Source organism: Haemaphysalis longicornis, unplaced genomic scaffold, assembly GCF_048455015.1.
Source record: "Haemaphysalis longicornis isolate Haplotype H1 unplaced genomic scaffold, Haemaphysalis longicornis Haplotype H1 scaffold_7, whole genome shotgun sequence".
In the NCBI taxonomy this organism is placed as follows: Eukaryota; Metazoa; Arthropoda; class Arachnida; order Ixodida; family Ixodidae; genus Haemaphysalis; species Haemaphysalis longicornis.
The window spans coordinates 124,418,147-124,706,504 of record NW_027526422.1 but is presented as its reverse complement, the minus strand read 5'-3'; the positions used below and the strand labels follow the sequence as shown (position 1 = coordinate 124,706,504).

Genomic DNA, 288,358 nt, shown 5'->3' with positions numbered 1-288,358 from the left:
TCCGGTGAAGTTTGCGGTATGTGAAGTTAACCTACTATTGGTATGCATGTATCGCGGCCGCTGTTGCAGCACTGGACGTAGTGGAGGACAAAATCAATATATCGTTCATTTTTAGATTTCAGGAAAGTGTTTCTTGGGTAGTATAGATCTGAGATAGTTACCAACGGGAAGTGCCACCATATAAAACCAGGTTGAAGCTTGTTTTCCTCACCCCTTTACTTTACTTTCTGCTGACTGTTTACCGAGGCATATTGATTTGACTGATTTAACCCTACGGCCTGCAGCGGTAATTTGCAGTAGAGCGCTCGACTTCAACACGCACGACGACATAGCTTTAGGTGTTGAAAGCCGCCTTCTGAGGAAATACTTATGCATCGCGAACTAATCTTGTTGTTGGTTCAGGCGTGTAAAACTCAGTATCTTAATAAACTAATCCCACCAATCCGGTTCTCACTACCGGTCACTCAATCTTTGCACGCAATCTTGCCCACTGCATGGATCCAGTATAAATGACAACCAAGACTCCGGCGAGGCCTCCAATGCGCAAGCCTCCATGCTGCTATTTTCGCCTGCCCCCTCAGTGCTTACAATACAACGGGATCGCATTAGCATTGTATATCACTATGGTGTGTGTGCGCGCATGTGGAATAGCATTTTATAAAGCATAATCTATTTTTGAACTATGTGGTAATGTCCCGAGATTCGTAACTACCAACAATATATAGGCTGTCTTAAACCATATACATATAACGTTGAAAATTTTTTCAACCGGCACTTTTGAACACGACCTCGCAGCACACGTAACATTGGTCCAGCAAATTCAGGAACCCTTGTCACATGAACAAAAATAGATAAGCAGTGTCACAGTGATCAACAGTGTATACGATTTCTCCTTTTCGTACTAAGACACCGTAAGATTTGATTTTAGCAGAATTAATAAACGTTATCAGACGTAGTCAGATCAGCTGATCTATCTTTAAGCCACGAAGGCTCAAAAGTGAACTATTTTAGCAGTTTCCCAGGAGATTAGTTGCGGGGTTCAAATGACAAGCGTCTGTGCTGCTTACAAGCGTCTGTGCTGCTCACACCGGAGTTCACACAACCCCACTCAAAATTGGAAGGAAACGCTGCATTTACAGTGGTCTCGTACTACAGCTTGACATTAGATAGAGGCTGCCGCGTACAATCGTAACCGAAAAGAGCTTTTATTGTGCTAAAAGAATTCGGAATGCGTAGACGGTTGGTCGTTCATAGTATGAATCATTCTTGCAAATATGTGTCAGAAACTAGTTAGGCGTGTTATCGTTTTTTTTTTTGCCTCGTGTCTTTCGCGTAACTGGCGAAGCAAGCTGCACTTTTACAGAATAAAGTGAACTCGTCAAAAAACAATCACAAAGTTTGTAAAATAAACAAATGATAAACATTTGTATACCTTACCCTGTTCGACTGTGGAAGCTTGCCCATGCGAGATCTGGTTTCCGTCGATAGCAGAGCTGGCGCCGTCTCCAATGCTGTTGAGTATTGGGCTGGTGTCGTTGACATCTCCGCTGTGTGCTGCAAAAGTATTTCCGGACACTATCTTAGCCAGGGACGGAACAGAGATGCATGCCACTAATTCCTCGTCGTTGGTCTGGAAATCGCGTGTGGCTGGCCCATCGAGAAGGATGGCATCTTCTGACTTCATTGCGCAGGCTCCAGGCTGTGCAATATCTTTGCTTCTGGTGTGGATCCTGCAAGAAGACCGAAAGGTTTACGAATTCTTCCACACATCACTATTCAAGGGCCTCTGCTTACTCACTCACCTTAAAAGCAAACTGGAACACCACCAAAAACAAGCTTCGCGTCTTTGCGAAATGGATGAATAGCACCTTATTCTCCTTCTTCGTTTTCTTCGTCTGTATTCCAGTATGTTGCTGACGCGCCATAAGGAAATAAATTGCTGAAACTAAGGACGCGACAAACCGAAGCTACCCTCCCTTGGTTCGGCCCGTCCTTTGTTTGCACATTTTATTTCATCATGTAAAATGATCAACTACCTTCTCCAGCAGCTTTAATGACAGTGCAAGCCCGATTTCGCTCGGCAAACATTCAGTTATTTTCCCCACATCGACTAAGAACCATTCCTTTATTTTCTTAATGGCCGCTAAGTTCAAAATATGGTGACAAATATTCATTTGTTTCTCCTCTGCGAGAAATATTATGTGACATATTTCAGTTATGACACATTTAGGAGTAAGTATATCCAGATACCTTGCGAAATGTAAAAGAAGAGGTCGAAGGTTTCCCTACTCGTCGAAGCCTGACAAGAACGAAAAAGGATGTAGTCTTTCGCAGGGCACAACACTGAGTCATCGAATAAGCGATTTTTAGCCGCAGTAGAAGCAGACAGACCAAACAGATTTATACAAACTTCTGATGAATCAACCTTCACAAGACAATCCCAGTTCCTTGATTCCCACGTAAACTTAAAAAAATCAATTTGCGGGGAAGGTGTCCCACTACGGAGGGACACTAATTAGTTTTCATACAGGTTAGCGTAACTTGTTTACTTCGAAAAAGTTATAGTGACGTTTTATTTCATGAAGGCGAGCTTCGCTCACAGGCAGCCAATGTTTTATAAACGCTCCATTTTTTCGTTTAGCCGCCGAGCAGCACAATATCGTGCCAAGCAGCATAAGGTATGCTTATAAATTATTGCACAATTGTCCAGCACGGTCACGTCTACGCCGTGTGTGCTTATGTTTGCGAGCGTGTATTGCTGCGCGTGTGTACCTGTGTTACTGTGCGTGTGTGCGTGCGCGTTTGTGCCTGGCGTGCTGACGGCCGCGACCGCCAAGTGGTGACCCGGTCCACCATCCAGTTTCATACTAAAACTATAAAGGATACTCGCGCTGCAGTCCAACCACCATGGAGCTGATTGTGTGACGCAGACTCGCGATTTTCGAACTTGGCTAACTTGATGCATGGCCATTGGTATGCGCAGTTGGCTTCGGATTTTTCTGTGCCATCAGTTTCGCTTTCGGCGTCAAGGGCTCGTAACGGGGCAGAAGTGCAGTTAGCACCAGATACCAGTGGCTCCAATTATCAAATACTGCCCGGCTGGAATGAAGAGCTTGTGGAAAGCAGTAGCATTGGTGTGTAGCCCATAAACCAGAACAGGTCATTTTCTACGGCCTTTCAGAAAATGGACGCAAACTAGAGATTCCGCTGAACGTAGACGGTACGAGCACGCTGTACCATCATAGTCCCGCTCATGACGTCATTTGCCACAAAAACAGGCGCGCGGTAGCGGGTAAGCAATATAAAAACATTTACCAGCAGTAAGTATACGTGTACAGCCGTCTAAGTTTTCTTCACGCAACATTATCGCAGGAGCTTCATCCGGCAGGCCACTCACCAACAAGTTGATCGTGGTTAGCACCTTATCATGGTAGAAAGCTGCGAAACAAGCGAGGGTAGGACGCATTTACAGAAACATTCCGCCAATGCAACCACCATCAGCTGAGCTGCCCTTTTCCGCCGATAATCAGCTGCCTGTAATTATTGGCGTGAACAAGGCGCACGCACAATAGCTTTAACCGCTCGTAACCATACCAACTTGTAGAATACAGTACAGCCGCCCTGTGTCAGCCACACACCATCGCCAAAAAGCGCTTCGCAGCCTAGTTGGCCTAATCGTAGGCTCCGCTAAGGTTAGCCGTGTATACACTTGACAAATATCTTCCCGTCTGATGAAAAAAAATCTTCTAAGCCTCAATTTAATGTTACGGCAAGTATAATTTGTTTACACGAAAAATAATGCACGCACTAATCAACATTATTTGTAGGTTTTGTATTTCAAAAAAAAAAACTTTGAATCAAGTCAAGGTAACCGGAGGGTCAAGCCGCGATCGAAAATCACGCTTCCTCCAGGATTCAACCCTGGTGGGTTGAAGCCGCGATTCGGCCTCTCGCATAGACAATAGCGCCAGTGTTTCCTCTAACGTATATAGTATAAAACTCTATATTGTCCACAAACATAATACATGGCATGCACATTACGTCATCACAACCCTCTCTTGTACCCACTTGAAGCTTTTCTAGTGCTCCAAAGATAAGAGCAACAGATAAGTATGCAGCCTTTCGCCGTGCTTGTGGGCCACAAGCATGGCGGCTACGCTGATGTCAGTGCAACCCATGTACACCGTACTTGTGTGTGTATGACTAAATATAAATATTCGGAGCACGCTTCGGCGTTTACGAAACATACTCCCGTAGTAAGATGCATCCCTAAAAAATGATTACAGAAGTTCTCGGTCTGCAGTGCAAATTTGCGTCATACAAATGACCGCCGGGTGGGAACAGCAATTTTAGGGATGTGCTGAACTTGCACGTATTCTCGATTTTCAGTTTGTATGGCGCCTTTGCAAAGTTTAGGGAATTTGAAGATGTCACTTTGTTGAGTCCCCAATGGTAAGATCCCACGTAAAGCCTCAATCAAGTCACGTTTAACGACCTGCATAGATAAAATTCTGCATCGAATTTTTTAGTTTAAAAAGCTTACAAACGCCATAAGCCAGTGAAAAATATTCATCGGGGCACTTAAGTCAGTTTATGCGTTTTGAAGGCAACTTCTTGGCGAAAGGTATTACTACTAATTTCTGTTATATGCGGTTTTTGTAATGGGGACGAAACACGAGAGCGCTCCTGCGTTCACGATTTAGGCACACGTTAAAAATCCCCTGATGTTGAAAAAAATACGCAGCCCTCCTTTATGGCGCGCCTTATATCCGGTGTAGAGTCGGTGCCTTAAACCTCATAATGAATCATTCAATCAATCCATTTTCGATATATCGCTTTCGCGTCGATTCCCTTTCATTTCTCTGTCTTTGTAGCGAATTCCGTCTGCGAGTAGACGGACCAACACCACAGCTTCACAGAAAGCAGGATTCCCCGCGATTGGTTTGAACCTTTTCTACTCATGTGGAATAGCGCTGAAGTGTTGTACGCTATACACTATTCTGAAACATTTGCGCTTCCCATGTGAATTTTGCAAACTTTTTCTAGCGAACCCAATGCCCCTTAAAGCTCCCGATTATCCGCCAGTATATCTTCCCCAGCATATTATGCAGAGCGTGTTCACAAAAAGTATTCAGAACATTGGATAAGAAACAGGTGGGAGTAAGAGTTAACGGAGAACACCTCAGCAACCTCACATTGGCTGATGACGTGGCCTTGCTAAGTAACACTATGGACAAATTGCAAGGCATGCTTGCCGCACTGGACTAGTAGAGTAGAACCATGGGCCTGAAAATATTATGCAGAAAACTAAAGTACTGATGAATAACTGCCGCAGAGCACAGTAGTTTGAGACAGGTGACGAGGCAGTGGAAGTGGTAAGCGAACATATCTACTTAGGCCAAGTTGTTACCCCGGATACAAGCCATGACGCAGACATCAGTAGAACGATAAGAATAGGGTGGAGTGCATTCGCCAGTCATTCTCAGATAATGAATGACGCCTACCATTGTTCTCGAAGAAGAAAGTGTATGACAGCCTCATCCTACCGGTACTCACCTACAGGGGCCCTATTCTCGACTGCACAAATTGCCGGCAATTCGCCCATGTTGTTTTGCGTAAGCACGACGTAAGCAATCAGTGACGTGCTGCACCTATAGCTATGACGACATGCAGTGTAATTTGACGTGTCTTTTATAAAAGTTTTATTACAGATGACTAATTTTATTACTAAACGAAAACAAAACAGCTGAGGCATATAAAAAAAATAAAGGTGAGTGTTGAAACGTATTAAAAAAACACAGTTGTTTGGTCAAAACTAGAGTCGGTAGCATGCTCATCTGATAACAATACAAAACAAAAAAAATTTTTTAAATAAAAAGATTTGACAGCGATTGTAAAATGTTAAAACTATTGTAAAAAAAACACGCGAGTCTTATTTTATTTAGCATTTTCTTCTGGTTGCAAATATGTTTTTTGAAGGACGTAACTTTGTTATTTGTGTCGCCATCGGCATCACCAAGCTGTATCGTCTGCTTCAAACCCGCGTGCTTCGCTTGCGCAATGGACGAACCCTCGACGAGTGGTACATTGAGGCAGCGCGGTCCGTACGGGCCCCGCATAAGCCCACAGCAGTGGGAACTCATGCTGAACTTTATGACCGAGAAGCCACTTCTCGGCAGGGAGGCCAGTGAGCTTAGACCCGAATTGAAGACCCAGTTGTGGAACTCCCTGGCGAGGCTCCTCAACCGGGAAGGGCCAGGCAGACGCTCGGTGGACAACTGGCGGCGTTTGTGGCGTCATCGTGTGGCTGCGGCACGGGCTGAAGCAGCGAAGGCCGTCGCCGACTTCAGGTGTGACAAACTAAGTTCTCCGCAAATGCCGCTCTTACCGTTCGCGTGCATCAAATTTACGCATGCACTTGCGTGGACGGTGCCCCAGTAGTAATACGGCATGCGCTTAACTGCAGTCTGTCAAAAGTTTCTAGGCCATGCCAAAGGTTCATAGGTCACACAGAATTCAAAATGCAAGCTTAACTTTTGAACAAGACAAACTTTTCATGCCAGAAATTCGGCAAAGAGCCTGTGTTATTGTCATAAAAGAACTTGGTCGCATGAGAACATTTAAGATAGTCCACTTAATTCGTTGGGACCAATTACTTTTGCTATGACCAAGAAAGTTTCGCCAAACTAGGTTTCTGTGCACATGCAAGATATGTGCGCGCCCCTTTCCATAATATTAATGCTTAACAATCGCTAAACATGGCAATGTTTCTTTTCCATGACAGGGTCACAGGTGCGGGGCCGTCCCGCATGCTGAATGGTTTGGACGACGACACTGTCCGTGTCGTCAACATCGCTGGCCTCGAGTCAGTTGTGGGTGGCGGTGGCCCCTCATTCCCGGCACGTCGTGGACCTGGTGCCTTCCCTGTCGCCCAGGCAAGTAGCAAAACGTTGAAATGAATTTGGGCATGCATTCAGGCTGAGATTATGGAACCGTAGCTGCCTAAACAATGAAAAAAAAGAAAAAAGAACTGAATGAAAGTGCCACATTTGGCAATCATCATGGTGAAGTACTCATGGCCTGCCATGCTCCTGGAAATATATCTCACATGAGGGAAATTCCCTATCATTTTTTTTGGTAGACATTGAAAGGTTGGCAAGACATTTTAATTTTAATATTGTCAAGCTGGAAGCTAATGTTGGTGGTCCCACCGGTGACCTTTTCTTTGTTTTGCCATTCAAGAGTGGAAAATGTTCTGACCACCGATTGCTTTTACTGTGATTGGGTGGGGTGTTCATCTTCCAACGTGAAATCACCTGTATATTATTGCATCATGCAGAGGCAAAAAAACAAGCTGTAATAGGCAATCATTTTTTTAATGCATATAGAGGTCATCCTGCATAAACAAGGGCAGTTGCCTCATATGCCAAAAAGTGATGCTTGTATGAAGGGAGGGGCAGGAAAGTTGCTGCATTGACTGCAGCAACTTGCCTGAAAACTAAAACATGTCATAACTATCACCCGATAAGCATCAAAGGTGCCCGCTTCGCGTAAGCATGACACCCATGCCTTAATAAAAATGCCGAGGCTTGCAGCATACACCACAAATCATTTTTACCCCACAGGCGGCCATACGAGCCAGGCTCGGCATCGTGTCAGCAGCTCAGGGCTCCTCGCAAGTGCTGCAGGATGAGAATGCTGCTGCGGGCAGCTCATCGCCCGACCACCCACCAGGTACGAGAGGTAGACATCAGTGTATCGATTAGACACACATTGTAGTACATGCCCTAACTGAGGTCACTTTTTTGTAAAGCTGTCCACCCGCCACCACAAGCATCCCCACAGGCTGGCTGCCAGGCGCTGGCTGACCATGATTATGTGCCAAGTTTGGCCCCGCCTCTTCCCCCACCAGCGTCGCCAGGTGAGGGCGTCATTGATGTAATACCCCCAAATGAAGCATGCTAAATGCTTCATGTTGCTACAGTTTTTCTTGGTGCTAGACGTATACTCAGTGATGACAGTGCTGTTTCACAGGCAGCGGCACAGAGTGACCGCGCATGTATGCAATTTACATTTAGCAAAACAAATTACCGTTTCCTATGGGTGAGTCAAAGGCAGCCTGAATTTCGCCCTCATCCTTTATCACACATTGCCCTTCCATATATTACACTTGTTCTGTACATTGCGCCAGGCCAGCCTGAACTCGTGATCGTGGGGACACCTCATTTCAAGATAGCAAAGCTCCATTCAAAAACTATTGGTACCACTAAGGCGCAAAAATAACCTGTCAATAAACAGAATTCCAGCAGTAGTGCTTGCCGACTTGCAACCATGAAAACTAATCAAAGTTCACGTAAGGAAATGTTTGGAAGCCAGGAGCACTCCATACTTTTGCGGGCGATGGAACTTTTCAACACCATTTTATTTTACGGGTTCCCCAGCATATCTTCAGCAATTATTGGGATAACTGTGTTCACAAATTTTAGTGCGTGAATCACTGTGGGAGCACACACCACAAATGCAGTTTTTCATTTGCAGCCCTGCAGCAGTCTAGCACCAGCCGGACACGGTGGCCCCTGCCGTCACCAAGTCCACCAACAAGCAGCAGGCAGGCATCACCAGGCTCGCCACGGACTCCACCAAACCGCGGGCTGCCACCACAGCTCCGCACGCCACCGCACCGCTTCACACCACCGCGCCGCCGCAGACCCGTTCCTCGGGCTGTAGCAAACCGCCACGGCGGTGCAAGGGCAGCACGCTTGGAGAGCCTGCACGATGTTGCGACCACCTTGGCAGCAGACCATCGGCACTTGATTTCGATCCAGTGCCAGCGGCTTGCTGCCGAAGAAGAGTGCAGGGCGGCACTTCAGCGGCACCTTGAGGCAGTTGCGTACCCAACATTTTATAATATACGCAAGCTGTGTTCACAAGGGCGCACCTGGGCACAGCAAAACGTTGGGACTGTAGTTTTCAAGTATGAACAGGCCTTAGGTGTCACGTAAACATAGAAATGTAACAGGAAAGCACGCACAGGGAGGCAAATGGTAGCCACACTGACACTAAAGGTATAGGCGATGAAATCCGCGATTTCACGTCACGTATCCGCAGTTCGGCTTTTTTGTGCTGTGTGAAATTGCGAACATTATCATTTACAATGTTGAATGCCTCACAGGATGCTATTTCATTTCCATGCAGGTTAATATCAGAACTGGAGCTTTGAAACTGTGGAAAAACAAGTGCCTTCTATTATACCACAAGGGCAAAAAATCATGTCCTAGTTTCGTTGTTCTTGCTTCGCTCTTTACAAAAGCGAACAATGGGACAAAAAACTGACAAATTTCTGCGAGCTACCCAAAGTAATATTGATGTTCAACATAATAGAACTCTGCTGCCTCTCCTCTGTTTTAAGTTGTTCTTCTGTGTTCCTGAACAGGAGGCGGTGCGGAGTGACCAGCTCGTGCGGGCCATTGAGCTGTTGGCCGGTAGCCAGGAACGCCTGGCCCAAGCGCAAGAGCGTCTCGCTGATGCTCAAGCGCAGCAGACAACGGTGCTGCAGCAGGTGCTGCAAGAGCTGCGGGACAGCAGGCAGCCACCGCAAACTAGTAGCACCCGCAATGGTAAGAAAGGTGCTTGTGTGAATGCTAAGGCACAGGACGCGTGCTGCTTGCCTAGGACATTTATAAATTGGCAATATGATGAATGAAAGACCATAAGTAGCTAGGTGATCAATTTGTGAACCATCATCGCATGACAGAATGTGTGCAGGTTGCTAGCAGCACTCAGGCATACATTTTGTGCAGCATACAGTAGAATCTCATTAGCATGAACTCAGTTACGATGCACTTCATTAGCCTTAACGTGAGATCACTATTTGTGTAGCATAGCAGATTCATAGTCTTTTGATAAATCCTCATCTGTAGCGTGGTAGCACTTCAATGACATGCAAAACAGTTTGAGCAAAGTTACAACTTGTAGGAAAGTGCGCGGAAAGAACCTTCACTCACCATGTTTTGCATTGCACATGCTAACAGCCAGCAAACAAAAAATCTCCATATTTACATAAACTAAGAAAACTAATCTGCAACTATGCATTGGAAGCCCATTCAAGAAAAACTGGAATATATGTAGAAGTGAAAGCATGTAATGTGAGTGTGCCCCCCATAGTGCATCACACTGCACATGTTGCTGAAAAGGTATGGCATAAACGTAAATTTTCATTGCTAAACTTGGCATGTGGACTTTGCAGCAGACACTGCCACGTTCACAGCAACCTCAACCTAGGAGCATATTATTGCATTCTATCTGCGGTGCTGTAGGTGGTGCAATAGGTAAACCTGGCCCATTTGGACATTACCTAAAACAAAAGTTCTCGTAACCGAAATTGCACCATCTATACCATTAGCTTTCACATTCAACACAGGCAGGGGAATCACAAACTACAGACCTTGCAAAGCAATTGCCTGAATCACAAACTACAGATCTTGCAAAGCAATGTCACATAGTTAAACAATTAGAGGAGTTGCATGTGCCAAGCTAGATCTGGGCCATCAGGCGCACAGTAGCGAAGGGTTTCGGGGTAATTTTTGACCACGTTTGGAGCTTGAACGTGCCCCAAAATGTCGACACATTGGTATTTTTAGTCTACCTATATCAAAAGTAAAGATATCATAGCAAAGCTGATCACGCGGATTAAACCTGTGCTTGCTCTCGCATCAAAAGGCGAAAACAACTATCTTGCGTCTAACCACCTATTTTTTGTACTTTTAGGTGGAGACTGAGTGACGCATGTGGCTACAGTCCACGTCATTCCACTGGACCTTGATGACGCACACAGACCAAGGCACCAATACTTGGCCGTGCCGAAGGTCGAGCAGCCACACCAACACAGTTCCCCAGCACCACTTGGCCGTGCCGAAGACGGAGCAGCACCACTTGGCCGTGCTGAACACAAAGCAACACCACCGTTCCCCAGCACCACTTGGCTGTGCCGAAGACGGAGCAGCCACACGAACACCGTTCCCCAGCACCACTTGGCCGTGCCGTAGACGGAGCAACACCTCCGTTCCCCAGCACCACTTGGCTGTGCCGAAGACGGAGCAGCCACACGAACACCGTTCCCCAGCACCACTTGGCCGTGCCGTAGACGGAGCAACACCTCCGTTCCCCAGCACCACTTGGCTGTGCCAAAGACGGAGCAGCCACACGAACACCGTTCCCCAGCACCACTTGGCTGTGCCGAAGACGGAGCAGCCACACCAAGAGCCTAGGACGAGTTGCGGCTACAACAGAATCTGCAGAGCAACTGCTCCCGTTGTTCCCTGCCACGTCGTGCCATTCCTTCTGGCCCTCCTCGTTCCTCATCATCGTTGCTTTCCTCATCATCGGTGCTTCCCTCATCGTTGGTGCCTTCCTCGTCATCCCCAGTGGTGTCAGGTTCCGGGCAGTCATAGTGCAAGCAGAGGTTGTGGAGCACTGCACATGCTGCTACAATGGTTGATGCCGTGGTTGGTGCATAGTGCGGTGTCCGGTACCTTTGCAGGCACCGAAACCTGGCTTTCAGCAGCCCTATGCAGCGCTCCACAACCGACCGCACTGACGCATGAGCCGTGTTGAATCTGGCTGCTGGAGTCCTCGCTGCGTGGTCACCAGGCACCGGGGTTACGAGCCATGGCTGCAGGGGGTATCCACTGTCACCTGTGCGACCAACAGATTAAGATGTATCACAAGAACTGCAAAAGCAAAAGTCAGTCTGCCACAATTTCCCGCATTACCCGGCAAGCCGGTGTGATGGCACCATGTCCAGAAGGAAAGAGAAAAAAATCGGCCCCTGGGGCTCGGTCATCAATTTGCAAGTCTTCCAATCAGTATGTGAGTGTGATGTTCTATCAGGGAAACCGCTGCCTGCCATGTAAGTGCCAAGGAGGCCACTGCAGGCAAACTGGTGACAAGGACATCCACTAGACTGATTAGAACACAAAACTATTGTGTACTTATGCACAAGCGAGGCTGCTGCTATCGTTAACATGCTAACTGCATTACACACAAACGTTTCAAGGAGTGCACTCTTGCTTCTCCTTGGTGTGCAGGCGTGACAAGCGCAGCCTTCTGTTCTTTATCGTACCTGAGCTTGCCTAAGAGCTTCACCAATATCTGTGAGGGGAGCAAGAGGATTTATTAGCGTTTTAGCAGCCCACGGTGACTTGCCTCGCAACCTGCTGCCTATGCCAACCGGATAGGCTCATCCACATGTTTGGTGGTAGCTTGGAGGTTGATCTTTTAGTAAGTGTAGTGTCAGATACACTATGCCATAGAATTGCGAAAAAAATGTCTTCAGAAAAGTTTGCTACTGAGCTAGTTGGGATACAGGCACAAAAGATGGTTCGTGCTGTAAATAGACATAGATCTAAAGAGCACCGACTGCCGAACTACCATACCATTATGAACAGATTTTACATGCAAGCTTTCTGTAGCACATGTTCTTCCTTGAAATAATAGGAATTGAGGCAGCGCCACTACTTCACCAGGGGTGTGGATGGCACCTGCGCCATGACACAACTGTTCCCCCTCAGAAACATCTAGGATTTTTGAATGGTTACGCGTGAATGACATGATGGATATCTGTACTCCCAAAGAAACCTTGGTAGTTTTCCCATGTTTGTTCATTCATTTATTTCATGGCAGAAGGAGCTTGCTACGATAGGACTGGAGTTTATTCAGGCTAAAATGTTGGGCCCCAGTATGTCTGTGACCCTTATCCATATCTGTTGCACCAAAAACATTTGCCCGCACCGACACGCCAGACATGCACATTTGCCGAGATGAAAACACCTGAGCTAAAAGACGAGAAAAGAACACAAATGTGCAGTGAACACACAAATGTGTTCAGTGAGTAATGATGCAAGGCACAATTTTTGAGAAGTGCTTAGAGAATTGAAACTGGTCATCAACTATTCATAATGCGTCTGTAAGGGTGACTGCGTTGGTCGTTTCCTAGGTTAAATGAAATGTTTACCTTCACAGCAAGGTGAATGTCTTAACCCCCATTTTAGGCAACTACTTTGGAAAGCGATATAATAAATCTCAGCCTTCCTTCGTTTATGTCAAGCTACTGGTAAGCGCTGAGCAACCCTCCTAATTTAAACATGGAAAAACCTCACACGGCAACGTGTTTCTCACAAGTTTGTGCATAGTGATGCTTTCCATTGTCAGCATTAAGGTGACAATCCGGGCTGCTTTCAGGTGTTATATACATGTGAAATTTTTTTTGCCAATGCATTTAATGAATTTGAACAACTTCACACTGTTTCCTAAATCAGGCCGATTTGATTACTTTGAAAGCCGCTTAAGAGGGCATGCCTTATTATGATCATGCTGTGTTGTATTTGTAAGCTTCACTGCGGAGGCATTTTCTTTTCGCAATAAAAATCTTTTTGCCTTGCGCTATGTTTGTACGGAGATTGGTGGCCTGTAACGGTGTTCTTCCAAGGCACAAGTTCCACAAGCATGAAGTAGGTATGCTTCGGTAACGTGTTGGTGGGCGAGTTGGTTCATTGTTATGGGAAGATTTAGTGCATTATAGGAAAGGACGGCAAAAAACAAGACTGGTGCTATCTGTCTTGTCCGTTCACTGTCCTCCTTTTGAATGAACTAAATATTCTTCCAGTAACTGTGTATGCACTCACCAAGCAAGTATTCGCCTGGTCGAACAAGCCTCCCGCCGACGAATTCCTCATGCAGCGAGGAGGCTTTCCAGACAAAGGAATCGTGCACTGAACCAGGGAACGTTGGGTCCAGAGCGGTGATGCGCTTTTCAGCATCACACACCTGTGAAAAAAAAGAATCGCTTGAATGGTTGCAGTTTTTCAGCATGTTTCGGTGGGCTAGGCAGCATGGACGTGTATTTGTTGTGGCTATAGCCATATGCTTCAGCTTTAATTGACGCCATATCTTGTACTCCTATCAGGCACATCTCGCAGAATCAGCCATCCACAATAATGGTCCTAAAACAGACATCTCTAAGGTGGAACAAAAATTCTGACATGACATTGCATAACCATACTAACACTTTGTGCATACCCCAACTTGCGTTTCCATATTTTGTTGTCGACGAATGTCAAGAGCTGCACATGCACTATTCTGACATAGTGGTCGGGTAAGGATCGAGTTGCAACATTTATTATTGGCGGATGCCAAGCAAGAAAGGCATGCTTTGCTTATCCTCGCAAAACGTTGGCTTAGATCGCTTCGAAGCAAAGGTCTTTGAGCGGTGATTACTTTATTTTAATGCAAGTTTGCGATCACGGCATGACATTTTGCTATAAACGGTGCCTGCAAAACTAGGAGCCATTTTTATCATTCAGTGCAACAGATGGCTTACCACCATTACGTTCAGCGCGTAGAATCCCTTCCTACAAAAGTAAGCCGCCTTGTTGATGTCGGGGTCATTTGAGGAAGGGGCTTGAATGGCGATGAGGGTGCCGTCAACACAACCGACGCAGCCGTCGAACCGGTCGTCTAGACGAGCGAAGGCTGCCTTCGTCGCAGCCACAGCTGCCCGAGTTGAAGGGAACGCGATCCACTCTTCGCCCAGGCAGTCTACAATGGCTTGAGCAACAGCACGAATGCAGCGGCTGACACTAGACTGACTGGTCGCCAAGTGCTCATCTGTTGCCACCATGCCCTGGAAGCTGCCAGTGGCAAAGAAACGAAGCGCGCACAACACCTGCAGCTCGACGGTGAGAGAGGTAGCTGTGTTGCGCCGGACTCTGGTGAGCTCGCCCTGCAGTCGTTCACACAGCCAGCGAACCAGCTCTTTCGTCAATCGGTATTGACGCCGAACTGCATCCTCAGAGAGCAGGAAAGCATCCCTGTGAAGCCGATAAACACGTTCATCGAGCTCCCACTCGATCAAGGCGACGACGAAAGGAACCGCCATTTTCGCGTTCTTTTTTTCTCTCCTTTCCGGAAGTATGGAGCTATATCCGACATAGCAAAAACATTTTTTTGGAGATTAAAAAATGCACAGTTTAAGCAAATTTAAGTTTTTGTGTTTAAAACGAATTACAGTATTATTGCTTATGGTCAATGTAAAAATAAAGTGCTGCTTATGCGAAACTGCGCCGGCTGCACATTGCCGCACATTTCGCGGCGCCGTATGCCGGGCAATTTTTTGCCCTATTTTGCTTGTATTTTGCGACAAAAACAGCCGCCATTTTCAAGCTGTTACGTAGCCTTACGTCACTTTGACGCAGGCTGAAGTTGCCAACGCATGACGTAATCGTTCCCGCCAAGTGTTTAAACTACGTCACGCCTTCTCAGCCAATCACAGAGAGGGTGTGTGTTAAAAGCAGTATTGTTGTTGAATAGCAAAGATAGGCTTACGTTGTCATGCACGGTGCATTTGGTCTAGTTTTTCATTGCCGGCCAAGAATTATGTGCTTTCAGTAAAGAGAAATAAGGCAAACTTTAGAACCGGTGCCCGTACACGTCATAAAACGTCAAAATGACGACAGCACACACAACCGCTTTGTCAACCGGAAGCACGTGACCAAAAGTGAAAGCCAATCAGAAAGAACTTCCGGAAAATTGCCGAGAATTGCCGGCAATTTGTGCAGTCGAGAATAGGGCCCCAGGACCGAAACTTGGAGGCTCACTAATACCCTAGTTACACGGGCACACTTAACCATGGTTAACCTAACCGCAGTTAGACCTAACCATAGTCGGCCGGAGTTACACGGCAGACCTAACTGCAGTTAGCCCGCTAACCATGGTCCGCGCTAACTTCGGTCGGGTACCTAAGTTTGGGCTTCCAAACTGCAAAGATGGCGTCGGACGCGATTACAGGCATGGAGGACTGCAGCGCGGCGACCGATGCGAAGCGCGTGTTGTGGACGACGGAGACGACGAAGGCGCAAGCAAGCGGTGCAAGCGGTAAAAGGTCGCAGAAGCGATCCGGAATGGCAAAAATACACTACAACAACACGACGACGACCCACGACAACGTTTTCACAGCGTTGGCTTTGGCTGACCTCGGCTCGTTGAGTGGCTTCGTAGACAGTGTTGACGGGTTGTTTTTACATTCGCGCTGTCTAAAGAAAAAAAAACGTAAACGTGTGCGCTAAAATAGATAGTTTTGCAACTGCTGTTTTGAATAGTTCGTTATAACCTGGCAACATCTCTTTTTTTGTCATTACAGTAGCTTGAACATAATTTGTCATTTCGCAATTGCATAGACCACGTGACCGCTTGACACACACGCTCGGATTGCGTGTAACAGCAGCTGACCATGGTTAGCGCTAACTGCGGTTAAGCTGGGTAACTATAGTTAGGCGTAACCATGGTTAGGTGTGCCCGTGTAACTAGAGTATAAGAGTGTTCTACTTAAACTGAAAACAGCTCAGCGAGCAATGGAGCGGAAGATGATAGGTGTAACATTAAGGGACAAGATGAGGGCGGAGTGGGTCAGGGAACAAACACGTCTTAAGGACATATTAGTAGACAATGAGAAGAAGTGGTCGTGGGAAAGGCGTGTAATGCGAAGGCCATGTAACCGTTGGTCACTAAGGGCAACATAATGGTTCTTTAGAGAACGAAAGCGTGGCAGGTGGCGGAAGAAAATTAAATGCGCGGATGAGATCAAGAAATTTGCCCAGATAAATTGGTCGTAGTTAGCACAGGACAGGGATCATTGTATAATAATTTGAGAGGCCATTGCCCTTCAGTGGGCGTAGACAAGCTGGTTTGGATGATGATATTTTCCCCATCCATAGGAACACCACCAAGACCAGGTTTTTTCATGCCGCCAACGTGTGGCAATAGCACAGTTCCGTATTTGGTTCAAAGCCCACTTAGGTATTGAAATGCCGCTTGTGGCCTGAATGTCAAGGAGACGAAAGTTCAGCTGTGACGGAAACTCTAATCGTTCACGTGATCAGGAAGACAAAAGATCCCCCTAGATTTTATGTTCAATCAAGCCTGAATGCCCACTCAGACAAAAGATCCACCGACACGAAAGGTCCAATGGAGCCTAATGATCCCCCGAAACGAACGATCCACCGCGACGGAAGGTCCAATCAAGCCTGAATGTTAATTTGGATGAAAGATCCACTGAGACTGAAGGCCAATCAATCTTCCATATCCACCGAGACGAAATATCTACCTAGACGGAAGGTTCAATCGAGGCTGAAAGTCGAAAGAGGTGAAATATTCACTCAGACAAGATATACACTGTTAGACCTTTCGTCTCGCTGGATCTTTCAACTTGTTGGACATCAATATGGCCCGGACCCCAACAACAGCAAGCTCAGGCCTAAGGATCTGGCACTGGAACGCCAACGGGTTCCAGTGCAGAAAGGCGGTACTGCAACAATATCTGCAAGGCGCCGACCGGGCGCCGGACGTAATAATGATCCAGGAGACACACACCGAGAACGCGCCATCCCTCCCCGGCTACCGAGCGCACGCGAGCCCCCCGAGCGCAAGGAAATGCGGCAAAGGAGCCGGGCAGGGAGTGTGCACGTTCGTGCGGAAGGGACTCACTTTCGTCAAGCACGAGAACTTCCTTGGACGCAGCACCATTGAGCATTGCGCGACCGAGGTGGTGATCGGCAGGAAGAGGAAAGAATCCTTTCTCCTGGTAAATACCTACAGCAATCCGGCGCACCGTCAGCAGAAATTCCGCGCCCTTTTGCACAAGGCGATACGTTCGGCGCCGAAAGGCACGGTCATGGTCTGCGGGAATTTTAATGCCCCGCACAAGGAGCTCGGGTACGGCAGGACAACGGTAAAAGGAAGAGACCTCCTGGACGATGCGGCGGACGCGGGCTTCTCCCTCTACACGGACCCAGCGGCCCCCACTCGGGTAGGAACGTCCACCACGCGAGACAAGAACCCGGACCTGACATTCGTCCGGACGGCGGATACAGCCAAGCGAGGGGTGAAGTGGCGGAACACGGGACGGAACCTGGGCAGCGACCATTACATCATCGAAGTCGACCTGCCTGCGTCCATACCGATCGCCGCGGAACCCCGACGCAAACACAAGATCACGGACTGGGACCGTTTCCGGCTGGATCTGGAAGGGCCACAGCGGACGGCAACGATCACAGACATCGGGGAATGGGCGGAAGCCATCGTGCGCGCGACCTCGGACGCGACCACCGAAGTGGAAACGGACGAGGGCGTGGCGCAGGTGGACAGCCGCCTGGCTCACATGCTAGAGGCGAGGCAATCGCTGCAGCGGCGATGGAAACAGCAGCGCACGAACCGCCGGCTACGCAAGAGGGTGGCCCTGCTCGGACGGGCCATCGAGAAATACAGTCGGGAGCTATGCGCCCAGAGGTGGCATGCCGTGTGCAACGAGGCGGACGGCCAGCTCCACAAGGGGAGGACGTGGAACCTGCTACGGCACCTTCTGGACGAAACGAGGACCCGAGGCTATCAGCAGCACCGGCTGGCCCAAGTAATGCACACGACCGTCAAGACGTTGGGGAAGGCAGAAACAAGTAAGCGCATAAACGCGCGCTACCTGCCAAGCACTGCGAGCGAGAGGCACGGCGAATACCGGGGAGCGGACAATTCGGCCCTGGATCGCAGCATCGAAGAATGGGGACTGCGGGCAGTGCTGCAGACCCTCAACTGCAGGTCTGCGGCGGGCCCAGACCGGGTAACCAACAAAGCCCTGAGGAACCTAAGCGACGGAGCCGTTGCGGCCCTCACGGACTACTTCAACCGCTGCTGGCACGCTGGCACGCTGCCCCGACAGTGGAAAACGGCCAAGACGGTCCTGATCCCGAAGCCCGGTAAGCCACCCGGCATCGAGAACCTGCGCCCGATCTCCCTCACCTCGTGCGTAGGGAAGGTCTTGGAGCACGTGCTAATGAATAGATGGCAACGCTACTTGGAAACGGAAGGGCTCTACCCCGACACCATGCTGGGGTTTCGGGAGAGGCTCAGCACCCAGGACGCGATGATACTGCTGCAACACGAGATACTCGAAGTGTCCGCCCCCACCCGCGACAACAGGGCGGTGCTAGGCCTCGACCTACAGAGCGCCTTCGACAAGGTGCGCCACTCCGCCATCTTGGCGCAGGTCTCGCGGCTGGGCATGGGCAGGAGAACGTACAACTACATCCGGGACTTCTTATCGGAGAGGACCGTAATGATCCAGGTCGGAGACCTGGAACTACCGCTGAAAAAGTCGGGCAGCGTCGGGACCCCCCAAGGCTCGGTGATCTCGCCGTTGCTGTTCAACATCGTCATGATCGGGGTGGCCAACCGGCTCTCGGAGATCCCGCAGGTCCGCTACACCATCTACGCGGACGACATCACCCTGTGGGTCCCCGGGGGCAGCGACGGCCACATCGAGTCGACTCTGCAGACGGCGGTGGAAGCTATCGAAGATCACCTGGGGGACACTGGCCTCGCGTGCTCCCCACAGAAGTCCGAACTACTGATCATCCCCCGCCAGGCGCGTACCGCAAGAGGGCGGAAGAAGACTCCGCAGCAATCACGGTGCGGACGAAAGACGGCACGATCATCCCCAAAGTGAAGGCGCTCCGGGTACTCGGCATGATCATCGAGGGGAACCGGTACAACGGTGCCACGGTCGACCGAACGATCACAAAGCTCGGAGCCGCCACCCGCCTCATCAAGCGAGTGGCGACAAGGCACAACGGGATGAAGGAGGCGAGCCTGCTGAGGCTAGTCCAATCATTCGCCATCAGCCACGTGGCATACGTGGGGGCGTTCCATTTCTGGAAGACGCAAGAACGAGACAGGATAAATGCAGCCATACGGAAGACCTACAAGGCAGCGCTGGGCCTCCTGAACAGCGCCCGTACCGAGCGGCTACTGCAGCTCGGCATTCACAACACCCTAGAGGAGATCGGCGAGGCCCAGCGCGCAGCCCAGCTCGAGCGCCTCTCGACCACGAAGACCGGCCGTCACATCCTCGAACGGCTGGGACTCGGGGAACGGGCGGCTGCGGCGGCCGACTCGCGAAGCCTGCCGGCCGAAACCTTGCGAAGACTGAAGATCCCCCCGCTACCTCGGAACGTGAATCCGGAGCGAAACCAAGAACGCCGGGCCGCCCGGCCCAGGGTCCTCACGGAAACATACGCCGACGACACCGGCGCCCTGTTCGTGGACGCGGCCAGATACCCGGACAGACCCAACACCTACGCTGCGGTGGTGGTGAAAGCCACTAACGGCGAAGTGCACAGTGCGTGCAGCGTCCGCGCGCCGTCCGCGCGGCAAGCGGAAGAAGTCGCGATCGCGCTCGCGCTAGCGGACCCGCAATGCACAACGATACTGAGCGACTCCCGCTCGGCCATCATGTACTTCACCCGCAACAGAGTGTGTACCAGTGCAGTGCGCGTGGTGCAGTGTAGTGCAGTGAGAGACTCGGTGCCGGCCACCCACCTGAGGTGGTTCCCGGCGCACACGGACACGCGGGAAGCAGGCAGCAGCAACAACGGCAGCGGCCACCCCAACCGCAACGAGACGGCGGACGCCGCCGCGCGCGCGCTCACCAACCGCGCGGCGGCTCGCCCGGTGGCCCCCTCCACCACCCCCGGGATCCCCCCTGGCTCAGCGGCACCGAGGGACGGAGAACCGCAAGGCGATGACGGCTGCCAGGACATCGAACAGCAGGAGCCCCTCGTCGAGTATGCCGAGGTCCTGCGCTGGTATCGGCTCAAACGTCGGACTATGCCGCAACCCCACCCGGGACTGACGAGGGCGCAGGCAGTGCTCTTCCGGCAGTTGCAGACCGGATCGGTAATCACGCCGGCGCTCACGCGCCACGTGTGCCCAGACATTTATGAAAGTGACGTGTGCAGTGTGTGCGCGAGTGCCAGAGCAACTCTGACCCACATCCTATGGGACTGTTCTCGCTACCCAACGGAAGCGGCCGCGCCACAGGGGCGGCTGCCGGATCCCATCGCACGAGCGGTTGCATCGTCGGACCTGACGGAGCAGCTGCAAGCCGTCCAGCAGCTCGAGGCGGCTCTCGCCAGGCAGAAGCCCGGGGAGGTGCCGACGGAGGCATCGAGGGGACATCCCCGAAGGCCCCTCGCGCGCCGAACTGGCGGACGCCTGCGGGGCAATGCTTCGAGGACGCCCTAGGCAGCGTCGAGAGACGGGGTGGCTCCGCGGAGCCTTTGCTCGTCCCTCCTGCAGGCGAACATTCAATAAAGTCTTTTCTCTCTCTCTCTTGGACCTTAGGAGGCTGAACCTTGAAATGGCCACTATCCCAAGTATATCCACCGCATCTGGATGGTTCCTAAGTCCATTCAACGAACCGCAATGCATTGGTTTTTTTTCGTATTCACAGCCGCTTCAGCACAATAAAAAATGCCTGACCAAATTACGGTTTTTGATTGCTTTTTTATCAGCAACAAAATACCCAGTGTCATCTCCATAGGCAAGGACCTCAACTGCATAGTAAAAAGAAAAGAAAACCGGTACCTTTTGAATCTGCTGAATACGAAAAATTGGGCGGCGCTAGACATTGCCACTCAAGAGAGTTATGCGAGCCTTGTAGGCATACATGGGCTAGAGCGTTCTGTGTTGGCGCGTGCGCAGGTAAGCAATGTCTTCCTTGTCGCAAAGCTTGTTTTTGTGCTGCAGGGTACCTCATTGCGCGAGTATAAACATCAAGCACTGCATAAAGTATTTCCGGCTATTCTTTAAGGGTCTTCATGTAAACCTATGAGTTGGCCTTTTTTGTTCCTTGCATTAGTTGCAAAAGCCTTCTCGGCTTGCGCGCCAGAGTTAAGTGACTTGCTGTTCGTCCCCGCAAACCGCACGCGAGGTGAGTGCCTAATTTACGACGGGCGGGAGGAGACAAACAACCGATCGCCTGTCGATCGCGGCTAAGACTTGCAACGCATGCTGTGACGTTGTGTTCGTTCGAAACGCATCTCTGGATTATTTTGAAGTTGAATAAAATGTATGCGTCAAACCCGGGCATTCGGTTCAAGGCGTTCTCTGCGATTGCACGAAAGTGCCACGGGGCTTAAAAGCTTTCTTTATGGAACGAACTCAGGTAAGAGAATAATAATGTCGTGTTATGGCCGTGTTGCATTCAATACTAACGGGAAAGCATTTGTTTACAATTGTTTGGATAGTCGTAAAATGTCCACGCACTCCGCCACTCCGCTAGCAGATCATCCGACGATTCATTTCGCCAAACATTCGACAGATGGCGCCGTAAACATTTGCGTGTCGCTACGCAAAACTGATGAGACGCTCAACTAAAATTCCTCTCGCGGTGTTCACGTAGCGTGACGCAAAAAAATTAGAGTTTACCGTACGCAAAGGCAACATACGCTGTACCAACACTCTCTATTCCTTTTGCCTTAGCGCTACGTTTAAAACAGCACAAGTGACTGTTGGTTACTCCAAATCCCCAGTACTCTATTCAAAATACTATATATGGCTGTTTAGAATGTCCGTGCACGTCACACAAATTATAATGCGGACAGTTCTTGTGACACCAACAGCGCTCCGTAGCTTGTAAGTGCCCATAAGCAAACGTTGGCGAAGGGTTATAAGCACACAACGATTTGAAATGCATCGATGCTTCAATGCTGAATTCGGTTGAGACAATCAGGAATCACTTCGTGGGCATTCCATAAGAGATAAGTACTTGCAACTTAGCCGAGCTGGCTAGCCCCGTCCTACTGAGAAGTGGCAGCCTTATTTACTCAATGCAAAAGCAAGTCCCAACAACGCCTGAAATTTCTCTCTTTCCGCGAGAGTTATTCACCGCTACTAAACGCTAACCATGACCTTTTGGTTCCACCAACGCTCGTTTGGGTAGTAAGGTGATGTATTTACTCAGTGACGCAGGATAATTAGCCGTTCATCAAGCGTTAGCCGGGGGCGCGATCAAAGTCCGACATTGTTGGGTGCTTCAAGGCGCCACAGTATGCCAAATATCTGACTATTTAAGGCTTGTGTTCTTATTTCTGACAATTGGTTTCGAAATTAGGGAATAATGCCTTTTTTTCACCCAAGTGCTCCATTGATGCACCTTTTTGGAGAAAGACTGTGCGTTTGGCTAGTTAGCACTGGTTTATGATGGAACGACCGTGCAAAGACACGTGCCGTTCTCCCTTCTTTTCCCAGTTCGTCCTCCTTGCGTTGCTTTTCCATCACGCATATTTGTGGGGCTCCGGAGTGTGCCAAATAATTAGGTCAGCTGAGGTTCGGACTCATCAGATTTGGACCGATCAGGTCGTCACATTCGCACCGAATCTCCACCACTTCGATCTCCGAGACCTCAGTAAAATCGACATGGACGCTAGTGGTGTGAGCCTTGGAGCTGCGCTTGGCCGACCTAAAATGGCAATAAAGTGGATGACTTAGCATTCCTGAGTGGAACTACACCGTCACAGAACAGGAGTGCTTACAGATAGATACCTGCCACACAAACATTCGGCTCGTGCCAACCCGAACATTAGTTAAATATCCTCACTGACCCTTACAGTGTGCTGGTTTACAAATTTTTTGTGATCCGTACTCTTCGCTGGTCTTGCGACTTACAGAGTAAGAGTTTGCCGTATCCTTCAAAAGTGGTCGGAAGCATGTTTCTTGTGTAGGTTACCTCTGATCTCAAACATTGGGATTTTGTCTGACTATTCATCACCTACCCTTACATGAGGGTAGGAGATGACGTGTAAATTTAATAATCCTTCACACACGAACGAATTAGGTAATCTAACAAGTGGTTTTGCTAGAGGAGCTATAGTTGACTATTAGGACTGATTTCTTCATTCTCCTATAGAACACATAACGATCTTTTATTAGTGTACAAGCCCTTCTTATCACTACTGTTTTATGTACAACGAACGGATCTTCAAGTGAAACTTGCTCAGTTGTAAGGGATAGTAAGACCAACATTTTTTAAACATTTATTATGTAGGCTCCACAAATTATGGTCATAAGGGTGCTGGATGCACTTTATTTATTTACGAGGGACCTCCACAAAACAGAGATAGGCGTCCCACTGTCAGTGACATATGTGTAGAGTTGCATGAAGATATTTCTCAATCAACATATTCAAAGGCTTTTCTGGCGCCTGTTTTCCAAATCGTCCCTTAAACGCCTTTCATCGAGACGTCTGGCCGTAATATCTAAAACAAATTGTCATTATAAAGTGTGCAAGATTTCTCAAACCACATGCCTTGACATTACAAGTTGAATTCATGCTAAAGTATTCGTTTATTTCACGCACTTCGAAGAGCCTGAGTGTCAGTTCATGTCTGTTACGCAAATAACACTGCAGGACAGGGTTGTGCAACGTTATATTATCGAGATTTCCGAGCAGCTGCCAGGACTTCTGCTTCCCCAGTTGGCCGACTTCATAAAACATAAAGTGTAATACCTTGAAAGTTCTTCGAGACCAGAACATGATTTTTCATAATAGCCGAAGGCTGCTTTTAGTGCAGTGAAAAGAATGCACTTTCGTGTACGAAGGAACATTACCACCAGGTTCCACTGTTGCCACGCCGGGAACACTCAGCAGCCGCGAGAGCAACACAGTTGATTTTCCTTAGAGGGCTACCAGTATTTGTGCAGACGATTGCGAACGTAGGACTATATCGTCAGTGTCTTAGTAAATAAAATCCTACAGGGATCTAAATAAAAGCTGGGTGCAGTATATACATGGTATGTAGGAAAAGAAACACCCAAGGGCAATACTCCCGACTTGAGTGTATCATATTACGTCATTTCAATACTTGCATTTAATTGTAAACAAATCCTTGTGCCTACAAAATCTCGATTCAGCAAGGTCGCCCTCACTAGATGTCTTCTTTTTAAATCGTACGTTTCTCGAAAATGGACGTACAAACTTTTATAGGTGCGAGGAGACGGTGACCCCAAATTCGCTAAAAATATCTCGCAGAATTTATAGATACCTGGTTATGAAATATAGAAAATTAACCCATCATAGGTACGCTGAAATGTCAAATTGGCACTAAAACTTGAGTAACACAAATGAACATGATCTAAATTGCGGTTCTCAAAGTACTAAATTCGCCCCCGGCGTGTGTGTATATGACGATTCTCAAGTGGCTGCGCTAGTAATTGCACGCGCGTTTGTGCCGGGTAATAGACAATACATCTTACTGTGTACCCGTAAATCGCTTGTCGCATTGTAAAGGTGAGTGTTGCTTTTCGTTACTCCTTGTAACACTTTTGTTTAGGTGAAGAAAAACTACAAAAGGCAAAACGTTTCTCGTAAGGTGTGAACTAGAAACTGCGCGAGCTTCTTTTCTGGCTTCGCTACAACTCCAAGTAAAGTCACTCAGCTCCTCGCTCTTTTTCTGTTATCAGCTCCTTGTTTGTGTTTGCCTTCATGTTCTCAATTCGTCGGATTAAGGAAAGTTGCGATTGACCTATGTTAGGCGTATTGTATGGTATAATTTTATGGAATCCTAACCTTAAGCCTATAATACTTCGCAAGCCGCCCCACCTTAACAGCTGTATTTAATGACAGCAGGAAATATTGGAATAATGACGAAGATAGAGAAGGCGCAGAAAATATGGTCAAGGACATACATCACTTTACGCGCGTGAGCCGCTAACAAAGGGCGTACAAAGGGAAAGGAAGGGGTCGACATTGGAGCGCATACAGGAAGAAAGACCGGATGAAGCGGAAGGCTGTTCTTTGGCTGTGACCTGGCGCAGCGAGGGCAAGCACAAATGTCAAGGCGACCAAGTGACAGCGCCTGGACGCGTTCGGTTCCTGCCGGCACAGCGCGGCCGCGCCGTAGAGCCGGCTACCCGCACATGCCGCATCTTCAGGTGCCCGAGATTTGCACGGGATAGCCTGTCTGACGTCCCTCCCTTCGGGGACGGCCACGTCATTGGAAGGACAACCCCTCGGCCGGCAACTCGAGGAACATGTGTTGTGCGCCATGTAGCCTCGGTCTATTCTAACGTTTCCGGCCCACCAAGTCGTTGGGTAAATCACACGTTCCGGCCAGTAAAGGCAGCGGCGGATTGGCGTACCGGAAAGCTGCGCGTCAAGGCTATGACCACGCGAAGTCGCGTAAGGAATTCCCTACGTCGCTTCCATGGGCGCACGTGCCGTCGGCAATGAGGAACTTCTGAGCTACGTCTTTTATTGTCAACAGTAACATTTACCTTATACTAGCACCTTTGTAGTTACTAGTAAGACCCCAGTCTTCAATTTTCTTTTTCTTCAGTCACAGCTGTTCCTTTGTCTATTTTTGTTTCCGTTTGTCCTAACCGTTATCGGTCTGTAACGCCTTCCTTTTAATGTACCCCGCTTTCCTCGAGAGCCGTGTGGCCTCATGACTTCAAAGATCCCGTGTGCACGTATCCTTGATTACACCCTACATGCATAACATCAAACGACGTGTACCAATTCTCTCAGCGATTGGCCCAGCTACACCTGAAATGCTAACACCAGGCCTAGCATTAAGGGGTTGCTTGCCCACGCCGCTGGTTCCTTTGGTGGGCTAGCTCTTTTTGAACCGCGCGTACCCCCGTCAGCAGACGCACAATGAGTCGCAGTCATCGAGTCCGTAAAACAGCGCGCATGCCCGCATCTGCAGCCATTGCAGATCCGTATTCGCGGTAATAGGACGCGTCACAGCCAAGTGAAATAGATATTCATCACATACCCGCGTTACAAGCTATTCTAGTCATGCCTTTAGCAGCCAATAGAAGTTTTGCAGTGAAGTTTCGGTTGACCGTATCTGAAGCGGATGCGTTTGTCTCTAACTGTTTGATGTAATCGGTTGACCGTATCTGAAGCGGATGCGTTTGTCTCTAACTGTTTGATGTAATGCTTTGATGACGCTGGCGAAGAAATACATTTTTGCGTTGCGTTAATATACGGGAAGTTGTATATCACTCCGCATTTTAAAACGCGTTCAGTGGCGCACCCAAACAACACACCTAGAATACCTGCTAAGCTAACCTGGGAATAGAGGTACCATAAGTTGAGTTTTAGTTCCAGTCTGGTGGCAAAGGACTCCGAATCCGCATCGTCACAATATTTCTGAAACCTCTAAACATAACCCATTTCTATGTCTGTGCATATGCGGCTTAGTTCCTTAAATATTAAATATTCTGTCTAGCCCTAACAATTTTGGTCTGGTGAAGAAAAACTAAAGTTTGCAAAATTATGCGGTGGTTTTCAGTTTTTCAGAACGCTGCCATCATCAGTGGGGTTTAACAGCTCTGTTTTACAAAAAGAGCATCCGAGGTATGTGGCGGATGTTGCACGCTGAGATGTGCCTCAGCTGACTATCCACTCTATTGCAAGATCAGTAATGCCGTAGCAGACCGGCGCAAGCAGTTTCCAACGCCTCATGAATGCCAAAACATTGAAGTAGGACAACGCAAGCCAAAAAACTAAGTGCTTTATTTCCATGAGGCTTTTTTGTTCGTCGTTTTTTTGCTAACAAGTCTGTGTGTGTGACTATGGCAGACGCATTACCGGTGAAAACTTGGTTTTGCTCGCCCTACTTTTCTTTTAAGCACCGCTGTTCTAGACAACCTGAGCAGCGTTGTTCGTGCAAAACATGTGTTGTCCTTGTTTTTCAGTGAAGCCCGTTATAAAGTGAAGCCCGGTTCGTGGATCATCTGCTGCAGCTTACTTCAAAATAAACTAAAACTGTGTTCATGCTCGCTTTTCCCAGCAGCCTTTAGTAGTCCTGCGTGGTTACAAATAGTTATTCACAAAGCTCAGTTGAGGGTGCCCTACAAGCTTAAAGCCTTGTATTTTATAAACCTCTAAAATTTACCACTAAAATTTAGTCACCCACGCCAATTTAGAGTAAACGGGGGAGCGCAAGCGTTTGTGAAGCGGATCACGAACACCTGCGTACTGATTTTAGGTCACTTAATTGCAGTTTGTACCACATTTAGCTGGTACATAGACAGTCAACTAAGTTACGGCAAGGATCTCTATATTTCTGCACGTCGGCATTGCTTATCATCCGTAATGTAGGTCCTTGGGATAACATTTAACGTACAAAGATTGTAGTTAGAAATTTTGAGTTGCGAAGCACCTTATGACCTCGCAATGTTCGTTGTCCGTTGGCGTTCTCCGTGCGCACAGCGTTGTAAGTGAAATATGTGAGTCAAGCCACATAGTACCATCGGCGCGCCATTTATCGAGAGTACCATCCGCGCGCAATCTGGGGTGAGCGCCGCAAACTCCAGTTGCAAAGAGCGCGAATTTCAAAAGGTACAAAACGCAAAAACAAAGCAAAAACCATAAACTGTCGACGATACTTAGCGGAAAAAGAGCAGTTGCAATTACAGCTCAAACTACAGTGACTACAGTGAGCTACATGAGAGGGCGCTGCGGTGCACTGCGTATGTAAGCACGTTCCGTAGTCAACCGACGACCATCAGGGGAACATGCATAGACCTCGTCTTTGCCAACTGCAATCTAGCCCCGCTCGGAGAACCACTCTCTCTGCACTTCACCGATCACAAGGCAGTGATCGTGAAGGGGAAACGCGACCCGGGACTCTTCACAATGTACCACCAATACCGTCAATAAAACACTATATATACACTGCAGACACAATTGTCCATCCCTTCATGCATTTAATGCGTGATAATTTGTGTCAATTCAGCCCTATTCGGGCCAATAAAATTACAAATCTCAACGCCGTGAACGATGCCGACGGTGCGAAGTACTGGGACGCCAATTGTCTTTTGTGTCACGCTAATCATTTACTGTGCCTTTACTGCACATCAAAATCATTTAAAACTCAGAGTGCGTCAGCACGCAAGGACGATGACGCTCATCACACAGGCAATACACACTTCCGTCCCAGTGCCTTAGCACCCTCGGCATCGTTCAGGGAGGGGAGATGTGTGATTTTTTTGTTGGCGTTGGGCACTTAGAGCGTCGTGCAAAACGGGTGGCTATATCATTAGAACAATGACGCCTACATGACACTTATTTTTGTTCAACGTAAAATTGATATTACCGTTCAAGTCATCAGGCAAGCTTCTTCCACCCTTTGTAGCGTACTCTGTAACTGCAGCTGCTGCGCCTTCCCATCCTATTTTGTTTTTTTTACATGCCGTGGCTTTCATAAACATTACATCTGAAACTACCAAAACGCACATATTTAGTTCAATTGAGGTCGTTGTGGAACCGCAATAATGAAACGAAAGCGTTTACAAAAACGTCCGCTCTACCTACAAGTTCTTTAATGCAGTATACGCTTCCATACACGTAGAAGAAACACATAATATCTCTTCTTTAGCTAATTTGGTTGGGCAACGTAAGCGTTATTCAAACACTGCTGGTTCGAGTGCCATGGAAATGCATTTTCGCCCGTTTAATTTATTTCCATTGCCTGATATGGCACTCTAGATCATCATTAGAGACATGGGTAGCGTGCCGTCAGTCGGCATTCGCATTTCTCTGTTTTACACGGCACGGGTCATTATGATCCGCATAATCATCCCCCCTTGGCTTTCCGGCACACCGAAACGCAGCCTCACCCGCATTTTTCAGCACCTTAGCGATAGCATTACACAAATGAAACCACGGATATGAAGCATTTGGGCAACACATGATCACAGAGGCTCACGAGATGAGGCAAAGCCAGCGCGAAAGAAGGCATTTCTGTCGAATTGAGCAGTGAAATATATTGTTGTGCAGGACGCTTTGGGTTCCATTTGCTGAGCCTTGCGGCTCGCGGAACACACACAGGTGGCGGCACAGGGTGGCTTGGGGGAACAGCTGAACAAGGGACGCGCAACTATTCTTGTTGATTGTCTTTATGAACAAGAGCTCCTTCGTGAGAGATAGCCACCTGGAGAGCAAATCCACCAATCTGATGTGAAGGCACGGTGTGGTTAATCGGTAAAACGTTTATTGAGCTTAAAGGGAAGCGGTGGGAGGGTATGGTGAGCCTCTTAAGACCAAAAGGCCTCTATTCCGGGCTGCGTTCAGATAACGGTTTATTGAAGCAACCGCTTCCGAGCTGTCCTAGTCCGAATCCCCGATGACAATGATAGGGTTATGATAAAGTAGACGAATTTACCAGTCGATATAATGATAATGGGTTTATACAAGAAGTGTAGCACATAATCTGGGGAGCGTACACTGTAAACGCAAACTAGCCGGAAATGGAGTTTTAATCAAGTAATGTGCCCTGAAAAGTACTTATAGCAAAAAAATGTACTCCCTAGGCATGGTCTATAAAAGTGGACGAACCTCCATGGTAGTACCGTTGCCCATCCGTGTAGCAAAAGGGAGGATTTAGAACGACTTAACACCATTTGTGAGATGGCGTTCGGTTCCTTGTATACAACCACGTCCACAATAAACTCCCCATCTGGGGTAATCATCTCAAGCGGGCGGTCGCCATGTTAGTCTTGTGTTGTTTCCGTGTGTCAGCACTTCAACCATGGACTAATGCTAATTAGAACGAGAAATCAGGACGCGACGGTTGCATGCAGCTACAAAACCGATACCGTACGTATACCCGTATAGATGCTTCAGCCAGCGCGATCACAAGCAGACAGCGCGGCCGTGTTGTTTCAATCTGTTTATTTTGGAGGTAGGTGTTGTCAAACTCTGCTGCTAACAAAGAGACAGTTCTCGCCGTTGCAAACAATTGCAATGTTCATCTGCTTCGCTTGCTTGCGCATATATAGACAATTTAAATTCTCGTGCAAGCGCGCCAACGCACCCGACTGCAGCGACTCAACTTGCCCTGGCGGCACGACTTGCTGCCCGGATGTAAACAACCTCCGTGCTATCAATGCAGCGCGGCCGGTGACTTGTTGCGGCCGGAGCTTCAAGCGCCTCGCCTTGGGCCATCATTTTTTTCTTATTTGAGAAGGACTAGTAATGCCATTTGGTGGAAACATTTTTATGTGCCCCTGTCACACGACGAACGGCCGCTAACAACATTTGGATACGGCGACAGCTGTGGACAGCTCGCTGGTAAGTGGTCTGTCATCAGTCGATGCGTTTGTCAAACGTTTGGATAGGGTTAACTGCGAAGTACCCGTGCCGCACACAGCACGTACACGCACGGGCAAAGAAAGAAGCGCACAATCGTTTTACTGTACTTGTTTGTGGCTTTTGGGGTATGCATTCGCATTCTTTTGTAGGCCGGTTTGTAACAGGGCATTCGAGATGAAATCGTTTGTCGCGCGCGGCGTCGCTTCAAAGCAACGTGACGGTTACTCAGGTAGCCGAATCGCCTCCGACAGCGGTGCATCGTCGGGCCCGGTCGGTGAATATTGTGGGACTCTGTCTCTCATATGCATGGAACTGTTCGTGTTCTTTTTAGTTAACTGCTCTACTTTGTAATATCTATTTGTTAACGCTCCTGATGGCTTGCCTGTCCAAATATAAGTCTTTGTGTTGTTTTCGTTCAAGGCTCTGACTCATTCTTAGCGCTCTGGTCGGCGAAAGCCGCAGATCAGACGGCCACCCCCTTCGAAAACTGTGCCCTGTAGATTCGGTGGGGTTGTTTGATCGCTTGAGTCGACTCTTCACATCTAACAGCGTACCCTATTAAGGGAACGGTGACATGCGTAAAAGATGCTATGAGCCTATCGAACGATTAAATGCATATAGTGTGGACCACGACGGCGACGTGGTTCGAAACCGAAATGTTTTTATTCCCTTTCGGATGATAATGAGGGGTCTGTATACAATCGGGGCCCGTCAGTCGCCAGCTAAGGCCACGTAATTAAAAACACAAATTCATGCCCTTATGGAAGAGAACCGAGTTTGCCGTAACATGACACAAGTCTGCCGGGCATAAAAAAAGATATCATTTTTTTAGAAGAACAATGCACACACTCTTCTTTTGTTGGTAATAACTTTGTCATAATCAATAGTAAGACCATACACAAAAATTACTCGATTCATCTGACACTCGATTTTGACACGGAGCTTACAGCTCCAAAAAGTGCACTGTGGTTTTGCGTGACGGAAACTTCTACAATCACGGTAAATTAACTAAGGCAGGTGTGTGTGGCCTGAAGCGTTGGTAAGTTTGCGAGAATAGCGTTTCCATTTCAGCTGTGTTTTTTTGTTGCCATGCAATCAATGCAAGGCAAAGAATTTTAACACGTGATAAAAAGAAAAATTGCATATTTAGTGTTTATATAACTTCTTTTTGTGAACTAAGCGTTTACACTGTATAGCATGCTTCTGTCCTTGTGTATTCTATATTGTTCTTGTTTCTTGCCTTTTGAATACCTATGTTATCCTTACGATGAAAACTTGAATTCATTGTAACCATTCCTGCATGGGCCCTGAAGGGCCTGCAGTATGTTGAAATAAATAAATAAATAAATAAATAAATAAATAAATAAATAAATAAATAAATAAATAGAGTGGAAAGTGTACGCCAATTGGAAAAGAACCCCAAGAGGAAGTGCGTGGAATCGGCAAGCGAGCTCTCTCTGCCAGTGTAAACGCTCAACACTATTGTCAACCAGCAAAAGTAACTTCTGAAGAAGCTGGAAGTTTTTGCACCTGGTGTAAACCAAACGCGAGGTGCGAAGCATGAGTAAAAGGAAAACATCCTCTTACACGGTTCAAGGAAGCTAAACAGGCAGAAGGAAACTTCGACGGGTCAGACCTACGCGAAACAGTTGACAGCATCGCGCTCTCCCTGGGTATTAAAAAGTTTCAAGCATTCGGGGGCTGCCTTCACCGATTTACGGCACGACACGGATTGTCGTACAAGTCAGGGTCTGCCAAAGCAACAAATACTGGCAGCTTCTTTTTGTACGTTTTAGAAGAATTTACTACTATACATTTAAAAGTAGAAAGGGCAGCACAAATTGAGAAGTTACTTCAATGTTGCTCCATAAAAGCGAGTTGCTGACGAAGCATGCATATTTTTCTTCTTTTTAATCTATTTGGATAATACGGTTTTCGGATAACACGTTTTATTTTCTGGTTCCCGTGAAAAACGTGTCAACGAGATTTCAATGTAATTGGAAGTAACCACACTGTGGATGGTGGCCGAAATTGCAGTCTTTGGAGAATCCTTATTCTTCTCTGACTTTGTTTCCACGTTACGGAAATTACCCGTCACTCTTTTCGGCCTCTGGGTGGGGTTTGCGGATCTTTTACAGTTTCAAGGTCCTCTTACATTCTAAAACTTGTATTCGGCTCTCTGCTTACCTCTTCCCAAATGCGGATCATTTGGTTACAATGAAAGATGCAAGTTCAAAAGTACCGTATCGAAAGGATTCACAATAACTTTATTTCGATCTTCCAGCAGCGTTTCGTAATGTACAAGCAGACGCAAATGGCAGCATGACTTTCCTGAATTGTATTCCTACTCTTTAGAGTCGACTTCGAATGCGAGCTGATTTCACCTTATAAACTGATTCATTTCGGTATTTTGTGTTACGACCTAGTTCCTTTTATTATCGTCAACGTGCCCGACAAACTTTTCCCACCATACCGGGCTTTTAGAAAGGATACTTTAGGCAACGAACGTTAGCCCATCAGCGGGATACAATCATTATATAAGGCCTCCTCTGGTCGTCTCAGTATATCCCAAGGCTCTTTATCTTTGTTTTCTACTTACATAAAAACTGTTATTGTCCGCCGTGTAAGTATGCCTGCCATGTTTTAGTGTTTTTTACGTGTACATGATGTTTTTGTTTACTTGTTTGTTTTCACCTTTCCTTGTTACTTAACCTTTGTTGGTTTTGAATGTTAGTGCGTTCTACGTGCAATTTTTTTTTCATTTTCAAAGTGCCTTTATTTTTTGCTCTAAAGATTTTATCGCACGTGTATTTTATCTCTCTTGTGTGGTAATGGTGTTTGTGTTTGCTTGTTTTGTTTTTCTATTTACTTTGAACCTTTCTCCGGCTGAGCGTCAGGGCTTGCAACTGTAGGCTGTCCCCGGTTTCTGGAATTTTTTATCTAGTTTTGTTTGATTTTTGTTTTATAATGGCTAGTTTGCTCTATTGAATCCTTATAATTCTGACTTGTTTTTAAAAATCAGTGTATAATGTACCCGTAACAATACTCCAGGGTTGTTCCTGGACACCAGAAATAAAGATTGATTGATTGATTGATTGATTGATTGATTGATTGATTGATTGATTGATTGATTGATTGATTGATTGATTGATTGATTGATTGATTGATTGATTGATTGATTGATTGATTGATTGATTGATTGATTGATTGATTGATTGATTGATTGATTGATTGTGGCGATGGTAATGATGACGACAGTGATAATGATGAGTAGAGAGACGACGACGAAGAACGAAGCATGAATAGAGACGAATAGAGGAGGGGCAACCAAAAAGCGGCGATGTGTTCCTGAAGAAAATAGGCCGGTAGCACCTAATATGTAAGAATTAGGTAGTAAGAATTAGGCACCTAAACTGTGTGATTAGCGGTACTTAACCGCTGAACCAACAAGAGAATCACGCCAGTGTTCTGCAGAAACATTCAAGAGTATTTGCTGGAGTGGCAGCTCTCTCAGGACTGGTGACTACGTAGCCAATGTCGCTTTTGAACTATAACACACTCGCCCACAAACGTACTTACGTATAACAAAACGGAAGAAGCACTTCAATGAAGATTATGAACAGGGTTCTGTTCTGCACATTCATCGATTGATTTATCCCCCAAGCCATACCTAATGTTGTCCATGTTTGAAGTTCAGGGCGTGTCTGCCCATTAGGCAAAACAACGGGTCCAAATTCCAGCCTGTCATCACCTACTCTTCCCTCCCGTTAGTTTATTTTGTTTGGTACCAACTCCGGATATGTCCTCCATTTATTTTGTTTATTATTTACAAGCATCAAAGTTACCTGCAGGCTATTAAGGAGAGCGTTTCGTAAAACATAAAATTGAGTCTATTTGTCAAATATCCGCCCGAGTAAAAAATGAATGCGAAAAAAAAATCAACAGGTTATGCCCTGCAGTTACTTTATTATTTACAAGCACGAAAGTTACCTCCAGGCCATTAAGAAGACCCTTTCGTAGAGCAGCAAATTGAGCCTGTTTGGCAAATATCCGCCCGAGTGAAAAATAAATGAGAAACAAATCTACTAACCAAATAGCTTCTTCAAACTCCATGGCATTTTCCAACCTTCTGCTTGTTTTGTCAACATATAGTTATAAGCTCGCCGAATGACAACTACATACATTCAGAAAACTAACTTTCAGCCAGAAACTACGCCATAGTCAATAAATCGGTTGGCTTCGGGGCAAATCAGGATTGCTTGGAATTGCACCAGCATCATTTGCTGCGGCGTTTTGAGCCACTGCTCAATCGGCGTACTGCAGTGTCCACAGGCAGCGCCAGGATAGAGTCCAGAGTGCTACCAAGTGAGCTCCACTGGGTAGAGCTGGAACCCTGCGAGAAATCAAAGAGTGCGAGGATAATTGGCGCCTGGCCAACGCGCAGAGTGTAATGAGCGGCCGCCACTTGTAGCCAGAAGAGAGACTATCAAATTTATATTCTCGCGAAGTAGCCGGAAAATGTGCAGCGACTAATCCAATCGGAAACAACGGGATAAAACTACAGAATCTGCCATGTACTGTCTTTTTTTTTATACATACGTGTGTTGGTATCCGCTAGAACCAGCTAGCCTGGCCCCTCAATCTTCTTTTGGAATTTGTATTGAGTACGAATTTTTGTAATTAACTGCCCCTCGTAAAATCAAGTTTTGGGGGTACGTATGCAAACTCGTGCGTACAAATGCGGGTAGCCAGTTATGTGTAAAAGTATGGATGTTTTCACACTTACATGTATGTGTCTGAGCATGCATTTTACATCAGCAGCGCGGCTGAGGGTGGTAAAATTTTCTGGTGTTGTTAAAAGCCATTGCAAGTTCAGCCTTGCAATACTTACTGCCCCTAGTAAACTTTTGTCATCTTTGGAACTATCGAAGATTTTCGTAATTGTGGTGTACCATATAACTTTGGGTATAGCTGAGCTGGTGAGACGTTTAACGTATTTAATATCGTCCATATTTTATATTTCCGAGGTCATTAGAGAAAAAGCTAGTGCTAGGATTCCGTGCCCTGAAGGCGATTAATAGGCTCTCGTACTTCAAACACTTGCTAGTTCACCGTATTTTTGCCGGAATATGCGGGAAAATTCATATACTCAAATAAGACATGAACAGCTTTTTACGCTAACAGAACGACTAATCAATTATTCAGTAAAAAAACACCGATGTGGTTTCGACGATAGCAGAATATACAGTTGTACAAGAGAGGTCTCAAGTTGTATAATGTATCACACAAGATAAGGAAAGCCCTTAATATTACCACACGTGACATTCCATATTACGATCAGCCTGAATTAGAACGGTTTAGAGGGGATGCGAGCGATGATAATGACTGTTCATAACAAAAAAAGCTCAAATTTCAGAGCACAAAATCAAACAAAACCCAATATATCAAACATTCACAGCCTTTCCCTAAGGTGTATTCAGGAAGGCAGATTTGAAAAATAAACACATCCAACTGCAGATTGTTCAGGCGAAATAATATTTGTCTACATTGTATGCAGTTGGGATAATAATGTGCCACAAGGGAAATCTCCACCATGAGTTTACGCGTCAACATGGAGAAACCAAGAAAGAACCTACAAACAAAGAAAGGGCAATTTGGCGCTTACTGAGACAACGTCAAAGGCTTCAAATGTGAAGCTGAGCATTACCATTGAACAGCTAGCAAACTAGCCAACAAGCCACGGAGCCACCAGACGACTTGTTCAATGAACCGTTAATAGAGTAGGTTCAATTGTCGCAGTCGGTTAGTTGCGTGGTACCGCCGCCTGAAGCGGGACCTATTGGCAATGCGATCGCTCTGCACTTCCAGGATAAGTTAGAAAACCGTCGTGGTAGCGCTTGGTCGGTTGTGCGCGGTCTCACTAAGTATTTCCAGCGGTGATTCATAGCTTTCGGGTTTTGAAATATGGCGTTCGCTTTGTGGCCGACTGTCAGCCGCTCGGAAGGGCATTTGTAAGGTACTCCGAGCCAAAACAGCACTTCGTGCAGCATAGAATATAACCATCTAATGTTTTGGAAATCACCTTTTAGCAACGTAAAGAGTAAACCACCTGCCTTTCAGGCAGCAGGACACAGTGAAAACGTGTGCTGGGGTTGTTGAAGCGAAAACTGTGGAAATACCCTGTTGAAAGTCAAGCCCAGACGAATATTCTGATTGTGCGCCGGCTTGACTAGAGGAGTATGGCATTTTACGGGGTGTTTTCAGCAGCAGCTTCCTCCGGGAGGGTCACAAACACCCTTTAAGGCGAAAGCTTTCTTAGTGTGACCGATAGCCTTCTGTCCAAAAACATTATTGCCTTTCCCCACAGACCGCTTGATCTATAAAAATCTCTCATAAGATCTCTGGACACACATTGCGTGCGCTAACAGGGCTTCCTTTTTGTCAAAACGGTTAAGCGACAAAGAATGTTTCTACAGAAGGCCATTGTTAAAGAACCGAGGCGACGACCACGGGACGTGGGTGAATCTTTAATGGGGTATGTAATTCTACAATGAGGATGATAGCACTATCAGCAGGCAGCTGCTAATGGCCACCTCTTCTTCCTTTCTGATTTTTCCAACATCCTCCCGGCCACGCGATAAGTGGCGGAGGAGAATGGGCATGACGTGAAGGATTGTAGTTTTCAACGGTCATCAAGCACTCGTCTCTTAACACTTTCGTCTAAGGTCCCGTGATCAGTTCGCTGTGCTCATAATCCTTGTCATGAACGTCGTAGCCGCCCTGTTTTAGTCTAGTCCATACTTTTGTTGCCATCGATGATTGGTGTGTTTGTGATACCGGCGCCTTGCAGAATCTGATCAGTGTAATCGACTCGATTGCACCGTCGTCCGTCGTGGATGACGACCTTGCGGACTTCGTACAAACTTCATGCGGCATGGGCGTCGGGTTGACTGTCGGGTCCTAAGAAAATTCAAGTACCGGATGTACCTCTTCAGGTGTATACAGGTCCTTCGACATGGGGCTTTCCCTTGATTCCTTGCTTTTAGTCTCACTTTGTACTTGATCACACGTTTCGGTTGAGCCTTATTTGTGCTACTTGTACCTGCCTGTCGTAGGGCTGTCCGGCTTCGCCATTTTCGCCGTCTTTGTTTTGGCATCTTGGTTATCAAATCTTCACGTTTTGCTCTATTCAATAAAATCCCCTCCAAAGTCGTGTTTCCGTGATGACAACATATTCTTGAATGATCGATGGGTGCGCCTGTAACTGCGTTACTCTGTCGATGTTTCTGTAGTGTTCTTTGGTTCACCTTCGGGGTTCCATGAAGTCGTTCGTTGTGCGCTGAACACTTCTTATCTTAATCTCTTGAAAATCTTGCGCAGAAGACTTCTTTTTTCGTACCAAGTGTACTGTCGTCACTTCTATTCCTCGTTATATTCATTCGAGGTAATGACGCCGGTTCATCGTTTGCACCGTCCACTGCGGGAAAAGCTGTTGTTAGTTCATCTGAGCGAGCCTTAGGAGCAGCTGCCGGCACTTTGTCGATTGAGGCATTATGTTGTTCTTTGAAAATACCAGCTCCTTCGGTGAGATGGGGCTCCTGATGATCGTCCTTCGAATGTGCCACCAAATCGCTGTTTTTGATACGACGGCCACTTTTCTTCAGTGCTGACTCTTTGTTCTTTATGGTGCTGTTGTCTTGTTCGGAGGCTATTGCTACAGTGTCATTGCTAGAATATTTTTGTAACTCCGGGAACAATCGCTCCATTCTAAATTTTGTCAGCAGGATCAAATTTTCGAATTCATATAATGCTTCCCATTCTTTCTCTAAATCGTCCAGTTCGACAAGCTCTTCAATTTCCCTGTCCAGTTTCTTCAGGATTTCATATTTTTCTAATCTACTTTTTTTCATGAAAATTTGCTCACCGATTGATGCTGTATCGTTAGTCATGCGTGATTTCATGTTGTCGATCAGTGCTTTTACGTACTGTCGGATTAGGCTTCTTCTTTGGCAAAGGCCTTGCAGATCCATTCTCGACGTCGTTAATGTCTGCGGGGTCGTCGAGAAAGATCACGCTCGGTGCAATGTCGAAACTGGTGTCATTGTCTTTCAGTGGTCTTCGCGAGACGTCCGCCGAGAATCGGTAAATCGTTGAGAGCGTGGGGTCCGCTACAGGTTTGGCGTGTCCTCAAGTCCTTGGGTTTTCTCCGCGGACGCTTTCGGTCAATGGTCAGCGGTAACAGTTCAGTCCCATCGTTGCGGTCCCTCACGTCATAGTTGTGGGGCGGTGCGCACTCAGGTCTTCAACTGTGTTATTCTTTGATTCTGGTCATGGCACCATTTTGTTGAAGAACCGAGGCGAGGACCGCGGGACTTGGGTGAATCTTTAATGGCGGATGTAATTCCACAATGACGATGATAGCACTATAAGCAAGCAGCTGCTAATGGCCACCTCTTCCTTTCTGATTTTTCCAACAACAATAAACGCATTGATCATGAAAGAGGAACGCAATAGTGTACCTTTACATCATTAACCACGTGTCGGTATGGGGTTCGCATGGGTTCGTTCGTCGCATGAGCTCGTTCTTTGTTTGACATTTAGGGCTCTGGAGGTTTAACCATCGATTGGACGCACTTTCAAGAAATATTGGACGCACTTTTAGGTTTCGCACTTCCCAGAACTTTTTTTTTTTCATAGAGGGGTGGTAGGTTTATCGCCAAAAGCTCTAAGTTCACCAAACGAGAAAACTCAAGTGTATTTCAACAGGTCAGAGATGTATTCCACTTCATTATTCAATATGTTCTGATGTTCTAATCGAGTATGACCCTAGGCGGAGCAGTTACTTCCGTATTCCACGTGCTTTAAGCCCCATTTCGGCGCCACACACCGGTCCAAAAAGCCGAAACCAGCATCGGTTCTCATAGGGCGAAGTAGCTACTACTACTTTCATTCCGCAGTTAACGGTTACTGGAAAAACTAAAGGCCTTCTTCTTTTTGGGCGCGTCTTGCGCATTTCAACATGAAGTCCAATTAGCAGCGCCAAGAAGCCCACTTTTCCAAATGAAGGCATCATGAAGTAGGCTGATCATTTGAGTGGCCATAGAATACTCAATATACTCTAGTCAAACGCCGCGTTCTTATATTCCGAGTCCCTCCCACATTACGCGCTTATACTATATAATAGAGAACTGCCTAACAATTTTTTGAACCACCACCATCCTTGCAGGCGGACTGCACACGAAGAATCCGGGGCTGTCATCGCCTTGCGCAATGAGGCTGGCAGGAAAGGAGCACTATTTGAAACGCTACCTACTCCCCTTAGCGTAAAAAGTGAAACAAAAAACGCGAAAAGTGACCGTACTTGTCGTCGGAGGCGTCAACAGGAATGTTAACAATATTCCCGCCGCTGAAAAGACGAAAATAAATTTGGGTTCACGTGGTATCTAAATCCGGGTCACCAGAGCAGCAGCCAAATGCCCTAACCGCAGCCCCAACCTGGCACCCTGGCAGAATGAAACAACAATTAGCATGATACGTAATCAAAGTTGTGTCTCTTACCAATTTTTCTTCTGCGTCCCTACATCTTACACACTAGCAAGTATATGTTAAGCCTCAGTGGTAAACCACTACGACCGCATAGAATTGTGGCCTCGTAGTCATGAAGCGCGTTTTGGTAGCAGTGGCAGGGACATTCAGGCTATGAGAACTGATAAATACTTTTTAATCTTCAAACTTGGGCAGGAAGTGCGCCCTCGCGCCCGCAAGCAGAAACATAAAACATGGGTCGTAAGGATAAAGACTTTTTGTCACTCTAAAATAGTCAGATAGCGTTCTGTCTGCATATTAAACACAGTGAGTGGCAAAAACTGCTAAAAAATTATGAAGTGTTGGTTCTTGCTGATCGTAAGGCCACAAGACGTGAGGCGGAAAATTAGCATGAAATCGGTTGCATTCCACAATCAATCTTTCATTAGAAATAATTGCAAAAGTCCCACACTAACGAAAAACCACGCAAGCTAGTTCTCCTTCTCTAATATGCGCAACAAAGAAGCTTGATGTTTTACAAGCCGCCTTCGTTAAAGGAGCCATGAAGAGAAAATGCAAGTTGGTTTTATTCGAAAGATTTCGTGTTTTATAGTGCCCCCAGCGCTTGTCCGGATACAAACGGTGCTTTATTCACTGAGAAATTAAACAATTTAGGTTAAAATTTTGATTTTCCCGCTCAATCGTGCGTTTTCGTGGTCCCAAGTGACATCACGGGAACCGACCGCTCTGCAGCCTAGAGTACCTTCATTCACGCATCCGCCGTACAGGGTAGAGACACGTAACGCTGGCGCCGCCATGTTCGGTTGCTCGCTCGCCGCCGAAGCAAGTCATTGTGTCAAAACCGCGCTAAAATTATCGCCGCAACGCGGTTTACTGAAGAAGTTTGAATCATATTGTCTGTTTCGTGTTGCTAGGTCTCGTGGGAAACGAAAAGAATAACGCGTTGAGCCCGTTGGCCCAATTGCGGCGGCACGGGACCGTTCAAAGGTTGTCTCCACCCTGTAGCGGTGTTGGTTTGTTCCCGCGTTTCTTTACGTTCCGTAACCTAGATGGCGCCACCATACCGTGGCAAGCGTTTGGTTTGTTTTTGCCCGCATTTAAACCTGGCTTGTTTTTGTTCTGGGAGAAAATATTCGTTCCCTGAAACAGTGCTCGCTCGACAAATGGGGTCACGTAAGACGCCGTTGCTTGCGTCAATCGGCCAGTGTCGTCTGAGACAACCCCAAGCCCCGTAGTGCTGTGCAGCTAAACCAAAGCATGCTGTGCGCAGTACGAACAGCAGAACGCATCAGTACTTCTATGTTTACATGTGCTTTCGTAACTTCCACTGTTTGTCCCATCATTCCTATTGCTTTCTAAAGAATGTGCCCTAAATTTAAGCGCAAATCGCTCGTTCGTCTAGTTTGTAAGCTCTACCTAATTTGCGTCTGCTTCTGCCAGCCTCCGCCAATCGCAGAGCTTAGCCCATGTGACATCACAGGTTCTGTTGCGGGAAATGAGCTGGTGGGTCGCATGACCATTCCCGTTTTTCCTAATTATGTAGCTTATTTGAGCGAAGTTTACGTTAAAAGTGGTGTCAGTATGATTCTAACGAGACAATCTTTTGAATGAACCAAACTTGTGTTTTCTCTTCATGGCTCCTTTAAGGCCTCCTGGGCGTCGAAGAAGCCACAGAACGATGAATTACATGTGACCCGTATTTATATTACAACAAGTTTGCCAAATCAGAAAGGTTTTTGTGTTCAGGTTATCCAGCTTAAATCTAGATAGAAGTTAGAGTCCGCTCGAAGGCAGTGGGAAGAGGACTGGCAAATCGCGGGCCTCAAAAAACATACTTGCTGTCAAAGACGTGATGAGAGTGTGGCAAGGAAAGACCAGCGAAGAACTGGGTGCAGTGATCAAGTACGAACTTGGTGCAGTGGATAAAATTAATGGGCACAGTAAAAGCACAGTTGAAGTCCTTTCAAGAGGCCTTTGGGGAACATTTGCCTAACTTTACAGATGTGTGGAATAAGAAGACACCTAGCTTTTAAACAAAACGCTACCATTTACTAGCCCTTATCGTGTGTCCCGCACTTCCACGCTGCACGTGGGTACCGTTTCCTCGAGGATTGTTCCGATGGGTATTGTTCCTCTAGGTGTTCTATACACCTTGCACGGAAATGTTTACTTCTACGGTAACTTTTCGCTATACGCCGCAAATAGCTTAGCACACACATTTTCAAAGCGAAAACTTCCTTCTTGGGACTCATGGCATTGTGCCCAAAAATTGATGCATTTCCCCATCGACCAGTTGGTTTATAGAAAAGCTCTGATATGATCTCTGGACACACGGGGCGTGTGTGAAATGGGACTTCCATTGCGCCGAAACGGTTACTTGAAAATCGCGAAAAAAGAAGGGTTTTAGTCAAGACAACACACCCATCGATAATGAAGAAGGAGTACAATAGTACACGTTTATCCGATAAAGCACGTATCGACACACACTTCGATCGCTCGTATATGCGCTTACTTAGTGCGCCAAAAATGGTCGCGTGTGTTCGTTCTTCGTTCGCGATTTGAGTCTTCGAAGTTTTGACGAACGATTGCACGCACTTTCAGCGAAGTTTGGACGCACTTTTAGCATTCGCGCTTTTATTAACTTTCGTTAGAAACGAATTGCAATTTGTTTTCATTTGACCTTGAAATAAAAACAAGCGCAAGACCATGAGCCATTTCTTTTTAAAGCAGGCTAACGTTTACTATCCCGAAATCGCTGCTTTTATACCTCTGGTTGTGCAAACGTCACCTCTCTAGCTACCTTGATTTCCAGGCGTGTGTCGGACTCGCTGTCCAGAATAGATGTAACGGGCTCCTTCGGAAAGACCACATGTCGCGGGGGCGAACCCGGATGCACGTTCCGCTTGCGTCTCCGTGGAGAGGTCGACAAAGATGATGGCCTATCCGCCTTGGAGTCGGACTGTAACATGTACAAAAAAATACCGCAAGAGATGTGTCAATTCCAGCCTAAAGGAGTACTGACAGATACTTTTGAAGGCGAGATAAATTATGAGATAGATTGGTATGAACACATATACACCATCTGCAAAATATCAGTGCAAAATAGAGCCTAGATGGTATTTAAAATCAATTTTAAACTGCGCGAAACGCAACCGAGCAGCCAGCGGAGGACATCGCGCAATCGACATTCCATGGATGTGGACTAAATAAACAACATCCAAACACGTCACGAGTTTGTGTTGGCCCCTTCCGCACTGCCGGCGTTTCTCGTTCGATGGCCACTCGGATCGGAGGTCGGAGCGCTTGCTGTCGAGCAACGAACGATCCGATGGTTGGTGTCAGAGGCACCGGGATTGCAGAGGCTCATGGGGCAGCTGGCCGCGACCAACGTCTTACAGCGATTCCAGGCACTCTATTTTTATTGTTTTTTTATTACACTGAACGCCAAAACGCGCCCGGGACACGCAAATCGTAGTGAGCGAGCCGCACGGTTGATTGATTCAAAACGTTTATTTCATTTTGTTTCGTTTGGCGTTGCTATGGATAATCGTACGGTTGGTAGGAGGCGTGGTGGAAGGGGAATGTGGGAAAGGGTAATTATGCCGCCATTTACTGCGTCACCGGCCTGGATGCAACACTGTGGTCGCCTAAAGTCGTAGCTGTCATAGTGTCCTACGCGTCGCCGCAAAGCCGGTCACCTACGACTGGTGCTGCGGCGTCTATAAGAAAAAGCAGCAGAGCGCACTAAAAATCTAGTAGCATACCTAGGAAGAGGTTTAGGCGGCGGACAGGACCAGTACTGGAGAGACATGGGCCATGGTCTAAGTCGCACGTTGGTAAGGGCACGGTACCGAGAAAAAGTGTCGCGGGGGCAGTTCCACACTAGATGTAGGTCTGCCCTGGTATGGCAAGTGCTGCACGTGCTTGGGACACTGGGTTCTACACGGCGATAAAAACGGTAGAACCAGAACGGTGTGAGCAGTGCTCCCGCCTGAATCCGTCGTATGATCACAGTTTCCCGCCGCGAGAACTCACGGGAAGGAACTGCAGGGATGTGCAGAGGGTTGGTCACGGCTGCGAGGTAAGCTGTCGTTCAGCCGTGGGATCGGCTTCTTCGGAGACGGGCAAGGACGCCGTCGTCACGACTGGGGAGGCGCTCCGAGCTAACACAGATTGTAAATTAGCGCGCTGCACTTTTTTCATTTCCGAGGATGCCGCAGTGTGCTGGCACCCAGTGAAGTATGAAGCCGTTACCCGATGCCCGGAGTTTCATATCTTTGCGGCGAATGACTTCGGTGACGGGGCTGGTGAAGTCCACATTGGCACAGGCTCGATATGCTGTTCGATACGCCTTCCTGGAGAGCTGCGTCAACATAGTCACAGATGGCCTACAGTTCAGCTTGCGTGCTGTAGCCCGGAGTGACAGGTGACGGTGACCTTGAAGGCCGGTAGTTTCATCGAACCAGGCCGTGGCGTACACAATGTGTGAGTTGGCCGTAGTGGGCATGGCAACGTCCGTTTAGATGACACGCTCGTGTTTAAAAGCCACGTGTGGAGCGGGCGTGACGCTTCGCATGGGCTACTCTTCCAGCGCCGTGATGAGGTCCCATGTGAACGGGTAGCGGCTTGCCATCTGTAATGGTAATGTACTCCCATGGAGGTGTACGTCGTGGGAATAATGGTATACCCCTAGTGTTACAGCTTAGACGGCGAAGGGTTCACGACCAGCCTCTGTTGCGCGAAGCCGGACTTCTTGCGTGCTCCGGTGAGTGTCTGTGATCTCGGACAAGTCGTTATAAGGCTGCAGGTCTCGAGCGCTTCGAGATGGGTGTAGCGGAGACGTCCTGTGACAATGCGTCTGGCTTCGTTGAGAAGACTTTCGAGTGCAAGCTTCTGGGTTCGACTGACATCGTGGTAAGGAAGTCCGTACACAATACGAGATACTTGCAATGCTTGCACAATCTGCCGCATCTCCCTTTCATTGACACCCCTTGTACGGTTTGAAATACGTCTGCGAATCTGAATAATTTGCTTGCATATCTTTAAGGTCCTTTGGAACCAGGTAAAGGCAGTAAAATTCTCGTCCTGGAGCTTGCTAAGAATTGTAATGGACCGTTTCCTTGAAATATCTTGCCTTTCAATCCGAAATCTGTATGCCTCCTTCTCCGTCTGTTGCGCCGTTGAACGCCCGCCCCCGTGAATTACCATGAATTCGGTCTTATCTGGGGCAATAGTGAGGCCCACATGTCACGTGTGAATGTGCATAATGTCCAGTGCCTGTTGGAGCATGGCCTGTTGTTCACCGACGGAACCCTCGTGCGTCCACATGGTGACGTCGTCGGCATAAATAGCGTATTTAAGCACAGCCACCGCTTCCACCTTTCCCAGAATGCCGTGTATAGCAATGTTGAAGAGGGAATGCGCAATAACTGAGCCTTGAGGTTTTCCGACGTTGTTGTGATGTATAGCACTCGTCGCCTGGTTTATGTGGACCTATTTGGTGCGGTCTTAGAAGGAGGCTGCGATGAAGTTATGAAGCCTCCCGCATATGCGGAGCTCTCGGGCCTTGGACAGAACCGTGTCATGTGGAACCGAATCGAAAGCCTTCCTGATATCAACACCGACCACGACACTGGGCTAGTTAGAGTGCCTGTCAAGAACGTCTTCTTGAAGGCGAAGTAGCATGTTTTAAGTAGACAGTCCAGATCGGAAGCCATATTGCGTTGGAGACAACATCTGGTGCTCCTCCAGATACCAGATTAATCGTGTGTCTACCATGCTCTCCATACTTTTACACACGCATGATGTCAAGCAGATTGGTCGAAGGTTGGACAGAAAAATAGCCGACTTGCCTGGATCCGCGGTGGGTTTTACGATTGAAAACTTCCACGTTTTAGGTAGCTCGCCACTGTTCCAGATGTAGTTTATTTCATCAAGTGTTTGCTTGTGGCTATACGGCACGTTTCGCAGGTGGGCAACGCATACTTCGTCGCCCCTGGCGTGCTGCGAGTGTTCACTTGTTCCAGGGTATGGTGTAGTTAAGTCATTGTGTGCAGCCGGCTGCCACGGCCGCGAAGTGGCGCAGGCCGGTGCAGGTAGCTCGAACGATAACTTGTTACCGCTGCACGAAATGGGAGTCAAGTTCCAAACAAGGCAGCACATACGAGAAAGGAGTTAGTGATGCGATGGCGAATTGCATTAAGAAACTGAGGTCGGTCGATTCCTCTGTTACACGAATCAGTAAAACACGAAAGGGAAATGTGCAGTGACATCTGCAGCTGAGCATGATTTGGGGGTAGACGGCTGTCTTCTGGGCGTGCTTAGCGAGCGACGTCCTGCAGGCAGGTCGCTTCGGCAAAGGTGTACTGGTGTCAGTTCCGTGACGGATATGACGTCAGTGAAATCTTGGTGTATCCCAGCTGTAAGGTCCACTTATTAGATTAGCGGCCAGGCGCCTGACCTGCGCGTGAGAACGCGCCGCTCTGTCTAGCGACGTAGCACTGCCGACACTGCGCTGCAACCACCGCTAATTCGTCGCGGCGTGCGCGGGAGACGGATTGTCTGGCCCACCGCATTCCTCAAGGATAATCCCCCATTGAGAAGGCAGACTGCGGCGCCGGATTCCAGGAATGTCTACTTGACGCGCAGAGGTTGGGGGATTACCGGCGTCTCCATTGTTGTCGCGCCCTGGTCAGCATGATGCACTGTCGCCGTCTTTCGTTTTCGCCCCGCGGGGTCGCTCGAACTTGCTCGTCTACGAGCGTGCCGTTGACCCGAAGGTGGCGGCGCCTCAATGAATATTCCGTGGCGTGCTGAGTGACAGCTGTCTACATGTATTTGGGCACGCCCATACGCGTGTACGAACGCTACAGGGGCGTTCCCGAGAGAGTGTGATCTCGAGGTTATATAAGACCCAACTTGGCCGTTGGAAATCGTTCTTGTCTGAGCGCTGAGCTGGCAGTTCCCGGCGAGACAAGGAGTCTCGACCGTTAACGCTAGGTTGGGATTTGTGAGCCCCCTAGTCGAGGTTAAGATCGCGTCGGAGGTTAAGGGTGCAGCGCCGCACCGGGCAACTAGACGGATCTTGCGGCGAGACAGAGTCTCGGCCGTGGTTTCTCGAGCGGTTTGTGTACGCTCCGAGAATAGGAAGAGTTAGACGAAGTTGAGGAGCTCGAGTGATTTGTGCGCACTCGGAGCTAGCGTCTAGCCGAAGTTTGAAGTTTTTCTTTTTATTTCTCATGTACCCAGTTTCCATACTGTAAATAGCTGTACATAAACTTCCGTTTCACTTAATCAACTTCAACGCCTCGAGTTCGTCAATTCGACCGCCATCTCCAAGAACTTCAACACCAGCACCCAGCCAGCCTCCTGCCAAATCAACCGGAGCCCGGGCGATTGGGTTCCTGATCGACACCGGACTTCGGGGAAACGATCTTTACTGGCGCAGCCGGCAGGATTTGGCAGAAGAAATCACCAGGCCACAACCAGGGGCAGCAAGCGGACGCAAGCCCGCCTTCATCGGCAGCAGCGGAGCTCCGCGCGGAGTGGAGCGGCAGAGCCAAGCCAGCGCACGGAGCCAGCGACGCGGCAGCCGACCACCGAAGGTGCGGGTGAGTGGGATTTCTTGCGCTTCGTTGTGGCGGTGTAGGCTGAGTCTGGGGTTGCATAGTAGTCACGCGGAGCATGCTGGCGAACATGGCGGACGGAGACGGAAATGGTCAGACGCATGAGGCACCACCTCAAGGAGGAACAGCGGCAGGAGGGGTGGTCCAAGCGGAGTCCGAAACAATGATTATTAGGCGAATGGAATTGGAGTTTCAAGAGCGAAAGAGAAAAGCAGAGCGCGAATTCGAAGAACGGGAGAGAGAAGCGGAGGAGAGAGAGAGAAGAAAGGCGCGAGAATTTAAGGAGCGCATGCAAAGGCTGAAGCTCGAATCTGAAGAGCGGTTGCGAAGGTATGAGTTGGAGCTGGAGCGGAGAAGGCAGACGCCCTTGCGCTCGGACACCCGCGAGCAGAAACAATGGGGCACAGACCCAGCTAGCTGGGTAGCGACCGCGAGGTTGAATGGCTCCGGCCAGTGTTCGGAAGTTGAACATTGCGATGAGATAGTAAGCCGCCGTGACTCCCTACACGAGGCTAGCATTTCCGCCGATGTCGGACGCGCGGAGATGGACATTGGGATGAGGAGCGACGAGGTAGGCGCGGCCGGTGATACCGTAGAGCGGCGTAATGAAGTGATGCTCGAACATGACGAGCAGCCTCGCAGGCGAAGTTTGGGGATGGAGCTGCAGCGCATAGGGCAGAACCCGTCGAGCGGGCCCGGTTATGCACTGGCAGCAGAGTTGAATGAAGCCAGATCGTTTTTCAACTTGGAGCCGCGTGAGAACGAGAAAAGCGGCTTTGGCTGCGCACAGGAAGCGAGCGTCTCAGCTGGGAACAGCTGTTCCGAAAGGGAAGCGAGCACGCGGAGCATCCCAGCGAGCGCGTCCGGTATAGGAGCAGAGTCAAGGGGTAGCCCCGTTGTCGCGGGTGTAGAGCCGCCCGCCGCTTTTGCACCGGGCACTGCGTTAATGCATGCTGAACTTGCTGGCACGGGCAGTACCCAAATTCTAATCGGTGGAGCGGAGGAGACTGGAGTCGCGCAGGAAAGTCTTGGGGCCCGCCCCGCTCCCAATTGCGCTCGTAAGCTGCACGAGAAAGCGAACTCCAGGTCGGGCGTTCAGGAGCTCGCCCAGGAGAGAAAGGAGATAGAAGACGAGAAAGCATGTGACGAGGCGGAGCGAAAAAGAGACGGAGTCTACGATCAGGCTGAGGAAAAGCAGGAGTTAAAGGCGGATAAGAGAGCTGAGAAGGTAGGCTGGGTTGAACATGTAAAAAAGGGAAAAGGAAGTGAGAGAGAACGCGAAAAGACGGAGGATGAGGAGCTGAGAACGTTTGAGGAGGGTAAGAACGATACGGAGATGTCGCGTGGATTTGGTAGTCTTGATGGTGAGAGTGTAACCGAGGAGGCCGATGGAGAACACGAGAACGCATGCGTGGAGACTGCGAAACCAAGAGTGAGTGCTCCCGAGGAGGTTGCGAAGGAGAGGGAAAAACCGTGTGAGGAGGCAGTCACAGTTGAAACAGAGGAACGAGACGCAATCGGAGATCTCGCGAAACCGGTGTCTCAGATAGAGCTTCGTAGCTTTAGTGTTGGTTGCGGCCATCACCGAGATTCAGTCGGGAGCCGCGCTGGATGGGATGACGCACTAAGTTCTACGACCTGGCCGTGTGTCACAGGCCCGAGCTCTGAGTTGTGGCAGGGTGAGTGCGTGCTGGGACGGCTGAAAAACTGTCTTGGTCAGGCCGCTGCTCAGAATGCACCTAGCGTGCACGAGCGGTTTTTGGTAGTGACAGGTGCTTGTGAGGTTGTTGTTGTGGGGCAGTCTGTGCGTAAGGGAAAGAATGATCCCGAGAAGGTCGTCGCGTTCGCGGGCCGCCGTTACGCTCCAGCATCAACCCTGCGCTCACGCGGCCAGCGCGCAGCATTGCCTTAGGTTGGGGAATTGGAGAGGCATGGCCGCGTGGTCTATGAGGCAGGGAACGGGGTCGCATTTTGTGATACCACTCCGTCTTCCCCGAAGTTGTGTTCGCCTCATGGGGCTAAATTGTCCAGACTTGCGTTGACATTGCAACGCTTCGCGGTCTGGATCATCTGCAGAGGGGGCTGGAAGTACGCGGATGCACCCCCCTACTTTCAGATTGTTGCTTGGGGAGGCTAGTATTGAATTGCCTCCGAGCCTTAACACCGCCACGACGGACGTGAACGTTCCCGTTCACCCGTCCTTTTTCGTTGGTGGTGTGTGTGTGTGTGTGCCGTGGTTGTGCGCGACGAAATGCCTCGGGTGCTCGATCCGTGCACCGAATTGATCGATCCGCGCACCGAACTGAACTTTCTGTGCACCGCAAGTGAGCGAAAGCACAGCTGGACATTCTTGAAGGAACGTTATCATGCTACGCCGTCACGGAGAACATTATCGCGCGTGCGCATAGTGGCAATGCAAACTTTCTTAACGTTTTATTTTTGTTGACTGCAAAGTTGCCCGTGTTCTTTGCCAGCCCTTATTCCTTTTGTTCTTGTTGTCGAGTGCCGGAGTAATTGTGCGTGTTTGCAGTTATAGCCCGCATCAGTGTTTTAGGTTGAGTTGTCTCGTTGTTCGTGGCGTTTACACGCTCCGGAGACACGACCCAATTTCTTTTACCCGCACTTAGTGTTTTTAGCATTTTTGGTGTGTTTCCGGTTTGGTAGAGTATTCCGTCCCTGTTGAACGGCTAGGGAATAGGTTGTGTTTGTAAGTTTAGGCGAGAGAGAGTTCGGTTCAGCTGCAGAAATGGGAGGGGGCTCATTTGTGGTTATACTATAGCTCCTTCCACGTGTTTTTGTTTGTTTGTTTATGCCGCTGTTATTGCGGAAGGAGAGATGAAACGAGTGGCCCTTTTAAATTCTCTTCGGATTGACTGAACCAAGAGGTCCAGTAACCCTCTTAAAGGGGGGAGTTGTAAGGTCCACTTATTAGATTAGCGGCCAGGCGCCTGACCTGCGCGTGAGAACGCGCCGCTCTGTCTAGCGACGCAGCACTGCCGACACTGCGCTGCAACCACCGCTAATTCGTCGCGGCGTGCGCGGGAGACGGATTGTCTGGCCCACCGCATTCCTCAAGGATAATCCCCCATTGAGAAGGCAGACGGCGGCGCCTGATTCCAGGAATGTCTACTTGACGCGCAGAGGTTGGGGGATTACCGGCGTCTCCATTGTTGTCGCGCCCTGGTCAGCATGACGCACTGTCGCCGTCTTTCGTTTTCGCCCCGCGGGGTCGCTCGAACTTGCTCGTCTACGAGCGTGCCGTTGACCCGAAGGTGGCGGCGCCTCAATGAATATTCCGTGGCGTGCTGAGTGACAGCTGTCTACATGTATTTGGGCACGCCCATACGCGTGTACGAACGCTACAGGGGCGTTCCCGAGAGAGTGTGATCTCGAGGTTATATAAGACCCAACTTGGCCGTTGGAAATCGTTCTTGTCTGAGCGCTGAGCTGGCAGTTCCCGGCGAGACAAGGAGTCTCGACCGTTAACGCTAGGTTGGGATTTGTGAGCCCCCTAGTCGAGGTTAAGATCGCGTCGGAGGTTAAGGGTGCAGCGCCGCACCGGGCAACTAGACGGATCTTGCGGCGAGACAGAGTCTCGGCCGTGGTTTCTCGAGCGGTTTGTGTACGCTCCGAGAATAGGAAGAGTTAGACGAAGTTGAGGAGCTCGAGTGATTTGTGCGCACTCGGAGCTAGCGTCTAGCCGAAGTTTGAAGTTTTTCTTTTTATTTCTCATGTACCCAGTTTCCATACTGTAAATAGCTGTACATAAACTTCCGTTTCACCTAATCAACTTCAACGCCTCGAGTTCGTCAATTCGACCGCCATCTCCAAGAACTTCAAAACCAGCACCCAGCCAGCCTCCTGCCAAATCAACCGGAGCCCGGGCGATTGGGTTCCTGATCGACACCGGACTTCGGGGAAACGATCTTTACTGGCGCAGCCGGCAGGATTTGGCAGAAGAAATCACCAGGCCACAACCAGGGGCAGCAAGCGGACGCAAGCCCGCCTTCATCGGCAGCAGCGGAGCTCCGCGCGGAGTGGAGCGGCAGAGCCAAGCCAGCGCTTTACTTTACTCCACGATCTTTTTAAACGATCTTTAAACGATACTTTAAACGATCTTTACTCCAGCATAAAACACTTTTGTGTTAAAATATAAAACCCGAAAACAAACAACCCTAACTATAACGTAGTGTTTAGTACTAAATAGCTTCCCCGCAAGAAGACCCTGTGTGCAGGGGTGCACGCTTTACAGGCGTCTTGCTTCGTTGTACTGGCGTTATTTCCGTGCCGAGTATGACGTAAGTAAAATCTTCGTGTATCCCGAAATAAAACACTTTCGTATTAAAATCGTCGTCGGCACCGCTTACGAGTGCGGGCATCGAATATTCGCCGCAGTGTCAAGCCTAACACATCAGTAGGCAGACCTGTGGGCAAACCGGCCGGCCGGCTGCTCCCAGAGCGCATCTCCCACCCACACTCTCGAGCGCCGCGCATCGTTCTCTAGCCACGGCAGCAATTTGTCCTCGCGGTGCCTGCATCACGTCCATGGTCGCCTTCTAATTAGGCGGCTGACGAGATCAGTACGCAGGGGCATTAGCAGAAACTGCCGCCGAACCGGAATCGACAGTGCTACTGCAGTTCATCCTGAAGGTGGAACCGCTCACACAACAGGGAAGAAAGTAGAAAAAAACAGAGACGAAATGGCGCTAACTCGCAACTGTTGGTTCATTGAAAAGAAACAGAAATATATACTTTCAAAACCTCACGGGGTGCGTTCATCTCTCCCAAGTAAAACCATGAAAGTCACTTTTTACAGTGATTAATTACATACCGGTGTGCACGCGACAATCGAAGGTTAAGGGCATTAAAACAGCAAAACCATAACATATCGAGAAACCGCTACGATCGCCATGAGTGGAACAGATAAAAATATTCTTTGTCTTATAAAAATTGACGGCGCACTAACACACCTATCTCCGGACTTTTTAATGTGAAACGCTTCTGTCAGCTGTCGATTGGTTTTATCTCGATGCCGTGACAAAACAGTGGTATCGCAAAAGATGGGCGAACACCCATGCGTGCTGCAGTGTTCCCATAGTTGGGAGCCCTGATTTGATTTTTTACCGTCTTTATGTTCTTGCAGACGTGTGTTTCAACATCGCCAAGTTTGTCCTACATAAGTGCGACCACGCGTAATTGGTATCACATAAACAACACACGTTGCGCAACGCACAAAGAAGGAAGCATGTTTCACTTGCCATGCTTGTTTTCTTGACCGCTTTGGGCTAGGAGATAAAATTCTGTCTATTTTGCCGCATAACTTGGTCAGTTTGTTGGGGGCCGAGAAAACCACGTCCATGTTGCTGATCGGTATGAATTCTCCTTCAAAAACGAAAGTGTTCTAAGCATGCGCTATTTATACTTTTTTATTTATCCCCTCACCGACAGAATAAGAAAGACAGAGTTGGGAATAAAATACGTCTAAATACTAGGCTGTATTACCAGTGTTCTGGAACACCGTTAAATGTCTTTGCCGTGGTTTATACTTAAAGTACCCCGTGCGTTTGCACCATCGTTACGCTCCCGAAATCACAATCTTGTAATTTAGGAAATAAACCAGTCCGGTTAGTTTTGCGCTGCTAGAGTGCAATACGAAAATTTGGTGGGTTGAATTGCACAACGGGATAAGGCATACCGTATTTTGTAGTCCAAACTCAAGTCGAACCTTTGCATTTGTCAAATGAGCAATTGATCCTTATTTTCATTCCGGTGAGGCAGGTGCGCTCGCCTTTTAGGACTGCATGCTCCAGTTTTCTGTTCTGTTAGGGGACGACTGGTAAAACGTGAGTTACCTTAGGGGCAACATTCAGTGCACGCAAACTAACTATGCAGTACCCATCAATAGCATCAGTAGAAAATGCGCATTGATTCAGATATTGATAATGTGGTATGAGAGCGAACGCGCAAGGGCGCCTCAAGCAATTATTCTCCGCAGGCTGTTAAACAGGCATAAGCACTAATTTTACAGCCTGTCCCCAAACGTTTTACAAGAACTTGAAGTTCTTTTTAATACGCTTTTTTCTTTTTGTTTTGTGTGCACAGCCAAGAGACCTTTGAAACGTATTTATTTTTATTGTGTAAGAGACAGAGGCACAACTTATTTTCTAACGCTGGATATATACTCGCTATTTTATAGTTCTAAAAGGCCATGAGCACTATATACAAGTTTGCTTTATTTAAAATATGGCATCAGCCCAATAAGAAATATGCCAATTTTTAGACAAATTTCCTACAACTCAGATACACAGTTATGAAAACAGGCGAAAAAGTGGTGACTCACAGTTCACTTTGGTACTACCTTTGTTAGAAGTCTCAGTGACTTGTTTATTTTTTTTATTGGTAACCGTCAAGCAAGGTCCCTGCCACTAAACATGACTGTGCAATGATATACCAAAGCTGCTGCTTCCATTTGATGTTATTTTCGGACTGTAAGGTGCAGTCCGCAAGGAGTTATTGCAAGGAATGCAAGGAATTATTGGCGACTCAGCACTTGACCGCTTACTACGTGATATGTGGTTGCTCAGGAGATTTTAATGTTCCCCAATGCTATTTAGGTCGCCAGATGGGTTCACTAGCGAGATATGGGAGCCTTCCCCGTAAGTACAAAAAACACTGATAACTCGATCGGCGTTATTATTATCTATATGCCGCTCTTGCTAACGCCTAGTCCTAAAAATTTAAGGTTATCTGATTATAAATCTTTTTGATTAAATTGTTTCCTTTTTGCCCAGGATTGAGCTCCATTTTTGAGTTTGGTGTTTAATTGAGTGGAGTTTAAATTAAATTGTATTGAGTTTTTCTCGCACTCATAAAATTAAAGATAATATGCACAATGTCAACGAAAGCAGAAACGGAGCCTATAAGCAAGCAAGAAGGGGCATTGGGCATAGGTTCAAGTTCGTTGGATGTTTCTTCCGCATAGACCCTGGGATCCTTCCACCATGCAGCCCCGCAGACATGTTTCAATCTGGGCTTTGTATTATAAGAGTCTAAGAGGGCACATTATCCTAAGGAAGGAATTATTGGCGACTCAGCACTTGAGCGCTGACTACGTGATATGTAGTTGCTCAGGAGAATTTAGGGCACCCCAATGCTATTTAGGTCAGCAGGTGGATTCACTAACGCGATATGAGAGCCTTCCCCGTAAGTAAAAAAAAAACACTCCGTTAGTGCAGAATAACTTATATTGCCAATCACTGAGATTAACCTAGAGGACATTTCGTAGGCCGTTGTAGTAGTAATAATGAATACGCATTTCATAGAATGTGTTTTTCCTTCATATAAACTCTGTCGCTGATCGTCTAAGCCCCATGTACAAACGCATACGACTATGCGATTCTCTTTTTGAAACATGGGGCAAAATAAACCTATCTAAATTAACATCCTACGCTGAAGTCTCCTATCCGACGACACCCCTCCACGTCATGTATCATTATAGCTCTGACCTATCCCCATACTCTACGAGTTGTCCTAAAAAATTGGCACCAATCCATGTTGTGAAGGTGATGGGAAAGCAAAGCTTTAAACGACACCCACAACAAATGCCTATGCGACGTCACTTGAATTCACATAGATGGCTCTAAAAAAGGGCCCATCTCCCCGCGAAGGGGACTCCAGTAAATGCGTCGCATAGGGGGTGGGTGTATTGCGTTAACGTTTAGTGTTTGGGGAGTTGGTGGTAGTGAATGCGTTGTATCAGCAGCTTCTTGGCGTAGTTTGAATGAGTCAAGGATATAAGGCGCGTTCGTAGCCTTTCATTCTGTGTCGGTTTTGTGGCGCAGTGGGAAGAGCACCATACCCGCAGGTAGTGAATGCGTTGTATCAGCAGCTTCTTGACGTAGTTTGAATGAGTCAAGGATATACGGCGCGTTCGTAGCCTTCCATTCTGTGTCGGCTTTGTGGCGCAGTGGGTAGAGCACCATGTACCTTGCGTTCCGCCCGCAGGGTCGTGGGATCGAAACCAGGCGCCGGTAAGCATTATTTTTTTATATAGTGTAGGGGGAGGGGTGCGGACCTGTTGTTGAGAGCGAGGAGGGTAGCGTGATGCGGGAGAGGAGGAGTGGGGGAGAGGGCGCACCTGGAACGGCTGTTGCGGACGCACGGTGGACGCTACATGTGAGTTAAAGAAATTCTCTGCATTTAAAAAGTGAGACCAGAGATTCTGCCTGGAATTCGCAGAGAGCCATTACCTGGAATTCGCAGGAGCTGCGTCCGGAACGCAGCAGCGTCGGCCAGGGCCTGGCTAGAGCGGCGGCCCCGAGCTAGCACATCAGGATAGCTAGGCTCCGCTGTCTCACCCTTCCAAAGACGCTTCTCTCCGTTTTCTCTCGGCTGACTCACGGCCGCTACAGTGGCGGACGCCGCCGCTGTAGCCCTGCCGTGAGTCGGCAGAAAGAAAACAGAGAGGAGCTTCTTTGGAAGGGTGAGGCAGCGGAGCCTAGCTATCCTGATGTGCTAGCTCGGGGCTACACCACCACGCGACACAAGCGCAGACACCGAAACAAATGGGCATGCGAGCTTAGAGATCCCCATTTATGCCGATTAAAACTAGTTAGTTAAGTAATTTTGAGAATTGCGAGAAAGCCAAGGGAACTTTTATAATCGCTATTTATCAGAACCAGTTGTACCTCTCACATTTTGTAATACCTCTTAAAACAAGACCGAATAGGCATTCACCGATTTTGAAAACAGAGTCACATTCGTGGCAAACACTGCTCAAATGGAAGCATTTCTCTAGCGCCTAGATGTCTGTATTGGTATCTACATTTTGTTTTCCCGCCCTGCAAACCAATCCTTAACCTATCTTTGGCGTACTACCGCTGAATTCCGTCGTGTCAGGGTTACCCAGAAGGTGCTGTCGAACAAGTTAATCAGGCCGTGCGAAGGAAGTGCGCAATAGAAGTGAAGCTGCGCCAAAACAGGCCCAAAATAATAACCGTCTCTAAAGCAGACGACAACGCCGTACCGCCGACGCACCCGCCGGCGTGCAGGCGCCCTCACGCAGGGAACGTTGGGTGAATTCCTCGCGCCATCTGAAGTGTGCTCCGTGAGGGAACTCTCACTCCCCCCCCCCCCCCCCTCCCCTCACCGCCGCTGCCTCCGCCGCGTTGGAAGTTTATTCTTCCGCCCGCCGCGAAAGAACCGTTGCCTGGTAAGGTAGAATGTTTTGCTTTAAAAATCCCATTTTAGGGACGAGGGGTGTGTTATACGCCCCTTAATAAAAAAAACCTGTGCCCTAACAGTATCGCAGTATTACATGGAGAGAATTAGTTTTTGCTCACTGTATTATCAGCACAACCATGCACACACATAACCAAACACCCAGGCCTCACATGTACTTGCTTCGCAAACAACACATTATATTTCTGGTTTGAAGCCCCAAAAAAGCGCTACAGGGGATGCAGCGCTCGTATTATTTCGGGTGTGTTCTGACCCCCAAATACCCCCACTGGCTACGCCCCAGCAACAGGAAGTGCATAACCTACGTAAAAAGGGCGCTTCACTCACTTCCTTACCTCAAGTGATAACTGGCTGGGGACTGTATGGACGCTGTTGCTAGTTGGCCTCGGCGTCGGTGGGAGCACAGTAAGTTCGGGGGGAGAGCCGGAAGTCTCCAGGACGTCCTTGAGACCAGAGTTCTCCTTGAATACCTTTTCGCCGCTCAGCACAGGCCGCTCGAAGGGTTCACCAACTGCAGCCGCCAGGCCGCGATGGTCACTCGAGCTTGCCATCGCCTGGTTGGTGAGCGCCGTGCTGTTCTCCACCATCGCATGCCGCAAGTCCCTGAGCCCGGGGCTAGCGAACTCCTCGGTGTCCGTCTCTGGGGTGGGCGACTGGATGACGTCAAAACGTGAATGCGGGAACAGCGCGCTCGGAGAGGTAACCGTTGGCTCGCCAGGGCTGGCATTGGACGGTGAGGCCACGACGTTCGCAAAGGGCGTTGCGCGGTAGTCGCTCTTCCAGAACAGGAATTTGCGCTTTCTGCGATTCATGTGAGGGAGAAAGATTGCTCGCGACTTGATATGGTGACGCAGGAACAGCAGTCAACGCCGAACATTTTGTGTCTTAGGACGTACTTCACAGATGGCAGCGCAAAATGAAACAGTGACGGAAACAGGATGACGAGGACTGTGCGGAGCTTCCTATATACATGACGTCCAACCGGAGGCACTGGAATGTTTCTTGGTAAGCCATTGTTTCAACGGCAAGCATTGTTACCCTGGCTTGGGAAGTACTTCCGGTATTGGGAAGTGCAAATGACATCGGTCTCTCGAAATAGAAATATTGGAAGGAATTTTAGCAGTTGGGAAGCATGCGTCAGCGTGGCTTCCCTTACGTTCTCTGAAAAAGAACTGATATTTCTCCACCTGCGAAGATGAGAGGCCCTACTTGAACGGAATGCGTGTATTGTTTAATTCACGTGAAATCCCTTCGAAGTTCAGCGCAGTCCTTGTCATTCTGCCACCGTCCATGTCTCAATTGGCGCGTAATGTCTGAGAAACAACAGGTAAATTAACAAACAAAAGTTCTATTTGCAGATCTTGAACACTTATTTATGTTTTTTTACGACAACGCCTGGCGTAATAATGGAATTGATATTATTTAAATTTATTTTACCACCATTTCCAGGAAAACCAAGAAAACAGCTGTTGAAGGGCCCTAGCACCCTTACACCCGGAGCAGCAAGTCAAGCTTAACGAGATGAATAACAAAACAATTGCAGTACAGTTCTGAATAGAAATCAGAGCAGATAGAAATGTCAGGGACAGCCTGGAAAGAAATCTTATTACGGTGCATCGGGTATACAAATTATATCACACAACTGACTGAATAAAAACGGTGAAACTGCGATTTTTATTTTAATGAAAATAGTATCTACATTGTAGGTGATAAGTACTGGATCATTTTTTCCCTGGTGTTTCTACGGCATTTATTTAAATTCCAAGATTCTGGTGTGCGGGACGTGTATACGCCAACGTTTTCTTACTTACTTGCGCCCGCAACACAAGTAGATCAAAAGGCAGAAGACGATGACGAGCCCAGAAAGTGACAGCACAAGAGGAAGCCAGAAGGTCGCGTTACCTGTTTCAAAGAAAGAACAAAGCGTTCATGATCCTTACTTGTGATTAGATTGAACACTGTCCCGCTCGAGCCGTTATACTTGTGACATTGAACTGAATTACACCTGTTTTGAATTGTACATCTCTAGCGCCGGTCTCTTGTTCTTCTTTTCTTTTCTTTTTTTGTAGTTGTTTGTGTTATTGTAGTAGTAGTTGTTGATTGTTGTTGTGGTTGTTTACTTTCCTGATGGAGGCGAAAAGCAAGAACGCCCATGTGTACGAGATTTCGGCGCACATCCCCAGGTGGTCAAAATTATTCCATAGCCTTCCACTACGTCGCGCCTCATCGCCTGCGTTGCGTCGGCGCGTTAAACCCTACAATCAATCAATCAAGTGTTGTTGTTGTTTCTTCTTTGACGGGGTAGCCTCTCTCTTCTTTCTCTGTTCTTTTTCTTGTCTTCTTTTTTTTATTATCAAAAACGGTTTTTTTTTTCTTTTCTTTCTCGCGCCACCCTGCTGCTGCCTCTGTCAATTGATTTTAGGGCTTGTCAAGCTGCCTAGAGCAGCTTCTTTCCCAACAAATCAACCATAAAAGTAATCCACCATAAAAGTACGTACATGTTGTGGAAATAAAGCAATTCAAGTATATTTTATGCTTGACAGCAGATGCTCTGCAATGGTACCCAGCTGTTGTTTTTTTTTTTCGCTTTGTTAAATTTAATGCACCCCGTAAAAATGCAGCGGCAAAATTATCAAAACTGTAAGACTGTCAGGAAGAAACGCCACAGTTAAACAAATATATGACTTTTTTGGGCAAAATAATTAATGAAGACAACCGAACACCATACTTGCTTGATGCGTAATATTGAATGCACTTTTCGTATCTCTGTCAGTAGCATTGGTAACGCACCCGCCGCGGTGGCTCAGTGGCTAAGGCGTTGCGCTGCTGAGCACGAGGTCGCGGGTTCGATTCCCGGCCGCGGCGGCCGCTTTTCTGATGGAGGCGAAAAGCAAAAACGCCCGTGTGTACGAGATTTCGGCGCACGATAAAGATCCCCAGGTGGTCAAAATTAATCCGGAGCCCTCCACTACGGCGCGCCTCATCGCCTGCGTTGCGTCGGCGCGTTAAACCCCACAATCAATCAATCAATCAGCATTGGTAACGCTTTTGTGTCGCGTTGGGACGTAGTCAAGGACGGCGGAACAAAAGTTTATCGGAGTGAACTTGTGCTTCGCTAAACACTCAAAGAATGCACAACCGGCAACGGAACAGTCAACAACGTGACGTGCACAGACGGTTGCCGGCGAATCCAATCCCATGGCGTTTGCCCTGCGAGCATTTATCTTTCCACGTTATTGTCTCTGGAACTATCTAATCAAATCGCGAACACTGAAGAACGTACTAGCCTAGTGCGATACAGGGCAGTGCACTCCCCATCAAATAAGATAGCCTGCGCGAAACAAAACGAATGGTACCAGCACGCGTCTTGCTTCGAACACAGATAACACTACCGATACGGCTAGACGCTGAAAACAACAGACGCAAGTAAACAAAACAGAATGTATGACTCGCGGCAATGTTTTTTTAGTAGCTTGATAACATGCTGATAAACCTTCACTCTCCGGACAAACCTTGGTCGATGAGATCACAAATCATTTCGCTTTCGACTTGTCTACAAAGACATTTTCCCAGTGTAACGCTTTTATGCGCATCCTGTGTCCGATGGGTCCTCATCTGTGCTTACTATTTACAACAGCCATGGTGATCCCTACACAAGGGCGAAGGGAATGATCGCAAAGTATCTGAAGTATGGGACCCACAGCACCCAGTAAAATACACTTGTTTGGTGCGCTTCCCAAGTTAGCCTGTCGGCATGCAACCTTCTGAAGCATCGGAGTTTCATGAGGCGTTCTCGCCTGACTGTGATGATGGCTGCTACTATGATGACTGCTACTGTGATGGCCGAAGCAATCTGATCCCATGCATAATTCAATGTCCTCGCTAATCAAGGAGCATCGTTAAATGTCTTCCTCCCGTGCGTGTGCTTTGAATTTCTAGCGTTCCATAGCGTACAAGGAACCATTTAACTCTCTTGTTCTCCGAAAAGCAGCCAAGCTCCTGGGCATGGGAGGGACTTGTACGGTGGCACGGTATGCGCCACCTCAGAAGCTGGGGCGCCACCCACGCATCAGAATCCCCACTTTTACAACTGCGCCACCAAAGCAGCTGTTCAGGTTCAAGTGAGATGATGGGCGAATGGGAAGTTCCTTGGCTACTGACACGGAGTTACAGCGAAACTGCTTAAATATTACTACTAACTGAATAAGGGTAGCCTCCTGAGCGTGTTGGTTCTCCATAACTAGATAAAACAATTTCGCAAAAAACGGAGACGCGGACGAAGTGAAGACGTGTCTCGCCTTTGCGTCGTGTGTGTCCGTGTTCACTTCGTCAATGTCTCCCTTTTATTGCGTAGTTATTTTATGTACTAACTGACATTTAGTCGCTCCCGCCTGACGCCAGATGAATCCTCTATAAAGGACGTTAAATGACATGTAATTACCTATGGACATTACTATACAGACAGCGCAGTGAGAATAATACAGACAGCTACGAGGGAGTGGCTCTTAGGCAAATATACTTCTGTCTTCATATCGGAAGTTAGCGCTTCAAAAAACAAGAAACACGACAGAAAAACGAACTTGACGGGCGCTCGTCCTGTCCGTTTTTTTTTTGTCATCTGTCTTGTTTTTTGAAGCGCTAACTTCCACTATGATGACCTTGGACCAACTAGCCCATCAGCAGGTTTTATTAATACGTCTGTCTGAAGGGGTAGGCGCCGTTTAGAGGCCCGGGCCTGCTAGCTATTTTGGTGAAATACGTGGCTTTTGGTGAAATACGTGGCTTTTCCCATCGTATGAGTAGAAAAAAGCTCAAATACCTGTGGCATGAATGGCGGTGCAGTGACGCTCGTCGACTGGCCTGTATCCCTCCGCGCAGTCGCAGTGGCCGTTCAGACAGAATGCTGATACCGAGCAGTTGGCGTCGGTGGTACAGGCCTCACCCAACTTTTGCGGGAACGACACTCTTCCACCTGAGGGAAATGGGGAGAGAGAATACCATCCAACTCAATGAAGACGAACAGTCAACGACGTCGTAGAAGGGTAGATGGCGAGTGCGGGCTTTCCTTGTCTTTTTCCTATGCGCACGTGCAGCGGGGACACGTGCCTTTTTGTTGGGCCCTGAGGGGGCATACATGTGTTTCCTTTGAAAATAAACTTTTCAGTGGATAGTAAGGGCCCATTTCACCCACTTTTCTTGTGACTCTTTTAGTTCGCGCTGAACTTCCAATGATGTAAGTTCACCAACTAGCTCGTCTTCCATTTTACCGACGCCACCCTAATTCGTGGCTGGTTTCACATAAGGCACATGTGATCGTACCCTACAGTTCCGCGCAAATTTATGAAAAAAAATCTCCCTCGATGAAATATGAGAGCTAGATTGACAATGGATGTATAATGAAAGATATTTGTTAAATGGGCTTTACTTTAGGGGTAATGAAAGGTGTAATAACTTGACAACTCGCAAGTCGGTTTCTCTCCCAAGAAAGCAAACACTTTTGTAGTGGTGCAGTTTATAGAGTTGCTATGACGGGTGGTTAAAACGCACCATTGCTTTTTACTATCAGAGGTTTTCCGCAAAAAACGCCAACGCCACTTCGGGTCCATTCTAATTCTGAAACCACGTTCTCATCCAGAACAACTTATATTCTGCACTAAAACCTACTTTCAGGCTTCGGGCTTCGCACTCTTCATAACAGAAATATTCTCCCTTTATATGTTTGCGTCTTAGTTTCAGAGAAATTCCGGAAGCTGACATTCGCACTTGTCTATATCGAACCATGAGCGTAAATCAGACGAGATCCTGTTTTTAAGGGGCCACCATCGATTTATACTTCCGGGGAGAAATCAATCGTCTCGCATTTTAGCCTCACAGCATCTACATAACGGCGCGTACTTTTGCGAGGGATGAGCCAAGCCCCTACGGAGAGTCGCTATTGTAGCGAGGCTCAGTCGAATCACTTCTTAAAGACATTTGTAACGCGTCGAAAACAAAATCGCTGTCACCAAGCCAAGATTATTATGAAATTCATCTTCGCATGAAGCCAGTCATGTGCACTGCTAAGTTTAAGTCCTTTTCAGCGCGTGTCTAGCATACCTTGTCCTGCCCGCCCATAGTGCCTTGTAGTTCGGCAAGTGACCAGACCACGTCAAGATGGCCACCGAAAGACCTCAAGGCGACTGGCTCTTAACAGTACCACCTTGGGGGGGGGGGGGGGCATAGAGAGATAGTGCGTATCTTCAAAGGACATCCCCTCCACCATTTATGGTATCGGTCACATTACGCACGCAGTTATTTTCCCTTCAGTTATAGCTGCCCGATCCTACTCGTGGAAACCTCCACCTTGATGTAACTGCACTGTACTCGTGCTAGAGTTGGTGCGGAACTAGTAGACCGTTATCCAAGAAACGGCGAACGCTGGAATGGCCGGAGTCATAAGGCCCCTATATTTTAAACAAGTATTTCAACAAACACTATACAAGCTTTGCCGGCTCGCCAATCAAGTATATCAACGAGTCTTTACAAAATAAGGTCTTTGTTTTTGTTCAAGAGGCTAATACCGCTTGCACACGGGGCCAGCTTTATATATATATATATATAGCGGTAGACTCACCTGTGGAGTTGCAAAGTCCGTTGTAGGCCACACCCTCCGGCGACGGACAGACACACTGGTGGTTGGCACACGTCATGCCGGGACCGCACTCGTCCGTTGAATTGCACATACCTGGTAAAAAATTTGTTTCCCATGTTCCGCAACATGCCCCTTTTTATATCTAGAAAGTAGCGATAATATTAGCGCGTGGCCTACCCGACATCATTAAGCGGGTGGCAACAGCTTTCGACGTCCACCTTGGCTCCCCACAGATGCCTGATGACGAGTGCAGTGCGTGCTGCGAAAACAGAGTAGAAGCCCTCTGAGTGTGCTATGCACGAAACAGTTCTTCCCAGTTCTGAACTTTACAAAACTGGCTAACTTTTCTGCGCTTAGGAACGGCAAACGTATCACGCGTTGATTTAGCGCCGCGCATTTTCCGCAGACTATCAACACATATGGCCATTTGTCACTAACAGAATAACAGTACTTGTGGCGGGAACCAAAACACGAATGCATCTTCAAAATTAATCACAGGTTCCAACAAATTCGGCTCAGGTCTTACCGATTTCCCTTATAGTCGCAGCGGCAGACCCGAAAGTCAACCGCTATCTAAATGGCTCCTTCTTCTTCTACTTCCACGTTTTGCAGTGTCCCACGTCCGCAAAAGTAAAGAAACGTTGGTTCAAATTGTGGTATAGAATATAAAATAATGAGACAAAATGTAGTGATTAGATTGATATAAACATGTACAAATGAAAAATAAAACACTTGACTTATAACTGCACAGGCTTCTGAATTGCAGCATGGAAGCATATGTGGCCCAATAAAAGCGCGTGCTGTCCTGTTTCTTGCTTCACCCTTCAAGACCATGGCTTCGGCACCTACTTTCGCCTTAAGAAGGTCCAGGCTTTGAAGACCGACGAGATATGCAGCGTCAGCGCACGCTGCGCGAATTTGTCAACTGCATCACCTTTGGCGCACAGCCAATCGTCCTTCCAAGCAGATGCTTGTAAGGTAACTCCCAGGCTACCTGTCGTAGCTTCTTGTTGGGTAGGTGGCCCCCGCAACCCTCCACCTACTCAGCCATCGCCATCCCACCCAGAACATTGACCTTCGGCCCAATCTCCTCTGAGGGACGACAACTATGCTCGTCAACAAACCTCCGCCATTTCTGTTTAAGCAACCGAGGGCACGTCGGACTCTCCACCCCTGGTCACCGCTTGAGATAGTACCCATCATCACCGCGTCCTTCGACAACCAATCGGGAGAATGGGGGGGGGGGGGGGGGGAATAATGAACGACAGAGGAAGAGAGCCAAACGGATAAGTCCTTCTCCCAACTATGGCCATGTCAGATCCCCCTTCCTCCGTCGTTCTTTTTTCCGCGCTTTAACCTCACGACGCCCCGCGTATCAAATTTCTTATGCGGTGTATGAGACGCCAGAAAGTGACCACAAATAGCGTTAAGCTAATACCAAAGCTAAGAGTATTGTTTTTGATTCCCTTACAAACTTTTCTTTTATGAGTAGTTAGAAAGGCGCTGGTGGGGGCCTTCTGGCAGTTCGAGAAAAATGAGCGCACCCGGGAGCTCGCACGGAGGCATCCCACCGGCGTCACTTTACTCGGAAAAAAAGGAATAGTTTTCTGCTTCGTCCTAACGTTTCGGTTATTATCTTCCTAAGAAAATGTTGCCAGACCAAAATATTATCTTGGTTGTCATGTTTGAGGCTATCCCGTTTTTTAGCGTTGCTTCAAATTTTCGTGTATCATACTTGATACAGTGGGTCTTCGTTGATGCACATTTTTGGTATTGCATTTGGTATGCTTTTCAGTATAGTTTTGAAGCATAAACAGTCTACCTGTTTGCTATTCTTCTGATGTTTTAGGGCCTCAAGTTTGGAACGTATTGGACCACATCATCACTGGCGAAGATGTCAGCAAGGTTAGGGACTCGTCAGGAAGTGACGATGAAGATTACATTCCCCTAGCCATCCTGAACCACTCCGAGACCAGCGATGATCACCGTGCAGGCAACAAATGGCGAAAGGAATTGCTCAAAAGCAGCCATACAAACAGCACATCCAACGGGTGAAACGTATGACTGCATGGCCAATATCCACGTTAACGTCTCCTTTTCTGCAACGTCTCCTTCTCTCCTCCTCCTTCTCTGTACAACAGTTTTAGGGAGGATTGACAAGCGTAACTATCAGGTGTCACTGTCCAAGTACACCATTTTCTCCAGGCGCTGTTTCATGCATCTCGTAAACTATGCTATCTTCGTCTGCGTCGTGAATGTGCGGAATTTCCACAGGCGCCAGAGCCATTAGTTGAAGGAGTAGCCACTCTCAAGACGTTCATTATCAGCATATCAAAAAGCGTGATCTCCACAGGAAAAGCGCCAAGAGGACGGCCGACCAATCGTGCTCCTCCTTCTGTCAAGAAGACGAAGGCCTCGCCCAGTCAGCCCAGAGGTGACGTTATTTTCTTTATTTCTTTACATATTTTGCATGGATTTTTTCTCTCTCTCTTCTTTAATTTCTATAGTTTCGATTTTATATTGGTTTCGACACTTCCTGGTGCTGCATCTCATGTTCGGGCAGTTTATGCTTTTCTGTTTATATTTCCCCCTAAACACCTATTTTAAATGCATTCGTTAAATGTAATTCTTTAATTACTGAGTATACAGCTTCTCTCAGTGAGCAAACCTTTCCTGGCCAATTCCCCTGAGTGGGTATGAGTCATATCTTCTGGCACCACCATTACTACCACATTCGAAGAGGCGGGGGTTGGGCATTTTCCACTTGTGATGAACAAGCGACTTCGATGCAGGAGCTGTATACCAAGCGCTAGCACGGTTAGCACAGTTGTGTGCCCGAAATGGGATATTACTCCCCGCCTGAACATGCACTGCAACTGCTTCTTCGAGTACTACAAGCTAAATTTCTGCAGCGGGCAAGGTGATAGCAGAAGAGCCCACTGTAACATATATGGGGCGTTTATACATTTTTTATTCGGTTGAAATTTCGTTTTGGTGTTTGCATGAATGAAGTCACGTTAGCCCTAACTAAAGATACACACGCTTCTGGAATTTTTATTTGCCTCAAAATATGTTTGAGCTTTCTGGGGTTTTCCTTCAATGGAGTAACAACCAGCTCAAACTTCAAGGTAACTCAGTTGCTCAAGCAAGAAGCAACTACTACGCGTAGGGTCTAGACAAAACTCTCCCACATGCCACGTGGCTACGCCCACTATATACAACCCAATACCCAACAGAATAAAAAAATTCTCTCCACCCGGCATTCTGACATATTTTCATCGGGAGTATTCACAACCCATCCCTCCCACCTCTTCTACCTTTTTTCCCCTCGCCGAGCTATGGGTCAGCCTGAAGACAAGCGCCTACTTCGACGCACTGGAACTAGAGTTGCAAGTTTTCACAAAATTTTGAGGGGGATATAAAAGCTGCTTTTGTTGTTTAGAAAATATGAGAAATTGAAAAAAGACGATTCAAACAGATCTATAAAAACTGAAGTACTTCCTACAGAGGAAGGCTTAGGTGTCTCATCAAAGCGAAAAGTGACAGTAGTTTCTTGCGACTAAACGAATAAAACCATATTATGGGCCCTTATCATCATCACCATCAGCCTACTCAGGTCCACTGCAGTACGAAGGCCTCTCCCGTTCACCTCCAACCGCTCCTGTCTTGCGCTCCTCGAGTTGACAGTTTACCCCCGAATTTCTTTATTTTATCCCTCCATCGGGTTAATGGTCTTCCCCTTCTTCTAAACCCATCTCTTGGAATCCACTTTGTTACCCTACTTGTCCACTGGTTATCGGTTCGTCTCACTAAATGGACAGACAAGTCCATTTCTTTTACCTTATTTGAACTGATATCTTCTACTCAAGTTTGTTCTTTGATCCAGGTAGCTCGTTTCCTGTTCCCGAGTGTTACTCCTAACATTAATCGTTCCATGGCCCATTCACCCGACCGAAGCATGCTTGCCAGTTGTTTAGTAAGGCGCCGCGTTTGAGATCCCTATGTCATCACCGGCAGTATGCAGTGGTTGTAGATTTTTCTTTTCAGTGACAGAGGTAGCTTACTCTTCATTATTTGCAAGTGCTTGTCAAGTGCTCTCCAACCCACACCTATTCTGCGCCGGATTTCTCTCTCGTGGTTGGGGTCAGCACTAATCATCTGTCCGAGGTAGAAATGTTCTTTTACTTCTTCTAGCGTTTGTTTCCTAAGCTGAACAGGACGCTTTCGGTATGCTTATTTCTCATTACTTTAGATTTATTCATATATATTTTAGCTTCACGACCGAGCTTTATGATTGTACATCATCAAGGATTGTTTGCATGTGTTCTGCTGTCTCACTCAATTTCCCTCAACTCAACTTCCCTCAACTTCCCCGTATTCCCCGTTGATCCTCAATCTTATATTGTCCCATTCAAGCTTTTTAAATACCCGTCCAGACATGCTGCAAATAGTTTTGGCGAAACCCTGTCTTTCTCCCTTTAGGATCGGAGGGCGATCCTGCCCATGCATTCCATATTTATGTATTTTAGAAGTATTATGTAGGTTTCCTCTATTCCCTGGTCTTTTAGTGATCCTAGCACGACTGCGGTGAGTACGGAATCAAACGCTTTCTCATAAGGTATAAATTCCATTCAAAGGGGTTTAGTGTACGGAGTAGTAAAAGTAGAAGAAACTTTATTTTAAGCTCGAAACGACGGTGTCTTCGATCAGACACCGGACGGGGCGGTTCCCTTGTCTCGGGACCCGTATGCGGCCAGAAACTGCTGTCCCCTGGCCGCCAGTGCAAGTTAGGCTGGCAGGGCGGGGCTGGACCGCAAGGTCTCCCATCGCTCGTGGAATGGGGTTGGGGGAGAAGAGAGGGTGGGAGGTATGGCTGTCTTGAGTTTAGTGGACTCTGCGATAATGTGTGCAAGAGTGCCAACGTTCTCTGCGCGGAATAGGCATTTGTCCTCTCGTTCTGGATATAATTTGTGTAGTAGGACGGGGTGTGCAAGCGACCCCGCCTGAATTCGCCTTATTATCGTTTGCTGGTCTCTGGTAAGGGTGCGATGCGGCTCAGAGAGGGTACACCGCTTTTCTCTGTACTCATGTGTAATCTGTTTATATGTGAGCATTGGGGTTGCGGTGCCGGTGTCCTGCCCTGCCCGGAGGGTCATTGCCCGGGCTTGGTAGTCGGCGATAACGGTGCCGGCCACCTTTGTATGGGCAGGCACCCACGCGAGCTCTATGGCTCGCCCCGGTGCCCTACCCTTGGACATAATTGCGGCTGCCTCTGAGAAGATCACCCCTTTTCTGAAGCGTCCGTACGCTCTTTTTGAGTCGGTAACCACTACCTCGACACCCGGTTGGACAAGCGCCATGGCTATGGCCACCTCCCCGGCCGTCGTTGGGCCTTTGGTCTTCAGCGAAGCGCTAGTGACCAGCCGTTCTTCGTCAGTGACCACCACCGCCGCACGGTTGCTTCCTTTCGCAAGTGACGAATCCACGTAGAGCACTCTGGTGTCTTAACCTAATCACTGGGACATCGTCTTGGCACGAGCTTGTCTCCTTCCATCATCCTTATCCGGGGCCATGTTGCGCGGTAGGGGCTTAGTGTTTATAGACCTCTCCCACTCTGTTGGTATGGGTGCCTTTATCGTTGCTTGTTCCTTGCGCCAGCCTGCCTTGTCCAGCACCGCGTGGCCGTGGGTTGTTTTGCTCAGGCAGAGACGCTGGTTGGATAGATGGGCCTCTATAAGCTCGTCAACCGTGTTTTGCATGCCCACGGCCTGTAAGCGCTGGGTCGACGAGTATATTGGTATAAGTAGGGCTTGTTTGGTGGCCTTTCGGGTGATGGTGTAGAGTGTAGACTTCTGGGTCTTATTGAGGTTAAGATACGGGCAGAGTATGTGATTCTGGATATAATGAACGCTTGCACCAGCAGGAGGGCGTCTTCTTCTTTCAGGCCCCTATTCTTGGTGGATGCTCTTTGCAGCATTTCGAGGATATTTTTCGCGCTGTTCTTGATCTTATCGACGGCAGCGTGTGCCTTTCCGTTGTGTTGCAGAATGAGCCCGAGGATACGTCTATTGTCCGTCGGTTTGATTTCGGCGCCTTCGATTTGGATGGAGATGTCTTCTGGGGGCGTCTTGCGCGGTTTGCCGGGTTGGACAATGAGGAGCTCCGACTTTTGCGGTGCGCAGCTAAGTCCGCAGGTCTTTACGTACTCCTGTACGGGCAGCGCTGCCGCCTGGAGAGTCTCCTCTATCGAGCCGTCGGAGCCTGTTCGCTCCGTTCATATTGTAATGTCGTCCGCGTCAAAAGCGTGCCCGATCCCTTCTATTTGGTCTAAAAGGCGTGGCAGGGGTAACAGAGCCAGATTAAACAGAAGTGGTGACAGGACTGCCCCTTGAGGAGTAAAGCAATACCGCAACATGGCTAGTTGGTGCATGACATCGAAAAAACTTCAAAGCGCACAAAAAGACGGGGACAAAGAGGAGGGACACACACACGCGCTTACTCGCAACTGCAGGTTTTATTGAAAAACACAAATTTATACATGAACACAAAGCAGATTAAACAAACATTGAGCCGATTAGTGCTTGCTCCTTCCCGTGAAGAATAATGGATGATTTGCTTATACACTTGTCAATATGTTCCTTGATAAAGTATGCCTCTACCAATTCTCTGACAGTTTGATCATTATGCCGATAGAGCACCTCTGTGTAACCAAACAACGGGTCACACTTACACTTTTTGCAATGAGCAGGCAAATTTTCGCTTGTTGAATTTCTTACAGTTGACGCATGCTCATTCAAACGAATGTTTAAACAGCGTTCTGTTTGGCCCACATACACAGACTTGCATGATAACGGGATTCTGTACACGACGCCAATCGCACAACGAACAAACGGCTTCGTGCGGGTGACGCCACACTCGTTCCTCTTTTTCTTAGGCTGGTCCTTGTTGTTAACAATGCGGCAGAGACTGCCCAATTTGTTTTTGCCGAGAACAACACCCTTACGCCGTATCGGGGCCCCACGTTCTTCAAACCGTGCGCCATTTTATGGACGTACGGGACTAGCGCACAATGCCACCACACACTGCCGACAGTACAGACGGAGGGAAACCCACCGCCTTAAGGTGAGTAATCTGCTCCGAAAAACTCTCTCCCACCAAATGCTCACACGACTTCTTAACAGCCGACCCCAGACATGACATGGCTATTCCTCTTTTCACTATCTTTGAATGGCCAGAAGAGTAGTTCAGCAACGGCTTCTCCGAACGCGGGTGGTAACGTCAACACGGGTGTTGATTTGAGAGGTCAAGTTTCAAATCCAGAAACTGTATGCACCCTTCAACTGCTTGCTCAAATGTGAAGGTTAGGCCCATCCCACACTTGTCGAACACATTCAAAATGTCGTGTAATTCAAACCTAGGTTCTTCACAGCGCACAAAAACCAAATAGTCATCCACGTATCTGTAGATACGGCATGCATCATCCTGAAGGCATTCTTTTATGCAAACATCCACTCTCCCAAGGAAAATACGGCTTAGTACAGTGGCTACGCAAGAACCGATGCAAACGCCTGCCCTTTGGAGCACGACTTGCCTTTCAAACATTACGATCGCCGACCACAAATACATGGTTAATAACTCCATGAAGCCACCAACAGCTACACCACTCTCAGACTGAAATTTCTGCTCATAATTGTCTTTAACAATACAAGCCTTGACACAGCTCAGTAGTTCTTGCTGTGGGAGCGAATAATAGAGGTTTTTCACATCCACACTATTATTCGCTCCCACAGCAAGAACTACTGAGCTGTGTCAAGGCTTGTATTGTTAAAGACAATTATGAGCAGAAATTTCAGTCTGAGAGTGGTGTAGCTGTTGGTGGCTTCATGGAGTTATTAACCATGTATTTGTGGTCGGCGATCGTAATGTTTGAAAGGCAAGTCGTGCTCCAAAGGGCAGGCGTTTGCATCGGTTCTTGCGTAGCCACTGTACTAAGCCGTATTTTCCTTGGGAGAGTGGATGTTTGCATAAAAGAATGCCTTCAGGATGATGCATGCCGTATCTACAGATACGTGGATGACTATTTGGTTTTTGTGCGCTGTGAAGAACCTAGGTTTGAATTACACGACATTTTGAATGTGTTCGACAAGTGTGGGATGGGCCTAACCTTCACATTTGAGCAAGCAGTTGAAGGGTGCATACAGTTTCTGGATTTGAAACTTGACCTCTCAAATCAACACCCGTGTTGACGTTACCACCCGCGTTCGGAGAAGCCGTTGCTGAACTACTCTTCTGGCCATTCAAAGATAGTGAAAAGAGGAATAGCCATGTCATGTCTGGGGTCGGCTGTTAAGAAGTCGTGTGAGCATTTGGTGGGAGAGAGTTTTTCGGAGCAGATTACTCACCTTAAGGCGGTGGGTTTCCCTCCGTCTGTACTGTCGGCAGTGTGTGGTGGCATTGTGCGCTAGTCCCGTACGTCCATAAAATGGCGCACGGTTTGAAGAACGTGGGGCCCCGATACGGCGTAAGGGTGTTGTTCTCTGCAAAAACAAATTGGGCAGTCTCTGCCGCATTGTTAACAACAAGGACCGGCCTAAGAAAAAGAGGAACGAGTGTGGTGTCACCCACACGCAGCCGTTTGTTCGTTGTGCGATTGGCGTCGTGTACAGATGCCCGTTATCATGCAAGTCTGTGTATGTGGGCCAAACAGGACGCTGTTTAAACATTCGTTTGAATGAGCATGCGTCAACTGTGAGAAATTCAACAAGCGCCAATTTGCCTGCGCATTGCAAAAAGTGTAAGTGTGACCCGTTGTTTGGTGACACAGAGGTGCTCTATCGGCATAATGATCAAACTGTCAGAGAATTGGTAGAGGCATACTTTATCAAGGAACATATTGACAAGTGTATAAGCAAATCATCCATTATTCTTCACGGGAAGGAGCAAGCACTAATCGGCTCAATGTTTGTTTAATCTGTTTTGTGTTCATGTATAAATTTGTGTTTTTCAATAAAACCGGCAGTTGCGAGTAAGCGCGTGTGTGTCCCTCCTTTTTGTCCCCGTCTATTTGTGCGCTTTGAAGTTTTTTCGATACCTTGAGGGGTGCCACATTCCCCTAGTTCAATAGGTTCCGACTTCTCATTGCCCACCGATATTTGTGCCGTTCTGGAGGCCAGGAAGTTCTTGACGTATCCGAATGTGCGGGCGCCACACTTCGTTCCGTTGAGGTTTCTTAGAATGCTTGCATGCGTGACAAAGGCGCATTTGATATGCGCCTTTCAGGTCGGGGGCCAGGATCGCCCTTTGGCTGTTCCTTGTGGCCTTTTTTGACGACCAGCTCATGGGGCTGAAGCATTACATCTAGGGTGGAAAGATGCTCCCTCAAACCGAACATAGTCCTTGGCATTTGATTTGTGTCTTCCAAGTGTGTTTGGAGTCGGCGGAGCGCCATTCTCTCCATGACCTTCCCCACACATAAGGTTAGAGAGATTGGTCTCATGTTTTCAATGGCTGGGGCTTTTCCGGATTTAGGGATGAAGCGCACTTCTGCTTCTTTCCATTCCGGCGGGAGCTGCGAGCTCTCCCACGCTGTGTTGTGCTCAAGGAGAGTCTGCGCCGCTTTGTCGTTCATGTTTGTAAGTAGCCTATACGTGATGGCGTCCTTCCCGGGGCACTCCTCTTGTTACTCTCGTCGATTCCAGACCAGAGTGAGAAGGACCTGTCGAGGTCTTCATTGTTCGGGCCCTTATATTCTTGCGGGAGTTCGATTTTTTCCTTGTTCTGTTTGTAGGTAGCGTTCTTCGAGGACCTTGATCAGCTTGCCATCATCGCCGTTGTATGTGTTTAGCACTTTCGTCAGTGCGAGGTTGCTTGCTGTTTTGCTGCCTGTAGGGTCGATAAGATGGCGTAGCAGCTTCCATGGCTTCTCCACCGACAGCTGACCTTGGAGGCTGTCGCAGATCTTTAGCCAATTCTTCCTGCTGAGTTTGGCCACGTACTCGGATATTTCCGTGTTCAGTTGGGCTATGCGACGGGCTAGCTTTCTGTTTCGCCGCTGCCGTGTCCAGCGTTTCGTTAGTGACTGTCGGGACACTCACATGATGGCGAGTTTGCTGTCGACGAATGGCGCCTGTGTCGTTGTAACGATTTTTTGTGCGAACTCGTCTAATGTTCGTTTCTGCTTGTCAGCCCACTACTTGTACGCCTGGCCGGTTGACGCTGCTTCGTCTGTGTTTTCTTCTTCTTATTGAGTATGCTTGCGCATCTTGTCCCAGTCTGTGATGTAGGCAGATCATAGCTTAGCTCGGTAGCTGGAACCCCGTATTGTGGTTGTAACGACGCTATGATTGTAGCCCAGATCCTCATCTTTACACTTCCACGTAACGTCGAGTGATCCGCTGAGCCATGACAGGTCCGCTGTTGTGCCCCTAGATACACTGTTTCCTCTGCGTGTTTCCTCTGCGAACGACAGAAATTGAACCCGCGTCTTTATGATCGCATAATTTGAGCTTGAATATCTCCCACACCAGTCTTCCACACCAGAGCCTGATTATCTTGCCCACCAGAATATCTTCCACACCAATTCAAACCACTGCATGCCTTCTTATCCCTAAGCGTGACCCCTAGCAGTATTCTTTCTATAGCCCGTTGGGCCGACATAAGTTTCCTCTCCTGACACCTAAAGAGACCCCAAGTTTTTGCCCCATACGTCATTAGTGAAAGAAGTGATTGGTTATATAACAGCTTACTAATTGACAGAGGAAGCTTACTAATGAGGATATCAAAATTTCTACCAAAAGCAGCCCACGCGTATGCTTATTGTACGGGTATTTTCTTTTTCATGATTGCGAGCAGCATTTATGAGTTCCCGAGGTAGCCGTAATCACTTACTGTTTCTAACACTTCGTTACCTACATTACAGTCACTGGCATGCCTATTGAACGCAACCTTTGATTTTGATACAGGACAATCTGAAATAAAATTGAAAAGGCATTCATGTAATACGACAAACATTTACCCATAAACAGTATATGAAGCATAACAAATCGTCAAGAACTCGACTAACGCACCCCACTTATTATTCACCACATACCCACAATTTACACATGCACCAATTGGTCACCAGGTCGTGAAGGGGCCTGCTCACCAAGAAACCAGTCAGCTCATTCAGCTGCGCAGGAGAGTTTTCGTCCACATATCTCGGTTGTCTTCTGCATAGTGACGCCTTCCTTTGACGTCTCATCCTCGCCAATGGTGCAGATACGCCATTAAGAGAAGGAAAAAATTCGCCTCAAAAACCCTACCCCATCTACATTAATCGCTGCTATACCTAAACGCCCAAGAGCTGCTGAGGTATTCTTAAACAAGTGCTCAGCCGATGCCAGTCTACAACCCCAAAACCCTACGCAAATGATTGATGATTGCCGCTACACCATGCTGTCCCTAGTGCCACTCCACAGCCAAAGTTTATCTGCGCCATATCATTTGGTTTTGCCCAAAATTACCTCATATTAAAAAGCCTCTCCCCTATCAAGCTTCGTGAGATACCCGTAAACCCATACTATGTGAACCAGCGGCATGTAGCCAGGACTTCAATTCAGGTTCGGCAAGTCCCCCCAAGAAAGAGAAAGGGGAACATGAAAAGAGGAGAACGTGCAAGCAAATTCCACAAAACAAAATGTAAAAACACAAGGCAAGTAATTTATTCAAATTAAAATATCTGAATGATGCTACGCTCTTCCCAACTTTCCGACTGTATTGCTCATTTTTTCACACCGAAATTGCAAAACAGCTGGTCGCAGTGGTGAGAGCGTACATTGGAGCTGCATATGGTTGGTGCATACGGCTTTCAACACAGGGATAATTATCGACAGTCAATATTCAATGATATGCAGAGTTACACTCTTTGTCCATTTCCCCTCGCCCTCAGATCAAAAATCTTGGTAAGTGCCGTGCCCCCATCCTCCTTGCTTACGCAGGTGCCATGGGCACTCCCACCGTTCACCTGTTTTCACTGTCCGTACTCTCAGCCGGTATTGCTCGAGCAGTTTAGACCGAGGAGTTTCCTTTTCAAGTTTTCACGAAGCACTTCTAGGTGCGCACGAGGGGCACCTAATTGTTGTATTTTTAGCGACGTAATAATTGCGTGCTCATTTATTCTGATAAAAAACCCACGAAATATGAAAAATACCACGTGACGGCGCTCAGGCACGCATCCTAAACCAACACCCGCTGGCTTCGGCTGAATTAGCCAGAATTAAATAAAGGAGAGAAATAAAGAAAAAATTGCGACCGTGTTTGTGCCTTAACTGCGCCGTAGGAAACTTGCTGTTTCTGCTCCTTCCATGCCATTACCAAGGTGATGGGTTGTTAGTTGGGGCGTGCGACAGGCAAAGCAGCTGCTTTAAAGGGACCGTGCAACACTTTCTATAAGCGCCTTCACTCTTTCCTTCGCGTCTGGAACCACTACGAAAGCTATAGTTATCGCCAGCACTGAGCGGCACTGCGTGATTTGCTCATCGCCCCAGATACGCCTTCCATTTCTGCTTTGTTTTTGTTGCTTTTTTCTTAAGTTGCTATGGAAAAGCGTTCATTGCTGCAAGTGAAGTAAAACCAGCCAACAGCCACTACATGGCCTTAGTGGCATAATTAGAGCCGTCGAAGAACGTCAATACCGGGAAAGAGAGAAAAATCTTTTGAGCGAGTTTTCAAATTATCTGATGGGCATGGAGCAGTACTTTTTTGCTGAGATACTTTACGACCTCCTAATCTAAGCACTGGGTGTGTTGGGTGACTACGTTCTGCAACTTTTAGGGTTTCAAAATAAGTTCAAGAAGTTTTGCAGGGTTTCTTTAAATCACCCTGTTTGTGGGTGCTCGTTTATGAAGAGAGATGGGGGGGCGCCGCCGTCACGTGGTATTTTTCATATTTCGCGGCGTTTCCTTATCAGTCAAAATAACTGAGTACGCCATTAGTGCGTCGCTGAAAGCACTGCAGTTCGATTCAACTCGGGGGCACATAAAGGTGCCTCTTCGACACTTTAATGATTGGGGCAGTTCTTCTCGAGTTAGGAAATAATTACAATTACCTAATTAAACCGAAATAATTACAATTACCTAATTATATATCAATAAATATCATTACTAAGAAATCACTGGACACTACTCAACTGTATTAGAAATATTATGCAGTAGGTTTTGAAGTAACATCATTGCCCTTTTTTAAAATCTTGGTGCTTCATAGGTGGGACCCCTGTATACTGGCGCATCCGTATGTGGGACCGAACTGTGCGTTTGACGCATTACTCAATTCGGACATGCTAGTACATTTGTTCTGCACTATGAAAATTTTGGGGAAAGGGTGGAGTCAGCTAACACTACGTAGACGTGGCTGGAGATCTCTGGAAGAGGCTTTCGTCCTGCAGTGGCCACAATCACGCTCATAATGAAGATAAGTAGGTTCTTTGGTATATTAATGCACCCGGACATCTCCGGGTGCTGCTGGGTATCACCTCCATCAAGAGGGGGGGGGGGAATGCGAAATAAATGCGTACAACCATATGAATACGTTTCTGTTTATCAGACAAGTCGTGGAAGGAAATACAGTGCTCAAGCGTTTTGGCATGAAGAAGTGGCGTTGCAGAGCGCGTTCGCATCGCTGATGGTGACATCCGCGTAGTTGACAATTTTGGTGAACCACTCTTAGTCAATGGCGTCGGGGGTACTGCTATCTTGCGTTTCCCCGTCGTCGTCGTCGTCGGCCTTGGTGGCGGGAATACCCTGTGTACGGACAAAGCGCTCACAATAAAGACTCCCAGTGATATATACAATAAATCTTCACATTAGAACATAATAAATTTCAAACTCGGCAAATCGAACTTGGAGGAAACCAACACTCGTTTTAAATAAACTGTATTCCAAAATAAAGAAACCTTGTTGAACACACAGCGTCAGTTTGAGCAAACCGGGAGTTGTATTGCGTGCATTCAAATAAGCGATATTGAACTGTTATAACAAAATAAATTACATGGTTCGAAACTATTATTCCCACGTCCGCAACAAAACAAATGCGGGACGCTTAGATTCCCCAGAAATGAAAATACAATTTTAGGTTTAATGGTGAGCGTTCCCATAGGCGTATGTCTATTACTTGGGCTTTTTTTCATTGCATTGGTTCTGCTGCTGTAACGCTTTAGGCCTGAAAATATTTACTGCCGTACTCGGCCGCATCCCGCACTCCCAATTTTGCTTGCGCATTAAAACTACGTTTGCTGTTGTTTCTACATCCTCTCTCGCGAACCCTGCACACAACGGAAGTCTGAAATTAATCGTAAAAATTGTCTAACTGCCACAACCGATCAAAGCCTGGAACGCGTGGGTCGTTTTTCCAGTTTTTATGACAGATTATTTGCATTTACAAGGAAAGTGGGCTTCAAAGCACCGTTTTCTCTTGGCGCGCGGGGGACATCATACTCGATGGCAATTTGGACCCATTGGCTGTTATGACACGGCGTTAAGTTCGCACGGCTAAACCTAGTGGACTGCGAGCTGGTTTAAACCTATACAAGCTGTGCTTGAAAAGAAAAGGACACGTTACCAAGGCCTGGCGAAGAAATGTTTCAAAGATGAGACAGCATGAAACCAAATTGCAAACCAGTGTGGGTGCAAACGATGCATGGTGCTTTCCTTTCTGTCGCGTATTAGAGAAAAAAAAGAAATCTCCACACTTCTTAACATTTCTAATGAGCAATGTTTAAACTTCACAATGCAGCATCAACCAAGAGTTCGGTGGATGTACACCCAGGTCGCCTTAAAGGAGGCCCTCAATATTTATTGCGGTCAATGGTTTGTGATTTGTAGTGCCATGGTAGTTGCGGCAGCCCTCCACGTTCCTACACCTATTTAAAACCGGTATATCCCTAACCGAGTATATAGGCAACATTTGAAACAAACCTTAAGCATTTTAAATCTTTATTCCACTTCACTTGCCCGCACTTCATGCTCCTAAAATTCTTCCAAACAGGACAGTATGTCCGCGAATAGTGTAAAACTGGCCAAATGGGCTTCAAGGGTTTTAGTTTTCTCTGCGTTTGGACGCTAGAAGTTATATATTCTCAGGAGAAGAAACATTTATCTCCAATATTTTCAAACATTTTCTCTGCTTCCCGCAATTTGAAAACCACACCATGGTATAAGCTTGAAAATTCTACTGCATTAAAAAGCTCACCCCCTCATGTCCAATGTGACAGTAATTCTGCGTTCTACAGCACTAGTTCCCGTGGTTTACTGCCTTTTTTTCAAGCGGAATGGGAGCTGGGTGAGATTTTGAATATTGATTATCTACCCATCAGCGCAAAAAGTACGAAACGCAAGAAGAATGAACCAAGAAGACAGCTACACTGCCAAGAAGACAGCAGTGCTGTTTCGTCTGTTCCAAAGTTAAAATCCGGCTGATTGTTTCGAAGCTCGTCTACTTAGACATTATACGCCGAACTTTTAATTATGACTACCCCCAGCTGCCTCTTCAGCAGAAGTAAGGGTGAGCCTGCAAGATCCGCATGAGATAAATTATTCAGGAGAGTTTGTTGCTGGGCTAGTTGGTGCATATTAAGTTTAAAAGAAAACAGCTGGACATGAAAACAAAGGACTAAATATTAACAAAAACTGACAGGGACAATGCTGGCATTGTCCCTGTCAGTTTTTGTTATCATTTAGTCCTTTGTTTTCATGTTCAGCTGGTTTCTTCTAAACTTAATAAATTATTCGTCGAAGCGGAGAAAGCGCCATTTCACCTTTCCTATTCTCGCGTACACCACAGCCCCGGGCGCATAAACTTGCATGGACACTTGTGATTTCACCGCCTTTTCCCGTTTTATCTTCGTAACGACGTTAGCTTAAAAACCTTCAAAAAACACAAGGTACTCCAGCCTTCAAGCACAACTACAGGAGAGTGAAGCTATTCTTCTCTGCTTGTGTTTCTTTGTGGTTAAACGCGCTGGTACGCAAGAATGTTTTTATATGCGATGTTATTGCCTGCTATGGACAGCTTTCATTCGTTAAGGGACAATATTGATGTATATTCATATGCTAGCAATCATCAGCCCAGTTACGAAGTTGCCAGAATTAACTGAAAATAAGCCTTTATCTGGTCCCTCAAAGCTGGTGTAAACAAACGCCGTCAAATTTTCGGTCTACGGCGTAGGTTGAAAGAAAAGGTCTGAGGAAGGCGGCAGAGCTTAAGCTTACGAGTAACCCTTTTGCATTATTCTTCCAGTTGGATTGTTATCCACCAATATAATACCTGTATGCTTTTTCTGTTGGCACGAAGGATTCGTTTTCGAACAGTGTCACCTCAGTTTTGCTTTGCTGTGGCCTGAAAACTACACAAGGCGCATATACTCAGCAAAAAAGCCTTGAGAGAAGAACAATAGAAACGACATCATAACACACATATCCGAATATGTATACGCAAGCTAAAGCTTTTTATAAGACCCTGTAACGTATTAGTATGGCCTCCTGGCTATTCGGTTTTTTAATAGTTGTACACAAATAGCGGTAATTTTCCGAAATATGGGCGTGTACTTTTCATAGGGAACACCTTTCAAAGTTCCCGGCCAATATTCGGTATTTCCTGATTTACCCTTCCCGGACATGGCCACTTAACACGTGCTCGACCTAACAGGGAAATTACCTGGCCGCCCTGCAGGGTACTCTCGACCACAACCGCTCGTGCCGGGTGCTGCAAAATGAAATCAAACAGAAACAACAAAACACAAAGAATTTGCTCTCTGCGAAATTAGGGATACGTTTTAATTACACTCCGGTTTTAGTCACTTCAAAAGCTGCATAGTATTTTGTGCCTGTGATGTCATGTACACACTGTCATGCCCCGTATAGAAATGAACGTCTGCATTTAACTGTATTTGTTTCTGTTCGAAATATGTTTTGAAAGCCACCTCAGCAACCTTTTTTTCATACCTCGTATGTTTTTGTTATTATAAAGCCTCATTTACCACCCAATGGCTGTTTGCACGGAAAAAACGCTGGTTCTTGACAATCCAAATATATTTAATTTTTTGCCCATGCAGCACACTACAATTATACGTCCACCCACGCCATGTTCCGCCTCCGTCCCATCTACTTTCATTAGTCCGTTGATCGTCTAGGCTAGTGACTTCTAACTGCTGCAATATCTCTTACCACCCACCTATAATAAAACACCTTGAATAAGAGACGTCTGAGGCAAAATGTATAATGTCAGGACACCCTATGCGTGTAGTATTATTGCAGCCTTAAATAATTCACTGGAACATGTAAACACGACTGGGCTAACCTAACCCAGACGTATTCCTTGAATCAATGCATCCTATCACTCTCAGAGTATTTACTTCCTTCTTAGCCAGAATTCGTCCTAGCTTTTAACACCAGGGTTATACAGCCGTCCAGTGCTCATATTACTGTAAGGGGCATCGCCTTCTTCCGGTGCAATGGTGTATTTATCTAGGCTAATGCGTTGAATACATTATCTGTGGCCCTCGTTGTATGACTCCAATTCCTTACGTATGACTTGTATCCTTTTTGTTGCACAAATTGAATAACTTTGGAACTGCTGTGAAATAAAGGTGGCCCCATTTTATTCCCAGCCGTTGCTGAGTGCCGCTATAAACTCGCCCGTCGCACCGCTGTCCGGGAGCTGTTTTAATGTTAACTCTTTACAACAGCACGCAGTAATCATTCAACTGACACTTTATTTTAAGCCTCCTTAAAGGGGCCCTAAACAGGTTTCCGAAAGTTTCGATTTTGCGTGCGACTACGTTGTAATTGGAGTTGAACATTTCCACCGGCAACTAGCGGCCTTCTGGCGTATGTCCCCGCAGCGCTGTCGTGGCGAACAGGTCCCTACGAGGCCGGGTCGAACAGAAAAGGTTTAGCATCGCCGCTGTTATTTCGTCACTGCTTTACGAAGCCGCGCCGACGACAATCCCCCGCACAATTTTTCACCGCACTATGACCCCCTTTCACGCATTTCTAAACTGATTTTTAGCGACAGACCTACTCTGGCGGGCGCTGAGAAGCTTTAGCTGCTGCGGCGTATGCCGCATACACCACAAAGTGGGCGACTTGTCCACCGTGCAGGCAATAATTGCCGCGGTCACGCGTGTATAGGTGCTTCCGCCTGAAAGACAACGGGTGTTTTTCAGAGTTCAGAGTTATTCACATCTTGCAAGCGACGCGCTGTATCAGCAAGCTCAGCTAAGCTCGTGTGACGAATGGGGACGATCCACATTCGCCCCTAGTACTAAGATTCGCCGTGCCGGAGTGCCGCGCCGGAACCGCCGAAATGAGCACCCGCGTTTTCTCCAGAGCTGGGAACGCTGATTGGCTGAATCATTTGAGGTAACCCGCCAATAGCGGCGTCGTAGTCTTCAGAGCCAGCTGCGTCATAGAGGCTGCGTCCGGGTCGCACATTTATGCCAGAGCGGGTCAGAATGGCGACAAGGATTGACAAGTAAACAAAACAGGAAAGGAAGACCCCTTTTAAATACGATAGTCTTTCTTGGGCTACTAAAACCCAGAAATTTTGGTCTGTCTGTATGTCTGTATGTCTGTCCGTCTATCTGTCTGTGACTCGATTCAGCCACCCGGCCAAAGCAAAAGAATGCCTGCGCAATAGTCTTATATAGTCACAGCTAAATCTACCCGTCTTGGTCTGGTGTAATGTTCATACTTGTCAACATTGTTGAAGAAGAACAAGACATTACGGAAATATGAGACAACAAATCAATACAGAAGTGATATTTGCAGTGTTCCTTTATAAAAATTCAAACATGCTTGACTTTTGCGAAATTAAATACTTCATCAACTTCAGAAAAAGAATTCACTCCGCCGTCGCCTGCTGTCGCCCGCGCCACTATACGCCTCGAGCGCGGCCTGTAGGGGCGCCACTGAAATCCCCCTAGCGGTCCGTTTCGAAAGCAGCCGCGGGAGTCCGCGTCCCGCTCCCCACTGTCGCCGCTGCTTTTGCGGCACGTTCACGACCGAGATTTACCGTTTGCGGGCGTTTGATATCCACGTTTACGTGGAGCAGTCACTCTGTTCGCAAATGGGGTGTGTTTACGAGAGTGTAAATGTTTCTGACGCGATCTTAGTGTGGTATATTCGGTCTGTATAGGCGCCAGGAGTGTGTCACAGGCCAGCGTCGAGTAACCGGCGTATGATGGAGCCAATTGTAGTTACACAGCCCTGAAATTTACTAACACTGTCTTCCTAACCACAGGTTCATCATATGTTCATGCTACGGCTATACACTACGATGTAAATCAGTTTTGTGCGCTTACATAATCAGCGGAGCACTCATACCTGACAGCACACCATTTACGTTTGCCAATATTATACCTCAGATATTGATCACCACCATTTACAAGCCAGTCTGTGTTAATTTCGGGAATATTCAACAAAAGTACGATGGACAATGCATAATTATACTCGGGGATCAGCTCACGACAGAGTCGTCTTGCCGTGTAGTGAGCGCCCGCAAACATTCATCTGCTACATATATCCTCTGCGAGCAGCGCGGATACGGGGTTAGAATATAATCCGCGTCCGCGACTAAATGCTTATTCGAAATATCGTCATATGGCTCAGGGAGCCTGCAGAATAAAGCAGAAACTGAAATCAAAGGGCCTTATCACATGCCACACTCTTCCAACGACACCTTTCATCGCTTGTTGAACTGCCTACCCTGTATACTTCCAAAAATGCGTCCGCCGTACGATCAGCTATTCGTCGAAGTCGAAAAACAAAAGGAAAGTGAACGCAAGATTTGTGTGTGTGATTACTAAAACGTTCATTGCTTGATCCCGCTCCGCATTTGTACACAGCGCCCCCCCCCCCCCCTTCTCACCGATGTCTGGCGAAATAGCAGAGCAATTCGCGTATAGTTGGTCTGATGAACCCTACCTGGCTTCAGTTTCGACGAACGTCTTTAGCAGGTCAGAAGCTGCACTGTTTTTTTTCTTTCATTTCCGTTAGAGCTATTATGTTTCTTCCGCACCTGCACAGCATTTATTTTTCCGTGGTTTCATTAGCTTGCCTTGGTTCTTGCTATAAGGCGTGTGTGGGCAAATATTTAACGACGTACAGGCTTGGAATATACTTAACATTTTCGCGTGGGTTATATTCTTATAAAAGGCACAAGTAATCACATTACTCGGGATTGGTAATCCGGGATAAGGTAATCACATCCCCGAAACGTATTTTACTGCGACGTATATATTCGAAACAAAGCCGCATTCGTTGTCCACGCTGCACCCTCTCACTGTGCCAGTATCAGGTCTAAATGAGGCGACAGTAGAATTCATTTGTGCTTGGCGTATTTAGAGGTGACAGCGGTGATATGCTGCAACCGTCGCCGACGCCCGGAGGAGCGGCGACGAAGCGCGCAGAACCGCGTCCTCGAGTAGCTCTTGCAGGCGATCGCGTACTCTACGAAGGCGCAGCTGCTTTTTAAGTGACCTAAACGTACTGTTTGCTTATAGACGTCACCATAACAAGTTTTTTTTTTAGGGCGCGGTAAGGCAAAAAGAAGCAGAACAAAACAAAAACACTGCACGAACCCCTATCAGCCACTCAGCGCAAATCCCGTCAACGCCGCGGAGAAGCGGCGGCAGGCGGCGCAGCGATCGCGAAGCTCGAGGCGTATAGCTTCTGGCGCCATTTTAAGAAATCAACCGGCAACAGTTACGAAAGGTTCCACTAGATAGTTTCCACGTTCTGCTTGCACCGCACGTGGAGTAGGGAAACGCGGTTCTATAAACGTTGAAGTAGGGCGCCTCGATTAACGCGCGTCTTCGCCGTACGGAAGCGTTCGCATCGAGACACCCGGTTTGGAGCAGTAGAACGCGCAAAATTTAAAATGATTTAAGCAAACATTTGGCGTCTTTACCTTGGGAGGAGCGCGACGCAAGAGGAACAACATGAGAGGTGAGCAGTAAAGCGAAGGGAGGCATTTACTTCGCAAAAGCCGATAAAGACTATCGTCTTTTGACGTCATTTGCAACGAAAGGAGCAGATACGCAGCCAATTTTATATGTTTGTGCTGCCTCTGCTTCAGGCAGAAAAGTAATGTCTTGTATATGTTGCCGTGAACATGTAATCTGGCGAGCAAGAGAGAGATAAACAGTGAGAAAACTTTTATTTGATCCACGGTTACTGAGGGTTGATGGCGGTTGGGGAAGGCCGGCCGCGACTTCGGTAACTCTGCGTGCCAGGTCCTCCTGAATCTCATGGCTAGAGCTACCCAACGCCTTGCTGCTGTAGATTTGAGGGTAAGGGCCATGGAGTGTTCCAGAGTGGCACGTTAACCGCATTGAGGACAGTTGAGAAACGGGAATGAAGAGGGGTGGATGTGGTGTAGACAAGCTATGCATGGGAAAGAATCCGTTTGCAACTGTCGCCAGGAGAGGGTTTGTTGAGACGGGATGGAGGAATGGGTGGGGGAGAAAGTACGACGAGAGAGTCGGTAGTGCTCCACAATGTCGTTTAACGGCATTAGACGTTCTTTGGAGGAGCGCGCGCCGTGTCGGGGGACGATGCTCACACCAGCCCGGAGTGTGAGATCGCGGGCAATGGCATGGGCAAGTTCGTTTCCCGGCAGGCCAGTGTGAGCCGGGGCCCACGCCAACTCCACCATCTTTTGAGGGGTGTTACTCTGTATGATGCGGAGGGCTTCGGAAGAGATGGTTGCGCGTTTGAAATCGCTGCCTTCGGAAGACTATTCAGGGCCCCTTTAAATTTGTAATGAGGTATTGCTGAATGCCTCGTGTATAAGTGTCACTTGACAAATGTCTGGTCTAGCTGCTGTGTCGACGAGTTCACGTCTACATCTTATGCCGGCTGTAGTGGAAATAGTCGCAACTTGTTTTTATTGAAACAGATTTATGAGCCGGAACATGCTGGTCATTTCCGTCCAGATTTTTTTTTCAAACACACTACTTGCGACTCTTCAGTGTATCAATTAAAAAGTGGTTGTAACTAATCCTATATCAACCACAAGCAAACGCTCGTTGTGGTTAACCAAACGAAGAAAGTAGACTAGCCAGGCCTTACAAATACCAAAGTTTCAGCTAATAACATACACAAGGGCAGGAACAACTGCCTTCAGAGCGCTCTTACCCCACCCTTGGCACCTGTCGAGGAGCTGAAAAAGGTGAGAACGAAGACAAAAAAATCAATGACTTAAATTCGCTTCGACGCATCGAAGCAATACTACGATAGCGAAGTAAAATCTTGGTTCCACGGATAACTTAAAAACCATCACCTCATGTGCTTGGATTGTTAGGACAACAGCGATTTCATGCGTCATTTCTAACGGTAACGTTTTATTCCTTTCTGGATACGCAGAAATCACATATCAACCTGAGTGCCGCGGAAGGGATTGTGTCCCCACCCCGGGACATTTGAAATTGAACTAGGGACCCCGAAGTTCATTTTTATCCCGAAATCCACCCGACGTGGATGGAAACCAAGCGACTGCCCTGTAGTTTTGGGAATGGGGGTGCCGTATTTGCACGATTCTAACGCACCCCCGATCGTAACGCACAGGGAAGTTTCCTCATACAGATTTGAAAAAAACACTTAATATGAAAAATAATTTAAACATAAATATGTGCAACAGCTGGTCAATATATATTCCCATCGAGGAATGGGCACCCCGAAATTTTCACGCGCGATGTTGACGGATTGTCTTAGATGAAATTGCGTTGAATTTCGGGAGCAGTTCGCGCCCATGGAGACGCCGCTTGCAGCTTTGACGCCGATTTCGCTGTTGCGCAGTATTGTAACGCGCATGGGAATTTGAAGGCTACTTTTAGCAAAAAAATGGGCGTGTGAGAATCAAGCAAATATGTTATTTGGTCAACAACGATACGAATAGCAGTAGTTGGGTTCTTAGAAGAAAATAAACTACTATGACCAGCGCCTTGGCTTACTCCGCCGCAAGTTACATTCACCGTAACAGCACTAGACGTGGAGCTGACGATAAACGATGCTGTCATCTTTCTGGAAGACGCCCGCACGGGATGAGTTAGGCATGAACAAAACTGTGGCGCTCGCCGCCGTTTAACCGCTGCGGCAGTGTTTTCTGTTCACGGGCAATATCTGACGTGCGCTAACGTAATGTTGCTTCCAGTGATTCTCTACACACCCCGGGGGTGTGTAGACATCTAGTTTTTCTGGGTACCCCCACCCCTGGAATCTCTAAATTTTGCTCATGTCAATTCTTGTACTAACATCTGGGCAGTTTGGTCAAGCTTCAATAAACGGTGCAGAGAAATACTACGCTACCATCTAAAGCGAAACAGACAGAGAAAATACGCAACGGTCTACCTTAATCCAAAGGGTTTTACTTCTAACGAGCGACCAAATTTTCCTGAAAAATATGAAGACTCATTGGACGCTTTAGCTGCAGTAGACGTCAGGTGAAAAGAAAAAGGGAGGGATGCGGTTCGAGGCCCGAAACTATAAGTGAAGAATTATTTTAAATAAAAACAACGCTAATCAATATTGGAAGCAAGTAATACAACCCAAAGCAAATTTCATAAAGAAATTAAATTAAATCTCCCGCAACGGCTCCTAGTCTGCTCTACAGATCTGCGGTGTTGTTTACGTGTGCTTGTCGCAAAAGAAACAAGTTGTAGACTGGAAAGCAGTTCTTCCAGCAGCCGATCTGCGATACGATGAAGAAATTGGAAGCAAATTGGACACAAAATCGGACATTTTCAGGTGAATTCAGGGAGACTTGACGTCCACTGCGTTTTTAACATCTTTGCTCGTTCAGCCTCACCATGCCACAATGTTTCCCAGCCTGCGGGCGTCAGCTGCCATATCCTGCAGGCTGCTGCTGCCGCTCACAGTAGGCACTGCTGAGTGCTCGGTTTCGGCCCTCAACAGGGTTTGCTCGACAGAAAGACGCCATCTTCTTCCCAACCATATGAACGAGCTGATGAGCATAACTATCGAAGGTCCGCAGGTACCCGACGCGTGAGATCCTATTGACATCGACTGACGTGTTTTTAATTATATAATCGTAAAAGCGGTTCCGTGCAACAGCGAAGAGCCTAGATGATTGTACGTAAGGTGCGGCGAATATGAGGTTTCAGTGTTTGAAAATGTGTACATTTTCCCATTTTTATTTTGAAAGTTAATGTTTGCTTCTTCCGTTAGCAAAAAAAAATTAGCAGTGGCTTAGCTCGGTCATTCCAGGATATACGTAGCGGAGCTAAGGTTCAGCTGGTTATTCTTAGCTTTCCGGGTTGCCTAGGATTAGCTTGGTTATCATGCTTACGGCTGCTTCAATGACACACACGCGGTATACGCATTATTATGTGACGCATGTATATTTATCAAGCGGCTCCGGCGCAGCGTCACCGATCGACCCAGAGCTTAGCTGGTTCCACAGGCGCACGCCGGTGTTGCTGCGGCGCACGAGCCATAGGTTCCACACCCGGCCACCCCTCGCATGATCATCAAGTGGACCGGGACGCCACGTGCGGAACGGAGGTCTGCGAAGACGCTGGGCGCGTAGGGTGCGTCAGAGACGCCGGGAAGCGAGAAACGTTCTGTGCGCCGTGTGACGTCACTGCTCATCGAGCATGCGCAGTACGGCTCTCCAGGAGCCACGCGAAACTGCTCAACCTCGGCCAGTGTAGCTCACGCTACAATAAAAACAGTTTGACATGGTTCTGTAGACGTATAAATAAAATTACAGGTTTTCGACAATTGATTTTTTTCGGCGTCTTTCTTTGGCCCATTATCATATGTCCAGTTTTCAATTCATTTTGTTATTAGGGAACCTGGAGCATTGGTGTTGCTTTCACTCTGCGTAAACTAAGAAGTGTCCAAATTTAATGATAAGAACTAAAAAAACGTTCATTCGTCAGAGACCAGTGCTGCAGAACGAGAACTAGCCCGCGAAGAAGTGCCAGCAAAGCATATATCGACTAGCTCTCACCCAAGCCCCCTTTGGCTTGAACTGAGTGTAGTAAACACTCGTATATTTACTTTCTTCGTTCATCCCGGTCCGTTCTTTGTTTACAACTTTCAAGCTCCTTCAACAACTACATTTAAATTTGGCGATTTGGTGAGGCGAAGGGCTACGGCAGCTGATCCTGGCGTTTTATTAAATTGTGAACGTCAAACGACGATCGGTGCCCACTTTAGAAGTACTGCATAATTCGTGTACTCCCTAAACATTGTTTCAAAAACCTAAATCTGTCCTTGACCCTGGCAACAAGTTTGAAAATGTCGTAATACGTTGAAAAATGGTCAGACATTTAAAAACTGAATGCTGACATTTTTCAGTAAAAAGTAATTTTTTTCAAAAAAAGTGTTTTTCAGATTAAATAAAAAAACCCACCTCCGAGTGTATATAGAGAAAAATAGAAACATACGTCACAGGGCTGAGCATTTCGCTATTATACGTCTATTATTTACCTAGTGGATCCCTCTCCCCCCCCCCTCCCCCCAGCCATTCAGACAACCCCCTTGCTTCGATTCCTGGAGAAACCCCTGGTTGCTGCAAATATGTGTACTTACTTCCCTGCGGCTATAATGTGCAGAGGGAAAGACAACGGCACAATTAGACACACAGCCTTGCTGTTACACGTAAAAGGACATTCTTTTAAATATCTAATCCTGACTGTGAGCCGCCGAGGCAGCCCAAACAGATGAAAAAATGTAGAAAAATTGTTCTTTTAGCGTTCAAGGGTTTTTAGAGGCATTTAGATTTTTTTTCCACCACAAACTACACGGGTGAAATTAGTGAAGGAGATCGCAGAGCTCACCGATGTAAGGCGATCTTGCGAAAATAGACAACACAGATCTCGTAACAATGCTTACCACAAAACTAGCAATCGCTCAACTTTTTCTATAAAGCGCAACAGAAAAGCAATCACGTACGAAGCTACACTGCGTGACTCGAATGCTGCGGTAGAAAAGGATGTGTTTGTGAAGTACGTTATGGCAAAAATCAGCGTCGTTAGAACCCGGTGTAGACCATCGTGTGTTATGGAGCCGGCCTACACTAGACGCTGAAAGTTAGTTGCAGCTTTTATTTGACAAGAAGTCCGAAGTCAACAAGAGGAGGTTGGGCTCCGAGGGACATGTACGTAGAGTAGGATCACTTCAATGTTGCACTGCACAGCTTTTCAGTGTAATGGATTACCCTGCCAGCCAATCCGCGCCGGACACACCTTAATTGCAAAGCTAGCAAGCTCCGGAGGAAGCTCCCCGCAGGCTATGCTGTCTCATACTTCAGAGAATATAAGCGAGGTGCGAATAGTTGCAGTTCATAGTTCACTGTACAGATTCGCAGTGTAATAGACTAGAGGTTAGACAACCCGTGCCAAACCAATCTTAATCGCACAGCTAGCGAGCTCCGAAAGGAGCTCACCGCCGCTTATGTTGCCTTATATTTAAGAGAAGGTAAGCGGTATGTTCAGAGTTTCAATTTATAGTTGCCCTGCACAGTTTCTCAGTGTAACGGACTAGGTGGACACCTGCTAGATTTCATAAAAGATAAGTCAACGTGATAGGAGCTGTCGCCAGACGCGCGGAAAGGCTTCTACACAGCGCGTGCTGGAACGCGTGATGCACTATAATCGGGAACAAGTAGTGTTTGCGTTCTGGAAAAACGACGTTTATTAAATCCTTGGCTGTTCCGCTATTTTAATTTCGCATGTATACACGAAATTTCCATTTCAAAACTCTGCAACAGTTGTTGAGTTACGTCGTAATCTAAACCAACAAAAACCCTTTGTAGCAAACTCCTGAATAGGGGCGTTCTAGGTAACATCCTTATATTGTGGACAAGCTTCCTTTAGAACAAAACACTAGCAGCTTATCTTGCAGAAGAGCAGTTCAAGTCGAATTTACATCAGCTTGTACAAGGCATTGAAAAGTTTTACAATCGCTCTTCAACGCAGTAAAGAATGAATTCATATTACACCATAATTGGTGCTTTCTCTTACCTGGCGCGACGGTGGTTGCTTTGCTCTTTCCACCGACTGAAAAAGTTTAAACCCCACATCAGCTTCTTTGTTTATCTGTTGACCTCCTTTGTTTTGTCAGCCAAAACAGCCTGATACATGAGAATCACCTGGTACTGTCTACGGGAGATAAATGTTCCCATAAACGTACCACCCCAGAATTATTCTCAGACGGCAATCTTAATCTGCAACTTGAAAACAATCGGCGTCAGCTTCGCATACAGTATTAGTCTACTGTAAAGCAGGTAGGCACTAATGTTACACGATGGCTCACAGATCATGCAGAACTTTTAATAGAACCCGTACGGCGAAAAGCATTCCGCGAGGCATTTTAATGGGGCGCACCAGATGGTTTAGGCCCTATCCGGGAGAATGCCCCATTATATCGCGCACGCTTCGTTGACCATACAGCTGCCGTTCCTGAATCACGGGCTTTCATGACTGTCACTCAGCTTCGCCACGACTTTCAGTGTCCTCTTCGGCTGACCATATTTTGCAGCTTCCAAGGGTTCCAACTCAGTACACACCAGGTGTCAGGGGTGGCTGCATATTTTCCTTTGGCTTGATAAAGATGTATAAATGTAATACCGTGGTCTTCGCAGCGCCCGGGCAGCAGCCGAGCAACGCGCCCGCATCACTCCCGCCGGCCATGGCGACAACGAGAGACCGTGCTACGAAGTGAAAGGTGACGCCTCCGCACCGACAGTCCCCGGCCGCATCGGAAGCCCCATGTAGGACGTTTCGTTTTGCCGTGTGTATTTAGCTTTGGTTTGGCTGTGACCGACCCGTACCGTGCTAATCTCTACGTCCATGTCCGTCCTTTTGGTCTTACAATATATTCGCCTGTGTTTACCCATGTCCGACTCCCTGCCTGCAATACTCCACGGAACCTAACGTCGCCCACCCCTTCACCGAAGATCATGGTCTTAATTCATATTTCTGTTCATCTCGTTTGTGTTCCGAATCGGCGAAGCCGGCATATGCCGACTTCCGAAATTTTCTTTATAAGCCATCAGCAATTTCCTGCGAACAAACATAGCCGCCGTGCATACATCCGCTAGTTGCTGATAACTAAACATTTGTGTGCGTAATAGCATGTATGTATGCATAAAGGCAAGAAATCTTTGAAGCCAGTGGCAAAATAACGAGACGAGCTAGCTGCGTACTTGAAAATCAAAGCGCGAATTTGAACAGAGAAAACTCTTCTGTTGTTTCCTCTTTCCCTGTCCAAGTTCGGGCTTTCCTTTTACAGTATCATTGAAGGCCTCCCGACGTTCCACTGCAGAAGATAGCCGACCTGTGCTAAGCGTCTTCTGCTCTACTTAAAGGGACCCTGCAACACTCTGTCCAACATTTTTGAAAATGAATGCTGCGGAACATACTCAACAAACACATCCAGTACTTAGATTACGGGGTCGCAAAGTACCTCAGCCAAAATTACTGCTGATACCTTTGCATCCCATCAGATCCCATCGAAACCTGCTCAAAAGATTTTTCTCTTCCCCAGTTTTGACGTTCTTCGACTGATCTAACTACGTCATTACAGCGGGGTAGCAACTATTGTCGGCTTTTCTTCAGTTGCAGCAATAACGTATTCGATAGCCACTTTAAAAGTAAAGCCACAAAAGCAAATCAGAAAGAGAAAGCGTATGTGCTCCAACGAGCAAATCACGCCGTGCCGCTTCGTGCTGCGATAGCCATGGCTTTTTAAGTGGGTCCAGCGGAGAGGGAAACAGTGAAAGCATTTATTGGAAGTGTTGCAGGGTCTCTTTAACGTTCAAGCAAACGCACCATAACCAACTGCATGACGCAAGCAAAGGAGGAACTTTGCCGACACTTCTATTCTACTCTGCCTGCCACGACTATGACACTGTTTTCGTCCTGACGATTTATAAACGCACCGGCGATATAGGTGATCATGACGACGGCCAGGACGACGGTTATGCCCACGGCCGCCACGGCTTGCTTGTTGATGGATGACTCCTCGTGCACCTCCTTCTCTTGCATCCGCTTCCTGCAAGCGACGATGGAGATAATGAGGCGACATTATATATGTGACACTTCAAATAGAGTAAGCCCTTGTCAGAACCAAATCGTTTTATTCAAAGTTTTTCGCGGTCATGTTCTGTTGGGAGAGTGAACTATACTGCTTTTAACAAAGTACCACTTATAACTAAACCAGCTTCCAGTCACGGGGGGTTTGCTGTAACGAAGGTTTACTGTACGTTATTTTACCTTGTGGTCGGGCATAATTGCGTTTAGGCATGTCCAGTGCTTCCATATCAACCTGCGTTTCAATTATGAACAGGGTGTCGAACCGGAACCGGAACCGAACCGAAAACCGGAACCGAACCCGAATTTTTACCCGGAACCGGAACTGAACCGGAACCATATTTTTTCCGCCATTTTGGAACTGAACCCGAACCGGAACGAATTGAAGGAACCGTTCCGAACCGGTTCCGGGGCCTCAAACTGTGATTTCTAGTTTTCCATCCCGGAACCCTACCTTGCATCCGAAGATATTTTTACCATTCGCCAGACGCCACCATGCAATATTTTGCATAGTCTGCAGTTCCCAAGGCCCACAAGGTTCTCATCTTATTATTACCCTAAATTTAATGTATAGTCCGTATACACTATTAGTTTGCTTTAGGTATTGCCCATCTCCCCAAATTATCTTTTTGCATTTACAATAACTTAAGTTAGAGCACATATTCCGTGGCAACATATGATGGGGTATTCTTTATGGTTTCTATCTGCAGTGTGTTTAAAATCGTGTGAAGTTTTCACGTTGGTTATTCGAATGCATCCGTGTCCGCTTGTGAAGGCCTTCAGGGACCCCATCAACAATAAATCCGTATCTTATACTTATTTTAGTTTGAGTGGACACTTATATAAAAACAGCACTGAGACACAAACACTCAAAGTTCTCTACGTCACCATCACTTTTTCTTGTACAGTGCCGTTGTGTCCTTTGGTTACTGCCCTAGGAGAACATAAGAATTGAAAAAAAAGGGGCCTTCTCATCTTCACTTTTAAAGTAAATGCGATAGCATTTCGATGCATGGATTTAAGTCGATTAACGTGGATTAGTGGGTAGACTAGGGTGGTTTAGTGAGATGAGTGAATGAACTAATGTGAATTAGTGGGACTGCGGTGTTTAATTATATGGATTAGAGGAATTAGCGGGTCAGTTAAGGCGGATTAGAGGGTTGGACCAAACATGATATATTTGGGGACCTTTGCATTTCTAAATTTTGCAGCGTTCTCTTTCTCGACCAATCAGGAAATTTAGTTACGCACAAAATAGCCGGAAAGTTATGTGTCGACCACCTGAATGCTATAAAAGGCCTTTTTTATGTACGTATTACGCTCTTAGGTTATCTCTTGCGTAAGATTTACATCTCGCAATAAAGTTAAAAACTAATTGCCTAATGCATGTCTTATATTCACCAAAAGGTTCTCAAAATGTGTATATATATAAGGTAAGACTAGGAAGCAACTAAACTGAAAGAGAAAAAAAAGGAACGATCAACTGGTTTGATGCGAAAGACACCCGATAGCTTTCTCCGATACCTTCTCTTTCTTCGTGCTACCGTTCTGCAGCCTTCCACAGATGTAGCATCTCAACCCCCGAACACAGCCCCTTCCAAGCTGAGGAAGAGGCGATAGCACGTGCGCTTAGCCAAAGGGCCGCCAAAAGTCTAATAACAAATTCTTATCAGGCGTGGCGCAACTTTGCCAATAGTATATTGCATGTTACGACAATTCGAATGAACAAGCAGAGACCACCAACGAGAGAGAGAGAGAGAGAGAGAGAGAGAGAGAGAGAGAGAGAGAGAGAGAGAGAGAGAGAACTCTTTAATGTGGGCTGGAGAGGTCAGCTCTGCTAGCGGCAGTGCTTGCTACGCCAGATGGGGATGATTACAATGCAGTGAATTAAGTGAATGTGAGAGATCGGGAAAGCAGCAATAGAGAGAAAAAAAAAGTTCAATAAAAATGGCACGCAATGTAGTGCAAGGGAAAAACTCGAAATAAAGTTAAGGAAAAGAGATAAAAATTGAGCGAATGGAGCCCAGGAAGCGCAGAGCGCCTAACAAGAAAAAGCAGTCAAAGAGCACACGACGACGCAAACGCGTACAGACGTAGCCATGCGCACAGTGGAAGAATTACAAAGTTTTGTCTAGTCCTGAATCTCGCAAAAAACGCAGAAGAATTTTTGTCCCTAAATATGAGTCATTTTTGTTGTCCCAGGGTCCAAGAAAGTGACACAACTGAAGGCTTGCTCCGCGTCGAACACGAGACAGGCAGCTCGCCGCTGTAACTCGCGCAGGGGAAAATCGCGGGCATATACACAACAAGTGCTCGGTAGTCTCGCGCACAGCGCACGTGGGGCACAGTGGTGAATCCTCCCACCCTATTTTGAACTTGAAGCTTCGGGTGTAAGCCACGTTGAGACGCAAACGATGCAGTACACCTTCAGACGCTTTGCTTAGGTCGGGTGGAACACGGAATTTACAGAAAGGGTCAATTCCATGTAGAGGTGGATATCCGCTGCGAGGGTGCTGCCACTTCAACATTTGCTCTCTCCAACCAGTTCGATAGATAAGGGCACAACCATCCTCTCGAGAGAAAGGAAGCTGTGTCGTGTTGCGCAGAGAGTGGCCAGCGCTGGTGGCTGCATCAGATATTATATTTCCTTCTATTCCCGAATGACCACGAAGCCATTGAAGCACGATGTAATGGCCCGCGTGCACTACCGGTGTGTGGATTTCACTGATTTCACACACAAGCTGACTGCAGTGGTTGGACAGCCTTCTTAGAGCTTGCAGAGCACCCCGTGAGTCTAAGAAGATCACCCATAGTCGAGCTTGATGTGCACCAATGAAATGAAGGGCAGCCCTTACAGCCGCTAGCTCAGTAGCGGTGGATGATGTTTTATGGCTCAGTTTTTTCCTGATTGTGCACTGGACCGACGGAATCCACACGCCAATGGCAGATGATTCTTCGGTCACTGAGCCATCCGCATAAACGTGGGTGTGGCTTGCGTATGCGGTAAATAAATACTCAAGTGTGAAAAACTTCAGTGCAGGTGCGGGCATGGACGACTTTTTGCTTATTCCGGGAATTGTCGTTATTATATTCCATGCTGCAAGTAACCACAGTGGCAATGCTGGATTCACAGGTCGCTGGAAATTTGCTGGAAGCTAGTCTTTTACATGGGATGCAGTGGTGGCTGCCAGATGATGCGCATGGCACCGAGTGCCGTGGCGTAGTGACGTTCGAAGGCACTCTTGATGTTGAAGCACTGACGCAGAGAGACACCGAGCTTCCCGAAGTGTTCCAATTGTCGACGTGCATTTGGGAAGACCCAGGCACACGCGTAGAGATCTCGCCAGCACTGAATCTATGACCTTCAAATTTGTAGAAGACAGTTGATTCAGGGCCGGCAGGCTGTAGCGGAGAAGGCCGAGAAAGAGTGCTTGATAGAGTCCAAGAAGAGGGGACACGGAGCATCCCCAAGATTGTCCACTATGCATGCGCAAAATGCGCACAAAAGACAAAAGCCTTTCTTTCAGCTGCCGGATATGAGGAGTCGAAGACATTGAGCGGTCAAAGACGACGCCGAGAAATTTGTGACATTTGACATAGGGTATCTGCGTACCTTCTACACTGAGCGTGTATCGTGAGACGTAAGGCCGAGTGAACGCAATCGCTGCGCACTTGTGAGGGGAAAAGATCAACCCGCAGCATCTCAGGTACTTTCGCATCGCCAGGATCGCTCTCTGAAGTACGGCACGAATGTTTCGGCGGTTTTTGCATGAGGCCCAGATGCAGATGTCATCTGCGTACAGCGAAATATTGACGGTGAAAAAACCAGCGAAAAAGACGGAAGACGTAGAAGAGACGAGACAACAGTTGCTAGTCCAGCGTGTGTGTTGTCTCGTCTCTTCTACGTATTCCGTCTTTTTCGCTGGTTTTTTCACCTTCAAAATGTACCAACTGGCCCAGCAAGCTGCACTTCTTCAGAAATATTGACGCCTTGGGGAAGAACCGTTGGCACGCGTATAAGGCATATGCTGAAAAGAGTCGGACTCAAGACGCCGCCTTGAGGAACTCCATGTGTGACAGGATGCTCGGTCGTTGCGCCATCACTGGTGACCATATAGACGTACCGATGTTGTAGGTAATCGCAGAGCCACTGGAACATACGCCCTCGCAGCCCTATGAACGTCATCTCTCTTCGGATAGCTTCGTGTGCCACGCTGTCAAACGCTGCCTTGACGTCCAAAAAGACAGCTATGGTGATGTTTCCAGCTGCTTTTTGTCGCGAGATGAGTATATTTTTTGTAAGTAAGCTTTAAGTAAGTAAGTAAGTAAGCTTTTTGTCGCTTTAATAAGTAAGCTTTTTGTCGCGAGGGAAAGTATGTTATCCGTGCTGCTTCGTCCTCTCCTAAATCCAGACATCTGCGATGGATAAACACCTCGATTTTCAAGGTCCCAAGCAAGCCGTTCTAACACCATCTTCTCCATCACCTTGCCAATACAACTTACAAGTGCAATTGGCCGGTATGAATCTATATTGGTTGCCGGCTTGCCTGGCTTAAGGACCGCAACGATCCGGGCGACTTTCCAGCTGGCCGCAAGGCGCCCTCTCTGCCACGATTCGTTGTACACGGAGAGGAGCTGATAAAGAGCCTTTGGGCCCAAGTGGCGTAGAGCCAAATACGTGGTGCCATCAGCGCCAGGGGAAGAAGACAAATTGAGATTATTCAACGCCCTGGTGAGCTCTTCAATGGTGAAAGGTTCGTCCATCAGCGTCGCGTTTGTGGTGGAGTGACAAAACATGGACACCTCCGAGATCACAACGTTGCAGGGAGAAGTGGTGATCTTCATGCAAAATTCTTCTGCAACACTCACTTCACTAACGCCCTTCTGAAGAGCAACCGTCGAGAACGGGTGAAGTGGACTTGACGGGGTTCTTAAGGTGTGAAAAATTTGCCATATACGTGTTAGTGGCTTTCGTGGATCCAGCCGAGAGCAGAACTGGCTCCAGCGCAGTTTAGCGAGCTTATGGATGTGCTTTTGGACATGTTTCTGCGCACGTCTAGCAGCTCGAATGTCGTCCGGAGACGACGTCTTGCGTGCTCGCCGCTCTGCTCTCCTGCGAAGGGCGCGAAGGCGCTCGTACTCACTGTCTATCGCTGATACTTCTTTGGGAAGCAAACAACGTCTCTCGGACGCAGCCCTCGCGTTAGAGATATCGTCAGCAAACTTTTCATGTGTAGTAAAAGTCGCACTGCCATCCTCCAGGATTACTCTAAACTTCTCCCAATTCATGCTGCACGCTGTGAGTTTTTGCGGACCACCACCAATTCCCTTGATTACTGTGTAAGTTGGAAGATGGTCACTGCCGAAGGCCAGCCAGGATTGTATGGGCACCAGCTCATAATGGCATCGCCGGCAGACAAGATCACCAACCTCGTGGCTGGACATTTGACCCGCTTAGCCAGCGCTGATGAAGCCGAGCCCGAGCGCATGCATCCTGTATACATACCAGGAAATTAATTAGCACTATAGGCTTTCCCGTAGAATGCATTCCTTCCCGCACAAATTGCTAGCGAATAACCAGGAAAGATTAATCCCTGCACTGCGGATTAACACCTTCCCACACATCACCAGTCTTCCCCTCTTTGACCGGACACAATTATCTCCATTTCGTCGCTTCTGTGGGGAGCCTGGGAACCTCATACACACAGTAGGCGGCTGCGACAAGTCCACTCTAGATCCCCCCAACATACACGTTTCCATAGAGATTTGGGGAAAAGCCTTGGCCAGCTCCGCCCTGTAAGATCAATTTCCCTTGATGGAAACGACTGTCGACTCTACCCCTTGAATGAGGACGCCTCTCTGAAACTTTTCCTCGATTTATTTAAAGTTCATTTTCCCTCTCTCTGCGAGGGGTAATTACTGCTGCCTGTGACTTAATTGACTCAGCTATTATCTTTCGTAGAGCCCAACCGCTCTCACCTGTCGCTGAAGTGCCATTTAGCAAGTTCCTATCTCCGGTGGTTCCCTATCCAATGCCGTCCTGTACACGGCGTCCAATGAGTCATTAAAGCCGTTCTTTCTTTCTAACTGGTGCGTTAGCATATGAAAGATGAGCAGAAGGAAATCGCTTTAAACGCCACCAGCCACGCTTGACAGTCGGAGGTTGACGCCGACGCGGGACTGTTTTCGACTTCTAGCAGTGCTAATGGTTTCGTGTTAAAGGTAAAGCGCCGTTGAAACAAGGGGTACATGAAAAGCGTAGCAGACCAATCAATTTATTTAAATGCAAAATTATTTGGCTCATTGTGCGAAAAGGGGGGTGCATGCGCGCATGCGTGCCTAGACATTTGGTGGAACCAAAAAAGATGTTGGGCGCTCAGGCTCTCCTGCGCGCCAAAAAGACTTCCCGCTCGCAAGTAAACTACCTGCCTGCCTGGCTGCCTTCCAGGCAGGCGATTCCTGCGAGAATGCGTGATTTCGGGACGAGGGGCGGCCCGCCACTAGAAGCCCGGGCGGAGAGAGGAGGCGGCGGAGACGCAAAATACTGTGCCATGCGACACTCCAGGGTACTAAAACATTTCTGCAGAAATTCAAACAATTATCTACTAATGCGTAGCATTCCTATACCGCTTGTCCTCAGTGTGAGTTTCTACAGCCAATTTTTTGGTCTTTATAAATCCTGTCCAACCAATTATCTCAATTGACGCTGTTATAATTACAAATGGAATATTCGCGAGATCTCCAATATTGTGGAAATGCAGGTAGTTTTACGGTTTCCCATTTTCCTTAACTGCTTAATATTTTTCTTATTTTATAGTTTTTCAAAATTTTGTTCGACCAATTATTTCCATTTGCACTATTATAACGATTACATTTGTAACTCGCGAAATCTGCCTTATTGTGGAAATGCAGGGTGTTATACGGTTCGCCAGTTTCCGCAATTATTTTACATTTTTTTATTTTTTACATTTATAAATTTTGTTCGACTAATTATCTCCATTTACCGTATATAACGATTTCAGGTGGAAATTTCCCGAAATCCCCATTGTTGTGGAAATGCAGGGTGTCACACGGTTTGCCAGTTTCGGTGATTACTTTTTTTATTTTTTAGTTTTTCATAAATTTTGTGCGACCAGTTATCTCCATTTACGTATTTACCCGATTCTAACGCGCACTTTTTTCCCGAAAAAATAGGCCGAAAAATTGCATGCGCGTTAGAATCGGATACTACTGAAACACCAGAAATTTCGTCCCAGCCATCGCCATCGCCATCTCAAGATGGCGCCAAAGCTTTTAGCAACGATTTTTTGGACGCAGCAAGAATTCTATAGCAGTCACCCTAGGCGCCTAGGTTTTTCTATCGGCGTTCACACAAATCGTCAAATCGTTTCACTTGCGCACTTGATAGCAGCAATGGCAGCAGCGGCTCCCACGCGTTCAAAACGAGCGGTCGGCTGAAGCGTGTACCTCTGGAGAGGCTCTCGGGATGGGCGTGCGAGTCGTGGGCCATGATCCCATCCACCATGTTTGAACGTTCGTTCAGAAGTGTGGCATCGCGAACGCGCTTGAAGGCACCGAGGCCTAGATGTTGCGGTCAGCGGAGAGCGACGAGGAGTGAGATGAGTGAGATTGCTTCGGGAAATAAATCGCCCGTTTCTCTCGCATTCATTTGTTTGGGTCACAAAGTCCCGTGCGCGTTACAATCGGAGGTGCAAGTTCTTTCGTTTTTTTTTTTGCCAGGAAAATTGGGTGCGCGTTAGAATCCGGGGCGCGTTAGAATCGGGTAAATACGGTACGCTATTATAGCGATTACAGATGGAACTCCCGCGAAATCTGTATTTATGTGGAAATGAAGGAGGTTACACGGTCCTTGCTGTGGGCAAAGAATGGTGCGCATTAAAACGATTGTGGACGGTCGGGTCGTCTGCTTAGTAGGACGGGGCAATAGGCAGTCTGCAGGGAGGCTGCCCATTACCAGAAGATTCTAGCGAAGATGCCCCGAGTGGGAGGCGTCGGAGGAACCCGTGTGCTGCCCACAGGTCTAGAGGCTAACTGTTTGCCTTCCAGAAGACTGTGGTGAGAACGCATTATTTGGAGACGATGTGCGGCCCGTCACTTGTCGGCGAAGGGAGTGGATCACATGGCTGCACAGTGGCTGCGTAGAGCCATGCTTTAGAGCGCAGCCCTTAAGCACCCGCTCCTGTGGTTTCGCGTAGTCCCTCAGTGTTAGACTCGTTGTAAACGAGAGAACGAAGACGCCACCGAAGATAGACCTGGCAGGAAAACGGAGGTTGCAAGTATGACGAAAGTGTAAGGGGGAGGGCGTAATTCCGTGACCGTGCGAGACGTGCTTCACAGTGGCGACCCCTTACGAGATAACCACAGAGTATGCCGCGCGCCGTCGTGCATTAGCTGATGACGCGATCACTTCCTGAGGCACAGCATCTATGCGCCGTCGCCGAGAAGACTACAGTTTGCGCTGCACTCAAATTTCGCATTAGTGAGTGTCGTAATGGTCCGTCATTTTCTTCCTCATGAAAACAACTGCGGGGTATAAAACTGCAGTGTTATGATCCAAGAATAAATTCATTTAAATTATAAAAATGAAAGAAACTAAATCAATAAAAATAAACTTGGGGCCATAAAAAGCAGGGATTTCAAATTCATACAAATATGCAGTCTTATGTGTCCGAGCGAATTTTTCATTTCGCTTCAGTTAATGTTGTAATCCTGGACCTACTATAGAAAACATTTTGCAGCACATTTTACAGTTAAAGAAACTCTTCAACACTTTAGATCAACGCTCTCACTCTTATCATCGCATCTGGAAGCACTGCAAGAGTTATAGCTATTGCCAGCACAGAGGAGCAGTGCTCGTCCTAGCAGATACGCCTTCCGTTTCTGCTTCGCTGTTGTGGTTTCATTTTAATGTCGCAGCTTAAGGAAAGCCGGCATATAGCCGCTACATGGCTGTAATGACGTCATTCCAGCGGTAGAAGAACGCCAAGCCTGGGGAAGAGAGAAAAATATTTCAACCAAGTTTGTAAGTTATCTGATGGGGACAGCGCAGTACTTTTGTCTGAGGGACTTTCCGACTCCCTGATCTAAGTACTGGATGTGTTGGTTGACTACTTTCTGCAAGCATTCACGATTTCGAACAAAGTTGAAAAAAGTGCTGCAGGGTTGCTTATTTTTGGCCAAAACAAAACATTTGCACAAAAAAACTTACATTATGGCTTCGTTTTAGAGAAGGAAACCTGTCAAGGAAACGAAAACCCAGCACAAAAAAAAATTACCAGAAAAAAAAAACACGCTTGCTTTTTTTTTCCCGAACCCGTTCGAACCCGTTTGAACCGGTTCGAACCGGTTCGAACCGGAACGGAATGGTGCGCCGGAACTGAACCCGAACCGAACCCGAAAGGCTTGAACCCGAACCCGAACCGAACCCGAAAAAATTCCGGTTCGACACCCTGATTATGAATCATGGACGAGGAAATATATATAGCTAAGTCTATGGGGCCGAACTTAAATGTGACTACAACTACTTAGAGTTGAGAACTAGAAAGCCAACTCAACCGGCGTCCTTAACTTCTTAAAAGTCATCTCGTAGTCAGAAAGATTGACATTTGGGTGAGTTAGAATTGGTTGAGCATCTTCTAACAGCTTAAAAACACAGCCACTAGCAAAAGAAATTGACAGGACGACAGCGTTGTCCTGTCATATTTTTCCCTAGTGTCTGTGGTTCTAATGAAGATCTCGTAGTCACACTTGTTGGATAAAGCTACATGTATTCTACTTCAAAGAGCCCATCTTCCGCTGATATGGCCAGCGTTTTCCGACGGGTAGAAATAAAGAACAAGGGGAGGCCATCCAAAGATGTCACCTCCCGAAAGCAGGCTGCAGACGTCGTGCTACTGCTCAATATGTTTCCTTCGCAATGCAGGTACACCACAGGCGTACCAGCCTGTGTATCGACTTTTATAACTTTCATCGCGTTCCCTCTATAACAATAGTTTTAGAAATTGAGGGTGTGAACGTTCCTAATGACACTCCCTTCCATGATACTAGTTAGGGGAAGACGTTCATATTTTTCTTCCCTAAACTTCAAGGCCATGATATTCACTCGACCGCGACACGCAGTTAAGACTAACAGTAAAATAAACTATGGTCGACAGCTCGGAATACACCTTCCTAAAAACCTTATTACAGTTGACTCCCAATAATTGTGCCCCATGGCAACCTCAAAAAACTTCGAATTAACCGAGCTTCCAATCAAACAAAAAGAAAGACAGCATTACCATAACAGGCACCATATCCCTTCTGGAATTTGTTCAAAATCGCGACTTCGTCGGCAGTTGGGGCGTACGACACGGTTTGCCCTGATAGCTCAGACTTGCCACTAAGTTCCAAGCCTGAAGCGTCCGCCGCACAAACTGCTCACGCGCTGCTGCGTGCAACAAAGGAGGTTAAAGGGACAGACAACCGATTTTTCTCCAGTATATCTTCCCTATCCCAAATAAAATGGCACCACTTAAAACGCTTAACGCGAAACGCTTTTGCTGATAGCACTGTAGAACTTTTTAAATAGAAATTGTTGGGTCTACGAGCCGTACGTGTCCTCTAAAAAATAATGCTGGCAACCATGACATACAGTAGTGCGGCAACGTACTTTTGTCTCTATGCGAAATAAAAAGCGGTATTTAAAAATTCGACGCCAGCTAAAAAAACTGTGAATTGCAGTCTTTCCTAGTTCTTCATGGGGTTTCCTTAATCACTATTCTATCTTGCACGAAGGCGCCATCTGTTGGGAAGGACGATAGGTAGAATGCTGGCTTCATGTTGTAAAGGTCGGCAGTTCAACTCTTTCCGGGCGCGTCATTATTTTTTTTAATCTGCCATTGGCGTTTTCAGGGACTGAAAACGAATATTTCGGCAGGAGAAACGTCCTTGACACAGGCAAAATCATCAAAGCTCCTACACTGGGTCTGTTTAGTGAACGCTGCAGTCTATTCTGGGCATGGAGGTTCAGTTAGCCACACTGAGAGCAACCCGGCGTCGGCTGGCGGCATATCTTTAAACTTTTCCCAAGAATGTTTAAAGATACAAATACAATTTAAGCATATACAAATACTTGTGTTAAAAAGCTTGAAATAATTGAATAACCGTTTCAGCAGTTTCAGTAGCCGTACAGGTCCCGTAACCAGGATACGTAATGTAGTGTCACGTTTGTACACAACGAAAAGCCATCCTTCAGATTTCGGAAAGTTTAGTGACAAATTAAAATTATTTCCGTCAATTCGTTTATAAGTTGCTCGGGGTTACCCGAGTATATAAAACGCTGGCTTTCGTATGAGCTAGAGAACATATACGCGACAAAAATCGATGGTCCGTCCCTTTAGGACCTGAAAACAGAGAGATCCATACCCTGGCGCGACTATATCAGCTTGCTTGCCGCTTAACGACTGTGCGCCGCCTCAGTTGCGATGGCGCGGACATAGTGCAGAGCACTGCGGTGTTTTGGCGCCTAAAATTTTGAATTTTATCAAGATAGGACATTCACCTCGATGCACTTTATTCCAAATAACTCAATTAACCTATGTAGTGGGTTTAAGCGTGGAATTATTGAGCGATTTCTTCTATTGAATTCTGTGTAAAATTGAAGGAACCAGAACATCCCTTTCAATTAACCGAAAATCCAAATTAAGAGGCTTTGAATTATCAATAGTCGACTGCATAGTAGCAGTACCGAGATGTTATACCACAACTATGGTTCACGTTTTGCGGCAATATAGTTTGAAACCTTTTTAGCGTGTGGTTATATACGCTCTTTTGCGATATTCGCGCCGCGTGTGGATGAAACCTGTCCGTCAAGAGCGCACGCAGTAGAAAAATACGCAGGCGTGGTATTTCAACCCATGAGGCACGGTGACTGCGTCAGCTACATGCGGCGGGTAAAAGGGCCGCACTACGCACCCTTTGTCTTGGCGGAAAATACAAAACAAAATGCAGCGCAAAAGGCAAGGAGCTCAGAGCAACCAAGAGTAACGCATTCCGGTACGTCTAGCGTTACATCAATATACACAAGAGTGCCTATTTTGGTATGTATTTTGGTAACAGAGGGCGCCATTATGAGAGCACTGCATGACGCGGCGCATAGACACAACCGCTGCATGCCTCGTAGCATCATCATCATCATCATCATCATCAGGAGCAGCCTGCTCAGGTCCACTGCAGGACGAAGGCCTCTCCCATTGACCTCCAACCATTCCTGTCCTGCGCTAATCGAGTCCACTGTTTACCCCCGAAGTTTCGTATTTCATTCCTCCTTCGTGCTATCGGCCTTCCCCTTCTTCTTGGCCCATCTTTTGGTATCCACTCCGTTACCCTAAGTCGGTTCGTCTCACTAAATGGCCAGGTAGCACTAAAATAAAACTAAAGCACTAAAAATGAAGCATTAAAAATTAAAATAAAGCACTAGAAATAAAAGCCCAACTAGTTGATAGGGTTGCCTGCTCAGAACAGTGCTAACACTTGACCCCGCTTGCGCAATGCTCCCTCCCCGTCATGTTAGCGCTGTTCAAAGTACGCCTTGTACTTTTCCCCGTGGTTTAATCACCTTCAGAAATGCAGTATTTGTACGTCCTCTGTTCTAACTGCCTCCTGATTGAGCATCTGCAAACCAGATGCGCAAGGTGCAAAGCGTTCTATATAAGCTTGAGATTGCGCATTCTCATAGCGCATGTTTTCTTCTCGTAAGTCACAATGTTGAAGAAGGAAGTTGCGATTTGTGGGCCAAGACGTAGTTATCTCAATTCCCACTGCTTCTTATCGAGCCAAAATCGCGCATTCGCTTCATTTACGTGCTCTGGTAGAATAATATTCTTCCTGCGTAAAAAAAAATTAGCCCAGCTTAACTTAACGTCGCGAACGTTGATGTCGACAGTGAAGATACCTGGTGTTCCATAATCGCGTGCAAAGCCCCATACAACTTATTTAAGCCGTCAGATCGATTCCGGTTTGCGCCAATTCATTTAGCAGTGGTTCACTGCTCTCGCCACTTACAGTAACTTTTTGTTATTTTTGAACTTTGAACACTGTCATAAGGGGGCGCCGCGAGCGCTTTTTTTGTGTGTGTGGCGTATTTTTGATTTGCTATCCCAAAAATCATGCAGCCATAAATTGTGAATTAAAATAACAATGCAAATATCACTTACGTATTATTGTCTTGCCTCACGTATGCTTAATGTTTGCTTTTTGGTCAACAATGCAGACCAGTAAAACATCGCCAAGAGATTTAGAAGTTTAGAGAAGCTTTGGTTATATAAACGTCTCATTCAAGCATTCTTTCAGCTTTCAGTATGTGTGCTTGGCGCTTGCTCGCCTCCTTGCCAGGTTATGCCCTCTCCGCATCGCTAAGACCACGTTACCTCATTTCGTCCGAAGAAAGTCTCGAGCAAAAAAACAGCTTCGCTTTTAACAATCGTCAACGTCTAAGAGGAAAAGTCAGTTGGCACCAGAAGGTTTTCCCATTGTAGCATGCTTACCGTAAGACAACTAACGAGTCTTTCCTGGGAGCAACCCCAATAGCCGCAGTAGGCGACGCACGCTTGTCAACCTATAGACAGAGAGCAATAAGAATTGGTAATGAAAGAAAATATGAAATCTCTTGAGACTGCAGAGCTGTGGTTTTCGTGTGTCGGCTCGAACGTAAACGGGCGTTCGCCCAAGAACAGAAGTGCCGTCGTCGCGCAAATTCTAGCGGTTCGCGCGAGGAAATTGGCAGCTAAGCGTCAGTGGCGCGAGGCTCCCTTTCCTAGTGAGATGGAGAGGAACCCGCCTCTGCGAGACCACTGCGCCCTCTATCGGTGGGTCTGGACACCTGCTCCAACCCCTGCGTGACGCAAGACCTACAGCATTCGGGCGACATGGCTCGAGCTACAACAGCTCCGCTCTTGAAAATCATTCATTCAATACCATATCGCATCGGAAGGTATGCAGCATCCTGCAAAATTGCGCAGCTGTCCAAGCATAAGAATTAAGCACGCCATTAAGACTGGTGTGCCACAAGGCAGCATTCTTGGACCCGTTCCTTTTTATTCTACATAAATGATATTACGCGCATACAGACAACTTGCAAATTTATCATATATGCGGATGACTGCACTGTATTTGTTTATGGGAAAACTTTAGAGACTATAGTACCTATATCATGTTCTATATGTTACAAAATACAAGAATGGTCCCACAAAAACTACCTAATTCTTAACGAATCAAAAACTAAAGGTGTACTTTTCCGCCCTTTAGGCATGACAGTGGTTGTACCCGACAGTATGCTTTCAGGCCCATTTAAAATTAGTATTGCAAAGTGTGTAAAGACCCTTGGGATCATTTTTAACGAGAACATGTCGTGGAACGAGCATGTGAAAACATTCTGCTCGAAAGCGCAAAAGGCCGTCGGAATCATAAATAGGTGTCGTCATTTCCTACCCATTGACATCAAGCAACTTTTATACCAGGCGCTGCTTCAGTCACATCTTAACTACTGTGCTTTAGCGTGGGCAAAGCCCACCTTGCAAAACCTAAATATAGTAACATTACTGCAAAAGAAAGCCATTCGGGCAATTGAGAATGTTCCTTTTCTAGCACACACTAAGGACTTATTTTCAAAACACGAAACAGTACAGGCAGAATATATATATATATCAATATAAACTTATCCGCACATATACTTCTGCTAAACGAGGCAAAATAGAAACTTTTCTGGACCTAGCACAATTACAGGAAACCGTAAATGTATACTCACACCGATGTAAGCCACCTTCGAAGATCCCATCATCACGGACTCATCATGGACAGCAGCTACTTAAGCATACATTTCCAAATACACTTAATCACTTGCGCAAACAGGAAGTTGACATTCTGGCTGTTAATGATGCCCGCATATTAGATTTGCAGGTTTGTAGGTTTTGTAGGTTTTTGTTGTTCTATTTGTAGGTTTTGTAGGTTGTTACTTGTAAATCTTCCCTGTTTTATTATTTTGTAGTATCATTTTTTCAATGTACGTCGGAAGTGACCGCAAATTGCTGTGTCGTCATTGCTGTCATTGCCGCGTCGGCGGACGGTGCCCTGTCAAGCTGCATTGTTGCAGCTTTTTCGCCGTCCGCTTTTTTCTCCTGTGTAACAACATTTAGGAAACTTTGATTGATTGATTGATTGATTGATTGATTGATTGATTGATTGATTGATTGATTGATTGATTGATTGATTGATTGATTTATTGATTGATTTATTGATTGATTGATTGGTTGATTGATTGATATAAATATACCTTTGAGAGGAAAACAAAATAAAAATTCAATACTGCGCGCTACGCGTCCGAATACACTAAAAGGATCACAAAAAAGAAGACATTACAAAGCAGGAAACGGGGTAATTATAGAACTAACTGTATTTACAGCATGAGTAAAATTTACAATTTCTGCAACAGTTAGCCTTGACGTAAGTCATCGTGTGTATGAAATGTGAACGCGAACATTCTCCCTAAGCAAGGCGTGAGCAGGCAAAGAAATTGTTTACCCATCTTTTCTATAACCTCCTGAGACAGGAGACATCACATAGTAAAAACCATTTATTTTTTCAAATATCTGAATTTATTAGAGTATAGAGACAATTTTGATGTCTTTCTTAATTTGCTATGACGCTTCATTGAAAAGTTATCACATGTGCAATATATTGCCCACTGGGACGAAGTTGTCAAAAAACCATGAAACATGGCGTCATAGACAGCGTGTGTGCGTGTGCGTGTGCGTGTGCGTTCGTACGCGCGTGTGCGTGTGTGTGTGCGTGCGTGTGTGCGTGTGTGTGTGCGTGCGTGCGTGCGTGTGTGTGTGTGTGTGTGCGTGCGTGCGTGCGTGCGTGTGTTTTGTACATGCGTGTGTTGTGTGTCTGTCGTGTTGTGTGTTTAGTGCATGTGTGTCTGCCGTGTTGTGGGCATTTTGTGTGTGTTTGTTGCGTGTGTGTCGTGTGTATGTCGTGTGTGCTTGTCGTGTGTTTGTTGTGTCTGTGTTGTGTGTGTGCGCATGTGTGTGTGCATGTGTGTTTCTGCCTTGCTGTTTCCGATGAAGATCAAGAAGCCGATCGGCTACGGAAAGTCCGTGCTCTTCTTGACATCATTAGAAACGAGTGCCTGACTCTGCCGGGTTCATCAAACGTCTGCGTTAACGAGCAAATTATTCCCTTCACCAGTAAGTGCCCAGTTAAGCAGTCAGTTCCTGGGAAGTCCCCCGGACAGGCTTGAAGAAATCTATCTTGGCAAGCCTTTAAGGTCTTGTCTTAAATATTCAAATCTTTTAGGGGAAAGGAAGCCTCCAACAAATTAAAGATGTTATCGGTGTTGCTTGTCCCCATTTGCCGCAATCCTATAGAGAATTTCGAGGGCAGAGGCATCGGCGGCCTCTTAAGAGATTTATTTTTTATTTGAAATAAAAAAATCTCGGCGATCTCTACTAACGTGAAACCTGGTGAGGGGCGAACCGTGCAGTGTATAAGTGTATTCTTGGTGGCTTGACGTTTTTGCAAACCGATATAAAATTGTTGGGAGGTTGAGGTATAGAGCTTTGCTGTAGAATTCTCGTCTTTGAAGCACAAAGCTCTCTAGCGCGAGGCGTAAACGAGTGTCCCGGTGTTTTTCTTTCGTATGCGTTACGACGCGCTCCAGCGCCAGACGTAAACTAGTGTCCCGGTATTTTTTAGTACTCATTACGTTCTAGTGCGAGGCGTAAAGGAGTTTCCCGGTGTTTGCGTACCCTGACTACATGAGACGGCCATTACCACGACGACGACACGAGACGCCAACAGCCCCAGCCCCTGAGAGGCTTCGCCCCTGATAGACCTCTAATTTCAATAGAAAGAAAGAGCAAATTAAAATAATGGGTCGTGCCAAATGTAGTCACAAAAGGTCAACATTGTCCTGACGTGAAACCTGTTGCACATCGAGTTTACGAGTGAAATGAAGAGAAAAACAGAAAAGTGAAGGCACAAACAGCGGTGGTGAGTGATACCTTAGTCTCTCACGAGCTCGTAAAACGAAAATCAAGGGTGTCACGGCACGGTGTCGACAAAAATTCTCCGAACTGAAAAAGGCTATTTTTGTTTGTTAGTATGAGCGCAATCTCGCACCTCCAGTGGCATGAAACGCAGAGAGATTGCACCACAAGACTCAACGCTAGCTTTGAGATACTATTTTGGTTCCGCTTTCCGCCATTTTTTTTTTTTTTTCACGGAGCGCTAAAATGTGAATGTGAAGTACGTTTACGCGGGGTCTTAAGAGTATAAACAGCTCAGTGAGTATGGCATCACGCAGTTTTCATTACTCACACCAAGTAACCCTCGAGGCGTAGCTATGAAGAAAATTTTGACATCCACATGCATTGCAGCCGTACCGCTACAAAAGACCAGGGTCCTGTAACAGGACCGATTTTTCTTCAACTGCGAAGCTCCCGAGAAAGCTGTACAGCTTTCCTTTTGTAGCCGTGCGGCGGCATTTCAGGTGGGTGTCAAATTTTCATTCGCAGAAACTTACTGTACCTTGGGGATTTCCCCTCTAGCTATCAAAAAGTAGTTAGCTATCAAGAAACTAATCGTCTGTATGGGATATTAGCACAGAATGCCGTATTTGCGCGACTCTAAGCGCCACCGATTGTCACGAAACAAAATTCGAAAAATTTACTTCACGTTGATTCTACCCCGCAGATTTAGAATTAGATTTTGGGAGGAGTTCATGCCCATTGCAATGCTGCTAGCCGCTTTGAAGCTGATTTCGGCTTTGGGCTCGATTGCAACGTGCACACAAATTTGAAGACTGATTTTAACCTGCGCTAATTAAGCGTTAAAACTGTGCAAATACGGTACTCCCTACTAGACTTCATTACCACAACAGACTCCACACTGTGGGGCAGCCTGTGTGCGCCTCACCGTGACCAAATTAGATTGGCCTCACGAAAACGCCAATGTGTTTAACGTAGGTATGCCAGCGCCAGAGATTGGGGATGGCGAAAGCACAGTTGCTTGCGACCTTTGTGCCAAGAACGCCGGACCTAGGATTACGTTGCAGATGAAGGGGTTATATATGCCGAAAATTTTTGTAGCGGAAGCTTCCCTTGTGGCGTTGAGGAACTCGGGCGCAACATTTGAAAATATCGAAGAACTACATCACACACACGGACTTCCAGTTAGGAAGAAAAAACGCGCTGACAAAACCGTGCACTTTTGCGTTAATGATCACCACGTTGCGTCCTATCTGTGCCATGAAATCCACATATGGAGCGAAACGGGCGCCAACGGATTGTGAGCGTTTAGGCAACAAGAGTGCGAGCAGAGAATTTCAAGAAAACTGTCGAGGCTCCAGTACTATTGCATATCGGGCTGCGTGTTGGGCAGGATGGAACCTTGCGTGCATTTCTCAGATCACTGATCAAGAGCAAATAACAGTTAAGCTGCGATTCAAAGCGAACAAAAGTCTTGCGCAATCAGCGAATCGAGGCGTACCCCTCTCACAATTATTGTATCATTGTCCCGAGCTTTTTCTTGTGACCATATGTACTGCTCCTGGTCAAAACGTTCACACATGCAGTAAACAAAGGCTCAACGGGTCAACGGCTCATTCGCAGAAATGGCTCAAGGGCTGCCGCAGAAAACAGGGACATTTTAGCAACAATGGGACATACAGCAAGCAGACACATTATGGAGCTGGACATTTTTCATCAACCGAGCCCTGTTAACAGCTGCGAAATTTATCTACCAACATTAGCTGCTAGCTTCAGCAGCGCACCCGCGGAGGAAAACGTCGCATTTCGTGGTTATATGGCCAGATCACAATTTTTGCAACACCAGCTATTGGAGCGATTATGTCGACGTGTTTACGGGACGGAAAAACGCTTACATCTGGGATGTTCTGGTCGAGCTCAGGCACCATGATGACCGCCGTTAGAAGATGGTTACCGGCGAGCAATAAAAGACGAGTTCTTCTTCGTCTACTTCGCTTTATTTGGAGAAGGGCGGCTGGACGAAACAAAACTGCTCCGCTTTTTTTAAAGTGGTCTGAAAAACATAACCTGCGGTAGATAGAATCTACACCAAGAAATGTAGATATTGGGGGAAAACATGTGGCAAGTTTTTCTTCTCAATCCAAACAAACCCAGCTTCAGAACCATAAAAACTTAAGTACCTCACTTACACCCTAATGGCGATGATAATAGCTATGATGCAGATTGTAGTGTCCGCTGAGGAGGAGTGACCAGGGTTGAGCACGGTGCTGCGCTCTCATTCTGGCTAAAAAAGATCCACCAAAAATGTACCAAACTATTACCTAAACTTTAACCTACTTAATGTTTAAGGGTCTGTCTTGAAGAAAGGGGTAAACATTTTATGATAAATGGATGCGTTTATTCATGCATCATTACTCCCCGCTTCGAGGGCATTAGTGCTATTCCTCAAAATGGGTGATATCATCTCACTGTGCTTACGGATACAGACGCGGCCTCTCACGAGTAGTAAAATTGTAATGCCGGTCCTCGCTTAGGTGACGGCAAGGATTACTTTTACGAGGACGGGTAACGACGTCCTACAACAAAATTTTCTCCTTGACGCTCAGTAGCTGGTCATGATGAAAATAATTCCGGCCGTAGGAGCTTTCCAACTTAAGGACGAATTTTTGTCTGAACCCGGGAACACCACCTGCTTCTGTAATAAAACCAAGCTGACATATTACAACTTTCGTACGACTTAAAAGGTGTGTTCACCATCCTCTCTACCAAACCGCATACCTAAAACATGGCTTCATTATTTGAAGTACGCCTAAACGTAAAGAGAGGTGTGTTGAAGGTTTCGGGATAATCCCCTTCCTCTAAAATTCAGCTTTGTTGACGGAAACTCTCTCGTGCTCTTTCATCATGGAATACTGGTGATAGGGATGGTAATAATAATAGCGTGGAAATCCTACCAAGGAGTGGATAAATTGTGTGGCATCAATAGAATTCAAGGCTAAATTGAAGGGCCGTTGCATAGATATATCATCGGAATACTCATTATTACATGAGCCGCAGCATAGAAAGTGACCTTGCGCCGACACACAAAAGTGGTCTTGTGCTGGGGCGCGCATGCGCAACTAAGCTTCACGTTTTTCTGACGTTCGGCCAGCAAAGAAACAATAACTGGTGAATGAATAAATAAATGAGCGAATGAATGAATTTATTTCACCGAGTTGGCGCTATTGTCCTGGAGCAAAAACTCCCACCTCCCCTCGCGGGAACCCCTGTGTAGATGCGACGCATAGTGGGTTCACGTTGCAGCGTTGGACAGCGGACGAACGGCGCTGGAACGATGGAGCGGAGCGGCGCAGGCACCGCGTTTTATAGCGCGCATAACGGTGAGGGGACGCGCCGGCGCCAGTGCGTCTACCGCGGCTATGACGCAACACAATCCAACACAATCCACTTTAATCCAATCCAAATCCAATACAATCCAATCAGAGCCAAGCCAAGCCAAGCCAATCCAATCGAATGCAATCCAATGCCCCTCGCGAGAGAGTGTTCGCTATCGGAGAGGAGAGGGGGTGGCGGCGGAGAGCGCAGCTCGCATGGAGAGGAGAATGGGGGAGGGGCGGACGCCGACAACAACGCCGACGACGCCGGATGCAGGGACGAGGCGAGTGAATGAGATGCAGTCGCATCTAAAAGAGGTGAGGAAAAGAAAGGAAGCCGGCCCGTATTTTCACTGTTAAATCTTTCCCACGAAGTGCGTCTCACCGACGAAGGCCCACATCGTGATCAACGCGTCTTTAACTTCGTCTTTTGGGTAGGTCCCTTCGTGACGAACACAAGCCTTGGTGACTCTGAGGTCTTGACCGATATATGAAACGACCGTGGTATGCAAAAAAACAGAGCCTAACAAGAATGATAATGAGGACGATGATAATCATCACATTGCTAAGAAGATAGCCTCATGGTGTAGAAATTTGCCTCAAACTGCAGCTGTCCAGCCACCGAGAACCACAAACAACAGGGGAAAATGGCACACTAATTAGACATGTGACAAAAAGTTCCGACCTGTGGACGTGTAAATTGAACCTCGTTAGCTGGCCGTGGTGCTCTGCGAAGGATACCTTGAAATGGCAAAAGCACCAAGCCAGTACTTTCGAAAAAGAAAAGCAAGCCCCTTTCTTAAGAGAAGGGTGGTTAAGACGCCAAGCTTTTTTTCATGCAACCTGAATCAAAGTCGAAGCCCAAGATCCAAGCTGCTTCGACCCTGTTGGACTCTCAAAAAATAACAATCACATTACGCCCTACAGTATTCGATTCTTTCCTTTGGAAGTGTCGCATAATTGATCGAAATGCGGAGGAACTTCGAGGAGTAAGTCAATTTTTTGCGAACATATGCGGCACAATGTCAGCCCCACCGGGCTGGTTGCATCTTCTTGAGGCGTGCGTGTGCCTGTCTGACTTTTAAATTGCGTGTCAGTGTGCGTACTATGATTGCAGGTATGGTGGGGGGATTTTAAAGATATTAGGGATATTATCCCGTGCAGTAAAGAAATATAAAAAATTTCGGGATCTCATAGACGTCAACTTCATATCGCGAGGGACCCAGGTTCAATTTCTACCACGGGATGTGTGTGTGTTTTTTTTAGGCGCTTTATTTGCCTTTGTGGAAACCCATCATCATCGTGTTCCCTCCCATTGTGTAAAGTTGGCTTTCCTGTAGTGCATATTTACGTGTGGTACCCCTCAGTGAGGCGGAGAAAGCTTCACTTTAAAGTCATATATTCGTGTCCCTGGTTAGCCGAAGTGTCCCAGGGCGAATAGAACCAAGGCGCTGGAGTTTCCGTCGCAACGGCAAAATCAAAAGCGTACGGTTCAGAGTCGCTGCCGGCTCTCGAGCTTGCTGTTTTTGTTTTTTAAATCTAGTTAGAATTTTATTCTCAGTTAGAATTCCTTATCCGTGTCTTGTATTCGGATATTACGCGGGGTTTGTTTTCTGGAGTCCTACAGTTTGTATGTTTCCTCTGTGAAGGATCTTCGCACTGAGCGAATATAAGTTCAGAACTTCAGCTCCGTAAGGTTTTGGCAATCGCCTCGTTTTTAGTCAAACCCGGTTAGAGCGAACTGTAATATGCACCGCGATTAGTTCGATATACCCAATAATTCGATATAGCCGAACCCGTCTATAACGAATTTTTTGTTACGAGTTCGCAATACGCGGGAGACTCCCCTCCCTGCCATTCCCACATAAGGAAACGAACACAAAATATGCCATTGCCTTACACAAAACAATGCACTTATTGTATGCAATAAAGCTACTTTCCGCCTTAAGTGCCTACTTCGCAAGAAAGGGGAGGTTTTTGTTTTCACTTCCGTTTTGGCGGCATCAACTAGCACCGCATTCTCTACACGAGGCATCGTTTGCACCAGCTAAAGTACGTGTTCTTCATTATCGAAGCAATATTGGAGGAAAACATCGGCTGGCAAAAGCGCTTCATAGAGCATCGAACGGCTTTAGGTTGTGACATCCTCAGTCTCTTGAGGGCTTTCAACAGCATCAGCTGCCATGATACCGGCGACGATGTGTGTGCTCGAGGGGCTCACAATGACGGCCACATCGTCGTCAACACTCAGGAAATCCTCTGAGGACACTCCTTTCGGCACAGCATCTAAAACGTTGGCGAGCCCTTCGTGCAGTTCGCCGATGATGCGGTGTTCGTCCGGACTCGCTGGGTGGATGGGCTCCGTCGTGAATCCCGTGCGTCGGAAACAGTTACGAAAGGTGTCAGGCGTCACGTCGGTCTATGCGAGGCTCAATCATGGCCAATCAGCACCTCAATCGCCACACCGAGACAACGCATTTCGGTGGCATTTGTAGGCGCGCCGAGTTCGATATATCCGATGTGAACTTCGTTATAAGGAATATGCTTCGCATGCATTTTCGTAACAGATTTGCTCTTGTTCGATATATAGCGTAATTCGTTCTATCCGGGTTCGTTATTATTGGGTTTGACTGTAGTATAAATTAAGAAGAAGAAATGAACGTGGACAGGGCATGTAATGCGAAGGCAAGATAACCGTTGGTCATTAAGGGTAACAGAGTGGATCCCTAGAGAACGGAAGTGTTGCAGGGGGCGACAGAGAGTTAGTTGGGCAGATGAGATCAAGAAGTCTGCGGAGATAAATTTGTCGATAGTTGGAGATTAATGGGAGATGCCTTTGCCCTGCAGTGGGCGTAAATAGGCTGGTGATGATGATGATGAATGAGCAGGAATACACAAAGTCCTCGGGTTGGCTGAAACCGTGAGTTCGTGAGACGGAGCCCAGGGAATTACCTGTCTCCGACAGTTTCTGGATTTTGGATAACTCGACGACCTGCCGTGGCTGCGTTTCCATGGAGTTGCAATCGTGCATACGTATGCAAACGACTCTTGGCGCGCATACGTGTGGAGCTCTGCTAGCGATTCACAAGATTTTTTTTATGCAGAGTGGTCATTTTACTACATGCCAACACTAGCAACAGCATCATCACCATCATCATCGCAGCTGTATCGTATAATTCAAGAGAAAAAGACAATAAAGCAGACAGCATAATTTATCCAACCAATAGCTTTCCTACCTTGTAAAAAAATTTATACAGTGCCCTGTAATTAGGTAAACTTTTTTCGTCTCAAATCCCTGACGTTTCGCCGATCCCCTGATTGGATATGTGCCGCACCTTAAGGAACAAGAACAACATGGTCATCATTAATCAGCCGCCATAGTCGAAGCACAAGCGAGATTACCTAAGCCTACGACTGACCGTTTTCTCCGAGTTGCGAGAAGTGGCCCTGCAAGAGAGCTTGCCCACCGAGCTCGGAACACCGCCAGACCATGGAGAGCTTGGCACCACGCGACCAATCGGACCTCGAGGCTGCTGATGGAAAGCCAAGCCCGAAACCAGCCCCACCCTCAACACCTCCCCGAGGATCTCCTAGGTACGAGAAAAAAATGCAATTCTGTGCTAGACACGAGGCTTCTCACGGCTCACCTTGACGTCTCAGTTACAAACTAGCGTGCTGCACTCTTGCTGGCATCTTGTGCTCTGCGTTCCATGCGCCGCGTGCTGCGTCTTAAGGCAAACCTCTCCTTGAGCGCTGTGTTGTTTTGTACACCCGTATAAAATGCTCCGTATGTGGTACTGTAGTCGCGTGCTGAAGTGTGTGGCTATGTAATGTGCAAAAAAATTCGATGTTTTCTTTCAAAGTATATTTCGCTTTTCCATACGCGTGGAAACTTGTATGTAATGTTGATTATCTGCCCCTTGCAGAAATGCCCAAAAGGCGAAGCAAAGAAACAAATGAATGAAAATCGGCGTTCCGCGGTGGTCGGTTGCGGAGGCATGCCTACCGAATAGTTCGGAACACGACAAAAATCAGATAATGCTACAAGCGCCAAACTTTTTCCTTCAGTACCTATGATAGCAGGCCGATTATCTCGGACACATAAATAATATTGATTTCCCCGCTTCTGTGGTGAAATAAATGCCTAATGCAAGCCTTAATGCGAACCTTAATTCCCGCGTATTTATTTATTTATTTATTTATTTATTTATTTATTTACTTATTTGTTTATTTATTTATTTATTTATTTATTTATTTATTTATTTATTTATTTATTTATTTATTTATTTATTTATTTATTTATTTATTTATTTATTTATTTATTTATTTATTTATTTATTTATTTATTTATGAGTACCTTAAAGGCCCATTGTGTAGGGCATTGAGCAAGGGGAGCAGAAAAAGAAAAGCACACGCTTGTCTCGAAAATACAAATCTCCCGCAAGCACCACGAAAATGTTTCTTAACCAGGCCTCAACTGTAGCCGAAAAATATTATATGTGTAGTCGAGTGTCTTAGGCTGTTAGAGTTCCCACGATGTAATTTTTTTACAACACTGCACCTCTACTTCCCAAGCGTGCGTAGTTAAATTGCGCAGAAGTTGAAGAACGCAGGCACGCGCAGCTGGACAAACGGTATGTGCATTCACTTACAAGAGATCGTATTCGGGTACGGTGATCTCATTCGGAGCGTTCGCTACGTTAGTATGGCACGGTCTGTCCTAGACAAGGTCGAAACTGAAACGCTGTTTCTCACGCGACAGCTTCGCTTGCACGCTACACTCGTGTCTTTGGGCAGAAGAATTTGACTTAATTTTTTCAACAGCCATCAGCTGCAAGTTGCAGCACTGCATGTCAGTGTCTGTGAAACTAGGGCTTCGTGCTATTTCGAAGGTGTTTTTGTTGCTCTAATCTTGCTCACGATTTCACGGAACAGCCGGCTTGGCTGTAGATTCCTGCTAGCCAACAAACGTGGTTCATTTTGACTTCTAATGCCTACTACGGGATGCCAGTTAACTCCTTGATGAAGAAAGACAAGGACGCCGATTACACGTTAGTTAAGTTTAAAGGAAATTAACATTTGGGCTCCCACACGGAAGCCTTGGAAGCCTTGGCCATTGTGACCAAGGCTTAATTTTTAATTTTCTTTAAACTCAACTAACTTTTGGTCGGCGTCCTTGTCTTTCTTCACCAAAATGCATCTCGACCAGACGGGCTTCCGTCACATCCTTGACTTCAGTTACCTTCTTCTAACTGTGGAGCTGTTCAAGCTTTCTTCTGTCCGTGCGGATCGTTAACAGGAAATTCCGCTCGACGAAGTGGATAGGGAGAAAATGCAAGGCAAAGAAGCGTGCGGGAAAGTGACGAGGAGGCAAGGAGCCGACGATCGGGTGTGGGGAGTGCGTGCCTCAAGAAACAAAAATGGCAGCATCTCCACTCCGTGGATGATGGCGAGGGTGCGGAGTACGGGGACTCGAAATGACATCCAAGTTGCGCCCCGAGTGGCATCCGATTTGCGCCCCGACCGTCAGTCCATTTGAGCCGTGAGTTGCACCTTGGTTATTCCCTAAATGAAGCTGCAACTCATGGCTCGAATCGAATTTCGATTGATTTTCGCTTAATGGTGGTGTGCGCTCGGATGGACGCGGACGGACATTGGGAGGTCATAAGGTACTCCGCACCGTTACAGGCGAGGGAGTAAGCTGTTGGACTCTCGGGTACCAACTCATGGTCGTAGCCCAACGGGTAAGACGACTGGCACTAACTCTGTCTTGTCTACCAGACACAGGCTCGAGTCCTGCCGATGCCTGTGTGATTTTTGCGATTGTAAATGCTATGCGCACGGACGCGGACGTACATTGTTCGGTCCTAAAGAACTCCGCACCTAAAAACGCTTCCCCTGGTAGGAATCGAACCTCGTTCCCTCGCATTGTGAGACCGGAGTCTATGCCATTGCGTTGTCATGGCATTCGGGGCGCACAGCATTTCCTTTTGGTTCGTAGCGCGGGTGTTGGCTTCGGACTTTGGATGAGTTGAAGTGAACTTTGGCATCTTACTTTGGCACTTTGGAATTTCTACTTCAGGAGGGTGGATTGTGGACTTTGATTTGACTGAGTTTTCGTGAAGAAATCTTCGCTTTTTATTCATATTTCTCTTAAGAAAGAGGCAGACATAAGAAAATCCAAGTTCAAGCTAGTGAAGATACCCAGATCCCCTATTTCCTCAGTCTTCGCATCTCAACTGGGAAGGTGGCCGAAATTGTTTTTCCGGTGGCATTCCTAACGTGAATTGTTTGCCCTCAACTATCGGCATTTTTAGTGCAAAATAATTATGGGCATTATCACGCGAAAATGCGGCGGCGGTGGCGGTGTGACTGAGCAATGGTAACAAAGCGGCCGAGGCGCATAGAATAATAAATCCACGTCTTAAAAACTAAAACCGACTTCCGATTTCTGCGGGAGGTTCCGGTAAATATTCAATAAATGGCTTTGAACAGAAAATTTTCTCAGCGGCTAATACGTTGTATTGCTGATCCCAAGAGCGTGGGTTCGATCACAGCAGCCGTGGCTGATTTTCTCATTCAGGCGAAAAGCAAAAACACTCGTGTGTCCATATTTGGCGCATGTTGAAGACCCTTAGGTGGTCAAAATCAGTCAGAAGCTCTCCACTACGGCTACGGTGCGCCTCATAACCCAGGTGTAGCTTCGAGCGGTGCGTTTAGCCGAGAAAACTGCAAATTAATTTGAAAGAAAAATTTTGTACCCCAGCGTTTTGTACCACAGCGCTTAGTCTTCGTCCATCTTCGCACTGTTATGTTTTCCATAGCTGATTACTAACTAGCCGAACGAGTTATTCTTCTGCAGAAAATTGTGTACATTTCAACCTGAGTGGGGATTCAACCCTGGCCTTTTGGGTGCGAGAGGAGCGTTCTTCCTTTTGCGCCTCGGCTGCTCCCATTTCTGGCTGACAATCAGAATGTGCCGTACATACATGCGAACGAGTGCGATCCCTTCGTGGCTTCACTGCCTTCCTGGAGCGCAAGTGGCAGCAGTCAAATATCCCGTCTGGTGTTAGCGGGAGCCGCTGGGGGGACCCGCGCCATGTATCGTGAGGGAAAGTGTTTTAACGTCGGGTGTATCATTAGTTTTTGCGTCGACTAAGCCCGGTCCACCACACAAGTATGCCGACATGACTGAAGCGCAGGTGGCGTATATTGCAGTAGGGAGAGCGAAACATCGGGAATTTCCTGCAATTCCAGGGATGTGTCGTAAGTCACACATGCATAGACGACTTAGCAGCATACACACGTACCTGTATATATATCTCATCCCACCACCCCAGACGCCAGCACAACCGGTACAACGCGAAGATTACACTCCAGGTATCTATTCCTGTGATGACGAAGACACTGTAGCAACAGAAGTTGAAATAGTCACGATAGACCAAAAGTCCCCAGCCAGTGAGCTTTTCCCCCCGTGGAAGTAGAAATAAAGTAAAGACTTCTTCATATTCGGCCAAAACTACTACAGGCCGAGCATGTAGACTGCCTGCTCGATCAGCCACTCTACTGCTATTTCCCATCAAAGGAAAGCCAGACGATCCAGGTGGTGATGGAAAGATACTGGGGCATAGCAGCCCGATAGGTGAGCCGCCGAGCGCTAGAAGAGGCAGTGGGGTAAATCAGCATAAGCAGCAGGACAGTTGGAACGTGAGGGGCCAAAGTTCAAAGTTTATTTCAAAAACAAAATGGCATGTGTTACGAAGTGTGGGTATACAAGAGGAGGCCCCATGGTTAGAAACCACAGGGGGGACCTCCTATGTCAGATATATTAGACAGATATTAAATATGTTAGATGTATCAGATACACCTCCTATACCCTATAGCCTACGTCCAATTGATAGCTATAGAAAAATAGGTGCGAGGGTTAATTAGACCTTTCATTTGTATGTGCCGAAGATGTAGATCCTCCGGTACCGTAAGTGATTGTTGAGGGGCGGGTATAGGCGTTTGTACAGATGGAGATGGAGGTAAAACACCTTGATTGTGCTGCCCACGGCGATCCTCCCGCTTTCCTCCGAGGACAAGGGCCAGCGGGTCAACCATTCCCGGTAAAGAGTGTCACGGGCGAGTTTATAGGCAAACTCATTCCTGTCAGTCAGGAATGTCCAGGCACCAAACGGAGGAAAATTCTGGATGGCTGTAGAGCGGAGGTCGCTCTTTCGAACTGCTGTTGTAGTGTAGAGGGTAGGGTGCACTTCTATATATGTATATATCTATGTATCTATATAATAGCGGCGTGGGAGTCCAAAATTACTGCACTCTGGGAGGCAGGGAAGGAATGCAAAGGACTGAGGTAATGTGAAGCGGCCAGAGCCTCGAGGGACATGGCTTCCAGAAGGTGAAGGTACGGACCTCTAGTGCGGGTTTCTCGCTCAGGAAGGGGTCGGGGTGGCTCAGAGCGTAGCCGCAGAAACCTTGAGGAGCCACAAACGAGGCATCTGTGTATGCTATTCCCTTGGTTGCGGCAGGCGACAATCCGAATAAAGAAGGGACATGTGGGACAGGAGGTGGAGAAACAAATGAAGGGAAAACCAATATATTCTATGGGTGAGTGACATCATGGCATTGCCTTGCTGTACGCACGACATCAATTAACCCAGCCAGAAATCGCTATACGCATGACTGAGCATCATCTTGGACATCGGCTTCACGGTGTCAAGGTACCGGTCGGAGTCGGTACCTCGGCGCTGTGAAGCCAGACTGTTCTTGTTCGTATCCGATGTCCAAGATGGGTGGTCAGGTAGGCAGTACACGAGCACAGGTAAATTGGGCTAGATGGGATACTTGCATCATGGGGAACAGCGCGAAAAAACGGGGATGCAAAGAAATGGCACGAAGTGAGCAGGACACACGCTGACTAGTTTTTTTTTTTTATTGGAAAACATCTTACCCTATATACACACAAAGGATCGTCTTCCTGCACACACGTCTTCACACCAGCCAATGACTATACTAACATTACCTGACCGCACCACAATTGACAGCGCACCCTTCTTGCCACTCAACACGTCGTATCACAAATACAGTAGTGAAAAGGAATGGATAGTTTTTTTTTTCCGAACTGTAGTTGTGGTAACTTGTAGAGTGCAAGTAAGGGGCTTTCTTAATTGTGGTGCGTTTCGGTAATGTTAGTATGTCATTGGCTGGTGCGAAGATTGGGTGTGGAGGAAGACTATATTTTGTATGTTCGCAGAGTAAGATGTTTTTCAATAAAAAGCGAGTTGAAAGTGAGCGACCCGCCGCGGTGGCTCAGTGGCTAAGGCGTTGCGCTGCTGAGCACGAGGTCGCGGGTTCGATTCCCGGCCGCGGCGGCCGCTTTTCTGATGGAGGCGAAAAGCAAAAACGCCCGTGTGCACGAGATTTCGGCGCAGGATAAAGATCCCCAGGTGGTCAAAATTAATCCGGAGCCCTCCACTACGGCGCGCCTCATCGCCTGCGTTGCGTCGGCGCGTTAAACCCCCTACAATTAAAGTGAGCGCTGGTCCTGTTCACTTCTTTTCTTTTCTTTGCGTCCCCGTTATTTCACGCTGTTCTCCATCATACAATTAGCATCGAGGTTGGTGCCCACAACGTCGTTCGTAGAGCCTCATCCTTGCCTTGTACGTTGTGTTCCCTGAGAGACTGCGCCATCTTTCCAGCGCACCCACGGATAGGAACCATCCGCAATCTGCCCGGGAGTTGGCCACCGACCGGACTGACATGGCATCGGGCAGAACCGAATTCGACAGAGCGGGGGTTATGATGTGCAACGAGCGGGCGGCTCGACGCGAGCGGTTGGGCCACGCAGGCGTCGTCCCAGGAAGACGTGGCAAGCAGCACTTCCTCAACAGCGCTAGTCCTTCGCCGGAAGCCGCGCTTTACGCGGTAAGCAGCAGTTCGTGTGTATCTTTCCGTGGCCCCGTTGGTTCAGCGCAAGCTTCATTATGAACCATAGAGTTTCGTCTGTGTCGTCATGGGCCGCCATTATACTATGGTGGAAACATCGCGCTCTCCTTAGTTTCATCATTGGCTTGGATTGAAACGTTTTAGTGACCGCAAATTTAAACAAAGTGCCACAAAAACGCGAAGAATAGTGTGCAATTATCTAAGTGGAAAATAAAAACAGGCTGTTTTAAAACTAAAGAAAAAAGAAGTAAAGCGTATTTTTGCCGGAAAGGTTGTGCCTGCTATTCCGCAGGGCAAGGTTGTAGTTACGAACAATGTTAATATTTGGGGGGTAACTCATTAGAGACTGTGATTTTATTAATTTTACCATTATTTCAAATAAGAAGTTGTTCTAAGAGTTTCGAAAGTTTTTTGAGCGTGCCTATGAAAACATTGCCTTGTGTTGAACCGGTGCACCGCGACCGCCACTAGTTTAACAAGAAAAATGAAAACGTGGCGTTAAACAGTCGTCGACGATAACACGATAGGACGCATACAAGCGCCCGTATCTGCCTTATCTTGTCTTCGTCGAAGTACGTTTTGTTTCTTCTTTTTGTTGGCTACAAATTTCGCGGCGGCATATTACCCGCTCAGTGATACGTCCTTCGACTGCGGCATGAGCAACGTCAGGTGCGATCACGCATTGCCTGCTGTTTCACTGAAACCGGCTACCACAGAAACGGGAGGATTTCGGCAGAGTCCTTCAATGCTTCTCTGGACAAGAAACTCCCGGCGTCCATGTAGCTCGCAAACGTGTTAATGCATAGTGAAGAAAACAAATCCCAAAAATCGCTTAAGAATCCAATTGTCATGCCAAGCCCAAGCCAAAAAGGGGGTCTTCCCATGAAACCCCACGACGACATGGCTTACGGGGCAGTTTTCTCTCTAGTATACTTACTAAGAAACTCTGTTATGAACCGATTCAAACAAGGCCGGCTCGCCGTGATGCTTCGATCGTTGCCGGGCTATCTCATACGCGGATTGCTGCTCGGCGTGTGGGTGTTTCCGATAACAAAGCTTAGACCATGGCTAGTTTGTTGTACTGTACATATAGGTATATCGATTGAATTGGTTTTAATGCGCCGAAGGTCCACTTGGGCAATGAGGCGTACCGTATTGGACGGTGCCGGATTTCATTGGTCCCATCAATTTATGTCTTTAACTTTTGTAGAAATCTCAACGCACGCACACTTTCACTTTTGGCCTCCATCAAAAAAGAAGCCATCATGGCCGGGATCGAAGATCTTTTTTTGGGCTCAGCAGTTAAACGCCATAGCCACTGAGCCCCCGAGTCAGGTATCTGTCACGATCTGCCCCGCATTCGTGAACGTGGGAAGGTCGAGGCACGCTCCAAGCGACAGACTCCTCGCAGCCTGCTAGTGGTCAGGATGAGCTTATTCCGAGCACCTATGCTCATCGGTGTTTACTTGCTGTTATGAACAATAGCGTCCACTGAGCCTGGCGCGGCCACCAAGCCTAGCGGCCAACGGAGACTACGGCCGGGGGGTGGCGTTACATGCTTGCTATAGCCCTTCCGCCCCGTTTTATTTTTTCGCCCAGCACAAACCAAAATGATGCCTGTCAATCCGGTAAGTAATGGTCTGGCTGCCTCCGCAGTCGCGTACTCTATCTGGGCGCTGGTGTCGATGATAAAGTGGCAACGTCGGGAGCTGCCTGAGCAGTCTGGCGTTGTCCGGAGGGTCTGTAATGATCTGCGTTGAAAATGGCGCCGAACTTGCGTTGACCCAATGGTCACCGTACAACTGGCATCGCTTCCGGCCCCTGGTGCTTCGCTGGCCGAGACCGGTGTTGCTGTAGGTTCTGCAGGTTGCATTCCTGAAGTACGGGTTAAGGTTGCAATCTAGGTCGCGAGGCTAGGCCTAACGTGGTCGAAGTTCCAGTGCCACGTGGTCCCGTCGGACATGCGGACGAGCAGCGACGAAGCACTGGGAGGATATACCACCTGCCAGGCGGACCAGGGTGGACCAGACCGGAAGTTTCTGGCAAAGACCGGAGCTCCAGACTCCGGCAAAGGTCCGGGAGGGCAGCCTCAGTCAGCAGACAGCTTCTGCTTCAGAAACTTCTAGAGCGCTGTGGACCGGAGGTCCGTATGCAACACGTCCAAAGGTGTCCTACCATTCGGCCCAACGGGAGCTCGCAGGGGGCACGGCCAGTTACAGCGTGGGGCGTGGTCCGGTACTGAAACAGTACCCGGGCAACCTGCGTCCGGAAATCTCTAGCCTTACTCTTCTTTAGCATATTCTCCTTTATGGTCTGCACAACCCCGCTCCGCGGCACCGTTTGACACAGGGTGGTACGGTGGAACCATCATTCGGTGGATTCCGTTATTCGTCAGCCAGGCTAGGTACTCTACGAGGGCCTCTTCCCTCGTCGCCAGTGTCGCGATTTGCCCCTCATTCGAGTTTCGTTTGATCGCATCACTTGAGTGACAACGTGCAGTTAGCACACTGGTAACTATATTTTTCGTATTTTCTTTGTCGCCTTACGCCTCCCTTTATTGCTTTGCGTAAAGCAAAATCTGAAAATGCTTGATTACTTCTGGCGTTTTTTTTTTTTTTTGTTAAAACACCTGTCGTGGCTTGAATGGAGCTGAGTGAGTCACCGGAGGCTAGTTTTTTTTTTCCTTTTCTTCATGTCCGCTTAAACTCCGCGATCTTTCTTCATCCCCAGGCGTGCAGCGGAAACGATGACCCCATGGACAGGCGCAAGCCGGCCGTGCTGATCGCCTTTGTGGTGACGGCGGCTGTGCTGGCGCTTCTGGTGCGAGCCGTTGTCAACAGCCTCTCGCGGGCTGCCGCGAGGGATAAGCTGACGTCCGTTCACGTGCCGTGCCCTACGGGCGACTGCGACTGGCCCGGAGGTCTGCGTCAGAACGGGACCGCCGGGAACGTAGGCCCGTGTGACGATTTCAGGTGTTTGTCAAAGCTGGCCAGGCAGAGACGACCATTCAGCTAGATGCCTTCAGACCGTAACGTTACTGTATCGTTTGAAAACAGTGATTTGCGTACACATCTTTCTCTCTTCTCTACATGCAGGTCCCACGTCTGCGCTTCGTGGAAGCCGCTAGACAGGTTTCCCGAACTTTCCCTCTCCGTGCAGAGTGACGTTATGGTCAGCTGGATCGAGAACTTGGCGTCTGTGATCAAGTCAGCAGCAGCTGTGGACACCTCCCACGTCGCATTTAAGCCTCACACCTTTTACGAAAGCTGCTTGAGGGCTGGTGCCCGCAGCGAGAGGGACGCCAACGCTTTTGTGACGTTTCTGCGAAGCCGCAATATTTACTGGCCCGAACTTCGTCGAAACGGGGTGGGCGCGCTGGGTTTGATGCTGAACCTGAGTTCCACGTTTCCCTTACCTGCATGGATCACGACCCGCGTAATCCACGACACCAGGGCGTCAGGACAACAACGGCGAATCCTCATCAGGAAGGGGAGTCTGGGATCAGTTGGTTCTCTGTTCTGGATGAACCATAGGTTAACTTCACAGGGACGCTACTTTGACTACTGGATGCGTATTCACGGGGCCCTTATGGGTTTTGCGTCGGCGTCGATAAGCCGCGAAGACATTGAGCAGATTGCAATAGAGGAAGCCGACATAATTAACAGGTTGATGAAGCTGTCCAGCGACTCTCCAAAGGCGCCCATTTTGCTGCCCATTTCAAAGCTAGGAAATTACACGGAAAACATACCGTCGTCAAAGTGGCTCGAACAGATCAACAAGCACATTTCAAGCGAAGGCCGCGCATTCACGCTTCAAGACCAAGTTACCGTGAGTGACGCATCATTGCTGCGGACCCTCAATGACCTCTTCGTCCGTTATACAGACGAGAAACTCGTCGATCACATGTCCTGGCAGTTCGTACAACTACACGCATGGATTGTGGACAAGAATTTACTCGACCTGGGGGGGCAGAATTACTCGCGCGTGTACCAGCCGCTTCTCTGCGCCCTAGAAACGGAGAACGCTTACAGGCCACTGCTCGCGGTCATCATCGGGAGCCAGTTAATGACACCGCAGCAGCGCGATGCGCTAAGCGCCGGTCTTCAAGCCCTGCTGGATAGGGCGAGAAACATGTTCGCCGCCACGACGTGGTTGGACGATGAAAGCAAACACGTGGCTGTCGCCAAACTGCGAGCCATGGGCGTGAGCCTCTGGCCGCCTGAAAGGTTTTTCAACAAAAGCGAACTCGCAGACATGTACGCCCAGTTTCCAGACAACTTGTCGGGTACAACATCGTGGGTGCAACTCTGGATCAGCGTTCAAGAGGTGATGCTCAGTAAGGCTGGCGTGCGGATTCACAAAGTTACTGCAGACATGCGGCCACGGCTGTTTCCTTTGCTTTTCGGGTACGAGTACGAAGCAAACAGGGTGGATATTCCTGCAAGTGCTCTTTCATCGCTTATGTACGCACCAGGGGGAATGCCAGCGATGTTCTACGGAGGACTGGGATTTGCATTTACCCTGGCTGTTATGAAGATGCAAGACCCCACGGGTCTACGAGTACTGGCGGATGGAACCCCCGTGGCAGAGGGCCGCAGTTCCTGGCTGTCAGAAAGTGGTGCTAGAGCGTACGAACAAAAGCTCGCCTGTGTCGGCGGTGAACACGCTATGTTGTCCGCTATTGGCGCTCTTGAAATCACTTACGCCGCTCTTTCTGGTGGTATGCGGAAGAGCACTTCCCTTGTGGAGATCAGCCGCCAGATTAATGAGAAGAAAATCTTCTTCGCGACGCTGTGTCGGCTCAGCTGCGCCATTGACGCGTTCAGGACACCTACGACCATCTGCAACGCGTTGTTGCGTCACTCGCGCGACTTTGCGGCCGCGTTTCACTGCATGAGTGGTTCAGGAATGAACCCCTTCAACAAGTGCGCGTACTTTACGTAAAGCCTGGGATCTCCTTTTTGGTAGTTTTACGACGTAAACAAGTATTAACTGGCTTGTGAACAATTTGGTGCAGAAAACCAGGTTCTCTGTCAACATGACCGCCGCTTTCTGAGCCTGTGTCCTTTATATGGGATGTGATATGTATACTGACACCAGCAAACCTCGTGGTAGTTAGTTATCTCGAGAAACATTTCAGGCGTCGTAAATCAGGTAATCCGCGCGATTGGCAGACTTATCAATGATTGTTTAAAGCGTGGCCGTGACAAGTCTACGCTATATACCGGTAGTCTTTTGTTGTGCTCGAAGTGAACCTTCACTTATGTGGAATAAAAACGTAGGCGCCCTGTTTATTTAGAGCGATGTAAGACTAGCCCTGATTTCAAAGGTGTTTTTTGATATTACCTTAATATCTATCAGCCCCGGACATCAACTCTATAGACATTCCTTATATGGGACGGGCTATGCAACTGGTGCATCACGCTTTCTTGCTCCTGAAGGATTTATGTAAGTTATCAGAGGGTATTTTTGCAGACGTCTCGTCTAGCCACAGCAATGGGAAGCACTGCTCGCTAGCGCCTGCTGTGAAGACCAGGTCGGTCTGATTCAGCGGGCACGCACAGCAACACAGGCCGTTGGAGCCCTGGACCAAGGGTACCACCCTTGCTGACCCCGCTGGGAACTATCGCACGTGGCACGACTACTCGGTGGAGGGCCGCCCAATCACTAAAAGATATAAATAAACGTTTTCCCTCCTCCTCCTTGCCCACAGCTGCTCACTGCTCACACATGCCGGTTGGACCAAGCGAGTGGCTTTCAGGCCTTCTCAAAAGCAGACGAGGCAGTAGGACCATGAACTCCAGCACTGAGTATTGGAGAGATCGGTTGAAGTCCTTTACTACCTTTTCCACGCGGAAGGGGGAATCACTTAACAAAACAAGATCAGGCTAGTTTTGTAAAACATGACGAGAGAACGCTGCATCGAGGATTTGTAGTAAGACTGCGGCTGAGAAATTGCCAAAACGAGGGAATTGGGGGAGAGAAAAATGAGATTACGTGGAGTAGCTTTTGTGCGAGTGGCAGTGTATACCAGTAACCTGGCGTGGAGGCAGGCGCGTGCCATTTGCTTAACGTCACGATTGTATGACTAGCGTAAGCTAGGTATTAATTGAAGAATTAATATCTCAACACGTCCTGGAAGTGAGGCCATACTGAAGCGAGGAAGCAATGTTGGTCCATTAACCTCATATGGTCATCTTTATAATCATCATCATCGTCGTCATCCTGATAACACCCAACAGCATTGCCTTATACTATGCCACGGTGAGATACGCACCAAAACGTACACGACTGCTTAGGATGCCCAGCTTCTACAACGGTCGCTCTCAGCCACACGGCTCCACGTTTCCTGTCGCAAGTGTCTAATACAGATGCAAAGCTTCGTACTATTTTTTTTAAAGAGTATTGCGTCAATAATTCCGCCACGTTGCTGGCTGTGAAGTCCTTGAAAACCTGGCACATGCAACTAGGAAAGTTTTGAACATTTACGTCGAATTACATAACCTGAAAAAAATCTCCTTACACGACCAGTCTCCCAGTTTCGTCGAATACATCAAAGAAGACGTGCATGTGTGTAATGTTTCGGACACATCAATTTTTTGTCATCAATTGTAAACAGTGTGAGGCATATGCGTAGAGTTTTCCCTTTCCCGGAGCTAGGGGGCAGGAACACGGTGAGTCCCAGATCGGATTTATCACACACACACACGCACACACACACTCACACGCACGCATGCACGCACACGCACGCCCCCACACACACACGCACGCACGCATGCACGCACACGCACGCCCACACACGCACACGCACGCATGCACGCACACGCACACGCACGCTCACACACGCACACACGTATACGCACACACGCACGCACGCACGCACATACGCACACACGAACACACGCGCGCACGCGCACGCGTACGCACGCGCGCACGGACACACGCCCGCACACATACACGCACGCACACACGTGCACACACACACGCATTCACACACGCACGTGCACGCGAACGCCCACACACATGCGCGCGCACGCGCACGCACACCCACGCACACGCACACATACACGCATGCACACATGCACACACATGCACGCACGCACACAGGCACACACGCGCGCACATGCCCACACCCACACCCAAAAACATACACACGCACACGCATGCATGCACGCACACACACACGCACGCGCACGCGCACGCACACACACGCACGCACATGCACACGCGCACGGACGGACGCACGCATGCACGCGCGCGCGCACGCACTCACACTCACACTATCAGATTAATACCCCGGCTACACTAGCTTCCGAATGTCAGTTGAACCAAATGTCATTTGACTCAAATGGGATGCTTCGAATGCCATTCAGAATCCGCCGTGCTACACTACAATTTTGATGGCATTTGGAAGCTCCCACAATTGCTCGCCGTGCTGTGATGGCGCTGTTGTCTCCCCGTTCCGTTTTCGTACAATGATACAACAATCAAGTTTAGGAGCTGTCTAAGGCCGTAAAATGATATCAAAGTAAAAGAGACACCACTTTTGACTCTAATATGGTGGCTTTTTGCGTAGTTTTTTTTGTTTTTTTTTTTTGCAACTGACCCACTGGTTTTGAGAGTATGAAAATTAAATATGTTGATTTCATATTTTAAGCAAATGTACAGTAAACAACGTTCCACAAACAAAAATATTTTGTTTCTTTTACGTACGGAAGTATTACATTTTTTATTGCCAATCGAACACGCTCTGTGTGCAAGAGTGCTAGAAATGGCATTTGAAATCCCAAATTTCTCTCTCGGTGCTCATTTGGCTGGAATGCCATTTGAGACGAATGGCATTTCAAAACTTAATGTAGCAGCACAACTTGTCATTTGAGTTAATTGACATTTGGTTCAAATGGCATTCTGACGCTATTGTAGCAGGAGTACTAGTTTTGCGCGCGCTCCGCGGACGAGCGTACGCCCCGGCGGGTCGGGTCGCGACTGCGCATGCGCAGTACGATACGTAAACGCCCCGGCTAGACACCCTACCCCGACGATGCGGTGCTACGCACAAAACGGCTGGGAGCGTATTTTCGGGTGTGCTTTCGGGGCGCTGCTGACCAGCGGGAAAGCAGCTTTCTTCCTAAATGGCTGCTCGCCCGGCGATGTCGGCGGCAGGAGCCGAGCGATCTGGTTCACCGACTGAAAACGCGGACCGCCGCGTGTGTTTCTCATAGGCGACAACATTTCAGTTCCATCAGGATACAGACTAGAAATGAACGACCAAGGACAACCCGGATTTCTCCCGAAGCGGGTGGCGGTGTGTGTGAGTGTCGCAGTGGTGGAATGCGCGCACTGTTGGTGCGTATCGGCGGCCTCCATTTCGGGCATTCAAGAATTTTCGCCTGCGCAGTCGTCGCACCCTCGGGTGCGAGCCGAGAACCTTGCGCTACCCGTGTTAAACATGAAGGATTTGTAGTTAGACTCCACAGAAACAAGAGGAAGTGAGTAACAGGAATGCTTCGTATATTTTGTTGAGTTGCTACACCCGGGTAATGTGTATCACTAAACCGCCGGGCCAGCCTACACCCGCTGTTTGATTTCGCGCGTCGCACTAGCGCTGCAGGCGCAGGTCATGCTCAGGTGTATTTGTCGCATGGTCCTGCCATATTTCAAAGCTGAATAAAGTGAGTATCCCGACCACCGCGTCTTGCTTCAAAACTTTGACGTTGAGCGGTTGAGCAAAACAATCGCGACGGGTGAGTCGTATTTTTCCCTAATACTGAATCAAGGTAAGATGGTCTTTTTTATATTACTTGCAAGATATTTACAATCGAAACCAGCGTTAACGCGTTACAAGAAAACGCCGTCCGGCAACAGCCTGCCTTGGTTAGCGACGTAAAAAAAGGTCAAATTTGGGTACTTCGCATTGGGCTCAACCGGTGGCGCCACAAGCGTTAGCGTACGCTACGAAAAACGCTCTACTAAAACTATCAATGGTCGCTTCGCGATGATCGTACGCTCCGCTTTGCGCCCAGCAATACGCTAACGCCCGGAACGCCCAATTAAGTATGTCTACTCACACGCACGCACACTCACACACGCACACACACACACACGCACGCACACACACACGCACACACACACGCACACACACACGCACACACACGCGCACACGCACACACACACACACACGCACACGCACGCACACACGCACACACACGCACGCACAAACGCACGCACACACACGCACACACACGCACACACGCACGCACACGCACACACATGCACACACACACGCACGCACACGCACGCACACACACGCACACACACACGCACACACACGCACCCACACGCACGCACGCACGCACACACACGCACACACGCACACACACGCACACGCACGCACACACCTTCTAAATGGGCACAGTTAAAACCCGGACATTTCGTTGCGGACATTTCGAAGCATGGGATGTGCCAGGCATTCTTTTGACATGTTAGCCTTAGTATTTTAATGTCGCCGGACGATATGATTCTGATGCTTGAGAGTTGTGTTAGGGCCGCAATGCGCGGAAACGAACAGTAAATCGAGGCGGAGCATCGGCGCGTAAAACCCCATTTCGAAAGGAGTTGTTAAATATTAACGTTGTTAATGCACTTCGGTTCAACCTTTCTTTTATGTTAGCATTCCTGTGAACATCCCTAATCCTTTAATCTAAGGGTTATCAAGCGCTTTGATTTCACTTCACCCAACGCTGCAAGACGCTGCTGCTTTTAGTCCATTCCTATCTCTCCTCCCATCCCCGCTCGCTAAACCGCCGTGAAAAAAAAATTGAAAGGAAACGAGCCAGCGTACAGGTGCCATGCAGACAAAACACAAGTTTAGTTCATTCGAAAGATTGCCTGGTTAGGATCTTACTGACATCACTTATAACGCGCACGTAACTCAAATATTTGAGTTACGTGCACGTATATAAGCTCTATCATTAGGAAAAAAGGGGATGGCCTTCTGCCTACTAGCTCATTTCCCGCATGCCTTGCACCGACGTCACAACGGGGAATGCTGGGATGCATATTCTCCATATTGGAGCACCGCCGACTTCGCGGATACCCTACAGGGCGCTGTCTCCCCGCGGCTGTGGAAGCGGCAGCGACTGGACGGCGTTTCCACAATGGTGTGCGCTGTTGTCGGCTGCTCGAACCGTAGCAAGTCGAATTCGAGGGAGAAATCGGCAAACAGCAGCCTATTTCGTCTACCGAAAGTTGTATCACATAAGTGTGAGCAGACGAAAGACTTCAGTGCGAGACGGCGAAGCCAGTGGCTATCAAGCATAAAACGTGCCGATCTCAATCCCAACAGCCGTCACATTCGAGTCTGCGGTGCCCACTTTGTGACAGGTAAGCCAGCAACGTCTACAGCAAATCCAAGTGCCGCGTACAAATGTAGAAAATGTGTATTTTGTGCTTGTAGGCAGGCCAGCCAAGATTTGGGACGAGGCGCACCCTGACTGGGCGTCATTGCTCGCGCTTGGCTACGGCACCAAAGCTCGTTGTACCGATCGTTACGAACGATCGAAAAAGCGGCGTACAGGGAAAAAGACCGCTGATACCGACGCAGCCACGGCGGCGTCCACGCAGCCGACGGACCCCACCCACGGCGACGACGTTGCAACCGTTCCAGATAGCGACGAAGTAGACGAGAACGAAAATGAGACAGGTCACAAAACTGGAGGAGTAAACAAGATAGTTCACGCTGTCTCCGTGCGTCACTTCGGGAAACTCGGCAACATCGATCACGGTGTCCAGTCCCGGCCGCAGCGTGTTGCACATCCACGCTGTCGCCCATCCGAATGTTTTCATCGTAGCGCGCACGGGCTGATCCGATCAGCTGCGCACGATACGCCGCGTCGAGAGCCTCGACTCTCGAAGCTGGCGGCATCTTGCTCAGAAAGCGGTAAGCTTTTAGGGTGCATCAGCCGAGAAACGTACACACACTACGCATAGCGAGCGGCGCGCGGTGCTCCAACATGGGCGCAGTAACTACGAGCGGGCGCAAGTGACGTCACGTGCAAGCCATGTATATGATGTCGTATGCCCAGCTGTGCGATTGGCTGAGGACGGTAGAAAACGCAAATTACGCAGGGCTTATAAGCTTGGCGAATGAGCTATACGCGCTTAAATGTAATTCATATTCATTTTATAGCCGTAAGAATGGTGGGGTAAACAACGAAAGTTACGAAAATACACATAAACATAGAAGTACCGATGCAGACTGCTGTTGGTACTGGGCACACAAGTAAAAACGCATGTTTTATCTGCACAGCAGCCCGCCGCTTTGGAGTTGTGTTACACTACACTGGCCGATTGGCGTAAGTAACATTGTCTTATGGGACTCTGTTTGTGGAGCATACCCCATGCTTCACGAAACGATTACTTCCTACCGTAACGAAAACAAGCTAGGTGCAAATACGGTCAAAAATAAAGCAACGCCGGAAAACGGTCCGCGTCTCCGTATGGGAGCGCCATCTACAGAAACTGACGCTAATCAAGGCTGCAGAGCGTAATAATGCACCGGAAGTTCGTTTGAATATCCGCCCCTGTGACTGCATGGCAGACGTCACAAAAACATGATTTGGCAGGAGAATCAAAAATTTAACCTAAATTGATTTTTTTCTTAGTGAATACGGCATGGTTTGCTGCCGGACAAGCTTTGAGGCACTATAAAACCTGAAATCTTTCGAATAAAACAAACCTGTATTTTGTCTGCATGGCCCCGTTAAGCGCGTGGGCATTCTCTTTTAATGATTTTCTTTGTCAACCTCGTCTTCGTTGCATTCTGTGTAGGGTCTCCTGAAAAACTAACCAATAATCGCACTTACAGGGGCGTCGCTAAAGGGGTGTGGGGTAGGGGGCTTTCACCGAGTACCACCCCCCTTGGTAGAGAAGGGGGGGGGGGGTGTATCTTGTGCTTCAACAGTGTGTCAACTAGACGTGGAAATCTTAGACCCGACTGTCCCGGCTCTTGTCAAACTAGCCTATTCGTTTTTCCCCTCTTATAATAAAAGAAAACGAGAAATGTCTGGGGTGGGCTTGATATGCACAACTCGATGAGTTAATGGCCGATGGGGCGGCCTAAGTCGACGAAGTCCTGTGTGATTGCTGGGGAGGGGGCGTCGTCGGCATGACCGCGACGCGCGGAAGGGTGTAGCCAGCAAGCTTGTTCCTCGAGGGGGGCGATAGGGGCCAACGATACTGGCCATTGTGTCCTCAGGGGCGTTTGGGGTAGCTTGTGCGAGCTCATGGTGAATGTATCGCTTTTTTTTTTTACAGCATTGCGGTGACGTTTCGGAGACCTATAAGATTTTCAGGGAAAACTGAAAATAATATGACTCAGAAAGATATCTGGGGGGAGATTGCAACTTGAAGGCGGGTGTGTGTGTGTGTGTGTGAGGGGGGGGGGGTGCTTTTGATAAAAACAATGCAAATGTAATGAAAGTAAATGTGGAAGCATTAAAACGAAGGTCGATTTGCCCGAACACGGGTAGGAGTGCTGTTTGTACGCACAACCCGAGCACTTTAGCATTTAGGAAATATGTTTTCAAGGAGGCCCGTTCTTCCTCCGCGAAAATCCTAGACTTGTCCGTAAAAAAAGCTGGCTGCAACTGAGTTTTCAAATTCATTTTAGCGTGACAGCGTAGCCTACAGAGGACTCCGCACAAGATGTTCTGCATTTTCTGGGGCCACAGAATGTTTGTAAAGCTGTTTTCATTGGATAGTGAGAATGTGGATTTTATTTAGGGAAAACTCCATAAAGAATGACTTATGCCATCGTAAACGCCGTCTAATTGCCTTAGCTGATTTGCATGCCGCAAAAAATGGCGAACATAAATTAACGTCTTGTCGTAAATAAAAAAAATGCATGTGCCAAAAAAAACAATGTTCAATTTCTAAAAATAACCGGCAAAAAACCAAACACGGCATCAATCTAAAACATCTAATATTTCCTTACTTAATTTTTTAACGCGCCGACGCAACTAAGGCGATGAGGCGCGCAGCAGTGGAGGGCTCCGGATTAATTTTGACCACCTGGGCATCTTTAACGTGCGCCGAAATCTCGAACACACGGGCGTTTTCGCTTTTCGCATCCATCAGAAAAGTGGCCGCCGCGGCCGGGAATCGAATCCGCGTCCTTGTGCACAGCAGCTCAACGCCTTAGCCACTGAGCCACCGCGGCGGGTTAAGCTAAAGAAAGCAATCACTGTGCTAGATTGTTGTCCGTAACCCACTTAACGCGGAAATAAAAATATAACGGTGTTTCAAACAGGCATGCACCCGATAATTCGGTCGCCGAAAAGCTTGCGCACCAAAATGTCCGTGCACCGAAATGTCATATAAAGACCCAGTGACCCGGATAATCTAGACTAGTAAGACATGCGAGATTTGCTAAAAATTGGGAAGTTGTTTACGATTATCATTATTCGGTCATTTGCTGGCGGTTGTTCAAAAATTCATTAAATGACAGATCATTATAGCATATATTAGAAAACGTCGCGGATCTAGGCAGGGTCAATCAGGGCGGCTCTGCGGGGGGGAGTAGTTGTCTAATGGCCTGTGGCGTATTTGAACACCCACATTCATTTGTTGTGCCAGACTGGCTGAGCATTGAAAGAACAGTGCTCTTGCGCCGGGACAGCTTAAAAAGGACAAAGAGTTGAAGGAAACAATCTGACGGAAAGGCACGTTCGTTTCCTTGTACGAAGGTCTTTCGCTTGCGGAAGCTGCTATAACTTTAAAATAAAGTGTTATGATGGATGCATGCGTCGTCATGAAACATGCTAAGGAAAGTCACGACAACGGTCACACCATGCGACAGCTGCTACCTCACACGGAGTATCGTGCCTTGAAAAGCAAACTAGTGCAACTGCGGCAAGAACAACTATAGTTTCAACTCTAACACTGTGCCAATGAACTCCGAAAACTCTCGGCAACTTCGCACACCATGATATTTTAAACGTTTGTACCTTTCGTAATTAAGGTTTCCTCACCCGAAGTTGCCTATCTGCTTCATTACCTTGCCCATCTTGCTATCACGACATACCTATCTGCCGAATTTACCTCTCGGGCGCTTTTTTAACCGTTCAATATACGAAATAAAATGTATGTATGTATGTATGTATGTATGTATGTATGTATGTATGTATGTATGTATGTATGTATGTATGTATGTATGTATGTATGTATGTATGTATGTATGTATGTATGTATGTATGCATGCATGTATGTATGTATCTGCAAGAAGGGCGGAGTCTCGTCTGCAGCAGTAGTCGTATCGGTGAATGCAGCTGTTTGAGTGGTCATCTTTATCCAACGCGATATTGCATTCAAGAAATGAAGCGAAATACAAATTTTCATACTCGCAGACACTTACTAAATCAATGTCACCCCGTTTAAATGTTCGAAACATATTTAAATGTCCGAGAATTCAGAAATGATCTACACTGGTAAGTCATACAGCAACCTCCACCATCACAAGGCATCAGTGATCATGCAAAGATAAACCGGTTAAAAGAAGGAATTACTTACATAATTCGAGGTCTCGTTTTTGTTTTGACACATATTACGAGCATGAGCTTTACCGAAAGCCAGAGGCGCTTCTGTCCTTGCCCAGAATCATGCCCAGAAAAAAAGTGGCCGTGGACGAAATCATGCCCAGGAAGAAAGCGGCCGTGGACGTCGGCCGCTTTCTTCCTGGTCGGCGGAAGGGACTTAGTCCCTGGAGGGGCTTTGGTTGCGACAGAGGCCGAAGATGGCTGCCGGGCCTTCATACTGCCGCGACCGCCATCCGCCTGTGGTACAGTTAGGGACCGTCATGCCTTCAGGTGTGTAACCGGCTCTGAGAGTCGCAGTTGGGGCTTTTTGGCATGTACGCCATTTCCCAGTTTCTTAGGTTAGGGAGAAATGCAGGAAAACATACTGTCACGTTGCCAAGGGCGACGCAGATGTCTTCAAGAAAAACAAGTTTATCGGAGCGAACTTGTGCTCCCCTAACAACTCAAATAATACACGGGTGGCGAAGCAGCAGTCAGCAAAGTGACGAACGCAAGCGAGCGTCGGATATCGAACGCCGCGGCGTCTGCTCTGCAGGCTTTTATCTTTCGGCGCAAGTGTTTCTGGAACCGTCGATTCACACACAGAACATTGTAGATCACAGAAGATTATTCTAGGCTAGTCAGGTTAGGGCGAAACAGTCTGCTTATCTGAATGTGATAGCCCCTGCGGCATAAAAGTAAAGAAAGGAAGACGCGCTTCGTTTGGAACGCAGATAACACAGCCGGGCGTGGCCCGGGAGTAAAAAACAAACAATAAATAAATAAACCCATACATGGATCGCGGCATTACCCCCCCCCCCCCTCTCTAAGAGTGCATCGACCCGATGCCAAAATAAAAGACGGTCTGAACGAACAAAAAAAGAAAGTCTGTCATCTTGCATAGTAAGGTTCCAAGCGAACCACGTGGACGACTTCGGGCCGCGTGCGTCGTCGTGATGTTCCGGAATCACCATCGGGGATCACCTCGTATAAGTTGGCCGACACGTCGTAGAATCTGGTAGGGTCCGAAATACCGTCGCAGAAGCTTCTCACTGAGTCCGCGTCGTCGGATGGGAGCCCAAACCCAAACACGATCCCCAGGGTGGTACTCGGCGTCTCGGCGTCGGAGGTTGTAGCGCCCGGCATCCACCAGCTGCTGGTCCGTTGTACGAACTCGAGCCAGCTGGCGGGCCTCCTCCGCACGCTGAAGGTATCCTTGGACGTCTAGGCGGCCGCTTTTCTGATGGAGGCGAAAAGCAAAAACGCCCGTGTGTACGAGATTTTGGCGCACGTTAAAGATCCCCAGGTGGTCGAAATTAATCCGGAGCCCTCCACTACGGCGCGCCTCATCGCCTGCGTTGCGTCGACGCGTTAAACCCTACAATCAGATAAGATCCTTGGACGTCGGCGTTGAGGTCGTCGTCTTCTACGTGCGGAAGCATGGCGTCGAGCATCGTAGTCGGCCGTCTTCCGTAGACAAGCTCGAACGGCGTCATCTGCGTAGTTTCCTGGATAGCTATATTGTACGCAAAGGTGACATACGGGAGGGGAGCACTTCGTCCCAAGTGTTATGTTCAACGTCGACGTACATTGACAGCATATCCGCGATTGTCTTGTTCAGGCGTTCCGTTAGTCCGTTCGTTTGGGGGCGATACGCCGTCGTTCTTCTGTGATCCTTGTTGCTGTAGCGTAATATCCCTTGCATCAGCTCCGCAGTAAAGGCCGTTCCGCGGTCCGTGATTAGGACTTCCGGGGCTCCATGTCGCAGCACAACTTGTCTTATGAAGAACTTTGCGACTTCTTGTGCAGTCCCCCTCGGAAGAGCGGTGGTCTCTGCGTAGCGCGTCATGTAGACTGTCGCTACAACAATCCACTTGTTCTCGGATCGGGATGTAGGGAACGGGCCCAGAAGGTCCATGCCAATCTGTTGGAAGGACCTAGATAGGACGCCGATCCGCTGCAGAAGTCCGGCTGGTCTCGTCGGTGGCGTTTTTCGTCGCTGGCAGTCACGCCAGCTCCGGACGTAGTGGGTGACGTCGGATGCAAGGAGGGGCCAGTAGTACTCTATCTTGATTTTCCCAATTGTGCGAGCTGTGCCGAGATGTCCGGAAGACAGGTTGTCGTGGCACGCTTCCAAAATTTCATCACGAAGATCTGCCGGGATGACAAGAAGATAATTCGCTCTCGTTCCGGGGCTGAAATTCTTCTTCACGAGGACGGAGTTTTTCCGGCTGAATGCAGGTAAGTTGCGTTTGAAGGTCCTGGGCACGGCGACGTTGCATCCTTGGAGGTAGTCGATCATGACGCGTAGATCGGGGTCGGCATGCTGCTGGGCGGCCAGGTCGCGCTCAGTCACGACTCCGAAGAACGCGCTGTCTTCATCGGAGTCTTGTGGTGGTGGGTCGACGGGGGCACGGGACAGGCACTCGGCGTTGGAGTGTTTCCTCCCGGATTTATAGACTACTGTAACGTCGAATTCTTGCAGGCGCAAGCTCCACCTACCAAGACGGCCAGAGGGGTCCTTCAAATTGGCGAGCCAACACAGCGCATGGTGGTCTGTCACAACCTTGAATGGTCTTCCATACACGTATGGGCGAAATTTTGAAATGGCGGGTAGCTTGCGTCGGGAGAGACGGTAATGCTGCGTGACTTTTCTGAATGTGAGGAGTCTGTCCCTGGTCGACCTGGCTCGGAGGGAAGAGTCCACATCGTACGCCCGGGTGACAAGTGCTCAGGCTGCCGTGTGGGCCGTCTCTATCCCTCCAATGCCCGTGTGAGCAGGGAACAATTGGTGTTCGACCGTGTCAGATGGCGAATTTAGACCGAAAATTTTGTGTTCCGGGGCGGAAATGAGCCCTTTGGCAAAGTTTTGTGCAGACATTTCCGAATCCGAGAATATACTTTCAGGCGTGGGCCTTTGGGTTAATGCCAAAGCGATTGCGGCGTTTCTGCCACATGCGGGTGACGGGTGTGAAGGGTGTGGGTGGCAAGAGGAGGCGATGATGTGGAGTGAATCACAGTTATGATGAATGCCTCTTTATGCCGGTATTCTGCGGCATCGACATAATGGCGGCTCAGGAAGGGGTAAATTTTTTATCTAGTATCGTGGCTCGATGAATCCGCCTTTCAGTACGAAATGTTGGGTGCATGTTTTTGGGAATCGGTCGGACGATGATATGATATCTGGCTGATGATTTGAAGCAGCACACTGACTCAGGGCTTTGAGCTGGGCCGATCCCGAGTCGCTGCAAGAGGAGTCTGCCCGCGGAGCAGCGCGTTAGGTGGTTGAATTGGCCAGTGCGCGTGGCCTTCGATTAGTTCTGATGCCGTATTGTATGTCCCTGTTGCCTCTAGTCTGGCAGTCGATATGCGTTCGGTGGTAACTGCAAGGCGGCTCGGTATGGCTTGCGGATGGTACCATCTAACTACAAAAGAACCCCGATGTTACTTTCCTCGGTGTTGCGTTTTCCCGGCTGCCACGTTGTTTTGTCTAGTCCCAGCGCAGCTCACATAGAGTCTATATATATGTTCCCTCACTGTTGCGTTTTCCTGGTTGTTACATTTTGTTTTCCCGGTCCCTTGAAAAACGTATTAACGGGGTTCCACTGTACTTTATTTATTTCGCTGTCGTTGAGGGGAAGATAGGGAAGAGCATATGTGAGTCGGCTGATAACAAAAGCTTGTACAAGTCTCAAGCCGTCTTAGGCCGTGCCCTCGGGCAATGATCCTACGGAGCAGGCCAATTTTTTGGGTAACATGCGCCAAGAACTTCTTGATTACCTCCGTACTGCGCCGATTACCGGTACAGCTAGCTTTCCGTCAACTAAAACATGGATGATAATAATAATAATAATAATAATAATAATAATAATAATAATAATAATAATAATAATAATAATAATAATAATAATAATAATAAAAATAATATTAATAATAATAATACTTTATTTGTACTCATGGTGGGTGAAACCATGAAACTCTATGGGTGAAACCAGGCGTACAGGAGCGCAAAAGGCACATACCAGTCAGGCTTGCGTACCCAACCTGGGACCCAAGCCTCTCGCGAAGGTCCAGATCTTTTTGCTGGCAAGACAAGCATCTCTCATTTGGTTGGAGAGTATTGCAGGTCCACCGCTCGGGCTCCTTGTTCGACGGCTGTATCTTGTAGGGTTTCTTTTATACGCATCATTTCCTATGCTGTATTGAAGACCGGCACTCGATCCAGAGCGGAGGCTATGTGCGACACTGCTAGATTAAACAGTAGGGGGGATATCACCGCGACACCTGTGGTGTGCCACATGATGGTAGCAGTATTTTAGGATATTGTAAGTCACCCAGTGTCAGCGTGGCTGTTCTGCGTGATCTATAGGAAGGCGCGAACATAGTTGTACGCCCCTACGCATGGACCTGGGCGCTGTACGCCTGCCAGGATGGATGAGTGATACTTTATAGAATGCTTTTGTCAGATCGAAGGCTAGAATTAATGGACGCTGAGTCACGTGAGGGAGGGTCCTCCAGCAAATCCCCGTACAGCCTCAGGTGCACATCGTTTGTCGCCAGCCCTGCCCTGAAGCCATGCATGTTGGGCGACAACAAGAGAGTACAGATGAGTTCACGGCTTTCCCTGCACTTCCCAGGGAGGGTGTGTAGAAGCAGACTACAAAAGTGCCCGACCGGTTCTCTAGTGGCGTCGCCTGCGCCGAACTGGCTGAACTATCTCATGCAGAAAGTGCAGGCCAAATCGAAGAGACCTATGGTTTACGTGACTTCGAGGCGACATAAACTGGGTTCGCTGCGCTTCTGTCGCAGACATGTAAACGCACCAACCAGTAAACGCCACCTCAACGCACCATGTAAACGAGTCGCACCATCCAGCGGTGGTTGGTGCGACTCACTACATGCGAAACTTAGGATACGGGTTTGATTAGAGCATATGGTGGCGGCACTTGGTGCTATCTCTAGATATGACGCACGGATACAATTTATTAGCTTATTTTCCACCGGAATGGTCGGTCATAGCAGTTGTACACCAGTAGGGAGGATGCACAAAATATATCGTGCAGACACCAAGCTAAGTTTTTTTTCCTAGTGGCGGAAAAGAGAACTAGGTGACGTTAACTTCTCGAACTCCAATTGCGTACCGCTCACCAACTACTTTCTTCCTCCTTGTCTTTTCAGTCTTTCTTTCTCCGCATGTGCGTGTCGCGGAATGGTCAAAACATTGAGGTCAGTGTGTGTGATTTTGGAAATAGCATTTGGCTGCCCACGACACAGCTCATTTGCTATGCAAAATCTGCTCATCCATCGAATAGCCTTTCGATTGCGACTCGTTCTCTGTCTCCCGACTGCTGTGTCAACGCGGGAACTGCCGCATAGTTTACCGCACGTGTTGCGGAGCAAAATGTTTTGGCGTGGCCCAGTGGAATTCGCAAGGAGGTTAGTTACGCCGACGACAGGTATGCTGCATGCGCCGTTGCTGCACGTTGGTTCCCTGGGCGGCAAAGTGCATCTAGCACGTTGAGGAGGCTGGGCACCGGACAGTAAACGGGGTGTTGTACGGACGGACGTACCGACGCACTTTTAGTGCAAGCCACTCAAGTAAGCATAATTTTTTGCGCGTTCATGCCAAACTGTAAAGCTGTTCCTGCATGACAGCGAGGTCGTGTTTCCGGCGTCTTTGTGCAATACTTGACGCAGTGGTCCGGTGCTTGCGCGTTAAGCAAATTCAGAATGGACCTTTTTCCAGGGGCGATCTGCGCATGCGCGGGCTGCCGGTCGACCATTCTTGGCAGGCACCTCCGGCAAAGTAAACATAAGGGCGCGCCCCCCAGCTTGGGGAGCGGCTCGTGATTGGTTCGTACGTGCACACAAAAAGGCATTATAAGGAAAGGGGGCAAAGACGTTTGAGGCTGACCACGCTGCCAATGAGGGAGTAACAAAAATGAAAAAAAAAAAAAAAAAGTAAAGGGACACTTTGACCACTGCAGATTAGTCACGGGAACGTGTGCTACCATGCCATTCATGTGAAAGTACGGGTGACGGGTGGGTGCGGGAGGGCCGGAGGGACTGCAGGACCAGGATGTTTCGTGCACGAATTCTCCGAAAGCCCGATGTTTTAGTGGGCATGCCTTACTGCCATTTCTAGTTCGCCGTGACGCCGGCTAGGAGGACCAATACTGGAAAAAGGTCCATTGCCGAGTGCGAAAGTGGGTGAGCTTTAAAAACGAACGTGAACAATGAATACTTCAACGCAAGACGAAAGCGGTACAGTGCCAGCAAGACCACACTTATGTTTCATTACGTTAAATTTAGTGTATACGCCCCTAGCTCGCCCATATCGTAGTGATCCTACCGAAGCGTTGCTGTCTGACGGCTTCGTTAGCAACCGTTCATTTCGAAACCCTCTAGGTTCCAACAGAAGTGAGGTTACGAAACACAATATTTATGAATGTGGGGAACCACCAAGCAAACAACCCCGTACGTCACTTGCAAGGATGATTTTGGGAAAGAACGGCTCTGTAAAATGCTATTGCAAAAAAAAAAAAAATTGTTATGGTTTACGCATGTACTTCCGAAGAGAATTACTCGGCCTTTTTTCGTTTTGGGGAAGCATTCAGCGATTCTCAACATGGCCACCTAATGACTCTTTTAAATTGTTGCATGTTAGTTCTTTCATGTTTCATATTTTATGGTATTTGTAGCTTCTCCAGGGAGTAGAGTATTATGTAAGAATACTAGAGGATATCTACAACGGGTCCACAGCTACCATCGTCCTCCATAAGGAGAGCAGTAAAATACCTATAAGGAAGAGGGTCAGATGGAGCAGTAACTTACCTATAAGGAAGGGGGTCAGACAAGGAGACGCAATCTCTCCAATGTTATTCACAGCATGCTTACAAGAAGCTTTCAGAACATTGGATTGGGAACAAGTGGGAGTAAGGGTTAGTGGAGAATACCCCAGTAACCTCAGATTTGCTGATAACGTTGCCTTGCTTAAATAACTCGGGGGATGAATTGCAAAGCATGCTTACTGCACTGGACAAACAGAGTAGAACCATGGGCCTGAAAATGAACACGCAGAAAACTAAAGTAATGATCAATAACCTCGGGAGAGCACAGCGGTTTGAGATAGGTGGCGAGGCCGGGAAAGTGCTAAGCGAATATATCTACTTAGGCCATGTTGTGACCCCGGATCCCAACCATGAGGCAGAGATAATTAAAAGGATAAGAATGGGGTGGAGTGCATTTGGCAGGCATTCTCAGATAATAAATAGCAGCCTACCATTGTTCCTGAAGAAGAAAGTGTATGACAGCTGCATCTTACCGGTACTCACCTACGGGGCAGAAACTTGGAGGCTCACTAAGAGGGTTCAACTTACATTGAGGACGACTCAGCGAGCAATGGAACGGAAGATGATAGGTGTAACATTGAGGGACAAGAAGAGAGCGGAGTGGGTCAGGGAAGAAGCGCGTGTTAAGGACATATTAGTATAAATTAAGAAGATGAAATGGACGTGGGCAGGGCATGTAATGCAAAGGCAAGATAACCGTTGGCCATTAAGGGTAACAGAGTGGATCCCTAGAGAAGGCAAGCGTGGCAGAGGGTGGCAGAAAGTTAGATGGGCAGATGAGATCAAGAAGTTTGCGGGGATAAATTGGTCGCAGTTAGCACAAGACCGGGATAATTGGAGATTAATGGGAGAGGCCTTTGCCCTGCAGTGGGCGTAGATAGGCTGGTGATGATTATAGCTTCTCAATAGGAAGCAACGAGCCATCGGTAACAGTTCCACATTTAGAGTAGCGATGCGGGGCACCTTACTGGGTCCACCTATGTTTGACTACTTAGGAGAGGTCTATCTTGTTGCTTTACTAACTGAACTTTCTGTTTTCAGAGGACTGTGTGACATACACCAAAATAAATAGCTGAAGAGACTGGTTGAAATTATCACCAAACCATATCACTATAGGAAGTTGTGGTGGCAAATGCACCTAAATGTTTTTGGGTGTAAAACTGGCTTGATTTACGTAAAGGCATGCCAAACCGTTTAATTATAGTTACTCCATATGTGGCTCAGTGTTTGCTGGTTGCTAACATGTACAAATATCCTGACGTGCACCTGTAGGCAAACGAGGCAGGTGGTCAGCACTCCCCGACACGAAGGAGCTGAGGATACAGCCATGCCTCACCAGTCGAAAACAATGCAGGTTCAGAGCGACTTTGCTTCACAGTTCAGGACGTGGTGGCGCTCAGTACCTTCTTGGTTCCAGCGATCACTGTACAATGGCTGATAGATATCTTGTATGCTAATTTAATATATATTCATCTTTGTTGCGCAAGGAACTAATTGAAGGGAGAGTGCTTGCACCAGTGGAAGGGAGTTTGAGATTGAAACGGCGCACATTCAGTTGACCAATGGCTCGTGAAGTGTAAACGCAGGAATTCATCTACAGTGAAGGTGCCTCGATGACTTCTTTTTGTGGTGCATTGAAATAGCGACGATTAGCACTCACTTTACTTCAGTATTCATTGTCTCCCACTGAGACAGTGCTAGGACCACAAAGCATGATTTGGTAATTGTGCTTGCTCAAAAAACTGCAATGCACTACAACCTTACTTATGGTTGGTTTCAATAAAAAAAAAAAAAACAGAAACAGCTGGAATCAATGTTTGGGAAAAAAATTGTAGGTGCATGTCACTTATTGTAAAGCATCTTATGAATTTATTATCTAGTGATTTCAGACGCAGTTTGTCAGTCTCTTCGGGAATCTGTCCTCCTCCCCTTGTTTTTTGATGAGCTTGGTTTACTGGGTCTTGGGTTTCATCCGCAGGTTCGTCTGTTGCGGAGTTGGCTTTCCCTCATCGTGGCACTGCCTCCAAGTCTTGCTTCTTGAGACATCAGGCCGTGGGAAGACACCACTATGACTCGTCTTAATGGGTATGCTTTAGCAGCAGTGTTTTTACCTCTGTTTGACTTGCTGTCTATAAAATTGTCGATGCACTTTCCATGTCTTACCGCTCCACTTTGGTCACCCCAGGTCAGTTCAAGGGGTCGACTCCTGCAATGTAAATTTAGCTTGCGGTTTTTGCTAGTGCACTTATTAAAGAAGTTTGTGCAGATGCCTTTTGGCTTGTTAAGCAGGGGAGATTTGAATATCCAAATCTCAATTTGACGCGGAAAACCTGTCCTGTCAGCAACATGGTTGCCTTGTGCCACTTGTGGTACACAGTGGTACACAGCAAGTGGTACACAATTGTAAGCTGGGCACTGTAGGGACATCTGTTTGTATCGTAAACACCATGAAACCCCCCATGGAAGAAGACACTTTTCTATCTCTGAAAGCTAATAAAGTAACAAGTATGGCTGTGAGAAAATGGACTAAAAGACAAAAATTGTACTCTTAGCAGTTTGCCAGCTTTTACTTAGCTGTGCTTAGGCTTGCACCAGTCGCTCCCAGGGTATCTTAAACATCCTTTAAATCAGTAACTTGATGAACATTGTCGCAGTGGAGGGCTCCATACCTTTCTTTTTAGCATAATTACTTGCTCATTACTTGAAACAACTGGAGTTACAAAAGTGTCAGCCGTGCCACGTGCATGATGTCTTACCACTGACACATGCAGATGAAAGCTGTGCATGTATCTGAAGGAATGAAGTATTGTCAGGTCTTTCGTTTGGAAACTTATCTAAGTCATTTATGTTTCTTGCAAAAAACTTGTTGCTATATTTACCCAATCGGTTTGGTTTCTGATCACTGTTTCTGTGTAGGCTCAGCAACCATATCTTGAGCCCAGCGAGTTGATAGCTTGTACGAACGGTGAAGTGCGAATGCCTTGTCATTGTGAATTCTGACAGTTACCTGTGGGAGCAGAAGTGAGATGCTAGGGGTTTTCGTCACGAATTGCCTCAATTTTTGTTGTGGCAAGTATAGCACTTCGACAAAAATCCATGCTCCTGCTTACAGAGGAAATGTGTTTGCTGGTGGATTAGCCAGTGGCGCACCCACGGGGGGGGCGGGGGGGGGGTTGTAACTTCCCCCCAGAGGTCCGTCGACCCAAACCCCCTCCTTACGCCTCTTCCACCGAACCGAAACCGAAGTTCACCGAGCGAGGTGTGTAGTCTCGGATGCCTTTATTATTGGACATTCGCAGCTAAATCTCGAAGAATATTGTATGACCGGCATTAAAAGTAAAAGAAAACTAGACCACAAGCTTTTAGGATTATGCTTTTAAGACTGTGCGGACCAACTTGCGTATAACTTAAAATAGTTTAAGAAAAAGAATGAGAAAAAATTTTTGTGACCCAAAAAAGTGTCCGTGGGCAGGAAATTTCTGTATGCTTAAGAGTCCCTGGGGGTTTTAAATGATTCCATAGCCCCCCCTCCCCCCCTACGGCACGCCTCATAGCCCACGCTAAACCGCAAATAGTAGCACAGTTTTTGTAGGGCCAGATTATACCACTTTCTGAACTTCTGTGCGCAACCTCCATCACGAGATTTGAACCATTCGTCATCTTATAGAAAAAAAGGACGCTGAAATTTCCCATAGGTTGGCACTCAGTATTGTCGAGCTTGCCTTCTGGCCTCAAATCAAATCTAAGAAGATCAGATTGAAGTTATTTTAGTTCATATGAATGATTAAATAACTGTTTTTCCTTCAAAACTAAGCACTGTGCGGGCCCTCCCTCTCCTGTTGAATAAAAAAAGGTTCGGTTTTCCTTTCTACAGGGTGTCCCAGCTATCATGCACCAAGATTTAAAAAAAGGGTAATGGTGTAACTCGAAGAAAACCTAGTGCATAATGTTTGCAGCACTGTGGAGAAGTGGGCAGAATTTCTTTTGTTAACGAGACTTAAAGGAGCCATGAAGAGAAAATACAACTTCATTTAATTTGAAAGAACTAGGATTCAGTATCTCGCTCAGCTCCATTAGAGCCACAAAAGATGTTTTTTAACGGAAAAAAAGCAAGAAGTATTTAAAAACTTTCAAATTTTGCGCCACAGTGACGTGTTATGAGCAAGAATGACGTCATATGGACCAACAATAAAACATAATTTTCAGTGCGTTAACTGCACGTTAGCATTCAAGTGATGCGGTCAAATGGAACTAGAGGCCCCATTATAGACGTCCAGTCATGTGTCGTCGCGACAGGTCAGTTAGGCGGCCGCCAATCGCACAAACAAGGTTCCGTGACGTCATAGAAAAGTTGCGGGAAATTGGCTAGGGGGTCGCCTTGGCTTCACACGTTCTCTTTAATATCTCCGTTATTTGTTCAAAGATTGCGATGATATTGGCATCATTGTTATCGAGCCTAAGCAGTCTTTCTAATAAACCCAACTTGTATTTTGTCTTCATGGCTCCTTTAACTAATTAATTGTAATAATTATCTACCTTGAGAAGTACTGTCCTAATCACGAAAGTGTCAATGAGGCACTTGGAGGTACCCACGAGGGGCATCTAACTGCAGTATTTTCAGCGACTAACTAATTGCGCACTCATTTATTCTGACTGATAAAGAAAACCCCCGAAATATGAAAAATACCACGTGACAGCGCCTCCGCGCGCATTAGCGCGTATCGATTGATTGATTGATTGTGGGGTTTAACGCGCCGACGCAACGCAGGCGATGAGGCGCGCCGTAGTGGAGGGCTCCGGATTAATTTTGACCACCTGGGGATCTTTAACGTGCGCCGAAATCTCGTACACACGGGCGTTTTTGCTTTTCGCCTCCATCAGAAAAGCGGCCGCCGCGGCCGGGAATCGAACCCGCGACCTCGTGCTCAGCAGCGCAACGCCTTAGCCACTGAGCCACCGCGGCGGGTGCATTAGCGCATATCGTAAAGCAATGCCCTCAAACAGGCTGCCTCTGAATTAGCCAGAACGAAATAAACAAAAGAAAGAAAGAAGAAATCGCGACCAAGTTTGTGCCTTATCTGCACACACGCCCCGCGAATCTTGCTGTTGCTGCTCCTTCCATGCATGCCATTATCAAGGTGATGCGCTGTCTCTTCGGGCGGGTGACAGGCGAAGCCGTTGCTTTCAATCAGCTTATATGGGGACGCTGCTTTACAATGCACGCGGAAGCGTCGTCACGTGGTATTTTTCATAGTACTCTTTAGTACTCTTGCTCTTGTCGCAAAGCCCCCGTTCGATTTGCTCTTTTCTTCTTTCAACTACTTCTTCGGCCGCCAAGGCCCAAGTTTTCTAAGAAATGCATGCGGAGTGTGTCTTTGCGTGCCCATCGACCGGAAGAAGCGGCTGTTACGGGGAGCCATCGGCCCAGCTTGGGCTGCAGTGCGGCAGCGTCGTTCCACACCCCCCGTGGCATTGGCACTGGCCGGTTTCGGGCTCCAGGCACTCGGTGTAGTTCAAACGACCTTGCTGTCTTTTCCACGGTTTACTCTAGTGTGTTTTGTCTGAACTACATTCTCTACGTCAATAATTCTGCAAGTGCGCGTTTTCCAGTGCAAACTTTGTGTCTGCGCGTCATTGGTCCTTTTCGCTTTGCCGGGAACATGGCTGATTGGTGTTCATAAGCGTCTTCTCCCGGATTGGCTGCAGAAAGTGGGGCCAGAATTCGCTTTTCTTCCACAGGTCCACTTGAAGTAACTATAACGCCACTCCGCCGGCTGCAAGGTGGGCCTGCACCAGGAAATCATTCAAGAAATGCTGTCGCCCGTCGTCCGGCCCTATACGCCTCGAGCTTCACGGTCGCTGCGCCGCCTGCTGCCGCTTCTCCACAGCACTTGCGGTATGACCGCTGCTCAGCTGATAGCGGTTCATGCAGTGTTTCTACTTCCAAACTTGGGTGCGGGGCTTCGGGCAATGGCAAAAGGCTCCACGTATCTTCTTTTTCTATGTGAAGGTGCATTCATAATTATATTCCTCCTGTAGGCGAATTGTATAGGTTATGGCGGCTGATTTAATGCTTAATTTTTTCGCGTAAGAAATAATAAAAACTCGGCTACTCTTTATAGTTTTATACATTTTATTATTTATGGTTATTTATTTTTATTTATTTGTATTACTTACGTCTTTATATTTGTTCTTTTATATTTTTACATTTATATATATTTATATTTTATACTTGTCAAAATTTCAAACCCCCCCCAGACAAAAATCCTGGGTGCGCTAATGGGATTAGCTACGACTGCAATTGCCACAATGCACTGCTGCCAATTTCATACTGTATAGCCAGGTGAAGACTTCATTTTCGAAGTCTGCTTTAGCGCTGTTCTCGTCACTTTGTTTGGAAGCAAAGTACACCAAAGAAGGGTACTAGCTCATCCAAAGAATACAACTGCTGGTAATACACGGAGTTTTGAATGTGGTTTCGGGAAGAGCGTATACACGGAGTTTTGAATGTGATTTCTGAAAGAGTGTTTATTCTGCTCAAAACTAATTTGATTGTTTTTGTAGGAACCTGCGTGGCCTGCATCGAAGCTGCTACCAATTCCATGGCCGACTTCAGTGTCAGGTCGGGGGCTTTGAGTGGGTGAGCCCCTTTCATTATAATTTGTTCGGCATATAGGAGGCATGAGTTTGCAGTTCACCGTCTGTGCAGCAGGCACTACGATTTCACAGGCGAGCTTAGCGTTGACGTGGGTCATTGGCTGATGTGTTTCTCCTATATTGCTAGCAGAGCTGGCAAAGCAAAGAGATTTAACTAAAACTCATTCTCTCTTTTGTTTTTCGCGCACCTTGTGCTCACTCATTCTTGACTTAAAATATTGGTATGTATGCAAAATCATGTACTTTTATTTGTAATTGTACTCACCTCACCGGTACTCAGTCATATGTACTGACTTCTACTCATTCGTACCCAACTCACCTGTGCTCATTTGTGCTTGCACTCATTCTGTACTTATTTGTACTCGTACTCAGTCTGTACTCATTCGTACTTAACTCATATGTACTCACTTGTACCCAACTCATCTGGGCTCATTTTGGCTCTCACTCAGCCATTACTTATTCATACTCGTAGTCAATCTGTACGCATTCATACTCAACTCATATGTACTTTCACGTACTCGTTTATACCCAACTCACGTGAACTCCTTTGCGCTTGTACTCAGTCTGCACTTAATTGTACTCTTACTCAATCTGAACTCACTTGTATCCATGCCTAAGTTCTTAGATTAGCTGCAGTTGGCAGAGTGTGGCCTTCCAGGACCCTAGAGCAGGCCTGCCATCGACTAGGCGTGACGCTGCGGTAGTGTTAGGATTGCTGTCAGCAGGTCTGCTACTTTTTGCTTGGAAAGGCACCGGCAAACGACTACCACATTCTGTTTGTGTTCTTGTTTATTTATTTCCGAATACCCTCAAGGTCACTGATGATGTTTCAGAGGGGAGTGGTATAAAGGGATTTACAATGCAAAAATAGCACAGCATTGCGTGAGGACACGAGACAGTGTCCAAAAAAACAAGCAAGAAAATGTACACACTTTTACACAGGATCAAGGCTTCTGAAGGACCAGGCGTTTGAATGAAGGTTGACAATGCCTGCGTGAAGGTTGGCAATGCCTGCAATTACAACAAACACTTCGTCAAGGGCACCTACTATTTCCCACGGCAGAGGTCCTCTCAACACCTTGAACACCTTCATTCGCTGAATAGCTCTCTCAACATGCACTCATGCCCTTGCTATGCTCAGTGTCTTAGCAGCTTCCTCAGCTGTAAACTGGGCTTTCTTTCGCAATAAAGGTAGCTGCACAACACCAAGTCCCAGCTGCCCTCACTTGTCATCCACATTAAATCCCTTGTCAACCATTACATCGTCTTCAAAGCTGCTTATGTAATACAGCTGGCTTTTCCACGCAAGCTTTGTCAGATGCCCTTCCCCCAAAACCGTTGCTGATTAACGTGATCAGCCCGGCGGGGGAAGCACCTACAAGCACTTTTGCTGTACGCATCCCTTTATAGTGCGAATATGTCAGTATGCGACAAGACGCACAGTGCGACTTCTCAAGTTGCACTTCGGTGCAGTCAAGTACCACTCTTACTTCTCTATATAATCAGTGAAGCACTGCGGTACATTCCTACTAATTTCATCCTTGTCAGGCCATGGTATGGCAGCTTCAAGAACGGCTGCCATTTTTTGCAGAGTGGCATAAAAGTGCCTAGGACAGTCTTTCTGCTCACACCAAACAATGCCGCCAAACAAGTGAATGGCAAGCACGTTTCCAACTGCACAAAAGCAAACAGTGCGGTTATGAACAGGAAGGGTTGCGTTTGTTTGGTCGACTGCAGCCACCTCACTAACACTTACTTGCAATGCACTGACGGACTGTAAGCCAGTGAAGGCAAGCACATTGCTGTGGGTGTCAAGCAGATCAACAAGTTTCGATGTTTCGAATGCCCTCAAGGTCGCTGGTGATGTTTCAGAGGGGAGTGGGAAAGGGATTTACAATGCAAAAATAGCACAGCTTTGCGTGAGGACACGAGACAGTGTCCGAAAAACAAGCAAGAAACTATACAGTTTTACACAGGATCAAGGCTTCTTCTGAAGGACCAGACGTTTGAATAATCAGAACAATGTGCAAGTAAAGCCAGTCTAAAAAACTTATCCTGAAGTTTTAATAAACGTCCAGGAAGGCAATTACATTCAGGCACCGCACCGCGTTGGGTAAAAACTGATAAAATGCATTGAAATACAAAAATCTAACTTTGCTCCAGTTTTACACGACATGAGTTACAAGGGCATTATATTTGTATCAACATTCTGACAAGAAAGAAGCAGTGGATTTTAAGATTAGATTTTTATTTACGGGCCTATTTCGATGAAAATTGGAGTGCAGGTATATTATAATTAGGCAATCACAAATCTGCTGACAGATTTCAGATTTCTTATCTAGAAGAAAATTGTGGTTGATCCCTCTTTCATAGGAATAGGTAAAACGTGAAAGTGAAATGTGCCTTCACAGAAGCATTTGAAAGTTTATTGCGCATCGATATGAACTTGCACATCACTATTTATATTTCAGCAGTATGGCACTGTTAAGGGGGCACACTGGTCTTAGAAACGTCTTTTTTTGTTTTTCAACCAATCTTGATGAAACTTTTTGGGCTTGTTCAGTTCTTTTAGCTGATTTGAAGTATCAAGTTAGTTTTCATGTAAGGCATTTAGTTTTCGAGAATATTAGAAATCTTTCTTGATTGTTCTTGAGAACAATGAAAAAAAAAACTAATCAATACAAAATTACAAGCAAGACATGAATAGATGGCAGAAGTTGTGTACAAGGAAATATGGGAAGCAGTTTTTTTTTTGTTTTGTAAACACATACAAGTTTACATCAATTCTTGCTTCTAGGTTTGAAGTACTGCTAACCAATTAAATAATAACTCTAAATTAAACAACTACTGAAATACAAAATGCGAAATCTGCTTCCCATATCGCATGGTTTAGACGTTCAGCTTCCTGCTGAAAAAAATCATATCTTTCTAGCTGCACTACGTGCTGAGGTATGCATCTCGAGGAGTTCCTACACGGCAAAAATATGCATTCTGAGAAAATGGCAGAAAACACAGCGGTGCTATGTTTAATGCGAACAGTGAAAGCTGGCGTATATTTTTCGTGCGAAATGACTAGTAGGCCCCAGCAGCAGAGTCGATTGCTGGCACCACCCAGGTGGCTCTCCTTGAGGTTCCGCTGCACATTTTCTGTGCATGTCCGCCTGCGAAAGCAGTCCTTGGTTCGCCGGCGGTCCTTTTCGGCCATGCGTGTGCTGCTCAGTACGCCAGCGATCTTGTTCAGTTCCTGCAAGATCTTTGACGATGCCAACTGGCTTCCGGCATTGAACCGCATCACAGCCTCAGCGACTGCAGCTTCCACACACTGCAGTGATGCTTGGCGCTCCTTGGGAGCCAGCGACGATATCACCGAGTGGAGACTTTCATTGCTTTTCTGCGGTTTGCCGCGCTGGCACCACTCAAGCAGCTTGTGGTCCGCCAGCCGTTCATACACAGGAAACAAGGCCTCGCAAACATGGGGGAAGGGGGGGGGTGGTGCAGGTTGAAGCGGTGCTTGGGGGCTGGCTCCCTTTTGGACTTGGCAGTGTTCTGGCGGCACCACGAGTCAGGACCAGTGGGGAAGAGGCTGCGGTTTGATGTGGCGTCATTGGATGTCATGTGGTGGGACGTGGCCATCACAGCCTTGTGCGTGGCTGCCACGTCCCCTTTGTCGCACTTGATAGCCCAGCCATAGTACGAGGCCAGTTGCTTGACCAGGGCGCCAGTCAGCCGCCCTTTACCACTGAGGCTGTCGGAGCCAGCTGGCCTCTGGTTTTGGATGTGGCGCAGTTGCATGCCCATTCTATTCTGCACGTGGTTGATGCACTCCTCTTTGAGGATCTTGATAAAACCATAAACATCTGCATTTCTCGAAGGAGGGTAGGTGCGGCAGTCACCATCTGAAACCACTTTGGTGTACCTGAGCTTATAAAGCTCCCACGACCTCAGTCACCTCTTTGTCACCTCTATGGCCTTGATGTTGAGGTTCCCCCTCGCCCCAAATCCCAAAGCCTCCGCCAGCGTCGTTTCCCCCTCACCCCGCGGTGGCCGTATCTCTGTGCAGCCCCTGACAATATGGTCTATAGTTTCCTGATCCCTGCCGCAGCATGCACACGTTTCATCCTCCTGCCTGTAGCTACCCGTGTATGCCCGGGTTCTCGGGCACCCTGCCCGTGCCTCGAAGAGCAATGCACTGCCTCTTGTATTGCCATAGAATCCCTCCTTCTTAATTTCCCGTTTCTCTGCCCTATAAGTCTCCAGGGTTTTTTTCGCTTCCATTTTCTGTGCCCACTTCGTCGTCTCTGCTGCGTTTACCGGCTTTTTAACTGTTGTGTAAACCCCGCTTTCCCCTACCGACTTTCCATACCGCTTGGTCAGCTGTCTGGTCCTCCGTCTCCACCGCGTGTCCACGCTCCTCATATACAGGTACTTAAACATCCTCACGGCGGCCCATTTATCGTCCTTCATGTCACGAAGTCGCTCCTCAAACTTTATCTTGCTCTGCGCCTCCCTCGCCTCGAAAGACGACCAGCCCATATCGCCCTGCACCGCCTCATTTGTAGTTTTGCTGTGGACCCCTAGGGCCAATCTGCCTACTGCCCTCTGATTTACCTCCAGGCCCGCTTGGGTCTCTGGCTTCATGCACAGAACCGAATTTGCGAAAGTTAATCCTGGTACCATGACCCCTTTCCAGACTCCCCTTACCACCTCGTATTTGCTGTATCCCCAAAGGGCTCTATGCTTCATTATAGCTGCGTTCCATCTTCCTTTCGTCTTAAGGTGAGCCTCGTGCACGTGCGTGTAATCTGCGCTGTCGTTCAGCCATACTCCTAAATATTTATACTCTTTCAACAATGGCATTTCCATTTGCTGCACTGATGCTGTTTTGGGCTCCGCGCCGTCGTTGAAGACCATGATCCCCGATTTTTCTCTGCTAAAGGATAGCCCTAGGTGTGTCGCTTCTTCACCGCATATATCCATCAAGCCCTGCATACTTATCCGGTTGTCCGGCATCAACAATATGTCGTCTGCATACATTAGTCCTGGAATCCGTTGTTCTACCACCTGCCCGTTTTTCATGTATGATAAGTCGGACCCCAGCATACTGACTTCTAGCTTCCTCTCTAACCGCGCCATGTAGATCATGAACAGCAGCGGAGAGAGAGGACATCCTTGCTTCAAAAACTTGTAGGTGTATACCGGCCTATTGTATGTTATCCCCTCCCACACTATTTGCGCTTGGTTCTCCTGGTATAGCTCCCTGAGTAAGTTAATCAATTCTGCCCCCACTCCCTCGTCCTCCAGGATACTCCATAGCCGCTCCCTGCCTACATTATCATACGCCGCTTTAATGTCCAGGAAGGCTAACCACGAAGGTCGGTTTTGCATCTTCGCCACCTCTATGCATTGGCTTACCACGAATAAGTTGTCGTCTAGTCGTCTGTCCTTTCGAAACCCATTTTGAAGTTCCCCTAATATCCTATTTTCTTCCACCCACTGCCCTAGTTCGAACTTCACTGCCTGCATTGCTAACCTGTACAGCACTGACATGACGGTTACTGGCCTGTACGAGCTCGGGTTCATCCTGACTCCTTTGCCCTTGTACACTAAGTTGATCCTGCTCATTTGCCACGCAGCTGGTATTATTGCCTTTTCTTCTATCCTTGTTCTGATGGCTTTTAGTAGGTTTCCCTTGCTCTTTGGTCCTAACTGGTTAATCAACTCCATTGGTATCTCATCCATGCCTGCCGCGGTATTTTTGGGTACCTTTTCCTCTGCTCTTTTCCATTGCAGCTTGTCCCCATCTATCTCCAGACACTCCGGCCTACCCGTCGCGACATCTTTGTGTCGCTGCGGAGCCTCTTCATCCACCTTACCGAACTTCTTCATGATGATTTTGTGTAATGAAATCTAAGGTTTGACGAAATCTCGTCTTGTCGGGTAAAAGGTTCATAGTTAAAAACTTGCGGTCATCGACCAAAGGCTTATCAAAAGCGTAAAAAAGAGACGTTTCGGCTTCCGTACGGAAGCCTTGTTCACTGATGAAATAAGACCGAAGCGCGAAGCTTTTTAAGTGTGCCGAATTAATCGCCCCAGGCATCTTGCATACGTCGGAGGAAGATTGCCTGCATTGTGGTTCAGGGTTTTCTTTGTTGTTTGTATAATAGAGACTCGAGATATCGGCGTGACAGCGATTTCTTCTCTTTGGCGATAACTGATGCGGCTTCCCAGTCTATTTTGTGAGTCGTGGCTTCCACAGGTTCCGCTAGCGCGTTCGAAGCTATCTTCTTGTTTCTGACGTCGTTCTTATGCTCGCGCAATCGTCCTTCAAAATTGCCGCTCTCACCAATGTAGCAGTAGTCGCAGTCTGCGCACGGAACTCCGTATACTACTCCAGGAAACTTCTCTTTGTTGATCCTGTCTTTGACGGCCACCAGCTGGTGCCTCAGCTTGCACGCAGGGACATGAGCGACGTGAACATCGTAGCAGTGCAACACACGAGCCAAAGATTCGCTCACACCAGGCACGTACGGGATGGCTGCTCGGGCTCGGCAAGGAGGATCAAATGGTTCTGAAGGGCGTGATGACCGTCGTAGAACAGAATCCACGAAGTGCTTGGGTTAGCCACAATGGCCGAGTTCTCGGCGCACTTGGCGTAGATCAGCAGCCCCATCTTGCGGCCGTGAGCAGAACTTTTTGGCGCGTTGGATGAGGGAAGCCACGACAAAACGTTTGTGACAGGCCAGGTTTGTGACCCGGCCTGTCCCATTCTTCTCCAGGATTTTTTTCTATGTCAGCCTCTATGTTTTTGGCTATAACCACAATTTGTTTGCTGTTTAACTTTGTGCGCTGCCCCAGACAACCTGTTCTTTCGCCCCCCCAGTTTCCCAAAACTCAGGTTTATACGCTTGGGGTCACTGCCCAGACTGTGGCCCCCTTCCTCATCTATGCTCATTCCATCCAACCATTCATAAAGTCCCTCTGGAATAAGACTGTAGTCAATACTCGACTGTCTCCTACCACACTCCCACGTGATTTGACCCTCGCATTTTTGTTCCCTATTTACTATGATCAGCTTCTGGTACTCACACATATCTAGCATTGAGATTTCCATTGAAGTCTGTGTACCCGTCTAGATCTTCAATGTGGGTTCATGTCCCCTACCAATAGTACCTCCCCGGAACGTTTCAAGTCCTCCATGTCTTTTTTTAGACATGCCACAAGTTTTTCATTTTGTTCTTTGCTATCCTTACCGGTCCACAAGTACGACACGCCTAAAGCCATCTCCCTACCCCCACTATCCCTTTCATCCACACATGTTCTTTACAGTCTTCTTTCACTCTCTTCCAGTTAGCCCCCTGCCGTATAAGCATACCTATTCCTCCGCGTTTTCTCAATCCAGCCGTCTTGTTACAACCTTCCCATACATACTCTCCGATTACCGGAGGTTCCTCCAAGTCCCGTAGGTGCATCTCGGTCACAGCATATACCTGGATATCTTCCTCTTCTAGCTGCTTACTAATCTCAATCCACTTCTCTCTTTTCCTGCCACCCTGCATGTTTATGTATGTGATCTTCAGTTTCCCCCCTCTCTTCTTTACACGCCGTCGTCATCCCTTTCGTTTGCCTACACCATTATGCACCGACCCCGATATCTCCCTTTGCTCCTTGCATTTGTCTACGCCATCTTCACAAAGGCCTGTGGCCCCCCCAAAAAAAGCCACAGTTCGTGCTGCGTGTCGTCTACCGATGGCTGCTCCCACCTGCCCGTTGAAAGGCACTCCGTCACGCTGGAACACCCTTTTCCGGCCCACCCATCGGACATCCCTGTTGATGTCTACGACAGCGAAACTCAGCTCCTTGCCCAGCTCCCGTATGTCTCGGTTTACTGCTGCAACTTCCCTTTTCACATGCACTCCTCTCCCAATGATCTCTGGTACTGTGCTCACGGCAACCTGCACATGTGGGCACAGCACCCGAAGTTCCTTCACCGCCTTTTCTAGTTGCTTGCGCGCTCCTGCGCCCCTTCCCTGCAGAATGTCGTTGGTTCCTCCTGCGATAATCACTAGGTTCTGCCCCTGCATATTTTCCCACATTTTATCCTTTGCATTTTCTAACACTTCCCTGACCGTCTGCCCCGGGAACACGCCAATCTGCACTCTCGTCCTGACTCACCCGTCCTCTAATCTCCATTTCTGAGTAGTGCATGTTGGAGTCCCCCGCCACGATCACTATGCGCCTTTCTTCCTTTTCCTTAGAAGAACTGCCAGTTGGGCTTGTTGGTACAGATTCATGATTGTAAAAGCGCTACTTGAAAATGACGACGAAGGAAGAGACGCAACACGAAGCACTACTATCAACTGAATTTTATTGTGAAAAACGAACATGCATATATACTAGGAAAAACGAACAAGAATCTGCGTCACTACCAACACGTTGATAGCAACAATACATTTTAACCATTCATACATACATGACTGTGTAAAACATCGACAGCAGATAGCGGCAAATAATCACAAGGCACGTGGAATACAAACCAAGGTTAAACACAATCAAACCCTTCCCAAAAATGCAAACTCGACATCATGTAACTGCACAGATGGCTGGCTGACACAACTAGTGCCTCCCTTCCTAATTTGAGAAGCTTCTATGACCTCCCTTGTGGATCGCTTTGCATGTTTATCCATGACGGTTGTGTCCTCTAGTTTAGGTTTACACTTTTTCGTGCACTGTTTGCAGTGCGTTGCCAGATGCGAGTACGGTGCCCCTTTCAAAGAATTTGATGTTCGCGAAGGCGAATGTTGAGGCACTGGCCCGTCTAGCCAATTTACTCCTTTCCTGGCTGCCCCCCTGTGCGGCCGCCTGCTCCCACACCGGCTGAGTCAGCGTCAGTCCGGTATCGTTTTCCGGCATGATGTCTTTGTCCTCCTGCTTTCCCTTCTCGGGGTCTAGCACTGTCGACACACCTGCCCCGTGACCTGTGACCTGCGTCATTCTTTCACGGGATGTCGCCCTTCATTGCCTGTTCGACCGCCATTTGCGCCAACCTCGCCTCGAGTGCCTTCCTCTGCTTTTGTTCATCTTTCAGCTCCTCCTGCAGCCCGCCTACCTGAAGCCTGAGCTGCTCCTTTTCTTCCTCGAGCCGGTCGAGGCGCGACGCTAGCACACACACTCTGCACCTGAAGTCCTGCCCTTCCGCGTCCTCGACCGACTTGAACCTCGTCTCCTCGAGCGGGTATTCGTGCTCGCACCCCGTGCACACCACACCTGGCTTCGTATTCGGAGGCATGGCACTGCCCGTACAAGGCGTGCCCAACTCTGACTTACTTCACTGCCGCGTTCTCACGCTCCCCTCTAATCTAAAAGTGAAAACGCAACGTGCGATTCTTTCCTACCGCATCAGTTCTTCTTTCACGAATTACCAACTAGAATCCCCAGCTATCACGCTTTCAAACCGCCACGTGCTGCTACCGCGCGACATGTCTGATTTGGTCACTTTCTTATGCTAACAACTACCGCTCCTTTCCCCTAACCCTATCGGCTAAAAAACTACATCTCTTTCTAAAACATAGTCACTTTAGAAACGGAATATTAAATTTCAAACACTTGTCCGTTTTCGTCGTCGATGCCTCCGCCGCGCTCTGTACATTGGAGTGACCGTGATTTGGGGCGCCATCCGTAATGGTCATGCACAACGGTGTTGCCTTCACAGCTTTCTACATTGCTAGAACATCATATGTTGGTGCCTTCTCAAATCATATTCGTAATAGTAGGTTGGGAACTTTTTCATCTTCTCCTGGGTGAGCCCTTGTCTCTCGCCAAGGGACTGGCCCTGTATCTTGTTGTGAGACGGTGCGAAGAGCCGCCCACATCCACTTGGGAACATGCTTCAGACATGTTCACTATGTTCAGGTACCCGTTGGCATGGTCTTGAGTGAGAGCATGGTACGTGCGGCTGTCACCGTCAGAGAGGGTTGCTCTTGTGTTGCAGCCCAGTCTTCTCCAGGGACCTTCCAAACAGGATCGCACTCAATGTTCTCCTGGCACTCGTGGTTTATTGCCCGGTCGCCTTAACCCCCGTCACTTGGATCAGGTGCCAGCTGGCAGCCGTGGCACTACCTTGACAGCACCACATCATCCAGAGCCAGGCCAGTATGCGGTTCGATTGCGCACTCAACCGCGATGTTGGACAGAGATTTGTCCACAGTGTGTCGTCAGCTTCTGCAGCTGAGACTTCGCATTTAATGAGAACTTTATGAACCACTGCACATTACACTACTCGGGAAGCCAGCCCACGCATCTTTCATGTTTTGTCAAAAATTGCATCCGTGTTCCCGACTGGGTTCGGCAGGTTTATGCGGACCATCGTTCGCCACTTGCACACTTGCTGCTTCTGTGGCTGCAGCAGCCGCCTCGCAAGAGTCTACCATGGTGTCTACATGCCCCCTGAAGTTCTTACTATGAAGCCTGTGGTTGGAGGGGTTCATGGAGCGCAAAAGTGCGCGACAACAGTAACTCGTTTATCTACACTTTGGATGCCCTTGATTTCCCTCAAATTCACTTTAAAGGGCACCATTGATGCTGCCGTATTTACTCCAGGCGACAAAAAGGAGCGCTGAGCAAGGAGGAGGAGGGGAAAGCAAAAGGAAAGGCCGAGGGGTTATCCAGGCTTAGAGCCCGGATTGCTACTCAGCACTGGGGAAGGGCTGTTCAGGGGATGAAAGAGAGGGCAGGCGAAAAAGAGGGGATAGGAGCGGGGTCGCGCACACTCCTTAGTCTCTTCGTGGGCACTATAGTCTTTCGTTCAAGTGTCTGTCCTTCATAAAATGCAGAAAGGCTTTTGTTGCCTTCTGCGAAGTCGATTGTAGGAGTCGTTGTCCTAAAATAGTCTCTAGTTTGAACTGTCGATTGTCCAATCGGCTGACCTCGACTGCCAAAATGCATCTTTCCGGTGAGTACTGGGGGCAACAACAAAGCACATGTTCGATTGTCTCTTCAACCTCGCAGGCGTCGCACTGGGCACTACTGGCCATCCCGATGAGGAAGGAGTAGGCTTTCGTGAAGGCCACTCCCAACCACAGCCTACAAAGTAAAGTAGACTGTGATCGAGACAGCCCACATGGAAGGCGACGAAAGGCGCTCAGCAAAATTGCACATGGAGCAAGTAAGGAGATTCCTCACCGCAAGGCTTTACTGCTTGTCTTTGAAAGTGTTAAAGACACCGTCCCACACTTGCTGCACGTTGCAGACGTGGAAAGCTTGCGGAGAACTTCCATGTCTACAATGAAGAACTCAATACAGTGGAATCTTGACGATATGAATCTCGCGGAGTGACAAAAAATATTCGTATTAGCCAAAATTCTATTACCCAAGCATCCCAAACTAACGAAATTAAGAAAAAAATCACACTGACAAACTTACCGAGGCACACAGAAAATCCCTATACCGTATTTTCTCGCATATAACCCGCCCTCGTATATAACTCGCACCCCTAGCTTTGAACTCCCCGAAAAAAGAAAAAAAATCCTCGCGTATAAACCGCATGCTTACCTGAAAAAAACTCGTTTAGGAAGTCACAATTGCACAGTCAAAATCTTGTTTACAGGAGAACTTTATTTCGAAACGATCGCCACAACGTTGTCAGCGCCGATTCCGGTTCGCTCAATCATCGCCAGACTCGCCACTGTCGCTGCTGCCACCCGAGGCTTCGTCACAGCTCTCAGAGACGCAATCGTCTTCGGTGCCATCTAAGCAATTGCTGATGGCGCACTTCTTGAAACTTTTGCGCACCATGTCGGCCGGAATCGCCCCCCACGCATCCGCGATCCACTGGCACAGCAGCGCAATGTCTGGCCTCCACACGTGTCCTGTCGGCGTGAGGGCGTAAAGGCCGTCGGCCATCCACTCGGCATACAGCCGCTTCACGTGGGCCTTGAACGGCTTATGTAGGCACACGTCCAGTGGCTGGAGCATGGAAGTCATGCCCGTGCGGTTGTCAGTGAGGCGCGCTTTCACTGCGTCAGTGCAGTGGCGTCGGAACGACTCCAGCACCAGCATGGACCGCCGTGCCAACATGGCGCCTGGCCTCTTTTCCCAGATCGTGCGAAGCCAGTCACCGACGAGGTCACTGTTCATCCGTGCATTGTCTTCCGCCCGTACAACAATCCCTGGTGACAGTGGAGTAGTGGGTAGCGTTTTGTGCTTGAAGATTACATACGGGCGCAGTTTGGTGCCGTCCGCCAAAGCGCACATTACTGTACAGCGTAGCTTGGTGTTTCCGCCCGTCAGCACGCTTACAGATTTCGAGCCCTTTTTCTGCAGAGTGGTGTCCATGGGCATCTCGAAGTACACGGGCGTTTGATCGGCATTTCCCACGTGGGACAGCAAGTAGTTGTGCTCCTTCCTGAGCCCGATGACATAACGCTAATAGTTCAACAGCTTCTCCTCGTAGGCGTTGGGAAGCCGCTGGCACATGGTCGTTCGCCGCCGCATCGAAAATCCGTGCCTGGCCATGAATCGCTGGAGCCATCCACGGCTCGCACGAAACCCACGTGGGATGTTCATCTCCCGGGCCAACCTCAGAGCTTCCATCTGCGGCATCTCCGTCGACACAGAGTTGCCTCGACTACTCCGCTCCTCAATGAAATTGACAAGCTGCGTCTCGAGAAGGGGGTACGCGCCAGTCTTTGGGCTGCGAAATGCTCGCTTCTCCTTGTGGGCACTTTCGGGAGAGGCCTTTTTCTTCCGCCAGTCGGAATGCAGGACTCGTCGACGTCGTGCTTTCTCGCAGCAGCTCTGTTGCCGATTTCCTCCGCAGCAGCTATGATCTTCAGTTTCTCCTTCGCGGTGAAAGATTGCCGCCGAGACCCACTCACGGTACAGTCGAAACCCGCAATAACGAAATCGCCGGGGAAACCGGAAAATTTCGTTTTCGCGAGAATTTCGTTGCCGCGAGTACCAGACATAAAAACAGTGATATGGCCAGCAGAATGAAAATTTATTGCCAGAAGTCCGTCAACTTACTTTGCCGACCCTTGCCATGCAACAACTTCAAAGCTCTCCCTTCGCACTGAAAAAAGTGGTCCATTGCCACGTCGTCGTCATGTGCGGCGAAGAAGGACCGAAGAATGTCGAGGGCATCCAAAACAACCCGCGGGTTGGGTTTCTCCGCGTGGTTGTCTTCTTGGTCCTCGGTGTCGTCAGCTTCGCGCACGCTTTCGATAATGGCCTCGTCGGTCATTTCTTCGTGCACGACGACATCGTCATCGGCGCGAACGAACGCATCAACCGTGAGCCCACCTGGGATGTCGACGTCGATGGCTCGAAGTGCCCCCCAGGCGTTGGTCAGCGATAGCGGCACTGCGCTGCCAGCACTCTCGCCGTCAAGTGCACCTTCGTCGAAATCTTCGTCTGGTGACGCTGAAGCGCAATCCGTGCGTGATGCTTGCATGGTGGTGGTGAAGCCCGCGTGCTTGAAGCAGTTCTCAATCAGCGAAGGGGATGTCGCAACCCATGCGGCGGCCACCATCTCAAAGGCCATGCACAAATTCACGTCGGTGGGACGCTTGTGGTGGAGGTTGAGTAGCAGACGCTGGATCAACCTCTCCCTGTAGGCACACTTCACGCTGCAAATTACGCCTTGATCGAGCGGCTGCAGAACGGAAGTGCAGTTTGGTGGAAAAAAAACCAAGCGCACGTTCGTCAGCTCCGTCTCGTCCATGTGGTGGGCGCTGCAGTTATCTAAAAAAAGGGCTACCGACCTGCCCGCCTTGCGTATGTCGGCATCGAACGCCTCAACCCTGCTGGAGAAAAGAGCGCGAGACATCCACGCCTTCTTGTTAGCGGCGTACTGAACGGGCAGCGAGCGGCGGTTTCCTTTGAAGCAGCGGGGCTTCTCGCTCTGGCCGATGACTAGAAGTGGCCGCTTGTCAGTGCCGTCCATATTGCAGCACAACAAAATGGTAACGCGTTGCTTGCTGTGCTTGCCCCCATGGCATTTCTGGCCTTTCAATTCCAGGGTCTTCGACGGGAGCATTTGAAAGAACAACCCCGTCTCGTCCGCGTTGTACACGTCGCAGGGCTGGTACTGCTCCAGTACTTCTCTGTTGGTCAGCAGCCATGACAACGTTGTTACAGGGTCAACGCTTGCTGCTTCTCCCGAAATCGCCTTGGCCACGATGTCGTGCCGGGCTTTAAAGCGGCCCAACCATCCAACGCTTGCTCGGAACTGGTTGTGCCCGAGGATGCAGGCAAAGTCCAGTGCCTTCTGCTGTAGTATTTTTCCCGACAGTGGCACTCTGTTGGCACGCTGTTCGCAAAACCACGCGAACACCGCCTTATCGACGTCCGGAAAGGCCGCCGCGGTCACCGTCTTGTTCTGCGCACGTGCACCATTACCAAGCGCAGCGAGAATGGCATCTTTGCCCTTCAATATGGTCGAAAGCGAGCTGCACGCAATTCCATACTCGTCGGCGATGTCTTTCTTTTTTCTGCCCTTTTCAACTTCCGCAATGATGGCAGCTTTATCGTGAAGCGTCAGAAACTTCCGCTTTTTGGCTGGTGGAGGCATCTTAGCAAGATCCGATGGGCCGGTCGACACACACACAACTTTCACGCGAACAGTGACACGGGACACTGGCCACACACAACGAACTCGCGTTGCTCGCGTGTGCGAGGCTACGGAAGTGACGGAATGACGGAAGCAACGCAGGATAGGATTGTGTAGCCCCCTAATGGTGTCGATCCAAGGCTGCTTAACATGATGATGATATTGTTGCCGTTCTTTTCTTTCTCCACGATAACGGAGAATCCGCTCCCGGCGTCAAGCTTTTCTCAGTGTCACCCGCTTCCTTAAATTAGGGTGCACTGTCAGAAGATATGGGGAGTTGACTCAAGTGAGCCAACAAACCCCACCGAATCTACAGGGCACAGGTGACAAAGGGGGTGGCCGTCTGATGTGCGGCTTTCGCCGACTAGAGCGGCAAGAATGAGCAAGAGCCTTGAACGAAAAACACAGCACAAAGACCTATATTTAGACAGGCAAGTTAGAAACACAAGCACGAGATAGCGGATCGATAATGACAGACAACTTAGATGGAATTCAAATACAAGAAACGGTCCAATTAGACCAAATGATACCAACAGGAGCGTTAACAAATGAATATTACTAATCGGAGCAGTTAACTAAAAAAGAAACGAACAGTTCGATGCATATGACAGACAGAGTCCCAGCATATTCACCGACCGGGCCGGACGATGCACCGCTGTCGGAGGCGAGTCGGCTACCTGGGAAGCGTGGCTTCGCTGTAGGCCAGGCCGTCCGAGACGATCACGGTCATTCGAGGCCCGGGAGCACGTTGGAGTCCTCCAGGGCGCGGGTCGCCGATGGTGTGATGTACAAACTGGCAGGTGCAGTTGTCAATCACGACGTCCAAACGTAGCTGGTTTGCTTAGGCGCGGCTTCTCTTTTTTATAGGCGCGCCGGTGCGGAGAGGGAGAGCACAACACACAACGCGCCCGCCGCCGTGAGCGAATAACTTCCCTCTTCTCCATTCTAGAATGATCGACGCTCTTTAGAACTGGCAAGGCCACGCGCACCTCTTTGAAAGTACTGGAAGCTTCGACGAAACCGGAGCGGCGGAGGTTTTATTTTTGTTGTTTTTCTCGCCGGCGAGCCGGCGAGTGATCGTGTTACTGTCTCTTCGTTCGAGAAACTTCCAGCCTTGTCTCGGGCGAATAGAACCGAATGGAATGAATCGAACGACTGTAAGAAGAATTAGGCGCTGTACAATAAAAATGAAAAATTTATAAAGTACTTTTAGACGTCGTACGTTCGAGTTTGTGACACAGCCCCCCAGTTTCAGAATATTATGCAATAATATTCCCAAAACTCACAAAGTCGTGCGTTCGCGTCGTTCACATTTAGTGAACAAAAGAGGCTGTGCCTACTAACACAGAATCGAGTACCGCCCAATGTTCTTCATAAGAATAATGGCAGGTACAGAATTCGCATACAAAACAGCGGTTTGGCGCAGATTTCTCAACAAATACACTTCCTAGGGACAACTCATGAGTTTAAAACAATAAAGTTCTAACATTCGAATTAAGCCAGTGCCCATAATAAATGTCTGGCCAGTAGTCATTACAAGTGAAAAAACTCATGAAAATACAGCGTGCATTCCAGTGCGAAAGTCTCGTAGGCTCAAATACAATGAGTGTACGTCAGTACTCAGAAATACATATAATGCACTGGTACAAGGAAACTCATAAAAAAACATAATATGTTGTTCACAAACAATAACATGCTACCGCAAAGTTCACGAATGTCACCACTAGTAACGCCAACAATACACGGCAAATGTACTGTAGAACAGTGAAAGTCGAAATTTACGCAGGGCGCAACTAGTACGTGAATATACACTGCACAGCCAGAGTAACAAAATCAGTACAACCTTCGCGTACAGTACGACAGAGAAACAATGAATAATGTTCAGGTATACAGTACTCGGCGTGAAAATACAACTCTGTCGGACACAATTCCACTCATATCCCACGTGCATACCTAAATTTGCATTCTTCGTGCTTAGCCCGTGTCTATTGGACGCTTGCGTAACTGCGCCTGCGGAATTCTTCTCTTCGGAGAAGTTCCGTTACAAATGTCGCGCGGAGCGACAAACTCTTGGTCGTCCGCCGTGATACCGGGCCTGCGACAATGCTCCAGTGTCTGGACGTTCGTCTTGTGAACGTTGGAGCGTCTAGCGACTTGGCCTTCCCTCGCCTTTCCTCGTGCGGTAACTGACCGGTGTTTCTTTACACCTGTCCGATGTCTGTAATGCCGGCGCACACGTTTGCTCCTAAGCTTGCGCCCAAACCTGCACACTTTGTTTCGGCAGCTCAGCTGTTTGTCGAGTTTCTGAAGGCCTGCTTTCAAACGTTTGTTCTTTCGACGACCTTCGGCGCTTATTTTCCTTCTGTGCGGCTCCATCGCAGGGGCCGCAGACTTTGGGCGCCGGAAATGTGCTGGCTTCCATTTTGCCGGTGCCCGCGTTACGACGAGCACGGCTTCGCCTCTCTCCGAAGCATCGAATCGGGGTTCTTCTTTCGAAACAGCGGGTGGTTTCTCTCCCACCGCTGAAGTCACAGGATCGTCGCCGACGCTTATGTACGGCGCGTTCCCTCCGCGGAGTGCGGCTCCGCTTTGCACGGGGGTTTCAAACTTGACCTTAGAGTCAGTCTCTTTGCTCCTCGAGCTGTCAGTTTCGAAAGCGTCGCTAGTCTGCCCAGCAAATTCGCAGTCCCAAGCTGGGTCTTCCTGCACAACGAACGTGCAACTACCCGTGTCTTTCGGAAAGACAATGGTTTCCTCGGGCACTCTCCCCGCAATATCGGGTACCCCTTCGTCTAGAGGATTCGGCCCCGACATCGTGATGGCATCCACAACCGGGATGTTATCTCCATCCTCAAGCTCCTCATCACCTGTAGGATCATCGCCCTTCCAGGTCGGAAGTGGTGCGCTTTTGCACACTTCTGGAGGTGTTTCCTCCTTGCTGATTGCGGATACTTCCGCCTCTTCACCTCCGGAGCTATCCTGGCATTCCTTTATCGTTTCAGGGTTAGCATTTAGGCCACTATACCCTTCTCTCGCATTTTCCTCATCTGATGAGGATTCCGCTTTCAACCATCGTATCTCGAGTCGCTTTTTTAGAATCTCGAGTTCAGCTTTGCATACTTTCTCCTCTCGCTCCGCTTTCGCTCGCTCCCTTTCTGCCTCTGCCTGGCGGGCTTTCTCTTCTAGCTCCGCTTTCTCTCGCTCCAACTGAATTTGTCTCTGAAATTCTTTCTCTCTTTCTCTTTCAGCCCTCTCAGCCTCTTCTCGTGCTGCCTGTCTTGCTCTCTCAGCCTCTTCTCATGCTGCCTGTCTTGCTCTCTCAGCCTTCTCGTTTTCTTCTTTTTCTTTCTGCGCAACCCACTTTCGTAGTTCGGCCCCTGACAGGCCCAGCTGACAGCCCAATGCTACGATTTTCTCTAAATCCATGATTGCAAATGTATCGCAATCTAGCCACAATACTCTAGCCTCTAGCTAGGTATATCTACACAGGGAAAGTTTACAAGAGCACCAACTTATGAAGGCAGTAGCAACCTATGCCAAAAAAGTTCCAGGCTCTTTCTCCTCCCTACCGCTCACATCAGACGTCCTGTCGCGGACGCCAGAAATTGTCACCCGCTTCCTTAAATTAGGGTGCACTGTCAGAAGATATGGGGAGTTGACTCAAGTGAGCCAACAAACCCCACCGAATCTACAGGGCACAGGTGACAAAGGGGGTGGCCGTCTGATGTGCGGCTTTCGCCGACTAGAGCGGCAAGAATGAGCAAAAGCCTTGAACGAAAAACACAGCACAAAGACCTATATTTAGACAGGCAAGTTACAAACACAAGCACGAGATAGCGGATCGATAATGACAGACAACTTAGATGGAATTCAAATACAAGAAACGGTCCAATTAGACCAAATGATACCAACAGGAGCGTTAACAAATGAATATTACTAATCGGAGCAGTTAACTAAAAAAGAAACGAACAGTTCGATGCATATGACAGACAGAGTCCCAGCCTATTCACCGACCGGGCCGGACGATGCACCGCTGTCGGAGGCGAGTCGGCTACCTGGGAAGCGTGGCTTCGCTATAGGCCAGGCCGTCCGAGACGATCACGGTCATTCGAGGCCCGGGAGCACGTTGGAGTCCTCCAGGGCGCGGGTCGCCGATGGTGTGATGTACAAACTGGCAGGTGCAGTTGTCAATCACGACGTCCAAACGTAGCTGGTTTGCTTAGGCGCGGCTTCTCTTTTTTATAGGCGCGCCGGTGCGGAGAGGGAGAGCACAACACAAAACGCGCCCGCCGCCGTGAGCGAATAACTTCCCTCTTCTCCATTCTAGAATGATCGACGCTCTTTAGAACTGGCAAGGCCACGCGCACCTCCTTGAAAGTACTGGAAGCTTCGACGAAACCGGAGCGGCGGAGGTTTTATTTTTGTTGTTTTTCTCGCCGGCGAGCCGGCGAGTGATCGTGTTACTGTCTCTTCGTTCGAGAAACTTCCAGCCTTGTCTCGGGCGAATAGAACCGAATGGAATGAATCGGACGACTGTAAGAAGAATTAGGCGCTGTACAATAAAAATGAAAAATTTATAAAGTACTTTTAGACGTCGTACGCTCGAGTTTGTGACACTCAGGCACCATTACAACTTCGTCTTGATTTCGCCACCAGTCCCAGTCTTCTCTTCGTCGTTTTGATTGATTCGAACTGTTGGTGTTGCTTTGGCCCGTTGAGCTCGTCCGATGGCGCCGTCTGGTGGCACCGCTGACTGTATCAGCATGATTGTTTGCCATCGCCTGCTGCAGTGTGGCCAGGCATGTTGCCTGACACAGACCCCATCGCCGATTTATGTAAACAAAAATGGCGGCACCCACGCTAGCACTCCAAAAGCAGACGTTTACGAATTTTGAGTGCGCACAACACGTGTACTAGCATATTTTTGACAGTTAACCTTTGACGGGCGGATAAAATAAGGCCCGCACCGTAGTAGAAAATTCATTAATGCGGGATCGCTGTTCAAAAACATTTCGTTGCCGCGAGATATGAAATACATGGGCTTCTATGGACGTTCGCCGGGGATCCGGAAATATTTCGTTGCCGCAGGGATTTCGTACTTGCGGGATTTCGTTATTGCGGGTTTCGACTGTACCTCACCAGACAAGGCTGACCAATGGTGCAAACTGGCCACACCTGACTGGGGGGCCCAACAACTTCGCAACAAAGCGCACGCAAATCACAGCAACAGACGCTGTTGACCAAACCAAACAAAGCATGCGAAAAGTCCAAATAAACACGCTATGGAGGGGATCTGTCTATGGCCTGTGTTGGCTTCCTAAGGTCTCTTCGATTTGGCTTGCACTTGCTGCACTAGTTCCGAAAAGTGCCGCTGCGGTGCCGGCCGGTGCCGCAAGCGTGCAGCGCCGGTTCGGAAGTGCAGGTGCAGCCGCGACACTAGTGCGCACCGGATACAACCAAAACGAGGACACAAGTGTAGGCCTGCAGCAGCCGGGAGACGCAAACGTGTGCTTTGTGCATTGCGAGCATGGATCGTCAGTCAGACATGGCACTTTTCGATGCTGCCGCGCAGCTGCTCGACTCCGACAGCGACGACATGGAGTGCAGTGACAGTGATCCGTGCAGTGACTCTGACGACGAGTTCGACGACGTGTGCATTTTGGTGGCGTGCGCGTTGGTACGGGAAGACGCCAGTCGTGTGCCTGGCTACGAGCACGTTGTCAGCAGGTACAACAAGCAAGAATTCAAGCGGCTTTTCAGGCTGTCGAGGGAGACGTTTGATTGCCTGAGCTCCAGATTCAGCGCTTCGGCCTGCTATCCGAGCGCAGTGCAAGGCCGGCGACAAATATCAGCCCAAAAGACATGCCTCATTGCGCTTGCGTACATCGGCTCGCAAGTGTCGATGTACGCGATTGGGGACAAGTTCAACGTGACGGAGTCGCCGGTGCATGCCTGCATCACACGGGACATTCACTTCCTCCACGCAATTAGCGCTGAAGTCATCAGCTGGCCAAGTAGCGTGGAGGAAGTGACTCGCATCAAGGCCGGGTTTCTAGCCGAGAGCGGTGGAAAGGGCCCTAGAAATGCCATTGGCTGCATCGACGGGTCACATATCGAAATACCAACGCCAAGTCAATCGGCCCAGTTGTATTTCAACCGCAAGAAGTGGCCTTCTATCATCTTACAAGGCATCTGCGACGATAGAAGTAAGTTTCAAAACGTTTTCATCGGGTTCCCGGGCTCGGCGCATGACGCCCGCGTCCTCAGAGAGAGTCCCTTCTTCGAACGCGCAGCCGTCGAGTGCGGGGATAGCTACATTCTTGGGGACAGCGCGTACCCCTTGATGCCGTGGCTCATGACCCCGTTCAGGGACAACGAGGGCACATTTCACACGTGGAAAAGCAACTTTAATAGGCGACATAGCCAGCAGAGAGTGGACATTGAGAACGCGTTCGGGCTCCTGAAACAGCGTTTTAGGAGGCTCTACTTCGTAGACGCCAGAACTGTTGAGCAGTCCTGCTACATTGTGATGGCTGCGTGCGTTCTGCACAACTCGTGCAACGACGAGAGGGACTTCCTGCAGGAGCTGACGTCATTGCGCCATGATGATGATGTGGGCAACGACGCCTCCGAAGGGGACTTCGACTGCAACCAACCAGGCTACGCCCAGGCTGTGAGAGATTTCATTGCTAAAGAGCAGTGCTAATTGTGGACACCCCTGCCCTGCCAACGCGTATCCGACATCACTGAAACTGCTATGTTGTTGAAGTGCGTGCACTGTGAAAGGCCGGGAACTGTCTGAGAAAGGGTAACGTTCACATCATGCGCAAGCCATGTATATAGAGGAACATTTGTATGAACAAAGTGGGCAGTGCTAGGAGAAACACCTGCATGAAATTAAAGAGTGTGGTGCTGACATGACTTTACTGGGTGTTTTACATGTCTTCCTTAGCAAAATTAGCAGATCTATGTCAACTGTGGCCAAACCTCTGCATGTGCTCATGGTGCTCTGCCTTTGCTTCCCACCAGGCAAGCTTCGGCGGCATTTGACAAGAAGGGAGTTCCCTACAGAGTGGTCAGAACTGTTGAGCAGTCCTGCGACATTGTAATGGCTGCGTGTGTGCGGCACAACATGTGCAAAGATGAGAGAGCCTTCTTGCAGAAGCTGACGCCATTGGGGAAAGATGATGTGGGCAACGACGACTGTGAAGAGGACTTCGACTGCAGTCTCCCGGGTTACAGCCGGTCTCAGATTTCATTGCGAAGGAGCAGTGCTGGTAGCGGACACCTATGCTCTTCCAACGGCAGTTAAACATGAAACTGCTTTGTTTCAGTGTATATACCACGTCACTGAAGCTGCCATGTTCAACTGCATGCACTGTGAAAGGCTGGGAAGTTTCCGAGAAAGGGTGTTGTTCTCATCATGTGCAAGCCATGTATATACAGGAACATTTGCATGAAAAAAGAAAGGGCAGTGCTAGAAAAGCATTCGCACGAAATTAAAGAGCATGTGGAGCTGACAACGATTTTATTCAGCATTGGACGCTGCTCCCTTTTTGGCAAGGAGATCTAGGAGGCAGTCAAATCGCTCCATGCGCTCCTCATGGCGCTTTGCCCTTGCCTCCTCCCACTTTTGCCTTGCTTCAAAGGCCTTTACTCTGGCCTCCTGTTGTTTGGCCCTGGCCTCCCCTATCATTTGTAGCGTCTCCAGGAGGGGACTCAGCTGCGTTCTGCTGCGCCGCATTCTCTTTGGTGCATGGCCACCCTCACTCTACACCGGCACGTCCCCAGAAGGTCCTCCTCCAGAACGCTCAACCGGCACTGGCAGGTTGTCGGGGGAGTCCTGTGGCTGCAGTACTGGCCCTGTAGTGTATATGGACAAACGTCACACCACTTCCAGCGCTTTGCTTACACTATGAAATTTTCACTTACCCTGGGTTCCCTCCTGGGAGAATTGCCTTCCCAGGCTCCAAGAGTATCCTCGGGTTCATATTGTGCTGCTGCTTTTCGAGGATTGCAGCAAGCTCCCTGTGTGAACGTTTCAGGGGTTAAACCAGTGAATAGGTTAATGGGGTCCCGAGGTGGCTCAGGGTGTGAGGGGAGCCAAAACCATTGAACCATTGAACTCCTCGTGTTCGCAACTTGCGGGGGGACGGCCAGAGGAATTGTTATTATTTTTTTTTTGTCTTCTTGTAAGACCGCTCCAACGATTTCCACTTATTTTCCACTTGTGTGGCAGTCATGGAGCAACTGAACTCCGCATTTATCAGCTCTGTCAGCTTCAGCCAGAGCTGTTTTTTTGTCCTAAACACAAAAGTAAAGCACAGTTGAAAAAGTGTATAGGTAAAGTAAAGTAGCACTTGACTGACACGAGTTGCATCCTAGGAATGCACAACGTTTTATATAGAACTTTCTTAATGTAATATCGGTGCTGTTCTATCAGAATATTTCCATTTTGACTGCCACATATTCGAAGCACTCGGAGTAGTAGGAAAAGCTACGTGAGCTTCAGCATTCCGCAGGGAATTTTAAATTGTTTGGAACTACAAATCCGAGCGGCAGTGCCAGCGCCCCGGTATGTACAGTTTATTTGCAGTTACTGCACAGTGGCATCCTGTACATAATTTTTGCACACAAAGGATGACATACCGGAGGGTTCTCGATTTGCCCACCAAGTCCTTCAGCTCGCCATACTGTGCCAGGAAGAACTTCGTTCTTCGGGCGCTCCACAGTTCCGGCTCATCAGCCAGTGCGGCCGCAGAGGTGTCGCCGTCACTGGCTGCAGAAGGCGGCGGTTGTGACGGAGGGGGCGAATTCTCGTCACCTCCCACCGTAAACCGCAGCGTGACGTGCTGCCCGTCTGCAAAAGTACACACGGTCGCCACAGCTTAAAACGATGTCTTTAAGCCGCAAACTGAGACCCAAAGCAACGCGACGAGGCCGATGTGGCAACGACCGCAAATAAACCACTCTTGACCGCTACCACGTGTTTATCGCCGGCATGCAGCATCACTTACCGATTGTCTCGTACAGGTAACCACTGCCGTCCTGCATAGGCGAACCGTCTGTATTAAAACGTAGATATACGTCCGTCGGCACGCCGTTGATAACGACGCGCAGCGTCGTCTGCTCCTCGTTTGGCGGCACGTACTCCATCCTGCTGCACTAAACGGCACCACCTTTTTCACAAGTGCAGGGCTAGCAAGAACTAGTGCCGAGGTGGGTCTGCACTGAAGCGGCACCTTCACAAAACGAGGACGGAAGTGCAGAGGGCACGCGCGGCACCGGAAAAACGAGGACGACGGTGCTGCACCCCTTGAACTGGTGCAGCTAGTGCAGCCAAATCGAAGAGACCTTTATTGGCTTTGCACCGGACGATGACGATGGGGATGCGGTTTGCATGGCAGGCCGTGCATTGCCATGAAGCCGACCTCTGCTCCCTGAATATTCGCAGATAACCCGCACCCCCACTTCCCGAACGAATTTTTTCAATTTTTGGTGCGGGTTATATGCGAGAAAATACGGTATATTTTTTACCGAAGAAATCTCGAATGTCCTTCTCCTGTTCTTTTTTCGCGAGGTCTGACAACAAACTTCGCTTGAACGCATAAAAACGCGTGCTTATGTCCTCGCCGATTTCTTGGGCGCCCATAGCACGCCTGAGAATGTTGAGTGCGTGCAGCGTTTTAGCTGTCGGCGACGGTGGTGGTGGTAGTTGCTCGTCGTCCCGCTAGTTTTTGTTGTCACCGTCGTGACTAGGATCTTCTGCTTTGCAAGTGGCCTCCTCAACAATGTCCTGCACCGTGTGCACTCCACAGGTGGCAAGGTTGTCATCCGCCGAGCAAAAATCGTAAGCGGTGCACCCGGCATCAAGGCAGTCCGTGTCCTCAATTTCCGGATTTTCCGGCTCAGGGGGTGCCCCTGCGGGATTCCTGAAGAAGCCATACTTGGCAAACCCGTTTGCTATGGTTGTCGGCGTGACTTGGTCCCACCAGCAGGGTTATCTGGTTGTCGTCATCCTTCTGATCAATTTTGTCTGGAAGGCGATGCACAAGAAGTCCTTTAAAATGATGCATGGCATTCTGTATCAGTCCAGCATCAAGTGGTTGTAGGTGCGTGGTCGTGTCACATTCTGGAGTTTTACTTGCTTGGGGTGGGCGGCGCACTGGTCCAGAAGCAGGATAATCTTCCTCTTCTGGCTGGCCATCCTTCTGTCCAGTGGTGACAGAAACTCTTCAAACAGGCCTGCCGTCGTCCACGACTTCTGGTTTGTGTGATACACACACGGCAGATGATTCTCGCTCTTAAAGCGGCGGGGTTTCTGGAACTTTCCAACTACCATCAGCTTAAAGGGGCACTGACACAAAATTTTGAAGGCGAGATAACTTCGGAGATAGATTGGTGGGAACACATATACATCATCTGCAAAATATCAGCGGCGAATACAGCCTAGAACATATTTAAAATCAATTTTGAAGTGTGCGAAACGCAACCGAGCAGCCAGCAGAGGACCACGCGCAATTGTAAATAAACAACATCCAAACACGTCACGAGTTTGTTTTTGCCGCTTCCGCACTAGCGGCGTTTTTCGCCGGCTTGCCCGGCTCGCCGCTCCAATCGGAGGGCCGGAGGGCGGAGCTTCTGCTCTCGAGAACGAACGACCCGATCGTTGGCGGCGGAGGCGCCGTGATTTCGTCAGCTAATCGGGCAGCTGGCCGCGACCAAAGTTCTACAGCGATTCCAGGCGCTCTGTTTCTATTACTGTTTATTACCATAATATGCGAAAACGCGCCGGAGGCACGAAAAGGTCACTGCGCTAGCCGCACGGTCGCTGTGCAGGCGGCGGCCACGGCCGCGAAGTGGCCCAGGCCGGCGCAGGTAGCTCGAGTGATAGCTTGTTACCGCTGCACGAAATTGTCCCCAAGTCCCGACCATGGTGGCTTACATGAGAAAGGAGTTAATGATGCGATGGCGGGTTGCATTAAAAATTGTCATCTGCACCGCTTACGAGAGCGGCACTCGAATATCCGCCGCAGTGCTGAGCCGAACACATCTGTAGGCGGACCTGTAGGCAGACCGGCCGGCTGCTCCCAGCGCGCGTCTTGCCACCCACCGTCTCGAGCGTCGCGCGTCGTTATTTAGCCGCGGTAGCATTTGCACTCGCAGCGCCTGCGTCACATCCATGGTCGCTTTTTAATTAAGCGCCTCACGAGATCAGTACGTGGGGGCATTCGCAGAAACTGGCGTCGATGCGGATTTGACAGTGCTACGGCGGCTCTGCTCTGTGATATCCCTCCGACGGTCACGTGGTCAGCTTTGTTCACACAAAATCCACAAAATCCATCGTTTCGTGGCACTCGCTGAAACCGAAACTGCGACTGGCCACATTGAAAATTCCTCTAATTAAACAACCGTCGCACGCTGAAGCAAATGAGGTTTCTACAGGTTATAAGTAGGTCATTAGCTACTTATCGCAACAAAAAAAACAAGATGCAAAATTTTTGTGTCAGTGCCCCTTTAAAGGAGCCATGAAGAGAAAACACAAGTTTGGTTCATTCAAAAGATTGCCTCGTTAGAATCATACTGACACCACTTTTAACGTAAACTTCGCTCAAATAAGCTACATAATTAGGAAAAACGGGAATGGTCATGCGACCCACCAGCTCATTTCCCGCAACAGAACCTATGTCGTCACATGAGCTAAGCTCTGCGATTGGCGGAGGCTGGCAGAAGCAGACGCAAATTAGGTAGAACTTACAAACTAGATGAACGAGCGATTTGCGCTTAGATTTAGGGCACATTCTTTACAAAGCAATAAGAATGATGGGACAAACAGTGGAAGTTACGAAAGCACATGTAAACATAGAAGTGCTGATGCGTTCTGCTGTTCGTACTGTGCACAGCATGCTTGGTGTTTTGCTGCACAGCACTACGGGGCTTGGGGTTGTCTCAGACGACACTGGACGATTGACGCAAGCAACGGTGTCTTACGTGACCCCATTGTCGAGTGAGCACTGTTTCAGGGAACGAATATTTTCTCCCAGAACAAAAACAAGCCAGGTTTAAATGCGGGCAAAAATAAACCAAACGGTTGCCACGGTATGGTGGCGCCATCTAGGTTACGGAACGTAAAAAAACGCGGGAACAAACCAACACCGCTGTACAGGGTGGAGACAACCTTTGAACGGTCCCGTGCCGCCGCAATTGGGCCAACGGGCTCAATGCGTTATTCTTTTCGTTTCCCACGTGACCTAGCAACGCGAAACAGACAATATGATTCAAACTTCTTCAGTAAACCGCGTTGCGGCGATAATTTTAGCACGGTTTTGACACAATGACTTGCTTCGGCGGTGAGCGAGCAACCGAAAATGGCGGCGCCAGTGTATACGCGTCTCTACCCTGTACGGCGGATGCGTGAATGAAGGTATTCTAGGCTGCAGAGCGGTCGGTTCCAGTGATGTCACTTGGGACCACGAAAACGCACGATTGAGCGGGAAAATCAAAATTTTAACCTAAATTGTTTAATTTCTCAGTGAATAAAGCACCGTTTGTATCCGGACAAGCGCTGGGGGCACTATAAAACACGAAATCTTTCGAATAAAACCAACTTGCATTTTCTCTTCATGGCTCCTTTAAGGGAGGAGGTGGCTTTGAAAACCAACTTTTTTACTTCTTGGTGGATTTTGATGAAATTTAGTGGGTAGATTAACAATGTTTTAGAAAAGAAGAATCTGAAATTTCACGCAGATATCTTAAGTAGGTTTTATTTTAGAGTGGTCTGCCTGAGGCTTGTACAGGGCCAGATTGGGACAAGCCTAGCACGGCCAAGAAACAAAGCACTGACCTGCAGTTGCTTTTATTACATGTCAGAAGGGCTGTTCGATGTCGTGACAGTCTCAGAATTTATTTAATTGCCACACTTTATTTTTTTATAAAGAACATTATTTCACCCTATTATTTTTTGCAGAAACTTGTTTTTGATTTTTGTGCAGATACTGAAAAAAAACAGACAGTATTTGCAAAATTTGAGACTGTCACGACACGAAGTGAACTTTGAAGATTACAGCGAAACAAACCACACAAAAATCGGTGCGGGCATTGTTGCGCAACGCTTTTCACTAGTAAGCTGATAAGCTAAAAATGCACTTTGGAGAAAGCGGGCTTCAAACATTTGTAAACTGTTCCTTTCGTAAAAAATGCATTGATTTCGATGAAATTTGGTGTGTGCATTGTCATGGGCTTACAAAAAAAAATCCAATATTTCACTGAGACATGTGCAGCGGTTTTTATTTTACAGTGCCCTGCTTGAGGCATATGCACGACATCTTGGTGAATTGCCTGGCACAACCAAAAAACAAAGCAGTGATCTGCAACCAAGAAACATGGCACTGCCGTGAAGTTGCATGTACTGTGTGCCAGAATGGTTCAGTCATGTTGGGACAGTCTTTGAATGTTTTTCGAACCACCACAGTTTTGGTACAAAATATCACGATCTACTATGATGTACAAAAGCTTGTTTTTTTTTTCCTTCTTGCTCAAAAAAAAAAAAAAGGCATTATGTACGAAATTTAACACTATCACGACACAGAATGTACTGTGAGGAATCCAGTGGAGCCAACAGAACAGAAATCGGTGCACATATTGTTTTGATGTGCTTTTCAAAACTGAGCTGCTGAGCCAAAATTGCACCCTGAAGAAAGTCGACTGCAAAGTCTCCATGTGACCTAAAATGCGCCAGGGCTGTAGTCTTCGGCTGTTTTGCTAGCAGGTGGCTTCTTTGGTCGTTTGCCCTTGGTTTCGTGCGCTTTGGACGCCTTTCGTATTCGTAGAAAATCCTTTTCAGCTGCCCCGTGGAGGGCTTTCGCACCTGGCTTCAGTCCCAAGGTCTTGCACATTTCTGCATATGCATGCAAGTTGCCGGCGTTGTACCTGCATACTGCCTCATGTACTGCTGTCTCTAGAGTGAACAACGAGGTGTGCTCATCCTTTGAGAGCAGTGACCATATAACCGAGTGCAGGCTTTCTGCGGCATTCTGTGTCTTGCGCCCCTGGCACCTGGCTAGCAGGTTGGGGTCTGACAGACGCTGATATACAATCAGCAGGGCTTCCCCAACATGCCGTGAAATCCTGTACTTGTGGGCTGGCTGTGGCTGCCCTTCAGCTTCGGCTGACCGGTGTTTGCACCAGCTCAGGGGGCCAGGGGGACACAGCTCATGGTGCGGCTCCTCATCAGTGGACGTCACGTGGTAAAACGTGGCCATCACTGCCCCCTGCATGTCTGCTACCTCACTGTGGTTGCGCAAGGCCAGACCATAGTACGTTGTCAGCTTCTTGATCAGGTCTTGCATGAGGCCTCCTCTTCCGCCCAGTGGCACTCCCTTCAGTCCCTTCTTAGTGACAGCACGAAGTTGGGTCCCCATTCGCTTCTTGACATGGTTGATACAGTCTTCCTTGGTGAGCGGAATAAAGCCATAAACTTCATTGCACAGCGCCAGGTAGGTACGACCTTCCATGCGCCCAGCGGCAACATCTGTGTTTTTTTTTGGCACTGATGCGTCCGTTTCCACTTGTTGTACTTTGGGTCAGTCTCTTTTGGCCCGAGGCTACAGCCGAGACAAAAGTTTGAGAGCACTGCGCAGTCTAGAACAAGTCCGGTGTAGAATTCAAGCACGCACCCCACACCAATGTGAGAGGCATGGCCTCGTGTGAGCCACGTGCCGTCATATACGACGGTGATGTTCTTTGACAATGTAACTTCCATCTCAGCATGCACTTTTTTTACCGCCTCGACAGCACAGTCAAAAATACTACGTGCAGCAGCTTCTGCTGCTGGCTTGAAGATGTTCTTGAGGTGTTTTTGGTATGTTTTGTGGTGCAGGCCACGTTTAGAAACGTTCATGGTCGACCAGAAATCGTTCAGGGCAGTAGCTCCTTTGCCAATCCCCTTCATGGCCTGCACGGACCTTATGTTCACCTCAAAAGTCTTCGCTCCTTCTATTCTTCCCGAAGACCACTGGGAGTGCAGTTTGGTCCCGCAGGAACGGCAAGAAAGTTCCATTTTTGTTGCTAGCCCAAACTCGGCTCCATGTTGCACAAATAAACCTTTCTCCATGCAGACAGGGCATAGCGCATGCTCAATCATGGAGTTCAGGGCCGATGCCTGAACCAGCAAAAAATGATCATCAGAGCTTTCTGGAAGTTCTTCCTGGCTTTTTGTGAAGGAAAGCTTTCGCTCAGTGGCAGACACCTCGCGAAGCGACGCACGAACGCTAGAGGCTTGCGCTTCTGCCGCCTCTGTGGACACATATGCCGGTTCAATGTGCGCCTGAATTGTCCGCGATGTTCTAGGCATTGAAAACTCGCTTACCGCCGATCTGGATTGGAGCTGGGGTTTCTGCGGAGCCGCAATGCCAGAGATCGTCGATGGCAAACTCAGCGCGGCGTCACGCACCTCGGAGTCGCTCAGGTTGCTGTTAGGTAGCGGAACACTGCATCGGGTTTCAGGAAATCGCGCCTCTGCCGATTTTTGCGATCGCACACTTTGTTCCGGTTGATGTCGGCGAGGAAAACGCGAGCCTTGTTGCCTTCGATATCGTTGAGGTGAACGTGTGTGTCTGATGTACAGTGGCCTCTGGCGAGATGAGTCGTTCCACCGCTGAATCATGTTGAAAGTCGCCCGCTGCACCATGGCTTGTTGACTGCCCGAGGTTCGCTCAATCATCATCGCTTGCTAGCGCAGTTTGAGGAAGGTCACGGGGGCTGATGGCCGCTTGCTCCTCCGCAGGAGAAGAGTCACGCGACTCGTGGACACGAGGCGCGGAGAGTCAGCGCCGCTTTGCCGGTTGAACGGGCTTGCGCTTCCTTTTACCGTATGCGAATTTAGTCCGGTACTTTCTTCTTTTGGTACTACCACCCATGACAAAAGCTTCGCTAGTGTAAAACGTCAGAGATAAGCGCAGAGTCTAAACTTTCGTTTTTCCGCAGCAGGAGAAGGCGCAAATTTGCAGACGCTCCCTCGCGCGCGGGAGCGCGGGACGTCGCGGCAACCAATCAGAAGGCTCGTTCAAGGTCGCGCCACCGGGAGCTATCGTCGGTGCGTGTCACGGGACTTTAATTTTCTTTTTTTTTTTTTGTCTTCTCACTCTCCCGGTTGAGTGAAAGATAGCGACGGAAATGAAAGGACGAAGAGTTGAGCTTTCGATGGAGACTAAAATGGCAGCGCTCTCCGCAACCAAACGCGCGCGCCGCCGTCATGAATAACAGCGATTTTTTACAATTTCGGATGCGTTTTCCGCCACCCGCGCGGACGAAATCATTTTTTTCGTGCACTTAGAGTCCGTTTTCAGGCGAGATATTTTGACACAATACAGACCAGAGGTTCTAGATTCCAAAACAACCATTTTTCAAAAATCGATTTTCTCGCGATTTCCGCGATCCGAAAGCCGTGTCCACCCTTAAGTTTTTCAGATCCATTGGTGTTGCAACAAAAGAGAGCAGTAATGGTTCACCTTTTGGCACCGGCTTTTCTCGAATTGTAGGTTGAAAAACAGACCTGCCTCGCCTGCACTGAAAACATTGCAAGGGTCGTAACCTGCAATGAGAGACGGCAGCGTGTCCACCTGCCACTCGTTAACAACTGTCTCGTCAACTTTCTTTGCTTCCCCAGAGACGCTTTTGTACACGAGGCCATGTCTCATTTTAAAATGGTGCAGCCGCACACCTGAAGCTTGGAATCCACCAATCTGCAAGGCAAGTGCGATCTCGCCGGCTTTCTCGCACAAAACTGTGCCGTTGGTACTTACCGTACTTACCTGATTCTAACGCGCCCCCGATTCTAACATGCACCCTATTTCAGGCAGATCAGATCAGATTAAACTTTATTGTTGCCACGGGTGGGACCGTTTTCAGGTCGACTTCAGTGTCCTTCCGGCGACGACAGGATTCATGTAGATCTCTGCGGCGTCTTCGGCCACCTGGGCTAGTGAGACCTGGGTCATAGGGTCTGTGCTGAGCAGCGCGGCCTCCCACTGCTCCTCGTTTGTAATTTGTAATAAAATGGGGTGCTTTTTAAGAGTTTGGAGGGGTTTTTCTTCACAGGACCAAATCACATGTGATAGGTCTGCGTATTTATGGCAAAGAGGGCATCGGTTAGAGTGTAACTCGGGGTAATAGAGTGATAGGAGGGCAGGGGTGGGAAATGTGGATGTTTGAAGTTGGCGCCATACAACAGCGTGGCGGCGGGAGAGGGAGGGGTCGTGTTAAGTTCGGGCTCCGCATGTAATTAATGAAGGCCGCCGGTGGCCCATGCATTGGCGTCGCCTCCGCTGGTGGCTACTTTGCCGTGCCCCTTTCATGTAGCCGCGCGGACGCCAAGTTCGGAGCCGCGGAGAGCTGTTGTGCCCGTCCTTTTGTGTGTCAAAGGATGGGGGCGATTAGCCTGAGTGCCTCTGTCGCGTCGAGGGTGGCAGGATCATTCGGCATAACAAGCTGACGGGCGGCCAGATGATCGTATCTCTTAGTGTTGAAAGCGCGCGCGGTGTAAGTTTGGAAAATCTTCGACTCCGGCGGCGGGCGCTCTTCGTCGATGGGTCGTTCGCCTCGACGATGGTCGCCTCGGCTGGCAGCGTCTCTCCCCGTGGTCTGTTCAGGTGGCCGGCGGCGCCCCTTTAGTCTGGGAGGGAATTAGCAACCCTCATTGTCACGCCGCGCGTGCAGACGCCCGACGTCGTGGGAGGCGTCGCGCGGAGGGAGGTCAGCCGCGCGGGGACCGCTCCGGGCCCTGGGCTTGGCTGTTGTTTGTGCAGATGCCGCCCGCTTAACGTAATGGATGGTTCACTTAAGGCCGCAGATGTCCTGTATTTTCTGGCCGGGTGTAACAGCGTGCGTAGGAAACGCACTTTGAGTGCATAAGAGAGAGGGTTAGGTCACGTGACCGCAGGTGGGGACATGTGTGTGATTGGCTGGTTCCTGTGGCCAATCAATGGTTTCTATTAATTGTTTGAAAGGTTTTTTCTCTCTTTCTTGTACGCCCCCTTTTTGGAGGCGGGGTTTTTGCTATCAAAACCGGAGTGTTGGGTTTTGTCGGGGGTCGGTCGAGAGGGGAGCTAGTTTTTAGTATAGATCTCGGCCGAACAGGCTGCTGCTGTCAGAGTGACAATGTAACCGTCACTCTGACGTGATGTAAACTTGGAGTCATGTAAATAATGTAAATAAACCTAATATCCAGTAAGGAAGGCAGTCCTCATCCCTCACCCGCTCCAAGCATCGGTCGTCGGTCATCGGAGCGAGTCGAGATCGTCCTCTCGGCTCGCGCATCAAAAGAACATCCCTATTTCGCCTCCATCAGTTCGCCAAGAAGATGGAGAGGCGAAATTTAACTGGTCGGGTGGTGGGAAGCGAGCTCTGGAAAGCCGGTAGTGATCAAGTACCGATCGGAAGGTCAGGAGGCGGTCCCTATGGGAGAATGGTTGAGGAGATTCTGCAGCGTCACTGGGCTCTCGGATTACCAGTTCTCGAGCAACCTCGTGTGCCAATTCATTTCCTGGGAGTTCGGAGTGGCCCGGTGCCCAAACAATGTATATTTTTCGTTTCGGGAATTGGCGTGCCTGCAGGAGTAGGCGTAAAGTTCGGGGGTCAACTCGCCCGTTGGAGTAATTGGTAATTGCCGATTTGGAGTCGCTTATTATAGTAGTAACCTTAGGGCTGGAAATAATGGCAAGAGCGATAGCCATTTCTTCGCCTACGGTTGGACATTGAGTAGGGAAGGAGAGGGCGGCTAGTATTCGGAGAGATGAATCAACTACGACCGCTGCCATGGCTTCGCGTCGTGGGTATTCTGTAGCGTCCACGTAGGCTACTTGTGGGTTGGAGGAGTGTTGCTTGTGTAAAGCCCGTGCTCTCGCTCGGCGCCTTTCCTCGTTATGAATCGGGTGCATGTGTTTAGGGAGGGGGTGGATTACCAGTTGGTCTCGAATGACTGTGGGAATGTCGACGTGCGTGTCAGAGATAGTGGGGTGACTGAGACCAAGACTCTGAAGAATCTGGCGTCCAGTGTCACTCCTCGTGAGTCGCTCAAATTGCGAGACCCGTTGGGCTTCGATAATTTCGTCTAATGTATTGTGTAGACCGAGCGAGAGTAGTTTGTCTGTTGAGAGTGTAACGGGGAGACCTAGGGCCTGCTTGTAAGATTTACGTATCATAGCTTCAATTTTGTGCGTTTCGCTGACTTTGAGGTTTAGGAAGGGGGTGACGTATGCTATACGACTGATGACAAAGGCTTGTACGAGACGTATTAGATTGTTTTCTTTTACTCCCCGATGTTTGGTAGCTATGCGAGAGATGAGTCGTGTAGTCTGGTAAACCCCTTTTTCTAGGGCACGGAGAGTATCTACATTATACCCGTTTGCCTGTATACGGAGACCTAGAATCTTGATGCAGTCAACTATTGGGATGGGTTGGCCGTTAGAGGTAGTGATTTGGATGAGGGAGAGTGGGGAAGGTGGTTGTTTTCCTGGTCTTTTAGGTCTGTATAGAAGAAGCTCTGATTTTGTTGGGGAGCAGGACAGACCACGAGAGGCAGCATACGCTTCGACGACATCAGTTGCCGTTTGGAGGGTATCTTGAATGTGACCATCAGATCCTCTAGTAACCCACAACGTGATGTCGTCGGCGTATATGCTGTGGTGTAGGTCAGGGATGGCGTTGAGGAGCGGGGGTAGACCTCGTAGGGCCATATTAAAAAGAAAGGGGGAAAGAACCGATCCTTGGGGGGTACCTTTGCTACCGAGGGGGATCGGGGGTGTAGTCAATTGTCCAAGGGTGAGTGTGGCTGTTCAAAAAAAAAAAAAAAAAAGAAGAAGAAGAAAAGAAAATTTGCACCTCCGATTGTAACGCGCACGGAACTTTGTGACTCAGAAAAATGAATGCGAGAGAAACGGGCGATTTATTTCCCGAAGTAATGTCACTCATTTCACTCCTCGGCGCTCTCCGAGAGCTCATCGCCTTGTGCTAACCGCAACAACTCGTCCTCGGGGCTGTCAAGCGCGTTCGCGATGTTACACTTCTGAACGAACATTCAACCATGGTCGGTGGTATCGTGGCCCACGCCTCGCACATCCATCCCGCGAGCGTCTCCAGAGGCGCACGGTTCAGCCGACCGCTCATTGTGAACGCCACAAGGTCGCGGGTTCGATTCCCGGCCGCGGCGGCCGCTTTTCTGATGGAGGCGAAAAGCAAAAACGCCCGTGTGTACGAGATTTCGGCGCACGATAAAGATCCCCAGGTGGTCAAAATTAATCCGGAGCCCTCCACTACGGCGCGCCTCATCGCCTGCGTTGCGTCGGCGCGTTAAAACCCTACAATCAATCAAATCATTGTGAACGCGTGGGAGCTACTCGTAAGCCACTGCTTGTTGCTGCTCGTTGCCGCTGCTGCCATTGCTAGTAGCAAGCACGCAAGTGGAACAGTTTGACTATATCTGTGAACGCTGATAGAACAAAGCCTATGCGCCTAGGCTTCGTGCGTCTGAAAAATCGTTGCGAAAGGTTTGGCGCCATCTTGAGATGGCGATGGCGATGGGTGGGACGAAATTTCCGCTGTTCCGGCAGTTTCGGTTTCGTATCCGATTCTAACGCGCATGCTATTTTTCGGTCAATTTTTCCGGAAAAAAAAGTGCGCGTTAGAATCGGGTAGGTACGGTACACCAAGAGCTGTGACTCCCTCAAACCATGTTAGCAAAGTTTCTTCAAGCTTAATGTGTCGAGCAGTTTTGGCTTGCTTCGCGTTGACATTGCAGGAAAGGGCATTCTTCATGAGGAGTTGACACTGCCGAACAATCGTGCTTAACGTCGACGTTGCGAGGCCTAGCCAACTCGGTTTGCTTCCTGTTGGGGTCCTGATCCACCTTCCGGAGAATGTCTAATTTCTCTTTATAAGAGAGCTTTCTGCTTGCGGGACATCTCGCTTCGCCTCCACGAATGGGCGTGAACACAAAACAAAAGCGTGGCCTCGAGCGCGGTAGCAGCTTCTGCTGCTACCGCGCTCGAGGCCTTGAGGCTTCATGTAGTGGCCCAGTTCACAGTCAAAACGCACCCATGAAAAAACCTCCCCAGCCCGTCGGTGCAGCTTCCGCACCTCCGCACCAGAAAGAAAGAAAAAAATGCGAGACTGGCGCGATCTGTCATCTCAAAGTGAAAGCAAAAGACACGCTGCTTGACTGACAGCTTTGGCGACATTCCAAACCGGTTGTGGGCCACGTGCGAATGCTGGCGGGCCGGCGGAGTTGTGGCGGCCCGGGTCTGTTTGCGTGTGCGTTCTTGTCTGTGGCCGTTGCCGGGGCGGTGTCTGGGGCAGTGTCTGTTCGTGTCAACTGAACAGGGATGAAAATTCGTTCGCGACAACTGTACTCTAACCCATTGAAAACTAATGGGCCTCGGCCGGGGCCTAAAAAAAATTCATATCATCCCGAAATTCGTAACACCGTAATCGTATCAGCCAGATTCTGCTAAGCAAGGGTTCCTGTGAGTGAGTCATTTATCGAAATAGAAAGTAAAAAAGAGGTGAACTGTTCATATTTTGAACTTATTTGGGAGTTCTCCAGCATACAACCCAGTCTGGGGGAAGGGGAGAGGGGCAGTGAAAGGGGATAGGTGAGAACAAATGGGGACAGAGAAAGAGCGGGAGAAAGAAAGAAAGAAAGGAGTGCGTAAGGCTGGCCGGAAGGCATTGGGCTACAGCCATTTGATGAGGTCGGCCTCCTCGAGTAAGGCCAGGACAAGTCAGAAGGCTTCCTGCCGGGTGGAGTTTGGGCCAGTCGGGGAAAGCAGGTCCATCAGGGCGTGGCTGGGCAGCCGGAGATGCGGGAGTGCGGCCCCGAAGCTCTGCTCGCGGGGCATCGTGCTGGCGGCAGGAGCAGAGCAGGTGCTCCACGGTCTCGGCCTCTGGGCAGCCAGCACATGTGGGCGACGACCGATGGCCATGTCTGCAAGCGGGCGGCCACATTGCAGCAATCGAGCCGCATGCGGAGGAGTATTGAGTGGGTGTCCTTGCTGATGCGGCCAGGTAGGACCTGTGGAGCTTGGCTGCTGATAACTCTGGGGTCCGGGTGCATCGTCTCCATAGGTGACTGGTAAAAAGCGCAAAGGCCCATGGGTACATCGTCTGCTCTCGCAACTTCCGGTTCGAGATCTCGCCTTGCCTCCCGTACGCCGGCGGCTTTCACGTGTGTGTGTGTGCATGTTATTTATTTGTCACAGGGTGCTTACCTTTCAGAGGAGTCCCTAGTAGGATTCATCGTTGTTATACATTGACTGTGCGATGCATGCGCGTTTCTTTTTTAGGTGGAAACTGATAAACAACAAGCACATGTGCGCGTGAAAGCCGCCAGCCTACAGGAGGCCAGGAGAGCTCTCGAACCGGAAGTGGCGGGGTTCCGCGGGAGCAGACAATGTACCCATGAGCCTTTGCGCTTTTTACCGGTCACCTATTTTTGTCACTTGCAACACTGAAGTTAGGCAAATCAAACTTTTGCAAGGTAGCAGACTTCTTCGCCAAGGAAACCTTCACGTCAGCAGCAGCTTTGCGCTCCATCAACTCTTTAGTGTAAAACACAGTGTCAGTGTGGTTTGCGCACAACATAGGACCATCCACGTGCTGCGGCAAACTCACTTGTGTTGGCACAGACGTCAATGGTATCGGCGAGCTTGGCTCATTTAAGGGAACCGGAGGGGAAACGATGTGCTGTGCCGGCGCATTGGATGTTTTGGATGGTGCATCTCTCTTGTTTTTTCGTGCGTCTTCATTTTCCACTTGCTCTACGCATGCTCACTTTCAAAATCTCTGGTGCTATTGAAAAGGAAAAAGGTCAAGGTTTTGTATACACAAAAAACGTAAAGCTACAATGCACTGAAGTGAGTAAAAAATCAAATTGTATACAAGAGGAAATATAAGCAAGCAAAACAAGAAATACTAGAAATACGAAGAGCACAAGATTGCAGCGTGTGAGGAGAATGGCGAAGCATGCAGTAGCATACGCCTCGGACAAAGCTGTGTGGCTGCTCTGAAAGGCCTGGGGGAAGGCACATGCCGCAGCCAATTGGAGCGCTGCAGAACGAAGAAGCCCGCGCTTTACTCAATCAGCACCTTTCTCGCAATGTTAGTGGCCCTCAAAACAATGCCATTTGCCACGGCGCTGTTGTCCGCACATCTTGAAACTGAAGCGGGGAGAACTAGCTTTTCAACAAGCTCAATATGGCACCGATTGCTTTTTGTTGGGTGGTACTACCACAACTTGAAGTTTTCAGCATTTCGCCGGCTCCAGGAATCCGGACCAGTAGGGCACAGGCTGCGATCAGAATTGGTGTCATTTGAGGTTACATGGTGGTATGCTCCCATCACCGCCTTCCGAGTTTCTTCTACATTGCCTTTTGTGTGATTTAAAAGCCCAGCCCTAATAACGGCTCAACTTGGTGACGAGCTCTCCCGATAGTCATCCTTTTCCGCCAAGGCTCTCCGCGCGATCATCCTTGTACTTCGGTGTACGCAGGTTTGGGCCCATGCGCTTTTCAACATGGTTGAAGCAGTCCTCTTTCACAATTTTGATGTAGCCATAAACACCACCTTCTAGAAGTGCAAGATAGGTGTGGCAGTCCCCGTAACACAAGACTGTAGGACACCTGAGACCATGTTTCTTGAGAGACCTCTCAAAAAGAACGAGTGCTGCCTGTACCTCTATCTCCCCTGCCTTCTTGTCGGTGTTCTTCTGGCACACTGGGCTATCCTTCCAGGGCTGGTAGGCAGGATCATTTTTGTCTGGCGCACGTTCAGAGCTGGCCTAGAAATTGCTCAGGATTACGTAGTCCAGTACGAGCCCCGTTTAAAGTTTAATCACGGTCTCGACACCAATGTGGGACGCGTGGCCGCACGTCACCCATGAACCGTCGTAAGAAACTGCAGTGTTTCCAGGGTTGTCAGTGTCAAGCTCACAGTATCACAGTAAAGTTCCCGAGCAGACCGCATGGACGCGGTCGCCACATTTTGAGCTGCATGAGTAGCAGCAGGGTCAGCATTTTTCTCACGTAGTCCAGCCACGTTTTGGCAAGCAGCCCATGATGCGAAATGGTAATTTCGGCAAAGACGTCATTCAGCACGGTTTGACGGTTTCCGCTCGACTGCATCGCACATGCCGGGCAGTATGCTCACAAAGAAGGGTTTCACTTTCTGTTCCCCTTCTTTGCACGGCGAACTCCACGACGACGACACGACCCTGCAGTTTGCACATTCAAGAGACAGTTTCACAGCAAGGTTTTATTCTCCTCCACCTGTGGAAACGCCAACTTTCCTGCCACGTGTTTTGCATTTCCAGCCGTTCAATGACTCTAGGCTCGCTGTGACAAAGTTCGTGCCGTCAACTGGGCGGATCGCTACATTGGCGGGGCTTTCAGAGGCTATCACCGACTCCTTAATAGGGTGCACTGTCAGAAGATATGGGGAGTCGACTCAAGAGAGCCAACAAACCCCACCGAATCCACAGGGCACAGGTGACAAAGGGGGTGGCCGTTTGATGTGTGGCTTTCGCCGACCAGAGCGGCAAGAATGAGCAAGAGCCTTGAACGAAAACAGCACAAAGACTTATATTTAGACAGGCAAAAACTGCACAAACACGAGGTAACGAATCGATAATGACAGACAACTTAGATTGAATTCAAGTGCAAGAAACAGTTCAAAATTAGACAAAATGATACGAACAGGAGCGTTAACAAATGGATATTACGAAGGGGAGGAGTTAACAAAAAAAACGAACAGTTCGATGCATATGAGAGACAGAGTCCCACAATATTCACCGACCAGGCCCGACGATGCACCGCTGTCGGAGGTGATCCGGCTACCTGGGAAGCGTGGTTTCGTCGTAGGCCAGGCCGTCCGAGACGATCACGGTGATTCGAGGCCCGGGAGTACGTTGCAGTCCTCCAGGGCGCGGGTCGCCGATGGTGTGATGCACAAACTGGCAGGCGCTGTTGTCACATCACGACTTCCAAACGTAGCTCCTTTGCTTAGGTGCGGCTTCTCTTTTTATAACCGCGCCAGCGCGGAGAGAGAGGGCACAACACAACGCGCCCACCGCCGTCAGTGAATAACTTCCCTCTTTCTCCCTTCTAGAATCATCGGAGCGCTTTAGCACTGGCAAGGCCATGCGTGCCTCCTCGAGAGTGCTCGAAGCTTCGGTGTAAGCTGAGCGGTGGAGCTTTTATTTTGGTATTTTCTTGCTGGCGAGCCGGCGAGTGGTCGTGTTACCGCCTATTCGTTCGAGAAAGTTCCAGCATTGTCTCCGGGCAAATAGAACTGAACTGAATGAATCGGACGACTTTAACAAGAATTAGGCGCTGTACAATCAAATGAAAAAAATTATACGGTACTTTTAGGCGTCGTACGCTCGAGTTTGTGACAGAGGCAAAACAATCCATTTTCCTCTTCATTGCCGGCTTTGACGCTTCTAATTGCCGGCTTTAACGTTTGCTGTACTCCAGCACTTCAGGCTGCATGTGTTTGCGTGCAGAGAAAGCTGATGGCAGGCTTTTTACAGGCTCTCAACCCGTTCAATCATACTTAAACCAGACCTGAACAGGTCTTACGTGGCCGAAAACTGCGAGAAAATGTACAAAATCAACCACCAGCTTGGAAGAAAGAAAGGATGCCTTGTCATTTTTATTTATGCTGTGAAAGGAAAGGTTACAAATTCACAGGAACTTATTTACAATCACAGTGCTGCTTACTATGAAGGAGCTGTACAGGAAGCCTTCTCAGTGGCTTTGCGTTATTTGTAGCGAATGCAACCTTTTCTAAAGAGCAGAGGTTCTTGCAAACATCTTTCACAGCAAAATGCATTCGTAGCGTTATGTAGGAGTAAAGAAGCTCTGCAGTAGTAGCAGTGTTTTTGTGAAACGGGACAGCCGATGCTTGTCACATCACAGTCCGTAAATGCGGCCAGAAGGGTCCAAAAAGTGTTGGAACAGATCCGGTTTCTTTGTAGCTCATCTGAAACCTTGTTTTCAGTGCCTCGAAACTTGCAGAGAGGCTCCCATGATGGCAGCTTCAAAGTGAGAAGTGCCTCTGGGCACTCTGCTTTTTAAAACTGGATGCTGGGTATGCAGCCAGATGCTTGAGAAAAGAGTATCCATAGTCAGGTGCTGTTGGTGTGTGGTCTTGGGCAGTAGAACAGATTTCTGCCAACATTCCTCCCACAGTCTCTTGGAGTCTTTCACAGCACGAAAGTTTGTCCTTCCTGCCTGTTTTGACGCTATCTGAAACAGTCGAAAGCACAAAAGTCTGTTTTTTCATTCACATTAGGATTGGCACAAGTGCTGATTGGTGTATACAAGCTCAGAAGCCGATACTTGTGTGAAAAAGCTGATCAAGGTTGGCTTGGTCTTTCTTTATCACCACCTGTCACAACCCCCTTTACCCGCTCGCACGAACAATGAGGCACGACAACAGTTATTTATATTTGCAGGGTGGCCGTTTGGGTGGCCGCAGGGCTTTGGGCGTTCTGCACGAATGTCTGCACCTTGGCTTCCATACTCTGCATGAACGTTTGCATCTGCGTCTGCGGTTGTAGCATTCCACTTTGTATTTCTTTCAGCGTCTTCTCTACCTTGTTGAACTTTTCCTTCATTGTGTGTGCAATTTGTTCCCGCTCTGTGTCCATGCGGTCGAGCCTGGCCATGAGCTTTCTCTGGTATTCTCGATAATCCTCTTTTTGTTGCTCGGTTCCTTTGGTTGTTCCTTGTCACTTTTGATGCTGCGTTTAGTAGCCTCCTCCTGGGCGATAACTGGTTCCTCCTTCCTCTTGGGTGGCTGCTGGTGTTTTCTTCTTCGGGGGTGGGAGGGGTATCTGCTCCACCTCTTGCTCCTGTTGCGGGGTCAGCAGCGGCAGTGGCGCTTGACTCGCCCTTATTTCTTCTAGTAGTTGGTCGATCCTTGCATCCATCTTCTCATCCATCTTCTGTAGTAGCTTTTCGTTGTTTTCGTATATTTCTCGCCTTGTCACGGGCGGTTCTCCGATGTTCTGGTGTTAACATGGTGGCTGCTGCTTGCTGCGAGGCATTTCTTCCGACTTGGTTCCCTTAACTGCATCCGACCGCTTGAGCTTCCCGTCTCCCCGCTGCGGCGGCGGTGGCGATGGTGGCAGGGGTTTCTGCTGGCTCTCGTGTCTTCCGCAGCTGTTGCTGCGCCGTTGGCTTCCGCTGCGCTCGCTTTTCTCCCTGCTTGGCAGCTGTAGAAAGTCCGATGACGTCATTGGTGGCCTTGTCTTGTGCAGCTGTTGTTGTTCGCGTTCTTCTCGGCGCTGCCATTGTCTTTTCGTGACGACGAAGGGGACCTTGAACTTGAGATTCTATCTGCCGTCGGATGCGCTCCTCCGCATAACTTGCAACGTGGCTTGCATGCCTTTTCGTGGTCTGCGTCGGGGTTGGCCGCCCTGCACGCGAAGCATACTCTGGTCTCCGGGGTTGGACATACGTCGATGCGGTGTCCGACTTTTCCGTAACATCTCCACACTTCATGATGTTTTCTGTAAAGCACGCACTTGAGCAGTGACGCTTGGTATTTTACGTACTGGGCCACTCTCTGTCCTTCAAAGAGGACGATGACCGCTGTAGAATTTCCAATCCTGTGCGTCTCTAGCGCCGTTGGGTTATACTTTGTCACGATCACCTCGTTTATGTCTTCGGGCGTTTCGTCAAATGCGATACCTCTGATGAATCCCTTCGCCGTCCCTCCGGGCGCGGTTCGGTAGGCGGAAACCTCGAATTCCATATTGCCGAATTCGACGGTCCTGATCTTGGTGTAAGTTTCGCCTCTCTGCTCGCTCGGTGTGCTGATGACTAAGATGTTCTGCGCCGCATTGATGCACACCATGTCTTCTCCCTCGTATTCTTTCGCCTTCCCGTGACGACCGACGTCTCAATTCTAGCTACGTTCAGGCCGCCCCTGGGCCTAATCACGATCTTATGGTTGTCTCTGGGGATAGTCGCCGGCATACGGGCTGCTTTCTTGGTATTCTCGGTAACTCGCTTGACAAAGTTAACTCTCTCCTTGGGTCTCGATTGCCGTTCCGTGGTGAAAGATGGTCTCTCACCTTGCGGCTTCTTGGCCTTGCGCATTCTTCTACTCGTCGCAGCCTCCTACTTGAATGTGCGTCTTCCCTCCATCGTTGCCGACTATCGTTGCCGGCAGGGCTTCGGTTGCTGGGCCCTCGCACACCTCCACCGTCGGTTTCGAGGCCATCTTGTCCGTACTCGTCGGGTAGGCCTAACTCCGGGGGGCGTCCGCCCCGGTAGACGTACTCTGTGAGGTTTGTAACCACTTGAGGTTGGTTCGACAGCTTTAAGGGCACCTTATCTTTTGACAGTTGCAACAGCATTCACAACGTACACTGCTAAATCCATCACTTTGTTGAGGTCATAATGCTTCTCTGCGCCTGACACTGAAATTTTCTTTTAAGGAATCGTAATAAATATACTGTCATTGTCCTCTCCTGTCATTGACAATGAATTGAGGAAAAAAAACACATGGGTTCTCTAATATCCTCTTCACACGTCTTCACCTCTTGAAGGTGAATGCTTATTATTCTTTGCCTCGACACTTTCAAGGAATTCCATCACCTCTTGCTGTTTGCTGTAGGCAGAATGCACACAACGTACCCTAACTTGGTTGGTGGCCTCTCCGTGCAGTGGAACATTATTGCATTCTCAGCCTTTGCAATGAGTTATTATTTTCTCTAAGTAACTTTGCCTTCGACAATGTGGAAAAGCGGGAGACGCTCGTTGTTCTCAATGGAGCGCCAAAAAGTTGATTTTCGGTGTCTGAAGTGGAAAGCTATATCTGTAATGCACAGTAGTGCGTCTGCCTCTTGTTCACCATTTCCACAGTCACACTAGCAACATATGCAGCCTTGATGTTCTCAGCCCGAGATCGCTGACGATGTTGCGTGTAGAAGCAGCCCACCACAGTGTCGTGATCTTAAAATCATGACTTCTTAAGTTTCTTGATGCACTATAGCGCATTCAAAACACAATTCACATATCGCGTTTTTGGATCTCGGCACGCATGCTGGCGTTGGTCGTCACGGTTGCGGTCGGCAAGCAGGCATTGCCATATTGAAAGTTCTCCCTCCAAACCATAGAGTGTTGTACTAATAAAGTCTAGTCCATTATAACAGTATTCTAGTGCCAGGGAAATTACATTGCTATGACTGATAATTCGTATTAGTGGGTTGCGAAAAAAAGCCCAGAACAAAAATCAAAACACTTTATTTGCGTGCAGTCAAGGTCGTACTACTGCTTAGTTACAAAAAAGCTGCTGCAGTGGGTGAGCTTTGCTACCGTCACGCAAAGGTAGTGCACATGCTTTTCAAGAACATCTAGGTGCTCCACATCGACGAGTAAAACGTCTTTGGTGAAAAAGTCTCTGAAGGACTGTATCATGCATTTGGCCACCTCTGAAGACACAAGCTGAGTAGGCTGCTCCACCACGCCGTCAAAGTCGTCAATGTTACTGCTGTCCACAGCACGTATCTGTGCAGCGATTGCCTCTTCAGTGAGCCGCTTTAGCGTTTCCAAAACATTGTTTGCATGGAGAAAGTCGTCCAGGCCCGATGCATCATAGTTAAGTGCAGACGACAACATTTGCTCCCCTTCGTCGTCAGGCACTTCACAAGCCTCGCCGGGCATTGTGTCCGCCTCGCCTATTTCGCTTGGGTGACATCGAATGAAGCCCGCCTGCCTAACGCAGTTTTGCACCGTGGAAGCATGGACTCCCCACTATGCTCCAAAGGTAAAATGGACGACCATCAACAGTGTTAACTCCAGATCTGGTTGCTCCTGGTCTTCCTGTGTGGCATGGTCGATGTTGAATAGTAGCCTGTCCAGGACGTGGCGGTGATACAGCACCTTGAAATTGGCGGTAATGCCGGCTTCCATTGGCTGCGGGCCTGCCGTGGTGGTTGGAGGAAGGAAGAAAACTTCCACACTAGACAGTTATGGCATAGAGTGGTGTGCACTGCAATTGTCCAGGACAAGTGCCACCTTCCTCTTCTGCCGTTCCATGCGCTCGCTGACTTCCATGAGCAGCTTGTGGAACAGTGCCCGCATCATCCACGCCTTCCCGTTGGGGCGATACTGCACTGGGATTTTTGAAGCACTTCGAAACAGCGCGGGTTTTTAGACTTTGCAAAGACAAAAGGTGGACACATGTCGCTTCCAGCTGTGTTTGCTCACAAGAACGCGGCAACAAGCAGTTTACTGCGCTTCCAACCCTTACACAGGTCTCCTTTGATGGCGTGGGTTTTCGAGGGAAGCAACTGGAAAAAAAAGTACAGTTTCATCCTCACTGTATACGTCGCGGCCGGCATACTTGTCCAAAATGTTTGGCAGTGTTTCCTCTTCCCACAGGCATCTTGCCTACATGTCAAGGGATGCTGCTTCGCCTGTGATGGCTTTGTACATGATCCCAGCGGATCCAGCGGCCACCTGACTCGAAGTCGTTCTCATGAAGAAGGTAGGCAAACTGCTTCGCCGTCGCTGCCAAGATTGGCCCGCTGATGGGCATGTTCATGGCACGAGTGGCCAGGAACTATACAAACAAAGCGTCTTCACCTTCTTTGCCGGTGCCCTGTCAAACTCTCTTGCTCTGCTTGGATGCATATTTGAGAGAGATCGACTTACACTTGAGTGGCTTCGCGGAGTGGCACAGCCGCCAGTTTCGCTAGGTTGACAAGCCCGCAAAAATCCAAAACTCGGTGTACAGGCTTGATTCATGTATTGAATCATAGCCAAGGAACGTAGGAACAATTTGTATATCTTAGAATTCCTGAAGTAATTGTTAGGCTTAGTATAATTGCCTATATACAATGCATGTATAATTGTTTTGTGCATTTTTTTCTGTTTTTTTTTACGGATAAACTGTAAATAATTGTACCTTTCACAAAACTGTTGTTATGTGTTTGGAAGAGCAATCTATAAGCTACAATTTCATGCATAGCAAGCTAAATCTGCCCAGTAGTTCAAGAGAAAAAAAAAAGTTTTGTGGAGCATTCAAAATCTTGGAGCTTATGTTGCTCTCGAACATACTGTCACTGCATAAATGACCCTGATGAATCCTGTGAGCCAAGGGCATCGCATGCAAGTCTTAGCATGTGGCTTACGTCTAGAAAACAGTACACCTCCTCATTTGTGACAGGGTGTTGAAATGACGTCGCCATTTTGCGCTCATCAGCTAGCGAAGCCCGCAGGTCCGTGACATCGCAGTATTGCAGCTCAGCCCATCACAGGTTAGTGACACTGGGCGAACTTCTGCTTCAGCAAGTTTTGTCGAGCATAGTTTTGTGTCGTTTGCTCTCTGTTTCTCTTCATCCCGTTGATGAGGAAATTCCCGCGGGGGTAAATGCGAGTCGACAGGAAGAACCATAAAAACAATGGCTTCAGTTGCAACGTCAGTGCTGTCATCATCCATCTCAGTTCCGATGTCCACATAGCCTCTCAGCTTCTTCCCATCCCACTCCATGTGCTTTCCTATGGCCATCTCACCTACTACCAGACTGCACAGCAGCTTCTTGGCTCTTTTTTACTTTTATTAGCCTTCGCTCGAATGGCATTCCTTGCGTCCCCCTTAAAACCAGGTTCCCCATTCACTGAGCTGTACCACCTTGTTATTGCGGATGGGTGCGGCAAAGCGCAGTCAGAAGTTTCCCTCGCGTAATTGTATGCCTTCTTGGAATTACACTGCAGGGTTAGTGCAAACATGCGCAGTGTGGCTGAGTACTTCTCACTACTCGGCCTGGCTGGTTCATCACCTTCACTTGTCTGCTTGTGGGTGCACTGAATAACCTCAAGAGGCACTCCAGAAACGCACTTCTCAAACATTCTGCAAGCAGCTTCTGAAACAAGTTGCTTCTGCCTTTAAGTCGTCGACAATTTCGCTCAATGATGCGACCTGTGTCTTGAGCCGACATTCTTGTTGCTGGCTAAACTTCAGCCTCTTTTTGAGATGCCTTCAGCGACGTCACTGCAGTTGTTGGGTCTCCTTCTTAGGGTTTTCAGAGCGTCCGTGATGGCATAGCTGCGATCAGGTAACGATAAATAATAAATTTACGAGCTCAACAAGAATCAGATGCAAATATACGAGAAACAAAGCTACAAAAACCTGTTCGCTAAAAGTACGAGTCAGGCCTGCCCCCCCCCCCCCCCCCCCCAAAAAAAAAGTGCACTGCAGGACATATGAAGAAGGCTGCCAGTGAATTGCTGCTTTTATTCTTTTGTTTTTAAAGCTGATTGCATATCTTGATATATTGCAAAATGAACGTACTCAGACACTTGTATTTTTGTGTTGTCTAACATTAACGTAGATGCAAGCAGTTGTCAAGTTTACCTAGTGTCAACTATCATCAAGCAGCCTGAAGGCCGCAAAAAAGGTTTCGAGTTCCAGAGTGATCGGACTATGCGGTTGGTGTGCAACCATTCGCCGCGCACTGACTTTGTATACCTAGTTGTCTCGCGGTCTCTTCGGTCTCCGATTAGAGATTTGTAAAGAATTCCTACGCTTTTATCCCATATGCCCGCAAATTTTGGCCATCAGGAGACGCATGTGGTTCTGCACCTTTAAAGTGTTCGTCGTTCTACTTAAAACGTCTGTTTTATGCCAAAATACGCGTAACCTGGAAGTTTATGGGGCATTCTGCTTTTTTCTTTGTCACTGAACACCTAACTTCCTAGTGCTAACGAGACAAGTCCATACATTATGCAGGATTAAAACAATGAAAGCCACTGTTATATGAAACTATATACTGAATATTGTTTGCCAAGTAAATATGGTTTACTGACTTCATTGTGCTCAATTCCCAGCTGCTGGCTTTCCAACGATAAGCTCTGCTTCTGCATTTTTGCCTCGGCTATTTTCAATTAAAGCTGCTGAAGCAGTGTAAGCTACTGTGTTGTTGTTCTCTTTCTTACGAGCTTGCTGATAACTTGCTTAGAGGCGTAATCTATTCGAAAACAAGTTACCGCTCTACTGCAGGTATCGTTAGGGGTGGCGAGGCCACGCGTGCAGGAGCCTAAAACAGAAGATGCGTCTACTTCGGGTTCCGATTCCAGACTGAGTTTATTGGGAGAATCTCGAGAGAAGGAGAAAGAAGTATACATAGAAAAGAATGGGAAGGGTTGCTGCAGACATCCACCGCAACGAAGCGTCCTTTTGGGAGCGGGCAGCGTGGGAACGTCGTGTTCATTTCCTAGCGTTCACTCACTGTGCGCAAAACACACACACACACACACACACTGACCTCGCAGGTCACAGCACAGACATAACACTCGTGCGCCGGTGTCCTCGGGAAAACAGACGCTCTTCGAATGGGCCTCCCCGAACCCCGAGGGCCGTTCCGAAGGCGCCCACGGCGGTCATACTAGGTGTCGGGTGACAGGACCCAGGGGCTGTACCTGATTCACTGGAGGCAAGCAAGCTTATGTGAACTTCGTCTGCGTGTGGCGCTGACGCTTCTTCTGTCTCGTCTCTCGTGTTGGCTGCAGCTCCTTACAATAAAAAACAACATACCGTTCCGACACCCCATCTGACGTGCCACTACCATTACCCCCGCGCCACTGTTGGCGACTTCCCACGCCTGCATATTTACTGCCCCATCCCCGTTCATTTGCTAGTTGGATGCTTCCCTGTCTCGCACAGTTTACTGCTTTGTTATTTCCTGCACCTGACGTGAAAGCAAGATGTAGCTGCCTGAAGCGGCCTTGGGGTGCGCTGTTTTCTTCCTCGGTCTCCGCTGGGCAAGCCTTGCTTTGTTGGCCCTTGCAAAGAAGTCACTGACATGGCGACTTGACTTCCTTGCAATCAATAGCTGCACTGTGTGCGCTTAAAAACTTCTCCACGTCTCCACGGACGCATCATTTCCTTCATCGATGTTGGAGCGGCATGCTCCAAGAGCTCGGCGATGTCCGAAGTTTCTACCGTGTCGGCTTCGACTTGCACATTGGGAGGGGGGGGTTCGTTCTGCTGCACAAAGCCCACTTTTTTAAAACAGGTGCTTATGGTAGAGGCGTTCACCTCTTACCACGCTCCACACACGAAGCACACAGCCTTCAACAGACTGATCTTTAAGTCCGGCACCTGCTTCGACGTGCCAGCACAATTGATAGCTGAAATTAGCCGCTCCAGCACACACCGCCAGTACAATGCCTTAAAGTTGGAGATTATGATGCTGGCTGGCATGCAACAGCTGTAGGCTTGTTTTAGTGTTTAGTGTTGGGTGGTAGAAATATCAATTCAATGGAAGGATGCTGGCAGTCAGCCCACTGTCTGGGATGAGTCAAACATACAAGGAGAAATCGCCATACTTTGACAGTGGAAGTTTATGCTACCCAAGCCAGCACGTATCTCCAGTACATAAAAATACCTGCCATCTTGCATTTTCACATAGCAGGAGCGAGTCCCTTCCAACCTGGTCACGTGAATACCTTGACAGTTCAGGTACTGCTGCATACCTCTCAACAAACAAGTTCTTGAAGCACTCTAGCGTACTCACTACATGTTGTGCCAGTTGAAGTACACGTCTGAACCACTTCTTGCACCGTGGATGAAGATCACTTTTTGGTGATGCAAGGCAGGCCGGAAGTGTGATCTGCCTTTACGTTGTATGGTATGACTCCCGCATGACGCCTCTTTCGGCGACTTGGACAGGAACGAACTTAGCTGCTGACACAGGCGCAAAGCCTATCCGATACTGTCTTCAAATGGGAATGTTGAGGAACCCTAAAGTGGCCAAGGCATTCATGTTGCTTTGGAAGTGCGCAACAGCTGGTGCACATTGAATGTCAGTGACTTGTCGTCATACAGAGTGTTCATCTGTGGAACAAATTTGCAAAACAGTGTCTCGGTTTCTTGAATTGCACTCTCTTTAACTACTTCTGTTAACAAAAGAAAAACTGCCTTAGCAAAAAGTGCAAAGTGGGACTGCCTCCAAGCACACCGGGTGAACATAGGAAGCTCTACAAAAGAAGGCAATGCCGCCATTGTGTCGCTTATCAAAAAGTGTGCTGTGACAGAGTTCATTTTGAGCTAACAATGTGAGCGTGGCAGTCGTCGAGCGGGAGGATCACTTTCCGCCCCTGCCCCTTGGTTATGTCTTTGAACTCGTGCAGCCATTCCGTGAAAAAAGTCACGAGTCGTCCAGGATTTCGTATTGCTGCGATAGCGAATCGAGATGTACTCGTTTCTGAAGCACGTTGGCTTCCTGGAGCGACCTATCACGAAGGACTTGACGTGATGGCTCCCATCCATATTGGCGCACAGCACACTGACCCTTAGCTTGGAGTGCTTCCCACTGGAGGATGGATCGCATTTGAGTTTGTAGGTCTTTGATGGCAGCATTTGAAAAAAAAAAAAAAAAAATGCGGTTTTATCACTGTTGTATATGTCCCTTTTCATGTAGCGCTCCAACACAATGGGCATCTTCTTCTGCAGCCACTATTCTTTCGCCTCCGCATCTAACGACGCCGCTTCTCCCACCACATTTTTATAGACTATGCTGTGCTGCTTCTTAAACCGCTGAATCCAGTCTCAACCAGGCTTGAACCTCCCTCTTCCAAAAAAGAAAACTAACTTCACCTTTGCAGCCAGTACAGTCAAACCCGGCTATAACGAACCCGTATAGAGCAAATTATGCTATATATCAAACAAAAATAAATCAGTTACGGAAATATACGCGAAACATATTCCTTATAACGAAGTTCAATTCTGATATATCAAACTCCGCGTGCCATAGAATGGTCGCTAAAATGCATGGTCTCGGATCGGCGATAGAGATGTTGATTGGGCGCGACCACTGAGCAAAGGCCGCGACTGAGACATTGTGCCTCGTATAGAGCGACATGACTCCCGACACTTTCGCGACTGTTTTCGACGCACTCATGACGGAACTTGCCGGTCAGTGAATCCGGACCAAGACGGCAGCTCGCCAACCTTCCCGATGCTGTGCCGAAAGGAGTGCCCTTCGAAGATTTCCTGAGTGTCGACGACAACGTTGCCGTCACTGTAAGCCGCTCGGACGCGGACACCGTCAGCAGCACCGCCGTGATGCCGATGAAAAGCACCAAGGAGGCAGATGGTGGCGCGAGTGAAAGCCCTCCGACGCGTAATGGAGTGGTTTCGGCAGTCGACGTCCTCCGCCAATATTTCTTCGATATTGAAGGACACGGACTCGAACTGGTGCAAACAATGTCTCGTGTAAAGAATGCTGTGCTAGTTGAAGCTGCCGAAACGAAAGGGCAAATAAAAATCACCTTTTTTTTTTGGAAGTAGGCAGCTAAGGCGGAAAGTGGCTTTATTATTTGCAATAAATAAATTTTTTGTCTATGGTAATGACATACCTCAGTTTGTTCGTTTCTTCATGCGGGGATGGCGGGGGGATTTCTGCGTATTGCGCACGCGTAACAATAAACTCGTTATTACCTGCTATATCGAACTATTGGACATATCGAACTAATCGTGGCGCATATTGCAGTTCGCTGTAACCGGGTTTGACTGTATTGGCCCAGTGATGGGCACATTCTGCTCATGCGTAGCAAGGAACCACTGGTAAAGTGTGTCTTGAATATTGGGGTACAAAGGTCTCCAATCCTTTTCCATTGGTTGGCATGACCACTGGCTCAGGCCTTCATGATAGTCGCGTTACTCATTTTCAAAATCATTAATATCGTCGACCGTCCACGCCCATGCTTCTTGACAAGAGCGCTCACCTTGAAGCCACTGCGAGAGTCTTCCAAAATCCTTTGCTTCGTTTCCAGCTCTGGGGCAGCTTTGCGCTATTGTGGAATATTGTGGAATAACGTTACTGTAGAATATCGCTACGTGCTGCTCACTTCTAGCCATCTTCTTCCCGAGCGTACACATGCGCCTATTGCACTTTGGCTATGGTGGCTGTAGGGGTAGGGTGGCTGGGAGGAGAGGTGTGAAAGCGGCCGCAAAAACCGGTCCCACTGCCGTAAGGGGCACTGAACGCAGGAGCGCCGTTTGAGTGAAGCAGACGACGTGTTGTGCCGCGTTGAGTGAGCCTGTGGAATCTGGCTTGCGGTAGCTGGTGCGCACTGTTCATTCTTCTAGTCTGCCTCACCGTCGCTTTGTTGAAGCAACTTCTTGTATATTTCATGCTTCAATGTTCACTTCAGTGCCCTGTAACGTCAGGAGTAGCAGCACAGTCAGACACTCACGAAACAGCGCCCCTCGAGACATAGATCTGATCCCGATGTGTGTAGCGCTTGGTTGGCCAGCGTGTGTAGCGCTTGGTTTGCCAGCTGTGCTGTTTCTTGTGGACTTTCATCGCTGGGGCTACACACTGCGGTAATGCTAAACTGACCTGGACGGCAGACTAGCCAATTTTTTAGGGACTATAGTTTGTCCTCCCGGCGGGTGTTAAGGGATACAGCCCTGCCCTATTGCTTTGTGGCTGTTTTCTGTTCCCCGTGGGGTGTTCTAAATTCCTAAGCATTGTGTCTTTCGTTGTGGGCCTCTTCTCCTGATCATCTGGGGTGGCGGTATGTTTGGCTCTCGCCTGGTGTACTGTGGGATCGATCGCCATTGGTCGCAGCTTCCCTTCCACTTGGGTCGCTTTCCTGCTCTCTTTCCTCCTCAGCTGCCGGTTCTTGCTCGGTTGCGACTGGTTCTCGAACGGTACTGCGGGTGGTGGCTGAGTCATTCTTGAGTGGCTCGTCAACGGCATCTCCCTCTTCCTCGACAGCTTGTTCCATGTCGGTGGTGGTGGTGGCCTCACCACTGGTGGAGATGTTGTCAGGGGCTGCCTATCCTTTACTTACCTCGGCAGCATAAACAACCCCTGCCTGGGAGGAAAACTATGGGGTCATCGACTCCTGGATTTTTTGTATACCCATGAGCTCGTCGAGTGTTTGAATCATGCGCTGTCATTTAGCCCTAGCCGCATAGCTTCGCTCGGAGGTGGAGCTCTTGTGTCCGAAAGTGTTGTGCACTGCGGCCGCATCTGGCCGAGCATTTCGCGGCGTAGACACGTGGCAGGCCGGCCAGCTGCTTCGATCAGGACCATGTTTCCGTACACGGGGACTTGGTGGGGTAGCACATCGAGGGAGTTCACATCCTTTGGCACAGTTTGCACTACCCTCGTAGTGCTCACCATGTGGTGCATGTTCAGGCGGCACCACTTCTCGAACGAAACACTCGTCACAGCACCGAAGCGTTCTGATTGCTGCACAAGGAGTTCGTTAGGCATAGTTGTCGGCACCCAGTGGAGTTTCACGGTTTTTTCTTGGTTATTGGGTGGATGACGAAGCACCTTTTCCCCTTGGCCTCTATTTCACCCCTTGAGGCAAGTTCCTTCATATCTTGGGCCGAGTGTGATGTAATCATCCGGACATGATTAAAGTGAAATGGGCCTAGTTTGGTGGTCTTCCTCATGCCGGTCGCAGCACTGAGTGCCGCTATGACGTCTTCAATCTTGTAAGGCTGGGCCGACGGATCGCCATGCAGAAAAAGCGAGTTTTCACTCTTCTTACCGGTTAGCAGGGTTGGTAGCAGCGTGCAGTAGACTGTCGAAGTGGCACAGGGGACCGGTACAGGGGACCAGCTCCAGTGCACCAGTGGCGCAGGGGACCGCTTCGGTGCGCCGCCTTCTGCACTTATGCCTTCCACTCTCGGGCAGCCATTTCCCTGCATGACTGCTCACTCTGAGAGCTGGGGAGAGAACAAGGTGACGAGGTGCAAGAATAGGGCATACAGTGCTTGGGCGTGTAGTTTTCGTCATGCTTCAGAAATTCCGGTAGCTATAACGTCTTTTTATCATGAACTGATCATGCAGATTAGCCCCCTAATGCTAATTCCACAAGAAGTTTAGCCAGACCTCTCTCGTTTAACTCGTTTAACGCTGTTTCAGTGGCCCAAAGGTGTTTTCAATGGCCACTCTTTGCTCACTGTGCCTCTTGTTGAAGTTTTTTTTTCATGTCAGTAATGTGCCCTCACTTTTCTTGTAATGGTTGTCATGAGCCACTACATGAAGGGGTATGTCATCCAGTCATGCTGAGAGGCTTTTATAGCCTATGCCGAAAATTGGCGTTGGCAGCGCATAGGTATCTGCTCCTAACACTGCTACTTGGCAATCAATCCATGCAGAGACTGGCTGTATCCCAGGAGATTGCAGTCGAAGTCCCTTTCAGACGCATTGTTGCCCTCATAATCGTCTTGCCACAATGATCTTGTGGCAAGACGATTACTACAAAAAGTCGCGATCTCCCCAACGCAGGCCAAATTGGTCATGAAAGGAATGTACCATTTTAATTACAGCTTTCCAACAAGAAAAGCTTGGTTGAATTTGTCTTATGGCAGCCAGTTGCTGCTAGAGAAGAAAAAAAAAGTGTGATTGTGTGGTGTTGCTTAGGCAGATGCTTGTAAGTGGCAGTTGTGTGCTGCTGTGACAGCCACACTATTGACCATGCTCAGCTTCTTTCTGTGCCAAGAGGCCTTGCATCACCTGGTTGCATCTGCCAGAAGCTTGTTGACATACTCTGCAAAAAATAAAAAATGCTGTGTTATTATCACACTGGTAGTTCCTGGACTAGCAGGTTAGCGCTTTCACTTATCAACATAAAGCATCAGCAGTAGTCATTTTCACACCCTGGCATTGGAATCTAGGGATCGACCAACCACTTCTAAAGCTGGATGTGCCGAAACCTGCTTGAGAAAGCTTTCGTGGCTATGACGCTGCCACCTCTGCAGCTAGGCTGGGAATGCTAGCTGATATTTCTTGTGGCTCTCCCCTGTCCTGCACAAATCCAACTTACCACCGTGTGATTACCCTTCTTATCCCCCCACATGTGACACTTTCCCGTTTTCGAGACTGTCGAGGTATGGGCTGATGCACGCCATTGCATAGTGGCATTTGTGAGCCCAGTAGGACTGGGCCATAAAGGATATCAGAGTTCCAACTTTTAGTATGCTTGCGGTGCTTAGCAAATGTTGGGCTTGTCTTCACTGGCAAACACTTAAGTGCCCTTCCCTCTCTTTGGGCATTTTAACCTTGAATTGCTCGTCCCCTGCCTGGGTCACCGCTTGCCCCCTCGAAGCATTTTCGTTGTAGTGGAGGGCAGCAAGCTTCTCCCTGAGAAGCAACAAATATCACTCGATCTGCCAAAGTCACTTGCCGTCACGAGACTACCTGGCTTTCATCCTTTCCTCCGAAAGGGCGGTGGATTTGGGAGCGAAGCGAATGAGCAGGTTGTTGAAAGACTCTAGGCAGTATGTCTGCACCTTTGGGACAGCTGGCGAATATTGTACTGGGGGCTGGGGCCGTCCAGGATGGACTGGATGGGGCTTAAGGGGAGACACTGCTCTTAAAAAAACTTTTTTAATTTTTGAGTAAACTCTGTGAAACTTGTCAGACTTGTTGCTTTTCCTCCACTGATTCTAAATATGGCATTATTTTTTTTGTTGGTCAATTAGGTCCCGAGATAATTAGAGGTAATTAATCATTTTTGGAGGAACAATAGACAAAACTGTGTTGGTAAGAAAACTTTAATCTTTACATTTTCCAACACCATGAACACTGGTGAGTGCAATAAGACAATCAGTTTTTTTATGCGTCGCTTGGAACTAATTTTACAGCTCATTAAACCTTGGTGGCAACACTGGCAAGGAGCCATTTTGAGTGCCAACTTCAAACACTGAAGTTTAATGAGCTGTAAAATTAGTTCCAAGCGACGCATAAAAAAACTGATAGCCTTATTGCACTCACCAGGGTTCATAGAGTTGGAAAATGTAAAGATTACAGTTTTCTGACCAACACAGTTTTATCTATTGTTCCTCCAAAAATGGTTAATTACCTCTAATTATCTCGGGACCTAATTGATTAACTAAAAAAATAATGCCATATTTGAAATCAGTGGGGGAAAAGCAGCAAGACTGACTAGTTTCACAGAGTTTACTTAAAAATTAAAAGAAATAGTTTTAAGAGGGGTGTCCCCCCTTAAGGAAGGCTGTGGAATGTGTTTTAAGCCAAAATTATGCAATAGAATTTTCCTATTTCAATATCTGAGAGGGTGTAGGGGTTTTGAGGATAAATAGCCTACAGCAGCTCCTCCTTTCCATTCACGCATTTCTAGCTAGAGTGTAAAGCAGGGTGGGAGAAAAGCGGCAATGCTGCATGGAGGTGTAAAAGGGTATGGGGATTTTCATTAAGAGAATAGCTGTTCTTCAACCTAATAGAGCCAGGCTTTATCCTTGTGCTGTTGACCTGATTGTTGCTGTTAGATTGGCCCCAATGGAAGGTAATCTTGTTCGCATAAAGAGATGGTTGAAACATAAAGTTGTATTCAATTTAGTCGGGGAAGAAGCTGGCACATGACCTTCTAGGACACTTTGGTCATCAAACACAAATTCGCCGTATGCAAGGCTTTGTTAGTGCAGTTTTGCATCACTGCCACGAACAAGTCACCTGGTGTCATTCATTCTCGGTCCCCAAGAGGCTCGCTCATGCAGGTACTCGACAAATGGCCCCGTGCGGCCATCATGTTTGTCACAGATGTGGTTCAGCAGGCTCTTCCACATGCAGAGGCTGAGCTCTGCGTCCGCTTTGGTCATTGCAGCCACGAAGTGGAGGTGGTTGGCGTTGCACTGCATCCACGGCTGTATGAGTGCACAGCTCTGGCTGTTGCAGGCAGCCCTCAACTTCTTCTGGATGCTCATGATGAGCAATACAGTGCCAAGACGGTCATATGCTGGCTACGTGAAAGTGGACGTCTGCACTTACCGTTAGCAACGTGCCAGGTGTCAACATAGTGCTACATCCTACATCCTCTCTTTCCTGCGGAAGCTCCTGATAAGGGGGTGGCGTTCTACAGCAGCAAAAGAAAGAAAAAAACGTGGCCTTGTAACGCAACTCCCGCTAAGGCAAGAGGCAAATTGTAATCGCAATCCTACAGCCTAGAAAACTGGTTCTCTCTCTCTTTTTTTATATTTCACTCATCATTTCCCTTCAATAGCAAGGCCTGCAACAGGCAGTTGTGAAAATTTTAGCAAACCATAGTTTGGGAGCCTTTGGCGTAGTAGTAGTAGAAGTAGTAAGAACTTTATTAGCAGAAATGGGGCACAAGCGCCCCGGGTGGGGTGGGGGGAAATGAAGGGTGCAGGGGAAGGTAAAACACCTCGGGCATTCACAAGTTCACAAGTTCAGGTTCACTCAGCACTGGCACGTTTCACACGGCTTCTCTTGGAGTAGCTGCAGCAAGCTTGAGAGAAGTTGGTTCAGATCGTGAATACACAAGTTTGTATAGGCCGTTGGCTAAGGCGTATTCTGTTACCTGTTCAAGAAATGAAGGCTCTGTTCTCGAGTACCTTGCAATCACGCAGTTCTTTCTCAATGCTTGCAGAAGCTTGTGTGTGCATAAGCTTCTGCAGCAAGTGTTTTCGGCAAATGTTTAGGAAATTACAAGGACCGTTAGGTTGCAGTCTACGTGCACTCAGGAATCCATGTTGACGCGCCCCGTTGCCCAGAGCTTCCAGGTAATTGCAGAGACCCTCCTTGCTCCATGGGTGCGCTGTTTGGCACCGCGTGACTGCACAGGAATATGCCAGTTGGAACATCGCAGTGCGTGCTTGGGTCATTGCACTTGTTGGTGTATTGCTTACTACTGGCTTGACTGTGGCGTGCTTGCAGGGCAGGATACAGCCAGTCTGCTTCTCGTTGAGCACATTTGTGCGGTATTTTGCACTGTGCCCTGGAGAGTTGCAGCGACCATCCCCAGTCAGGTCCACTGGAGTGCACTCCACACTTAGCACAAGCTCTGCTTGCTTTTCCTGGAAAAGCTAAGCACAAAGTGGACAGGCTGTCGTGACAAGAGCAGTCAAGTTGATATCTTCAGCCAAAATGCACACTCACAAGATGTTGTTAGTGGTGGTGAGGCTGTGTTGTATGTGTAGTGTTTTCTTACGTTTATTTGTTTTTTGTTTCCTACCATAATTTTACAACCTATAGTTCATACCACAAGCTGCATGCAGCGCTGTGGAGGCTACATTGTTGTCAATAGAGCGCCAACTGAGGGCGCCTTACTCACCGTGAAGGAAAGCGACAAAGGGCGCCGGGGCCTTGTAGTTCCACCAGCCGAGAGGGGTCAAGAAAACGCCCTTTCAAGGCCCCCTTTACAGTGAGTTAGGCGCCCTCAGTGGGGGCTCTATTGACAGCAACGTAGCCTCCACAGTGCTGCATGCAGCTTGTGGTATGAACTATGTTCCCAGGAAGCATCGAGTTTGCTGTGCAAAACAATCGTAACCTGCGCTTATTACTGATGCGTAGGAAGATGCCGTCATGCTGTGACACCAACTCGGGGACGTATTAAGGGAAAATGCACTCTTTGATAGGATATGGTACACAGGATCTGCACAGGTCCTTGGAAACCCTTGAATTTGTAAGTGTCATTTTTAAGGCCTTGAAAGTTTTGGAATTTTTTAGTGGCCCTTAATTTAAAACCCCCTTGATTTCTTTCACGGTCATAATGAGTGGCTCTCTTATCACACGAATTCAAAGTGTTTGTCATTGACTTTAAGATTTAACTAATGTAGAGAAATGTAACAATCAAGTTTCAGTGTAGACTCGAATGTGAACATATTTGACAGAGTTCTGTCTGGTGGGGTTGAAGTTGAGGAGGAGGCAAATACACCAACAAGGGTGGTGTTCGTCTTTTGTTGAGCGTACAGTTCTAGCTCCAAGTTAGAAAGCTGAGACTACAGAAGACTTGTGGGAGTTTGGGTGATAAGAATCAAATTGTAGGTAGTAGCCAGTAGAGGTGGGTTTCCTGTACACTGTGAAATTGAGTCGATCTGGCTGCCTTTTCATCAAAACATCGAGGAATGGTAAGGTGCTATCCGTTTCTTTTTCCATGGTGAACTGGATGGCTGGTTCGATCAAATTTATACCCCTGTCACACGGCAGATCTAATGACATTTAGAGCAAATGTCATTCGCTCTAAATGTCATTAATTTGGCGCTACACGAGAATACCGAATGACATTTAGCGGTTAACTGAGGTCCCGAACCTCAGTTAGTGGCCAAATGAGTAGCCTCGACAGCAGCAGCGCGTCCCTAGACAGGAAAATTCAGTAATAAACCAAAGCATACTGTTGCTGAAGACTCAGTAAACTTACATTTTCTTCTTTTTGTTCTTGTTCAAATAAAGAAAGGCAAACAAGTACTAACAAAAAAGAAAATCTCTTCCTGTGCGCGCGCTGCCCTAATCCGGATTTTTAGCAGACTTTTCTTGGCTTGTGGTGTCTATTGATGTCCCCTAAATCAGTGGTGTTCTTTTTTTTTGTGTAAAAAAGTAATTGTTCTTAACATTTTCTAAAAAAAAAAATATTACGCGCAAAAACGTTCTACATGCACTTGAAATGTAATTTTGCGGCTTTGCGAGCTTGCTAATCGTGACCGCTATCACAATCAAATGACATTTGTTCTGCCGTGTAGACCCGCACGGCCGAGCCGAATGTCATTAACAGCTGACGTCATTCAGTTTGAAGGACATTAGATTTGCCGTGTGACAGGGGTATTAGCTGCGACAGGAAGTTGTCTGCTGTTTCTTTGACAATACAAAAACAGTCGTCCACATATTAGAGAAACAACTTGGGCTTTTCGGGGAAATTTTTCAAAGCAGTCCGTTCAATTTTTTCCATTACCAGATTCGCTGTGGTTGCGGAAATAGCAGCCGCTATAGCAGTTGCACTCGCGTGCTTGAAAAAATTCCTTGTTGTAGCAGAAATGTGTGCTCTGCAGGCAGAACTACAAAAGTTGTGTTATTTCGCCGATGCTGTGACAGGTCCGGTAGCTCGGGCTGTCGTCGTTCTCGAGGGCAGTTGTGGTGGTTGCGGTGGCCAGGGAAATAAGGACGCTGGTGAAGAGTGATGCGACATCAAAAGAGATGAGTCTGTCAATCTGAGTCGATCAGCACTTCGGAAACAAAGTTCGTCGAAGTGGCCGGCGTTCTTGACGTGGGTGGTTGTTTTGCCGACACGTGGGGAGGGAACCTGATGAAGGAAGTTGGACAGGGCTGAAAGTTTTGAAGTCCTAATGTCCACAATGGGCCGGAAGGGAACATCGGGCTTATGAAATTTGGGTAGCTCATAAAAACCGGGCTCTGAGTCATTCCTCCAGATGAGTCGTAGATACAGGCTTTGGAAGTCGCGGTACTTTTTGAAAATGTTGGCCAAGAGTTTGTTCAGCTCCCTTTGAACTTCTGGGGTTGGGTCCTTTCTCACTCTTTCGTACGCTGAGGAATCGAGGTCTCTGACTTTGCTTTCATAGGCTTGCCAGTCAAGCGTGATGGTACAATTTCCTTTGTCAGCAAGGAAGATGACTACGTTATCATGATCTCGTAGGCTACGGATACCTGCGGCTTCATCTGGTTTCAAGTTCTGTTTGCGTGTTTGTTTAGCCGATTTATGGCAGGCTGCCTTTTTTTATCTTGATAGCTGGTTGTGAATAGGCTTCCTCAAATATTTGCAGTGCGTGCGGGGTCCCAGCACTTGTGGGAGAGCATTTGGTCAAAAAGTGGGCACCGGCAAACGACCCATGCTCGCTTTTTTTCCGGTGTCAGTCGACAACCAGTGCTCATCACAAGCGAGTGAGTAGCGTTGAAAACTGCTTGTGCTTCAACGGACGATTTAACGATGCGCTGCGAGTGCTTTACACCTCTCACATAGACACTGCCCAGCTTGGACCCGAGCTGGTTTTTGTCTTCTTCAAACTTCATCGCTTTCGGCAGCCGCATGTGAGAAATCTCGTCTCCGTCTCGCTCGCAAACGCCGAAAAAAGCAGTGTGCGGTTTGGCTGCGAATCTGTTTGCTCCAGGAGCTGTCAGGCAGCTGAAGGTCTTGGAAAATGTGTTCTACATCTACCTTCTCGTCTGTGCCGGTGAACGGCCTGGTGAGAAGTCAGTCGCGTCGTGCAAGTCCGATGACTGCTCTGACTGCGTGTCGTTGGTTGTGGTTGTTCTTTTTTCGTTTTGCAGGCTTTAGGCTTCAGTTGCACAGATTCCTCCTCTTGCGTATGTATGTATGTATGTATTGTTCTTAGGAAAAGGAAGATCCACCAACAGGCGTAAATTGTCTCGCCTAGGGGGCGGACACCGGAACGCCTGCTGGTGTAGGGGAGGGGGGGGATAGGGAGAAAAGAATACATAGGAATAGGAGAATAGGGGAGGAGGTGGACATTACAATGTATATAACACACATAAGGGTAAATATAAAACACAAAAGAAGAAAAAAAAGGAGTTACAGATTGAGAAAATTAACCTTACAGAGAAACACTACAGATATGGACAACACATGAATCTACGAAGGACAGTGTTTAGCACACATGTAAAAGGGGACACACACACACACGCACACACAAGTACAGATGCTGCTTCAGCAGCAGCACTCCACCACAATCTGGGCAGTTAGTTAGAGTTGTAGAGGAGTGTGCTGTGCAACCCCGAGCCCCGCAGGTATGTACCCAGGGCCTTGAGCACTTTGTCTCGCTCCCTGGCACTGCCCGGGGGCCAAAGCAGCTCCTCAAGTGGCCGCACTTTGTGAAGCTCGACCAGCAGCTCTGCCCGCCCTGCCGCAAACTTGGGGCACTCGTATAGTACGTACAGCAGGGACTGCAGGGGCGGCGCTCGGCAGTGAGTGCAGGCGGGGCTGGTCGCCCGCCCCAGACGGTGATTCCGCTTCGCCGTCCACACATCCCCCACGCGGAGGCACAGGATGGCCGAGCGCAGTCGTCGAGGCAGGCGTGATGCCCGTGCAGGCAGCAGGCCCCCTCCGACACGCAGCCGTGGGTCCGGATGCCTGGTCCGGATGTGTCGCTGGATGAGCAGGCGGGCGTCGTCCGCTGCCGCCTGAGCCACCATGTCCGATGGAGGCAGCGCGTGTGCCCCGGTGGCCAGCTCGTCTGCCCGCTCGTTGCCATCCGGACCAATGTGGGCGGGGACCCACTGCAGGCACAGTTGAGTGCCCCCCGTCTGCCAGCTGTGCCCGCACCAACAGGGAGTGCGAGTCTCCATCCTGAAGATGCACCAGGGCCACTCGGGAGTCGCACAGCAGGGCACAGCGCTCGGGCAAGGGCTCCATCTCCAGTAGCAGGTCCAGGCCCAGTCCGACCGCCACCAGCTCAGCCGTGGCCGAAGAAGAGGCATAGGACAGCCGTTCCTGTTGGGTGGCCTATCTTGCGTTTCACGGGGGCTTTTTATGGGGGAAGTATTCAGGAGCATCCGAAAAGACAGTAGGAATAGTGTCGTCAGGCAGGTGCGGCCAATCACGGGGGGTTTCAACTCTTTCCCCATTTATCACACGTCGATAGGTCTTTTCGGTGTACTTCCATTCGAAGTGGTGTTCGCAAACAACACAGTCTGTTGTCAGCTCCTTATCAGTGCGCTTGATATTTCGCAACCATTGTTCGTGCCAAGCTGCGTCTTTAGGGGGGTCTGAAGAGGAAGGCTTTGTCTTTGCACATTCGGTAACTGCTTCGGCTCCCAGGCACATAACATGTTTATGCTTTCAATGCCATCAGTGCATGCAATGTTACATAGCACATGAATAGCACAATATATTGCGTGGGCAGGAAAGTGTGGTAATGAAGTTCAGAGTTTGTATTTGGACTACATTTTTACAGAAAGAAATGTCACGCAGTGAAATTTTAAAATAAAACAAAACAGATCGCACGAAAGAAGAAAACACAAATGAACTATTGCTGCGGGACCTCACATGAGTGGCTCCAGCAGACTCCTGCAGAGTAAGCTGGAAGCATTGACAACACTCTGTGTCTTGTCACGTTAGTGTGTCCTGTCACACCGACACCTTAAAAAATAGGCGGTTGCATGTTTGCTAGGACACAGCAAACGGTCACAATCTTGTCCACGTGAGTCTTCAGCTCGTGACTTAGCCTTGTTCTGAGAATGCTGAATACTTTTATTCTTTGTATGCAGCGTTCTACGTCGATACGGTGAGAGGCTACCTTGTATGTGTGCTGTACCTCTTCTGCTGTGAACTGCTCATTCATATGGGCAAGGGGGGGGGGGGGCATCTCTAACGTGACTCGGCGCTGATGCAATTCACATCGAATGTTTGGGAAGCCTTTGTCGGCCATCACTAGGTCATTAGGTTCAAGGTAGTCTAGCAAGCCACTATTTGCCGTTATGTATGTGTCACTCGATCTCCCATCAAACACTTTTGACACGAACTGAATAAAGCCAGATGGGGTAGCGCCAGATAAAAACTTTAGAGTGAAGTCACCCTTGTAGTTACTCCAGGCGTTCACTTGTTCACTCACTTCTGTTGGCCGTTCAGTGGGGACTTCGGTGGTGCAGTCTATAATAACTCCACACATCGGGTACTTCTCTCGGAAGGATGGGGGCATTGCCTCCTGTGTCACCTCCTTGTGGTGCCAGATGAGCCAACCCCAGATGAGCCAACATTACTGGTGCAATATTTTATAGATATAAAGGCTGCAATCCTCTGCCTGGCTTGAAATACTTTTTGAAGACTTCTAACGCCTGTAATATACATCACATGCACAAAATTTTAGCTACTCCTCGTAGATGAGGAGGCAGAGTAGCCCAGGCATCGTTGCAGCTTGTACTCACTGGCGGTGTCAATGCCGGAGCTGCTGTTCGCGTCCTCCTCCAGCGGCGAAAGGATGACGATGCTATCGGCAGCGTCGTTACGAGTCGCTTCAGCCGCCCTTCGGGTCGCTGCCGCGCCTCTGGGGCCCCGAGGTGCAGTGGGGGTGCAGCGGTGAGCTCGAACCTTAAACGTAAAGTTGGTGCCGTCGGCGAGGCAAATGAGGTCTTGGAGAATGTGGTCCCGCTCGTTGTATTCCTCCTCCGTGCCCGACCTACGTATAGGAAGAAAACGCCAAATAAATTAACACCTCTGCTAACCAGCAAGCAAACGTTTGCCGAGCATTGAGCATGCCACTATAAACCACTTACTTTCGCAGATTCTTGCGGTCGTTGGCGGCGTACAGAGCCATCAGATTTTGGCAGCGGTCGCGCACCACTCGTGCCGCGAACGACTGTCCGGTGTCGTTGCTAAGTCTCTCAGCGATTTTCGTCCACTGAGCGGGATCCCTGAAAGGATCGCTGGCCTGGACATCCCAAGCAAGCTCAAGTCATTGCTTACAGAAAAATGAACTCGAGCAGGCGCATTTTCAGTCGGTACACCTGCAACCGTGCTTCTTCCCATCGACACTGTCGATGCAGCAGCCATTTTGAAAGCTGTCTCCCAACAGGTCTTCCAGCAGGTCCGCAGCGCCCCACAGGCGCCCCCGAACCCATTTGCTCCCAGCCGTTGCGTGCATAGCCGCGCGTCGTCGGGGCGTTTACGTAGCGTACTGCGCATGCGCAGTCGCAACCCACTTTCCTGGGCGTACGCTCCTCCGGAGCGCATGCCCAACTAACTCTGTCTAATAACTCTACACATCGGGTACTTCTCTCGGAAGGCTGGGGGCATTGCCTTCTGTGTCACCTCCCTGTGATGCCAGATGAGCCAACCCTGCGTCTTGCTGAAGATTGTGTCGAGCATAGAGTAGAATCTTCGAGATGCAGTTGTGCGGTGCACACAGAAGAGGGCACCAAGTGCAGCAAACGTCAGCCCATGCTTCAACTTCATCAGTGTCACCCGTTTCCTTAAATTAGGGTGCACTGTCAGAAGATATGGGGAGTCGACTCAAGAGAGCCAACAAACCCCACCGAATCCACAGGGCACAGGTGACAAAGGGGGTGGCCGTGTGATGGGCGGCTTTCGCCGACCAGAGTGGCAAGAATGAGCAAGAGCCTTGAATGAAAAACAGTACAGAGACTTATATTTATACAGGCAAATTACCAACCCCAAGCACGAGGTAACGGATCGATAATGACAGACAACTTAGATCGAATTCAAATACAAAAAACAGTTCAAAATTAGACAAAATGATACGAACAGGAGCGTTAACAAATGAACATTACGAAGCGGAGTAGTTAACTAAAAGAAAAAAAAAAAGACGAACAGTTCGATGCATATGAGAGACAGAGTTCCCCAATATTCACCGACCGGGCCTGCCGATGCACCGCTGTCGGAGGCGATTCGGCTACCTGGGAAGCGTGGCTTCGGTGTAGGCCAGGCTGTTCAAGATGATCACGGTGATTTGAGGCCCGGGAGTACGTTGGAGTCCTCCAGGGCGTGGGTCGCCGATGGTGTGATGTACAAACTGGCAGGTGCCGTTGTCAATCACGATGTCCAAATGTAGCTGGTTTGCTTAGGCGCGGCTTCTCTTGTTATAACTGTGCCGACTCGGAGAGAGAGAGGCTGTGACTGTATAAAATACATGGTGTGAAGATTGAAATAGTAAATCAGTTCAATAAAAAAGGCGTTTTTTAACTGCCGCATGTACCAGTTATGTCAAATCAAAATGAGAATGGGATTCAGTATTTTTAACCTTGACCCAAACCCAAATCGAAGTAAAAAAAATGATATGCATGCAGTAAAAGGATACGCTGTTAAAAGATGCTGTAAAAAGATATGCATCGCCAAATAACAAATGTGGCACATTTCACACAAACTGCACTATGTTAAGCTAGATAATAAGGAATGACGAAGGTGCTGTAGCAGCAGTTGAGGCACCTGTATTTAGTAATAATGCTTGTCTTAATGATTAACGGGACTGGGTGGCGCATCTACTGGCCTGCCTAGACGGGCTGCAGCAAATGCAAATTCAAGAGGTTGTGCCAAGAATATGGCCCCTCGGCCTTCACGTCTCTTCTAAAGGAGGCCGTAACTGTTGTCACTTGGTCTCTTTTTTTTTGCCTGCCTCAAAGCAGCTCAAAGCAGCATTGAGCAGCTCCGAAGCAGCTCTTGAATCGGAAGTTACTTAGTGGGTCACGTGAAGAAGCTGCTCAAAGCTGCTCCAGCTTTCGGGTGCGTCAGGCGACTGCGGGAGAGCAGACGATTTGTCGTCTGCTTGGGCCGGCTCCGCGCGTATGCACTCAATAACACGAAGTTAGAACTGTGATATTTGCCATTTGTTACAAATTATTACCACTACTATTTTTAAAACGTCTGTCAAAGCAAGTGCCAAATTTCTCGGTTCCGTCGAGAACCGTTGCCGACGCAACCCGACTTGCATTTTGGGAGGATTTGTAGGCGTCAGTTGTACAGGCACACGGCAACCTGCTTGCGTGCGTATTCTGAGTGCTGCTGAACAAGTTCTGTGAGGTGTGCTTTGGCCGGTCGAGAGGAACTGCTTGCCCAACATAGCTGGTGCCCTTCCTGTCATTTTGGAGACATTCGATTCCGACGGTGAATACGGCGAAACGGTGGCCCTGCTTGCGGCGAAATTTACACGCCGGGATGCAAACCGTATTCCCGTGTATTTTGAGAGCGTTGTGCAGTCGTACCGCGACGACGAGTTCAAGCGCACTCTTAGATTGTCGAGAGAAATGTTCGCCGAGGTGGCCGCTCGCTACAACACATCGCCCTATTTCCCGAATGCAGTGCAGGGGCGCCGGCAAATAGCAGCTGACAAAACTGTCGCCATTGCGCTTGCCTACCTCGGGTCGCAAGCAAGCATGTACGCCACAGCAGACAGATTCGACGTGGCGGAGTCGACCGTGCACAGCTGCGTCACCAGAGTAATTGAGTTTCTCCACTACATAAGCGAAGAGGTTATCAGCTGGCCAAGTGACACCGCAGAACTTGAACGCAGCAAAGCAGCCTTTCGTGCAAAAAGTAGAGGAAAGGGACCTCGCGAGACAATCGGCTGCATTGACGGCAGTCACATCCAGATTCTGAAACCCAGCGAGTCGGCGGAGTCGTACTTCAACAGGAAGAAGTTCCCTTTCGATAATTCTGCAAGGAATTTGCAACGACCAAAACAAACTGCTGGATGTATTCATTGGATGCCCTGGTTCCGTACACGACGCCCGTGTACTTAAAGAAAGCCCCTTTTATCAAGGTGCGCCGGCGAAGTGCTCCAGCGGGTACATTCTCGGGAACTCCGCGTACCCCTTGTCACCCTGGCTCCTCACGCCGTACAGGGACACTGAGAGGACATTCCCGGCCTGGAAGATAGCGTTTAACAAGAGGCTGAGCCAGCAGAGAGTAGCCATTGAAAATACTTTCGGACTGCTGAAGCAACGGTTCAGGCAGCTGTATCTTGTGGACGCCAAGAGTGTTGGCAGGTGCTGCTACATTGTCACGGCCGCATGCGTTTTGCACAACAACCTGTGCAATGCAGAGCGCGACTTTTTGGACGAACCGGAAACTGCACCCTGCCCCGATGAAGTCGGAAATGATGACGTTTCTGTTCCGAGTTCATCCGTTGCTGAAGACATGCGCCGTAGGATCGCCATGAAGCAGTGCTGAACTGCCTATGCCACATAGGCTGGCGCGCAAGGCGCAGCGATTGCAGCCAGCACCGTCGCGTGCTCGCTGCACAATTTCTTTGACGCTGGGTTAGAAAACTAAACCCTACCTGTGCGTGTTTTGCGTAATCAATGTTGTAACGCTATCTTCTCGAGCCTGTAACCCGCAATATCTGAGGCATACTGCAGGAGTTCTATTTTAATGGCGCAAGTCTGAATTGTTCCACGTGCTGCGTTACATGCATGTGTGCTATTTTTGCACCATGTACATGCTCCTAAATGTGTGGCGTATAGTAAAAGAAACAGTACAACGCGTATGGCCTCTTGGGTATATGCAGTTGACCGAGGTGTTTGGAACGTGCAAACTTCCTCTAGCTGCTGCATCGAAAAAGGTATATCAAGAAAAAAACACATCACTTAATGTGTACACACGTATAAATTTTCGTTCATAGACTTTGTCAATAATAAACAGAACGGTAATGGTAGAAAATAAACACGTCAAAGTGCCACACGTAGCTACACGTCAGTGCTCCTCTGGGAGCTACAGTTCTCGAGGGCCTTAGCGATTCTTTGCAGTATTTGCAGCTTCTCATGATGCCGACGTTCCCTATTCTCCTCAGCCCGCTCCGGAAAGTTTAGATAGGGGTCCGTTCGACGCGACCGCCGCCCTCTGCTTGGTCCGGGTGTGCTTCTTGCAGGCCCTACGGCTGAGTAGGCTTCCCCTGCAGCGGCTGCGCTGGCGTCATCTTGCAGCAACTGTGAAGCCTCCTCGTCGCCTTCATCAGGCGCCCGGCTTGTGCAGGCTGCAGGCTGGGCACTGCAACAAAACACCATTATGCTCAGGCCAAAACTGTGTTGCTAAAAACAGCGAGTTAGTAGTGACTATAAATAAATTCCTCTTGAAAACAGCCTTCCCGAACTAAGGAAATAAGTTCGACTTCTTGACAATTTTTTTTACTTTCCCTTTTTTTGTAACTCAAAACGTTCACAAAACCCACACATGATGTGTTTAGAAAAGGGCACGCGCCTCTATTTCGTTCACATCAGTAGCACCCATGCCCCCCAAAAGAAAGGCCAAATGCTTACATGATTATGCATAATAAGTTTTATGCTTGAGCAGTGTCGGTTTTGAGGTTTTAATAAAGTTTAAAGCAGTACAGTTAGTGCACCGGGTATATTACCGGGGCTAAATCTAAGTGTGCGATCCCCCTTCCTCCCCCTCCCAAGACGCTAAGATCTAGTGTTGTAAATTCATGGTTTCTTGTTGTTCCACCGAGTTTATGGTGTCATGAGATGGGCCTGATGTGAGCACATGCTTTCTGTTATGGTAAATATTTTGAACATTTATAAGTACTTTTCCCCTGTTACACATTTCTTTACGAATGTCTCACCACTCTTAGACACGGTTGCGCTACCGTGCACACCAGCAGAAACATTAGCAGAAACCTCAGCAGTACATCTTATTCCGGTTTTCTACTTTTGATCGTATTGCTGAACGGGTCCGTATTTCCTTACCCCACTTTTGTTTGCACCACTGTGGCGTGCTGGCGGTCCAGGATCGGCTGCAGCTCCCTAAGTAGTGAATGAATAAAAAAAGTCATTGTGTGTGGTCTGAAGGAAAGACATATTTAATCAGAGGCCTCAATGTTTTCTTGCACTTACTCCTCAAACGGGCGAGTTTTTGCATGCTTCCCGGTTTTTTCGTCGTGGAATTTTGTGGCTCTGTATCACCTTTCCAATGACTTCCATTTATTTTTAATTTGGTCCGCTGAAGCCAGGTTTCCAGGAAATTTCGCGTTCACCAATTGCGCCAGATAGTTGTTCCACGTGTATTTTTTTGTTTTTGCCTGCTTGGCCGGATCGTCCTGAAATTTTTTAAAAATTCTTCTATCAGGGCCAACACTTTTGCGCTGGGCCAAACACCTTCGCCGTCTTCCGTAGCGCTGTCGTCCACTGCAGTCTCGCTGTCAAAGATTACGCGGACACCATCTGCGAGAAAAAGAGCCCATCGTATTAGCTAACGCGAACAGTCGCATACAAACATTTCATGAAGGCGTGCAAACGTCGCCATTTGTGTATACGTACCATCAGAGGCGAAAACATGGTGCCCCTCATGAAGCACCGGTGCGCCGTCTTCGTCGAAGACCGGGTACACTCGCGTCTCGGCGTCGTTAATCATAGCGAACGTCGCAGAATGAGACGAGCCCGCCATCATCGGGTTGAGCAGACAATCAACTGACGCGCGAACGAGCAAGAACGCCAACGAGACCGCGAATGTCTCTTTGCATGTGTCGTCTGCTCGCGCATCGTCTGCTCGCCTTTCTGTTGTCTGCTAGCTGCTCCTCCTCAGCCGTGAGAGCAGTTTGGGGCAGCTTTGAGCTGCTCCCTGGTGCAAATGAAATAGGATTCAGCAGCTCCGGAAGTGGTTGGCGGAGCCAATGGAGCGCTGCTCCTGGAAATAAAATACGGAGCAGCTTGGAGCTGCTCAAAGCTGCTTTGAGCAGGCAAAAAAAAGAGACCTACTGACGAGGGAACTTGCCTGGTCAGTGACAACAGTTACGGGTGTGCCGATTATGTATGGGCGGAACTGTCTTGTTGCGTAGACCACGCCTAAGCACTCTTGCTCTGTTGTGCTGTAGTTCATCTCTGCTTGATTTAGGTGTCGGCTAACTTACCCAAAAACAAACTCTCTTTGTCACAGATGAACTTGGCGTCCATTTTTGTCAGCTCGTTTAAGGGTCTTGCAATGCGTCCAAAATTCTTAACAAACCTTCGGTAGTAACCACACAGGCCTAGGAAGCTCCGGTCCTGTTTGCAGCTTGTTGGTGCCTTGGTGTAGTGAACAGTGCAAGTGTTGGCGGGATCAGGCCAAATTGTCTTCTCATCAATGATGTGGCCCAGGTACCGTATGCTATTGAAAGCGATGTGGCACTTGCTAGGTTGAAATTTGAGTCGTGCATTGTCTAGGGATTGAAAGATTTCCCGCAAGTCCTGTAGGTGTTCTTCGGATGTACGAGAGAACACGATGATGTCATCCAGGTAGGCCAAACACGTCTTCCACAGCTGGTTGTCCAGTACCTTGTTTATGGTGCCCTGGAATGTTGCCAGGTCATTGCAAAGGCCAAAGGGAAGCACGTTGAATTCGTAGAGCCCGTATCCAGTGGAAAAGGTGGTCTTCACTTTGTCCTGCTCCTTGATTGGTACTTGCCAGTAGCCGGAGGCCAAGTCCAGCATGGTGAAGAATTGGGATCCCTGCAGTGTGTCCATGATGCCGTCCATACGGGGCAAGGGTTGTACGTCCTTCTTGGTGATGGCGTCCAACTTGCGGAAGTCGACGCAGAGCCACCAGGATCCGTCACGCTTGTGTACTACTAGTACCACTGGTGATGACCATGCACTGGTAGACGCTCGAACGACCCCTTTGGTTAGCATCTCCCTGATCTACTCTTCGACAACTTTGCGCTCGTAAGGAGAGCTGGGGTACGGGTTCTGCTGTACTGGCTGGGCCGCTTCGGTGTTGATCTCATGTTGAGCGATGATCATTCGCCCGGTGGGGCCAGATTTGGTGGAGAAGAGGTGCCCGTACTCGTTCACTGAACTCTGAAATTGCATCTTCTCTTTGAGAGGCAACTGGTCTCTTCTGTTTAACGTCCTGGGGCACATCCTCGATGCCGCTTGGTAAAGCCATGCTCAAGACTGTTTTCCCCATTATAGTTGCTCTTCCAGTTGTGGTGTTGTTCTTTGGTAGTAGCAATGATGCACTCTCCATGTTGGCAACTTGTATGTACCCCATCCGGTTTTTAACAACTGTCAAGGTGATGGAAACACTGGGGCATGACGCTTCTCTTGGTTGGTCTAGTGGCTCGACTAGATACGTGCGGGCGGCTATCTGGACAGCGATGAGGGCCTCCGTTCTGGGAGGTAAGTTGAGTTCCTCCAAGCATTGTACTTTTACCGTGTCAGGGGAGTCCACTGAGCCCTCTTCCTCGTGGTGTAAAGGGAGTTGGTGTCCCTGTAGTGTGATCTTCTTTTCTGGAAAGTTCAACACCATTTATGTTGCCTTGCAGAAGGGTAGCCTGCACAACACCTGGTGCGGAAACCCGGGCAGCTCTACGAAAACCGTACACGCACTCACTTTCGGCCCTGTTTGAACATTCAGGTCCACCTACCCTCACTAGGTCACCAAGTCACCATTCACAGCGCGCTCGAGCACGTTAGATGGCCGCACGGTCCTGCCCAGTTTGGTGGTCAGGTCTGGTGGCCAGCTCTGGTGGCCAACTCTGGAATGTGCGCCAGTTGTTTGTGCATATTGAAGCGGCTAGCCGCGGCCAGATTCCCTTTGTGGGCGGCCGGGCGAAAGAGAAAGGTAAATACGGCCACTCCGTTTGCATTTGCGCCGTTTGTTGTGGTCGGGCCCGCAGCGGAATTCTTTCTGTTTTCTCTGCTCTCGGAAGGGCCCTTTGCCGTCATCGCCCGGCCGCATTCTTTTGGCAGAGGGGGAAGCATTCCCCTGGTTTCGCCCCCCTCTCGTCGCAGAGGCCTCACGATCGTTGTCGCCCCCCTGTTGTGCTGGCCCTTCGGCGGCTGGAATTGGTGAGGGGGTTGCCTCCTCGCGGGCGCGCGCGGGTTGACTTGTCCGCTGCTCCCTGGAGGACCCTTCTTGTGTACGCGTTTGCAGTCCTGTGTGCGGGGAGCGTGCACCGGAACAAAGGGCTCTTGCCTCAGGTGCTTCCTCTTGCGTGCACGGGCTGGGGGAGGGGGTCTCCATAAAGGTGTATCTTGCATACATAACCGGATCTTCCAACCAGTGTCCACAATTTGTAGTTTTGGTTCACGTATACCTGAGGCTGCGCCTGCCTTGGAACGGCACTATAGTTTTTACCACAGCCAGGCGGCGTGGAACTTATGATTCGGCAGATTGAGGAACAGTCGGATCTTGTAAAGCTTGTCATGGCCATCCTCCCCCTTTTTCTTCTCGTCATCGCAGCACGCATGGGAAAGTGTTATCGCATCATCAAACCGTCGGCATTTTGGGATCTCTCGGCATGCAGTCAGCAATGTGTGCTTGGACGTATAAACTGCACCGATTGGCCCTGGCTTTAAAGACCGGTGGCTTCAACCCGGTCCTGGATTGTACAGCATTCTGTAACTTCGACATCCTTTGGCCCAATGGTGCTAATCGGGATTTTCCCACCTTGTTTTGTCGGGGCAGTTGTTGTCTCTTCCCCATTGTTGCCGGGTTGATGACGTTGCTCCACTTGCTCGAATCGTTCTTAGCTGCTGAAGTTCCCAAAATTTTCTGGCACGCTCTGCTTATCCAGTGAGGTGAGCCTCTCCGCAGACCATGCACGACGGAGCACACTCATGTTCGATAAGGCTGTCGATCGTGGGGCTGACTTGTTTGCCACAGTGACCGCACCTTCTTTCCTCTGGGTGGGGCCAGTTACCCACCAGGTGGCCCACTAAAGTTAACCACCAGCATTTGGTAGTTCCCCATTTTCTGACAAAGCAGTTTTGCCCTCCCTGTAGTAGAGATTGGGCTTGAGAGGGGTGGAGGTTTCCATCTTTGCGGGTGTACATCACCCCTTTGCATACCTCTCCATTCAGTTTTAGGTGCCCGCTGAGTTGGTTGGAGTGATTGCCTACCCGCAGGTGGAGATCTTTAATAGCAGTTTGTCAGCTACCAATGTTGCCTGGGCCCAACACCTGATAACGTTCTGGTTACGGCCAGTTGTTAGTACAGTGCAGGAAAGCTTTGAGTCGGCAAACATTCACATCACCGTGCCAATCACTGGCCTGCCTTGAGCCGTGTTTGGCAGAGCCAGGATCTACTAGGGACGTCATCAGGAAGGGTTGGCATGCATAGCCTGCATCCCCCAGCAGTTCTCCAGGTACCGTGTTTTCCTCATACAGCACCGGTACATGAGAGTTGTAAAAAATACGGCTGTCGTGCACGGACCCAGGCCACTGTGCGACAGTGTTGTAGAACTCCGAGTCGGAGGTTCTCTTCACAGCCTGCGTGAAGGCAAATGCATCAAAGTGAAATATACTGCACAAATAAAGATCGTGGTTCCTGGAAAGCATTGACATACCCTTTTTACTCGACATTCAGATCCTTATGGTTGTGACAAAATGCGTTACACAAACCAGGAAAGTGATTTGGGCACCACTGGTCTTGTCACTATATTTTGTAATCAAGCTTAGTACGAGAAGAACTGTAATATAGAAATAAATGCTGGGCGTTGAAGAAAAAGGATAGCATTCGGTGATGAACTGTTTATAGCCTTGATAACTACTAGCGAGGTTTTGATTATGGAAGGCAAGGAAAGGAATGTTCCTTAGACATTTCAGTCAGGCCAACTTTCTCTCGTGTTCATGGAAAAGCACAAAACACAGCTACAAAAAACCCACTTTCTGCACCGTGTTTCTTTGCATCTGATCCTGTTTTGCGTGTTACAGTGAAAGCTGTGAATACAGCTCTTCTGCACATTGATGGAGAACACTCCTTTTGCATGAACACCTCAGCAGGGTCGCTGCCGGGGCTCTTGATTCTCACGTGGGTACAGTCTATGCACTCAGTGATGCCAAAAAAGCATCCAATCTAGTAGAACTCAAGCATACCTTTGGTGTACTCTTAGGCTTAGGGTAAGCCGGTTACCTTGCTTACGTGTGGCGCACTGTCAGTTGCAACACCTTTATCAGGTTGCCAGTGATGACTTGGAAGGTCCTGTGAGCGTAAAACCTCATGCGATGAGCAGTTAGATTGCCAAGGCACTCTGGCGGGCTTGTTGTTCTGACATGATGGAAATAAAATTGCGCTAAAAGGACAAGACAAACAGAAGACACACCACACAGCGTGTGGTGTGTCTTCTTTTGTTCGTCTTTTAGGACAATTTTATTTCCTTCAGCAGTTGGATTATACCGTGGTGAGCGGTTTCCCACGCTTATCTGAGTTTTCTGCAAGAGAAAGCGTGAGGAGCAGCTCGCGCACGGTTTCTTTAAGCCTGTACTGCAACAGGAACAGCTCCGTGGTATTCAAGCGGTCACAAAGCAGTGGCCGGGGAATTTTTAGCAGTTACTTAACACTGCCAAAAACCAAGTCCGTCAGAGGCCTCAGAAATTCCTCTTAGAGCCATATTTTATGGTCAGTATCAATTGGTGAAAACGTTGAAACCATCCAAGCTATGCGCAAATTCGAATGAATACACAAGTTTTTACACACATTCAACAGTTCGGCGGAGGCTTGGGGCCTGTCATCTGAGTAGACCGTCGGTCTGAATTGCTTACTGTCCTGGTGAATGTCCATTCCCTGTAGGGCTTCTTGAAGGTGGATGCCAAGGTCTTTTTGTCGTATGCAGGTTGGTGGGTTGGCATCAGTGGAGTAAGACCTGATGTGCGGGAATTCATGAGCTTAGAAACGGTACCTCATACTTCCAATCTAGGTTGGGTTTTCCAAGGTGCTGTTTTTAACTCATGAGCCTGTAGTTTCCCCCCCACCCTCGTAGCTGCAACACAAAAAAGTGCTTTGCAGCTTATGTTCTCAAGCATTGGCTGGCACTCTACCATGAGCAATGATGCAGTACTGACCACAAATGGAAGGGCTAGAAAATACGTGTTCTTGCTTCGCACTCAAAGCCTCGCTTGCAGTGAGAACAAACAGCTGAATTTGGTGAGCTTGTGTGCTTTTCAGCAACTGCGCTCCAAGGATTTTGTGTAGAGTGGTGGTAGACTTTTTTATTACTGCTGGTATTTATTGTGGCAGATGTTCTGACATACATTGCTTTGTTGTTGCCTGACCGCCAGTTTTTTCGCTTATAAAAAAAAGGCCCGTATTTCGGACCCCATCATTGAACGCGTCAATGTTCAACAGACCGCGCATGGACAGTGGGTCACGCCGTGTCTTGCCCAGTACTTCTAAACACACGACGTCGACTATGTCCGACCGACCATTTCAGCCGAGTCGTGAGCAGGGGGTCCTGAAGAATTCTTTTGGGCATCGTGGAAAGCGGTTGTCTGCAGCAGCAAGTTGCAGCGGCAAGCCCAAAACTGTGTGTTAAAATTCGTGGCAACAAACAGCTGGCTGAGAGCTTCGGCTTCGGCTGGCATTGGTGGTGCACGTTTTCTTACTTTAACATCCTCGCTAAAAAATACAAATCGCAGGTAAAGTAAAATAATATGCACCGAAACATAAAATTCGTGTTTCTATTGTGGTTTTATTAGCATCTAAACGTAAACCTTTGTTTTTATTCTTATCAGGGTAATTCGAATTTGAACGGACAGATGGCGCAATACGACGCTTCGCTGGAGGCGGACCCCATTTCGGATCCCCATCGTGGACAACATGGAACAGCACATAGCATGGAATGGCACATAGCTGAAGAAAAGAAATGAGAAAACCCTGCATGCAGCCAGCCGAATTTTGTACACAGCTGCTTGGCCAATCATCCACCTGAGTATGTGCCGTGGTCTGAGGCTACGAGTCAGGAAACCAGCTGCTACTTTTTCCACCAGCCTGATCACAGCTGATTTCAAAAATTGTTGATTCTGTAGACTTGGCCATCGCCTGTGAAAAACACCCTTCTTTCATTGTTCTCTGGTATTACCTTTTTTTTTCGAAGTTTTCAGTCTCGATAATATGCGTGTCAAAATTTGCGCGCAGCATTTTGCAAACCCCGCATGTTGGGGGCATGACAAGTACAGCGGCATGAACAATTTGACACTATATGACAGTTCTCGAAAAGTTTCTTGGTAGCATCACGAGTTTTCCTGCAGTGTATGCAACTTGCTTACGGTGCTGAAGGCATCACATGTTACGTAGATACAATCTATTCAGACTCCCCAAGTGTTGCCTCACCATCATCAATCTTGAATGTCTTGTCAGCGCTGGTAATTTGTCGACATACACTGTTGACTGCCATCGGTTATCAAAAAATACTTTTTTATTTTAGGTGAGATAGCTAGGTCACACAGATCCTCCCCAGCGTCTTTAATTTACAGCATTCACAGATGTGGCATGCCATTCGTGCCCTTATCCGTTTATTTCTTCAGAGAAGCCATTTCGTGACGTGAAAGTTAACACTGAGTGGGTCCACAATAGTCTTCATTGGTGCACCCTTTTCACACTGTTTTGAGTTGATGAAGGTTGTGTTTCATGGCCTCTTTATGATAGAAGCTCTATGTTTTCACATGGAACTCCACAAGAAGTTCCACGTTTGAGGTGTTTTTCTTCAACAGTATGTGGAGGACTTCCACGAGACAAGCTCAGTGCGGCTATAATAACGGCTGCCTGAAATTTATTTGTGCGCTGGGAAGCTTAGAACGGATTTCACTTTCCAATCTCCTTGGCTTCCACCAACTTTTTTCATTTAGGGAATTTTAAAGCCTCTTTACTTTTTTGGGGGGTGGGGAGGGAAAGTAGTGGATGATCGGGCATCTTTTGGGAACAGCGAAAGTCCAGTTTAACCGCTATACTCGGTTACAACTTAAGAATGGCAAAGGAAGTTGCCGCTGTGCCTCATCACCGCAGACGGATGTTGCTCCGCGCAGCGCTAGTAGTGCGTTACTGGGAATATTTTGAACATGGTGTGAGCCGTTTCCGTGATTTTTTTGTGTACTTGTATGCTGATAAACTACCGTATAAACTGGAATATAGGTCGAGTTTTTTTCCAAAAAAATCCGCACAAAAGTCACCCCTCGTCTTATATAGCGGTCATTGGCAGAATGTAAATCCTTGTCTGGCAACAATGTGCAAGTGTAATCCATCGCCAACATGGAGGAAGGAAAGTTAGGAGACGGCATGACGTCACGCAGCTAGCCTTCGCAAGCCAACCTCCGTTGAAGCCGCTCCCTCCGCCGTTTCTCTTTCTCAAGCCGTCGGAGTCGGCCCAGCACGTGACCTCCATGGTCGATGATGATGATGTTAGGTTTTCTTGGCGCAAGGGCATCAAGGCCAAAGAGCGGCTGGGCCGGCGTCGGCGGTCTCCGACTCTACTGCATCTCTCGTGTTTGGTTGGCAGTAGCTTTCCCCGTGCTTCCTGTATTCTCGGCGATCTCATGCCCACGTACGTGCGGGCGGGAGTGCCACGTACGTGCGAAAGACCAAAGCCGTGGGGGCTTTGCGTCAACGGGCCGCACAGTAGTTTCGAGCAGACGAAATTGAGAGTGCGATCCCCACCGCACGCTCTGGTGCGCGGCGGCGCGGTGGGGTCACGTGGTGCAGTGACGCCCTGGGCCGACTTCGATTTTACTTTTTATGCATAGGCTTCACGTTTCTCCTGTGGCGCCGTCTCCTAACTTTTTTCTTCCTCCATGGTCGCCAATCGCCATTCGTGTCGGACTGCTCTCTTGCTCTATCAGGCCTTTATTTGATTTCGCTTTTCTCTAGTTTTTCGTCTTTTACTCGTCTATTACGCGTGCGTGCGTACATTTCTGTACGTCTCTGTACCGAGATGAGTGGCGGCAGTCGACGCCAGTTCACCGCGGCGTTTAAGCTGACGGCGATTGAGTCACCGAGCAGAATGGGAATATGGTGGTGTAACGCCAGTTAGGCGTTTCAGAGAAAAGTGTGCGGTACTGGCGGAGCCAGAAAGCTAAGCTGTGCGCGTGCAACCCCCGAAACCGATCGTTCTGTGGACGTCAAGCGGTGCACCCTGAGTTGGAGAACAAAGTAGCGGACTTCGTCCGGGAACTTCGCTCACGATCGCTCCGGAGGCCATGCGCGGACCGGCTCCGCGAACTGTACAGTGAGAGGATAGCCGGCGACAACAAAAAGACCTATGCGGGCCGGTTGCGACCGTGTAAAGCTGGGTGTCCTTCTCTGGGCAGTCGCTGCCCGACGACATGGTTACACGAGCGTTCAGGAAGTGCTCCATCAGCAACGCGCCTGATGGCATGGAAGATGACAGTGCGAAGCAGTCATCCTTGGACGACTCTGAGAGCTCGGACGAGTGACTTCGGCAGGCATAGTCAGTGGCAGTGACGGACGGGCGTCGAAAATAAATATAGACATTGTGAGTGCGCTTCTGTGCCGAATTATTTTTTTTTGTCAACTTTTCCCACCTCAAGGTAGGGGGTCGACCTATATACCGGGTCGACCTATAATCCGGTTTATACGGTACTGCACTGACTACAAATGAACTACGTGAGAAAAGGCAGGCGTTATCACGCATTCATAGCAATCTCCTTTCAAAACGCGCGCGCCCGTTGACGTCCGGGTCCATCGTCGCTCTGGCGGAGTGATACCGTACATGAGCTATTGCCGTTCTTGACTTGTTCCCGAGTATAGGCGTGTTGCTGTGTCCAAAGGTAGCTACAGCTCAGTCGCTTGCGCGGAAAAAGTGCGTGATAGTCGAACGCTCGTTTGGCGTACCAATTTCAGTGATAGTTCCATTTTCAGTCGCTCATTTAAACTGGCCCCGACATGTTGAAAAGTCTCTGTGCTTACATCCATTGGCCATGAATTTTGCCAGTGGTAGTGGATTTGGTATGCCTAGCATGTGTGACGTGTATCATGGCTGCAATGACATCTGCTAATGACATCAGCGCCTGACTTGAACTACGAATTATTGCGGGGGAATATATAAAACAGAAATGAAGGAATTCACTTCAATCGTAATACATATGGAAGGTGTGTTGCACATGTTCACCGAAGTGGAAGCAGAGCGACGTAATCAGCGTTTTTACATTTGACATGTATGTGTGAAGTTGCAATAGTGAAGCCAAGGTTTACATACATCAGAGGCTTCATACTAGTGGTTGGTATTGCGATATGTACAGAAATTGTAACGTTTGGTGGTAACGCCGGGTAGACGTGCCTTTCGTTCCTTCCATGCCTGTTCCCTTAGCAATGTGAATCCAGCTGGCATTTCTCAAAGCGAGGTTCTTGTACTGACAAAAAATGAAAAAGGCTCATAAAGCACCATTCAATGCACACAAAAGATGCTTACAAAACGGAAGCATTCAGGTAAATGTAAACAGGAGCCTTTTCCTCACTAATGCACCGATACGCCTTGATGAAGATAGGTAGTTCAACAGAAGTATTGTAGGAATTTCTCGCCTCGAAGAGATGACCCTTTGCTGCATCTGCCACTTCGCCACGAGAAATACCCTTACATTGTAGCGCCTGTAATGCGTAAAAAAAGCCTTCACTACAGGGTTAAACGCAAGCTGATTACTAAATACAATACATAGCACCCTCCTTGACACGCACCTGTGAAAATATTGAACACAAACTTCCAGCTTGTTAACACTCACTCTCAAACGAAACGTAGTGCTCATATTGCAATTTATTTTTTAATATCATGCTTTGCGGTGCCAGCACCTGGTTCATTCTGGAAAAACAGACCGGCATTGAATAGCTAGGATAGTATGTGACCACTTAATTCTTTGCAACAAACCAGTGTCATCACATAGCATTCAAGCACTCCAGTGGTTTAGATGACAGCCTATGTTGATGCGTGAACAAGCACAAGCTCTCACGTTTTCAGCAACCTGCCGCAGTAGGCAAATGGCATTATTCCACCACGTAGATACACTTCAAACATCATCTTGTACAGCCTTCTGCTCAGTTATTGTTGGCTTGGCCATTTTTCCGGATGCAGCATGATTAGGCTTCCGTTTAGTAGAAACAAATCTGAGCTTTTTTTGTTGCTTGGACTATTCGCCACCGGATACTGGTATGCACTTGCAGCTACGCTGAGCTTATCAAGAATTTGTCCCATAGCTGGCTCCAGCCACGGTGCAACTTTGTCTTCAAGGTCTGGGTTCTGGAGGTACTGAGAAACGGAAGAGCTAGTACCTACTGTTTATCAATATTGTTCTCTTTGAGACTGCACCACCTTTCCCTGGCTTGCTCACAGTACTTGTGGTTCAGTTCTGGGCACCATTCTTTAAATCTCCTCCGAGTTTCTTCAATGTGCTCGGCAGTTTGGGACTCCGCAATGAATGCACATAGCTTACAGAGGTGCGCACAACAAGCTGGAAGAGCGGCAGTGCTAATAACGTCTCTTGCATACTTTTGAAGTGTACACTTCATGAAGTCTGACTGATAACAGAACATTAATGTGCCTGTGCACTGTCTGGCCAGTGCAAGATAAGGGGGGGGGGGGGCAGTGGGGGTTGGTGACAGTATTCGGTCCACCGCAGTTGGTGCAGGGGAGGGCTGAGGCAGTGCGCTGCCGGGCAGTGTGGCCTCCACCGCAGCGTCCACACGTCTCCCTCCTCCTGCAGCAGGCTGTCATGTGATCCAGGCAGCCGCAGCGAGCGCATTGCGCGCGCTGTAGTCTGCATCCTTGCACAGGCAGCAGCAGCTTGGAAGACTGCCACAAACAAGGGAGAAGAGGGGGCAGCAAACACCAGCAGCCCTGCACCGTCCGGTTTTCTCATCACACTGCTCACTGCCACCTCGCAGTCCAAGTTGGCCAGGATATCCTCGGTAGTGAGGTGAGAGTCCACCCCAAACACGAGGTCACGGCTCACGCCTCGATTCGTGGGGCGGCCGCTGACAGCAGTGTGAGCCACACTCTGAGTGGCCAGGAGTGCAGCCAGACACTTGTCCGTCTCGGCGTTGGCCGCCAGCACGTTCAGACGAGTATTACCCTCCACCTGGGACACTCCTTAGATGGCGGTGAGTTCCCGGGCAATGGGCTCCTTCGATGTGGTGAGTAAGAATACAGTATCACAGCAAGCCGGCCTAGTTGGAAACGATTCATGATTGGACTTGTGCAAAACAAACAGGGACGAGGAAGGAACGACAAGGACGAGCGCACTTTAACAACTGGTTTAATTTCTTGGAAGAAAGACATATATACCCCACAGACCTGCGTACAACATCTCAGTAAAAGCTTTACAGCGCACACACATCACATAAGTAGATCAGCGTCTACAAAAAAGGCGACAGCAGTGTCAATTCCTTATCTAACAAGGCCACAGAAGGGTGGCTGATGCACTTGTCTTTGTGCTGTGAGATTAAAAACGCTTCCACAATCTCTCTCGCATTTTGTTTGGGATGCAAAAACAACACCGAAGTTTCCTCTAAGATAGGTGCGCAACCATTTCTTTTACATTTTTTACAATGCGTGGCCAAGTGTGTGTAAGGCCTTCCTTTTAAACTTGAAGCATGTTCTCTTAATCTTATATTCAGGCACCTTCCAGTTTGTCCAACATACACGTGCCCACATAGCAAGGGTATCCTATAAACCACGTTTTTTACACATTCAACAGATCTAGGCTTGTGTTTGACATTGCATACCTTGTGTTATGTGTCTTTTCCTTCATATTTCTGTTTTACCCTTGAACACACACTTCCTATCTTGTTTTTTGCCGAGAAAACCACTTTCACATCATAGTTCTCTGCCACCTTTTTTAGACGGTGCGAAAGGCCATGTACATACGGAATAACGGTCACTTTGGATCGTTGTGCGCATTCTTCAGGTCTAACTTCCTGTACGTGTTTCAGCTTTCTTAGTAGCCTCTCACACGAAGCCTGCAACACATGTAAAGGATAGCCGGCTTCCCGCAAACGTGACACCTGTAGTCCAAAGGCCTCATTTACCGAGTGAAAGCACGATTTAAACAAAGTGGACCTGAAGCACGCTACCACTAAGCCATTCCTAACAAGCCTAGAATGATCAGATGAAAAGCTTAGAAGAGGCTTTCCGGTTCTTGGCGAATATACCCAGCACACACGACCTGGTTCAAACTTCAACAGTACATCAAGAAACTTCAACTTATTGTCCACAGGAACTTCCGTAGTGAATTTTAGCCCATTTCCTCTTAAAACGAAGGCGTCTAGTACCCTTTCCCTGAAGGCAACGATGTCAAATTTGGAACCCAAAACTAAGTAATCGTCTACAAATCTAAACACCTTAGACACAACACCATTTAAATCTCTGCACAACTCTCTATCTACACGACTTAAGAAAAATGGTGCTAAGAACGGGAGCAACCTTCGAACCGATATAAACTCCTGTTGTTTGCAGGAACGTCTGGACATTTTCGCTAGCCCGGTTTTGAAGGTCAGTGTCAGCAGTTGTTATAAGCACGAGATAATCATCTACATATTTTAGAACCTTCACCACCCAGAAATCTTTAAGCTGCCCTTCGAGGCCTTTATCAAATGATGCTAAGTAAATATGCCAAGTGAGAGGCAGTTTTCGTGTGATGTACACAAACAACTTACGCTGCCTTGGCGTGCTTCTTGGGGTAGTTGCTTGATGGGCACTTCCAGAACTCTCCGAGCTGCCGGACGGTGGTGTTGCTGGAGGCTCAGCAGGCTGGTCATTTGTGGCACTAGAACATGGTGCCTCCTCTTCGAGCGAGGTGGGCAGCATCTCAGTGAAAAGCCCTGTTGGTATTTCCGCAACATTGCCTGTAAATATCGCCATGCAAAAGCATGTATAATTAAGTAAACTTGCTGTGACATCCTAAAAGCTTCGTAGACCATTAGCAAAAAGTCGGCACCTCTACAGAGTTTCAAATTTTGATTTTCAATTAATATGAATGAAAAAGTCGACTGCCAGGTATGGCCCTTACACAACAGGCCCCCCTGCTTTGCTACCTGCTTTGCACAGGCCTTTAATATGCAAAATGAACAAGGCATAGGCAATTTCTGTTCATAAAAATACAAGAGAAATTCTGGGATTATCAGACTTGTTTATTTATCCTGCAATGCAAGTGCGGGGGTAATCTTTTATGCTTGGAAGCAAGCTGCGCTCAACGTTGTGCAAGCTGTGCTCTGAGCAATTCCAGTTCAATTTTGCTTTTTTCTAGATCAATTTTTTTTTGTTCAAGGGCAACTGCCCTCTCCTCAAGCATCAGCTCGCGTTCACGAAGCGCAATGTCCTTCTCCTGCATGAAGAGTTGTTGCTTGTTGCATTGTTGCGCCAGTTTGCCCCGCCGCAGCAGCCTCAATGTAAGTTGGTGCTCCTGGAACTTCCGCTGCTTCTCCTCGTTGACAGCGTCAGCCCTTTCTAGGGCTTCGTCCCGGGCTCCTGCTGCACTTGCGGCTGGCGCAGGGGCACTGCGAATGGCCGGCCTATTAACAGGAAGCCCTGTGGCACGCTGTGGTGTAGCACCCTCAGAGCTACTTGCAGCTGGCACATGGACGCTGCGAACAGCCGACATATTGATGGGAGGCACTGCAGCACCCTGAGAGCTACTGGTAGGTGTGGCTGCCGACGGCCGCCTCACGGTAACTGGTGAGTTTCCTGGGATCACAGGCCTGTGCACCCCAGTGGCAGGCTGCCTCATGGGCACAGAGGAAGGCCTCACCAGTGCAGCAGGGGTGTTGCCCCCTGGCCTGCACACCGCAGCGTTTGGGTGGATGTGGAGCGGTTGTGGTGCAGCGGTGGAGGGGTGTGGTCTGCTGGGCTGGAGGGGAAACGGGCCTCAGGGGCGATGGCGGACTCCAATCTGCACAATTAGCCAATGAGACACCATATGAAAAACAAAGGCGAACAAAGTGGCAGCGAGGGAACAGCACGTATAAAATTAGTGAACATATTTGTTGTGAACCAGTAACTTATGCTCTTTTTTGGTTTAGTTCCAGTTCGGGTTCGGCATGCTGGAAAAAGTTTGGGTTGGGTTCAGTGAAAGCAGTGTTTAGTGCTGTACGGTAAGACCCAATCCTCCTGTGTTCACAATGATCTGCTACACAAGAAGAGCTACACGCGAATGGGATCCCGTCACCTCCTAGTGGTGCGAGAAAAATTGTGTTCTTCTGTAATTCATGCTATGCACGACTACGCCACAGCTGGGCATCGGGGCTGTGCATGCCCTCTTCACCGCCCGCAGCATTTTTTTTTTCAACCAAGCTGTGCGTGGCGAGTTGCCCCCAGTGTCAACGCAACAAATGCTTATTATCAGATTAGGGAGTTACGTAATTGCCAGTCAATTTTTTGTAGTATGTGACCTTAAGGAACATTTCTGGAAGTGAACACAATCTACGCGAATTCCATGGAAGTTGGCACTAATAACATTCAGTGTCAAACTCCACTTTGTTTTCAGGCATACAAAACCACAGCAATCTGAAACGCATACACAAAGAGATCTGTGAACGATTTAAAATACACAAGCTCCAACCTGGGAGTACTGTAGAGGTGTTGAAACATGAAATAACACAGACAGCAAACCTGTTATAGAATGCAGGTAACACTTCTGAAGCTACCATCTCCATGTGCAGGTAAATGTGAGAGATAACTCACCAGAATCTTCATCAAAACTTGTGGGGTCCCCTGCCCCCATTTGTCCGAGGATACCAGCCACCGATGTCATAACTTGCAGATCCATGACTGCTTCACCAGCTTACGCCCCAATGCTGTCGAACTCGTTCGCTACTTCAGTGCTCATGTGTGAGGTGACTGCCCCCACCAATTCCAATGTCGGACTGGCGGTCTGCTCCTGGCGTGGCCCACCTCCTGTAAATTAACAAAGCAATGTCGCATGTGGACATAACACGCGCGGATGCAACATAGCAGAACGGGAATAACATCATACTGTAGTACAACATTTCAGGAACATTACACAGTAAACAAGCTCTCACAGGAAGCGAGAGTGCTCCTTCCTAAGTGTGATCCCACAGCCAAATACTCTGAAGTACCTACACATAACGATCCCTTCCCTATTGATTGCTGTTGCATAATCGTGACATTTGGGTCAGCAGCACTACAGCAGTAACGAAGCATGATTGCTGATATTAATAAAAGCCTTGTTTAACGCCACTGTTTTCGCACAACTATTTGGGCAGGTGCCTTGTTGGCATATTGCATATTATTTTCACCCACCTCCACTTCATAAATTATTATATGTTTAACTACCCCTCCTGCGTCCTGATTGACTACTTTTCTTTCAGCACAACTCCGCCAGCACCCGACCGACGCGCACGCTGTCTGGGTGCGCTAGTGAGCCAACACTACGTTGTTTTAATCATATCGAACAGGTCACTCACCCGTGCGGTGCACCTCCCGCTGATCTTCGGAGTCTTTCTAGATGCAGAGCATCTCTTAGTCGACCCTCCGTCATCCGGCGTCCGCACCTCTCCTCCACGTACCCCTCTCGACGCCAGCTGTGATAACGCCGCTCTCCTCCTCGCCGCTCGGCTCGTGTCGTGCCGGCTCAGGAAGACACCGGCAACACTGTCGCTTCAGGAGCCCTTAAAGGGGCAGCGTGCTCGTCTCGTGCCGGCCCAGAAAGACACCGGCCACACTGTCGTTCCAGGAGCCATCTCATGGTCGGGGCTATGTCCCTGCCTTGTAGTTGCACCGTCCACACCCCACTGCGCATGCGCGGCTCTCCATTCTCCTCTCCTCCAGCTGCATAAAAGCAGGTGCGCGCGCTCCGGGTGTTCAGTCTGCTTCGAGACACCACCTGCGCCGGTTCTGCTCCAATGTGGAACTTACACGGAACCCCCATGCTTTGCATTACCACAGTTCCCTTTGGGGAGATGGTGTAATTTTTTCTTCCACTTTGCTTTTTGGTTCTCCCACAGCTTTCTCAGTTGTTTCTCGGTCCTCGGGCGCATACTTGCATCGCTTCAGTATTCGAGCCACAGGCGTTCCCATGCCTTATTTTTTGCTTTCACCGACGTATTATCCGTTTGCCGATTTTCCAGCACATCATACTTCGAAACCAAGTACGCCAGGTTCTGGCGCTCCTTCCTCGTGTATATAAACTGCGGCTCCCTCATGGTGAACTAAGGACGAGGCACGCACGTGAAATGAGCCTGGGAAACGAGCCTCCCGCGCGCGGGCGATGTGGGAGAGGAGGCGGCAGGTTGTTGCCAGACGGGAGCATAGTTCATCAGCATAGTTTCTGCTACGCTAAGATTAAATGTAGACAAAGAACACCTCATTTATTTACGCCTTATTTTATTGTAGAACAAACAACTTCGCTCTAATTTTAAGCTTAGCGTTTGTTTTAGATCGAACGTAAACACGTAGCCTCTACCCCAGCTGACTGTCGTGTCTATCATGTGGCGAGGAGGATTTCTCGCGGAGCAACTCCGCTGAGGGATCAGGGAGGGCCGTTTGTGACACGCGTTGGCCACTCGAGTGGAGGAGCCCGTCAGATCGCCACTTGCTCGAGTTGAGTAGAAGTGCAGAGTGGAGGCGCGATTAAGAATAGGGGGGTGAAGCACCCTCACTGCATAAAATTTTTGGTTGTTTTTTATAAGTTGGCTATGGTGCGCCCTAAGTCACCTTCACCTACTAATTAGACGGCACTAATCTTACGATTAAAATCATGCCAAGCTTTACTGAACCTTGAAATTGTTTGCCGGATTTCAGTAGCGCTACTGCAATTTTAGGTTTCACTTAAAATACTTGCAGCTCAAAATAGTGTTGGGTCATTCTATAGTGCTGTTCAACACACAACTGCGAAGTGTTCAGTTAAGGCATGCAGTCTTACCCAGCCATGCAGGCGCACTGGGCATCCAGGATTTCCCCACATGGCCTCACGCCTATCCATCACTTGTACGGCTTTCCCATTCGCTGGGACGGGCTCACTTCCCTTTTCACGACAGATATGCCGCTCTCCAGTTGTGCAACCTTGATTCCATTAACTTTTCCTGCAAAACAGAAACCATGGTTCAAGCCAGAGCTGTAGTTTCGCAAACCAAAGATGACTGGATTATAGATTAAAGAGTGCGGCCACTCGGCGGCACGACGTGAACTGGCACCTCATGCTGTTCCTTCTGGGCGACACCGTTTCCAGCATTCGTATGAATGGCACATGCTTCGCTCACTTCACATAGAATCAGACACTTCTCAGGCGGCTAGGTTTTGAGTACACAGATTACCCAGGGCAGTAGTGTAGGAAGGATATTTTTTCCGCAGTGTAGGAGAGAGCATCTAGGTTAGCAGGAGCAGGCAAGGACTAGGAAAACAATAATTTAGGCTCTGGCTAGAGGCAGGGGAGAGCTTGCAAGCCCTATTAATCATTAGCTGCACTTAATCTGTGTGAGTGTTGTGGGAATGACTGATATGGCTGTTAGTTACATTGGCAAACATTGGGACATATTTCTTTTCTCTAAACTTTTCCCCATTAGAAGTGATATGACATCTATACAGTATATTTTATAACCGGTGTCTCCTGTGACTGTGAATGTATAGGGAATGTATAAAGTCAACAACTTGCAGGTGAGATGAGCGGATTGATTGAAATGAATCATACCATGAACGAATAACACACAAAAAGGTACAAATACGCACAGATATTTCCATTTTTGAAATATTTGTCTGCCTGTCCCTCTTCGTGTTTTCTACTTTCATGGTCTGATTCATTATCAACAACTTATATTCAATTTTACTTGTCGCTGAAAAGTTGTCCACTTCCCGTTTTCCCTACACAGGCGCACATACACTTTTTTAGACTACGTATGGGGTACGGTTAGCATGCTCATTCTATACTCTGCCTCACAATTTGTGTGCAGCAAAAGTGTGGGAGCATGTAGTGGCTCTCAGATTGCTTTTCTTTCACCACCACTTGTGAATGGTAAATAAAGCTGAAAGTCACGCTCTTGTGCACGCACATTGCACCATGCTGCACACAACTCGTGCGATAAGTATTATCGTTGAGGAACATGTAGTACTTACCAGATGTCACATACTGAAAAGCCTGAACAGACTTGAAAGCCCTCACGGTGTCACCATCCCAGCACAGCTTGTCTACGAAGTATGCACAGATGTGCTCGTCGGTGATTGGTGGCTACAGTTCTTCCCCTTCCGCATAAATCTGGTTGCGACTTTTTTCTAAGTCGAAACCAGAACTGGATTCGCTGGAATACAAAACAAACAAAATGATAAAGCAAACGAGCTTTGTCGCTTTCACTATATAAAATGCTATAAGGCATCCAACAAAATCTTGGCAAACAGATTCTAAGCACATTAACCTTATCCTCACCTTACTCTGGTACAAATAAACACAAGCAGACACGTATCTTATGGAAACGAACTGGTCGTTTGTAGCAGGCGTTTATGAACGTTCTGTTATTCGTTACCATTATAAGGGCATTCAGTGTGATCTTGATAAACACAGGGACACGCTTAGTCCAAGTGATCGCATATGCTGGAGTCAAAGAGCCACGGGATTCTGCAATCGCACGCTGCTCACACACCCTTCAGAGGGCTGGCGTCGTGATGTTAGTCTTAAAGTCACCATACTACACGCCCACCGTCGTGACGGGCGTGACGGCGAACGAGTATTGTGGGTATTTCAAGACGCCCGATTTTGTTCTCGACCTCACGATTATGCCACGCATATCACTATGCCCCTCTTCTCCCCACGAGATCCCCGATTCGACGGCGAGCGAGCATGTCAGCGAGTAGTACGGTGATATGACGCCCAAAATTGTTGTCAACCTTATGAGTACGGCAAGCATATCACGACGCCTGTTTTCATGCTTTGAGACGGTCGCGACGGCGGGTGAGTACTACGGTGAGTTTACGACACCACGTTTTACGACACCACGTTTACGACGCCAGTTACGCCAGTGCTTCGGAGCGCGATTAAAGCGCGTCAAGGCACCGATCGGGTGTTGCAGCTAAACAAGTCCCACAACTTTCATTTCGACACTGATTTCAGTCCGTGATACGGTATAAATATTCACAAGTAAATAACGCTGCCTCAAACGAAAACTTAGCTAAAAGAACTGAGCCTCGAACGCTTACCCGATGGGCGAGATAGGCTTGCGCAAACACTTCCGCACCCCTCGTCCCCCGCTCTCTCGATGTGGATGTTTCCGCGTACAGGTTCGTTTACCCATGACCAAGTAGTAACCTCAGATGTACGAAAACTCTTGACTCACTAAGCAGAACATAATGGCGCAGAATCAATCCCCCCCCCCATGTGTTGGCTCTGCGCGGGGCCGGGAGAGGCGGGGCCACCTCGGGGGAGAGCGCAGCAGCGTGGCATTGTTGTTGCGCTTTTGGGCTGGCTTTTTTCTTTTTCACCTTGGGCACTGGCGTCTTGCGCCGTGGCGCCGGCGGAGTGGGACCTGCACGGACATGTTTTCTCAGTCTGGCGAGTGGAGGTGTTGGCCGGGGGTGGGAGAGGGGGACGCAGTGTGGGCTGGTGTGCGTGCTGCCAGGGCTTCGCTTTCTTTTTGCACCAGGAATTTCTTCCAGGCTTTGCGGCCGAAGCGGAGGCGGCGGATGACGCTCTCTAGGCTATGGCCCCGCTTCTGTGGCCACAGCTCTAGGCTGTGGCCCTGCTTCTCAGCCTTGCGTTGGCCTCTGCGTGCGCGGGGGTGGGAGGGGAGGGGACTCACTTGAGCTGCTGGATGTATCCAAAGTTGTGGATGTATCTGAAGGTGCCTCACTATGGTTGTCATCGCTGGCGCATTCCTCCTCATCGTCCGGTCGGATAGGGGGCAGGTGCTCAAAGCCATGCACCAGCGCAACAAGATACCGTATACACTCGTGTAAGGGCCGCACATTTTTTCCGCGATTTTGATGGGGTGCGGCCCTTACACGGAAGTGTGAAGTTTTTGTTCAATTTTCAATCCACGCATGCAAAAACCTATTTAATCATGCCATATTGGCCGCGAGGCCCACCACTGGAGAGGCCGGCGCTGCGATCGTTTTGACGTCACTCGTAGGATCACCGTTCCTATCTTGCTGCGTAGTTGGCTTGCAGCGCGTGACACTTCGCTTAGGAAGCCTGTTCTAAATGTATTTTCGTGTTAATTTCCTTCGTTAGAAGTTAATTCTCAGTGCGTCAAGCGCAGTTCGACCTAATGGTGACTGTATAACCGTATCAACTGTGGTAGATTATCCGCAAACACCATGAGCGTGGTGGTGCATTACGCATGCGACCGAAGCATAAGCAGCGGCTTGTTTCCCCGATCAACAATGCGGACTACGACGATCGCCGAGTGAAGTTTCTTGATTTCCCTCGTTTGCAAGAAATGTATAAAGCAGGAAATCGTGAAGCGTTAACTGCTCGCAGAAGCACACGCACCCGCCGTGCCTGCCCACACAGCCGATGGTGCGGCTAGAACCGACGCAGGTCGCGGCAGCAACAACTTGTCGCCGCTTTTTAAAATCACACAAGTCGTGGAAAAGAAGTTCCAGATTGGTGAAAGTGGATGTTAGTGTAATGAAAAATTCTGATAGGTAGTGTCATCAGCTGTGGTTTTCAAAGCGATGCTCAAATATCTGCCGCGATTTACGCTGACTGGCCGCGGAGGTCGGTCCCGGCAGCGCCGGCCCGTTCACGCACGGTGCGGCGAGCGGCCGAAAGATGGCTATGCTTGCGCGCAAGAATCGGCCGAGGCCGTGCAGGTATCTTGATCGTCGATCGCTTCAACGGAAATCACCGCGCTTACAGAGTTCCCAGTGCGTTGAAACGTTCTGTTACGGACTGTCATTCGCAACTCTAACGGCGATGAAATATATGCTGCGACGCCAAGCCTAAAGTTCCCAACATCCGATTACGTGCATCCGAAGCCGGCTGCGAGCTGTTGGCGAAGGCCCTCCCGTCGCGCACGCGCGTGTTGCGTTTGGGTTCCTCTAACTTCTTGGGGGCCCCCAACACTCGGTTCTCCTATTCTAAATATCCCCATTACCCGAAATCATTAACGACGTGTTTCTCCTCGTACGCAGCCTCGCCTTCTGTGAGCAGTCGTGAGTTTCGAAATTGATGCTTGAGAAATGCCGGCTTACTGTAAACATACAAAACACGCTGCAATTATAAATTACCACGCCGAGCACCTAATGAAATCTAAATATAGCCTTGTCCGAACCCGCTGGAAGGCGTTAAAAACTCGCGTTCATACCGTTCATACATTGCGGACAAGTCGCGAAAAGTAAACATCAGCAGTGCAGAGTACAGGCTACGGCAGTGATCGTTAACCAAATCCGGGCACGACTATAAAAACATCGTAGGGGAAATAGGCTCTGACCAAGCCAAACTGCAGACCATAAAAATACTTTTAAGCATGTGCGGCGAAGCAATCTGATCAGAGTTCTCGCGTCATTCATTTACCAGGCAATACGAGAAGTTCGCGCGGTGAGATCAAAAGTGAGCGACGCGTTTCCGTCGCTGTTACAAGGTGTTTGCTTGCACACACATGTCCCGTCACAAGTATTTCATAATGAATTTACAGCGTACTTTTCTCGGCATCAGTTCCATCGTCCTTGGCGTTAGCTGGCTGCTGGCTGTAAGAGCTGTGGGTCGCGATTGTAGCAACTACCTAAACGCGGCGGTGTCGCCGGGAACAAGCGAGTCGCTGATTGCTTGCCAGAATTATTTGGTTTACAGACAACTTTTTTTGGTAATTTGCATCAAACCCACAAGGAGCGGGCGAGACGGTGGCCACTAGAAAAAAACGCTTCCGCATACGCACGGGAAATCTGGTGTAGCAGACGACAACACGATTCGGCGTCCTACAAGTGACGTCACTCGTAGGTGGCGCCACGGTATGTCCTCGAGGCCAATACACCATTTTCCTTGCTAGAGGTGGGCGCCGCCATTTGCTTTTTCTGACCGGACCGCTAGCGCCGTCTATGAAGCGACCGCCGAAACCTCCGCACTGGGCTGTTAAGTGCTCCGTTCTTTCCGTGCGTCTGCTCGGTACCCGTGCATTACCGAGTGAACCGTAGTGGTTTGGCGTTAAGTTAGCGGTTGCAGTGCTTGTGTGTGTGTGTGTGTTCTGTTTTGGTTTCATCATCTGCGTACGGATTTTAGGTCCTAATGTGCTGCCAGAGTGGAAAATGCCGACTCCGGCTGTTGCAAGCAGTAGTAGCAGTGTGGTGGTGGTGCCGCTGGTGCTCCGCAGTTCCGCGATGCAAACGTTCCGGTATGGCACCGACTGACATTGAAATCGATATCGGGGAGTAAATACGTGTTTTCAATGCCACCGTGCTTGTTATGTTCACCGATTAGTCATGTTTACGGAAGCGCGGACGTCGAATGCGGAGCGCGCACAGCATATGTGGGTCACGGTGATCCGTGCTCGCGATGGACTTTCGACGAGGCGATTGCTACGCTGTTGACATTGCAATGCAATATAATCTTTCTTAACTAGACTTACGAAGGTTACTGACAAAACGAAGTTACCTGGGCGGAAAAATAACACGACCGCACAACCAGTCAACTTACTATTCGAAGGTTGAGCAGAAGGGTCAAAGTTCGGGCGAGTTAATATTGGTTGATCATGATTGACCTAACTCTGCGCAGCGCATGTGGCTTTTCGCTCGGAGCCTACCTTTGTAAAACCGCTGCTTGCACCACAAATGCTTTACGCGAGCAGCAGTAACTGTTTTGTAATTGTAATACTTTAGATGCCGTGCCAACGCAAAAGGAGTAGAAGCTTTTCCTTTGACCGCGTTGTGAACAGGTTGAGTTATTTTCCAAATGCAGCGTCCACGCGTATCTCCAGCTGCGTTTCCACATTGGGCTGCCTGCTTATCCTGCTATCGACCAGCAGTGTGCGATGGATAAAGTTATCTTTTCATATCGTTTGGCAGTGTAATGCGTTGGCCAGAAAAAAAGTAAACAAAACGCCGTGATTTTAAAGGTTAGATTAAATGAAAAGGGGATTGTTTAATGCCAATCGGCTGTAATGACAAGCAATATATGGTATTTTAAATTGACTACAAGGAACCAGAAGTTATTGTAATGTTGTATTGTATCGGCGCTCGTGTATCGGCGCCCCAGGTAGTCAAAATTAACCCGGAGCCCTCCACTGCGGCGCGCCTCATCACCCATGAAGCGTTGGGGCGTTAAACACCATAATTAATCAATTAATCAATCAACCAATCAATCAATGCTGTATTGTAAAAGATAAAGTTGCTTCTAACATTTCAGGGGGTTCCGTTCCCTGTCGCAGCACGTAATAAATGGATTTTGCTCCGTCTACTTGCCGTCCAAGTGCACCCAACAAACCCTGGAGTTGGTCGTTGGTACAAAGTCGTTGCGATTTATCAACGGCATCCACCGATATCTCAACTCGGTGTGCGTTGGGAAGCGATGCAGCAAAAACACGCCGCGACCGCAGTGCATTTTCTCCAGGCGGTGTCGTGCACATGCGTGCTGTCAGCGACTGTTTCTCGCTTCCTCTGGTTGTTCAATAACCCACCACCGCGCAGTGCTGGCCAAGCGACGTTTGCGCATCGAACGGCAGCGCAGCATTGGCTAAAACAGTTGAAAGTTCCGCAAAAACTAAGCACACGGTGCGAAATACTCCTGAACTACGCAGCGGAGCACACCGCGCCGGGCGATTTTAACAGCCCAGCGCGCACAGGCAACGCTGGTCGGCCGCCGAGAGAACTGGTTTGAGAGTATTTTCCCCCTTTCCCGGCCGCTTATGGAAAATGGTGTATATACATAACCATGGAATATCTGGCGTCTAGCTGTGGACATCCTCGCTAGATGTCTTCATCGGTGTCGCTGCTCGGGCTCGTCTCGTCGCCGCTGCTCGCATCATCCGCACGTTCATGGATCAAATCATCCTCGGTGCCGTCCATGGCATTGGAAATACCGGTCACCTTAAAACTCTTTACAATAATGTCTCCCCACACCGCACGCCACGCGTTTAAAATCCAAGAGCAGACCAGCTGAAGCGACGCCCGCCTCAGTCGTCCGGCGTTTTCTCGTGGTGGCCCGCTGCCATCCATTCAGAGTACAGGCGTCTGAATTCTGCCTTAAACGGCCTATTAATAGACACATCCAGTGGTTGCAGCATGCTTGTTAAACCACCGGGGATGACCGCCAGATGCGTACGACCTTCTGCAAGACGAGCCTTCACGCGCTCTGTAAGGTGGCCACGAAAGCTGTCCAATACGAGCAGTGCCTTGCGTCGCAGCAGGCCTCCCGGCCGGTTAGCCCACACCGTTTTCACCCGGTCCACCATTAATTCATCGGACATCCAGCCGTTTTCCTGCACTCTGACGATTCCATTTGGGAAGCTCTCCTTGGGTAGCGTCTTTCGCTTAAACACTACGTACGGGGGGAGCTTCCTTCCGTCCGCTGTGACAGACAGCATAACGGTGCTGCGCTGATGCTCGGCACCGGTCGTGCGCACAAGGATGCTCTTCGCGCCAGTTTCGTTGACCGTCGTGTTCTCAGGAGAATCGAACCAAACAGGCGTTTGGTCCGCGTTTCCTATCTGGGATAGGTGGTACTCGTGCTCCGCTCGCAGCGCGTTAACAAAGCGGTGAAACTTGATAACTTTGTCATCGTACTCGAGTGGAAGTTTTTGGCAGAGTGTTGTCCGGCGGCGGATGCTGAGTTGTTGTCGCTTCATAAATCTGCGAAGCCATCCCTCGCTTGCCTTGAAATCCGTAGGTGAAATGTTCATGTGGCGTGCGATTGCAAGGGCCTTGACGCGGAGCATCTCGTTTGACAACACGTAGCCGTCTTTCCTGATATCCGTGACATATTTCATCAGCTCCTTCTCAAGTGCTGGAAATTTGCAAGGCTTGCCGCGGAATGCTTTCCTAGTCTTGTTTGTTGCGGCCAGCTCTTCCTTTTGGTCACACCACCGGCGCACGCACTTGTCGTCGACGTTGAACTTCCGGTCGGCTGCACGTTTTCCATTCTGTTCGGCGTATGCGACAACTTGAAGTTTGAACGCAGCATCGTACGCGGTTAAGCGTTTTTTCTTTCCCATCGCAAGCGGTTGTGCTATGCAGTCGTCAAAATCAACGGTGGCACAAAGGATCAATGGCGCCGGCGAGAAAAGCGACAAGATCTCCCAGATAGTGTTGCGCGCCCGAAGCTCAGAGAGAGCGCCGCGTGACGAAGCCGCAGGACAGCTATTGCCATCTGGTGGCGCCCGCGAAATTCGCCGCGCGCCGTACGCGAGACGCGACGACGCTGCCGATTGCTGGCGAGATTTTTTTTTTCAAAATTTGGCCTGCCCAAGTTGGGGGGAGCGGCCCTTAGTCGAGCGTATACGGTATGCCGGCGAGTTCATCCGCTGCAGGCTGGCGGAGCCTACGAGCGGTGAACTGGTGGGCATGGCGAAAGAAAAAAAAAAACAGCGGAAAAAAGAAGGCGGGTTAAAGCCATAAAAAATAAATGTGGAGCGGCATTACCAGGGGTGAGACAGCTGCGCATATTGCGCAGTTTTGATACAAATTTGTTTTCCTGCGCCAGGCTGCTCCAAAAGCTTGAAAATCGCAAAAATTGCGCCAAACTGCTCCAAAACAGTCTGAGAGCCAAGGATTTTAACACTCCCGTCAGCCTCAGAGGGGAAAAATGCTTACTGACGGCATAATTTTTCAGCACACCCAAGGTGATGCTGTTTGTAAAGGTTTGGTTGATTGATCATTCAATAAAACACCGCATGAAACTGCCTCAGAGATAGTTTCTTTTTTTTTTTTCGAAAGTCTCGTCAGGTTGCACATGTTACATTCTGCGAGTTTTAAAGTTTCTCAATCGAAACTGCGTACTGACTACTGCGTACTGAGGCGACAAACTACTTGTGCAAGTTGACGAAAAAACGGCAATTTTCGGAGCGCCTTATCTCCGGAACGACATCAGCGCTCAGCGGGCGCCGCCATCTTGGTGTGGTGAAGATAGGAAAACATGGCCGCCGGGCGAAGCAGTTGCTCAGGCTGAGTGCTCTTCGCCGATTTGTACCGTGGTTTTGGTTATGGGGGTGGCTGGGTTTACATTTAGTCGTTTGATCTGTTGCGGCGGGAAGCTGTGCGACTCGAAAGACGGGAGTTCATCAAAAACAACGTGCTGCTGGCGAATTCGCCGGTGCGTGCTTGAAGTGAAATTTCGCACTCGTTGCGGTGTTATAAAACTCTGATTTATTGCTGCCTCTGACAGCAAGCTTGCGAGCGGCGGGAATGGGACGATAGACGCTGCAGAAGTGGCGGCGCAGGCTACATCGCCGCAAAATATTCAAGCAGCGTCTGAGGACGGGCTATTATTGCACGCTAGTAATAATGGTTCATCTATCTGAAGTGAAATTTGGAGCCAAGGGAAAGGTGGCTGAACATACCAACGTTACTCAAATTACGATCGTAGTGAACGTGTACCTTGGGGATTGAAATGGGAAGGGGGGGGGGGTGCGACGACTGTCACCTCGCTTTCCCCCGCGATACGTATGTGGTGCGGGTTGGGCTTTTATTTTATTCTATAGCCCTTTACCTTTGTCACCTCGTTTTGCGCAACTTTTGCCGTGGCTCTACACTTGTGCGTAAAGCCGGGTCTGGGATTGCAAAAATAATAATTTAGGCATTCACATGATAATAAAAATGCCTTGGAGTTGCTTAGTTTTTCAATTCGATATTCTCACCGGCGCTCCACACTATCTATGCATAGAGCCTAGAAATTTAAAAATGGTTTGTAAAACTGTCATACCAATTGTGATACTCTGATAGAAAAACTTTATTGATAGCTGTTTCAGAGTTATGTACGTTCAAAACCAATTAAAAGGTGCACTTCCCTCCACCCCCCCCCCCCTGATTTGCCAGAAATTTTTTTTTTTAGGCTCCTAAGGTGACATAATAAATCTCGTTCTTCTGCTCCAAATCAAGGTTCTCCTGCTCCAAAATCAAGATTTTGCTGCTCCGAAAACTGCTCCCAAATCTGGTTCAGCTGTCTCACCCCTGCATTACGAAAAACAAACAAATTAGCGGGCTCTGTCTCAGGTCATCCCTCTCCTAGAATGAACGAAAGTTGTACTTTCTCTGCGGTCACACGAACCTGATGAGGCTGCAGTTGCTTTGGACCTCTTGAAAAGCATCAAAACAATGTTTCCTGACATCAAAATGTCTAGGTTTCCAGCCTTGGCAATGCCGATCGACTCGAGGTACAAAGATGCCTGCTACATGGAGAAATCTGAAAAACAGTGGGCATCAAAACTTCTCACAACTGCTGCCGAAGAACCAGCCTCCTGACGGTACAAGTGGAAGTGGCGCGTCTGCCCGAGACGCCAGAAGACTCAGTGTGGCATGCATTCCAGAGCTTCTGTTCCGAAACAGGTCGACAGTCAGGCTTTTCTGTTTTGAAAGCCCCACTTCCCCGATCTTCAGACCTTCTGACCTGGTGGAGCAAAGAAGGAAGCCAGCTGTACCCAGTACTGGTTGGAGGTGCCCGCAGGTACCTGTCAATTCCTGCGACCCAGACCACAAGTGAACGAGTTTTCTCTGCAGCTGGAACAATTGTCAGTTGCAGGAGGAAGCACATGCTCACTAAGAATGTTGAACAGCTAGTGTTTTTGCACGAGAACTTGTAAAGACTTGAAATAAACAGTTTGAAGAAATTGTTTGCCTCAAAAATTATTAACATGTGTTTTAGCACTTTAATTATTCGAACTATTCGCTTCGAAATTATTCGGTACTATTCACTATTCGCTTCGGACCAAAAATACACTATTCGCACAAGCCTAACCTGTACGAACCGTTATTTTTTTCGTTCCAGAACAGAACTGATAAGACAGAAGGCGGAATGAATCAGTTCTGACACCCTAATAAATAGTGTTTACTTTTGCGCTATGTGACACATTTGACAAAATATTTTATAACTTTGAGGAGCATATGCCAGGGGCGGATCCAGAGAGGCTTCCAAGGGGGGGCTCCCACAGAAAAAAAAAAAGGTATGTGTGCCCATGCATGTGTTTGTGTGTGTATGTGTGCGTGGGGCCGCGGGGGGGGGGGGGGGGCAGGCTGGTTGTTAGCTTTTTGGATTAGACCACTCCACACCTCAATGTTTTGGAGTGGTCTCAGAGAACGAAAATACACGGGTCAAACAATACACAAAAGCGGCGTAATCTCACTAAACTTTTCAGAAGAAATAGCTTGATGCGGTCAGCTCAGTGTGTCTAAAAAAGTGTCAATAAAATTGTGGGAGCAAACTAAACACAGTGGGGGTATGCCATAGCGGAGAACCGAGAATTAATTTAAACAACCTTCAACATACAACTTTAAACCACCTTCAACATACAACTAAAATATCAGTTGCCTCGTACCAGTAGGATTCACGGCTGCGGATATTGGTCACTGCGTAGGTAATAAGAATTGACAGTACTTTTTCTTGAAAGAAGTTTGAAACATGGGGGAAACATCTCGCAGAGCTACATCAAACAAGAAAGCAGTCGTTTTTTATGCTTCTTTATTTATTTTGCATCATAACATAAAAAATCGCGTCGGTCCGTACACTTCCAACAAGAACCACGGAGGGCTATCATAATTGTTATAGCGGCATAACACTGCTACTTTGAGGATGTCATACAATTCACTCAAATGAAGACAAAACATATATATGATGCACTCGTGAACTTCAAATGAGAGACATTATTTACACAAGTGGAGTTCTGCGCATATTTATAAGAGAGAGGTATGAAAAGACAAGTGCTGACACCATACATCAACATATTTGAAAATAAAGGCATGTTTATAACCGGACACCTTTCACTTAACATAAAAAAAAAAATCTAACTGGAGAGGTATTGTTCAACTTTTAGAAGTCACTGTCAGACTCACATAGAAAATAGCAGCCTGCGCTTCCCACCGTGGGCAAAACGTTCGATGACTCGGCTAACGTCAAGAGAAATGTCCCGATGAGTCGCCAGCAAAGCGAGACCTAGCAGCCGCTCCTCGCCCATGGTCGATCGGATCCAAGTTTTCAGCCTACGTAGCGTAGAGAAGCTTCTTTCGGCTGTCGCCACGCTGATTGGTAGCGTCGCGAGCACTTGCAGAAGAACGTGAAGTGTCGGAAACATATCCTTGTCGCAAGAGTTGAAGGCTTCGAGAGCCGTCGACGGAATACGCGTCCCACTTTTTTCCTCTCGGATCCATTTTGCAGCCCAGACCTGATATTCAGCTCCAAGCGCCTTTTCTGCACTAGTTGCTTCCGCACCGATGACTGAGCTGTACTTGTTCGCAAGGCTGCTACAAACTAAGCGATCCAGTGCGGTGTTGGTGGCATTTACCGAAGCAGGCAGCAAAGCAAACAGTTGAAATATGTCGAGCGTCGCAGATGGAAATCTTTCAACGATGTCGGAAAGGACGTTATCCAAGAGGGGTACGTAGACAGTTTGTCTGAAGTAGGCTTCAATATCGCTTGCGGGCAGGCTTTGGCAGTGGGCTTGTCTTTTTGGCACACGTTGCAAGCGAAATTCGGTTCCGAGCTCTTCGGCAAGAGTTGTGGCCTTGAGGAAAAGGTCACCAAATCCGCTTTGGCTAGTCCTGCGCTTCTCGCTCAGCACAGATAGAGTGTCTCGCACGGCGCCCTGGGCCGTCTGAAGATCTATTGAAGTCTTCTGAAATGCTTTGCTTAGTGGATAGGTGTGTGCCAATAAATTAGCTAACACCACCAGAGCTACTATGAAGTGACTGTCCGAAATCGCAGTTAGGAGTGTCATAGCCTTAGATGCACTTTGCCGCTCCCTCCAGTGGCTGATCTTTTCCAGTGCTTCGGCAATCTTTGGGAGAGCTGCGTGGAACTCCTGAACACTTTGATGACGCTCGACCCATCGGGTTTCACAGAGGCCTGGGAGCTGCTTACCCAGTGTTTGCTTGAGAACTAGATTTCTTTTGGAGGACGCCGTGAAGAAAGCAGTGACTTCCTTGATTACTCCGACAGCATTCCTTACGGCTTGTACTTCGTTCGACTTAGCAATCGATAAGTTCAGCGCGTGGTTGTAACAGGGGCATCTTACAGCATTCGTCGCTTCTTTCCGAACCTCCGCCACTGCTCCCTTTGCTTCAGACACCATTGTACTGCAGCCATCGGTACCGATTCCGACGCAATTTTTCGGATTCAAACCGTGACTTCTGAGGATGGCTAGAACGGTGCGCCCTACATCTTGACCGGTGACGGTAGGCTCGCTCACCGTTTCTTGATCACTTTCTTCGGGGCGTTTGTTGGTTGCTTGTCGCAGAGATACGAACTGGAGGAAGTCCTCGCGAAGCATGCCATCATGCACATAGCGCAGTACGAGTGCCAGTTGTGACTCGTGGGCCACGTCTGTAGTTTCATCAAACATAATGCTGTACAGGATCGAGTCTTGCACCCTTTTAATAATGATAGCGCTTATTTCCGCTCCGCAGCAGGATATCAGCTCATTTTGAGTTGTCTTACTAACGTAAGTTTCGCGGGAAGAGGAACCAGAAAGGTGTTCTTCGAGCTCCTTGTCTCCGCTCTCCATCCGGAAACGCAAGAGCTCTCTGAAATTGCCTTCGTTCACGACGGTGGAGGAGGTACGAATCTCGGTGTCGTGCATCAACGTGCCGTCATCTCTGTGACCGCGCAGGGGGATGTTTTGTCACCCCAAGAAAATGATCGACTTGATGATTGGCTCCAGTTTTTTCCTATTTGCATTCACTAATGCCAAGCGATGGGCGCTAACCTGATTCTCAACACTCTTTTCTGGGGCGGTGATACGCTGCAAAAACTCCTTCCCAGAGCTCATGGCAGCTACGTGATAGCCTTTTTCAGCGTGCGCTGTCAGACTACCATCTTTTCCAAGGAGATTCTTGAACTGTGTTAAAGGCGTTGACACAAGCTGCTGAAGTGATACCGTCTTGTGTTTACCTCCTACGTGTCCTGGGACAAAGAGAGAACAATACTTGCAGTAAAGTCCGCTGTCGACGTCTGAAAGGACAAGCCATTCGAACTTCTCCAAGTGATCGTGTGTAGGATGACGGCGGAGCTCTTTCCCATTCTTTTTGTGAAGCGAAAAAGGAAATGCATAGTCTTTTGGGGGCTTCCAGTGATTCTGCAGCAACAACTTCCTTGTATAGTCATCAATGGGCTTGCCAATATGGCTGCCGAGATCGTTAAGCGCCCCTTGGTTTTTCGCCGCCATCTGAACGACAGGAGATGTTGCAGCCAGTTCGGCAATATGATTGTCGCAAGCAGCCGCAGAACAGGGGCACCGCAATGTAGTCATTATCAAAGTCTATATGTCTAACTGAGGAAACAACACAGCATGGCGAAGAAACAATGGGCTGTGAACTTATCCCGCTAGGTTCATGCACATTTTGCATAGGTGTCGCATGCTGTGATGCGCAATCCCCGGTGTCGGTAGCACCAATGCGATGACTTGGTGTCACCGGTAGAGAAGGTTGGCCCGCAACTTCATCAGATGTTTTAGCCATCCGCTTAAAAAAGGTGTCGATCGTTTTCGGCTCTGATCTTTTTTTCCCTTGAGGAGGAGTACCATCTGCCTGTTGAGAAAGCGCGAGCACATTTTAAAAATACGGATTGTAGGATTGCTCGTATTATTTCACCTATCAGAAATATTGGCCAGCTGGTAAATGTAGCATGCATTCACTAAGAAACATATTCGGGTAGTGTTTATAAAGTGTGACGACTACTATTGCAAGTTGTGATATGTAAGGTAAGATGAGCGTGTCCGACCAACACTTCTAGCTTGTTCACAATTTTCTAGGTTAATGTCGTTTTTGAGTGGGAGGGATTCACTGTCAGTGCGGTTCGTTGGAACTGGAATTCGTGCTGTATACATTTCACCTTGGTACAAGCAAGAATAAGGGCATATACCGATAACCAACTAGATTCTTTCTAAAAAAAAGAAAAACAACAGACGCACAGATACGTATGACAGTATTACAAATAGGGTTATGTGTGTTCTAAAAAAATATAAACATCAAAAGCGTTCCGCTCTCTAGCAACATTTCTCTCGATTTGGATTTATACCATGAACTCCGATTTTCATTTGCCCAAGAAAAAAAAAACGAAATGCATATTTTACATTAGTCTACATTCCGTTTCCTCCTAAGCTGAGACTACAGTGGGAGCTGCGTGCCCACCGGACCAATCAGCCGCCTCCCTCTCATCACCTTACCCGTGAACAAAGTGAAGAAAAATCCATAAAGGCTTTGCTTAGTTTGCAAGGTACATGGCAAAAGGTCCGAGAGCCGATGGGAATGCGGAAAGTGCGAAGTTGCGCTTCACATGCCTGTGTGTTTCAAGGCTTTTCACACACGCAAATCCTACCGCTAAAGTGGTTGCGGTGAAGCATTGCGAACAAAATAAAGCAAGTTTTGTTTTTCTATGACGTTTTGTGCGGACTTTAGTGCGATTTATATACACCGCCCCATGCCTCCTGCGGGCGGAAAACTTTTGCCGCGGAATACTAGGCAGGAACGGCCCGCAGCGCGTGGAAGCCAAGGGGCTAAAAGAGTTTTTTCTCCACCACAGAACCGCTTTAGTTTCCCTTTCAAAGTTTGTCAGAAGCGAATACTCGGACAGGGCTTATTCTGATAAATTTACCGCTTATTTCGTTATCTCAACGGTTCTAGCGGGTGTTCATAAAGACAGGCAAAAATCAGTGTAATATCAACATAAGGATGCTTACCATTTTCGCTGCGCTCTTTGTGCTGGGATGTGTCGCGATCGAGTCAATCCCGATCGAGCTCAGTCCGGATCGGACGACGCTGCTACACGGTGTTACAGGCGGGGAGGCGACCCTGCGTCCCCCTCCGCGTCGTACGTGGTAGCGTAACCGGCGAGCGGTGGGGTTGCCCGAGGTGAACTTGGAGTCGGAGGCCAGAAGCCCGAAGGAGACGAGACGGCAGTTAAACGTAATTGAGTTGACTGCATAACGAGAGAATACGACGATACAAGAAGTTAAGAACGAAGCAGCCCGCAGGCTTGCTACAACATACTCGAGCAGAGTGACAACATGACCCGACTGAGACTACCGGCCGAATAATTTGCGCGCCAAAGCGTTCTGCTTATAAAGGGCGAGTCCAGCAACAGCCGTCCGTGGCGTCCGTTTGAGAGTACGCACAGACACTCACCGCTGTAGTTTCCACAGTGCACGCACACTCGCGACCGTTGTAACTTCCCCCACGTTGAACAGACACAAACACTCACTCTCCAGGCGGCGGAGCAGTGGGCACGCTGAGTGGGAGAGAGGGAGGGAGGAGCTCGGCGGTGGGCCAAGCCGGTTCGCTGTATCCGCTGGAATAGCTCAACCGTCTCTCACATTTCAAAAGGGTGGTCGCTCGAAAACTCGATCGCGATTAACTTCAATCCGGATTGAAAGTGCCCGTGTGACAGGGGTATAACGGAGCTTGGCCGCGGCCGGCAGGCAACGGCCAGGAACATACAGCAACTACGAAACCCGGGAATCACGTCCAGACTGATCTTTGCAGTGGTTGGTATGGTATCCATCCAGTGTCTGGAGAATGAACAAAGATACGTGGTTTTTCGCAAGGCCACCTCGGGAGCGGAAAAGTGAAAGCGGTGAGGGGGGGGGGGGAGATACCCACGGCATCTCGGGGGGGGGCCGAGCCCCTAGGCCCCCCCCCCCCTGGATCCGCCAGTGGCATATGCAGTGCCCGCAACAGACCGACATGCCATGACCTGTATGCAGAGCATCTGGACTTCCATTGATTGAACCACATTTTTATTTTCCCATTGACGCAAGCCCTGCAGAAATTCTTCGCAGTGGTTCATGCCTGTAGCTAGTGCACTTGCATGCTCGCCCTATGAACCATTTTTTTTCAGGCATACCTGCTGAGGAAAGAACCAGCCATCGCTATGCAGGACGTTGCAACTGCATGGAACTCCAGGAGAGATCTCCGAACTAAGGTCACCTATTGTGCCGCTTGTAGGAACGGGCCCTGCATTCTACTGTCAAGATTGCACGCGTCCTCTTGCATTTGTTTTCATGCATACCCAATGACCGTTCATTGTGGTGCATATCTTTTCATTTCACCCAGCCCTGGCAAGCCACTGTATCAGCACTGTGTGGAACGGTGCGCAGCAATATGGGCAGCAAGATTCAGGAATGTCGTGTGCAGGCTGTCCAAGCTGTTTCAAGAGACACCTGCTGTGAAGTAGGCTGAATACCACTTCCATGAAGCACAACTCGTGAATAGGGTCCAGCCACACGCGACCCTCTCTTAGGTCTTTGAAGACAATCTGTGGCACCAGTTTATCACACTGTGCGGGTCATGCGAGCTATTGTGAACGAAGGTTTTTTGCAGGCACACCTGCTGATGTGTGTACCAGCTGCCACAAGTACAAGTACGGGCTACAATTAGAGGCCGTGCCATCCCTGACCCCTCTGGAAGGGCATCCTTGTCTTGGAGGTTTCTCCGTGCCCTTTGTCTACCATGGCTCAGCCTGAGCTGTTGGGAAGCGGGAACAAATGTTTTTTCGTGGAAACCTTTCATTCAGCGTACGTTACTTGACAGATAGCAGCAAGGCACAATTGATGCACAATGCTACACTGTCGCATGACCTCATTCACCGTTACTTGATAAAATAAAGTGTTCTTTTCTGGAAACATTGCTTCTGTAACACTTCTTCATGGATGTTAAGTTAAGCTTTTCTATTTCAACCAAACAAAGTCCCGCAGCAGGCTGTGATGACATTATAGACCCTTTTCAGAATGCTACGGGCATAGCCGACGAGCGGAAAGCCAGTCGGGCAACCTGGGGCGCGGCCATGATGAAGGAAGCCGCGATACGGCGGCAACGGCGGTACCTAAGTGGCTGTAGCTCGCCTCTGTAGATCGCAGTACCGGGCGAGTGATGGCGTGCGCGTCTCGAAAATTGGTATTTCCTATTACCGGCTGGGACAACAACCTCTCCGGTATACCGACTCTCAGCGAGAAGCGCATATTGGAGTTTTACTCTATCAAGTATACCACGGAGCATTGCTTGGAGCGCAGCTACAACTTTAGCGTAGAATCCTACGTTGTGCCATCGTCCGTGAAGACAAACAGCTGCAAGCAATGTATGCTCTCTCTCATTAAGGTTCACGAATGATCAAAGCGCACTTCGTATCAATACTGTGTGTGTTACACTGCAGCAAGCTTGTTACCATATAAATGTTTGCGTGAGAGTCGATCGTACAAAGTAGGCGCTGAGCAGTTTGATGCACCCGAAAAGTGGACGTAACTGACTACTGGATCGTAAAGTGGAAACAACAGTCACAGAATTTGTCGTTTTTGTTGCGTCGTTCTCTAAAGTGTGAACATTCCTGAAGCACTAATTCGCACAGCGCTTGAGGTTCGGTAAAATATGCATTCCCCCTCGGAAGTTGCGCGCGCTCTTACATCGCTGTAACTGCCTGCGAGTGAGCAACACCAACGAAATCCCAACCAAGTAGTAATTTTATTAATAGGGAAGGAGCTTGTGTTTCTGTGAAACAGCCGGAAATGCGACTTGAGAAACCAGCAACGCTAAGTGTAAGCTTCTAGGCGTGCGTCCTAAACGAATCCTATGAGCTCTAAATACATTAAAGAGGAAAGACAGCTAAAGGTGCTTAACTATGAAGTGGCTGCTTATTAGAGAAAAATGGCGCCAGTAGAAGTGCATTGCAAATTAAAACATGTACTACAAGCTCCGGAATCAGTACGGCACTCGTGAAGTTATTAATTTCTGTGCAACTAAATTTCATAAGTGTTACTGAAGTTCTGACAAGCAGTTACAGAAGGGTTCTAAATGTGAAGAGCTTGCCATGACGGTGACGAAAAGTGTCCATAAATTTCGGCTCGAGGAAAGCGACGAGGAACCAAAATGTGCAAGTTTTCATGCAAGGCTGTGTCAGAACGTGCTACATCCATGTATGCCAGATGTGGTTCAACCAAACCTGAGCAGCATTGAGCTCGGCTAGTGTACTTTCGCGTTAAAGGAGCCATGAAGAGAAAATGCGAGTTGGTTTTATTCGAAAGATTTCGTGTTTTGTAGTGCCCCCAGCGCTTGTCCGGATACAAACGGTGCTTTATTCACTGAGAAATTAAACAATTTAGGTTAAAATTTTGATTTTCCCGCTCAATCGTGCGTTTTCGTGGCCCCAAGTGACATCACTGGAACCGACTGCTCTGCAGCCTAGAGTACCTTCATTCACGCATCCGCCGTACAGGGTAGAGACACGTATACGCTACGCCGCCATTTTCGGTTGCTCGCTCGCCGCCGAAGCAAGTCATTGTGTCAAAACCGCGCTAAAATTATCGCCGCAACGCGGTTTACTGAAGAAGTTTGAATCATATTGTCTGTTTCGCGTTGCTAGGTCTCGTGGGAAACGAAAAGAATAACGCGTTGAGCCCGTTGGCCCAATTGCGGCGGCACGGGACCGTTCAAAGGTTGTCTCCGTTCCCGCGTTTCTTTACGTTCCGTAACCTAGATGGCGCCACCATACCGTGGCAAGCGTTTGGTTTGTTTTTGCCCGCATTTAAACCTGGCTTGTTTTTGTTCTGGGAGAAAATATTCGTTCCCTGAAACAGTGCTCGTTCGACAAATGGGGTCACGTAAGACACCGTTGCTTGCGTCAATCGGCCAGTGTCGTCTGAGACAACCCCAAGCCCCGTAGTGCTGTGCAGCTAAACCAAGCATGCTGTGCGCAGTACGAACAGCAGAACGCATCAGCACTTCTATGTTTAAATGTGCTTTCGTAAGTTCCACTGTTTGTCCCATCATTTTTATTGCTTTGTAAAGAATGTGCCCTAAATTTAAGCGCAAATCGCTCGTTCGTCTAGTTTGTAAGTTCTACCTAATTTGCGTCTGCTTCTGCCAGCCTCCGCCAATCGCAGAGCTTAGCTCATGTGACGACATTGGTTCTGTTGCGGGAAATGAGCTGGTGGGTCGCATGACCATTCCCGTTTTTCCTAATTATGTAGCTTATTTGAGCGAAGTTTACGTTAAAAGTGGTGTCAGTATGATTCTAACGAGACAATCTTTTGAATGAACCAAACTTGTGTTTTATCTTCATGGCTCCTTTAAACTGCTCTGATCACGCATAAATTTAATGCTACGGCCACGCAGCATTCTGTGTTTAATCTGCAATAGCTCATCCCTTTCTCTAGCATTCCCCTATGCACCTATGCATGCCCATTATGTTCCACGAATCATTTTCTCCCCTGGACAGTGGAGGAGCTCAAGGAGGTTTCAGACACAGCGTTTCAACATTACGACCTGCTTTCGCAGTAAAAGCCAAGGCACTTTATTAACCATCTGAGAGATGAGCTTGTGGAATGTGCGTAAAGTTCACAATTTGTAAGTATAAATGTTGTGTGTAACTTTTTTTTTTCAGTAATGGACTATTTTTTTTTGAAGGCGGAATGCCACCGCAGCAAGAATTCCAAACCTTACAGCGTTATTGCTGCAATAGACAGGCAAGGGGCCATTGTCGATGGCAGCTGTGAGTGCGCGGCTGGAAAACTAGCGTGCAATCATTTGATGGCAATGCTGCGTACAGTTTCCCTCCTCCAGGCCAAATGGTTCTCGGAACTCCCTGAACTCTTGGCGGGTGCTCCGTACCTGTTCTACAAAAGGAAGGTCCATTCAGGACGTTGACTGGAGAAGCGTGAGAGAGGGTGGACTGATTGTTCGAAAGTTCGGACGGCCGACTGAGCGTCGGCTTTTCCCCCACAACGAACAGCAGCAAGAAGCGGCCAAAGTTGAGCTCGCCAGAAATTTGTTGTCACTGGACCCCGGCGATGAGTTTGCGCTTGGTTTGTTGAACACTCCTGGGCAGCCATACAAAAAGACTAGATACGGCCTGGCACGGGCTTCTTCTCCAATGGCCTGCCAACAGTCACTCCTGCCTCATGGCTTCGATGTGCGTGTGTCAGAGATTTCACCTGCAGCCCCTTCCCCTGCTGAAGCTCTACCTGCACCAAAGTTTTTTGAAGGTTCCGACACATGGGTTCCTCCCACCCATCTGAAAGAAAACAGGATCCTGCAGGTATGTTTGCACATTGTGCCCCTTCATTGGCTTTATTTTTATCAAAGTTTACCTCATGCGTACTAGCCTTTACCAAACGCTGTTGAACCATTTAGCCGCTGAAACGCATGTGTACAAATGGCAATATTTATTTTTTACCAGAGTAGTGCCCAGCTGCACTGACGTGCAGCTTGTGCATTATTAGTCCATATATTAGAGTGAATTTTATCTGCCACAAATGAAGCTTGGTTAGTTAGTGTAAGCGAATGTATTCGTTTTTTTTTCGATGAACAGAAGGTGTGCAAGACGCCAGCTTCCTCTGCTCAGCTTGAGCAGGACACACGGAAACGCAAAAAGTGGGAGGTGGAGAGGAAAGGAGCCTGCGAGTGACATCATCCAACTTTGATGTCGTGGCAACAAGGGCTCATTGGATCTCGAAAGGCTTGAAAGCCTTTACGGACACCAAGGACCTGTCTAACATCGCTCCCATAAAGTACGTAAATTGGCCCAAACATCATTTTTCACTGTTTTCAAAATACCTTTCAGTAAAGAGGCACAACCAAACTCGGCCTTTTCGAAGAGACTTCACCATTTGGGGGGAAGAAGGGGGGGGAGCATGCTGCTGAATGTCTGCCAAGCATATTTTGCTATATGTATATACAGTTGCAAGATCTTGGAAAGTAGCCTTACTATGGTTGCAGCATTACCGGTTGAATATTTAACTGAGCGTTCTCGTTCGCTACTATTCGGCTCAATGTAGGTAGTTTTACCTTTTCCTTGAAATTTTATAGTTGGTACTTCCCCGCACGGGGCACCTTGAGTAATCTTGGTGACGGTGAGTGGCGACACCGCGTACCCCGAGCCCCCCATACTTAAGCTGTCACCTACCGTGGCTAGAAGTTGAAAGGTGAAGGGTTAGAAGCCGTGAACGGTGGCCGTCGGAGCCTTGGTCAAGCTCCGGCCGATGTACTCCCTGCCTGTCTACCAGGCAGGGAGCTCCGGGACCTCTTTGACTACCAGGGTAAGGTCAAAGGAGAAAGTACCCCCGTCTCCCTGCTTTTCAATGTATCATAGGGCATTTTCCAACCCCTCCCCCCCAGACGTGATCGGCCCCCGAAAAGGGGCCGCACCGAAGTTTCCTTTCCACCACTTCCTGACTTGAGTCCTCCGAAACCGAACTATCCTCGCTTCATCGTGATGGAATCTGTAGACCAATCAAAACCTCTTGCTTCAGTCGGTATTTCTCATTTCAAAGTTTCTTCTCGGTATTCTTGGAGGGTTGTATAAGGCCAAAAAACATCGAACCGGTGAAATTCTTGTCGAGGTCAATAGCCAGGATCAGGCTAAAAAACTTCTTGCTCAAACTAGCATCGCTGATCTTCCAATCCGAGTCACGCCCCACCGAAGCCTAAACAGCTCCCAGGGCGTGATTTCCGAGTATGACCTACTGAATAAATCTGAAGCTGACCTGCTGGAGGGCCTTTGTAGTCAGGGCGTAACAGCTGTCAGGCGCATAACCATCCGCAGAGACGATAAACAAATACCGACAAAGCACCTCATCCTAACCTTTGACAGGTCCACCCTCCCAGAATTCATCAACGCAGGTTTCGTCCGATGTTCAGTCCGGCCGTACATCCCGAACCCGCGGCACTGTTTCAAGTGCCAACGGTTCGGGATGCACGGCACGAACTCCTGTCGCGGCCGACTTACCTGCGCGAAATGCGCCCAGCACGACCACGCGTCCGAAAATTGTAACGTGCAACAGTCTCTTTGCATAAACTGCCAGGGTCCACACGCAGCCTACTCCAGGAAATGTGACAAATTTCAACTTGAAAAGAAAATCATAAACATCAAGGTAACCGAAAACATCACCTTCTGAGAGGCGCGGAAGAGGTTTGCCTCCTTCCCTCTGGGCAGGTACGCTGACGCAGCTCGCCGGGGGGCGGAGCGGCGTCTTGTTTCGGCGGGGACCCAGTACCGAGAGTCGGACTTGGTTCCGCCCCCGCCCCACCCCCTGGGTTGCCTCTTGCAGCCCAACCCGCCTCCGCACCGCTCGCTGAGCCAGCAGCGGCTGTGGTGGCATCCAAGTCCGGTGGGGATGCTGCTGCACCCACCGTTTCCCCCTCTCCACCGGCCCGAAGCACACGCGAGGGCCCGGACGAGATGGAGACGGAGGCAGTCGCAGCGACCCCCTCTCCCGCCTCACTGCCTGTGCCATCTGTGGTGCTCCCCACGCCTTTGGCACTGGCAGCGCAGGCAAAGAACACCCGAAAGGGTACCATGTCAAGGGGGCCCAGTCCGCTGGGCACCCCCTTGCCTTCAGATGACGACAAGGACGTCGAGCCCTTCCGGCTTTCATCGCAGCGGAAGGAACGGGCTGCGACGTCCAGGTCAGTAGAGAAGGTCAGAAAACCCCTTCCAAGAGTGCAAGCCCCGAAAGACCCTACATAAATAGTCGCACTCCAGTAGCTCTGAACACATAATAATGGGAAGAGAAAATATTGTTCAATGGAACTGCAGAGGCCTTCTGAATAATCTTGACGACGTTTATGAGATTCTCCATGCCAATCAGCCAAGTATAATGTGTGTCCAGGAAACACATTTGAATTCCAAACACAAATTTCTTGAATAGTTACATGGTATACAGGAAAGACAGGGATGGCTACACACACTCTTCTGGCGGTGTTGCCATAATCACCCGCAAATCCTTAGCATGCCACCCTGTCACCTTGAACACCTTCCTTCAGGCTGTAGCCATCCGCACAATAATATTTAATAGATTGATAACGGTATGCATACATTCCTCCTGATGTTGCACTTACGAGCTCCGACTTCGAGGCACTGGTTGACCAGCTGCCCGAACCATACATCCTTACAGGCGACCTTAATGCTCACAACTCTCGCCTGGTAGAGAAATTCCTTACATCTTCTGGAGCATGCCTTTTCAACAATAAACAGCCTACATACCATAACATACCGTATTTACTCGCATAATCCTCGCACTTTTTTTTTCGGAAAAGTCAATGCAAAGTTAGGGGTGCGAGAATTATGCTTGGAAAAAAAAAATCCGGTGCAGTGTTGCCAATTTGCCCTATGCCAGTCCCGCTAAATGTAGCGGTCGTTTTTTGTATATGTAAGCTCAGTGTTGCCAACAGCAGCTTTTTCTTTTTATTTTATTTACAACGTAAACAGTATCCCGTCGATCAGCAATCATGAAATTGCCGCCTTTCCCCGCACGGGGCACCTTGAATATTCATGGTGACGGTGTTGGCGACACCGCGGACCCCGAGCCCCCAACATAAACTGTAACCTACCGTGGTGATGTGTTTAAAAGTGAAGGGTAGAAGCCTCAAACGGTGGCCGTCGGAGCCCAGGTCAAGCTCCGGCGGATGGGCTCCCTGTCTGTTTACGAGGCAGGGAGCTCCGGGACCTCTCAGGCTATCAGGGTAAGGTTTGAGAAGAAAGTACCCCCGTCCCCTGCTTTTTTTCTATGCTGTATGGAAAATTCAAAACCCCCCTCCAAACGTGATCGGTCCCTGAAAAGGGGCCGCACCGAAGTATCTTTCCCTCCACTTTCAAGCATGAGCTTCCAAAACCCAGACAAATACTCTCGTTTCCTTGTTATCGAATCTCTTGACTCAGCCTGCCCTCTTGCTTCACAATCAGTATTTTTGATTACAAAATACCTTGATGGAATAATTGGGAAAACCTACAATGCCAAAAAACAACGCACAGGTGAAGTCCTTGTTGAAGTAAAAAACCAGCAGCAGGCAACCACACTTCTTGGTCAGACGAAAATGGTCGATGTGGACATCAGGGTCACACCCCACCGCAGCCTGAATAGCTCGCAGGGTGTGATCTCTGAGGCAGATCTTCTTAACGAGACAGATGCCGACATTCTTGAAGGTCTAAAGGATCAGGGTGTCACAGCCGTGCGCCGCATCACGGTGCGTAGAGATAATAAGATAATCCCCTTGAAACATATTATCCTGACCTTCAACTGCTCCTCACTTCCTGACCATATCAACGCCGGGTTCATCCGATGCTTCATTCGTCCTTACATTCCAAACCCGCGCCGCTGCTTTAAGTGCCAGCGGTTCGGGCACGGAACCAACTCCTGCCGTGGTCGTCTGACCTGCGCTAAGTGCGCTCAGCATGATCATCCTTCTGATAATTGTCCATCGTCAACCCTCACCTGCGCCAACTGCCAGGGACCCCATGCCGCCTACTCTCGAACGTGCGAGAAGTTTAAGCAGGAGAAGGCGATCATTAATGTGAAGGTAACTGAGAACATCACCTTCCCAGAAGCGCGAAAGAGGTTCGCCTCTTTCCCCCTGGGGAGGTACGCCGACGCTGCTCGCCGGGGGGCGGAGCGGCGTCTGGTGTCCACAGGGACGCAGTTCAGCGAGTCTGACCTGGTCCCTCCACCGCCCCCCCCCTGGGGTGCCTGAGGCAGCCCAATCCGTCGCCACGCCGCTTGCTGAGGCAGCAGCGGTTGTGGTGACAACCTCTTCTGTAGGGACCGGTGCCGCTCCCGCCTCTGCCTCCCCGTCCTCCAGTGCGTTGGACGGTGCCGACCGGATGGACACCGGGGGCCCCGCATCGGCTCCCACCGCCACCGCACCTCCCGTGCCACCTTTGGTGTCCCGGACGCCCTCGGCGGTGGCGGCTCAAACGAAGGGCTCCCGAAAGGGGGCCAAGTCAGAGGGGCCTGGTCCGCCGGGCACCCTTCTAGTATCCGACGAGGAGATGGATGTTGCGCCGTTCCTGCCTGCAACGCAGCGCAAGGAGCAGCCTCCGATGTTCAAGCCGACAGAAAGGCCTAGAAATCCTAAAATAACAGCCCCGAAAGACGACACATGAGCAAACACAAACACTCCAGTTATTCTTCAATTTAAATAAGGGAACAGAAAACATCATCCAATGGAACTGCAGAGGCCTCCTTAAAAATCTTGACGATGTGTATGAGATTCTGCATGCCAGTCAGCCAAGTCTCATGTGTCTCCAGGAAACCCACCTCAATTTTAAACAAACAAATTTCCTAAATAGTTACATGGTATTCAGAAAGGACAGGGTTGGCTGCACACACTCTTCAGGAGGTGTGGCAATTGTCGCTCGGAAATCCTTAGCCTGCCACCCTGTCACCTTGAATACCGTCCTCGAGGCTGTAGCAATCCGTACGATAATATTTAATAGGTTGATAACGGTATGCTCCATTTACATTCCTCCTGATCATGCACTTTCGAGCTCTGACTTCGAGGCGCTGGTCGACCAGCTGCCCGAACCATACATCCTAACAGGCGACCTTAATGCGCACAACTCTCTTTGGGGCTCCTCTAGAATGGATGCCCGAGGTCGCCTGATAGAGAAATTCCTCACATCTTCAGGAGCATGCCTTTTCAACAAAAAACAGCCTACATACCATAACTTAGGACACAATACATACTCGCATCTTGACTTGGCTATTGGTTCTGCAATTCTCTTTCCATGTCTTGAGTGGGGCGTGGGCACGGACCCATATGGTAGTGACCACTTCCCCACTTCCCTAACGTACATAGGTAAAGGCCCATGCAATCCATCTTCCCATAACAGGTTTATTGAATCAAAAGCAAACTGGAGTACATTCACAGAAACATCTAAACTACACCACACAACCATAAAGCACCTACACGTGGAGGAAGCAGCTCAACTCGTCACGGCACACATACTCGACGCCGCCGAAAAGTCTATGCCCCAGGCCTCCAGTGCGTCCTGCAACCCAAGGAGACCCTGGTGGAACGAGGACTGTAGGCGGGCGCGAGAGGCCCAGAACAAGGCGTGGGGTGACCTTCGCCGGTACCCCACGCCAGATAATCTCATTTCCTTTAAACGGGCAAAGGCTCTTGGGAAGCGTGTGCGTCGTGAGGCGAAAAGGGAGAGTTGGCGCGCCTTCCTTACTTCCATCAATTCATACACCGACACTCACAAAGTCTGGACACGAATACGCAATCTAAAAGGACAACAGACACACAGCGTGCCCCTGGTTAGCACAACAGGGGACACACTCGAAAATCAGGCCAACACGCTTGCACAACACTTCGAACACGTGTCCAGCTCAGCACATTACACCAACACTTTCATTAAACACAAAACATCTGTTGAAAAGAAGTGCCTGCGTGATAACAACAAGTCGCACACTTCTTACAATTCTCCTTTTTCAATTCATGAGCTGAAGGTTGCTCTGAGCACATGTAAGCTTTCAGCTCCAGGTGCAGACAAAATCACATACACCATGATACAGCACCTACACCCAGACACTCTTGAAACACTCCTACATCTATACAACAACATATGGCTTTCGGGGCACATTCCTCGCTCTTGGAGGGAGGCCATAGTAGTGGCTTTTCTAAAGGAAGGGAAGGACCCTTCCTCTCCCGCCAGTTATCGTCCCATTGCCCTGACAAGCTGCCTGTGTAAGCTCTTTGAGAAGATGATAAACAGGAGACTCGTGTACTTCTTAGAGTACAATGGTCTTCTCGAGAGCTGCCAGGCAGGCTTCAGGGCGGGGCGATCTATCAACGACCAACTCGTTGCATTAGAGGCGTATATAAAAGATGCTTTCCTCCATAAGCAGTGCTGTATGACAGTATTTTTTGATCTAGAAAAAGCGTACGATACCGCGTGGCGGTATGGCATCCTAAGCGACCTCAAGTCCTTCGGCATGGCAGGTAACATGATGAACACACTTGCCAGCTACTTGTCTCAAAGAACCTTTCGTGTGCGAGTTGGAACTGCACTCTCTAGGGTTCATGTGCAGGAAAATGGAGTGCCGCAAGGTGGAGTTTTAAGTTGCACCCTTTTTATTGTGAAAATGAATTCCCTTAGGAAGGCGCTGCCATCGTCGATTTCCTGTTCAATCTATGTAGACGACGTTCAGCTCTCCTTTAAATCCTGTAACTTGTCTGTCTGTGAGCGCCAGGTCCAGCTTGGTGTTAACAAGCTAGCTGGTTGGTCAGATAGCAACGGTTTTAAATTTAATCCAGGGAAGTGCACTTGTGTCTTGTTTTCCAAGAGGACTGGCATCCGACCGGATAGAGACATTCAACTCCACGGTGTCTCGATTCCTGTAAAAAAGGAACACAAGTTTTTAGGTATAATCTTTGACGAAAAGCTCACATTCATCCCACACATAAAACAACTAAAACATAAATGCTTAAAAACAATGAATATCCTGAAGGTTCTCTCGCACATCTCTTTTGGTGCTGACAAACAACTTCTGTTACGTGTTTTTACCAGCTTGATAGGTTCACGATTGGACTATGGCAGCGTTGTCTATGGGTCAGCCACTAAAACATCCCTCAGAATGCTGGACCCTGTGCTTCATCTAGGGCTCCGCTTGTCGTGTGGCGCCTTTCGGACTAGTCCAGTTGAAAGCCTGTATGTAGAGTGCAACAAATGGAACCTACAACGTCAGCGAGCATACACAGACCTCCTTTATGCTTTTAAAATTTCATCCATGCCTCACCATCTTTTTAAATAAGTTTTTCATGATACCTCCATGACTGAACTCCTTTTAAATCGACCGTCGTTCTCTGCGCCCTTCTCTTACAGAGTTAGAGAGGAAGCGTCAGAGCTTGCTGTCTCCTTTTTAGATACCATCCAAAGTTCTGTAACAGATTTCATAGCACCATGGCATCTGTGCCCTGTCTCATGCGACACATCATTCACACATGTAGATAAAAACCGAGCTCCCACATGTGCAATTCTGCAGCACTTCTTGTATTTGCAGCAGAAGTACCAATGTTCTGAATTTTATACGGATGCCTCTAAAACTTCCACCTCGGTGTCCTGCGCGGCGCATGGGCCCGGCCTTAGTGTCACGAGAACTCTTAACCGTAATACAAGTATCTTTACGGCAGAGGCTTATGGTGTACTTCTGGTTGTTAATCATATCCTTCAAAGCCACATCCCACAATCCATTATATATACAGATTCTCTCAGTGTTGTGCGGGCGTTGTCGTCAACAAAGTCTTCAAAAAATCACGTTATAAATTTAATAGTCAAGGGTATTATGTCTGTGTATGTACGCAAATTTGAACTGGTTCTTTGCTGGGTCCCTGGCCACTGTGGTATAGCCGGGAACGAAGCAGCAGACCGAATGGCTGCTGCTGCTACACTCTTGAATACAGTAGACATAACCACATTACCCTACACCGACGTGAAACCACACATCAGACAACAACTTCGCAAAACATGGCAAACACACTGGAGTGAACAAACAGACAACAAGTTACACGTAATAAAACCACACTTGGGACCATACACCACCGACCCACGCAATAGATACTCTGAAGTCGCCTTGGCCAGATTGCGGATAGGGCACACCCATGCAACGCACTCGTATCTGCATACGGGATCTTCGAGACCCCAGTGCAGCAGATGCGGAGAGGCCCTATCCGTGGTGCACATACTAATCACATGCAAGGCACTTCACACAACACGACACAAACACTTCAGAGAACTCTACAGACAACAGATCCCCCTACATCCATCGCTGTTTCTAGGTGACGATGCCAGTGTTTCTGTGAAACGTGTGTTTGATTATTTGTCAGACATTAAGTTTTTAAACCTCATTTCCTATCACGCATAATGAAATCTGGCCCTATACACCAGCCATCACCATTATCTTTAACTGATTTTACTATGTTCGGTTGACACGTTTTCTTTTTACCTATTTTTTGTGGTAACCACTTCACTTCATTAAATAAACTTTTCTCTGGCGCTCTTTGCCCTTAGTCGGCCTTGCGCCATAAAAACCCAACCATCATCAAATTGCCGCCTTTGCTTCCGGTCGCGTTCGCCGCCGCGCGTTCGACATCTAGCTCGCGTAGATCGCCTGCGAACAGCCGTATTTTCGACGCCGACGGCGGAGCGGCCGCCGCCGGTGACGTTCGCCGCCTTTTCGCCTACATTTCGCTGCATGGAGGTAGTAGCCATGCAGGTTGTTAGGGCGCCTGGATGACCTTGGATACACAGCGCTCTCCGCCGAACGGAGAAGCGGCGGGGGAGGGCGCGCGTTGGAGAGCGCGTGCACCATGCGGGTTTCGCGAGCAGGCAACTTTCGCCGCTGCAAAGTTGGGGGTGCGAGGATTATGCGAGGAACCAAAAAATCCAAGTTTTGGTGGCTCATATTAGGGGTGCGAGAATTACGCGAGTGCGAGGATTGCGCGAGTAAATACGGTAGGTCACAACACATACTCATGTCTTGACTTGGCTATTGGCTCCGCAGTTCTCTTTCCTCTTGTCGAGTGGGGAGTAGGAACTGACCCATATGGCAGTGACCACTTCCCCACCTCACTAACATACATAGGTAAAGGCCCATGCAGTCAATCTTCCCATAATAGGTTCAATGAAGCACGCGCTAACTGGAATACATTTACAGAGACATCCAAACTACACCACACATCCATAGGACACCTACACGTTGAAGAAGCTACCCAACTCCTCACGGCGCACATCCTCGACGCCGCCGAAAAGTCCATTCCCCACGCCTCTGGTGCCCCGCACAACCAGAGGAGGCCGTGGTGGAATGAGGACTGTAGGCGGGCGCGAGAGGCCCAGAACAAGGCGTGGGGTATCCTTCGTCGGTACCCCACGTCGAGTAACCTCCTCTTGTTCAAACGGGCCAAGGCGTTAGGAAAACGTGTGCGCCGTGAGGCAAAACGAGAGAGTTGGCACACCTTCCTCACTTCCATCAACTCATACACTGATACACACAAAGTCTGGACACGAATACGAAAACTAAAAGGACAACAGACACACAGCCTGCCCCTGGTTAGTACAACAGGGGACACACTGGAAGACCAGGCTAACACACTCGCACAACACTTCCAACACGTGTCCAGCTCAGCACACTACACTAATACTTTCATGCAACACAAAACATCTGCAGAAAAGAAGCCCTTACGAGACAAGAACAAGTCGAATTCTGCTTACAACTCTCTATTCACACTTCATGAGCTGAAGGTTGCTCTTTCCACTTGTACGCCCTCAGCTCCAGGGGCAGACAGCATTACATACACCATGATACAACACCTACACGCAGACACACTTGAGACACTCCTACACCTCTACAACAGAATATGGCTTTCGGGGCAGCTTCCAAGGTCTTGGAAGGAGGCCATAGTTGTGGCCTTTCTGAAGGAAGGGAAGGACCCTTCCTCTCCCGCAAGTTATCGTCCCATCGCCCTTACAAGCTGCCTGTGTAAGCTCCTCGAGAAGATGATAAACCGTAGGCTCGTGTACTTTCTGGAGTACAACGGTCTTCTCGAGGGCTGCCAGGCAGGCTTCAGGGTGGGGCGATCTACCAATGATCAACTTGTTGCACTGGAATCCTACATAAAAGATGCATTTGTCCATAACCAGTTCTGCCTTACTGTATTTTTCGATATTGAAAAAGCTTATGATACAGCCTGGCGCTACGGCATCCTCAGGGACCTTAAGTCGTTTGGTGTCTCCGGCAACATGATGAACACTCTTTGTAGTTATTTGACCGAACGAACCTTTCGAGTTAGGGTTGGCAGTGCACTTTCCAATGTATATTTGCAGGAAAATGGTGTGCCGCAAGGTGGAGTTCTAAGCTGCACGTTGTTTATAGTTAAGATGAACTCCCTCCGAAAGGCATTGCCGCCAACCATTTCCTGTTCCATCTATGTAGACGATGTGCAAATATCTTTTAAATCCTGTAACCTGTCAATATGCGAACGTCAAGTACAGCTCGGTGTTAAGAAACTTGCTGGCTGGGCAGACCTTAACGGGTTTAAACTAAACCCGGCCAAAAGTACTTGTGTTGTGTTTTCCCGCAAGCGCGGGATTAACGCGGACCCTGAGATTACGCTTAACCGTGCACCTATTCCTGTTAAACGGGAGCACAAGTTTTAGGTGTCATATTTGACGAAAAGCTCACGTTCATTTCACACATCAAAGCACTTAAACATAAATGCCTCAAAACACTAAACATTCTCAAGGTCCTCTCCCACCAATCCTATGGTGCAGACAAAGAACTGCTTCTCCGGGTCTTTACCGCGTTAGTCGGGTCTCGATTAGACTACGGCAGTGTCGTGTATGGGTCGGCATCGAAAACAACCCTAAAAAGTCTTGATCCAGTACTCCACTTGGGTCTGCGCCTTGCGTCGGGTGCTTTCCGCACTAGCCCGGCCCAGAGTCTATATGTTGAATGTAATAAGTGGTGCCTTGAGTACCAACGAACGTATGTGGACTTTCTCTACGCTTTTAAAATTTCATCTTTGAATAACCATCCTTTTAAACCTCTTTTTAATGATACATCCACATCGCCACTGTTTGTAAATCGCCCGTCTGTTCCTTTGCCGTTCTCACTTAGAGTGAGACAGGAAGCTTCAAATTTCGACATCTCCTTTTTAGACATCTATACATCTTCTTTTACTGACGTCTTGCCACCCTGGAAGCTTCAACCTGTGTTTTGTGACTTGTCCTTCGTGAAAATTGATAAAACCAGGGTACCACAAACTGCTATTGTGCAGCACTTCTTCTCCCTGCAGTACAAGTATGAATGTGCAGAGTTTTACAGTGACGCATCAAAAACTGCCCTTACTGTGTCGTGTGCGGCGCACGGACCCGATTTTAGAGTCTCTAAGACTCTGAACTCGAAGACCAGCATTTTTACGGCGGAAGCCCATGGAGTTTTGCTTGTTTTAAATCACATAGTGCAACATGAAATACCCAAGTCTATCATTTTCACAGATTCAATGAGTGTTGTGAATGCATTGTCATCCAACAAGTCTTCTAAAAACCATATTATTAATGTAGTGTATAAAACCATTATGTCAGCGTATGCATTAAATCTCGAGGTGATCATGTGTTGGGTTCCAGGCCACTCTGGGATTGCGGGAAATGAGACCGCTGATCAGATGGCCGCTGCTGCCGCACATACAATTACACCGGACATAGCAACAGTACCCTACACTGACCTCAAGCCACACATCAGACAACACCTTCGCGAAACATGGCAAGCACTCTGGAATGAACAGACAGACAACAAACTACACATAATAAAGCCACTCTTGGGACCATACACGACTGACACACACAACAGACACGCTGAAGTTGCCCTTGCTAGGTTACGGATAGGCCACACTCATATAACACACTCCCACCTGCTCACAGGATCTCCAAGACCTCTGTGCAGCAGGTGCGGAGAGGCCCTAACCGTGATCCACATCCTCATACAATGTAAGGCACTCGACATTACACGACGCAAACACTTCCCACAACTACACACACGACATATTCCACCACAGCCGTCATACTTCTTAGGAGATGATGCCATGTTTTCTGTTCAGCGCACCTTTAAGTTTCTATCAGAAGTTCACTTTTTACAACTCATCTCATACCACCCATAGTTTTACCCCTGGTCCTATACACCAGCCACCTTATTTATCTTTTAACCACTCTTGTTCTTCACCTTGGCCCTTTACACCAGCCGTGCTCATAGTCTTTTAACTGATTTTATTTCGCATTCTCTCCTCATCAAATAACTTTGTGTTTGGCGCTCTTTGCCCATGTCGGCCTTGCGCCAATAAAATCAAACCATCATCATCATCATCAACTTCTTGTCGCGGCAAAACGACCTGCGCGAAATGCGCCGCACATGACCACCCTACTGAAAACTGTAACTCTACTACCTTCACCTGTGCAAACTGTCAGGGGCCGCACGCAGCATGGTCCCGCAGCTGTGAAAAGTTTCAATTAGAAAAGAAAATCATTAACATCAAGGTCACAGAAAACATCACCTTCCCGGAGGCGCGGAAGAGGTTCGCCTCTTTCCCTCTGGGGAGGTACGCCGACGCAGCTCGCCGGGGGGCGGAACGGCGTCTGGTTTCGGCAGGGACCCAGTACCGCGAGTCGGACTTGGTCCCGCCCCCGCCCCCCTCTGGGTTGCCTCAGGCAGCCCAACCCGCCTCCGGACCGCTCGCTGAGCCAGCAGCGGCTGTGGGGGCAACCACGTCTGCTGGGAGCGATGCTGCATCCTCCACTTCCGCTCCAGCGTCCCAAACCACAAGCGAGGGCGCAGACGAGATGGAGACGGAGGAACTAGCGGCAGCTCCCACCCCCACCGCACCGCCTGCGCCATCCGAGGCATTCCTTAAACCCTCGGTGGTTGTGGGTCAGTCAAAGCGCGCCCAAAAGGGTGCGCGGTCCACGGGGCCTGATCAGTCAGGCAATCCGAGGACATCAGACGACGAAACGGATGTCGGACCGTTCTTGTCTGCGGTGCACCGCAAGGAACGCGTCCCGACGCCAAAGCCTCCTGACAAGCCCAAAAAGACGAGAGTCACAGCCCCGAAAGACGACACATAAACATACACACTCCAGTAGCTCTCACACTAAATAATGGGAAGAGAAAACATAATTCAATGGAACTGTAGAGGCCTCCTTAAAAATCTTGACGATGTATATGAAATACTGCATGCTAATCAGCCAAGTGTAATGTGTGTCCAGGAAACACATCTGAATTCTAAGCACACAAATTTCTTGAATAGTTACCTGGTATACAGAAAGGACAGGGTTGGCTGCACACACTCTTCTGGCGGTGTGGCCATAATCGCCCGCAAATCCTTAGCATGCCACCCTGTCACCTTGAACACCGTCCTTGAGGCTGTAGCAATACGCTTAATAATATTTAATAGGTTGATAACGGTATGCTCCATATACATTCCTCCTGATGTTTCACTTTTAAGCTCTGACTTCGAGGCGCTGGTTGACCAGCTGCCCGAACCATACATCCTGATAGGCGACCTTAATGCTCACAACACTCTTTGGGGCTCTTCTCGCACGGATGCCCGAGGTCGCCTTATAGAAAAATTCTTTACATCTTCAGGAGCATGCCTTTTCAACAATAAACAGCCTACATACCATAACATAGGACACAACACATACTCATGTCTTGACTTGGCGATTGGCTCCGCAGTTCTCTTTCCTCTTGTCGAGTGGGGTGTGGGTACTGACCCATATGGCAGTGACCACTTCCCCACCTCACTTACATATATAGGTAAAGGCCCAAGCAGTTCATCTTCCCATAATAGGTTCAATGAAGCACGAGCTAACTGGAATACATATACAGAGACATCCAAACTACACCACACATCCATAGGACACCTACACGTTGAAGAAGCTACCCAACTCCTCACGGCGCACATCCTCGACGCCGCCGAAAAGTCCATTCCCCACGCCTCTGGTGCCCCGCGCAACCAGCGGAGGCCGTGGTGGAATGAGGACTGTAGGCGGGCGCGAGAGGCCCAGAACAAGGCGTGGGGTATCCTTCGACGGTACCCCACGTCGGGCAACCTTATTTTGTTCAAACGGGCCAAGGCGTTAGGAAAACGTGTGCGCCGTGAGGCAAAACGAGAGAGTTGGCGCACCTTCCTTACATCTATTAACTCATACACAGACACACACAAAGTCTGGACACGAATACGAAAACTAAAAGGACAACAGACACACAGCCTGCCTCTGGTCAGTCCAACAGGGGACACACTGGAAGACCAGGCTAACACACTTGCACAACACTTTCAACACGTTTCCAGCTCTGCACACTACACAAACACTTTCCTGAGACATAAAACCGCTTGTGAAAAGAAGTCCTTACGTGATAATAACAGGTCAAAATCTGGTTACAATTCTGAATTTACTCTCTATGAGCTGAAGGCGGCCCTGAGCACATGTAAACCTTCAGCTCCAGGCGCAGACCAGATTACATACACAATGATACAACACCTACACCCAGAGACTCTTGAAACACTCCTACACTTATACAACAACATATGGCTTTCGGGGCACATCCCAAAATCTTGAAGGGATGCTATTGTAGTGGCGTTCCTGAAGGAGGGTAAGGACCCGTCCTCTCCCGCCAGTTACCGACCCATCGCTCTGACAAGCTGCCTGTGCAAGCTGCTCGAGAAGATGATAAATCGCAGGCTCGTGTACGTCCTTGAGTACAACGGTCTTCTCGAGAGCTGCCAGGCAGGCTTTAGGGTGGGGCGATCTACCAACGATCAACTTGTTGCATTGGAATCCTTCATAAAAGATGCATTTGCTCATAAGCAGTTCTGCCTTACGGTATTCTTTGATCTTGAAAAGGCTTACGACACAGCCTGGCGATATGGCATCCTTAGCGACCTGAAGTCCTTTGGTGTGTCAGGTAACATGTTAAATAGAGAGGAAGCGTCAGAGCTTTCTGTCTCCTTTTTAGACACCATACAAAGTTCTCAAACAGATTTTATAGCACCATGGCATCTCCGCCCTGTATCATGCGACACATCCTTCACACATGTAGATAAAAACCGAGCTCCCACATGTGCGATTCTGCAGCACTTCTTGTATTTGCAGCAGAAGTATCAATTTTCTGAATTTTATACGGACGCCTCTAAAACTGCCACCTCTGTGTCCTGCGCGGCGCATGGGCCCGGCCTTAATGTCACTAGAACTCTTAACAGTAATACCAGTATCTTTACGGCAGAGGCTAATGGTGTACTTGTTGTTAATCATATCCTTCAAAGTCACATCCCACAATCCATTATATATACAGACTCCCTCAGTGTCGTGCGGGCGTTGTCGTCATCAACGTCTTCAAAAAATCACGTGGTAAATCTAATAGTCAAGGGTATTATGTCGGTGTATGTACGCAAATTTGAACTGGTTCTTTGCTGGGTCCCTGGCCACAGTGGTATAGCCGGGAACGAAGCAGCGGACCGAATGGCTGCTGCTGCTACACTCTCGAATACAGTAGACATAACCACATTACCCTACACCGACGTGAAACCACACATCAGACAACAACTTCGCAAAACATGGCAAACGCACTGGAGTGAACAAACAGACAACAAGTTACACGTAATAAAACCACACTTGGGACCATACACCACCGACACACGTAATAGATACATAGAAGTCGCCTTGGCTAGATTACGGATAGGGCACACGCACGCAACGCACTCGCACCTTCTCACGGGGTCTCCAAGACCTCTGTGCAGCAGGTGCGGAGAGGCCCTATCCGTGATCCACATCCTCATACAATGTAAGGCACTCGACATTACACGACGAAAACACTTCCCACAACTACACACACGACATATTCCACCACACCCGTCATACTTCTTAGGAGACGAAGCCATGTTTTCTGTTCAACGCACCTTTCAGTTCCTATCAGAAGTTCACTTTTTACAACTCATCTCATACCACCCATAGTTTTACCCCTGGTCCTATACACCAGCCACCTTATTTATTTCTTAACCACTCTTGTTCTTCACCCTGGCCCTTTATACCAGCCGTGCTCATAGCTTTTAACTGATTTTATTTCTTGTTCTCACCTCATCAAATCACTTTGTGTTTGGCGCTCTTTGCCCATGTCGGCCTTGCGCCAATAAAATCAAACCATCATCATCAAATACCATTTCTAGCTACATGTCCACGAGGACATTTCGTGTTAAGGTTGGGTCATCCCTGTCCGGGATACATGTGCAGGAAAATGGTGTGCCGCAAGGTGGAGTTCTAAGCTGCACATTGTTTATAGTTAAGATGAACTCCCTCCGAAAGGCATTGCCACCAACCATTTCCTGTTCTGTCTATGTAGACGATGTTCAAATATCTTTTAAATCCTGTAACCTGTCAATTTGCGAACGTCAAGTACAGCTCGGTGTTAAGAAGCTTGCTGGATGGGCGGACCTTAACGGTTTTAAACTGAACCCGGGCAAAAGTACTTGTGTTCTGTTCTCCCGCAAGCGCGGGCTTAGTGCGGACCCTGAGATTGCTCTTGGCCGTGCATCTATTCCTGTTAAAAGGGAGCACAAGTTTTTAGGTGTCATATTTGATAACAAGCTCACGTTCATACCTCACGTCAAAGCACTTAAACATAAATGCCTAAAAACACTAAACATTCTCAAGGTGCTCTCCCACCAATCCTATGGTGCAGACAAGGAACTACTTCTCCGAGTCTTTACCGCCTTAGTCGGGTCCCGGTTAGACTACGGCAGCGTCGTGTATGGGTCGGCATCAAAAACCGCACTAAAAATGCTTGACCCAGTACTCCACTTGGGCCTCCGCCTTGCGTCGGGTGCGTTCCGCACTAGCCCGGCAAAGAGTCTATACGTTGAATGTAACAAATGGTGCCTTGAGGACCAACGAACGTACATGGACTTGCTCTACGCTTTCAAAATTTCATCGATGAATAACCATCCTTTTAAACCTGTTTTTAATGATGCATCCACATCACTAGTGTTTGTAAATCGCCCGTCCGTTCCTTTGCCATTCTCACTTAGAGTGAGACAGGAAGCTTCGGATTTCAACATCTCCTTTTCAGACATTTACACATCTTTCTTTACTGATGTTTTACCACCCTGGCAGCTTCAACCTGTGTGTTGTGACTTGTCTTTCATGAATATTGATAAAACCAGGGTACCACAAACTGCAATTTTGCAGCACTTCTTCTCCCTGCAGTACAAGTATCAATGTGCAGAGTTTTATAGTGACGCATCAAAAACTGCAACCATAGTGTCTTGCGCTGCTCATGGACCAAACTTTGATGCATGCAGAACCATGAGCAGATACACCACAATTTACTCAGCTGAAGCATATGGCATCTTACTAATTGCACAACACATTCTTGAACACAAAATCTCGAAGTCCATCATATATACAGATTCCTTGAGCGTTGTGCGCGCATTGGCATCATACAAGCCATGCAAAAACAAAATTGTCCATATGGTTTTCAACACTATCATGTCTATATATGCCCAAAAACTTGTTCTGGTGTTGTGCTGGGTTCCAGGCCATGCTGGAATTGCTGGCAATGAGGTTGCGGATCAGAAGGCCGCAGTTGCTGCATTCAGGGACACAGTAGATATAACCATACTACCACAGAGTGACCTTAAGCCACAAATTCGACAATACCTTCGTAGGAAATGGCAAACACACTGGGACGAACAGACAGACAACAAACTACATGTATTAAAGCCACACTTGGGACGGTACACACCTGACTCACACAACAGACACACAGAAGTCGCCTTGGGTAGGCTGCGGATAGGGCACACCCATGCGACGCACTCGTATCTGCTGACGGGATCTCCTAGACCATAGTGCAGCAGGTGCGGAGAGGCCCTATCCGTAGTGCACATACTAATCACATGCAAGGCACTTCACACAACACGACACAAACACTTCAGAGAACTCTACAGACAAAATATTCCCCTACATCCATCGTTTTTTCTAGGTGACGAAGCCATTGTTTCCGTGAAACGTGTGTTTGAGTATTTGTCAGAAGTCAAGTTTTTAAACCTCATTTCCTATCACGCATCATGAAATCTGGCCCTATACACCAGTCATGCTCATTGACGTTTTGTGATTTTACTTTTGTTTTTGCTGATTTTAGTTAGTGTTTAAGGTTTCACCCCTATCATCGACTATTGTTTTGGCGCTCTTTGCCCCAGTTGGCCTTGCGCCATAAACATCCAACGATCATCATCATCATTTACATAGATTTGTTGTATGCCTCGAAAATCATGGCCCTGACTAACCACCCTTTTAATTCCACAATTAATAACATCCTCGCAACAACTGTTCTTAAATCGTCCATCCATCTCTCTGCCCTTTTCACTTAGGGTAAGAGAGGAAGCCTCTGAGCATGAGGTACCCTTTTTAGACATTCACAAGACACCCATCACTGATTTTATACCACCATGGAATCAGCGCCCTGTGCTCTGGACCTGTCTTTTACGCATCTTGATAAGAACAGGGCACCAAGAATTGCGATTCAGCAGCATTTCATGTATCTGCAGGATAAATACAGGGCTGCAGAGTTTTTCACTGATGCTTCCAAAACGTTCACTGTGGTGTCTTGTGCTGCTCATAGACCCAATTTTGAAGGAGGTAGAGCCATGAATGCAAAGACAAGTATTTTTTCGGCAGAAGCATATGGCATCTTTCTGGCTGTAAATCACATAGTTGAACATAATATTCCTAAATCTATCATCTATACAGATTCGCTGAGCGTCGTCCGTGCATTATCATCCGGAAAGTCATCGAAAAACCATGTAGTTAACCTTCTCTTGAAATCAATTATGCTGGCGTATTCTTCAAACCTTGAGGTGACTGTGTGTTGGGTGCCAGGCCACTCTGGCATCGGCGGAAATGAACTGGCGGATGAAATGGCCGCCAATGCTGCACTCCGAAACACAGTAAACATAACACTTCCTTACACAGACCTCAAGCCACACATAATAAGACAGCAACTCCGTAAAACGTGGCAAGCAGACTGGAGCGAACAGACAGACAACAAACTACACGTAATAAAACCACACTTGGGACAATACACTACTGACTCATACAACAGGCACATTGAAGTTACCTTAGCTAGATTACGGATAGGCCATACACATGTGACGCACTCGCACCTGCTCACGGGTTCTCCAAGACCCCTGTGTAGCAGGTGTGGGGAGGGCCTGTCTGTAGTCCACATACTCATACAATGCAAGGCACTTGACACAACACGACACAAACACTTCAAAGAACTCTACAGAGAACATATTCCCCTACACCCATCGTTGTTTCTGGGTGACGATGCCATGGTTTCTGTGAAACGCGTGTTTAAGTATTTGTCAGACGTGAAGTTTTTAAACTTCATTTCTTATCATGCATAATCAAATCTGGCCCTATACACCAGCCATCACCATTACCTTTTTTTGATCTTACAATGTCCAGTTTACATGTTTTATACCTACCTTTTGTGGTAATCACTTCTTTTCATTAAATGACTTCTCTGGCGCTCTTTGCCCTCGTCGGCCTTGCGCCATTAAACACAAGCCATAATCATCATCATTATAGTTGGTACTTGGCTAGGTCGGATTCCTTCTAGTGTATATCCTGGAATAAGGCTCTAAAAACTGCATGTCTGAAAATGAACTTCGACGCTGTTGCGTGCAAAGCATCAAATCGAGCACTCTGGCTCTTAGTACTGCAGTGGGTTAAGCTGCACCTTGTGGGGAAGTCATAGTAGTTCTATGGCTCAACTGGTTACAATGCTGGGAATGCCGGTTTGGATTTGTACTTTTACTTTGTACGAACACTATTTTTTTCTGTTTGATGTGCAGGTACGGAATTTCGAACGAGCCTCGAGCAGCCAGAAGGTATGAGGAGGTTTTGCACACCATGAGACACCATGCGACTGTCAGCACTTGCGGCCTGCTGGTGAATCCGGAATTTCCATGGCTTGGAGCATCACCCGACAGGATTGTCGTTGACCCGACAGAACTGGGCTATGGTGTTTTAGAAATCAAGTGCCCATATTCACTCCGTGACAAGACCGCAGTCGAGCTTGTTGCAGAAAGCTTTTGTTCTGAACTGAGTGACAGTGGCCCCAGGCTTAAGCGAAATAATTTTTAATACTCGCAGGTAATCGGTCAGATGGGCGTGTCTGGCCTGAGCTGGGGAGACTTCGTCATTTTTGGAAAAGATTTCATGCTCGTTGAGAGGATTAGACTGTACCTGAGCGAGTGGGAAGCGTTAAAAGCAGACCTGGACGACTTCTATTTTTCTACTTTGCTGCCGTACCTGGAAAGCTGTCAGTAAGAGGCACACTGCCGTATAGGGCACCAAGTCAAACATTTCCACAATAAACGTACAGGTTTGTTATTTACATGTGTCTGTATAGTGCTCAGTATGCACTCATCAGTTTTCTTCTTTCAGCAGAGGAGGTTGCAGGTTGCTCAAGATAGCACAAACTGCCCATATTTGATTGGCCAAGGAGGCTAAGGAGATCGGAATGGAACGATCGAAAATGTGGTATGTCTTGATACGCTGAATCCTCCGTTCAACATGGACGCGGAGCGCTGCAATTTCTTGGGTCTCCTGGGCTTCACGCTCCGTAAATTTCCCGTCTTTCAAGAAAGGTGGTATGTTTAGCTGAACTCCCTTTTCCGCAAGAAGGTCCTCTATTCGGAAACCTTTGTCGGCCATTACTGCATCACCGGGATCGAACCTCTTTTTCAGGAAACTGCTCCTAATAACACATTCTCTGTCGGACGTGCTTTCTGTGAATACTTCTGACACGTAGGTCAGCACCCCACTAGGTGCCACACCAACAAGCCCTTTAAACGTGTGGCCTGACTTGTAATGTGAATAAACATCCGATTGCATCACGAATGATGACGGCACATCACAGTGAATCTCTGTTGCGCCGAGAAGCACACGAGTTGACCTGTATTTGTCTATAAATGCTGCTGGCATAGCAGCGTCAACTGCAAATCGGGATTGTCATATGGGCAGTTCAGTCATCTGCAAGTACATAAAGTCAATCCAGGATGAAAATATCCTGGATACAGTGCTGGTTGATGCATTGAACAAGTCGCCAATGTGCCGATGCAGTAACCCAAGCCGGAGCTTAATCAAAACCAGAAAAAGTTGGTTTTCGACATTGACCTTGCGCTGTCGGCCACTGTTTCTATGGCCACTGCTGCCCTGGTGCCGTCTAATGTTTTCGCCGTCTTACCCAGCGTCCAGAAACTTCAGAAAACGAACAAAATGGCCATAGCTCCTCAACCCAGTATAGAACTGAATGTCCTCATCACTTTCCTGAAATTTTTCTATTCCAAATGGAGCATTCTTTTCTTCCAGGCTTTCAATGTTGCGCTGAGCCTGAATGAGCTCGTCACGAAGCAGGCCAAGTTCCTTGCCCGGAGCAGTCAGTTTATGCTGTACGTCCTGGAGCTCTTTTTGCAGATCAGCTTTTTTTGCTTGCTTGCAGCAGTAAAATCCTGTAGCTCACTTCTTTGTACATTTACCTGTGCTTGCAGGCTCAACACACTTTCCCTGTTTGCACCTTCTTGTCTGTCCAACTGCTGCTGCAGTTTCTGCTCATTTTCCCTGCTTGCTGCAAGTTCCATTTCCAGTGCAGCAATGGTGTCTCTGCAGCCGCACACAACAGCTGAAGCCTGCCCCTGAATTTGAAATTCACTACCCAGAAATATTTCCTGTAGTGAGGCGTGATTTTCATGAACTGTGCTGGGTGCAGCTAGCTGCTGAGGGAGAACATCCAGCGTGGGAGGTTGGTTTTCACTTCCATGTTCTGCATCGTGCAGTGAAAGCCGACTGGGGTCTGGATTGGGTAGGTGACATTCTTTGCTGTGCTGCTTTTTCGTGGCAGGGTTGAACGTTCGTTCATGAGGTGGCTTCCTTGGCGGCTTTGATTTCCCAAATGAAAAAAACTGAAGGCACAGCTGAGTCACGGAGCAGCCGCCGCCCACTTGCTACACTAGTCCAGAAGTCGGACTCTACAAAGTGCTCCAAGCAAACTTTGGTTGCCTTTGAAATTTGAAAGTGCGGTCCTTCGTCTCTCTTGATCGCAGCACTCCATCTCCTTTTCATTTCTTTTTCAGCTGGGAATCTGTGACAAGAAACCTGCAAACAGAAACAAACACTTCATAGTACCATTTTTACTATTCATCACACGACCAAAGCAACGCTGCTTAACCAGTTGGGCTGTGGGGCTGGTGTGGTTATCAGTTAAATAAAATACTTAGCTCAGTGCACTGAGACCATGCCTCTGTCTCGTATGCTTACTCGCCAACGCGCAACTACCATGCCTCTGTCTGTCTCGTATGCTTACTCGCCAACGCGCAACTAATGTGGCGCAGTGCGAGACCGCTTTTCGTGCGAAACCAAACAAGCTGAGATGCAGAGAGAGTTGACGCCTAAAACAAATGCGTAAAATTGGCTAAGTTGGTACGTCAGTACTTGGATCGCAACAACTCGAAGGATGGGACGGTAAAAGACCAGAAACGACGCGGTGTTTGTCGTCCTTTTGCTATTCTGTCATTCGCGATGTTGCTTCCAAGGCTTGCAACACGCCGCGCAGCTCGCTTTAACTACAGATAACGCCGTTTACGAGCGGCGACACGGTGCAAACCTCTGCAGCAGGCTGACGGAGGGGGTTTCGTAAAGCAAGAACAAATGCGCCAGAACGGAAGAATCGGGCGTGCGCATTACGAGCTGAAAAACCAAGATGACGACGAACAGTGTCAACGCCACCAAACACCATCTTACGTACCTTTCATCCGGCTGTGTCGACGTATCCGTGCAGTTTGCAGAGCGGGACGCAGCAGTGAGTCTGCATGATGCCGGGCGAACTCGTAACCACATGTGCAGATGAAAACAACAGTGAGAAAAAGCACAGAAACCGATGCGAGTGAACAGAACGCCGAGTTGACTGCGGGTGACTACGAGAACGCCGCAATCCGCCTCTTTCATTGCGGTGTGCTGCCACCTAGCGTGCCTAGCGGAAGTTGAAGCGGTAGGGTTTGCCGGCGTTTCCTCCAGCTGTGTTCTCCTTGTATGCACGGCAATCCCACATTACGGCGAGCAGCAGCAGAAGTTTTTCTTCTGTGTTGGTGTTATAACGCCTTAAGATGACAGCCCCTGGTCATCACATAATACCAGGCGGCTTCTTATCACTGAATGAGGGCTGGCAGAGAAATCTCGGACAGATCCGTGTGCCGTCTGAGTAGCAGAGCGAGCAGTACTTGGAGTCGTCTGGCATGAAGTGCGATCGCCAGCTCAACAAAGGCCAGCAGTTCGCAAAATGCCTCTAAGTGCTGAACACATGTAAGATTGGTACACGCGATTCGCATGCGACTGATCGTTACGACTGTTGCCACGACTAGTCGTACGCGTGAATTTGAGACGGCCTGATGCGCGCATGAGATGCGTCGGCGTCGCTCCGCCGACTGTTTTGCCTCCATGGTCAACTACGATGATCACAGCTGAATTTGTAGATTCTGCGCGTTTGTTCACAAGAAATGGATAAAGCAAGCAATCGTGAAGCGTTTTCTGCCTTCGGAAACAGTCCGCGCACACGCCGGCCGCGCCTGCCAGCTCGGTACACTCAGCGGCTCGAACCGGCGCAGACCACGGTAGCAACCGCACTTGTCACTGCTCTTCTGAATCAATCTGATCGCTAAAATGAAGTTCCAGATGCGAGAAAATAGGTGTTAGTGTAATAAAAATTGTGCTAGGGATTGTTGTCAAGGCTTATTTTAAAAACGGCGATCGGATATCTGCCGTGATGCAAGCCTGCGCTTTCCGGTCGCCGCGACGCGCGGTGCGCCGAGCGGCCGAGAGATGGCGATACCTGTGCGGAAGCATCGAAACAGGCTACGCAGATGTCTTGGTCACCGATCGCTCAAACGGCAGTTATAGCTTAAATAGAGTTCCACATGCGAGAAAGGGGATGATAGTGTAGTGAAAAGTTGTGTTGCCGATTCTCATTCCCAGTTGCACAGATAGCGGCGATCAAATATCCGCCAGGATGCTAAGCCTAAAGTTCCCATCACCGGAGCCGACGCGAGCGACGCAAGCCGCCGTAGCCGATCGCGTGCGGCCGACGGGAAGCGATAGAAGCCGACACCGTTCCCTTTTCGGCACTCTGAGTTACAGCGGAACGCAGCGCAAGTTGTGGACATTGTTCCGCGCACGAGCACACACGAAAAATCAAACGATGTAAATACAACCACGACCCCTTCCCGCTTGTGCGGGAGCTGTGGGGAATGTCGTCTGCCGCCCCTACCGGACTGCTTAGGGACTTGGCCGCTAGGGGATTGCGCATGCGCAGTGGGGTTGTGAAAGAGGCGGATTCTTCCTTTATGATGGCGACCCTTGCGAATGGCGTCAGTGTTGCCATTATGATAGCTGGCGTTTGTACTATGTTGCCAGCCTTTCTGAAAACGGTCTATTATGGCATCAAATTGCTGAAGTGACACTTGGAGAGCAATATAAATTCAATACCTGTCAGGAATTCCATTCTTTTAGTCACTTCATTGGCCCATAGGAAGGGACAATGACAAATTCAGTAGACATTTTGTTAAACAATAATGCAGTTTGTTTCTTTTTAACCTAACTACTGAATAAGAAGAATGGTATACACAGACTCATGATAAGGCAGCAGAGCCCGTTTAACAACTTTGACTGCAGAGTTCAGTAACAGGCTGTGTTTTCTTGTGCTCAAAGTGCTTATGGACATTTAACCTAAATGTGTACTACACCTGCACAACAAATGAAACCTTAAAGCGACAGACAACCAATTTTTCTGGAGTGTGAGCCCTCTAGCTCATATGGCAGCCTGTGCTTGTCAGTGGGGTAACCACAACCGTGGCTACATCAATTTGTGGTAATTATTTCAACTGTGCACAAAAATTTTGTAAGTGTGAAGGTGGTGCCATGCATATTGTCTCAACATGGCACCACCATGTGTATACACTTCGTACTGTTTGTTTTTTTAAATACCTCTTCATCTCGCGTAGAGTTCCAAGTACGTTGCTGCGTGGATCACTTTCATTGTTGCCAGCATTTGTTCGGACAGCATCACAAGGCTCGTAGATCGAGCAATCCTTTGAAATTTTCTAGCAGACGATCAGAGAAGCAATGTCAGTTTGAGGTTTTATAAGTGATGCCCTTTTATTTGATACAGTGTTTTGATACAGTGTACACTCCACAAAAATTAGTTGTCTTTTCCTTTAAGCCTTAATAGTTGTTAAACTAAACATATAGTTCTTTTTAACTGCATTCAATAAAAAATCTGGATGTATAAAATCCTTGACTTCTAAGCAAAAAAGGCATATTACAAGCAAACTGGCTATCACACAGTATGCATGCCAGCTTTTCTCACTGCTCTTAACGACGACTTTGATGTTAGATTCACCGACTGTGAAGAGAGAGGGCTGTCTTTGTCAACATGTTTTTACCAAGAAAAATTATGGAAAGTTGTTACAAGCACTGAATGAAAGGAAACTTTAATTATTCAGCCTCTTTTTAGGGACTAATACCCCTGTCACACGCGCCAACCTAAGGTCATTTTAGACGAATGAGATTCGTTTCAAATGACATTCGTCTGCTCTCACACGGGCTCAGTCTAATGACCGCTGCGAATGACATTCGGTACCGAATGAGTCCAGAGAACTCATTCAACTGTGAATTCGGACCAACTGCGTACTCTCAACAGCAGAAGACCAGAAAAAAATATCTTTAAAAAATAAGAAACTTATTGTTTGCCACTTATTATTTGATCTTGCCTATTTTAAAAGCTTTCGCTTGCTTTATTGAGCACTTTGAATGAATTACTTCCGCTTTCAGTGTGACCGCATGGGTTCCCAGCTTTTCCAACTTTCAACCATTTCAACATGGCTGCCGTCGGCATGGGGACGGAAAATGCGCGCGCCCGCAATGCCGCGGGAAACCCAAGCGAACGCACGCAATGGTCCGAGAGCGAGACGTTCGCATTGATACGGATATGGCAGGACCATCTGTCCGACCTCCGCCGTGTTAAGCACAACAGAAAAGTGTACGAAGCGATTACAGAGGACCTTAGCGCCTTAGGTTTCAAGAAGACCATTCGCCCCGCACGGGGCACCTTGAGCAATCTTGGTGACGGTACTGGCAATACCGCGGACCCCGCCCAAGAGAAAATATTCTGCTGGTTTCTGCTGGTCCCCGTTGAGGTGGTTTATGGCCAAATTCCCAGCTGGGACCAGCAGGCTGCTGGTCCCAGTTGGGACCAGCAGGCTGCTGGTCCCAGTTGGGACCAGCAAGCAGCTGGGACCATCAGGCTGTTGGTCCCCATTGGGACCAGCAAGCTGTTGGTCCCAGCAGGCTGTTGGTCCCCGTTGGGACCAGTAAGCTGTTGGTCCCAGCAGGCTGTTGGTCCCCGTTGGGACTCGCAGGCTTGCTGCTCCCAGCTAGAATTAGTCACTTGGTGGGTAAAATACATATCGCCAGTGGCATGTACCTCCAGCTAGAACAGCATGATGTACACATTACACATGATGCATTCAGATGCATTTTATTTACCAGCAAATGTTGCAACTGCCATGCACACTTCCCTTGTCGTTTTTACAGCGACCTAATTTCCAGCGTCTAGAACTCCTCTGGACAACCAATACAATGGTCATTGAACAGCATTCCCATTATGAACTTATATAAGAACGGCATTCACCTTTGCACAGCAAGCGATGCAGGTAACGTCTTTTCGTCGTCATCGGGCATTTAGTACACAGGACACACGAACTCTAGCAAAGACACGCGAAGCGGCCTACGTACCACACCATGACGCCGCGACATGCGGCCGTGTTCATGCTCACAAAAGTTCGGTGGGGAAAAAAAACATCTTCGGCAACACTCGATGACATGACGCCGACTGTTTTGATGTCGAATTTCGCTACAAGATGCTCAGTTGGCGCAGTATTCGTCCCGCGCAAACACACGATCACACCACCGCACACCGCACTTTGCAATCGTCGCCATGTTGGCTAAGAAACAACTAGCTTGGCATGGCTTCAGTTGGCCAAGTTGGCTTCGCGGCCGGCTTGTTAAAAAAACGCTGCCGGTACGTTAACGAACAATCAGCGACAAAAATGCATTTATACCTTGAAGCTGTAAATTCAGGTTCCTTGTACAATTGCCAGCTTTTAGGTCCGCTCCGACTTGGCTGCTTTATGAAGGGCAAAAGTGTGGGTTAGGGCATGGCCGATTTTTGCTGTGTTGGTGGGCGAGGGTCCGTTTTCCTTTCTCTTTGGTCAGAATATAGAATGTTCGGCGAGTATATTATGCCTAGAAATAGCTATAAAACCAGGACTCAAGGAACGAAGTGGGCACATATACACTGCATCTCTCCAATTGTTTCGGGACCAGGCTTATATTTATTCGTTTTAAGAGCACAAAGTTGAGCTGTAGACGTCCTTCGGCTTATGATTTGCTGGTTCCACTAGGTCCTTATAGCAGAGACCATCTGGGTACCAAGAAGTCCTGGGAGCAACTGTTGGTTCCAAATCAGCCATTATGGTCCCAACTACAGCCCTGATGGTCCCAACTGCAGCCTTGTTGGTCCCATCAGCAGCCTTGTTGGTCCCAACAGCAGCCCAGCTGGTCCCAACTGAAGCCTTGCTGGTCCCAATAGCAGCCCAGTTGGGACCAACTGGAGCCTTGCTGGGACCAGCAGCACCCTATCTGGGACCAGCAGCGGCCCAGCTGGGACCAGCAGAAACCAGCAGAGACCAGCTAAAACCAGTTGAAATATTTTCTCTTGGGCGAGCCCCCAAACATAAGCTGGATCCAACCGTGGCGATGTGTTTATAGGTGGAGGGTTAGAAACCACGAACGGTGGCCGTCGGAGCCCAGGTCAAGCTCCGGCGGATGGGCTCCCTGTCTGTTCACCAGGCAGGGAGCTCCGGGACCTCTTTGGCTACCAGGGTAAGGTCAAAGAAGAAAGTACCCCCGTCTCCCTGCTTTTATAATATGCTATATGGCATTTTCGAACCCCCCCCCCCCCCCCAAACGTGATCGGTCCCTGAAAAGGGGCCGCACCGAAGTATCTTTTCCTTCATTGCCATCTTTGACATTTCCTGAACCAGATCATTACTCTCGATTTCTTGTCATGGAGTCCCTCAATCCAACCCACCCTCTTGCATCCCAGTCAGTCTTCTTGATCGCAAAATATCTTGAAGCCATAATAGGAAAATCATATAAGTGCAAAAAACAAAGGTCTGGTGAAGTACTAATCGAGGTAAATGACAAGCAGCAGTCCACGAAGCTTTTAGCTCAGACTAGACTGGCTGATGTAGACATCAGGGTCACACCCCATCGGAGCCTCAACAGCTCGCAAGGTGTGATATCCGAGACGGATCTCTTGAACGAAACGGATGCGGATCTCCTTGCCGGCTTGAAGGATCAGGGCGTCACTGCCGTGAGACGCATCACCATCCGCAGAGACGACAAGGAGATTCCCACCAAGCACATTATCTTGACTTTCGACCGCGCAATTCTTCCACAATACATAAATGCAGGTTTTATCCGTTGCTCCATCCGTCCGTACATCCCGAACCCGCGGCGCTGTTTTAAGTGCCAGCGGTTCGGGCATGGTACAAACTCTTGCCGTGGCCGAACGACGTGTGCAAAGTGCGCGGCGCACGATCATCCGAGCGAGAACTGCTCAGCCGAAACTCTCACTTGTGTAAACTGCGGGGGGCCGCATGCGGCATACTCCCGCAAGTGCGAAAAATTTCAACTAGAAAAGAAAATCATCAACATCAAA

The 288,358-nt window shown here is 48.4% G+C and overlaps 2 protein-coding genes, 1 long non-coding RNA gene and 4 pseudogenes across 7 annotated transcripts; 3 read left to right on the top strand and 4 right to left on the bottom strand.

The window, feature by feature from the left end:
* Positions 1 to 123,342: 123,342 nt before the first annotated feature.
* Positions 123,343 to 128,701, top strand: LOC144146512 (neprilysin-1-like). Its single transcript, XM_077678457.1, has 3 exons — positions 123,343 to 123,465; positions 126,217 to 126,435; positions 126,646 to 128,701. The coding sequence occupies exons 1-3, from the start codon at positions 123,343 to 123,345 to the stop codon at positions 128,428 to 128,430; spliced, it is 2,127 nt and encodes a 708-aa protein (XP_077534583.1). The 3' UTR covers positions 128,431 to 128,701.
* A 14,368-nt stretch (positions 128,702 to 143,069) lies between these two features.
* Positions 143,070 to 256,108, top strand: LOC144146929 (uncharacterized). Of its 5 annotated transcripts, none has more exons than XR_013317774.1 (5): positions 143,205 to 143,657; positions 146,889 to 146,995; positions 150,650 to 150,806; positions 151,475 to 151,550; positions 255,528 to 256,108. It is a non-coding gene; the product is annotated as an uncharacterized LOC144146929 (long non-coding RNA). The 5 variants fall into 5 exon arrangements; XR_013317771.1 differs by having other exon boundaries at positions 255,261 to 256,016; XR_013317775.1 differs by lacking the exon at positions 255,528 to 256,108 and adding an exon at positions 219,312 to 219,677.
* On the bottom strand, positions 173,698 to 175,328 carry LOC144144781 (uncharacterized; annotated as a pseudogene).
* Positions 179,897 to 181,524, bottom strand: LOC144145042 (uncharacterized; annotated as a pseudogene).
* LOC144144779 (uncharacterized) lies at positions 191,463 to 192,840 on the bottom strand (annotated as a pseudogene).
* LOC144144777 (uncharacterized) lies at positions 192,872 to 198,387 on the top strand (annotated as a pseudogene).
* On the bottom strand, positions 214,060 to 214,631 carry LOC144144774 (uncharacterized). Its single transcript, XM_077676285.1, has one exon. The coding sequence runs from the start codon at positions 214,629 to 214,631 to the stop codon at positions 214,074 to 214,076; it is 558 nt and encodes a 185-aa protein (XP_077532411.1). The 3' UTR covers positions 214,060 to 214,073.
* Positions 256,109 to 288,358: the final 32,250 nt, after the last annotated feature.

What these genes read in the sequence shown, in the direction of transcription:
- LOC144144774 (XM_077676285.1), bottom strand. Translation starts at nt 214,631, where the DNA reads ATGCCCCCATCCTTCCGAGAGAAGTACCCGATGTGTGGAGTTATTATA.
- LOC144146512 (XM_077678457.1), top strand. Translation starts at nt 123,343, where the DNA reads ATGTGCAACGAGCGGGCGGCTCGACGCGAGCGGTTGGGCCACGCAGGC. An exon ending in CGGAAGCCGCGCTTTACGCG is followed by an intron (nt 123,466 to 126,216) that starts GTAAGCAGCAGT and finishes CTTCATCCCCAG; the next exon opens with GCGTGCAGCGGAAACGATGA. An exon ending in AGAACGGGACCGCCGGGAAC is followed by an intron (nt 126,436 to 126,645) that starts GTAGGCCCGTGT and finishes CTCTCCGTGCAG; the next exon opens with AGTGACGTTATGGTCAGCTG.